The sequence below is a fragment of the Anabrus simplex genome, chromosome 14, assembly GCF_040414725.1.
Source record: "Anabrus simplex isolate iqAnaSimp1 chromosome 14, ASM4041472v1, whole genome shotgun sequence".
Lineage (NCBI taxonomy): Eukaryota > Metazoa > Arthropoda > Insecta > Orthoptera > Tettigoniidae > Anabrus > Anabrus simplex.
This window is the reverse complement of record NC_090278.1, coordinates 80,748,709-81,037,066: the sequence shown is the minus strand read 5'-3', so window position 1 is coordinate 81,037,066 and position 288,358 is coordinate 80,748,709. Positions and strand designations below refer to the sequence as shown.

The 288,358-nt window shown below is 41.0% G+C and overlaps 2 protein-coding genes and 1 long non-coding RNA gene across 3 annotated transcripts; 1 reads left to right on the top strand and 2 right to left on the bottom strand.

The window, feature by feature from the left end:
* The first annotated feature begins 90,919 nt into the window (after window positions 1-90,919).
* LOC136885484 (protein takeout) lies at window positions 90,920-146,201 on the top strand. Its single transcript, XM_067158064.2, has 6 exons — window positions 90,920-91,005; window positions 123,844-123,936; window positions 129,435-129,573; window positions 137,342-137,475; window positions 140,895-141,044; window positions 145,983-146,201. Exons 1-6 carry the CDS (start codon window positions 90,927-90,929, stop codon window positions 146,135-146,137), a joined length of 750 nt encoding a protein of 249 aa, XP_067014165.2. The 5' UTR covers window positions 90,920-90,926; the 3' UTR covers window positions 146,138-146,201.
* Window positions 123,796-206,489, bottom strand: LOC136885485 (uncharacterized). The gene is made up of 3 exons (XR_010861538.2): window positions 206,429-206,489; window positions 153,073-153,201; window positions 123,796-123,859 (listed from the first exon to the last, which is right to left on the bottom strand). It is a non-coding gene; the product is annotated as an uncharacterized lncRNA (long non-coding RNA).
* Window positions 206,490-211,842: 5,353 nt separating this feature from the next.
* Window positions 211,843-251,356, bottom strand: Jhbp3 (Juvenile hormone binding protein 3). The gene is made up of 7 exons (XM_067158426.2): window positions 251,228-251,356; window positions 233,499-233,583; window positions 225,193-225,285; window positions 223,333-223,477; window positions 219,911-220,044; window positions 217,596-217,745; window positions 211,843-213,909 (listed from the first exon to the last, which is right to left on the bottom strand). Exons 2-7 carry the CDS (start codon window positions 233,575-233,577, stop codon window positions 213,755-213,757), a joined length of 756 nt encoding a protein of 251 aa, XP_067014527.1. The 5' UTR covers window positions 233,578-233,583; window positions 251,228-251,356; the 3' UTR covers window positions 211,843-213,754.
* Window positions 251,357-288,358: the final 37,002 nt, after the last annotated feature.

The window sequence follows — 288,358 nt, the reverse complement described above, 5'->3', positions numbered from 1 at the left end:
GTCGGCGTTGTCTTCCGTCGTTGGTGTTTGTATTAGTGTTGATGACTTGAACCAGGGGCAGGAACGGGGAAATGTGGAGCTTCCACATTTGACGTCGTGGGGTATTGGTGTGACACTTCCCTATGGCGAAGCACGCCGAAATAGTTCCCACAGTAGCAAGGATAAAGTTAGAGTCACAGTTCGTATTTGGAATAATACGCAAATGAAACAATCTAGAACCTTCCGAGGTGCGGTGATCAAGCACTTCATAAAGAAAATTAAATTTATCGAGTACAGTCTCTGCACTGTACTCCACCAGCATAATACATTTGTTGAAATAAATGACAGTCCAAATTCCCGTACGTCGTGATTTTCAGATTAACACTGGCACTTAAGATCATAATGCAACACAGTTCAACGGATAGACATAGTCTTTAAAGGAAATTGAGGCTGGCTAGAAATACTACCGCTGCTTTCACACAGTCTTTGAACGAAATCAATGCTGGCACAGTTAATGCAAGAACACAGTCTTTAAATGAAATAAAGCTGACACAATTAATGCGAGAACACAGTTTTTAAACGAATTCAAAGCTGGCACCGTTTATGGGAGAACACAGTCTTTAAATGAATTCAAGCTGGCGAGAACACAGTCTTTAAACGAATTCAAAGCTGACACAATTAATGCAAGAACACAGTCTTTAAACGAATTCAAAGCTGACACAATTAATGCAAGAACACAGTCTTTAAACGAATTCAAAGCTGACACAATTAATGCAAGAACACAGTCTTTAAACGAATTCAAAGCTGGCACAGTTTATGTGAGAACACAGTCTTTAAATGAATTCAAGCTGGCGAGAACACAGTCTTTAAACGAATTCAAAGCTGACACAATTAATGCAAGAACACAGTCTTTAAACGAATTCAAAGCTGGCACAGTTTATGTGAGAACACAGTCTTTAAATGAATTCAAGCTGGCGAGAACACAGTCTTTAAACGAATTCAAAGCTGACACAATTAATGCAAGAACACAGTCTTTAAACGAATTCAAAGCTGGCACAGTTTATGTGAGAACATAGTCTTTAAATGAATTCAAGCTGGCGAGAACACAGTCTTTAAACGAATTCAAATATACAGCCGGACCGAGAGACGAATTATGTCGCGACGGCTTACTTGCACACACTCGCTGACTCACGGCTTACTGCCGACTCACTCCACTCTCTGCCTTCAGCACACTGCCGTCGCATACCGCGCACTCCCTCTGCTTTACTGCAGGCTTTCTGCTTACATTCTCCCTTACCCCAGGCTGGCGACTCGTTTATATTTCGTTCATGCAGCAATGGAACACGAAGGAACCTTCTGCGTGACGTCGCTTGTCCTTGGCCGGTGTTCTGGAACGTCGCGAACTTGCTCGCAGTTCCCATTATGCCTGTGCGCTCGGCGCAAGTTTTAAAGGCTTACGGCCGGGTGTTAGCGAGCTTCTCTTAATAAAAGAATGAAACGTGAATGCTCGTAGGGTGTTACCGTTTCATCTCCCCCCCTGCTCGGGAAAAAGAAAATTGCTGGGCGATTTTCTTTTCGCTCATCTCCTAGTAAAGTATTTCAAAAACTTGAACAGTCTTCTCACTATAGCCAGAGGATTAATGTAAGGTGTGACGCATTTTGATATGATTCCATCATTCTCCATCTGTTTAATGATGACCCGTGCTTCTTCCAAGTACTTCATGGGTATCGGATAAGGCCGTTTCTTATAAGGTGATGTGTCAGTAACATCTAAGTGGTGCTTGAAACCCTTAATGACTCCAGGTTTCTCAGAAAATACATCTGGAAACTTCTTAAAAAGCTCTTGGATTGCCTTTATTACTTTATCATCATCGTAATCTGGGCTTTCAGCTACATTGGCGAAAAGCGTGAAGTTGTAGTGGTCCTCGTTAAACTCATCATCGATAATGGACGCCATCTGGTCCTCTACGGGTCCCACTTCCTCGGGTCGCCCCTCTTCGTGGACGCTTTCTTCGACAGGCGGAGCCTCGCTCATCTTGCCTTCTACTATGCCCACCGGGGTCTCACATTCCGGATTCTTCACGTCATTATAAGTAACCAACTGTAGCCCTACAGATTCGACGTGGAAAAATTTAATCACATTAGCGGGATAATCAATGATTCCCCCATGTTGAATGAGAAAGTCATATCCAAGAATTAAGTCAAATTTCATTTGCGTCAAAATCAAAAATAGATGTTGGAACTTAACACCACCAATTTCTAACTCAAGAAACGCCTGGAATTTGCATTTAATAGCTTTGTCAGGAACTATGCCTTTAACCTTAACTTGAGCAACCGGCAAGATGGAGATGTAGGTCGTCTCCTGCGCCACATCTATTAATTTCTGCGAAATTAGTGAGGCTTGCGATCCCGAGTCTACTAGAGAGTGGACAATCATATTGCCTAACTTAATGATAATGATCGGTAAGCCGCGTTGTATCTGAGGCTGTCGTGGTGTTGAATCCTCATATAGTAAATCTGCATCCTCTAAATACCAATGGTTAATGAGTGCGCTACATACTACTTCTCCTCCCTCCGGGTTTTCAGGCAGTCTCTTTATTGCTTCGACAAAGTTTTTTTTTGTACCCGTAGCTCTTGGATCCATTTCCGTTCTCTCATTTCTTCTCTGTATCTCTGCCTGGTATTCCAAAAAAGCTGCTCCAGGTAAACCCTCTTCCCTGTTCTTATTCCTTACATACTCCGTAGTCTCTCTCCAACGTTTCTCTAATTCTTCCCGCTGGGAGTTCCTATTATCATTGGGTTGATTAGCTGCCTGCCTCCATGAAGGTCCAGGTTGAAACTCAGCCCTCCCTTCGTAGGGGCGATTCCTAGATCTTCTATACCGAAACGGAATATCTCGGCGAGTTTCTCTTTCTTCTCGCGGTTCTGGATTTACTTGAACCGGAGTTTTCATTTCCGTAAAGTTGGTTGTAGTTTCTTTGGTTCGACCTGCTTTTGCTGCGCTCTGAGTGTGCGCAGTATCGAGTTTCCTCAGGACATCATCGAGCTGCTCCAAGTCCTGGACATTTGCTGCCACCAATATTTCCTGAACATTTGGTGGAAATTGCAGCGTTATGACCTGAATAAGTTCTTGCTCCGGTAAAGGAGGGTCGAAAAACTGCATCTTTTTAAGCTGAGATATGAGATAATCTGAATATCGCGAGGAATTGACGGACGTGTTATACTTTCTAGAGTATAATTGAAGTTTTATCAGGTGCTGAGCCTCAGCACTCCAAAATCGTCTAAGTAAGGCTTCCTTAAATTCTTCGTAAGTGTTAATACTGAATTTAAAAGCGGTAAACCACATTAACGCCTTGCCTTCTAGCAATCGAGATGCTATTCGTAAACGACGGTCGGTCTTAACGTGATTTTCTTGAAAGAATTCTTCGAGGTTGAGGAGAAACTCCTTAGCAGTATACTCCTCTTTCCCCGAAAATTTGGCTGGTTTTTCCTCAGTTATTTTAAAAATTGTGGAAACACTCATGGATTCTCCACTAGTGTTGTGAAGGCTAGATGATGAAACATCCTGTTCGATTTGCGATACTTTGCTGTTGAGAGCTTCTATACCCCCTTGGAGTTCAAGTTTTAGGGTTTTAATTTTCCCCTGTACGGAATTCTCAATTTCCTTGACCTCCTTCTCTATGTCGGTCTTGACTTCTGCTACATCGCGACAGATACGAGTAATCTGCGTGTGAGCATTATCTAACTGAGTCTTGACACGTTTATCGGCCTCCTCTTGCTGACTTTTCAGAAGAGTAATTTCGTTTCCCAACTTCATGAAATTATTTTTAACAGATTCATGAAGTTTGTCTTGAATAGACGCGATTTTAGTTTGCGCAAGAGATAATTGAGCATGGGACTCTTGAAATTCTTCCTTTAAGCTTTCTACTTCTTTAAGGACCTCCTGAGAAGAAGAAGGGAAAGCAAGTTTTAAGTCCTCCGCCACTTGTGATTTTATATCTTGCTTAATGGTTTCTAAGTCACGTGTTAATCTTTCATTTATTTCCGTAAAATTAGAATCCATTCTTTTGTTAGATTCTTTAAATCTTTTTTCAATTTCGGCACCTGCACTATTGAGCCTACGTTCCAAATTATTATTAACTTCTGCAAATTTTTGATCAACAGATTCTGTCAATTTTACAATGTTGGCTTCATTAGCCTCCCTTAGTTGAGTGATACTACGATTAGTTGCTTCATTAGCCTCCTTAAGTTGACCTATACTAGCCTTAGTGGCTTCCAGGGTCGCGTTAGATTCTTTAAGTTGAGCTCCTAAAGTATTGTTAGATTCTTTAAGTTGAGCTCCTAAAGTGTTATTAGATTCAGCAATTCTACGCCCGAGATTAGTGTTACTTTCCGTAATCCTGTCATTTAGACTGAGTTTTAAAGCCTCGATGGCAGCTAGTATATTTTCCATATTAATGTCGTTATTTTCACAAAATGCAGAAAATACAATCATTCACCTCATACGTAAAATCACCATTATTGTCCAATGGTAAAGTTCAAAATTTCACCAACACAAAATATCAAACACTTGTGCATAAAATTAAATATCACCATTATTGTCCAATGGTAAAGTTCAAAATTTCACCAACACAAAATATCAAACACTTGTGCATAAAATTAAATATCACCATTATTGTCCAATGGTAAAGTTCAAAATTTCACCAACACAAAATATCAAAATTTATATAAGCCTGTGCATGAACATTATGCCTGAAATGTTTTACATAGCAAGAGAAAGAAAAAAAATAATCACTTGTGCCATAAACTTGATCAGAGTTCTGTGCCAAAAGTTTAAAATTTCGTCAAAGTCATTGAATTGAACTTCGTAAAATTTTAACACATTCACTGAACTGGAATTAACGTACGTACTATACACTTTTATTTGAATTGGTAAGTTAAGATATCACTGATTTCAAAGTTAATTTTTATCACTTTACTCTCTTTAATCTGGCCCCAACGTCACGGGTGCCACTATTCACTACCTTCTCTCTGTAACAGGAACGCCCGTACTTCAGTTTATCGGAGAGCATGATGAACGACAAGGCGTGTACGGCCCATGCTAAGAGAGTAAGAGAGAAGGGTAGTGAAAGAAAAATTCATGATTAAGTGGATCCTTCAGTTTATTCAATAAATAGGCAAATAATTATGTCACCTTTTATAGCTGAATTGTAGATTTGTCCCTGAGGGCGTGAAGAGGACGTTGTCCCGCGGCGGCTGCGTCGTCTTGCGGTCGGCGTCGGCGTAGTCTTCCGTCGTTGGTGTTTGTATTAGTGTTGATGACTTGAACCAGGGGCAGGAACGGGGAAATGTGGAGCTTCCACATTTGACGTCGTGGGGTATTGGTGTGACACTTCCCTATGGCGAAGCACGCCGAAATAGTTCCCACAGTAGCAAGGATAAAGTTAGAGTCACAGTTCGTATTTGGAATAATACGCAAATGAAACAATCTAGAACCTTCCGAGGTGCGGTGATCAAGCACTTCATAAAGAAAATTAAATTTATCGAGTACAGTCTCTGCACTGTACTCCACCAGCATAATACATTTGTTGAAATAAATGACAGTCCAAATTCCCGTACGTCGTGATTTTCAGATTAACACTGGCACTTAAGATCATAATGCAACACAGTTCAACGGATAGACATAGTCTTTAAAGGAAATTGAGGCTGGCTAGAAATACTACCGCTGCTTTCACACAGTCTTTGAACGAAATCAATGCTGGCACAGTTAATGCAAGAACACAGTCTTTAAATGAAATAAAGCTGACACAATTAATGCGAGAACACAGTTTTTAAACGAATTCAAAGCTGGCACCGTTTATGGGAGAACACAGTCTTTAAATGAATTCAAGCTGGCGAGAACACAGTCTTTAAACGAATTCAAAGCTGACACAATTAATGCAAGAACACAGTCTTTAAACGAATTCAAAGCTGACACAATTACTGCAAGAACACAGTCTTTAAACGAATTCAAAGCTGACACAATTAATGCAAGAACACAGTCTTTAAACGAATTCAAAGCTGGCACAGTTTATGTGAGAACACAGTCTTTAAATGAATTCAAGCTGGCGAGAACACAGTCTTTAAACGAATTCAAAGCTGACACAATTAATGCAAGAACACAGTCTTTAAACGAATTCAAAGCTGGCACAGTTTATGTGAGAACACAGTCTTTAAATGAATTCAAGCTGGCGAGAACACAGTCTTTAAACGAATTCAAAGCTGACACAATTAATGCAAGAACACAGTCTTTAAACGAATTCAAAGCTGGCACAGTTTATGTGAGAACATAGTCTTTAAATGAATTCAAGCTGGCGAGAACACAGTCTTTAAACGAATTCAAATATACAGCCGGACCGAGAGACGAATTATGTCGCGACGGCTTACTTGCACACACTCGCTGACTCACGGCTTACTGCCGACTCACTCCACTCTCTGCCTTCAGCACACTGCCGTCGCATACCGCGCACTCCCTCTGCTTTACTGCAGGCTTTCTGCTTACATTCTCCCTTACCCCAGGCTGGCGACTCGTTTATATTTCGTTCATGCAGCAATGGAACACGAAGGAACCTTCTGCGTGACGTCGCTTGTCCTTGGCCGGTGTTCTGGAACGTCGCGAACTTGCTCGCAGTTCCCATTATGCCTGTGCGCTCGGCGCAAGTTTTAAAGGCTTACGGCCGGGTGTTAGCGAGCTTCTCTTAATAAAAGAATGAAACGTGAATGCTCGTAGGGTGTTACCGTTTCACTATTCTTATCTAATTCCCTATTTAAATGTAATGTAGACTTCGAGCCAGTAAGACAGTGGAATCTGGTTGTATTTTACCTAATGTAAAATGCCTTTTAGAGGCTGGAATCGTATATATTTTGGAGCCCAGTCTCCTAACTTGTAAGTGGTTGAAGCAGTAGTGCCCTTAGTGTAATGTTGAGCTATCTAACACATTTCTTTAAAAATCATTCTGTTTATTGTACTCAGGTTTCAAGTAACTTTGTTAGAAGTGCTGAAGAGCTCCCTTTATGTCTATCCTATTGATATGTATTATTGTTTAAGAACGTTTAAAATCTGAAAAGAAAAAAAAAGAGGAAAGAAATAACATATTTAAATTTTAGAGTTTTAAAATAAAGGTTTTATCTTTTATGTATCCTCCCATTCACGCCCACACATTCTTACACCTCTGCGTTCCACAGAATTCCAGGAACAATAATAATAATAATAAACCCTAATGTTTACGCAAATCTCATAGTTATTATTATTATTACTATTATTATTATTATTATTATTATTATTATTATTATTATTATTATTATTATTATTATTATTATTATTATTATTAGAGGTCACGTGTTGCTCCTCGGCATTCGTTATAAATAAAGCCCGAATTTTTATGCAGTAACAGGTTAGATTAGGGGTAGCGTGCCTGCCTCTTACCTGGAGGCTCCGGGTTCGATTCCCGGCCAGGTCAGGGATTTTTACCTGGACCTGAGGGCTGGTTCCAGGTCCACTCAGCCTACGTGATTAGAATTGAGGATCTATCTGACGGTGAGATAGCGGCCCCGGTCTAGAAAGCCAAGAATAACGGCCGAGAGGATTCGTCGTGCTGACCACACGACACCTCGTAGTCTGCAGGCCTTCGGGCTGAGCAGCGGTCGTTTGGTAGGCCAAGGCCCTTCAAGGGCTGTAGTGCGATGGGGTTTGGTTTGGTAACAGGTTAGATTGCAAACTAATTTGGTTAGTGGGAAGTGTCGGCCACCCGCTCTTCCATAATGTAGCAAGAGTAACATAAATTTTAGGGGTTCTGATGGACTGTACCCCTAATGTTTATGCAAACCCCATAGCAAAGTCGTTGTGAATGTAGACTATACTTGCTACTCGCTTCAGCAAGTTTCCATTCTAACCTATTCATGCATAAAAATCCGGGCTCTAGTTATAAACAGGTCAGATAATTCGTCTTGATATGCCTGTCGCAGTCATGTTGTTGTTGCCTTCCCTTTCGAAGAGTTTTATGAACATGTAATAAGAAGCGCGTCGTGGTATACCGCAGCTCGTAGTCAGAATTCATCCATTCTGACGTCAACTTGACGTCTGTTTGGTAACAATCTATCAATATATTCGCTTTTTTATCCTGCAGTTCTTGATGTAAAGCTTGATATTATGTCGTAGCAGGCAATGGTATTTTTAATCTCAATTCTTCTATATAGAACGGTTGTCTTTGAGTTTATGGGTTAGACTAACCCGGATTTTTGTGCATTAATAGGTTAGAATGCAAACTTACTGAAGCGAGTAGCAAGTATAGTCTACCTTCACAACGATTATGCTATGGGGTTTGCATAAACATCAGGGGTAGGCTCATCAGAACCCCTATAGTTTATGTTACTCTTGCTACATTATGGAAGAGCGGGTGGCCGACACTTCCTACTAACCAAATTAGTTTGCAATCTAACCTGTTACTGAATAAAAATCCCGGCTTTATATTATTATTATTATTATTATTATTATTATTATTATTATTATTATTATTATTATTACTATTATTACTATTATTGAATAATGGCAGGCTCCTTGGTTAAATGCTTAACGTGTTAGCCTCCGATTCATAGGGTCTCGAGTTCGATTGATCTATATCGGAGAGTAAAAAAAATGAAATGAAATGGCGTATGGCTTTTAGTGCCGGGAGTGTCCGAGGACATGTTCGGCTCGCCAGGTTCAGGTCTTTCGATTTGACACCCGTAGGTAACCTGCGCGTCGTGATGAGGATGAAGTGATGATGAAGACGACACATACACCCAGCCCCAGTGCCAGTGAAATTAACCAATGATGGTTAAAATTCCCGACCCTGCCGGGAATCGAACCCGAGACCCCTGTGACCAAAGGCCAGCACGCTAACCGTTTAGCTATGGAGCCGGACATCGGAGAGTGATGATTTGTGTTTTTTACTACGCATCTTCATTAACATACAAAACACCACAAGAACACGTAATACTAAATACATCCCTCGACAAAGAATTGGTGTCTTAAAACTGGGTTTATTCCAAATTAGTGTCGACCGCATAAAATTAGGTAAAAGAAGGCCAGGAAAATTAATTATCATAATTTTACGTTAGGTGATGTGATAATGGTCTCACATTCCTCTTCTCGCCGCGGACCTAAAATGTATTGTACTGGCCCGTCACTGAAGTTCGGTAGAGTGCAAGATTGCCAGCGACATACAAGACGTGTCGGAGACAATGCAGCTCTGCGGTTTAGAAGTCTATGACTCCGCTGGCAGTTGGGCAATAATTAATATTCATCACGGTTAGTGCATCCTGTGGCCTTGGCAAAATAAAGTACCACATCACAAGTACAGACACGTCCTCCCATTTCATGAACCCAGTCTCCTTATGTGGGTACCCAAGGACTGTGTCCTTCTTACCCAGAAAGGGCCACTGCACCTCCACTCTTGGAAACTTAACGACTGTATCGCCAAAAAACTCCGTGCAGTCAACGTGAAATAAGGTATACCTTCTATTTACAGGATGTAACTGAAATAAAGTACAGAGGTGGGAAAATTATTAGATTCAACATTTTAAAAGGCGGACAAAAATTACGGGGAAGGGTGTCACACTAGGAAATGTGCCGTGTATGATCCCTGAGCGTTGCGGTTAGCTGCGACGTAGCTGAGCAGTCTGTCACAGACGCCAGTGTTGTCATGATAACAACACGTCGCGAATTAACAGACTTTGAACGTCGGATGATCAACGGCGCACGGCACATGGGCCATAGCATTGCGGAGATTGCACGCGAATTCAGATTTCCGAGGTCAATAGGGTCGACGACGGATCTTCAATATCGCAAAGAAAGCGCCGCACGGGAAGACCACAGGTGCTTAACGAACGAACATCATGTCCCCTCCGCAGAACCATAATGGGCGCTCGACGGGCTACAATGAGTCAGATCACCGCCCAGTTGAATGCTGGGAGTCAGGAACCCATTTTCTCCAGGACTGTAGGGAGGCAAGTGCACTGCGTAGGATTCATTAGCTGACGACCAACTCGTGTCCCTTTGCTCTCAACACAGAGCTCAACAACGTGCATGGGACCGCGAACATCGACAATGGACCATGGAACAGTGGTGATGTGTGGTATGGTTCGATGAATCCTGGTTCGAGTTCTATCGAGCTGATGGGCTGTGAGATTGTGGCTTATGTCCCATGAAACTATGGATCCTGCGCGTCAACAAGGTTGTGTCCAGAGGGGACATGGATCAATTCTGGTGTGGGCGGCGTTCTCACGGTCCCAATTAGGCGCCATTGTTCGGCTGTAGGGAGCGCTGACAGGTGCACGTTATGCGGACATTCTTTCAGACCATCTGCATCCCTTTCTGGCCCCAGAGTACCCTGATGGAGATACCATGTTTCAACACGATAATGCATCATGCCACCGCTCTGTGGTGGCACGCAAGTGGTTGGATGAGCACCACAGTGCAGTTACGACCGTTACGACCATGGATTGGCCCTCCAGATCCTCTGATCTTAATCCAATTGAGCTTTTATAGGATGCTATAAAACTACACAAGACGAATTGTGGGTAGCAGTGCAAGATGCGAGGGTCCAGATCCCTCCAGATCGATTCCAACACCTTGTAGAGTCGATGCTTCGCCGTATTGATGACATCTTCAGGGCTCGCGGAGAAACAACTCGTTATTAACATCGCATACAGTGTCCTTCCATGACTTTTGGCCACTTAGTTTATATAAAGAGTGTAAATGAAATAAAGTACAGAGGTGGGAACATTATTGGACTCAATGGCAATTTCGGTTATACTAAACTCTCGATTATCCGCGCGGATAATACGATCCTCTACGCTTTAATGCACAATGAAACTTTTAATAGTACAGAACATACAATACTGTTTGAAAATACAATAATGTCAGACAATTAACACATTTACTAACCACTTTTGTCAATAAAGGAGGCCAATATAAAAAATCCTACAACATATATTGTTGGTAAAACACTTATGGTACAGAGACGAATAGCATTGGCAAAACAGACATTTATGACTAGCACACATATAAATACAGATGTCAGAAAATCCTTTGCAAAATCATTTGTATTAAGTACACTTCAGTATGGAAGTGAGAGTTGGACTCTGAGTAAATTAGAATGGAATCGACTCGAAGCCCCTGAAATGTGAATATGGCGGAAAATGACCAGAACGAGCTGGACAGAAAGAAGAATCAACTTGGAAGTCGTAAGGGAAGTTAAAGAGGAGAGAAGATTATTAAAGGAAATGGAAATCAGGAAAATAGAATATACTAGAATCTTCAGACACAAAACTTTCATAACTAACATACTTGAAGGGAAAGTGCTGGGAAAGAAAGGAAGAGGAAGACCTAGGATGAAGTATTTGGACGACATCAAGAAGATGTTAGATTGTGACAATTACATGGAACTGAAACGAACAGGCAATGAAACAAGAGAGTGGTTGCATCGACAAGGCATTAGCCTTTAGAATATTGATTGATTGGTACAGAAAGTATACAAAACGTCAGAGATTTTTTTCGTTCTTTCGTATACAAGTACGAATGTTCCAAATTTTTAACAACATGACTAGAACCAGATATTTCGGCATTTATAGGTTAAAATGCAAACTTATTTTAGCTAATAGCAAGTATACACTAGCCCAGACAATATTACTGATATGAGACTCGCATAATAATTAGTGGGCCAGCCTATTACGGCCCCTATAGGTTATGTTATTCTCGCTACATTACGAAAGAACAGGCCATACGACATTTTCCTACTACCCAAATTAGTTTGTCCCCCTAAAACCCCGGATTATAATCATCACTATAATTAAAATCTCCCTGTTCACTTTCCAGTGCTGAAGCATGTCGCAAACATCTTCGTTCTGAGGGGGGGTCTGCTTCACTTGCTGCAATTTCTAGTGAGTTCTAAATGTTACCATTTACTATTTTTAATGTCTGTAACTGTATGAACTCCAATTTCATAATCATTCGCTAATTTCTTAAGTGATTATCCTTTCTGAAATTTTTCAAGTAATTCAAGCTTTTGCTAAGTTAAAATCGCTTTTTTTCACTTCAAAACACAACATAACCATCAATAATCTGCAGTTAGGGCGGTCGCCCAGGTGGCAGATTCCCTATCAATTGCTTACCTAGCCTGTTCTTAAACATTTTCAAAGAACTTGGAAATGTATCAAACACTTTGAACATTTTTCTTGATAATTTATTCCAACGACTTTCTGCTCATCCTATAAAATGAATATTTGCCATAATCTGTCCTTTTGAATTCCAGCTTTATCTTCTTATTATGATCGTTCCTACTTATAAAAAGCTCCACTCAAGCTTATTCATCTACTTTTGTCGTTCCACGCCAACTCTCCACTGACATTTCAGAACACACCACTTAGTCGAGCACCTCGTCTCCTTTCTCCCAAGTCTTCCCAGCCCAAAGTTTACAACATTTTTGTAACACTACTCCTTTGTCGGGAATCACCCGGAACATATCGTGCTGCTTTCCTTTGAATGTTTTCCAGTTCTAGTACCAAGTAATCCTGCTGAGGCTCCCATACTCTAACTGCGGTCTTACCAGAGACTTTACACACCCTATCCTTTACATCCTTAATAAGACTACTAAATACGCTCATAACCATGTGCATAGATCTGTACCCTTTATTAACAACCTCATTAATATCATTACCCCAATGAAGATCATTCCTACCGAGCTCGATAGCTGCAGTCGCTTAAGTGCGGCCAGTATCCAGTATTCGGGAGATAGTAGGTTCGAACCCCACTATCGGCAGCCTTGAAAATGGTTTTCAGTGGTTTCCCATTTTCACACCAGGAAAATGCTGGGGCTGTACCTTAAATAAGACCACGGCCGATTCCTTCCCATTCCCAGCCCTTCCCTGTCCCATCGTCGCCATAAGACCTGTCTGTGTCGGTGCCGCAGTGTTGTCCCACAAGAGTCCTTTTAAGTGCCAGTAAATTTACCTACGTGAGCACCTTCAAATACCATCGGACGGAGCCGAGATCGATACTGCCAAGGTGGGGTCAGAAGACCAGCGTTCTACCGTCCGAGCCACTCTATCCGATAAAAATGGCATTTTATCTAACTTCCGGACTAGTTATAATATTTCAACAATTATTAGAAGAATGTATAAAGGACTTAACATAATGGTTTACACTTCTTAATAATATTCTTCAAGACATAAATAATAATAATTGTTCCGGGGTTACCCGAGGAGCAGAAAGAGGTGAAAGAATGTGCAGATATCGAATAGGTCTAACTATGATATCAGAAATTGAATTAAAACTTTAAATAAAGGTTATATTTCTTTCAGAATTTCAAACTTAACAAATTTTTTTCAGTGAGTGAACATAACAAAGTCTCAGGTACAAAGCCAATTTTGCTACAAGGGTGGAACACCGCAGAATAGGGAATTTAACAGCTTTGAGCTTCAAGCCCCAGATTTACAAGTTCTGAGCTACAAGCTCAAGTTTACACAATTTACAATTTCAAAAGAGGAATTGTTTAGACAAAGATAGAAATCTACCAAAATTCAAGACCGCCTCCTCCAAAAGTTACAATCTCTAGCCTTCCAGAGGCACCCCTCACTATTACAGAAAACTTAGAAAAGAGCTTACATGCTCTCCAACATTAACACATTTCTAACAGCCTGCTTAAGGCAACATTACAAAAACTATTACAATCTCTGTCCTCTCTAGGCGCAATTAACAATTAACAAAGGTTAGTGCACAGAGGTATCTAGTACCCAACCTACTGGGCCTTCGTGGAAAGAGAATAACATGTTAAATTAATGGCCCGAACACAAAATGAATGGAGGTGTATATTTGCACTCCTAGATACTGAAGAATAAAATCGTAACGGGGCTCTAGGCCCAGTGATACAGGGGCTAATCCCAAGCTACTGAGGTGACTCGAATGGAGGTTAATTTGATATATTACAGGAAAGAAAAACAGTACTAAATCGTAGTCACCTCAAACCAAGTTGAGGGGGAACTCGAGAGGGTAAGGCACTCTCTATCCCCGATTTAGAGTTAAAGACTTTATGCAATTTTACATTAGCTGAACGAAAATTTACATTCTAGAAAAGGTTGGTTACATAGCTAGAAATTCTGACCTTCCCCTCGGATAAGTTTGCGGAGACAGCTAGAAAGATAGAATATAGGTGGCCATTGCCTGGCTGTTGTTCTGCCTGCCGAAGAATGAGGCACCCCGCCTCCTGTCTTAACACACACACACACACACACTCAGAAGGACGACGATCAATAGACCAGGAACCTTGAAAGGCCGCAACTTGATTCTGGACTAATCCGGACACACCCTCTCAATTTTTATTGGACAATTCAAAAAGCGACAAGAAGCCTGTGATAGGCTGAAAAATAATTACAGAAAATTCCTATTGGACAGATTCAAAACTGGCGGAATAAGAAAGAAGTGTTGCCAACCCACAAATAAATGAACATTGATACAGTTATGAAAACCTAGAAACACAAAACTTCTTTAAATTACAAGTTCTTCCACCTTGCACAAGACGGCATGACCACAATCGGCAAGATAATTTACAGATTTGACATGGCAATGAGACCACCTCTGTAGTGTAGTGGTTAGCGTAATTAGCTTGTCCCGCCCCGAGGCCCGGGTTCGATTCTCGACTCTTCCACGAAGTTTGAAAAGTGGTACGGGGGTTAGAAAGGGATCCACTGAGCCTCGGAAGGTCAACTTAGAAGAGGTGGGTTCGATTCCCACCTCAGCCAACCTCGAAGCGGATTTCCGTAGTTCCCCACTTCTTCTCCAGACAAATACCAGTATGGTACCTAACTTAGGACCACGACCGCAAACTTCCTTCTTCCTTGACTGTCCAGTACAATATTCCCATCCTTCACAAGGTCCCTGCTCAGCATAGCAGGCGAGACCGCCTGGGCGAGGTACTGGTCATCCTCCCTAGTTGTATCCCCGACCAAATGTCTCACGCACAAGGACACTGTTCATAAGGCGGTAGAGGTGGGATCTCTCGCTCATACCGAGGGACGAACCAACCCTGGACGTAAACAGACTAAATAAAATTTAATAATAATAATAATAATAATAATAATAATAATAATAATAATAATAATAATAATAATAATAATAATAATAATAATAGCAACATTATTTGAAGTTATACGGGTTCGGTCCGCTTGTACGGAAATCAGTTCCTTACACAACGATCTTGATTAGGTTGTGTGACATTTTACTTGGAATGGCCAAAGGCAAAAATGTTATATAAACAGCAATTACTAGTCCAAAGTTTCCAGTGGAACCGAAGGTCAGAAGAGATTTATTAATTTTGTTTCAAGAGAATCTTAGCCAACATTCCCTTGTTTTCAAGGGACACCACCTATAGCTATTCTCTGTTCGTTCCTTACATAATTTCAAACGAATTCAGAAACTAATGTTCTATAATTCTCAAGTTTTTAATTCGTTTATAATTTATTTTTCAGATTTTCTCTTTCTTCAGCACAATATGCCAATTCTTGTATACGTTCATTACAATTATAGATTTAGCAGAGATTGAGAGAAAAAAAGGAACTTTTTCCTTGGAGAAAAGCAAATAATCATGAATTTACTAAATGAAGCTCAAATATTGATAAAGAACGATTTATTTGCATCATCACAGAGCATCTTTGGCGACCAAGGCCTACGGTAACGACTAATGTGACGTTACTAACGGTACATTTTCTATTTCAACACACTCTATTTATATAAATCAACGACATGAAAGACATAGACTGCTAAACATACTCGTTACAGCGCCCCTGGTTGAAGCACAGCAAACTAACTTTTGCGTGTAACTGCCATGGTGGTTGCCACTTCGTGGTCTTGACAGTTAGCCCTTATCAGTTCAATGAATTGATGAGATTATATGTTATTGCAAATTAAAGATTTATCTAAAAATAAACACATGCTTAATGTTGCATTGATGTTATAATGAAATAAGCGCAGTGAATATGGTGAACATTTGCTTGGTTAAAACGAGAATTACGTATGTAGAAGAATGGATAATTCGGCGTCATGCACTAACAATAAAGTAATTCACTACAGAAAGACATGTTATACGTACGGCAGTTCATTGAGGAATTCACACGCGTAGAGGAAGATAACACTGCCTTTTCATGACATACCTTCAGTGTCATTCGGGTATAAGTTTTGAATTTTGCTCCTTTGTCTGGTTTGTTATGTTTTATGCTTTTTGCTACTTATGGCTACTTTCTAAGAACTGCTGTGCAACATGCAGCACATACGTCCGTTGGTTGCGGTGTAGAATATCTCTACGGCATCCTGTGCCTGTCGTAAGGGGCCACTAAATGGGGTAACCCCAGATTCTAAAGTTCTGAACACCTGACCCCTGGTTGAGTGTAGCATTCCTTCCACATACGGTACCCTACCAGCTTTACCACTTTAATATTTCTACCGGACCTCTCTTGGTTAAACCTCGCCTGACTTCATTCTACTGAATCCATAGCCTACATTTATTTATTTATTTATTTATTTATTTATTTATTTATTTATTTATTTATTTATTTATTTATTTATTTAGTTTAACGTTGCACACCTTCTTAAAGACCGTACTCCATCACACAATAACTTCTCCAGATCCTTTCTATGGCAGATTCAGAGGAAATAAGCATATGATTTGCCTTCAAGTGTCATGGCTGCCAGTGGTTCAAGTAGATTCAAAAATGGCCATCAGATTAGCAGTCGCCGCAGCATCTTTGGCGACCAAGGCCTACGGTAACGACTAATATGACGTCACTTTCGTTATACATTTTATTGCGTCACGTTACACAAATTTTCGGATGACTCCCAGCCATAAGACATATTCTTCTCAAACTGCAAAAAGGGTTACAGTGAAGCTACAGCCTCATAATTGGTATTTTTGTACACAATTTCAATAGCGAATACTTTGAATTAATATGTCTTATTATTTGTTAGTAGTTAGTAGTTATAATAAGAGAGAGCTGGCGCAGAAGCTAATGCGCAACATGGCCGCTATACAAGGGCTCTTATGGGACTAACTCCTGTGACCTAGGCCAGGGGCAAATGCGCAAGATAGCGGCTATATATAGGCTCTTATGGAGAAAGCTGACCTAGGGTAGCATAGGCGGTATGCATAGGACTTAAGGAGACGGCCTAGGGACTAATGCGCAAGATGGCGGCTGTATATAGGTTCCTATGGAGAAAGCTGGCCCAGGGTAGCATAGGCGGTATGCATAGGACTTATGGCCTAGGGACTAATGCGCAAGATGGCGGCTGTATATAGGTTCTTATGGAGAAAGCTGGCCCAGGGTAGCATAGGCGGTATGCATAGGACTTATGGCCTAGGGACTAATGCGCAAGATGGCGGATATATATAGGTTCTTATGGAGAAAGCTGGCCCAGGGTAGCATAGGCGGTATGCATAGGACTTAAGGAGACGGCCTAGGGACTAATGCGCAAGATGGCGGCTGTATATAGGTTCTTATGGAGAAAGCTGGCCCAGGGTAGCATAGGCGGTATGCATAAGACTTAAGGAGACGGCCTAGGGACTAATGCGCAAGATGGCGGCTGTATATAGGTTCCTATGGAGAAAGCTGGCCCAGGGTAGCATAGGCGGTATGCATAGGACTTAAGGAGACGGCCTAGGGACTAATGCGCAAGATGACGGCTGTATATAGGTTCTTATGGAGAAAGCTGGCCCAGGGTAGCATAGGCGGTATGCATAGGACTTATGGCCTAGGGACTAATGCGCAAGATGGCGGCTGTATATAGGTTCTTATGGAGAAAGCTGGCCCAGGATAGCATAGGCGGTATGCATAGGACTTAAGGAGACGGCCTAGGGACTAATGCGCAAGATGACGGCTGTATATAGGTTCTTATGGAGAAAGCTGGCCCAGGGTAGCATAGGCGGTATGCATAAGACTTAAGGAGACGGCCTAGGGACTAATGCGCAAGATGGCGGCTGTATATAGGTTCTTATGGAGAAAGCTGGCCCAGGGTAGCATAGGCGGTATGCATAGGACTTATGGCCTAGGGACTAATGCGCAAGATGGCGGCTGTATATAGGTTCCTATGGAGAAAGCTGGCCCAGGGTAGCATAGGCGGTATGCATAGGACTTAAGGAGACGGCCTAGGGACTAATGCGCAAGATGACGGCTGTATATAGGTTCTTATGGAGAAAGCTGGCCCAGGGTAGCATAGGCGGTATGCATAGGACTTATGGCCTAGGGACTAATGCGCAAGATGGCGGCTGTATATAGGTTCTTATGGAGAAAGCTGGCCCAGGATAGCATAGGCGGTATGCATAGGACTTAAGGAGACGGCCTAGGGACTAATGCGCAAGATGACGGCTGTATATAGGTTCTTATGGAGAAAGCTGGCCCAGGGTAGCATAGGCGGTATGCATAAGACTTAAGGAGACGGCCTAGGGACTAATGCGCAAGATGACGGCTGTATATAGGTTCTTATGGAGAAAGCTGGCCCAGGGTAGCATAGGCGGTATGCATAAGACTTAAGGAGACGGCCTAGGGACTAATGCGCAAGATGACGGCTGTATATAGGTTCTTATGGAGAAAGCTGGCCCAGGGTAGCATAGGCGGTATGCATAGGACTTATGGCCTAGGGACTAATGCGCAAGATGGCGGATATATATAGGTTCTTATGGAGAAAGCTGGCCCAGGGTAGTATAGGCGGTATGCATAGGACTTAAGGAGACGGCCTAGGGACTAATGCGCAAGATGGCGGCTGTATATAGGTTCTTATGGAGAAAGCTGGCCCAGGGTAGCATAGGCGGTATGCATAAGACTTAGGGAGACGGCCTAGGGACTAATGCGCAAGATGGCGGCTGTATATAGGTTCTTATGGAGAAAGCTGGCCCAGGGTAGCATAGGCGGTATGCATAGGACTTATGGCCTCGGGACTAATGCGCAAGATGGCGGCTATATATAGGTTCCTATGGAGAAAGCTGGCCCAGGGTAGCATAGGCGGTATGCATAAGACTTAAGGAGACGGCCTAGGGACTAATGCGCAAGATGGCGGCTGTATATAGGCTCTTATGGAGAAAGCTGGCCTAGGGTAGCATAGGCGGTATGCATAGGACTTCTGGCCTAGGGACTAATGCGCAAGATGGCGGCTATATATAGGTTCTTATGGAGAAAGCTGGCCTAGGGTAGCATAGGCGGTATGCATAGGACTTATGGCCTAGGGACTAATGCGCAAGATGGCGGCTATATATAGGTTCTTATGGAGAAAGCTGGCCTAGGGTAGCATAGGCGGTATGCATAGGACTTAATGAGACGGCCTCGGGACTAATGCGCAAGATGACGGCTGTATATAGGCTCTTATGGAGAAAGCTGGCCTAGGGTAGCATAGGCGGTATGCATAGGACTTCTGGCCTAGGGACTAATGCGCAAGATGGGGGCTATATATAGGTTCTTATGGAGAAAGCTGGCCTAGGGTAGCATAGGCGGTATGCATAGGACTTCTGGCCTAGGGACTAATGCGCAAGATGGCGGCTATATATAGGCTCTTATGGAGAAAGCTGGCCTAGGGTAGCATAGGCGGTATGCATAGGACTTATGGCCGAGGGACTAATGCGCAAGATGACGGCCGCGTGCAACTTCCCAGTGCTAGGGCCCCCGAGGCAGGATGGCCGCTATACATTGGTTTTATGAGACTAACTTTGAGGAGATGGACCAGGAGCTAATGGTGATGCACTGTTCTCTAGAGAGCTGCCGCAGGGGCTCACAACTTGTAACTTATGACCTATTAGTTTTATCATCCTGACATTCCAGAAATGAGCCAAAGGCTGCTATGCGAGATGGCTGATATACTCTATTCGTTTATACCTAACTACATAGCTGCCTAAGGGGCACTTACGAACTATTAGTTTTCCAGCCTAACTCTTGGGAACTGAAGCAAGGGCCACTATACAAGATGGCTGCTATATTGTATTCTCATGGACCGAACTCTAGAGAGCTACCTCAGGGGCTTACAACTTGTAACTTATGGCCCATTAGTTTTATCGCCTAACATTTGGGATCTGGGGCAGGGGCTACTACGCAAGATAGCCGCTGTACATTGCTTATATTAGACTACCTTTAAGGAGCTGGGCTATCACTCATCCTTCTAACCAGCTGCCCTTCAAAACTTTAGTCTAGCACAGAAGCTAGTGGTGATATATGGGCTTTTATGGCACTAGCTTGGGGAGAGCTGTGCTAGGGCTTTTCGCGTATTGGGCTAATGCGGGGGTTTCATCCTCCTAACCGGATGCCCTTCCTAATTTCACTCTAGCGCAGGGGCTCTTGCGTATACATGGGCTCTGATGGGACTAACGCGGGGAGAGCTGCACTGGGGCTCTCGAGGAAGAATAGCCGCTCGAAGCTAGGAGGTATGCAGGTGTTAGGGTTACAAGCCAACCGGGATGTTGGAAGGTAGAAACCGCCATTAACACCACAGTCATGGTTGTAATCTCGTTTTACCGAGGTCTAGCCAGTACTCTACTCGCTCTGTGAGGGCGCGACCGCATAAAGGACAAAAGAGCTAAATGGCGAAAGGGTAAAAGGGCAAATGGGTCAAATGGAAAAAGGGCTAAAGGGCAAAAGAGTTAAATGGCAAAAGAGAAAAAGGACTAAATGGCAAAAGGGCAAAGGGCAAAAACGTTTACATTTTTCTAGTATTTAGGATGTCTCTTCACTTATCCGGGCTTGAGAACGGCTCTACAACTAGAAGAGGAGTTAATACCCTAAGGAAGTGAGAATGTTGGAAAAGAGTCTGTATCAGTATAGCTACTCGATCCACTATATGCTACAGAAGGGTGACTTAGGTGAGGGTGAGGGCTGGGGATGTAAGAAGGTGTTTAGGCTGCTGTATGGTCGAGAGAGAGAGAGAGAGAGAGAGAGAGAGAGAGAGAGAGAGAGAGAGAGAGCTTACAGATAAAGTCTTCACTTTGAAGTGCTATTACTCAAATATTCTTGCTCTGTTTCAAAAATATCTGCTTTATGCTCTGTGTAACCAGCATCTTAATAGGCTCTTAGCAGATGCAAACGTTTTACGAGTAGGTTGGGTTCTTTACAGCATCCTACGTCTACATCGGGTAACAGAGGCTTGTTGTGTACTTTGAGCCTACTTGCAAACAGTTGATGTGTAGGGACTTGTTTTGATGTAATACGTGCTTCGACAGTAGCGTTGCCAGGTACAAACTTAACTTGTTTCGAAAGCAATGAAGCGTTTAAATCTTCTACTTCATCTTGCCTCCCTTCTTCTTGAGATGTCTGAATGGCAATAGAACGTGTAGCAGGCTTAGAAAATGAAGTAAAATCATAAAGATCTAATGGCAAAGAAGCATTGAGATCTTCTTTTTCTTCTTTGTCTCCTTCTTGTTCTTTATTATCACTGTTATCATCAGCATCCGCATCATCATCATCATCATCATTTTTCTTCTCTTTATCTCGAAATGTGTGCTTAGTGACAGAATTGGTAGCAGGCCTAGACAACAAAGGAGAATTAAAAAATCTCTGCATAGGTGTACGTTTTAGAAATAAATCAGTATTTGCTTGAATACCGTTGAGCGTTCTTGAACTCTCCTCTACAATGTTTGCATTGAAAAATTGTCCTACAAGATATCTCATGACGTCTCTTATGATAGCGGGGAAATGTTTTTACACACTCTTTGCAAATATAGCTAGAAATGGGTTGTTCCATGATGGACTTTATCTTCTGCTAACAGATTATTCTTTAAAAGAAATAAACTAAATCTACTAGACACCTGTTACTCTCTACTTATATAATGTAATACAAATCTGTGTAGATTAGAAAAGTAGCCTATAGTAGGTTTAGGACGAGAGGTTTTACCACGATGTGAACACCGTGACGGTTAATAGCAAACTAACTCAAAAGCGTATGACCTATCTTATATACCTTATACAGGGTGGGTGGAGAGATTAGATGGGATAGTCAAAGAAGAGGGAAGGAAGTGGCCGAGGCTTGATTCATATGAGCAATATGTTGATATATTTCTGATGAAATGGAGCCTCCTGCATCGACTGGCACCTCCAGCTCGTTACCGGCTTCCCTTCCTTGCGCCAGCCCGTAGTGGGGTGATCGAATCGCCATATCGTGTATTTTCTCTCTGTGCGAAGGGGGGAGGAGGTATGATGGAGTAATGTATGTTTTGGAGAAATTTTCGTAACTTAATCTGTTCTTGCAATGATATATGTCAAAAAGTGCTAGAAATAATTCGTCAAATATGAAGGCTTAAATGCCAAGGAGTCAAATATCTCGAAAACGGTGCGTCCTAGAGCAAACGGGACCATTTCCGTGGCAGACAAAATGACAAGTGTCTAACTAGCAACCGAAACGTTGGACCTATCAATTTATAACTTATTCCATAGTGTTCTAGATAGCGAGATCAGATGGGGGTGTTTCATGGTTTACTTTGCGTCTCACCGACACAGATAGGTTTTATGACGACGATGGGATAGGAAAGGCCTAGGAGTTGGTAGGAAGCGGCCGTGGCCTTAATTAAGGCACAGCCCTAGCATTTGCCTGGTGTGAAAATGGGAGACCACGGAAAAAATCTTCAGGGCTGACAATAGAATGCGACCCCACTATCTCCCGGATGCAAGCTCACTGCCGCGCTCCCTAACCGCACGGCCAACTCGCCCGGTAGAAAAAATAATTAAACATTAAATTTGAATAGAAGGTAGAAAAAATAATTAAACATTAAATTTGAATAGAAGGGAATGTACTTTTAAACCAAGGCTATCGACTGTATTATCCGCACACTTTATCTTGGTGCATTTGTGTACGGGGGCGAGGAGTAAGGAGGGAGCTGTCCCGGTATCGATAGTGCTGCCTGGTGCTGCCACCTGAATGAAAATGAAATCGGAATTGAATCGAGAATATGATCGATCGATATGAAATTTCTAAACCGTTATCATCTTAAGCCAACAACTATGTCACATACGCATTATATAACGTTATAAAACATTTCTCGATGCGAATCTTGTTCCTGGTATGAATTCTATAGTTTGGCTTTGCTGTGTAAACAACAACAGTACTAGTACGTAAAGTGTACGCCAGATGTCACACAACGATGCTTAAGCGATTCATAGTTTGTGTTTCAAAGGTTGCCAGTACGAATCTCGAAGATCGCCGAGGTCGACCGATTCAGCACTAGGGTGTAAATGCACCAAGATAAAGTGTGCGGATAATACATATTTTGGGGTAGGATTCAAAGCAGGGAGTCTGAAAGAGAGAGAATTTTAAAATAGTAGGGGACATAATGTTTCTAACTTAACTCGCATATTTTAAATAAAACTTGAAGCCACAACTCGTAACTTCACGCCACCGTCTTAACAGTACGCTAACTCGCTACTGCTTGAAACTGACGATTCTCTCGTTGGAGCGCTAGTAGCGATGATCCTCCCTCAATTCTCCGCTCTTTGTTTTGGCGTGGAACGGTACGAGTATCAACGGCGATGAAAAGGGAATATTTGATGTAGGCAAAATATAATCACTCGAAGACAACGAATTAAAATATAAAGTTCAGTTTTCGACAATTACTGCCTGAAACATAAATGGGTAATTTTCGGGTAATAAGATACTACTACTAGTGATTCCAGTATACCAACAAAGATAAGGGGTAATTAGACGTAAATAATATCTCGCACGGTCTGTTGAGGATCCAACCAGCCTTAGGGCTGAAGACTGAACATACATACATATATATACACCAAATAATCAGTTACGGTACAGAACATGACTGTTGCCAATGTTGGTCGTAACTTCTTTTTGACGAACTGTTTGGATTTCAGCATCTCCAAAAAGCAAATTTGGATGCAAAAATGATTATGTTTGTGCGCCTAGAAGTAAACTGGCAACCGTTGTTTTCTGTACTGCAACCAAAATGCAGGCAATTTATACTGTATATGAGACCTTAGATGGCTGATTTTCTTATAAATACACACAGAGAGAGATAGTCACAATAACAAGGCCCTCTCGTGATCACAAGTTACAAATTACAATCTCCACGGGCGGTCCAGTGATTGCAATCACGTCACGGTTAAAAATCACTGATATCAGAAAATCACGGTATCAAGTCACGCTGTGACTCACAAATCACGGTACCGCTCATCACTGCCACTTCGAACAAAAAATTGTCACACCAATCACGAGGTCTTAAGCGATCACAGAAAACAAAGGGAAGGTAGGCTATACAGGACTAGATATGAGCTTAAATGATATTTCAGAATATCTGTGACCAGCGAATCTGTGAAAAAACATATCTGTGATTTAGGCACGGTCACTCTTTGGTCGCGGGCGGCCAGCGTGGAAATACTTCTAGTTGATATGATAACAATGTCGGGTAGTACTTTTCGGAACATTCGGGACATTAGGAGTGGAAAAAATAACATTCACCTTTATCATTTTGAAGCATAAATAATTATTACCCGTCTCGTGTCTCCGGGATACCATTTAATGTGGATCAGTGGTAGAGTGCCGGCCACTGGATCCCAAGATAGCGGGTTCAAACCCCGCAGAGGTAGTCGGATTTTTGAGGGGCGGAAAAAAGTCCATTCGACACTCCATGTCGTACGATGTCGGCATGTTAAAGATCTCTGGTGACACATTTGGTGTTTACCCGACAAAATTCATTAAATCTCAGCCATAGACGCCCAAGAGAGTTTCGGTTTACTCTGTCTGCCATCTAGTGGGCCTAGAGTAAAACGGAACGTCGAAATTGACGAGCAGACAGCTAGATGGCGTCAAATTGAAATGTCTGCACACGGTAGCTGAGGCCATACGATTCTTCTTCTTATTATTATAATTATTACAATGTAGGTTTAAAAATAAAATGACTAACTTTTATCTAATATCACACAAGTACATCATACAACAAGAGCTGGTACTGAACCTCTTTCTTGTACCTCTTAATCAAGATTTTGCACCTAAAATTCCTAGCTCTAAATATAATGTATTTAAGGTTCATTTTCTTTTACACATTAGCATAGGAAAATGAACACAACGAAAATTATTCTGATGAACCATGGCCTCATTTTTGGTAAGTACTTAAAATGGACGGAGCACACGACGAAAATTTGCCAACGGGTATTCTTATTTTTGCACTCCCTTAAAGGTTTATGGGATCTCCTTCCACTAAATACGAGAAAGTTATTTGTTCAAAGCTTAATTCTACCCATCTTCTATTATGGTGACGTAATATACAACAACCTAAACACCACACTTAACGCTTCAGCGGGCTTACAATACATGCGTCCGTTTTGTATTAAATATACCCAGGTATTGTCATATATCACCCAGTCGTCGTGGTTATATTTGGCGGAGAGAAGAAACCTTCACTCTGTTTCGCTTGTCCACAACGTCCTCCGTACAGACACCAAGGACCAAGGGGGAAGTTTTCATTCCCCTTCCCGGAGGGAAGGGGCGGGCCACCTAGAAGGTTACGCCTTCTCTCTGGCCAGGAGATTTGGCGGGGTTTGGGGATTTGGAGTGGTTTGATGTTAAAAGAAAGGAGCTTTGGATTTGGTGAAGTGGGGGGGATTGGCCTCTTGGCTAAGGTGCAGTGTCTGCTCTTTTGCTTTTTATTGTTTTCTTTCTTGGTTACATACATTTCATGGCATTGTTTAAAGATTTACATATATTGGCTGGTTACATAGTGTGACTTATAATCTAATGAGGGTGCGATTATTTGGAAGGAATAGAGGGATGATTTGATGGTAGAAGGAGGTGATATTTGCTAGGGAGGTGAGAAGTAGTAGAAGGAGCTGGGAGTTGTTATATGAGTTGGGAGGGGGAGCGAGGCGGGTGTGGTTCTGTGAAGGGTTGCGATTGGGGTGGGTGGGTTTTTGCGGAGGGGAGCGTGATGCTTCCACCCGATGGTGCTTCCCGAAAAGCTGGATTCCATTTCCAATCAGGCGGTGAGTTTCTTCGGGGAGCTGGAGTTGTACTCTTACCATATAGGTAGGTCCTGTTGCGTTGTGGATTCTGCTTACTTTCTTCGGCTGTAGTCCTGATCGTTGAAGTTCCTGGTTTATTAGTTCTGGTGGGATGGCTGGATTCACTCCTCTAATGACACAGCTGGTGTGAAGTTCTGATGCTGGTGGATGCGGGGTTGTTCTATTGGGTTCGGACTCGGACTCGGGAGCTGGTGGCGGTGACGGTGGCCTTTCTGTGTCCATGGTGGTATTGTGGGCTGCTTCTTCTGTCGGTGGCCGGGTTGGGTTGGGTAGGGACACGGGGGACATCATAATAGGGGATGAGTGGGTCATGATGGTAGTGGTTGTAGGGGTGTAGGGAGAGCTGCGGGCAGGAGTAGTAGCCATGGTGGTGGTAATGGTAGTGACTAGGGTAGTGAGGGGATGGGTTGATGGCTGGGGTGGTGGGATGTATGGGGGTGTCCTTATTGGGGGTGGCTTGGTTCCCGGGTCCGGTCCGAACTCGTTTTCCAGTTGAGGTGGGCAGGGCTCAGCGAAGTGCGGCTTGGCGTTGATGTAAATTCCATATCGTATTGCTGTCTGGACAGCTCGTTCTGAAGAAAGTTGGAGGAGTACCCGGTCAGTAGGCATGTAGTTTTGATGTATTCTCCGGAGGTTTATAATCGGGATTCCTTCATTTTTCAGGTATCGGAGCAGAACATCGTCTGTGTAGGCTAGATCTACGCCAGGTAGGATACAGTTGGGCATGGTGGGAGGCCGACTTCCAGTTTGGTGTCTTGGCCTGATTATGCTTTGTTGTCACGGCTAGGGTACGAAGTGGAGACTGGAGTGTTCCCTAGCCGTAGTAAAAAGTGGCATAGATCGTATTCCGAGTTTGGAAGAGCACCAAAGTCTGAAAACGGATCTTAAATACTTGTCATCCCCAAACAGTATACCTACAAGGTCAGAAACCTCTTCCATGCTGAGCTTCCCAATGTAACGCACGACCGGTTACGGCAACTCATTCTTACCTGCAACCATACGCTTTTGGAATTCCCTTCCGACTGTAATTATTAGAGACATACACAGTAGAAATGTATTTTTTTAATGTTAAAAATGGTACATAGACTTAAGAAATTAGTATTATTAATGTTTGTATAGTAAATGTAATGTCTCTGGATAATAAAACCTTAGAATAAGTTTCCAGAACCCTTATAGTGCGTCTGTTTTAACTACTGCGTTATAATATCGTAATTTTTCCTTTTTTGGTACAGAGATCAATATCACTTTGAATCAGGAAATCATATATTCTACACGTATTATTATTATTATTATTATTATTATTATTATTATTATTATTATTTTACATCGTTATGCCCTACTCAGGAGCACGGTTGAAGTTGCTTAGCTGATGTGTTGGCCTTCTTTTCCTCCCAAAATCTCTTCATCCTCTCGCTGAGCTTCTTCCTTCGTTCTTCTGCTCAAGTTATAGTCGCTCTGATGTTGGGTTTGTCTTCAAAGTGGTGATTGTCGATTTTGGTTCTAAATGTACATCAACTGTCCTGTACAATGTCTTCTGAGATGTTGATTTCCTGGAGATCTGTTTCAGTTTCACGAAGCCAGCTGTTCTTGGCTTTTAATGAAAGGGCCAGGTTGAGAATTCTTTTAGTTAGCCTGTTAGTGTTCATTTTGATAATGTATCCATAAAATTTCAATCGTCTTTTCCGAAAAGTGTGAGAATTTTTTCAGAATGACAATATATTTCCTGGGATGATTTTTTTCTCCATATTCCATCTATACAAACTGGGCCAAAAATTTTTCGTGAAATTTTCCTTTCTTCTTTCTCAATGTCTTTGGTTAAAGGTCCGCCTTAAAGGTCCGCCACCAATGATTAAGGTTTCTGAGGCATATAACGCTTCAGGTTTGACCACTGTATTATAGTGTCTAAGTTTTGCATTCCAAGATATTGATCCTGTATGCTTTCTGTAATTTGGAAATTGTTCGCGGTTTAAACCAGAGGGCTGAATAATTTCTCCCAAATATTTAAATTGGTTCACTATTATTATTATTATTATTATTATTATTATTATTATTATTATTATTATTATTATTATTATTATTATTATTATTAAATGAATGTTTATTCTTAGGAAATATTTCTTCCATTCCTCTCCATGTTATCAAACTAGTGTAGTATCGGTGCCTGAATTTAGAGCTTCCTCATTTTAAGAGGGCCGCCTTCAGTGTATCGCCCCACTTACAGATTCTAATGCCATCTAGCGACTACTGCACTTGCTTAATTGAAGAGTAGTGTTATCTTGCGGCGGAATGTCGAACTTGATGACAATCTCTTTTACCGGCCTTCTAGCACGTTGCCACAGACAGTAAAAAGAATAGCAATAAGCAAAGGGTATTTTTCTTTCTACTATCTCCCGGATGCAAGCTCAGAGCTGCGCGGCCCTAACCGCACAGCCAACTCGCTCGCTCACACTAATTTATTTTCTTTTTTGCTATTTGTTTTACGTCGCACCGACACAGATGGGTCTTATGGCGACGATGGGATAGGAACAGTCTAGGAATGGGAAGGAAGCGACCGTGGCCTTAATTAAGGTGCAGCCCCAGCATCTGCCTGGTGTGAAAATGGGAAACAGTGGAAAATCATCTTCAGGGCTGCCGACAGTGGGGGTTCGAACCCACTATCTCCCGGATGCAAGCTCACAGCTGCGCGCTCCTAACCGCACGGCCAACTCGCCCGGTCACACTAAAATTCAATAGAATGCGTGCAATAATAACAAGTAGCAATAATATCAAGTAGGAATACTTAACTGAAACGTATTACTAGAAGTAAGAAAAGGCAACATACACTTTGCCCTTTCGTCACATGTTGGATCAGGATGCACCCACTTCGTATACTGTCTATACTCTCCCACAATTGGATGTGCTTATGTTTCCTTCTGGGTATTTTAACAGGAAGTTTCAATTTTGTGTGTGTCAAAGGACCTGCTTTAATTTTGGAATCTTTACTTATTTAACATTAAAAAATGCCAAAGAATATGATATATAGTTAATTAATACATAGTAAGCTAACCAACAAGAAACTGTAGCACTGAACTGGCATATAAATGATATGAGTAAAGGAGTGGAATCAGAGGTAAGGTATTTTGCGGATGACGTTATTCTGTATAGAGTAATAAATAAGTTACAAGATTGTGAGCAACTGCGAAATGACCTCGATAGTGTTGTGAGAAGGACAGTGGGCAATGGTATGATGATAAACGGGGTTAAAAGTCAGGTTGTGAAATTCAAAAATAGGAAAAGTCCCCTCAGTTTTAATTACTGCGTTGATGGGGTGAAAGTTCCCTTTGGAGATCATTGTAAGTATCTAGTTCTTAATATAAGGAAAGATCTTCATTGGGGTAATCACATAAATGGGATTGTAAATAAAGGGAACAGATCTCTGCATATGTTTATGAGTTTAGGGGTTGTAGTAAAGATGTAAAGGAGAGGGCATATAAGTCTCTAGTGAGACCCCAACTAGAGTATGGTTCCAGTGTATGGGACCCTCACCAGGATTACCTGATTCAAGAACTGGAAAAAATCCAAATAAACGCAGCTCGATTTGTTCTGGGTGATTTCAGAAAAAAGAGTAGCGTTACAAAAATGTTGTAAAGTTTGGGCTAGGAAGACTTGGGAGAAAGAAGACGAGCTGCTCGACTAAGTGGTATGTTCCGAGCTGTCAGCGGAGAGATGGCGTGGAATGACATTAGTAGACGAATAAGTTTGAGTGGCGTCTTTAAAAATAGGAAAGATCACAATATGAAGATAAAATTGAAATACAAAGAGGACAAATTGGGGCAAATATAAATTTATAGCAAGGGGAGTTAGGGAGATGTTCAATAAATTTCCAGTGTCATTGAAATCATTTAAGATAAGGCTAAGAAAACAACAGATAGGGAATCTGCCACCTAGACGACTGCCCTAAATGCAGATCATATTGATCGATTCATGCAAAAGAATTTGTAACTACATCAAGTTTGGCGACATCACGTTATCCATATTTAAAACTAGACGCTGCACTGGTTAAGAAACGAGTGACGGAGTTCGCTGTGGGCTGAACAAACATATGACTACGAGATCCATAGTTGATAAAGTTTGAAGTAGGGTAATCCCTGCCGCAGAGTGAGACAGAAAAACCCCACGTATCAGACTATTCAGGCGCTTCATTGGTTGATCTAAGCTTCGGAGTCCTGTTTACCACCGCTGTTTCTCCTCACGTTATAGCAGAGCCTCTCAAACGCCCAAAATCTAATACGTGCAAACAGCGGCACAGAGTTATTGTGCACAGTGCATCGGTCCCACTCGGCTCGGCTCGGACCAACGCTTCGTCTCTGGGCTCGTCGGCTAAGCTCGGCTCAACTTAACTTGGATTTGGGGAGCTACGGAGCAAGTGAGGAAGAGGGAGACAGTGGGGGGGGGGGGAGCAAGCGAGACAGGCGTGGGGGAAGGGAGAGACAGCGCTATTGGTCCAAATCGAGGAGTGGGGGGGGGGGGATCTGCAGTCTCGTCAACCTAGCGAAGTCGTCTTTTGCACCGTGCACTGTGCATGCACCTTGAGAGGCCCTGCATTATACCATCTTTGAAATACTGAAAGGATATTTTTCGATGGAATACATTTCTTTTATGTCTCTCAAACGATTGAGATAATCGTTAATGGAAACTTTTTTCACAATTTCTGGATGGGGAACTATAAGAGAATATGCATTCTAGTTGCATGGAGAGAAGCTGCATTTGGCAGCGATGTGATTAGACAGTCTAAATAAGGGATGAATATAGAGGTACAAAAAAAATCAGGGTTGCTCTTCGTGTTATGCTCAGAACGATGACGGTGCAATGCTATTGGCGGAAACAAGTTTTATTTACGAGAAAATCAGGTTACTCTCTTACTTCCGGATGAGCGGTTCAAACTGACGGACTGCCCGTATTTGCTTTGCCAGAGCACAAGCCACTGGCGTGCTTCAGAGAAGGGGAGGGAGGGGAAGTGGGGTGTATGGTGGAGACAGAGATAATGCTCCACACGTATGTACAACAATACTAATAATAACACCGGGCAAGTAGGTCTTACGGTAAGGGGCCCGGAGCTCTGACCTTGCATCCGGAAGATAGTTGGTTCGGACGCCACTGTCGGCAGGCCTGAATATGTTTTCCGTGGTTTCCCATTTTCACACCATGGTGGCGCTGTACCTTAATTAAGGCCACTTCCTTCCCACTCCTAGCCCTTTCCTAACCCATCGTCGCCATAAGACCTCTCTGTGTCGGTGCAACGTAAAGCTAATTTTAATTCTAATAATAATAATAATAATCCGATGGCACTGGCTGAATAGAAATCTGCCTGATCTACAACATTAATTAATTAATTAGACTACAGTCCGCCTCTGTGGTGTAGTGGTTAGCGTGATTAGCTGCCTCCCCCGGAGGTCCGGGTTCGATTCCCGGCTCTGCCACGAAAATTTGAAAAGTGGTACGAGGGCTGGAACGGGGTCCACTCAGCCTGAGGAGAGGTGGGTTCGATTCCCACCTCAGCCATCCTCGAAGTGGTTTTCCGTGGTTTCCCACTTCTCCTCCAGGCGAATGCCGGGATGGTACCTAACTTAAGGCCACGGCCGCTTCCTCCCTCTTCCTTGTCTATTCCTTCCAATCTTCCCATCCCTCCACAAGGCCCCTGTTCAGCATAGCAGGTGAGGCCGCCTGGGCGAGGTACTGGTCATTCTCCCCAGTTGTATCCCCCGACCAAGAGTCTGAAGCTCCAGGACACTGTCCTTGAGGCGGTAGAGGTGGGATCCTTCGCTGAGTCCGAGGGAAAAGCCGAACCTGGAGGGTAAACAGATGATGATGATGATGATGATGATGATGATGATAATTAGACTACTATGGCATTGCACTGTTTCACTGATCACAGTCACAACGACATTCATGAAACCAAAGAGTGCGGACCCGAATTTCTCTCTCCTTGCTCAAATTTCAAAGCATATAAACGTATTTAACAATCTGACAACCCTACACATAGCGCCGTCACGTTATAGAACTGCTTTGTTTAAATAGCTAGTCAATATAACGGAATTCACTGTTTTGTAAAATGTTAGACAATTAAACTCTAACAACAATTAATGGTAATACGTGGTAAGAAAAACCCTAGGCACATTCTAAAGTGGTTAGCAATATTGCTGAAAGCTCCGCCGTGCAGCGCTTACACCTGCCTGCGCTCTTCTTCCTTTCCCTGAAAAATCCATATTGTCGTTCCAGGCTCCTCCCGCACCCCGCACACTTGCTAACTCCAGGGAGCTACTGAGCGCCTCGTAACTAATTTTTTTTTTCCTATTGGCTTTACGTCGCACCGACACAGATAGGTCTTATGGCGACGATGGGACAGGAAGGGGCTAGGAGTGGGAAGGAAGCGGCCGTGGCCTTAATTAAAGTACAGACCCAGCATTTGCCTGGTGTGAAAATGGGAAACCACGGAAAACCATCTTCAGGGCTGCCGACAGTGGGGTTCAAACCTACTATCTCCCGAATACTGGATACTGGCCGCACTTAAGCGACTGCAGCTATCGAGCTCGGTCGTAATTAAACAGAAAACATCGCGCTTGCTGGACAGCAGCCACGGTCAAAAAGCTTTCGCCATTTCCTTGAAAATAGAAAAGCAAAATGCTTACAGCCAAAATAATAAACATAACATAGTATAACTGAATAGCACACTACATATGTTCGATTTCGCTACATCTGTCCGTCGCTTTATGTAATCAATTACAGAGTGAAATAACGTTAAATATTTTTCAAGAGATGATGGAGTGGCGCCCAAAAGACCTTCATGCACGAACTGCCACTGGTTATGATACAAAGGACACTAGGAAAGTTTTCCAATACGCAAAAATGGTTGGATGGACACCCCTGCTATGATGAGGGATGAAAAGAGGGGTGAAAACCGGTCTAGAAGACAGCAAGGCGCGACCTTCACACCAGTTGTTACCAAGCAGTGGGATTGAAAGCAAGTTAAGATGTCACTGTGGTCTAAAGGTGAATATCACGCAATTATCCGCTACAATTTTGGTCGTGGATTAACTATTGACCAGTGCCTGGAGGAAATGACTCCTGTGCTGGGGAAAGACTGTCCACATCGGACAACAATTTTCCGCTGGTACAAAGAGTTCCAGAGGGGAAATTTTGGGGTTGAAGACGATCCTCGTTCTGGGCGACCGTCTGAATCAGTGACTGAGGTAATGGAAAACATTGAAGCTGTGAGGAAAATGTTGCTGCAAGAGAGGCGGTTGACATATCGGCAGGTAGAAGAGACCCTCCACATCCCTACACCAGCTATTCATTCAATTCTACACGACCATATCCATGTTAGAAAGGTTTGTTCCCTTTGGGTGCCTCATTCACTTTCAGAGGAACAAAGGGCACATCCAGTGAAATGGTGCCGAAAAATGCTGAAACAGTCTGAAAATAGGACTTCGCGTAACGTCAATAGCATCGTTACAGGTGACAAAACTTGCCTTTATTATTACGATGTCCCAACAAATTCCCAGAGCAAGGTGTGGCTGTTGGAAGATGAGGATACTCCTGTGACTGTGCGCGAGTCAAGGTCAGTGAAGAAAAGGATGATTGCAGTATTCTTCACTAAACGGGGCATCCTGACTCGGGTTGTGCTAGAAACATAAATGACAGTTACTGCGAAGTTATACAGTGAGACTTTTCTGCCTCAGGTCATCCAGGCTCTCAAGCAGCTCCGTCCAAGGTCACGGCTCAACACTTGGCTCCAGCACATCGTGCAAATGTAACAATGGATTTTCTTGCCAGATCAGGGTTGACTGTGCTTGATCACCCTCTATGCAGTCCCGATCTTGCCCCATGTGACTTCGCACTCGTCCCAGAAATGAAGATGAAGCTGAAAGAGCGGTATTTTTTCATCCGACGAGGAGCTTCTGCCAGCATGGGATCAAGAGTGTAAAAATATAATCGAAGAAAAGTGGCAGAGTTAGTTCAGTGAGTGGTTTCGACGTATGGATAAGTGTATTGAGTGTGGTGCATATTATTTTGAAAAAGTCTAAAGCGTTCACTCACATTGCAAAAACTTTCCTAGTGCCCTTTGTACACCAAGTAGAGCATCAGAACTGATCCTCTAAATCTCCTAGATAATTAGATCGATGTACTTGTCTAGACACTTTTCGTCGAGCACTCGGTTCGATATTCAATTTACTCGAAATGTCTACAAGGTCTTTCATTAAAATGCCAAAGGTTTCAACCGCCCTTTTCCAGTGGCCTTCAAATAAGGTTATCAGCTTCACTACGTGTCCTTGCAACGAACTGCACCTTGAACTCCTTGAAGAATATTAGCCAACGGCTCCGATTGGGTAGAATATTTGACAATAATTTGTAGTGAGACAAGTAACGATGTTGAGGCTGAACAAAACAGCATATGTGCACGCTGGCGTGTTGCAATGTTGCCATCAACTGACACAGTCTGCAGAACTTCAATAGTGGAAACAAGGTACACAGAGAATAAGAGAATGGATTTGTATTTTGAAGTCCGCCTCCTATTGAAATAATTCCTTGTTTCAGTTAGGTTGTTTTTACTGTATATTTCACTGCCAGCGTACAAAAATGAAATATTCCTACGTTATTCTTTTTCTCTACCTGTTGTAAGGTACAATGATCACGATGATCAAGACTAAATTGATGTCAGTAGGTAAGAAATCCAAGAGAACCGAATATCAGATTGGGGATAAAAGGCTGGTACACGGAGATAATTTCCAGTATTTAGGATGTGTATTCTCTCAGGATGGTAATATAGTAAGTGAGATTGAATAAAAGTGCGGTAAAGCTATTGCAGTGAGCTGTCAGTTGTAATCAAGAATATTCTGTGTCCGACTCCATGGCTAAATGGCTAGCGTGCTGGACTTTGGTCATAGGGGCCCCGGGTTCGATTCCAGGCAGGGTCGGGAATTTTAACCATAATTGGTTAATTTCGCTGGCACGGGGGCTGGGTGTATGTGTCGTCCTCATCATCATTTCATCCTCATCACGACGCGCAGGTCGCCTATAGGAGTCAAATCAAAAGACCAGCACCTGGCGGGCTATAGATGTCATCTGACACTCCTGGCACTGAAAGTCATACGCCATTTCAACAGTATCCTGTACGAACGAAGTCAGCTCTCGGACGAAACTCTTTACAGACCAACTTTGCTATACGGGAGTGAGAGCTGGGTAGACTCAGGATATCTTATTCATAAGTTAGAAGTAACAGACGTGAAAGTAGCCAGAATGATCGCTGGTACAACGTGGTGGGAACAATGACAGGAGGGTTCTCGGGATGAAGAAATAATGGCTCAGTTAGGAATGAACTCGATGGATGAAGCTTTACGCATAAACCGGCTTCGGTGGTTGAGTCAAGTGAGGCGAACAGAGAAGGGTAAGTTACCTAGGAGAATAATGGACTCTGTTGTGGAGGGTAAGAGAAGTAGAGGGCTACCAAGGTGACGATGGTTAGACTCAGCTTCTAACGATTTAAAGATAAGGTAAGCTATGTGTGGTCTAACGATTTAAAGATAAGGTAAGGTAAGTGTGGTCCGCCTCTGTGGTGTAGTGGTTAGTGTTATTAGCTGCCACCCCCGGAGGCCCGGATTCGATTTCCGATTCTGCCACGAAATTTGAAAAGTGGTACGAGGGTTGGAATGGGGTCCACTCAGCCTCGGGAGGTCAGTTGAGTAGAGGTGGGTTCGATTCCCACCTCAGCCATCCTGGAAGTGGTTTTCCGTGGTTTCCCCCACTTCTCCTCCAGACAAATGCCGGGATGGTAGCTAAGGTAAGATTACGGCCGATTCCTCCCCTCTTCCTTGTCTATGCCTTCCAATCTTCCCATCCCTCCGCAAGGCCCCTGTTCAGCATAGCAGGTGAGGCCGCCTGGGCGAGGTACTGGTCATTCTCCCCTGTTGTATACCCCGACCAAGAGTCTGAAGCTCCAGGGCACTGGCCTTGAGGTGTAGAAGTGGGATCCCTCGCTGAGTCTTAAGGAAAAAACCGACCCTGGAGGGTAAACAGATAAAGAAGAAGTTAAGTGTGTATTCTGCCCGAAGGCAGGTCCGAACCTCCGCAGAGGGGTGCTTGAACCGGAATTTACGTGCCGTAGGGTGGCCAGTTCCTTTCCGCTCCTCCATTCCCTCTCTCCCCACACCAACAGCGCGTGGCAACCCATCCAGATCTTGACCACGCCCAATGTTGCTTAACTTCGGAGATCTCACGGGACCCGATGTTTCAACACGGCTACGATCATTGGCTAAAGATAGGAGGTATAGAAATAAACGAGGCCACAGAACTAGGGTCGTGGGTGCGAACTGTGCCGTACATATGGATTTCGCCCTGTTTTAATGCCAGATGCTCTTCCTGACGCCAATCCTATAGAGGGATATAATCACTATTGCGTGTTTTTGTGGTGGTTGGTAGTGTGGGTGTGTCTGAATATAAAGAGGAAATACCCAGTCCCCGAGCCGGAATAATTAATAAGACGCAGTTAAATTCCCCGACCTGACCGGGAATCGAACCCGTGACCCTATGACCCGAAAGTCTCAACGCTGGCCATTCAGCCAAGGGGTCGGATGTATGTATACAGGTTTGTCATACTGATAAATGATTATACATCCCGCGCCATTGTCGTTTTATTAGCTACTGATGTCAGCCAATCAGATCGTTTCGCGGGTGTCTTCACATGGGCTATGCGAGGCGATGTCGTTAAATCTGTACGTGGCTTATGAGCGGCTTGAGAACAACAATAGAATAAATAAACTTCTCCAGGGGACGGATCTCCTTGCTGATAGGCTCGCCTCACAGCAAGCACGCTACGGTGCCATTCGCTGAGCGTTTGATACTCATTTCTCGGCAATGGCTCTGAAGTCTGAACTAGCCACAAGTAGATTTAGCAACACCGCCTCGTAACGCCAATTTGAATTTGCCCGGGAAGCGATCTGATTGGCTAACTTCAGCAGCTGATAAGAAGACAATGGCGGGAGATATCCACGTAATTTTTTTTCCAATTACTTTTCAGTATGACCAACATTCGAACGCACATACTTGATTTACGTTGTTTCCAACAATCCCACTTAAAACTTTCACCGCAAATATATCTGGAACAGCAAGAGATATTGAAAAATAACTTCAACGGGTATGACGGCAGGGAAGGGGCTAATTGAACTAAATACTATGAGCCAGTCAAAAATATAAGAGAATATGATTTTCAACATAAGCTTATGTTTTGTCAAAGGACACCCGTTTGTTTCATCGCAATAGGTCAATTACATCCCGAGATTCAAGCGCGACTACTACCAAAATATTTTCATTCCTCTCCTGAAGGGGGAGGCGGGCCTCTTAGACGGTGGGTCCTTCTCTCAGACCGGGAGATTTGTTACGGTGAAGGAGATGCTCGTAGAAGGTGAGGAGGTTGGCGGGCATGGCCTATACTAGGAACTGTCCCGGCATTAGCCTTAGTGCAGGAGAATGGAAAACCACGGAAAACCATTCTCAGGACAGCCGTGAGGTCTAGCCCTGTCCCGTCTCCCAAATGCAGAGGCGTACAGCCACGGTATAGCTGTAGCCACCCCTCCTCTGCTCAGTTGGCCGGTCAGAGTACAGAGCTAGCGGACCACGGGCCAGTCGTGGCCATTTATGGGCAGAGACCCACTCTGCATCTACCGATCTCAAGCGCGAACCTCACGTTGCTCTTAATCGCAATGTGACTGACGTACTACGATGCGACGAGCGCAACGTCACGTTGCAATACCTCGGGATGTAATTGACCTGTTGTGTATGTTGGGTATTCAGCCCGAAGGCTTGTTTGATCCTCCACAGCTCCACCAAAGGCTATCATAGACAGCCTATGTGTCACTGAAGAGGCGTACTAGGGAAATGAGGAGTGAGGTAGTTTCCCGTTGCTTTCCTCACTGAGCCAGAAGTTGCTATTGCATATCAGTCTGCCAAGCCCACTGAAATACATGCACCAACCGACCCTATGGGCGATATTTTCACACCAGTCATAACAGGGACTGGCTGCATAAGGAATGGTGTTACTAGCATCGCTCATACCTCGGTCACTTTCATATTTTCAAAGCCAAGGATGAGACTGAGACAGGTCAATGAAAGTAACAAATTGCTCTAGCACATACCAGAAGACATAGTGCACTGTAAACACTACATCTTGCCAGCGAGGGCAATGGACCTATTGCGATGAAACGAACACCATTCCTTATGTGATTTGTGATGTTAACAATTGCGCAAGAAATAATACAGGTTGTCCATTAAAAAACGTAAGTTTACGTTGAAAACCAGATTAGTTTTTGATTGGCTCCTATCCTGTCTTCATATCCGTGAAAGTCATTTTTCAGTATCTCTTGCTGTTCCAGATATATTTGCGGTGAAATTTTTAAGTGGGCCACTCTGTGTATGTACGTTGTAAAGTTGGTCGAATCCAAAACCGAAATAAGGGTACGAAGCTCAAAAGCATCGTGCTGTCCAGAATTTGAAGACTTCGTCCTTTTCCATCATTATTGATTACTTTACGCATATCCCTGGTTGAGAAATAGAGCTTTTAAATTATTAGAGTTTAATAACTAGCCCTTGGGGATTGCCTTGCAGGAGAGCCCTTACAATGTAGTTACATTACTGACTGGATGACTGTCTTAGTTCCAAGAAGAGAACTGGTTTCAAGGTCAGGATGTTCTACTCCGGAAACTTAACTCTCCTCTTATATAAGGTTTAAGATGAGAAAGCGGAGGTAATAATAATGTATGAAAGTCAATGTCAGCACACACTCTTCATAGAGAAGTAGCAATCACTGCGTCGTAACGTTTACATATCCTCCACCTGCTGTAAAGTGTTTGATGAATTTTACAAGGCTAGGAGTACAATGCCATGTAGCCTCCGCGGAGGCCTGGTGCAGGTATTTTGATTTGACTCCCTTAAGCGACCTGCGCGTCGTGATAAAGATGAAATGATGACGAAGACGGCACATACAACCAGTCCCCCTGCCAGGGCAATGAACAATTATAGTTAAAATTCCTGACCCTGCCGGGAATCAAACCCGGTACTCCAGTGATCAAAGGCCAGCACACTAACTATGGAGCCGAACGAGAGTACAATAAAGCTTCGAGACTGCTACCATGGAAAAAAGTATAGACATACGAATTAATACGTGAATAAAAGTTTATCCTTTATTCCACACAGGAACAAGCCATACCAAAATTTAGCTTGTTTTATTGTAAGTTTAAGTATGTGGAGTAGAGATTTTTATCGTATCCAATTAACATTTTCACGCAGGTTGAACAAAAAAAAGTGCCGGCATTTTTTCCATTTTCAACGGAGCGCTCAGTTTAGAAAATTCATTACTTTAAAAATAGCAAACTTTATTATTGATCTGTATACGAAGTCTTAATTTTATTGTCATTATAATAAATAAATAATAATAATCGTATGGCCTCAGCTACCATGTGCAGACATTTCAATTTGACGCCATCTGGCTGTCTGCTTGTCAATTTCGACGTTCCGTTTTACTCTAGGCCCACTAGATGGCAGACAGAGTAAAGCGAAACTCTCTTGAGCGTCTATGGCTGATATTACACCAAATGTGTTACCAGATGGTCCGCCTTTGTGGTGTAGTGGTTAGCGTGATTAGCTGCCACCCCCCGGAGGTCCGGGTTCGATTCCCGGCTCTGCCGCGAAATTTGAAAAGTGGTACGAGGGCTGGAACGGGGTCCACTCAGCCTCGGGAGGTCAACTGAGTAGAGGTGGGTTCGATTCCCACCTCAGCCATCCTGGAAGTGGTTTTACGTGGTTTCCCACTTCTCCTCCAGACAAATGCCGGGATGGTATCTAACTTAAGGCCACGGCCACTTCCTTCCCTCTCTCTTGCCTGCCCCATCCAATCTTCCCATCCCTCCACAAGGCCCCTATTCAGCATAGCAGGTGAGGCCGCCTGGGCGAGGTACTGGTCATTCTCCCCAGTTGTATCCCCGACCAAGAGTCTGAAGCTCCAGGACACTGCCCTTGAGGCGGTAGAGGTGGGATGCCTCGCTGAGTCCGAAGGAAAAACCGACCCTGGAGGGTAAACAGATTAAGAAGAAGAAGAAGAAGAAGAAGAAGATGTGTTACCAGAGATCTCTTAAATGGCGACATCGCACGACATGGAGTGTCGAATGGACTTTTTTTCCGCCGTTCAAAAAATCCGACTGCCTCTGCCGGGTTTGAACCAGCTATCTTGGGATCCGGAGGCTGACACACTACCACTGATCCTCAGAGACATCTTATTGTTGTTATTATTATTGTTATTAACAAATGCATCATAATTGGGAAATACGCTGGTGGCAATGAATACTCACAGTAGTGTGATAACTAGAGCCCGGATTTTTAAGCATTAATAGGTTAGAATGCAAACTTACTGAAGCGAGTAGCGAGTATAGTCTACATTCACAATGACTATGCTATGGGGTTTGCATAAACATTAGGGGTACGGCCCATCAGAACCCCTATAATTTACGTTACTCTTGCTACATTACGGAAGAGCGGGTGGCCGACACTTCCTACTAACCAAATTGGTTTGCAATCTAACCTGTTACTGCATAAAAATCCGGACTTTAGTGATAATAAAGTGTAGTTAAAAAATATAATTACACAAGAACAACAAGAAAACAAAAGTAAAACAAGCAAATCCATGGAAAGAAATTGTTACAAGGAATATTACGAGTTAAATATTCTAAATCCAGCATCATCTTATACAAATTGACACACAACTAAGTGTTTCCAGTGTTTAACACTATGGCTAAGCTTACTATTAGTTTATCATTTCAACACTGTCATATACGAATTGTCCGCCTCCATAGCGTAACGGTTAGTGAAGCCTCGGGTTCGATTCCCGGTACTGCCAGAAATTTAAGGATGGCAGGTATTTGGTTGAAATGCTACTCGTACATGCAGCTCACCTCCGTTCGGGGTGTGCCTGAAAAGAGCTGAACCATCTCGGGATGAGGACACGAGTCTGACTCGTTGGCTGAATGGTCAGCGTACTGGCCTACGGTTCAGAAGTTCCAGGGTTCGATTCCCGGCAGGGTCGGGGAATTTAACCTTCATTGGTTAATTCAAATGGTTCGGGAGCTTGGTGTTTGTGCTGTCGCAAATATCCCTGCAGCTCACAAACCACGCATAACACTATCCTCGACCACAATAACACGCAGTTACCTACTCATGGCAGATGTCGCCCACCCTCATCAGAGGGTCTGCCTTACAAGGCTAGAGATAGCCGCACGAAATTGTTATTAATTATACAAATCCACACGTATCTTAAGTATTTCAAGATTTTACACTATGAGTTACAGCAGATTTCTAACTAATATCTTAGCACTGTATACGAAAATACAGCAAGTTCATGTACAAATGCACATATATCTTAAACAATTCAGATTTTTATCTGATATTTGTGAAAAAAGGTTCTTGTCTTATTCTTTCGTTTTGGCAGACTATGAACCACGTTAATTTGAATTCAGCTTCATCTGTTTCTGGGCTTTACTCCTCGTGCAGTTCTCCTTCATCCTTTCACGCTGCAGTCTCCTATTTTCTTCTGTCCACGGCGCTTGGGTACGGGATCTAACTTTTTCTTGAAGCCTCTTTTTTGGACTTGATCCTCGACATGTAAGCATCCGTGTTGCTGATTTCCATTCCTTGTATTCCCATTTCTTTCAGGCCCTTTTTTACCTCCTGATACCAGCACCCCGTAGTTTTCCTGAACTCAAAAATCTTATTATCTGATTGGTCAATCTTCCCGGGTTCATTCTGTAGATACGTCGGAAGAACATGGCTCTCCTCTTCCCAATAGTATCTGAGATCTTTTCCATCTTGAGATATAATTCTTGGTTTCCTTTCTCTCTGTGTGACCATCCTCTGTTCTTTGGGGACCCAGTATTTTCCTCAGAATCCTTCTCCCCACTAGTTCCAACTTCTTGACCAATCCTGGTTTTATCAAGTTCAAACATTTAGCTGCATATAAAGCCTCCGGGCGGATGACTGTCTGGTAGTGTCTGAGTTTTGCATTGATCGATATATTCTTCTTGTTGTAAGTGTTCATAGTTAGTTTATGTGCCAAGTTCATCTTGTTGATTCTCGATAATAGTGCCTCTCTTTCTAACAGATTATTGTCTATCCACTTCCCCACTCTTGCACATTTTGTGCAACAACTTTTCCTCATCACTAGGTGACCATAGCCTTACAAAACTGACTTGATGTAAAGCTCATGAGAATGTCAGGCTAAAATTAAAACCGCTTTGTGCCTGCATGCAACTGTTGATTTTATATTGATAATAGAGACGAGAAGTGGTGGAAGAAGTAGCCTACACGAAGAAAGGAATTGGGGGTCAATTACGGTTACCTTAGAAATAATTTAATCAATAACACATTACTTTTTTCAATCAGTAAAATAGTGGATTCGAATCCCACTGTCGTCAGTCCTGAAAATGGTTTTCCGTGGTTTCCCATTTTACACCAGGTAAATGCTAGGGCTGTACCTTACTTAAGGTCACGGCAACTTTATTCCCACTCATAGAACTAGACCCCCTAGAAATCTTTAAATCGTAATTGCTAGGGACCAGAAAATCTTTTCCATTTTAGGAGGTTTCCATATTATGCACACTTAACGATTATTAAGGGGGAGACGTGTACGAAATTCTCCAACAGTATTTTTTTGCTGATATTGTTAGCTTATTATATTGGAAATCTAGTCCCAAAAGAAATTGGTCAAATACAGCACCTAAACGCACTTAAAAATTTAAAGTTGTAACACATGAGCGTCAGGTAGGATGTCCCTTTTTGATGCATTGCTATTTTCCGTCTTCGCTAAACTCCTTATGTCTGTTTTGTCAGGCAGTTGACGTTATCACACTTGGGAGTATTGAAGAAGGCTGTGAAGTGACATTTATTGTTGGTCAAGGGTGGCGATTACCGTGGAAAGTTTGTTTTGATTTCAGAGATACAGTACGAGGTTACGTGTTGAGGAATTCAACTGCCATTTCCTCGACTTTCTTTTTCCATTACAAAGGTGCCTTTTTCTTTGGAACTACTAAGGATATCGATCTGAAACTTGATAGACAGGCAGGCAAAATACCGTCACACATTTTTCTGCAAGGGAATTACAAAATATGTAATTTTACTGAATTTATTTAAAAAAATAGGAATAGGCATGAAATTATAAACGCCTGCATGCATTAAATAATCAAGGTCTTAGAATTAACTAAAATAAATTGCATGGTCCAGGACCTCACCATAAATGAGGAAAAGGTACCGACATAAATATGACTAAATTCAAATTTGAAAAGATTTTCATCCAAATTAACTGATTAGTGTTTATAGCTAAGAACATTGTATATTAATTCAGTGTGAGAAGTGTCATGATTCTAACTCAAATAATGTCAGAGTTACAGAGAATTCAGTTAGTCAATGAATTTTCGTGAATGTCTCCCCTTAAAGCTTATTGTGTTCCGATTTCATTTAATGTAGCCAAAAATAGAATTTGGAGAATTTTCTTTGAAATGAACAATTGTTAAGTACTGTACTACTTCTTATTTCGTTTTGGTCTAGTATGGACCACGTTAATTCGAATTCAGCTTCGTCTGTTTCTGAGTTTTAATCCTCGTCCATTACTCCGTCATACTTTCACTCTGTAATCTCCTGCTTTCTTCTGGCCATGATGCTTGGGTACGAGATCTAACTTTTTCTTTAAAACACTTGGAGCCTTGATCCTCGACTTGTAAGCCCTGTTGCTGATTTTCGTTCCTTGTATTCTCATTTCTTGCAGGTCCTTCTTCAGTTCCTGATACTAGCGCAAAAATCTTATTATCTGATTGGTCAGTCTTTCCGGGTTCATTCTGTAGATATGTCCAAAGAACACATCTCTCCTCTTCCGGATGGCATCTGAGATCTTTTCCATCTTGAGATATAATCTTTGGATTCATTTTTTCTGTATGATCCATCCTCTATTCATTGGGGTTCCAATATCTTCCTCAAAATCTTTCTCTCCACTTCGTAACCAATCCTGTTGTCATCAGTTTCAAACATTCAGCTGCATATAAAGTCTCCGGGCGGATGACTGTCTGGTATTGTCTGAATTTTGCATTGATAGAGATCTTCTTCTTGTTGAAGTGTTCATGGTTAGTTTACGTGCCAAGTTAATCTTGTTGATTCTAAATAACAGTGCCTCTTTCTCTGACAGGTTATTGTCTATCCACTCTCCCAGATATTTGCATTTCTCCACTTTCTGAATACTTTCTGAATACTTTCTCTCTCAACTATCGTCCAACTGGATGCTGTTTCGATGTTGGTCACGTATTGTTTCTCCTCGAAGGAGATCCGTAAGCCTACCGACATCAGTATGACCAAAATTAAATTTGAAAATATATTTTTCAAAACTTTTTTCTAAATTAACTGATTAACATGTATAGGTAAGAACATTGTATTTTAAATCAGTGGGAAACGTTTCAGGAATTTAGCTCAAATAGAGTCCGAGTTGCAGAGAATTTTGAAAATCCCCAGTTGAACTCCCTGTGATTTGGGAGCAGTGGTAAGTGGACAGATACATAAAAAAATCTTATCCTGCTGAAGTAATCTCAAAAGCCTTTCTACCTCAAGTTAGCGTGCTATTTATAAATTCTTGCCTGACGCCATGGAATAGTTCTTTTCCCTCATTGAGAGCTAAATTTAGAAACTCTATTACACCCAGTGGAGATTATAACAACATTCCTGCCTTTGGGCTACATATAAAGAGAGATTTCTTAAAGCCTGAATTGCTACACGTCATTATCAGCTGTTGGAACTACGCAGTCAAATCTGTATTAGGAAAAGAAAATCCAAGTTGTTGCTAGGTCTCCTGGATTACCTTTGTGGACAAGTGGTCGAAAATTACAATCATATGCTACAGAATGTCTCTTTATATAATTGCAGTATTTACATAGAAGTTTTATTTACATTATTATCATATACAGAGTTGTAAAGCAACCGAAGTGTACTGCACAAAATCAAATTAAAGCATACACTACGGCATTGTTCGTAGTAGATTAGTAGAGTAAGATGCAACCTTTGATACCGGTGTGTTCAACTTATTGTCTGCGCATCAGGCGATCCCATCTTTTGACCGCCTTGTGGGCATTTATAACCGATTTGTGAAGGGATATTGCGAAGAAAAGAAGAACATTGTGGTAAATAAATTCAACCGTACTCCTTAGTTAGGCATAACGAATCGATAATAATAATAATAATAATAATAATAATAATAATAATAATAATAATAATAATAATAATAATAATATCGTGTGCGTGAGAGGGTTGAGATTTAAGGGGGAAGCGCGCTGATGGATGGTTTTGGGGGGTGGAAGGCTGCGGGAGAGGTTTTCACATGGGCAGAGTCCGTAGCAGTGTAGCAGTAAAGATGTCCTCACAAAACCCTATACGAGCATGCGCCAGCCAAATCTCCAAGGTCGCATACAATAAAATCGACGCAAGTGCGATAACAGGTATAACTTGAAAACAATGTTCTCTCACCCATGGGAAACTAATGCAAATATCGAGCTCGAATTATTATTATTTTACGATCTTGATTATTATCATTATTATTTTACGATTATTATTTTTACTATTATTAATTGTAATGTATAATTATGAAGTGTTTACATCCATTTAGTGTTAATATTATTATTGTTTACATTGTAGAATAATCGTATGGTGCGTGAGGTTATGTCATGAAACATGTGTTGTACGTAGACATTTATATCAGTTCCGTTAAATGTAAATATCTGTAAATTAATATTATAATTTATTCTTACCTGTATATAATTTATAATCCATAATTGTGAAACACACTGTAACTTTAAGAATGGTAATAGACGAGAATGATTGAGAATATTCTATATATTGTAATCTGTGTATTAGGCACTCTAGAATTTTCACGAAGATATTTTTTCTTGTAACGTATCTTTCTGGAAGCCTGGCCAGGATATATATATATAAGGAGACGATCTTGACGGTGAAGTTAGTTGTTGAACGAGTTATTGTTTGGATGTTATTGGAAGAGAGTGACTGGTTAGCGAATTATGGTTTAACAAGATTTTACTTGTGATCTCATGACATGCGGTAAACGCAGTCACCATATTGAAGAGATGGGCAGTTGTTTGTTTTAAATGGCGGTTTGTGATGTGAGAGTGTTTGGTCTGTGCCAACAGCGATTAAGGTTATGTGTGGGTGTTTAATTTGTAAATACGTGTTAATAAAATAATTGTACCAACTGACAGCATCTCGTGTGCGTCTTTGTGGATACGTTAAAATTAAATAATAATTGATGACCTTGTTTGCCCTATTATTTATATTTTAAGAGGAAAAATAATAAATAATTTTATTGAAATGTAACATTTGAAACCAGTAATTTTGATTCAAATTGGGCCTCTGGCTTGCATCCCACTAATTGGTCAGTAGCAAAGAAAGAGTTGTGGGAAAAAGTAATGTGGCCGTCCCGCTCTCCGGACCATAGAGTCTACCGTCCGCCACTGGGTCTCACACACTGGAACTGTATGTATGTTCAGTCTTCAGCCCTAAGGCTGGTTGGATCCTCAACAGCTCTGCCATCAGATGTCATAGATGGTCTAGGCATCACTGAAGAGGCGTACTAGGGAAATGAGGAGTGAGGTAGTTTCCCATTGCTTTCCTCACCGAGCCAGAGTTGCTATTGCATATCAGTCTGCCAAGCCCACTGAAATGCATACACCAACCGACCCTATGAGCAACATTTTCACATCATTCATAGCAGGGACTGGCTGCACAAGGAATGGCATTACTAGCATCGCTCATACCTCAGTCACTTTCATATTGTCAAAGCCAAGGATGAGACAGAGACAGATCTATGAAAGTAACAAAATTGCTCTAGCCTATACCAGAAGACATAGTGCACTGTAAACACTAGGTCCTGCCAGCAAAGGCTAACTGGAAGTATACTCTGATAAAATTGTGGTCTTATTAGAGACGTATACGCCCCTCTCCTTTACATGCATCCTACAACCCATAAATACCTTCCTAATCACATGAAGGGATCTATAAACTTAATATGTGATCTCCTTAATGTGCTTCCCGCAATAAAGATGTTTCTTTATATTAACAATTATAGTACTTGTCACGTATGACTATACATTAAAAGCCAAATATCGCCGCCCAATTTTCATTTTTTTAATTGCTCATCACTGTTGCCAACTTGACTAGTTACATATTGAAATCACGAGATATAACCATCAACAAACTAACCTCAGAGTAAGTAACAATAATGGAGTTTCCCTTATCTAAGTAAATGATCAATCAAGATATTCATAATTAAGTCGCTTTTCAAGCTTAATGAGGAATTAAAGAAATAAAAACTCTCTCTCAACCTTATTTAATGTTACATAATTCTGCCTTTATTATGATTTATTAATATACCCGTATTCGCCAGTGTTTGTCTAGTGTAATAATTCAGCTCCCTTCTTAAAATTTGCCCCTTCCCCTGTGGGTGAGGGTGGTAGAATAACACGCACGGTATCACACGTCTGTCGTAAGAGGCGACTAAAAGGGACGCAAGGGGCTCTGAACATTGGAGTGTCGGTTGGCGAACACGGAGCCCTTAGATGAGTCCTGGCAGTGCTTCCGTTTACTTATGCTAGGATCCTCACTTTCACTATCCTATCCCCTCTCTTGTTCATTTCCGACCCCCACGGTATTACAGCACTCGAGGCCTAGGGGGTTTTTCATTTTCACGCCCTTCGTGGCCCTTGTCTCCCATTGTCCGATAGCTACATTTGTCACAAAGTGTCGTATCCCTTCCGTTTTTTTGTCTCTTTGGTGTTATATAGAGGATGGTTGTTGTCTAGTTGTACTTCCTCTTAAAATAATAATCACCACCGCCACTTGAAATTTGCTATTACTTATCGGACTTACGTGAAACCAAAGCAAAGCAAAGCAAGGTCACCTCCGTACATGCCATGAAGGCCCTGGGGTAGAGTGGTTAGCTCTACGACCGGCCGCCCGGAATTTTATGCATTAATAGGTTTGAATGCAAACTTACTGAAGCGAGAAGCAAGTATAGTCTACCTTCACAACGACTGTGCTATGGGATTTGCATAAACATTAGGGGTACGGCCCATCAGAACCCCTATAATTTATGTTACTGTTTCTACATTATGGAAGAGCGGGTGGCCGACATTTCCTACTAACCTGTTGAAAATTGGTTATCAATCTAATAACCTTGTCTTGTCACGACTCTGGTACGGTTTGCAACTTTAGACTTTGTGTGTTCTTACTGACTTACATCGCATGTACATGTAATATATTTGAGTGTGTGTATTATTACAGCCTGGTTTAACGTAAAGGGGCTGCCTGGCCGAGGTGGTTGAGGCGTTTTCGGTTCGCCCGGAAGGACGTGGTTTCGAATCCCCGCCAGGAAGTCGTACAATTTAAGAAACGAGATTTCCACTTCCGGAGGTGCATATGGCCCTGAGGTTCACTCAGCCTACACCAAAAATGAGTACCAGGTTAATTCCTGGGGGCAAAGGGGGTAACGTTCCTTCCGGGCGAACCGAAAACGCCTTAACCACCTCGGCCAGGCAGCCCCTTTCCTTTTCGGAGGAGTTTGCTTCTTAAGACATCCTAATAGAATTTTAAACCTAAGTATTGTTTGAAATAAGACCATAATTCAAGGTCCCGCAAATCCAACACTAGTGATTTTGACAACACAGCAGTGGCAATACGTAATTGTTGCGAGTGACGAAATAAACCATGACTGTATAGTGCCAACGTGCCAGATTAACTGTAACTGTAAGACGTCGTGTCGGCAAGTAGGATCCCTAAAGTGTATGGTTGGCGACACTGAATCGAACGTAACAGTTAGAAAATAACTATCAATCACTACCTTCAGTGTTAACAGGGGAAAAAGAGTAAGGTTCTATAGGTACTTCCCGACCACTCCATTAACAGAGTAACTAAAAGTAACAGGACTTTCCCTTTTAGTGAAATCTCATCTCTAGAGCCCGGAATTGTATGCATTAATAGGTCAGAATGCAAACTTACTGAAGAGAGAAGCAAGTATAGTCTACCTTCACAACGACTGTGCTATGGGGTTTGCATAAACATTAGGGGTACGGCCCATCAGAACCCCTATAATTTATGTTACTCTTTCTACATTATGGAAGAACGGGTGGCTGACATTTCCTACTAACCAAATTAGTTTGCAAACTAGCCTATTAGCGCATGAAAATCCGGGCTTTACTCATCTCCTTACACCTTGTCTGCTGTCCACCTCACAACACTGTCTAGGTCTTCTTGACGCCACTCAGTATGCCGTTACTTATTTATTACTGTATACAGTAGAAGATAATCCGCAGTAAGTGATTCCAGTTCTTTATTCAAATCAATTTTATATAAGAATACACAAATAAATATCACACACAACATAGACGATATTTTGTTAGAAAAAGCATTCCTTATCTATTAGGGTGTATTAGCTCCTCAACCTGCTTGTTGGATCATAAAATAGATAAACCAAAGATAATAATAAATATTACGTGTGGCTATTTTATAGCCGGGTGCCGCCCTCGTAAGGCAGACCGTCCAATGAGGGGGGGCGGCATCTGCCATGTGCAGGTAACTGCGTGTTGTTGTTGTGGAGGATAGTGTTATGTGTGGTGTGTGAGTTGCAGGGATGTTGGGAACAGCACAAATACTCAGCCCCCGAGCCACTAGAATTAACCAATGAAGGTTAAATTCCCCGACCCGCCCGGGAATCGAACCCGCGACCCCCCGAAACCTAAGGCCAGTACGCTGACCATTCAGCCAACGAGTCGGACAAACCAAAGATTACACTGGTCAAGGTTTTCATCCGCCTCTATAGTGTAGTGGTTGGTGTGATTAACTGCCACCCCCGGAAGCCCGGGTTGGATTCCCGGTTCTGCCACGAAATTTGAAAAGTGGTACGAGGACTGGAACGGGGTCCACTCAGCCTAGAGAGGTCAACTGAGTAGAGGCGGGTTCGATTCCCACCTCAGCCATCCTGGAAGTGGTTTTCCGTGGTTTACCACTTCTCCTCCAGGCAAATGCCGGGATGGTACCTAACTTAAGGCCACGGCCGCTTCCTTCTCTCTTCCTTGTCTATTCCTCCCAATCTTCCCATCCCCCTGCAAGGCTCCTGTTCAGCATAGCAGGTGAGGCCGCCTGGGCGAGGTACTGGTCATCCTCTCCAGTTGTATTCCCCGACCCAGAGTCTGAAGCTCCAGGACACTCCCCTTGAGGCGGTAGAGGTAGTATCCCTCGCTGAGTCCGAGGGAAAAACCGACCCTGGAGGTTAAACAGATAAATAAGAAGAAGACAAGGTATTCTTCACAAGAAATCTGATTAGCGAATCTAGTACATTTTTTCATACTGAATTCAGATATGTTGTCAGAATTTTTTCATCAGGCGCAGGTTTTTTAAAATTCGATTTTAGCATTCTTTTCTTACCTGTCATAGGAAACTTTATCTCATATGTATCGATTTCACTCAAGCTGTATTTAAGGAATTGGTACGTAATATCATGCTGAACCACCAAAAGACAATACTGGGCAGGTTCATTCCTGTTTTGACACGGGCAGACCTGTTAACCTGGCATTATGATGTGTCAGTACTGAGCAGGCTGTGAGCGTGTTAGCACGAATATCACCAGTGAAATATTTCCTTCCTTTCTTTTTACAGTGTATTGTGTATGTTGTGTTTTAGGCTTTGTTTCTCCAACATGCCAAGAAAGTGTGTAAGTCATGCTGAGCTTCAAGCTTCAAAGACGACATTTCAAGCGACTTCTGAAAGAGTGTTATGAACTTTACTTTGACTGTCAGGTGGGTGATTTTGATAAGAGCTGGGCCGCAAATATATGCTGTGTTGACTGGGTGGAAAAATGTTAACACATCATATGCCATTTGCAGTTTCTATGATTTGAAGGCAACTGAAGGATCATCGAGCACCGGGCTGAGTGGCTCAGACGGTTGAGGCTCTGGCCTTCTGACTCCAACTTGGCAGGTTCGATCCTGGCTTAGTCCGGTGGTATTTGAAGGTGCTCAAATACGTCAGCTTCGTGTCAGTAGATTTACTGGCACGAAAAACAACTCTTGCGGGACAAAATTCCTGCATCTCGGCGTCCCCAAAAACCGTAAAAGTAGTTAGTGGGACGGAAAGCAAATAACATTATTATTATTACCATCGAAGCTATTGTTATTTTTGTTTAACAAATATTAAAACAATCACATCTAAATCAAAATTTACAATTGTGACATCTGCAATGAAGCTAGTCTTACACAATGAAGAGTTCCCTGTACAAATTATGAAAAATTCAAGTGAATATGACACAAAATTCCGGCCTGATGCGGAACAACTGCCATGATATTCGAATTCAGCATGAAAACTTCTAGTCTCTTATTGTTATTCTAATGAAAGAAATAAAGGTTCATTTTTGTAGAACAGTGTTATCAGTTATAGGAAACAGCAAAATCCGATTACGGTGCAAAATCAGATTACGGTGCAAAATCCGATTCTGGTGCAAATCAGATTACGGTGCAAAATCCTATTCTGGTGAAAAATCCGATAACTCTGCAAAATCCGATTACGGTGCTAAATCATATTACAGTGCAAAATCCGATTACGGTGCAAATCAGATTACGGTGCAAAATCCGATTCTGGTGCAAAATCCGATAACTCTGCAAAATCCGATTACGTTGCAAAAATTAAGTTTTCCTCACATTAAATCGAAATTGCTAGACCGAGCGAGCGGCTGCGCGGTATGGATCACGGTAGATAGTCGGTTCGAACCCTACTGTCAGCAGCCCTCAAGAAGAATTTCCGTGGTATCCCATTTTCACACCAGAAAAATGCTGGGGGATACACCTTAATTAAGGCCATGGACGCTTCCTTCCCACTCCTAGCACTTTCCAGTCCCATCGCCGCCATAAAACCTATTTGTGTCGGTGCGACGTAAAGCAAATTGTAAAAAAAAAAAAGTTCCAGTCATTCAATCAGATCAGGAATAGAATGAATGAAGCCCTATCTAGCGGTGAGGACAGGAACAGTGCCGGCTGCCGAAGCCTGTCGCACTCCTCTGGGGCAATGATTAATGACTGACAGATGAAATTAAATAATATTGGTGAGTGTTGCTTGAATGAAATATGACAAGGAAAACCAAGGAAAGGGCATAAAAGTATCTGGTAAGACCCCAACTAGAGTGTATGGGACCCTCAACAGGATTATTTTATTCGAGAACTGGAAAACATCCAAAGAGAAGCAGCTCAATTTGTTCTGGGTGATCTCCGACAAAAGAATAGAGTTACAAAATCGTTGCAAAAATTGGGCTGGAAAGACTTGGGAGAAAGGAGACGAGCTGTTCGACTAAGTGGTATGTTCCGAGCTGTCAGTGGAGAGATGGCGTGGAATGAAATTAGCAGACGAATAAGTTTGATTGGTGTTTCTTTTTAAAGTAAGCAAGAACACAATATGAAGATAAAGCCGGAATTCAAGAGGACGAATTTGGGCAAATATTCTTTTATAGCACGAGGAGTAGGGATTGGAATAACTTACCAAGGGGGATATTCAATAAAATTCCAAATTCTTTCCAATCATTTAAGAAAAGGCTAGGAAAACAAGAGATAAGGAATCTACCACCCGTACGACTGCCCTAAATGCAGATCATAAGTGACTGACTGAACCGGAGTACCCGGAGAAAAACCTGTCCCGCCTCCGCTTTGTCCAGTATAAATCGCACATGAAGTGACCGGGAATTGAACCACGGAACCCAGCGGTGAGAAGCAGGTGCGCTGATGCCTGAGCCACGGATGCTGCTCTGCTAGAAAGTATAAAGAAAAATAACAAATCATTTTAAAAAAAATTCGTTCCTATCTAATATTTGTTGTATTCTTCCTTAGGTTTTTTCCTACCTTTGACGTAACACAGTTGATTAGGGAATATTGTAAGAATTGCATAAGATGTTTGTCAATTAGTGAGTCGTCTGGGGACCACGAATGGTTCAGTACGTTTAGTTGGAAGGTCTTCCTTAAGCACACATTGCGGCTCACAATGCTCATTACACAGAGAGGTTTCTGTAATGATTAAGAGGGGGTTCCGCAAGGGACTGTTGTTGGACCTCTGTGTTTATATATATATATGAGCACGGACGTAGATCCTGCGTAATGACATTTGACCTAAAATTTTCTCATTGTATGTTCCTTATCCATCTCTGACATAAATCTTTAACGTTAAAGAACGTAAATGATGAAGTGTATGAATGTGAATATTTCTAAAATCCAGCACTCGGCACTAACGTCTTAAATGTGAGAGCATGCCAGCATAGACACCATTACAAGCTAGTATTATATACACTGCCAACACTACACTGTACTAAAATTATCAGTAAAATTTCACGTTGGGACATTTTTCTCCGTCACATGGTAAAGCATAATACCTTGGATACCTGTTTGGGTTTAGAAGACAAGAGGACGAGTACAGATTCTTTCGTCGTTCCCCTCTTACAAGGAGAGGCCGGACCCTGCTTCCAACCGATTACAACGAGCTTCAATGTACCCGTTCGGGGACACTCAACAGTATTTCGTGTATAAATTATCAGTACGCTTTCGTTTTCGAAAAAAATGAGTTCAAATGTCATTACGCAGGGTCTGCGTCCGTGCTCATATATATATATATATATATATATATAAACACAGAGGTCCAACAACAGTCCCTTGCGGAACCCGCTCTTAATCATTACAGGATCCTTGTTGTTTGTATTTCTACGTCTTTTACTCTTACAAGGAGAGTCCAGACCATGCGTCCAAACGATTACATTGACCTTCAATGTACCTCGTGGGATACACTCAACTGTAACTCGTGTATAAGGGTCCGCTTCGGACCAAGTGAGGGTGATAGAACACTTAAACATGTCAAGTCCGCAAGCTAATAATTTCCGAAAAAGTTATGAATTGATGAAAGTGCAATGCAATTTGCAAAATATTTTGGTTCGAATTTTTATCTTCACGTTCCTTCAATTAATAATTTATTTTGTACAAGAAATATAGGTGCGACGAGACTAAAATTTACGTCTTCAAGTTTCGCAGACAAGTACGGTGACCACTCGTCCACCACTCCGCTTGAATGTGTTGTAACTCTCCAAGTATATAACTTATGCGTTGCATTGGAATCGGCCTCCTCCTAACCAAGAGACGGCCATCACTGGCACCAAGGCAGAACCAGCTTTCATCGGAAAACATAACGAACCAACACTTCATCATTCAAGGAGCTCTTGCTGACACGACTGAAGTCGCATACGGTGGTGGTTTGGGGTAAGTGGTATACACGCCGCTAGGTGTCTGGCTCGGAGCTGTCCTTCAAGTAACCGATTTCGAACGGTTCGTTGCGCCACTGTGGTGCCGATTGTCGCTCGAATTGCTGACGCAGTCCGCTACGCCACAGCCATACGCCGAATACGGTCGTGACCACCGATAGACGATTAGACTGGTCCAGGGAATGTGAAAATGAATTGTGTTTTCTTTCAAATGCGTTATATCCTTCAAAATATTTAAAGTATGTAATATTTATCAAAATACTTATTATGCCTCGAAATATGTAACTCTGGAATAATGGTCCTTTTAGAGTGGTTCGCCGATATTTTCGCTTTTCTTGTAGCTACATATATGGGAACAGAATATGTAATTACATATAATCCGGGCTGTACTTATGACTAGCAACTAGCTCACATTGCTCCCCAGGCGGCCGTGGTGCCGAACAATATGGCTGCCGCATTGAAGGTGTGGTCCCGTTTGACCTGAGTAAGGGCCACTCCATTTCTCTTCCTACCTCCCTGGTCGGCATGCAGACCACCGAGCAGCATGGTCACTTATGGAGCGAAGCCTACTCTTCATCCGCTGATAAATCAGCTGTACTACTACTAACAATGCTTTCATTCCCCACCCTGAAGGGGTGGGGCGGGCCACCTAAAGGGTAACGAGGTAAGGAGATCGAGGGTAGATGTCATATGATTGAGGGAAGCGATGAGAAGACGAAGGAGTTCAAACGTTGGGAGGGATGAACCAGTTGGTGGAAGGGGTGGACACACTGGTGGAGATGAGTAAACAGGAGGAGGGGCTGGCCGGGGGCGACGAGACGTATGATCGTAGGGTTGCCGACCGGGTGAGGGTGGGAATGAGAGGGTTCCACTCGATAATGTTGGCCGTGGACATTGGCACCGGTGGTGATGAGCTGGAGGACGGCCTCAGATGTAGGCAGTTGGAGCCGCACCTTCTGCTGTACACATTCTCGCCTTGTTAGCAAATAAGGACTGCTAACCTACCAGAGTAGAAATTATTCTCTATTATAAAGGAATTCCTCCAAATGCCAGTTAAGTTGTGAGGCAGTGAAGGACTTTGTTATCATAAATAACACTCGTTAACCTCGAAACACAAGGAAGAACATAGCCATGAACCAACCACATGTCCCGTTCGATCGCGTAATTTTATTCTCAATCCGTCTCAGATACTGCAGTTGTTCTTGCGCAAATTTTCGACCATTTTGACGCGAAAATTCAATCACTAGAGCCTGAAATTTTAAGCAGGTTAGGTTGCAAACTGAAGAGTGAAAATTGAAAAGTGTGAAAGTGCCACAATGGTGAATTGTCCTCCTTCCTTTTTTGCTCGGAATTGGCTGGAAGAACCGTACGGCGTACTATGGTGTTGGCTGGAAGTCTGGAGATGCACAATATGAACTTCCAGCCTTCACCATAGTACGCCGTATGGTCCTTTCAGCCAATTCCGAGGGAAAAAAGACAATTCACTGCTTTGAAGGCAAAAGCGTGAACCAATTTAAGCTAAACATCCTTTCGACATACAGAGAAAACTCTTGATTTCATTTAATTCCTGTCACTCTTGGGTCGAACATAGGGCACATACAAGAGCTGCTCATCTGACTCGATTCGATGCATATTTGAAATATGCGGGTAGGTACAGTTTAAAATACGACTTCACTTTTCAAGAGATAATATGAGGGACTTGTTTCTTGAGTTTAACACAAGAGACAGTCCGGTAACTGTCAACCTGCCTATAATTCTTGGCAACTGATATATTTTATTTTTCTTGGAATAACTTCCCTGGAATAATCGATCACTTCGACTACATCCATATCAGAATAACTTGTTCACCCTTCTCCAGTTTCACTCTTCAATTTATTTAAACAAGAGTCGAGTTTCCTTCAGCCCGTACGACGGTTCTGCTATGAGGTTTGCGTAAATATTAGGGATATAGCACAGTAAACCCCTAACATTTATGCAACACCCCCATTACATACCTGTAAGGCGGGATGATGCCACTTGCTATTCGCTGAATGATTTTGCAGTCTAATTTATTAGTACTTAAAAATTCGAGCTCTCTCAATCACATACGAGTTCGGGGTCTCCAGCGAAAAATCAATGAAACATTGTGGATGTAAAGAAAAAAAAAGGGAATTAATAATTTTAATACGAGGGTCCTATTTCATTATAAGCAAGATGCATATGACGGTTTTCGTTCGACAATAATTAAGACCGAGCTCGATAGCTGCAGTCGCTTAAGTGCGGCCAGTATCCAGTATTCGGGAGATAGTAGGTTCGAACCCCACTGTCGGCAGCCCTGAAAATGGTTTTCCGTGGTTTCCCATTTTCACACCAGGCAAATGCTGGCTGGGGCTGTACCTTAATTAAGGCCACGGCCGCTTCCTTCCCACTCCTAGCCCTTTCCTGTCCCATCGTCGCCATAAGACCTATCTGTGTCGGTGCGACGTAAAGCAACTAGCAAAAAAAAAAAAAAAAAAACACGCAATAATTATGCGCTGATTGCGGAACCGGTATTTAGACGATGTTTACGGGTGAACAATGTCTAAATATAGATGCCGCATTACAAAGACGTTATTTATCACTTCCACGCTGTATAAAGCCATTGCTCAACCGGCCATGTTTAAGAACGGCCGAAAACACCCTAACACCAATTTTTAGGAGTGAATCACAATAAGAGGCTATGTGCCATGAAAGGAATTATTTGTATTATCATGTTGAGACGATTCTGGGAGAAAGGTTAGTCCGAAGGCCTCCTGTAGGTCGTCTACTACTAAATCATAGCAATTCTGTTGAAATATGTGGGAGTTTAAAATACGATTTCGATTTTTGAAGATATAATATAAGAGACTTGTTTCTTGAGGTTGATACAAGGGACAGCCTGCTAACTGTCAACTTGATTACAGTTCTTGGCAACCGATACAATTTATTTTTCTTGGAATGATTTCCCTGGAAAACTAGATCACATCGATTACATTCATATCAGAATAACTTGATAATATCATCAGAGGGCTGTCATATACATCAACCGGGAGGGATTCTATTATATAGCCTACTATATTTACTGCCAAGTACGCACACATAATGGTGACACTGCGAAGTAGGTTGTCTGTGTGAGGGTTTTATTTTTTCGGGCACTCGTCGCGTTAATTCAGAAAAATATGTCTGCAACTATGAGATTGGAAAAGGTAAAGATTGGGAAGAAAGAGCCATTGCCATAATAACTGCCTTAGTATTTACTTGGTGTAAAAATAGGGGAACTACGGAAAAAATCTTCAGCACTGCCGATGGTGTGTCTCGAAGCTACGATCCCCATAATGCAAGCCCGTACAGCTCATTCGGTTACACAGTACTATAGTTTAATCCTCCCTTTGCCGATGCTATTTAGATAACACTCAGCGTAACATCACTATAATCAAAGCTCAACTTCCTCGTAAGGTGGCGTGTCACTTTAGTGTCGATAATATTATGATATTTAGTTTTCACCGAAAGCGATATTCTTATCTGTGGGAAACTCCTACACATGTTTACCCATATTTGTGTAATGTGCAGGAAGACGACAGCTGACTAACGTTCGGCGCGCCCAGCGACTGATTTCACTGGTTCAGACAAGCGAAGGTTTGCATTCTCCAACCAATATTGCAACTTAAACGATGTCTAGCTAAACATCGGCTGTACGTTGTTTTCGCAATGTTGTTTAAGGCTTAAAACTGGTCATCGTTCCTGGAATCGGCCCTAAATATCTTAAGTTTTGAGATTGTACAATATACTTTATCATGTTAATTCATTGAATTCTATCTGTATGACTACTGTGACAGATATCCCGCATTATATAACTTATATATTGACCATAGGTGTCCCCGACAACTTCAACAGATGGCCTGCACGGATTTTAACATCAAACTAAGACACATTAAAACACAGGGAACGAAGTCAATTTGTTTCTAGTCCATGAACTGTGCATGTAGTTTTTTTATTGAACTTCCTTGACCTTTCCGGCAATACATTGTTAGTAACATTCAACAGTTCTGCTGCAATTTCCAGTTTTTTTTATTGCTTTACGTCGCACCCACACGGATAGGACTTACGGCGACGATGGGACAGGAAAGGGCTATGAGTGGGAAGGAAGCGGCCGTGGCCTTAATTAAGGTACAGCCCCAGCATTTGCCTGGTGTGAAAATGGGAAACCACGGAAAACCATCTTCAGGGCTACGGACAGTGGGGTTCGAACCCACGATCTCCCGAATACTGGATACTGGCAGCACTTAAGCGACTGCAGCTATCGAGCTCGGTCAATTCCCCGTTAATGACATCATCGTCATTTTCAAAACTCGTACTTGCCATTTTGGATTCCTGTTTTCAAGGCTTGATATTTGTTTCGGGTACGATATTAATCGACATCGGTTTATCTAAGGAAAGATCTTCATTGGGGTAATCACATACACGGGATTGTAAATAAAGGTTACACATTTCTGCACATGATTACGGGGGTATTTAGGAGTTGTAATAAGGGCGTAAAGGAGGGAGCATATAAGTCTCTGGCAAGACCCTCAACTGGAGAATGGTTCCAGTGCATGGGACCCTCATCAGCATTGCTCGTTTCGAGAACTGCTAAAGTATCCAAAGAAAAACAGCTCGATTTGTTATGGATGATATCCAACAAAAGAGTAGCGTTACGAAAATGTGCAAAGTTTGGGCTTGGAAGACTTGGGAGAAAGGAGACGAGTTGCTCGACTAAGTGGTATGTTCCGAGCTGTCAGTGAAGAGATGGCGTGGAATAACATTAGTAGACCAATATGTTTGAGTGGTATTTTTAAAAGTAGGAAAGGTCACAATATGAAGATGAAGTTGGAATTCAAGAGGACTAATTGGGGCAAATATTCGTTTATAGTAAGAGGAGTTAGGATGTTTTGAACATTGAATAGCTTGCCTGAAGGGCTAGAACTCTGGATTCTTTTTTTTAGTGCGGTCGCCTTTACTAATAATCTTGCAGGCTGTGATGTGAAGTATTGATGGATGGCCATGAAGTCATGTTCGTCATTTCTGTGAAGTCGTTGTTCGTTTGTTACAAGGCCAGCTGAAGAATGAGCGCAGCGTTCTGCGGAAAGTTTTTAGAGGCTACAGTTTAATTGTTGGGAGTTCTAAGCGTCTTCAGCCATATTTGAGAACTGCTGTGGTTTATTTATTCAGCCAATTTCATTATCATTGTCATCGTATTATATGTATATTCCGTGTTTCTATCTTTAGAATTTTGAAATTCTGAATTATTATTATTATTTTTGGAAACGGAAATTTAACAAAATTACATCGCTAAGTAGGTTGGAGAGAGTTTATAAAAGTCATTCCTCGCACTGACAAACAATTCTGTAATCCTTAGTAGTATAATATTTTGAGAAATACTTTCATTGGAAACAATCAGACAATATTAAATTACATGTGTTACGTTTATTCCCTTCAATTGTGACATAAACATGTCTTATGGCTACGAATCGTCTGAAAATTTTCATCACGAAATTTGCGATACCGAATTTGTGACGCGATGTTACCTGGCAACCGTGCGGGCTGTGATGTGAAGTATTGATGGATGACCATGAGAGACATATTATCAAAGAAGGACGTTAGAGTACAGCTGGTCGATGTGATCTTGCAGGCTGTGATGTGAAGTATTGATGGATGGCCATGACTGAGAGACATATTATCAAAGAGGGGCGTTAGGTACAGATAATCGATGTAATCTTGCAGGTTGTGATGTGAAGTATTGATGGATGGCCATGACTGAGAGACATTATCAAAGAGGGTCGTTAGGTACAGATGATCCATGTTATCTTGCGGGCTGTGATGTGATGTATTGATGGATGGCCATGAGAGACATATTATCAAAGAGAGGCGTTAGAGTACAGATTGTCTGTGTCATCTTGCAGGCTCTGATGTGAAGTATTGATGGATGGCCATGAGAGACATATTATCAAAGAGGGGCGTTAGGTACAGATGGTCGATGTAATCTTGCAGGCTGTGATGTGAAGTATTGATGGATGGCCATGACTGAGAGACATTATCAAAGAGGGTCGTTAGGTACAGATGATCCATGTTATCTTGCGGGCTGTGATGTGAAGTATTGATGATGGCCATGAGTGAGAGACATTATCAAAGAGGGGCGTTAGGTACAGATGATCCATGTTATCTTGCGGGCTGTGATGTGAAGTATTGATGATGGCCATGACTGAGACACATAATTATAGAAGGCTCTTTTATGAAGGAGCCCTCGTCTCATCGTACTCTAGAGAACTTGGTGGTAGTTTCATAGGCCGTGAGCCAGTTTTTCCCTTTCGTTGCACTGAATCCGACACTTGTCGATTCCAAATTACATGTATATATCTCTTGAAAATGAATCGTTAGATGCAAATATATTAATCGATATCTATTTTAGTTTCATTTATAGTAAATTATACGTATGATCTTTTGAATTTCTCAAAGGGAATTCGACACCGTGTTTTATCTTCAAATAAACTTAATAGCTAGCGTTAACGAACACAGCATGTTGCACTGTTGTTTCCCCGAGGCGAAAAGAGAGAAAGAGTATTATGAAAGACGTGTACTAATGAGCGAGAAGGTTTAAATTCATAAAAATGCCACATGGCGAGATCAATCGAAGCAGTAAATTTCTTATTACTTTGACCCGTTACCTTTATCTGCAATTGTTGTGGCTATGATCTGCTTGAGGGGACTGAATTTTATGATTAAGTATTACTTATAACTTGATTGAATTGCAGTTCCTGTCGGTATAGAAGAGAGGCTTCGAAGGCCGTTGTGACTAGAAATGTTAACTGTATGAGTGATAGCTCTGTGTTATCCTCGCGGCCGGCTTCTGAAAGAATACACCATACCCACCATCAAGTGGATCCCTTTAAAAGAGGGGGAATCATGACTGAGATTTTCATCGTCTACAATTTTCAGCGATAACCACAAATTTTAACCACTAAAATATATGAGAAATAGTCGCACAAAATTGAGAATATTGGTAAATCATTTTTTGACATATAGTCATTAGATTTCACCATGGAACATGCAAAATATTCCTTGCATCACTTTTTGTTTTACATTTTTAAGTTGAAATTTGAACAGTTAGTCGCTAACAGTTTCATAATTAATAGTTAATCTATATTTTGTTGTCAGGAGAGAATTGCTATAGAAGGTAAACATGTTCATTTTCGTCATACATTACATACATACATTATCATTATGGACTGTTATGCCTTTCAGCGTTCAGTCTGCAAGCCTCTGTGAATTTACTAAACGTCGCCACAATCCTCGATTTGCAACTAGTGTTGTGGCCTCATTTAGTTCTATACCTCTTATCTTTAAATCGTTAGAAACCGAGTCTAACCATCGTCGTCTTGGTCTACCTCTACTTCTCTTACCCTCCATAGCAGAGTCGATTATTCTCCTAGGTAACCTATCCCCCTCCATTCGCCTCACATGACCCGACCACCGAAGCCGGTTTATGCGTACAGCTTCATCCATCAAGTTCATTCCTAAATTAGCCTTTATCTCCTCATTCCGAGTACCCTCCTGCCATTGTTCCCACCTGTTGGTACCAGCAATCATTCTTGCTACTTTCATGTCTGTTACTTCTAACTTATGAATAAGATATCCTGAGTCCACCCAGCTTTCGCTCCCGTAAAGCGCAGTTGGTCTGAAAACAGACCGATGTAAAGATAGTTTCGTCTGGGAGCTGACTTCCTTCTTACAGAATACTGCTGATCGCAACTGCGAGCTCACTGCATTAGCTTTACTGCACCGTGATTCAATCTCACGTACTATATTACCATCCTGGGAAAACACACAACATAAATACTTGAAATTATCGACCTGTTCTAGCTTTGTATCACCAATCTGACATTGAATTCTGTTGAATTTCTTACCTACTGACATCAATTTAGTCTTCGAGAGGCTAATTTTTATACCATACTCATTGAACCTATTTTCAAGTTCCAAGATATTAGACTTCCTTAAAGAAATTCAGTGCTATTTTAGGAGGCAGAAAATGTATTAATACAGAGTGACGCGCAAGTCCCTTAACATTTGACGAGGCAATACTGAAGCTAGAGAGGTAAGAATTGAAACACATAATTAGCATGACATGGCTCTCTGTCTAATGCCTACACATTTGGAAACCTTTAATATCTCCAAAAAATACGCACGGCCGCCCTGCTTTAAGTGTGTATACAATCTGATATGAAATCATACCTTATAAAAGATGCTACAAGTGTCATCCGTCCTGGGTTATACAGGCATTGTGTCTGGTTAACCAGATTCCGGCTGGTGCGAGTGAGTTCTGCCACTGTAATGTTTCTGATTTCGTTCCAAACGTTTAAAATGACACACTGTTAGATCTGGAGAACGAGGGGGAAATAGACCAGCATTGATCATTCTATCTGCAAACACTTCCAAGATTATAAGAGCAGGGGGCAAATCTTGTTGAAATCACGCACGCGATTTTTCTTCTTCTGTTAACTGATGGAAGAACCGCGCCAAATGTCATCTTGGTACCTCTCTGTATTTACTGTCTTCTCAAAAGAAAAAATAGGCCCAAACACCAATGTTCCTATCATAATGAGGGACTTCATAAATACCATAAGAATTATCTGCACACCAATAGCGAGTGTTATGACAGTTCACATGACCATTAAGATGAAACCAGAACTTTTATATACGAAAATACAGTGTTGCAATGGTAACTGCCTCACCATGTTAACAGCTAAGATTCAGACTGGCAACTAATGCTTGCCAGGTCGAAGACGTGTAGGCTGCTTGTAAGGTCGAGAACTATGCGCGCGCCTCCAATACTACAGCTTACATTCGATGACGATTTATGTGAGGGATCCTGTACATGCTTACATTTAAAATGATTTAAAAATTATTCAAAATGCTATATATTGGCCTAAAACCCTCCTTAAAGATGAAATAATGAGTGATCATCCCAAATCAGCAAATATTGCGGAATTAAAACGAGTTATTATCCTCCGTTATACCGTAGAATGAATTTCTATGCTACTGAGCAACATTCTAAGCTAAAGGAAATAAAAGATGATATTTCAACAACATGACCCCTTAGTCATAACAATCTATAATTAACATACGGTAAGGTAAGGGTGCATTCTGCCCGAAGGCAGGTCCGAACCTCCGCAGAGGTGTTCCTGAGCCGGAGTTTACGTGCGGCAGGGTGGCCAGTTCCTTTCCGCTTCTCCATTCCTCCACCAACAGCGCGTGGCAACCCATCCAACTCCTGACCGCGCCCAATGTTGCATTAACTTCGGAGATCTCACGGGATCCGGTGTTTCAACACGGCTACGGCCGTTGTCTATAATTAATATGTATGATATTTAATTATGTATATTTATGTTTATTGGTTTATGAGTTTTTAATTCAACATCGACACCTCTCAGTCATTAAGTTGTCATTAAATAGTCTTTAAGTAATAAATGCTGTATGTGGTTTTTTTCCACGCAACGACTGCACGTTTCCCTGATTTTATGTTTACTCTGGGATTTATTACTGTTTGGGCTTGTCAAACTTCACGTGTCCTTGGGTCTCTTCCGGACGGTGAAATTTTAAATCTCTACAGTGTGTTCCAAGGAAATCAAACACCTTCTACCAGTCTCAGTCTACTAAAAATAAGGGTGATAATAGGGGGTCAGAAGTTGAAGGAATTTTTTTTTTTTTTTCTCGAGTGTCCGAAGAGCAACATAATACAGTATATCTTCATTCTGGGTCAGAAAATGGTGGGTTTTATTTGTCCTTTTTCCTATTTTAGGTGGTTTTCTGACCTACAGGTCCTCTTTTAGCCCTCTTTTCGGTCTCAACGGACTTTTTATGCAACTTAACCTTCACTCGACTACATTTTTACTGCCCATTCTCAATTCGAATCAGCATTGGTTCTTCCATCACCTCTTAAACATCTTTTCTCTGGTAACTACGTCCATTTTAACCGTATCTTAAAAGGAGGAAAATGAAATGAAATAAAAAAATGAAACTATTCCTTGAAAATAAAAATAGGGTTATCAAATTATGAGCAAGATAAGTGAAATATTGAAAGGACAAAATCTTGGTGTGAGTGTTTTTGAACACCAAGATCTCACTTGCTTCAAGTAAGGAAATTATGGCTGTTTTATTCCGATATTTTGTGATTAAGGAGTGGAATAGTGTTAACTCCCCTAATTATAATATTTTTCTTACGCGTCCCTCGAAGATAGAGAGCTGCAATTTGGCACATAGACCTATGTTTCTCATAAGCTAGTTATAAAAGGTGAAGACGTTAATTTACAATGTTTCGTGATTAAAGGGGTGAAATTGATGTAGGCCTAGCTACCCTAGTTGAAAATACAATAAAAATGTGTTATGAAGATACTAGGGTGCGCCTCTGTGGTGTAGTGGTTAGTGTGATTAGCTGCCACCCCCGGAGGCCCGAGTTCGATTCCCGGCTCTGCCACGAAATTTGAAAAGTGGTACGAGGACTGGAACGGGGTCCACTCAGCCTCTGGAGGTCAACTGAGTAGAGGGGGGTTCGATTCCCTCCTCAGCCATCCTCGAAGTGATTTTCCGTGGTTTCCCACTTCTCCTCCAGGCAAATGCCGGGATGGTCCCCAACTTAAGACCACGGCCGCTTCGTTCCCTCTGCCTTATCTATTCCTTCTAATCTTCCCATCCCCCTATAAGGCCCCTGTTCAGCATAACAGGTGTGGCCGACTGGACGAGGCACTGGTCCTCCTCCCCAGCTGTATCCCCCGGCCGAAAGTCTCACGCTCCAGGACACTGGCCTTGAGACGGTAGAGGTGGGATCCCTCACAGAGTCCGAGGGAAAAAAGACCGACCCTGGAGGTTGAACGGATTAAGAAAGAAAGGAGTGTTGGGGACAGAAAAAGACATCCTATGCCTCCGAGCTATCGGAATTAACCACTAGGAGTTGAAACCCCCGACCCGCTCGGGAATGGAACTCGGGACCAGGACATTAAAACCTCAATAAAGAATCCTCTAAGAATACGCCTATGTTAAAAATTTCAGATCTCTGCGTGCCGTAGATCTGGCTGGGCATCGCACACATTCACATAGACAAACACTTCCGGAATGAATATGGCTCCTCGTGTCGAGGAACGAAAATGGCTTCCTACGCCATAGAGTAAAAATAGCTACTTGACTTGTATTATCTGCGCACTTTTTAGCAATAAATTTACACCCTAGTGCTGAATCGGTCGACTTCGGTTATCTTCGAGATTCGTATTGGCAACCTTTGAAACACAAACTTAGAATCGCTTATGATCGCTGTGCGACATCTGGCGTGCACTTTAAGTACTTGCACTGTTGTTGTTTACACAGCAAAGCCAAACTATAGAATTCATGCTAGGAACAAGTTTTGCATCGAGAAATGTTATATAGGCCTAGTATTATATATTGTGTGTGTGACACAGGTGTTGGCGTAAGATAATAAAGGTTTAGAAATTTCATATCGATCGATCATATTATCGATTCAATTCAGATTTCATTTGCATTCAGTTGGCAGTATTACCGAAACCGCCAGTGCTCCCTCCTTACACCTCAACCTAGTACAAAAATCGATCACTAAAAAGTGCATGTACAATATATGAGTATGTTGCCTAGCGACAGTGAATCTTTGCATTGTTATAATGGGGTGGTGATTACTGTACAACTAGGTAACCATCCTCCACAACACTAATGACATAAATGAAATGGCGTATGGCTTTTAGTGCCGGGAGTGTCCGAGGACATGTTCGGCTCGCCAGGTGCAGGTCTTTCGATTTGACTCCCGTGGGCGACCTACGCGTCGTGATGAGGATGAAATGATGATGAAGACGACACACACACCCAGCCCCCGTGGCAGCGGAATTAACCGATAATGGTTAAAATTCCCGACCCGGTCGGGAATCAGACCCGGCCAGCACGCTAACCATTAGCCATGGAGCTGGACACTAATCAGTGAGAAAAAAGGAAGGGATCCGACACTTCGAAAAATTCAGATATCGGCCAAAGAAAGACAAGGGCTAAGAAGGGCGTGCAAATGAAAGACTCCCAAGCCTGCGAATGCTCTAATATTGTCGGGGTCGGAAAAGAACAAGAGTTAACAAAAGGATGGCTGAGGAGGGAATCGAACCTCTGTTGACCTCCCGAGGCTGAGTGGACCCCGTTCCAGCCCTCCTACCACTTTTCAAATTTCGTGGCAGAGCCGGAAATTGAACCCGGGCCTCTGGGGGTGGCAGCTAAACACACTAACCACTACACCACAGAGGCGGACTTGAAGATTAGTTCTGAACTATATTTTTGCTCAGTGACTTCGAACCTTGATCCAAACCGATTATTATTCGTATAAAAGCTTTAAGATACACTGACATCACAGCAGTTCCTTGATGAATCAACTTCCTCATTATAAAGACTGTGCTTGTCAGTTCCCCGGGACAATGCGACAGCCACAATAACATAAATAATCCACTCATGATCATGAAGAAGACACAAAAGGTTCCTAATAAGCGCCATGGGCAAGGAAAGTACAGGTCGGTACAAGGTCAACACCAGGAAATACTCAGAGGAAAAATATTGACATTTGAGAGTGTGTCAATGATATGTGAGAATCGTCTGCTGCTTAGGTGAAAATAATGAATATTCTACAGAGATCATTTTCTCGTCCGCCTCTGTGGTGTAGTGGTTAGCGTGATTAAGGCCGCTTCCTTCCCTCTTCCTTGCCTATCCCTTCCAATCTTCCCATCCCTCCACAAGGCCCCTGTTCAGCATAGCAGGTGAAGCCGGTACTGGTCATACTCCCCAGTTGTATCCCCCGACCAAGGATCTGAAGCTCCAGGACACTGCCCTTGAGGCGGTAGAGATGGGATCCCTCGCTAAGTCCGAGGGAAAAACCGAACCTGGAGGGTAAACAGATGATGATGATGATGATGATGATGATAATCATTTTCTCGGGAACCTCCTTTACATTAAAACTCACTCACGAGCTGCGTGTCAGTATTCACTTCAGCTTCGTTTATGGAGTGGTGTGGAAAAATTTCGCCGATACTGAAGAAAGCGCGAATTTCAATTTCCTCAGCGCAGTGTGAAATTTTATGTGGACCAAGCGGATTTTATTTTAAACAATTGCTTTACGTCGTACCGATACAGATAGGTCTTATGGCGACGATAGGATAGGAAAGGGTTAGAGTGAGAAGGAAGTGTCCGTAGCATTGATTAAGGTACAGATCCAGTATTTGCCTGGTGTGAAAATTCGACAGCCGACAGCCCCGCGGTGTAGGGGGCAACGCATCCACCTGTCACCCGGCGGCCCGGGGTTCGATTCCCGGCCGGGCCAGAGGTTTTTAATTGTACTTGATTAATATCTCTGGCCTGGGGACTGGGTGTTTGTGACGTCCTTAATGTTCCTTTCCTCACATTCAACACTTTACACTCCTGTCATTTCCAAATACACGCAGGTTCATAACATGTTGGGGCAAAAGATCTTCTTAGGTCGACGTTCCGAGTAAATAGCATATTTTCAAGAAACAGAAAAGGCTGACAGCTGGTGGACCAAAGCAGTACATTCCGAATTGTCTGTGGAGAGATGGCGCGTATTCAAGAGGACAAATTGGGGCAAACACTCGTTTATAGGAAGAGGAGTTAGCGATTGGAATGATTTAAGTAAATGCCAGGCTGAATGTCTCAGACGGTTGAGGCGCTGGCCTTCTGACCCCAAGTTAGTAGGTTCAATCCTGGCTCAGTCAGTAGATTTACCGACACGAAAAGGAACTCCTGTGGGACTGAATTCCGACACCTCGATGTCTGTGAAAACCGTGAAAGTAGCTAGTGGGAAATAAAGCTCCTTCTTCTGCTTTTTCAACCGTTTTTCCCACACCTGTGAGGTCGAGGGTGTGAACGGTGTCGTACATGTGGATTTGGCCTTGTTTTACGGCCGGATGCACTTCCTAACGCCAATCGTATATGGAGGGATGTAATCATTATTGCGTGTTCCTGTGCTGGTTGGTAGTGTGATGTGTTGTTTGAATATGAAGCGGAGAGTGTCTGGATAGACACAAACACCCAGTCCCCGGGCCAGAAGAATCAATCACACGCGATTAAAATCCCCGACCCGACCGGAAATCGAACCCGGGACCCGATAACATTATTATTTCAAAAATGATCTGCGGTCCGCCTCTGTGGTGTAGTGGTTAGCGTGATTAGCTGCCACCCCAGGAGACCCGGGTTCGATTCCCGGCTCTGCCACGAAATTTGAAAAGTGGTATGAGGGCTGGAACGGGGTCCACTCAGCCTCGGGAGGTCAACTGAGTAGAGGTGGGTTCGATTCCCACCTCAGCCATCCTGGAAGTGGTTTTCCGTGGTTTCCCACTTCTCCTCCAGGCGAATGCCGGGATGGTACCTAACATAAGGCCACGGCCGCTTCCTTCCCTCTTCCTTGTCTATCCCTTCCAATCTTCCCATCCCTCCACCAGGCCCCTGTTGAGCATAGCAGGTGAGGCCGCCTGGGCGAGGTACTGGTCATTCTCCCCAGTTGTATCCCCCGACCAAGAGTCTGAAGCTCCAGGACACTGCCCTTGAGGCGGTAGAGGTGGGATCCCTCGCTGTGTCCGAGGGAAAAGCCGACCCTGGAGGGTAAACAGATGATGATGATGATGAAATGATCTGCGGCCGCAAAAGCGTATTGCCATGGGGAGAACATATTTTTGAGAACGGAGAAATCACTTCTTTAGCAGGTTAGCAATCCCTATTTGCCAACACGGCGGGATCACCCGGTTGGTCTGCCACTGCGAAGCCAATCCAACTGATGAGCCCAAATGGCACGTCTGGGTGAAACTCTGCAAACGCACGCGGCCTAACCACACAAAAGCCAACATCATCATTATTATTATTATTATTATTATTATTATTATTATTATGGCCAGAATGACATATGCTAGTAAAGCCATTTTTAAAACCACTAATACAGCTGGAACAGACAAAATACTTAAGACAGAAAGAAGAAGAATTAGAACTTGAATAAATAAACAGTATAAGTTAATGTGAGGAAAGCAACGGGAAACTGCATCACTCCTCATTTCCCTAGTACGCCTCTTCAGTGATGCCTAGGCCATCTATGACAGCTGATGGCAGAGCTGTTGAGGATCTCACCAACGGCATCGCTGACGGACTGAACATACATACATCAAGTTAATGGATAATGGAGAACAGCACGAAATAAAATATTTTATAAGGAAATTGAACCAATATTGAGCAGGGTTAGGAATAAAACGTATATCATCCTTTGGACATCTTATCAGAACACCTGACATCAGAAATCGCAGAAAAATAATTGAAAAATTTTGGAATAGCAAGACCAAGATTAAATAGGTCGCGGAAATTAAGGAGGAGTTTAAAGAACTACCAATAACAATAGACGATCTCAAAAAAATTAGAAAAATTAAGATACTCACACCAAGATCATTAAAAGGCCTAATGACAGGGTATTTTCAACAGGACAAAGGAAGGCAGCATATCTTAGAATGAAAAATATTGGGCTGATGGGAAATCAAGAAATCCTTTGTATAATCGAACCGAGTGGTCCAATGTAGGCCATAAAATGTATAATAAATAAATCAAATTATTATTATTATTATTATTATTAGTAGTAGTAGTAGTAGTAGTAGTAGTAGTAGTAGTAGTAGTAACGAGGGAAACGTTCGATAAATTTCCAACTGTCCGCCTCTGTGGTGTAGTAATTAGTGTGATTAGCTGCCATGCCCGGACACCCGGGTTCGATTCCCGGCTCTGCCATGAAATTTGAAAAGTGGTTCGAGGGCTGGAACGGGGTCCACTCAGCCTCGGTAGGTCAACTGAGTAAGAGATGGGTTCGATTCCCACCTCAGCCATCCTGGAAGTGGTTTTCCGTGGTTTCCCACTTCTCCTCCAGGTAAGTGACGGGATGGTACCTAACTTAAGGCCACGGCCACTTCCTTCCCTCTTCCTTGTCTATCCCTTCCAATCTTCCCATCCCCCACCTGTTCAGCATAGCAGGTGAGGCCGCCTGGGAGAGGTACAGGTCATTCTCCCCAGTTGTATCCCCCGACCCAATGTCTCACGCTCCAGGACACTGCCCTTGAGGCGGTAGAGATGGGACCCCCCTGAGTCCGAGGGAAAAACCAACCATGGAGGGTAAACAGATTAAGAAAGAACGAAATTTCCAACTTCTTTGAAAACATTAATAGAGAATATACCACCTGGGTGACACCATTACAGGCAGATGATTGATTGATTGATTGATTGATTGATTGATTGATTGATTGATTGATTGATTGATTGATTGATTGATTGATTGATTGAAGAGTTCATCGAGGGAGGTCAGATAGGAAAGATGTAAGTGAAGAGACAGACATAAGTGTACCAATGCCAGACTCAGCTCGGGGAAATGTGGTCACCAGGCAAGGCCTGTCTCCTCACCCTCATCTTTCCTATCTGACCTCTCTTGGTCAACTCTAATTCTCGACCAGCCCCAACGGAATTATGCTTGCGAGGTCTAGTTACTCCTTCATCTTCATGGCCTTCGTGGCCCCCTTCTCTACTTTCGCGTTTGATCTCAGAGCTGCCCCTCTTAATCACCTGTTGCGATAGGGAGGGGTTATCGTGGATGTATTCTACCTGCTTCGCCCACATAGTGAGCACTCTCTTCTGAGTTCTCTCACAAGATACACGTCTATCTGCAAGTTTCGTTCCGACTTACAGATAATCTGGGTTGTTGCACCTTACTTCGTTCCTTTTCCTTTCGTTATTCCACTTTCATTCGTTAGATAACACATCCTGCTCCAGATCACTTTCTTTACGTAATCTCATAGGTTGCTCAACCACTGGCAACATTTCTCCCAAGATAATGAACTCGCCACATTAAAGATGTACCCACTCTAGGTCAAGGTCACGGTACACTTCATTGACGACAGTGGCCGGTAGACTGACCTGGACTGTGTTTGAGCTTCTCGGAATTCAGATTTTCTTCTTCTTATCCTTATGGCAACATCAGTGTAATCAGTAGATCCTGGATTATATGTAATTACATATTCTGTTCCCATACATGTAGCTACAAGAAATTTAAAGATATGAACTTCATTAATGTTTGCGTATTGAGCTGAGATCAACGATAAGATATCTATTAGGTTCAGCCTTTTCAATACGTGTTTATGTTACAAATACCTTTTATTCAACTTGGGGATCGGGTTCGACATATATAATGTCATCATCAGCCATAAAATGAATCACAAATATAAGCAAAGACATAATCTGTAACTGACTATTCACACCATGTGTCATAACAGAAGAGTAACTGCTTAATAATTAAATCTGGCGCAGTGACACATTGAAGTAAACATAAAGTCTCTCATTATTCAAAGAATAAAAGAAGGTTCTTCAATATGTAGTCTTTGTGCATCCGTTCAATAGAAGGCTCTGATAGGCTTCCAAAGTAAAGTGTTATTTAAAACACCCACACGTGATATGCGTCAACCAGAGCGTAGAGAACTTATTTGAGTCACTTTTAATTTATACCTGATAAAATTTTAATACTGATGAATATGAAATCAGTCAGTAGTAAAAGACGTTAGTCTTGTGACAAGGGGAGATAAAATGTGGTAAGTCTGGAGGGGAGGAGGATGGGGGGAAAGAAAAAGATCTTGTTAGGGGATTAGTAGTTTTAAGGTTGGTCTTGTGAACAATGAGGTTGGGTTTTGTAACGTGATAGGGTACTGTGTATCGCGGTAAATATTGACCTCCTACTCGAAAGATTAAAATACTTAAATACTTTAATTAAAAAATCAAATAGAATGTTAGTTTTGTCTGAGATTTCGTTCAGATTCGAATTGGAGTTGAAGAACTGGTCTGAGTGAATGAAGCCATTTTCTGCGACGTCAAGAATAGGGCCTTTGTCCATATTCATGAGCACCTCTATATCTTGTTGTATGTTACTGAAGCTATGCTTTGAATTTTGAATGTGCTGGCCAACTGCTGAGTATCTATTATATTTTGTAGCATTAACATGTTCCATGTATCTGATTTTGAAGTTCCTCCCTGTTTGACCAATGTATGAGGATTGACAGTTTTGACATTGGAATCCGTAGACACCTGATTTTTGATAAATGGTTGTCTTGTTAATTGAGCTGGTATTATATAATATATCCACATTTTTATTGTTAGTTCGATATGCGATTTTGATGTTGTGTTTCTTCAGAATATTTGTAACTAAAACTGTTGGCGAATCCCGCTAAAAGGACCACTATTCCAGGAGTTTACATATTTTTACATATTTCGATGCGTAATAAATATTTTATAAGTATTACATACTAGCTGATGTACCCGTGCTTCGCTACGGAATTCTACATTATATACAGAATTTTAGGTTAGGTAGTGTACACCTTGTGAGCAAGATTGTATTATATTGCATAGCTCTTAACGTTACCCTAGAAACGCGATGGGGAAGTCACCAAACGACTTTTCTCATGACTGGGTTAGGGAATGTTCATTGTAATGGTAGGCCCGCTTGCCTACCATCAGTCACAATCAGATTGGGAGTTTTCATTATAATGGCAGACTCTCACTCTCCACCTGCTTTCTTTACATCCTCAGAAGGACTGTCTTGGTGGTTTTCCGAAGTGAAATGAACATAGGTCATTACAATGACGTCAGTACGAATGGCGCGATTAAAAGTAATATGAAATACTCGATCAAATGAAAAACCACGCATTTTCTCACTTTTAATAATCAGTACTACGCTGCCGATCAAACAGTCCAAATTTCCAGAGCGTGAATGACCAAGCCGCAGACAGCCGAGATCGGTGAACATTCTTTGTCCTTTTTCGGCAGGACGGGGGGGGGGGGCGGGGAGGGGGCGAATAGTGGAGAGTTCCAGGGAAAATCCACGCCCTTTTACTAATCTGTCTCCTAGGAGTACCCGATGAGTCGGAAAATCTCATTTCACTACACTGGCGGTGGAAAAATCTATCTGACTTGGAGGCAAATTTTTCCTCCAAGCCAGAGGAGAAACCCCCTCTTCACTGCCAATTTGGAATAAAATGAATGTAGAATTTTATGAAAGTGAAGAAGAAGCTTTTCTTAAGAAACAGCTCTTTTCAGGGTTGAATTTTGAATTATTTAGTGAATTGTGGTGCTATAATTTGGAATAGGCATAAATTGTAATTCTAGACCAGGTCATACTACTCCTATTACTAAGTGAGTCTCTGCCAAATGTGTACACTGCTCATTCAAAACACCGCGTCAGAGTAAGGATCGAATAGCTGGAATACTATGATGAACCAGTGTGTTACGTACCAGCAGTACGGTATCAGAAAATATATGAACCAGAAGAATGGCATGCTAAAAGAAAAAAAATTTCTAACTCCCCAGCTATTTCTCGCCAATATTCAGTCAGGCTGTTATACTCGGTACGCAGCAGTAACCCCATCTAACGGATTTGAATGGCACCATAAGAGGCAAAGAACATCACAACAAACAATGGTCAATGTAATGATATTGTTGATCAATGTTATGCGCTTTCGATATTGTAGGCCTTCACATTTAGTTTTCTTCCGACTCTGAAACACCACTCTTATCATAGTCGGTACGGTAAAACTGAATAAAATATAAATTAACGGAAATTGTATTCTCTATAACTTTTGTTATCTAGTACTTTTCTATAGGACCCAATAACATAGATATTTAAAAATTAAATTTTAGGCGCCTACTCCTAAACTACCATTTCATCCAGGGTCAATAAAATTGTTTATAGCTTAGACTATAGTTCCTTCTTCCCCGACTCTATATACAGATTTTCATTAAATTCTGCTCACCTATTTTCTCGTGGGACTTAGCAACAAAAATCGAAATACATGAATATCTGTGTTATCTTAGCCGGTACTGTAAAAATGTATAAGACATAAATGGTCGGAAATTGAATACTATATAACTTAAACTACCATTTCACTCAGCGTGAATAACATGATTTATAGCCTAGATTGTAGTGGCTCATCCCCCGACTTTACACACCGATTTTCATGAAATTATCTTAAGCCGTTTTCTCATGATGCGTGTACAGACAGACAGAAATTACGGAAAAGTAAGAAAGTGCATTTCCTTGTTACTGTGGACATGACCGATACAGAAATACCATTCTTCTCAAATTCTGAGGAATGTACAGACAGTACTCTTATTTTATATAGTACATAGATTTTAAATATTTTGAAGGATATTGCGCATGTGAAAGAAAAGACAGTTCTTTTTTCACTAATTTTACATGGATTTCAGTTTTTTTATTAAACACTTGAAAAAAGCCTGTACGTCTCAAACATCTAGAAATAATTTAAAGTGAAGTATTCTGTCAAGGAATCGCATCCCTTAGCTATGTTGATGGTTTGTACATCCCTTAAGAAGTGACGGTACACTCAATGATATGTCGCTCCTACTATGGAGAATGTTTTTTTCTTTTACAAGTCGCTTTACGTCGCACCGACACAGATGTCTTATGGCGACGATGGGACGGGAAACGGATAGGAGTGGGAAGGAAGTGGCCGTGGCCTTAATTAAGGTACAGCGCCAGCATTTTCCTGGTGTGAAAATGGGAAACCACTGAAAACCATCTTCAGGGCTGCCGACAGTGGGGTTCGAACCCACTATCTCCCCAATGCAAGCTCGCAGATGAGCGACCCTAATCGCACGGCCAACTCGCCCGGTAAAAAATTAATAGAGGGATATTTAACTATGCCTCCTCATTACTCGAAATTGAAAAACACCTTCAAGAAATCCAACATAACAAGTGAAGTTATATGCGACAGCTCTAGCTTTAGAGCGTTGGTGAAGCAACATCATTTTGCTGAAAACCCAAGATGAGGACCACCACTGCATGGACGAAAGAATGGAAGAAAAAGCAGCGGTAGAGGGAAAAACCCTGGAGGGTAAACAGATAAAGAAGAAGAAGAACGGATAGGTGGTGCAGTTAATTGCATTTAATAAATTTGTCCAGGCAACGCTGGGTACTAATCTGCCTTCTTATCGCCCCACGAAAAGAATGGTAACAATTAAATGCTCTGCCGCCAATGATGCGTATAATGCTTCAGGTTTTATTACTGTCTTATAATGTCTTAGTTTTGCTTTCCGAGATAATGATCTTTTGTTATATGGGTTCCAAATGATTCGATATGCTTTCTGTAACTCTGTCCTTATTTGCTTCACGATTTAATCCAGAAGGTTGAATGATTTCTGCAAGGTACTTGAATTTATTTAGTTGGGAAATTAGTCCAAATTTAGTCACCATAGCTAGCCCATCTAGAAACCGAGAGGCTTCCATTATTATTATTATTATTATTATTATTATTATTATTATTATTATTATTATTATTATTATTATTCATTCATTCAACTTCGCTAATCGGCCAACTAGGGACCACGATAAGCCTCACTTTACATTCTGGCATTTGTTCATCTTTCGCTTGATCCACATCGTCTTCATTAGCTCATTGTGTTTAGCACGACGTTCTTCTGTCCATTTAGCACCAATTGCCCGTTTTTCGTCCCGGAAAGTCCCAAAAGTCTTGATGGCTGCTCTGAAAAGATTTCGGTCTTGTGCATCTTCTGCTTGTAGGCCCAGTTCTTTAAGATCTTTCTTGACATTAACGTACCATGGCATTGCCGTTTTTGGTTTTGCGTCAAATATACTGAAGATACGTTTCGTCCATCGAGAGTCGATCATCCGTCGTATATGACCGTAGAAGCGAACTCTGCCTTTACGCATTGTGTCCGTGATCTTCTCTATCTTAGAGTATATTTCTTGCCTGGATTTTCTAATGTAGATGCCATTTTTGTAGTTTGGACCAAGTATGGTGTGTAAGATCTTCCTTTCTTTCCTCTCTAAATCCGCAAACAAACATTTCTCGGACAGGATAAGGCATTCAGATGCATACAGTGATACTGGTTTAATGACAGTGTTGTAGTGACGAATTTTTGTGTTCAGGGAAAAGCACTTTTTGTTGTAAATGTTGCGGCTGGTTTGGAAAGTGACTTCCATTTTCTTGATTCTTGCTGCTATGGCCTCTTTGTCAAGTCCATTTTGCTGAACCAATTCCCCAACGTATTTAAATTTACTAACACGGTTTATCATTCCATATTTGGTGTTTAGTTGTGCCGTATCATCTTTGATATTTGACATTACTTCTGTCTTTTGAAAGGAAATTTGTAAACCTGTTTGTTCTGCTACTTCCTTCAACACATTGATCTGTTCTGTTGCACTTTCGAAATTTTCTGCCATAAGGGCTATATCATCAGCGAACGCTAAGCAATCTATTTCCACTCCATTTTTCTTTGTCCCAATCCTTACGGGTTTGTAAAGGTTTCTTTCTTTTAACGTCTTTCGCCACTCCTGTATTATTATTATTATTATTATTATTATTATTATTATTATTATTATTATTATTATTATTATTATTATAGCAAGATCGTACCGTACTGTATCTCATGAGCCACTGCGCATCATCACAGGAATTACTCCAATAGATATCAAGGCTAGAGAGGTTGTTACTCTATACAATATCAAATCAGGCAAAACAACTATGAATTATGTCATTGATCACCCAGAAAAACCTATGAGATGGCTCCACCCAGCCAAGTTTCCTGGTACCGAAGATCCAAGAATAGCATTAAATCAATATATTCCATGGAAAATTTACACAGATGGAAGCAAAAGTGAAGAAGGAATTGGAGCTGGCATAGCTATATACAGATCTCATGAATTAATAGATCAATTGAAATTTAAATTGCAAGACAACTGTTCGAATAATCAGGCGGTGCAATTAGCCATATTAAAATCTCTGGAATTCTTAGTAACTACTAGGACAGAGGATGATGAAGATAAGAAAGCAATTATTTACACAGATAGTAAGATAGCAATTGACTCCATTGCGGACTTCAGAAATCATAACCAACTGATTGAGAATATACGAAAGACTACAGCTATTCTAAAAAGAAATAATTGGAGAATAAAATTTGAATGGGTTAAGGCACATATAGGAGTTGAAGGCAATGAACTGGCTGATAAAATTGCAAAGGAGGCTGCAAAATTAAGTGAAATCTGTTTCGATAGAATACCCATCTCTACATTAAAGCAAAATCTCAGAGAAGAATCAATTCATGAATGGCAACAAAAATGGGAACAAACTTCAAAAGGCACACTTACAAAGGAATTCTTTCCAACAGTTGCAGGCAGATTAAAATCCAAAATCAACTTAACACCAAATATGACTACAATACTGACTGGACATGGAAATATTGCTTCGTACTTATGCAGACTTAAAATTATACGTAACTCCGAGTGTTCCTGTAACAGCAGCCCTCAGACAATAGATCATATAATTTTTGAGTGCAGTGAAGTGAAAAATATTAGGCAATTCTTGATAAATAGTGTTAATAGAGGTGATAATTGGCCAGTGCAGAAATCTGTGCTATTAAAAAAGTATTTCAAGGAATTTTCCAAATTTGTTAATGCTCTGGACTTTCAAGCTCTCAGGAAAAAGGAAGACTGATATTGATTGATATTGGTAAGATTAACAGTCATCTAGAAATTTAATTATTCAAATGCAATTTATGTTTGTGCATTTGTAAGGAAATGTATTGTAAGTGCATGTAGTACTACTCATGTAGTGGAGCATGCAGAGAGTATGAACAATAAATGAAAATGAAATATTATTATTATTATTATTATTATTATTATTATTATTATTATTATTATTATTATTCTTTCTTCTTTCTTAATCTGCTTACCCTCCAGGGTTGGTTTTTCCCTCGGAATCAGCGAGGGATCCCACCTCTACCGCCTCAAGGGCAGTGTCCTGGAGCTTCAGACTCTGGGTCGGGGGATACAACTGGGGAGGATGACCAGTATCTCGCCCAGAAAGCCTCACCTGCTATGCTGAACAGGGACCTTGTTGAAGGATGGGAAGAGTGGAAGGGATAGGCAAGGCAGAGGAAAGGAAGCGGCCGTGGCCTTAAGTTAGGTACCATCCTGGCATTTGCCTGGAGGAGAAGTGGGAAACCACGGAAAACCACTTCAAGTATGGCTGAGGTGGGAATCGAACCCACCTCTACTCAGTTGACCTCCCGAGGCTGAGTGGACCCCGTTCCAGCCCTCGTACCACTTTTCAAATTTTCGCGGCAGAGCCGGGAATCGAACCCGAATCACGCTAACCACTACACCACAGAGGCGGTCATTATTATTATTATTATTATTATTATTATTATTATTATTATTATTATTATTATGTTTAAAAGTAGGGCCTATGGACATCCTTCTTCGTGGTGTTCAATCAGTTCAATTCAGTTTCCTCTTTACTTTATGCACGCGTTGGTTTGTGAATTCCATTAGGCCTATGTGCGATTCCAAATTGTATTTCAACTCTGACATTCATTAGGGCGGATTAACATGTAACTTAAGTACAGCCAAAAGAAGAATCAAAATACCTTGACCAAGAACGATCCTCTGAAAAATACGATTGGTTGATAAGATACCTTGTTGTTGTTGTTGTTTGGATCGTCACTCCATATACTGGTTTGATGTAGCTCTCCATGCCATCCGATCCTCTGTGTTAATCGTTCCATGTCTACGTAACTCCTACAACCTACAACTATTCTAATCTGTTTGTCATATTGACACCTTGATATACACAGACCGTTCTCATTACCTGAACCTCCCTTAAAAATTAAGATGTGTCCTACCATTCTATCTCTTCTTCTGATCAAATTTCACCAGTTCGATTCACTATCTCACCTTGAGCGTTCTTCTGTAACACCACACCTCAAAAGCTTCTACTCTGTTTCTGAGCTAGTTATCGTGCATGATTCACTTGCATACCATGCAAAGTCTTTCTAATTTCTATATCAATGTTCAAAAACAGTCAATTTCTCTTTTTTAAGAAAGGTCTTCCTTGCTTGTGCTAGTCTGCTTTTTATGTCCTCCTTACTTCTACCATCATTAGTTATTTTGATACCGAAGTAACAATAGTCACTACTTCCTTTTAGACTTCATTCCCTAATCTAATATTTCCTGCACTACCCGTCTTTGTTCGACTGCACTCCATTACTTTTGTTTTTGGCCTCATTTATTTCCCAAGAATCTGTCCATACTATTCAGCAATTTCTCGAGATCTTCTGCAGTCTCAGAAAAAATAACAATATCATCGGCAAATCTCAGGGTTATGTTTTCCTCTCCTTGGACTGAGACTCCCTTTCCAAACTCCTCTTTTACTTCCTTTACCGCCCGTCCTATACAAGCATTGAAAAAGACAGGGGCCAACCCACAGCCTTGCCTCATCGTACTGGTCTTCTCTTCAGAAGGCGCTGGGATTGACTCTCGGTCGGGCTGAATCTTAACTATACACATATATGGTTAATTCCCCTTGTACCGGACGAGTTGGCCATGCGGTTAGGAGCGCGCAGCTGTGAGCTTGCATCCGGGAGACAGTGAGTTCGAACCCCACTGTCGGTAGGCCTGACGATGATTTTCCGTTATTTCCCATTTTCACACCAGGCAAATGCTGCGGCTGTACCTTAATTAAGGCCCCGGCCGCTTTCTCCCCACTCCTAGGCCTTTCCTATCCCATCATGGCCATAAGACCTATCTGTGTCGGTGCGACGTAAAGCAACTAGATTTTTAGAAAAGTCCCCTTGCTCGGGGATTAGGTCCTCTGAATAGTCTACGCATATCTTCATACGCATACAAGACACTATTAAAACACAGAAGCACGCAATAGTCAGAACATACCTCCACCCAGAGTTGACGTCGGGAAGGGCATCTGGCCGTGAAACCGGTACACGTTCACATGCATTGCCGGCTTCAAGTAATTAGAAGGTGGCGGTCGTCAAACATTCTCTAATATATTATTATTATTATTATGTTACTGTGCTTTAAATCCCGCTAACTACTTTTAAGGTTTTCGGAAAGGCCAAGTTGTCGAAATTTTGTCCAGCACGAGTTCGCTTACGTGCTAGTAAATCTACCGACACGAGGCTGTCATTTTTGAGCACTTTTAAATACCACCGGACCTAGCCAGGATCGAACCTACGAAGTTGCGTTCAGAAGCCAGCGCCTCAACCGCCTGAGCCACTGAGCCCGGCTCTCTATTGATATTAATGAGAGAGAAAAAACTGAAGTAATCCGACACTTCGAAAAATGAAGGTATCGGCCAAAGAAAGGCAAGGGGCACGAAAGGCATGAAAATAAAAGACTCCCTAGGCCTCGCAACCTAATACCGTCGGGGACCGAGAAGAACAAGAGTTTAACAAGCGAGGTCTGATAGAATAGCTGTGAGTAAGGAGCCTGACACAAGTAAGTGGAAGCATTGCCAGGACTCAGCTAAGGGCCCCGTGGTCACCAACCTGCGCTCCATGGTCCCTTTAATTCCTATTTTTTTGCTAGGAGCTTTACGTCGCACCGACACAGATAGGTCTTATGGCGACGATGGGAGAGGAAAGGCCTAGGAGTTGGAAGGAAGCGGCCGTGGCCTTAATTAAGGTACAGCCCCAGCATTTGCCTGGTGTGAAAATGGGAAACTACGGAAAACCATTTTCAGGGCTGCCGATAGTGGGATTCGAACCTACTATCTCCCGGATGCAAGCTCACAGCCGCGCGCCTCTACACGCACGGCCAACTCGCCCGGTCCTTTAATTCCTATAACAGGCAGGGGATACCGTTGATGTTATTCTACGACCCCCATCGAGGGGTCAAGTAGTTCGAGAAAGGTCTGAAAAAATATGAAGATTATCACTATCCCATAAACTTCGCGTTCGATTAACATATTCACTGCTGATGATGGTTAAAATCGTTCTTGTATTTCGAGCCATCAGGTGTTAAGATAGGGGCTGTCTGGCTGAGAGAGTAAAGGCGTGCTCTGTTCAGCCGGAAGGAAACAAGTTCGATTCCCCGTCAGAAAGGTAGAAAAATTCATTTCTACAACCCCTAAATACCCTCATAACCATGTGCAGAGATCAGTACCCTTTATTTACATCCCATTTAGTGATTACCCCAATGAAGATATTTCTTTATATTAACACCTATATACTTACAATGTTGGCACAGGCCAGAGTAAAGTGTAGCTTCCACCGAAGTCCCAGTCAACATCCATGGCTGTGACAATATGGAAGTTGCTGGGGTATGGGTTGTGCTGAGTAATGACATTCAGAGCATGACTAGTGCATCTAAGTGTTATGAAAGATGCTGCTCATAGGGTCAGTCGTGCTGCAATAGTACTTTCTGACCCAGAGAGGAAAGCAATGGCAAACTACCTCACTCCTCATCTTGCCTAGTACGCCTCATTTTGGTGCTGCCATTGGTTTTTGGGGTTTCCTTATAACCGCATAACCTTTGGTGGTGCTATTTGAGGATCCAACCAGCCTCTGGGCTGATGACCTAACAGACAGACAGACAGACAGACAGACAGACAGACAGACAGACAGACAGACAGACAGACAGACAGACAGACTTACAATGATCCCCAAAAGGAACTTTCACCCCATCAACGCAGTAATAAAAACTGAGAGGACTTTTCCTATTTGTGTAACTCGCAACCTGACTTTTAACCCCGTTTATCATCATACCATTGCCTACCTGTCTATCTCACAACATTATCGAGGTCATTTTGCAGTTGCTCACAATCTTCTAACTTATTTGTTACTCTGTACAGAATAACATCATCTGCAAAAAGCCTTATCTCTGATTCCACTTCTTTACTCATATCATTTACATTTGTAAGAAAAAATAAAGGTAGAATAATACTGCCTTGAGGAATTCCCCTTTTCATTATTACAGGGACAGATAAAGCTTCGCCTACTCTAATTTTCTAAGTTTTATTTTCTAGAAATATAGCCACCCATTCATTCACTCTTTTGTCTAATCCAATTGCACACATTTTTGCCAGTAGTCTCCCATGATCCACCCTGCCTTAGATATGTCAATCGCGATACAGTCCATTTGACCTCCTGAATCCAAGATATCTGCTATATCTTGCTGGAATCGTACAAGTTGACTTTCAGTGGAATAACGTGTCCTAAACCCGAACTGCCTTCTCTCGAACTAGTTATTAATTTCGCAAACATGTCTAACATAATCAGAAAGAATGTTCTCCCAAAGCTTACATGCAATGCATGTCAAACTGACTGGCCTGTAATTTTCAGCTTTATGTCTATCACCCTTTCCTTTATACACAGAGGCTACTATAGCAACTCCCCATTCATTTGGTATAGCTCCGTCATGCAACAATAATCAAATACTTACTTCAGAAATGGTGCTATAACCCAACCGATTGTTTTTTTAGGATATCCCGCGAAATCTTATCAATTCCAGCTGCTTTTCTAGTTTTCAACTTTTGTATCTTACTGTAAATGTCGTTGTTATCATAGGTAAATATTAATACTGCTTTAGTATTAGTCACCTCCTCTATCTGGACATTATGCTTGTAACCAACAATTTTTACATACTGCTGACTGAATACTTCTGCCTTTTGAAGATCCTCGCATACACACTCCCCGGATTCATTCATCCTACACCAAAAAATGAGTAACAGGTTAATTCCTGGGGGAAAAGGATTCCAGGCGTAGAGCTAACCACTCTACCCCACTAAGTGCCGTGGTTATGGATAGTGGAAGCCTTTTACCTTCCACCATTCCAGGGGTGTTAATGGCCTGAACGGAAATGACTTTGCTTTTTAGCTGTTAAGGAATCATTCTGGAAGTCAATATTTAGTAACTACAGAACTCCTAGAGCCTCCGTGGCTCAAGAGGCAGCGCGCCGGCCTCTCACCGCTGGGTTCCGTGGTTCAAATCCCGGTCACTCCATGTAATATTTGTGCTGGATAAAGTGGAGGCGGTACAGGTTTTCCTCCGGGTACTCCGGTTTTCCCTGTCATCTTTCATTCCAGCAACACTCTCCAATATAATTTCATCTGTCAGTTATTAATCATTGCCCCGGAGGAGTGCGACAGGCTTCGGCAGGCGGCACAATTCGTATCCTCGCCGCTAGATGGGAGCTTCATTCATTCCATTCCTGACCCGATCGAATGACTGGAAACAGGTTGTGGATTTTCATTTTTTGAACTCCAAGATTTTACATTAATATGATATCAGTTCATTGGTGACGGAAGTGCCTAAAGCAGTGTACCCCTTTTAAACCGATTTATATAAATTATTCCCCCTTGGTGTTCAAAACGTAGCTGATTCATATTAATATTGATACTTCTGTTCAGTGCCTTAATAATGAAATAGTAGAAATGAGGAAATTATTACAGAAAGCAAAATTATAGCGATAAAACTATATAACCTGTATTTAATTTTACAATATTCGTAAAGCAAAAATAAATGTTACTTAAATATTGACGAGAAAGTATTTGAAATTTAATTTAATAATAGGAAAAACCTAACGAGTTGGACATGCGGCTGTAATTAAAATGATAAGAAAGGACACAATACCTAACCAACATCAAAACAGCGCCCAGATGGATGACAGCTGAGAATGAAAAGATTCAGAAAGTAGACAAATTCAAATATCTGGCAGAATGGATAGACAATAAGCTGTCAGAAAGAGAGGCACTGTTATCGAGGGTCAACAAGATGAACTTGGCATATAAAATAACTATGAACACTTACAACAGGAAGAATATGTCGATCAATACAAAACTCAGTCATCCGCCCGGAGGCTTTATATGCAGCTGAAAGTGTGAACCTAATAAAAACAGGATTGGTCAAGAAGTTGGAACGAGTGGAGAGAAAAATTCTGTTCTTCGGACATGTCTACAGAATGAAGCCGGGAAGATTGACCAATGAGATAATAAGATTCTTTAAGTTCAGGAAAACTACGGTGCGCTGGTATCAGGAGGTGAAGAAGGGCCTTGAAGAAATGGGAATACAAGGAACGGAAATCAGCAACAGAATCAAAGCCACGAGGAGGTTTCAAGAAAAAGTTAGATCCGTACCCAAGCGCTGTGGACAGAAGAAAGGAGATTGCAAACGGAAAGGATGAAGGAGAACTGGACGAGGATTCAAGCCCAGAAACAGATTAAGCTGGAATCGAGTTAGCATGCTCCATAGTCGGCTAAAGGTCTCGAAAACCCAGAATAACGGCCGAGAGGATGCGTCGTGCTGACCACATGGCTCCTCGTAATCTGCAGGCGTCCGGGCTGAGCAGCGGTCGCTGGGCAGACCACAGCCCTTTCAAGGGCTTTAAGTGCCGTAGTTTTTTTTTGTATAGTCGGCTAAAATGAAAGAGGAAGAAGAATAAAATTTGAATCACTAATCACTGTTGCTGAGTTCAGATTCAAGAGACATTCAGCAGGATTGTGAAGGAAAAGGATCCCACAGCAGATCTCACGACTACTACTACTAAATGTTTTTTTTTTTTTGCTAGCGGTTTTACGTCGCACCGACACAGATAGGTCTTATGGCGACGACTACTAAATGTTTCCATTCCTGCCCTGAAGGGGGGAGGCGGGCTCACTGGACGGTGACGCCGTCTCTGAGGCCAGGAGATTTGTACCGGAGAAGTAGGCCGCTTCCTTCGCACTCCTAGCCCTTTTCTCTTCCATCTTCACCGTGGCCCTAATTAATGTACAGTTCCAAGATGTGCCTGGTGTGAAAATGGGAAACCACGGAAAACTTTTATGGCTGCCGACAGTGGAAAAAGAACAGACTATCTTCCGAATGCAAGCTCATACTGACCCAAACCTCGCAGGTACTTGCTCGAGTTCAGTTATTTGGCAATAATGAAATTACTATTCAGATCGCCAGCCAGTAGAAGATTCTTAATGAGATCGTTGGCCATGCTTTGATTTCCTTGAAATCAGGCATTTACTCTAGTGAATAATAATAATGATAAAACAAGGGCAATTAATACACAAACACTAACGGAAACTATCTCCAAAGTAAAATTTCATGAGGATATCTCAGATCCCTTTGAGATTAAGACAGGAATGACGCAAGGTGACGGATTATCACCGATTTTGTTCAACGTAATAAGAACTTGGAGGAAGACCATAAAAGAAGAAGGGGTAGAAGGAATCTATTTAGGTACAACGAAGCAGAATATGAAGGTGGATTGCACAGTATATGCTGGTGACATGGCATTATTAGCAGTAGATCAAGAAGAAGCCCAAATTATGTTTGAAAATTACATAAAATCGCATAGAAAGTAGGACTCAGGATCTCCTATGAAAAGACAGAGTACATAGAATACAAACACAATAGTAATATCGTGTGGCTATTTCAAGCCGGGTGCAGCCCTTGTAAGGCAGAACCCCCGATGACGGTAGGCGGCATCTGCCATGTTGTAGGTAACTGCGTGTTATTGTGGTGGAGAATAGTGTTATGTGTGGTGTGTGAGTTGAAGGGATGTTGTGGACAGCACAAACTCCCAGTCCCCGAGCCAAGGGAATTAACCATTTAAGGTTAAAATCTCAGACGCGGAAGGCAATCGAACCCGGGACCCCTGTGACCGAAGGCCAGCACGCTAACCATTTAGCCATGGAGCCGGATACAAACACAATAAAGAAAACAAAGCATGGGGAAGTCAAGAGGTCAGATAAATTTAAATATACCGAGCTCGATAGCTGCAGTCGCTTAAGTGCGGCCAGTATCCAGTATTCGGGAGATAGTAGGTTCGAACCCCACTGTCGGCAACCCTGAAAATGGTTTTCCGTGGTTTCCCATTTTCACACCAGGCAAATGCTGGGGCTGTACCTTAATTAAGGCCACGGCCGCTTCCTTCCCACTCCTAGCCCTTCCCTGTCCCATCGTCGCCATAAGACCTATCTGTGTCGGTGCGACGTAAAGCAACTAGCAAAAAAAAAAATAATTAAATATATTGGTGAATGGATTCAGCCGAATGGGCTTGATAAAGAAGCAGCTACGGGAAAGGCGAGAAAGATGGAGTTTGCCTATACATGAGTACAGAATAGGTACAACAAAAGAACGATATCTTCCAGACACTGTACCGCGGTTGTCAAGCTGGAGGGACTTCACAGTTCAGAATGTCTGATACTGAATAAAAGAAGGGGAAATGGATGAAATAGAGAAGAAAGAAAAATATCTTGAGGATGATCTTTGGAGCCGAAAAGACAAAGGATGATACATGAAGGAATAGGAGAAATGTTCTATACAGAGAGAAAAGATTATAGACACCATACGTAAGAGGAGAGTGAAGTTTTAAGGGCACTTCACTAGAATGAACGAAAATCGACTAACAAAGAAAGTCTTTAACTATATCATTAATTTAAAAACAACCACTAAATGGGTAGAAGAAACAAGAAAGGACATGGAGGAAGTTGGCGTCAAACCAAGAGAAATCTTTAATGGAGATATGCTTCGATAAATTCAAGGAGTTCCAGGAAAGCAAAATGAAAAGTGGAAGAACATGTGGTCAGAGGAGAGGAAAGATCACAGCGAAATGATGAAGTTCTGGGAGAAGAAGAAAGGACTAACCAGCAAGTCAATTGTTTGCCGTGGTCCAAAGTAGGCCAACACCGAAGACGGGATAATAATAATAATAATAATAATAATAATAATAATAATAATAATAGTACGACTCCTTGGCTGAATGGTCAGTGTTGAGGCCTTCGGTTCAGAAAATCGCGGGTTCGATTCCCGGCCGCGTCGGCGATTTTAATCGCGTCGGATTAATTTTTCTGGTTCGGGGACTGGGTGCTTGTCCCAACACCCTCCTCCTTTTTATATTAAGACAACACACGCCACAACCAAAAATTACAGAAGTACGCAACAGTGATTACATCCCTCTGCATAGGGTTGGCGTAATGAAGGGCATCCGGCCGTAAAACAGGGCCAAACCCACATGTACTACAGAGTTCCACCCTTGACCCCGCAAGTGTGAGAGAAGCGGCAGAAGATGATGATAATAATGATAATGTCCGCCTCTGTGGTGTAGTGGTTAGCTGCCATCCCCGGAGGCCCGGGTTCGATTCCCGGATCTGCCACGAAATTTGAAATGTGGTAGGAGGCCTGGAACGGGGTCCACTTAGCCTCGGGAGGTCAACTGAGTAGAGGTGGGTTCGATTCCCACCTCAGCCATCCTGGAAGTGGTTTCCCGTGGTTTCCCACTTCTCCTCCAGGCAAATGCCGGGATGGTACCTAACTTAAGGCCACGGCTGCTTCCTTCCCTCTTCCTTGTCTATCCCTTCCAATCTTCCCATCCCTCCACAAGGCCCCTGTTCAGCATAGCAGGTGAGGCCGCCTGGGCGAGGTACTGGCCATCTTCCCCAGTTGTATCCCCCGACCCAGAGTCTGAAGCTCCAGGACACTGCCCTTGAGGTGATGGAGGTGGGATCCCTCGCTGAGTCCGAGGGAAAAACCAACCCTGGAGGGTAAACAGATTAAGAAGAATAAGAATAAGAAGAAATATTTGATAATTTTTCCAAGTCATTTGAAATCTTCTAAGAAAAGACTGGGTGAAAGATCGATAGGGAATCTACCAGCTGGAAGAGAGCTGTAAATGCAAATCAATGATCGATTTGTCCGGCTCTATGGCTAAATGGTTAGCGTGCTGGCTTTTGGCCAGAGGGGGTCTCGGGTTCGACTCCCGGCAGAGTCGGGAATTTTAACCATAATTGATTAATTTTTGCTGGCACGGGGGCTGGCTGTATGTGTCGTCTTCATCATCATTTCGTGCTCATCACGAAGCGCAGGTCGCCTGCGGGAGTCAAATCAAAAGACCTGCATCTGGCGAGCCGAACTTGTCCTCGGACACTCCCGCCAATAAAAGCCATACACTATTTCATTTCACTGATTGATTGATTGATTGATTGATGGATTGATTGATTGATTGATTGATTGATTGATTGATTGATTGATTGATTGATTGATTGATTGATTGATTGATTGATTGATTGATTGATTGATTGATTGATTGATTGATTGATTGATTGATTGATTGATTGATTTCGCGGATTTGATTCACACACTTCATCGTTTCCGCCAACACTGATTGTTTGTCACTAGGGACAGAATGTTTATGACCTAAAAAGTATTGAAATATGACAATAAATGTATGTATGTTCAGTCTTCAGCCCTAAGGCTGGTTGGATCCTCAACAGCTCTGCCATCAGCTGTCATAGATGGCCTAGGCATCACTGAAGAGGCGTACTAGGGAAATGAGGAGGGAGGTAGTTTCCCCGTTGCTTTCCTCACCGAGCCAGAGTTGCTATTACATATCAGTCTGCCAAGCCCAGGAAATGCATACACCACCCGACCCTATGAGCAACATTTTCACACCATTCATAGCAGGGACTGGCTGCACAAGGAATGTCATTACCAGCATCGCTCATACCTCAGTCACTTTCATATTGTCAAAGCCAAGGATGAGACAGAGACAGATCTATGAAAGTAACAAAATTGCTCTAGCCTATACCAGAAGACATAGTGCACTGTAAACACTAGATCCTGCCAGCAAAGGCATAATAATGAATAAGTAATAAAATAAATTTTTATTATATTTTGAATTTATTTAATTACTTAGTCCAGAGGTAACTCTCGACTCTGCACAGAATGAAATATATGTCACATTTTGATGGGCTAGTTCGCAGAGAATTGACATCATAGCCTTTAAAGATAACAGTTCTCAAGGATTCATCTTAGATCTAACTGCCAGTTTCGAGCACCATAGCGGTCAGCCAGAGGAGGTCAATCTAGAAAAGATTAAAAAAAATACAAACCCACTATCCCTTGCTACAAATGTAAATGCCAACTTCAGGAAATTGAAATAATGGTCAAAGCTCGTGGTACCGTAGCTTGTCACTTTGTCGCCACGTGGAAGCGCTTCAAACTTCCAATGACTCTCGTCGTCCGAGTCTCAATCAAAATCCTGAGACACCACCTATACATCTCTAAAATGCCGCACTAATTATACTGTTTATTTATACTTTAGAGTTTTCTTCAATTAATAGAACTATACACAAAAATTGTGTATGTTTTACCTTGTTCTTAGTGGCAGTCTGTAAATACAGGAGGTTGTTCCTAAATTAATGGACATGTATATTACAATAGGAAATTACATACATTTTAAAGTTTCCACATAGGAACAATCTTCTATTTTCATGCAATATTGACTTGTAACGGGAAAAAGACCGCTAAACGTAGCAGGATGTTATTGGGGCATATTTGAAGTAAGTCAAATCATTACAGTTCAATTGATGGAGCTCGATAGCTGCAGTTGCTTACGTGCGGCCAGTATCCAGTATTCGGGAGATAGTAGGTTCGAACCCCACTGTTGGCAGCCCTGAAAATGGTTTTCCGTGGTTTCCCATTTTCACACCAGGCAAATGCTGGGGCTGTACCTTAATCAAGGCCACGGCCGCTTCCTTCCCACTCCTAGCCCTTTCTTGTCCCATCGTCGCCATAAGACCTATCTGTGTCGGTGCGACGTAAAGCAACTAGTACAGTTCAATTGAGGCTCACCCTCCTGCCGCCTTCTACGCAACTGTCTCTTTCTGTACATCTCATCCTCCTAATTCACATAAATATATATTTCTAAGAGAGTTATTTGTAAGAAATTACAGAAAACAATTAGGAGATGTGAAAAAATCCGTCTTTGAGACGACTGCAAGAAGGAACAGAATATGACAAAAATACTAAAATTCCCGAGGAAATATGACCACAATATCAAAAATTACCCGAAAATGACAAAAAAAAAACCGTTCAAAAGCCAAAATGTGACTTTATACAAAACCAAACCCAGTGGCCTGCCAAGCGACCGCTACTCAGCCCGAAGGCCTGCAGATTACGAGATATCGTGTGGTCAGCACGACGGATCCTCTCGGCCGTTATTCTTGACTTTCAAGACCGCCATATGACTTTATATGACCCGTGAAAATTGGATAATTTTAGTCACCGTAGATAAAATCATGCTTAACTTGTATTTTCCATGGAAAGAATATAAAGAAAAAATATGCCATGTCTTAAACATCCGGGCCGTATTTATCACGTACCCCTGAACGTCCGAGCATATACCCCTATGGGTATACGTACCACTTGTTGAGAAACGTTGGTCTAAAAAACCAACCGCGAAAATGCTTACTAATTCACTCTTAGTAAAACCAATATTTCGACGCTCTCTTAGCTCGAGATAGGTTTTGATCCCGCGTACCAGAAGTTGCGCGTCCTTCCCGATAAATGCAATCTCCTCGCATGTTGATAGCCAAGGTCGCTAAACATTAAAGCTAGTACAGGAAAGGAAGCAATTAGCCGAATCATGAATACACTGATCTGAAGACAATGGGGGAGTAATATTTTTAACAACCTTGTAAAATACTGTAGCAGTCCCATCCTCGACGCTGAAGGTGTTGGGCAAGATCATTGCTGCCTGTTCTTATATAAAGCCTGCGCGCCCGCTTACCAGTTTACCAGTTTCTCGTTTGAAGTTGTCATGGCCTCTTATGCCTTTCTCGTTGCCGTGGGCTTTGGATTGCTCTTGACCGTCGCAGAGGCCAAAAAGAATAAGATACGTAAGTACTGAAGAAACACAATACTCTCACTTAGTTGTTCATTCATGAATCTATAAAGACACATTAAACTAATTTTTGGTCCAGAAGATTCGAATACTCCAAGTTGAAGTGACTAGATCTCAGTGGTTATATATAACGTAAACAAAAGATGTCTTTCAGAAAATGACATTTTGATTTCGTACGTTTGATTTGTAAAAATTTGTGTATATGATAAGTGAGTCTGGTGTTATTAATTCTTTCCAAATGGCTTAAAAAATGAATTCGTCGCATTCTCACTGTATCAGTAAGTTTAGAAATTTTGAAATTTATTTCCGAGTTGAGTTTGGGGTAATGTATTCCATTTTTAATTCTTCGCCCCAAAAGTTTTCTCATTTTTCTTCCTTTATTTAATTTGTAATTATTTGATCACTGTTAAGTGATTACGAACTTTACTGTTCCAAGATAAACACTTTTGTTACAAACATTCCTTGTGTCTTGAAAAGCAATTTTCATTTTCTGAATTCTTGAAGCTACTGATTTATTTTCATTGCCATTTTCAATGATCCTTTCATCTAGATGCTTAAATTTCTTTAATTTTGCCATTTTATTTTTGTTTTTTGTTTATTTATTTATTTATTTATTTATTTATTTATTTATTTATTTTCTGGGTCTATTGAGGAGCACGTTAAGTCTTGTTACATTTGGCAGTGAACTTTGCTTTCTTTTGAGCCCAGAATTCCCTCATTATTTCTGAATGGGCCTGCTTGCGTTCCTCTGTCCAAGGGACACTGTGTCTTCTTTTTTTGGTTGCTCGGCGCGGTTTAGCCCGTACGTCACTATGATTTTTTTTTTTTGGAAAAGACGTCTGTCAAAGGCATTCTCCGGTTTAATCTGTAGCACCTGAAGATGTTATTTAATGTTTCTAAACCAATGCATCGTGATTTTAGATTTTGAATCAAACAAGTGAAAGATCTGTTTGGTCAGCCTGTTTCCGTCCATTCGTTTGAGGTGACCATAAAGTTGTGCCCGTCTTTTTCGGATCGTGTCCATAACTTTCTCTATTTAACTATAGACTTCCTTGGTGGATTTTTTTTGTACATGTCATTATTGTAGTCGGATCCCATGATTCCCCTAATGATTACCCGCTCCTTTTCCTCCAATTCTTCTAGGAATACTTTATTGGCATTTAGGGATAGGGTTTCGGCTGCATACATAACTACAGGCTTCAGAACCGTTTCATAGTAATGTATCTTAAGTGTTTCTGGAAAGGATTTTTTGTTGTAGATCGTGTGTGAGGTTTGCTAGTTTACATATTCGTTCCCTAAGTGTTTCCTTTTCATTTTTCATGATGATCTCACCAAGGTACTTACATTTTTCTACTCTCCTGATGTCCCCGAATTTCGTTCGGAATTTTGGTGGTACATCTTTGATGTTAGTCATTACCTCTGTTTTATTCAAATGATATCTGCAGACCAGTTTGTTCGGCGATTTCCTGTAACAGTTCAATTTGAATCCTAGCGTTTTCTTCATCGTTTGACGGAATGGCAATGTCGCCGGCAAAAGCCAGTCAGTCTGCCATGATTCACTTGGATTGGGTCCCATTCTCAATGGGCTATAGTCGGTTTTTATTTATTTTCTTTTTTGCTGGTCTGAGTGGGTCAGACAGTTGAGGAGCTGGCCTTCTGACCCCAACTTGACAGGTTCCATCTTGGCTCAGTCCGGAGGTATTCGAAAGTATTGAAATACGTCAGCATGGTGTCGGTAGATTTACTGGCATGTACAAGCTCCTGCGGGACAAAATTATGGCATCCCAGCGTCTCCCAAAACCTTACAAAGTAGTTAGTGGGATGTAATAACAATAACATTATTATTTATTTATTTATTTATTTATTTATTTATTTATTTATTTATTTATTTATTTATTTATTTATTTATTTATTTATTTTCACACTACAACATTGTATACCGCAATTAAATTGGCGTCAAATGCACATGTAATAATATTTATACAGAGTGAAGCCGAACTCCACCGACAAATTTTGGAGGTTGTTCAGGGATACCTTCTGAGTATATTGGTATAAGGGACTCATGGTCTTCGGTGGATCGTTACAGAGTAATAGCATTTTGTTTGGCTTGTTGTCTCAGTTAACTTTGTACTTGTATTGCACTGAAAATAATAAATGCTAGTTCTTGACAAACGCCGGGGTGCCGGAATTTTGCCCCGTAGGAGAAGCCAACGATACCATGATTATGGTGGTCGACACTTTGAACAATATCTGTAAGGGAACAGTTCTGCATTTGTTACAGAACACTGTCAGAACAGATTGAACACACTGACACAAGCGCATGTGTCTCGTCTGAGGGTTGTTGCATTACTCTGTGTTTCGTGTTGAACGTCTTGGTTATCGCATATTACAGGTTTTGCATTACTCTGTGTTCCGTGTTGTATGTTTTGATTATCGCATATTGCAGGCTTTGCATTACTCTGTGTTCCGTGTTGTATGTTTTGATTATCGCATATAACAGGCTTTGCATTACTCTGTGTTCCGTGTTGTATGTTTTGATTATCGCATATTGCAGGCTTTGCATTACTCTGTGTTCCGTGTTGTATGTTTTGATTATCGCATATTGCAGGCTTTGCATTACTCTGTGTTCCGTGTTGTATGTTTTGATTATCGCATATAACAGGCTTTGCATTACTCTGTGTTCCGTGTTGTATGTTTTGATTATCGCATATTGCAGGTTTTGCATTACTCTGTGTTCCGTGTTGTATGTTTTGATTATCGCATATAACAGGCTTTTTCACTGATGTTAAAGCATTTCAACAGAAACAAGGGTGATTGGGGAAACACACCGAATAAAGCGTAATTACATTATTACTTTGTAACGGCCCCTTATACCAATATACTCGGAAGTTTGTCGGTGGAGCTCGGCTCCACCCTGTATAATTAATAATTAATTAATTTCTATATAACGATGACATTTTAAAAAATGAAGATGAATATTAAGACTACAATGTGAAAATAAAAGTATTATAATTCTATTAAAAGCTAAGCTATGCAAATTGAAGTAATGGCAAAAAATCTGTAAAGTTTTTTAAATAATTTTACAAAATTCAAACCGATTGTCTCTGGAAGTTGTTAAGATTATTCCAGTAAAAATGTATCTAAAAGAGCACTGAGACCAAGGGTACTATTTCTACGAACAGCAGTGAGGAAAATATTACATAGTGAGTACAGCAGTGAATTAATGTGGGCCGATTTCAGTTTATATTATTATTTCCAGCAGCGGGTAAGTCCATTTAGAACTTTGCAAAGTACTTAGAGATGTTTGTTTGCCTTCCTTTGTGTTCAAATTTCTGCCGCCGACTTATGTTCTCTTCTTGGTGCAAGCCATTCTGGTTCTTTTCCTCGATTTATTGTCTTGGCCAACTTGTCATTTTTAAATTTTGGATGCAAAGATCTCTCTGTTTGTTTTTCCTGTCAATTTAAAGACTTGTTTACTTCAACGATCCATTTCATAGTATTTACCTTGACTTCACTCCTGTTTTCATATAATTCGACTATTTGGTTTGCGAGTCTATCATAATTTGTTATCTTGATTTGTCCGATATTTTTTTCTGAGTTTGCTAATGCCGTTCAAAGCCTGTGTATTGTATAGTTTCCTGTTTCTTCGTGGGTCTATATTGTACCCCTAGGACCTAAACTTTTCTTTAGATTTTGAATTAAATCCCCCCCACCCCCCACAATGTTTTCTATGTCCCTGCTTTTCTATTCATAATTATTATTATTATTCGCTAATTTGCCAACTAGGGACCACGGTAAGTTTCATTATACGTTATGGCGTTTATTCAATTCTCGTTTGATCCAGGGAGGTTTTCATTACATCGCAGTGTCATCCGACCACTTTTTACCAGATGTCCATATTTTTTTTTTTTTTACAATTGGCTTTACGTCGCACCGATACAGATAGGTCTAGGTCTTATGGTGACGATGGGACAAGAAAGGGCTAGTAGGAGGAAGGAAACGGCCGTGGCCTTAATTAAGGTACAGCCTCAGCATTTGCCCGATGTGTAAATGTGAAACCACGGAAAACCATCTTCAGGGCTGCCGACAGTGGGGTTCGAACCTACTTTCTCCCGGATGCAAGCTCACAGCTGCGGGACCCTAACCGCACAGCCAACTCGCCCGGTATACATTGATTATTATTATTATTATTATTATTATTATTATTATTATTATTATTATTATTATTATTATTATTATTATTATTATTATTATTATTATTTATTTTATATTTTACGGCCTTCATTGGACAACTCTAATCAATTGTACAAAGGATTTCTTGATTTCCTATCAGCCCAATATTTTTTTTTCATTCTGAGATATGCTGCCTTCCTTTGTCCTGTTGAAAATACCCTCCCATTAGACCTTTTATTGATCTTGGTGTGCAGCCTGGTGTGTGTGTGTGTGTCTTGAAGTATCTTAATTTTTCTGTTTTGTTTTTGAGATCCTCTATTGTTATTTGTAGTTCTTTAGTATCCTCCTTAATTTCCGTGATCCATTTAATGTTGGCCTTGCTATTCCATAATTTTTCAATTATAATTCTGCTAATTCTGGTGTCAGGGGTTCTGATAAGATGTCCAAAGAATGCTATACGTTTTTTTCCTAATCGTACTCAATACTGGTTTAATGTCCTCATAAACTGTTTTATTTGATGCTATTCTCCATTGTCCGACTCGTTGGATGAACGGTCAGCGTACTGGCCTTCGGTTCAGAGGGTCCCGGGTTCGATTCCCGGCCGGGTCGTGGATTTTAACCATAATTGGTTAATTCCAATGGCACGGGGGCTGGGTGTATGTGTTGTCTTCATCATCATTTCATCCTCATCGCGACGCGCAGGTCGCTTACTACGGGAGTCAAATAGAAATACCTACACCTGGCGAGCCGAACCCGTCTTGGGATATCCTGACACTAAAAGGCATACGACATTTCATTTCCATTGCCCATTAACTTGATACAGTTTATGTATGCATGTTCTAATTATTCCTCTTTCTGTCAAGTATTTTGGCTGTTTCAGCTGTATTAGTAGTTTTAAAAAATAGTTTCACTAACATAAGTTATTGCTGGCTGCGTGATTGTTTTATAATGTCTTAATTTTGCTGCCATCGATATGATTTTTTCATTGTATGTAGTCTTGGTAATATAATTTGCTTTGTTTATTCTTTCTGTTGTGCCAAATTATTATTATTATTATTATTGTTATTATTATTATTATAGGTATGACCGACTAAGGAGTGCGATGGTTACCTTTTCTCTTCTCCCAATTTCTCTTCATCATCTCGCTATGGCTTTCCTTGTGATCTTCTGACTAGGTTTTGCTGGTCGTAGTGCTTGGATGGTGTGTGAAGCTGTTATTGTCGACTGATTTTCTGAACTTAGATCTGTCTAATGCAATGTCAACTGTGTTGCCTATTTTCTGAAGAGCTTTTCCAACTTGAACTAGGGAATTGATTTTTTTAAAAATTTTTTAACTTTCAGTGATAGGGCAAGGTTCAGAATTATTTTGGTCAATCTCTGATTACTCATTCTGAGAATATATTCGTAAATATGCCTGAGATTTTCTCTGATTGTTGGTATAAGTTATGAGATTTCCTTGTCGTGCAGATTCCCCTTGTACAGACTTGTACAAAAAATTTCCTTAAGATTGTTATTTCTTGGTTTCCCACCGCTTTAATCAATGATCTATACCAATGATCAGTGTTTAAGACGCATATAGTGCTTTAGGCTTGATTACAGTGTTGTAATGCCTTAATTTTGCATTTCGGGATATGGATTGCTTATTATAACTGTTCCAAGTGAGTCTGTATGCTCTTTTAAGTTTAAAGACCCTTTCTTTATTTTCTTCACGATTCAGTCCTGAAGGTTGGATAACTTCTCCCATTTGAATTTACAGTACATACATACATACATCACCATTATAAACCGTTATACCTTTCAGCGTTCAGTCTGCAAGCCTCTGTGAATTTACTAAATGTCGCCACAATCCTCTATTTGTAACAAGTGCTGTGGCCTCATTTAGTCCTATACCTCTTATCTTTAAATCGTTAGAAACTGAGTCTAACCATCGTCGTCTTAGTCTCCCTCTACTTCTCTTACCCACCATAATAGAGTACATTATTCTGCTACGTAACCTATCCTCCTCCATTCGCAGCACATGACCCCACCACCGAAGCCGGTCTTTGCGTACAGCATCATTCATCGAGTTCATTCCTAACTTAGCCTTTATCTCCTCTTTTCGAGCACCCTCCTGCCATTGTTCCCATCTGTTTGTACCTGCAATCATTCTCGCTACTTTCATGTCTGTTACTTCTAACTTATGAATACGATATCCTAAGTCCACCGAACTTTCGCTCCCGTAAAGCAAAGTTGGTCTGAAAACAGACCTATGTAAAGATAATTTGGTTCGGGAGCTGACTTCCTTCTTACAGAATACTGTTGGTCGCAACTGCAAGCTCACTGCATTACCTTTATTGCACCTTGATTCAATCTGACTATACTACTATCCTGGGAATTTATACACTTGCGATATTTTGACAAATTGAGTTTCAATTTGTTGTCAATCTAGGTACCGAAGATATTTCTCCACGTAGTGAGTTTTCTGGTATGAGATCTGAATTGCTATTCTGGATGCAATCACTTCCTGTCTGTTATTGGACAAGAATGCTAAGTCATTATTATTATTATTATTATTATTATTATTATTATTATTATTATTATTATTATTATTATTATTATTATTATTATTATTATATATTATTATATATTGTTATATATTATATATTATTATTATTATTATTATTTCGGTGTGCAGTGAGAATTCATGGTAGAATGAGCTGTATTTAGCTGTTCAAGTAGTTGCAGAAGTTAAACTAGGCCTTAATCTTCCATCTTCGTTGTTCATAGCAAACATTTTAAAAAATGGCACTACAGCCCTTGAAAGGCCTTGGCCTACCAAGCGACCGCTGCTCAGCACGAAGGCCTGCTGATTACGAGGTGGCGTATGGTCTGCACGACGAATCATCTCGGCCGTTATTCTTTGCTTTCTAGAATGGGGCCGCTATCTTACCGTTACATAGCTCCTCAACTGTAACATGTAGGCTGAGTGGACATCGTACCTGCCCTCAGATCCAGGTAAAAATCCCTGACCTGGCCGGGAATAGAACACGGGGCCTCCGGGTAAGAGGTAGGGACGCTACCCCTACACCTCGACGCCGGCTTCATAGCATACACTGAATAATATACAGGCCGGACCTGTATAAAAAGGCACGGAGGATTCAGCTGGGTGAAAGAGTAACAAGCAGTTCGGACTGTGGTGAAAAATTGCAATATAGTATCATAGACATGAAAAAGAGCTTCAGCGAGAATGGCACGATTTTTTTAAAATTTTGAAGATAAAGGGAATGTCAATTGGGAAAATATCCACAGTTCTAGCGATGTGATCTACGAATTTTAGGTAAATATAATATAATATAATAAAGTATGAGAATATATCCTTTATTTATTCCTAAAAATGACAATCCTTTTTTTTAATCACCATTGTCCAGTCAATTAGAGTAGCAGTTTGCCTTTTTCTACCACTACGAGCGCTAATGTGAGTCAATGCATTGTTTCACTTAAGCACCACTACGAGCACTAATGTGAGTCAAAGCATTTTTTCACTAAAGCACCACTACGAGCGCTAATGTGAGTCAGTGCAGAGTTTCACTTAAGCACCACTACAAGCGCTAATATGAGTCAATGCACGGTTTCACTTAAGCACCACTACGAGCACTAATGTGAGTCATTGCATTGTCTCACTTAGGCACCACTACGAGCGCTAATGTGAGTCAATGCACGGTTTCACTTAAACACCACTACGAGCACTAATGTGAGTCATTGCATTGTCTCACTTAGGCACCACTACGAGCGCTAATGTGAGTCAATGCATTGTTTCGCTTAAGCACCACTACGAGCACTAATGTGAGTCAATGCACGGTTTCACTTAAGCACCACTACGAGCGCTAATGTGAGTCAATGCACTGTTTCACTTAAGCACCACTACGAGCGCTAATGTGAGTTAATGCACTGTTTCACTTAAGCACCACTACGAGCACTAATGTGAGTCAACGCATTGTTTCACTTAAGCACCACTACGAGCACTAATGTGAGTCAACGCATTGTTTCACTTAAGCACCACTACGAGCACTAATGTGAGTCAACGCATTGTTTCACTTAAGCACCACTACGAGTGCTAATGTGAGTCAACGCATTGTTTCACTTAAGCACCACTACGAGCACTAATGTGAGTCAACGCATTGTTTCACTTAAGCACCACTACGAGCGCTAATGTGAGTCAATGCATTGTTTCACTTACGCACCACTACGAGCGCTAATGTGAGTCAACGCATTGTTTCACTTAAGCACCACTACGAGTGCTAATGTGAGTCAACGCATTGTTTCACTTAAGCACCACTACGAGCACTAATGTGAGTCAACGCATTGTTTCACTTAAGCACCACTACGAGCGCTAATGTCAGTCAGTGCAGAGTTTCACTTAAGCCCCACTACGAGCGCTAATGTGAGTCAATGCAGAGTTTCACTTAAGCACCACTACGAGTGCTAATATGAGTCAATGCATTGTCTCACTTAAGCACCACTACGAGCGCGAATGTGAGTCAATGCATTGTTTCACTTAAGCACCACTACGAGCACTAATGTGAGTCAATGCATTGTTTCACTTAAGCACCACTACGAGCACTAATGTGAGTCAATGCAGAGTTTCACTTAAGCACCACTACGAGCGCGAATGTGAGTCAATGCAGAGTTTCACTTAAGCACCACTACGAGCGCGAATGTGAGTCAATGCAGAGTTTCACTTAAGCACCACTACGAGCGCGAATGTGAGTCAATGCATTGTTTCACTTAAGCACCACTACGAGCGCTAATGTGAGTCAATGCATTGTTTCACTTAAGCACCACTACGAGCGCTAATGTGAGTCAATGCACTGTTTCACTTAAGCCCTTATAATTACATTCGTTGTGGATATTTTTCAAAAATCAAAATACGCCTGAGGGTATTCAACCAAGGAACACATTACAGAAATAATTATTTAAATAAGTTGATTTGGCTAGGATTTAAATAAAAAGAAAACGTTATAAGAAACAAGCGATTTTAGGCTGTTTTTTCCGGAACTGCATTTAAACTGGAAGTGAATTTTTAAATTTGTATTTTTACTTTGGTAGAGCTCTCCAAGATTCAAAATTTGAAACCTTTCCTGGCCTTTTGGCCCTTCAATTTTCGGCACTATTGAGGACATTGCTTAATTTTACGTTTTCTGTAGTATAGCGACCCCTACTTTGTCTGCCAAGAATTTTTTTAAACATTAAAATCAGGGAGGACCGAATGTCAGGTATGGAATACAAAACTGTAACAGGTAGATCATTTCAAGCACTTGAGACGTGCATTCCCCTAGGATAGAAGTATGGTGAGAGAAATCCTATCAAGGTGTGACAAAGTTAATGCAGCAACGGCATTCTATAGGAAGGAAGCGAGTTCTCGGACGAAATTATCCTTACATTGGTGATTATTAGAATGGAATTTAAAATAATATTCAGTATAAATAGCGCATGCGTACACCCGGATTTTTTTAGCCAGTAACATGTCAGAATGCAAACTAATTTGGAAGTGTCGCCGAACCCGTTCTTGCACGATGTACCGAGAGTAACATAAATTCAAGGGGTTCTGGTGGAGCATACCCCTAATGTTTATGCAAAACTTGTAGCACAACCGTTGTGCAGGATTGTATACTTGTTACTCACCTCAGTAAGTTTGCATTGTATCTTATTGAAAATGACAATCCACAGTCTGTTTCCAGTCATTCTACTGGGTCTGGAGTGGAATGAATGAAGCCGTCCTCTAGCGGCGAAGATAGGAACCATGCCGGCTGCTGAAGCCTGTCGCACTCCTCTGGGGCAATGATTAATGACTGACAGTTGAAATGAAATGATATTGGAGAGTGTTTTTTTGATTATTATTTTTTTGCTAGTTATTTTACATCGCACCGACACAGATAGGTCTTACGGCGACGATGGGAGAGGAAAGACCATGGAGTGGGAAGGAAGCGGCCGTGGCTTTAATTAAGGTACAACCCCAGCATTTGCCTGATGTGAAAATGGGAAACTACGGAAAACCATTTTCAGGGCTGCCGACAGTGGGATTCGAACCTACTATCTCCCGAATACTGGATACTGGCCGCACTTAAGCGACTGCAGCTATCGAGCTCGGTGTTTTTGGAATTAAAGATGACAAGGAAAACAGGAGTACCCAGAGAAAAACTTGTCCCGTTTTCGCTTTGTCCACCACAAATCTCATATGGCCTGACCAGGATTTAAACCATGGAACCAAGCGGTGAGACGCCGGCGCGCTGCCGCCTGAGCCACGGAGGCTCTGTTCTATTCCTCCCTAAAAGTCCGAAGTTTACACACGAGCACATTATCCGTCTGTAATGTGTAGCTATGTTAAAAGGATACAGATATCTGTAAAAGTTTTTGGAAGTGTATACTGTGAACCTTAGACAAACGAGGAAGTATTAAATTCTTCAAGATAGTGACCTTAGTCAAGACTTGATGTCCTTGTAAGTCTGTGAACAGTAAATAAGCATTATCCGTAATTTACATCTTGAGCGCCATTTAATTTGAAGTCATAACAGATGAACGAATGAAATTAATGATTTTCGTAATTATACATGACACGGTCTAATTTCTCATTTACTACTAAGAGATCTCCTTGGGAATATAAGAGGTGGAACATCATCGAAGGTCAATTCTGTGGAAGTAGGGCAAAGATTTGTAGGTCTCAACACATCACTATTCAAGAAAGAGCGTTAAACATTCGAATGCTTCCAGTAAATCAGGATTATGTGAAGTGAAGATACCTGAATACGTGAATACAAATGGATAGATGTTTTCTTACAGTTTGCCTTACGTCGCACGGACATAGACAGGTTTTATGGCGACGATGGGACGGGTGTGGAAATGGAAAAACCTTACAAAACCATCTTCAGGGTTTCTGACAGTGATCTTCCAACCCACGTGACTCAAACCGCGCAACCACTCGTTCGGGCTGATAAGTCGGGGAATTAGTGTACAGAAAATTCTTCTTCACTTCTTTTCCTCCCTCTTCTTATTCTTCTCCTCCCTCCTTCTACTTCATCTTCATCTCCTCCCTCTTCTTCATCTTCTTCTCCCTATTCTTCTCCTCCCTCTTCTTCTTCATCTTCTTCTCCTCCCTCTTCTTCATCTTCTTCTCCTCCCTCTTCTTCTTCATCTTCTTCTCCTCCCTCTTCTTCATCTTCTTCTCCCTATTCTTCTCCTCCCTCTTCTTCTTCATCTTCTTCTCCTCCCTCTTCTTCTTCATCTTCTTATCCTCCCTCTTCTTCATCTTCTTCTCCTCCCTCTTCTTCTTCATCTTCTTCTCCTCCCTCTTCTTCATCTTCTTCTCCCTATTCTTCTCCTCCCTCTCCTTCTTCTTCATCTTCTTCTCCTCCCTCTTCTTCATCTTCTTCTCCCTATTCTTCTCCTCCCTCTTCTTCTTCTTCATCTTCTTCTCCTCCCTCTTCTTCTTCATCTCCTTCTCCTCCCTCTTCTTCATCATCTTCTTCTCCTCCCTCTTCTTCATCTTCTTCTCCTCCCTCTTCTTCTTCATCTTCTCCTCCCTCTTCTACTTCATCTTCTTCTCCTCCCTCTTCTTCTCTTATTCTCCCTATTCTTCTTATTCTTCTCCTCCTTCTTCTTCTCCCTCTTCTTCTTCATCTTCTTCTCCTCCCTCTTCTTCATCTTCTTCTCCCTATTCTTCTCCTCCCTCTTCTTCTTCATCTTCTTCTCCTCCCTCTTCTTCTTCTTCATCTTCTTCTCCTCCCTCTTCTTCTTCATCTCCTTCTCCTCCCTCTTCTTCATCTTCTTCTCCCTATTCTTCTCCTCCCTATTCTTCTCCTCCCTCTTCTTCTTCATCTTCTTCTCCTCCCTCTTCTTCTTCATCTTCTTCTCCTCCCTCTTCTTCATCTTCTTCTCCCTATTCTTCTCCTCCCTCTTCTTCTTCTTCTTCATCTTCTTCTCCTCCCTCTTCTTCTTCATCTCCTTCTCCTCCCTCTTCTTCATCTTCTTCTCCCTATTCTTCTCCTCCCTCTTCTTCTTCATCTTCTTCTCCTCCCTCTTCTTCATCTTCTTCTCCCTATTCTTCTCCTCCCTCTTCTTCTTCATCTTCTCCTCCCTCTTCTTCTTCATCTTCTTCTCCTCCCTCTTCTTCTTCATCTTCTTCTCCTCCCTCTTCTTCTTCTTATTCTCCCTATTCTTCTTATTCTTCTCCTCCTTCTTCTTCTCCCTCTTCTTCTTCATCTTCTTCTCCTCCCTCTTCTTCATCTTCTTCTCCCTATTCTTCTCCTCCCTCTTCTTCTTCATCTTCTTCTCCTCCCTCTTCTTCTTCATCTTCTTCTCCTCCCTCTTCTTCTTCATCTCCTTCTCCTCCCTCTTCTTCATCTTCTTCTCCCTATTCTTCTCCTCCCTCTTCTTCTTCATCTTCTTCTCCTCCCTCTTCTTCATCTTCTTCTCCCTATTCTTCTCCTCCCTCTTCTTCTTCATCTTCTTCTCCTCCCTCTTCTTCTTCATCTCCTTCTCCTCCCTCTTCTTCATCTTCTTCTCCCTATTCTTCTCCTCCCTCTTCTTCTTCATCTTCTTCTCCTCCCTCTTCTTCATCTTCTTCTCCCTATTCTTCTCCTCCCTCTTCTTCTTCTTCTTCATCTTCTTCTCCTCCCTCTTCTTCTTCATCTTCTTCTCCTCCCTCTTCTTCTTCATCTCCTTCTCCTCCCTCTTCTTCATCTTCTTCTCCCTATTCTTCTCCTCCCTCTTCTTCTTCATCTTCTTCTCCTCCCTCTTCTTCATCTTCTTCTCCCTATTCTTCTCCTCCCTCTTCTTCTTCATCTTCTTCTCCTCCCTCTTCTTCTTCATCTTCTTCTCCTCCCTCTTCTTCATCTTCTTCTCCCTATTCTTCTCCTCCCTCTTCTTCTTCTTCATCTTCTTCTCCTCCCTCTTCTACTTCATCTTCTTCTCCTCCCTCTTCTTCATCTTCTTCTCCCTATTCTTCTCCTCCCTCTTCTTCTTCATCTTCTTCTCCTCCCTCTTCTTCATCTTCTTCTCCTCCCTCTTCTTCTTCATCTTCTTCTCCTCCCTCTTCTTCATCTTCTTCTCCCTATTCTCCTCCCTCTTCTTCTTCATCTTCTTCTCCTCCCTCTTCTTCTTCATCTTCTTCTCCTCCCTCTTCTTCATCTTCTTCTCCCTATTCTTCTCCTCCCTCTTCTTCTTCATCTTCTTCTCCTCCCTCTTCTTCATCTTCTTCTCCTCCCTCTTCTTCTTCATCTTCTTCTCCTCCCTCTTCTTCATCTTCTTCTCCCTATTCTTCTCCTCCCTCTTCTTCTTCTTCATCTTCTTCTCCTCCCTCTTCTTCTTCATCTTCTTCTCCTCCCTCTTCTTCATCTTCTTCTCCCTATTCTCCTCCCTCTTCTTCTTCATCTTCTTCTCCTCCCTCTTCTTCATCTTCTTCTCCTCCCTCTTCTTCTTCATCTTCTTCTCCCTATTCTTCTCCTCCCTCTTCTTCTTCATCTCCTTCTGCTCCCTCTTCTTCTTCATCTTCTTCTCCTCCCTCTTCTTCATCTTCTTCTCCTCCCTCTTCTTCTTCATCTTCTTCTCCCTATTCTTCTCCTCCCTCTTCTTCTTCATCTCCTTCTCCTCCCTCTTCTTCTTCATCTTCTTCTCCTCCCTCTTCTTCATCTTCTTCTCCTCCCTCTTCTTCTTCATCTTCTTCTCCTCCCTCTTCTTCTTCATCTTCTTCTCCCTATTCTTCTCCTCCCTCTTCTTCTTCATCTCCTTCTGCTCCCTCTTCTTCTTCTTCTCGTGCCTTATCCGGTAGATACGACGTTAAAACTATTAACCCAACCCAGTGATGCTACTATTGTGAGATATTTTAAACCTGCCTAAAGTGAAAAAGGTTGTTCCAGAGTATTTGAAATCATCTTACAGCCAAATATCAGACCATGTGGTTGTTTACGATCTCAGCCCATTTCTTCATGGGACGTCCAGGCCCAATACATATTATCCACCGGGCTGAATGGCTCAGGCGGTTGAGGCGCTGGCCTTCTGACCCCAATTTGGCAGGTTCGATCCCGGCTCGCTCCACTGGCATTAGAAAGTGTTCAAATACGTCCGTCTCGTGTCGGTAGGTTTATTGGCATGTAAAAGATCTTCCGCGGGACTAAATTCCGGCATCTTGGCGTCACCGAAAACCGTAAAAGTAGTTGGTGGGACGTAAAGGAAATATTATTATTATTATTATTATTATTATTATTATTATTATTATTATTATTATTATTATTATTTCCGATGAGGCCTGCTAAGGACCACGTGCCAATTTCAATTCAGTTCTTCATACTTTGTTGTTTTCTCTTCCACTCCTTCCAATATTCTTTCATCCTTTCACTGTGCTGTTTCCTCCTGTCCTCGGGCTACTTCGCACCAGGCTTCTTGTTCAGTCTTCCTTGGAATCCTTCCATACTTACTACCCTCTTTCTAAAAATCTCCCTGTCCATAGTTTCTTCTTCTCTTATATTATTTCTTTCTAAATCTTTCTTTATTTCTTTTTTTTTGCTAGTTGTTTTACGTCGCACCGACACAGATAGGTCTTACGGCGACGATGGGACAGGAAAGGGCTAGGAGTGGGAAGGAAGCGGCCGTGGCCTCAATTAAGGTACAGCACCAGCATTTGCCTGGTGTGAAAATGGGAAACCACGGAAAACCATTTTCAGGGCTACCGACAGTGGGGTTCGAACCTACTATCTCCCGAATACTGGATACTGGCCGCGCTTAAGCACCTGCAGCTATCGAGCTCGGTTGCTTTACTTCTTGAATCCAGCTAGTTGTTGCCTTTTTTGTCCCAAAGGTACTTGAAAATCCTTTTTGTTAATCTGGAATCATCCATTCTGTAAATATGTCCAAAAAATTGCAATCTCCTTTTTCTTATGGTTTCTGTTATGTTTTCTATGTTCCCGTATATTTTATCATTAGATGTTAATTTCCGTACTTCTGTTGTTTTCACAGGACCTAAGATTTTTCTCATGTTTCTCCTTTCTAGTACCTCAAGTTTATCTCATCTATAGTTTAGTACCTGGCATTCACTTGCATATAAGCATTCCGGTTTCACCACTGTAGTGTAGTGCCTTATTTTAAGATTTTTATTTCATTATTATTATTATTATTATTATTATTATTATTATTATTATTATTATTATTATTATTATAGATATTTTCCCAGAGAACTCTTATTTTAGTTTGTTTCGGCCTATCCACCCCCTACCCCAACCACAACATGTATCTTCCAGTTTTGTTTGCGAGTGTTTATGTACAAAAGAACAGATTCAACTCTTAAATTAAAATTGTTTTAATTTTTTAGGTAAATTATATTTATTTAGTCCGCCTCTGTGGTGTAGTGGTTAGCGTGATTAGCTGCCACCCCCGGAGGCCCGGGTTCGATTCCCGGCTCTGCCACGAAATTTGAAAAGTCGTACGAGGGCTGGAACGGGGTCCACTCAGCCTCGGGAGGTCAACTGAGTAGAGGTGGGTTCGATTCCCACCTCAGCCATCCTGGAAGTGGTTTTCCGTGGTTTCCCACTTCTCCTCCAGGCGAATGCCGGGATGGTAGCTAACTTAAGGCCACGGCCGCTTCCTTCCCTCTTCCTTGCCTATCCCTTCCAATCTTCCCATCCCTCCACAAGGCCCCTGTTCAGCATAGCAGGTGAGGCCGCCTGGTCGAGGTACTGGTCATACTCCCCAGTTGTATCCCCCGACCAAGAGTCTGAAGCTCCAGGACACTGCCCTTGAGGCGGTAGAGGTGGGATCCCTCGCTAAGTCCGAGGGAAAAACCGAACCTGGAGGGTAAACAGATGATGATGATGATGATGATGATGATATTTATTTAACGTGTGGTTTTTAGTGCCAGGAGTGTCCAAGGACATATTCGGCTTGCCTGGTGCAGGTCTTTTTATTTGACACCCATAGACAACCTGCGAGTCTGGATGTGATATGTTGATAATGAGGTAGGGAGAGGATGAAACCTGGTGCCGGCAGTTAGCCTACTCCTCTCGAATAACACCAAGAGGTCTGCCCAAGGCTTAACGTCTCTATCCTACGATCGAATCACCATCGACAGTGTTTTATGCCCTGAAACTATATGAATACTGCGGAGAGCTTTGGAAGTGAATCGAGGCTTTTGGCACGCCATCTAATGATTAGAAATTGCATATCACCACCTCTCCTACCGTAGCCGTGTTGAAACACCGGATCCCGTGAGATCTCCGAAGTTAAGCAACACTGGGCGCGGTCAAGATTTGGATGGGTTGCCACGCGCTGTTGCTGGGGGATAAGGGAATGGAGGAGCGGAAAGGAACTGGCACCGCACATAAACTCCGGCTAAGGCACACCTCTGTGGAGGTTCGGACCTTCCTTTCTTACCTTTCCTACCCTGCCGGCTAACATTCTGACTGTGAAATATATCCTAAGAATGGGAGTCGAACCGGATAACCATTGTGTCAGACCATTAATAACTTGACATATAAACATTACGCGCATTTACCTTTATGTTTATTTAAACTCATCTTGAGTTTTGACGCACACTTTCTTCAGTTTTTTCCACACATTCCTGGTGTCTGCGGAGTCACCCTGGAGGAGCCCATAAGGTACCAAGTTTCCGCGACCGAGTCCTTTTCGAAGCGGTGTTTTCGATATCGTCCCACCTGATGTTAAATGTTCATTGTACGTTCGGCGCCGTATTTCGACTCTCTGCTCGGCTTCTACCTGCCTCCAGGTTGCTCACATGGCATAGCATAGCTTTCCAACCCAGAATCGACCGAGATTCGAGGCACGGTCCTCCGGATTGAAAGCCAGCAGCGAAGCAACTACGCTAGTTACAAACCCCCTTGTTTAAAGTATGTTTAATTATTTTTATATATCTCAATAAATATTCTTCTTTCAGCCACACATCCTAGCTTTTGTTAAAATTAGTTACTGCAGTGTTACCAATTTTGGAATCCTCTCATTTTTTGTATTCTATTTTCAAATACATATATTTCTGAGAAGCAATATTTCCAATTCCGGTATAAGGAATATGGGATTTGTAGATCTGGGAAATTTTGGAACCACTGCTCTAAGGCGTGTAAATACCACTACATTTTTTGTCTTCACGCCTCAAATTTTTGCTTCATACTTCTTTTCCGCATAAATATGTCTTATGGCTGGTGATCATGTGAAAATTTTCATCACGAAATTAGGGATACAAAATGTGTGACGCGATGTTACCTAGAAACCGAGCAGGCTGTGATGTGAAGTATTGATGGATGACCATGACTGAGAGGCCTATTATCAAAGAGGGACGTTAGAGTGCAGATGGTCGATGTAATATTGCAGGCTGTGATGTGAAGTAGTGATGGATGGCCATGACTGAGAGACATAGTATCAAAGAGGGGCGTTAGAGTGCAAATGGTCATGTGATGATGCAGGCTGTGGTGTGAAGTACTGATGGATGGCCATGACTGAGAGAGATATTATCAAAGAGGAGCGTTAGAGTGCAGATGATCGACGTGATCTTGCAGGGTGCGATGTGAAGTATTGATGGATGGTTATGACAGAGACATAATTATAAACCCCAGTCCTTTCAGAGATTTAGAAATAATATTGGTCCTAAAACCTATACAAGGGCAGGGGGATTCTATTATGAAGTTTCGTATAAATATATTCAGTAGTTCGCCAGTTATAAGAATTAGACAGACAAACAGACAAACCGACAGGCACCAAAGCTAAAAATATACAGATGGTCATTACTTCACCTGAAACGGATAACTGTACAAAAGTGTCGTTAAAATATTCAGTGTACAGACACACGGTCTTTACGATTGTATTTATATAGATATAGATAAATACTGTAGATATTGATAAAATTACATGTTTTGTCTCTTCTGATACCATTCGTCTCCATTAGATGGCATTAGTATTGCAACTTTAAAATCAAATCCGTTCATGGAGATTAAACAACACTAGACATTCAATGAATTGAACTATTCTGAAGGCTGCATCTTGTCTTCCTAATTTCTGTTGCTCTGAGTATGTATTTACTCTGCTTCACTCAGCTGCCTTTGCTTGTAAATTAGGAAGAAATTCGGTTCGCGTATCCAAGGCCTCCTGGTTTCTCAACGGCAAACTGGAGGTGTAACTTTGTTTAGTACGTCTGAGTCTGTAATTTACTCGTTACGTTATGTAACTTTCGAAAAGAGTCGTCAAGAGATGAAGGTTTGGAGGCAATGACCTTCAAATACCATGCGATGAGACTGTTGATAGGCCTACTTGATTACTGATTATGGAGTAATAGTTGAAAATAAATGTTACTGAATTTCTGTGAAGAGCAATCGAGCTTAAACCATTTAACTATCAAATGGACGTCTGAAGGATTCGAAACAAAGTTATGTTTTACAAAATATTTCTCAATTCCCTTCCTAATTGACACCGAGGTTAGCCGGTCCTAGTTCCGTGACCATCAGAATGTTTTATTTTTTTATCTTCCTTTACTGATCTTTTCCACATTATTATTTGCTCACCACAGACATGAATATAAAATAATATAAACAGAGCAATCCAGGAAACTTTACAGCACATGTTTCCATAGAAACAAGGTTTTGCGTGCATTTTACTCCAACTTTAAATAGTTCGTCCCCATAATAAGTTCAATTAGTACATATAATAATTACAGATTTATACACTAATACGACATGATTTTTTTAAACGAACATTACCAGAACTTCTAAGTGTTTTACAACCAGAAGCAGGGAAAAATGACGTTGAAAAGGGAACTCCCACACGATGGCGATCACTTTAAGGGGAGGTAATACCCCCCTCTGGTTCAAAATTCATTAATTTTTTTGTGGATTTTTGAATATTGAAGTGTATTTGATTACGTATGAGTAATAGGATTAGCCACAATCATTCCTAACACCCTCAAATACAATTTAAATGACAAGCTGACACTTGAGGTTACGCCCCCTTTTCAGTTGGAGTTAAAATGCTTAAATATACTCGGATATTCTACTTCCTGTGGTGAAAGTAATGTTGTTGATCACCAAAGGGAATGTTTTTGTTGTGTTCATTTGTGTTGTGGCTAGCCTGTGTCACATATTCCCTCTCTTCTGTTCATTGTTTGTTTCCCTCGTATGAAAACGTGTTATAAACAAGTCTTTAAAATGCTTAGACGGAAATCAGTTTTTAAAAATCAAAAAGTTCGAAAAGGAAGTCCTGGTAGAGGTAAAGTCACATCTATAAATACAGGTACCGGTATGGATATAAATGATAATGTTAGTGAAAATAATGCAAATACACGTGTTAGTGAAGGAAGTGTGAGGAGTGAACATGCTCGGTACATTTCAATATGAGGAGGAAAATGTCTGACCTGGATGCTTCTGTTATCTCCAAAGCATTAAGAACTGTGCAGAGAAGCCAGAAAAGGTCTAGGGAAGATGCTGATGACCCCGATGATCCAGAATATGATGCTGGTATGCATTAAAAAGGTAATATTAACTTGTTCCTTTGTTTTCTCCATTTGAGTTCTGTTTTAGGAAAAGGTACCAATATTTCAGGTAGTACTAGGCATATGAGCATACAATTTTAATCGCTTATACTCTTGGGTGTTTTACACATTTCTGTGTTTTCATAACATCATTACTTAAAAACTGCATGGATTTTATTTGGCTACAATGTGTTAAAAATCAAGAAAAATAGGTGTCCGTTAAAAAAAAGTTATATAAATTCTGTCGGGTTATTATTCAAAGTCTGAAAACAGTGCTGTCTCAAAAGCCCTTAAGCTTTATGCATACCGAATTTCAAAGTGATATTATTGATAGTCATCACAAAATGCGTACCTGAAGTAGATAAAATTAGCATTGCAAAGATAGTGGGTACCACCTCCCCATAAGTACCTAGATGTTAATATAAGGAATGATCTTATTGGGGTAATCGTATTAAGGAGATTGTTTATTAACTTTGCCTATAGGTCAGTTTAAAACTCTGTGACTTATGGGATTTTAACTCCAAGTGAAAAACACTGTATTACGGACTCAAAGAAAAACCAAAATTCATACACATACGATTTACTGATGTGTATATCTGCTTTATTCATGCATAAAAGCTATAAATATTTACAATACCAATAAATTCCGCCCAAATTGTACAAGAAAATATATAACATCATAAATATTTTAATACATAATGATTCATGGAACATGCTTCTTAAATGAAAATTTCCCATTCACTCCTTGTAAGTGGTGCTCCAGATATGTACAGTATTCCATAAGACAAATTAGAACGCTTAGAGAAGTTGTTTTCAATTAAATTATGCATAATTAGTAAGCAAATATTAGGTTAAATATCAAACTACCTGCAAGGTGCATTAGTAGCCTATTTCGTGGATACACTTCTTTGTCATTGTAGCCTACATATTATGAAGTTTGTTTCACTCTTGCTGTTTGTAATTGTTACACTTATATAAATGTGTATTTATAATTTTTTTTTTCGTTTTGACACTAACATCATTGTCGTCTGAAAAACACATGCGTCCACAACAATCGGTAACGCTTCTGTAACAAACGCAAAACAATGTGCTTCCCGCGATTAGTGAAATTCGTGTTACCAACAGATCATGTTGACAACAGTAAAACACTGTTACCTTGACAAACGCCGCAAGTCAGTGACTTACGGAGTTTTAAAACCAAGTATTGACGACCCCTTCACGCCCGGCCATTATATAGAACAGACTTACGGGGGTTCTACACGAAATGATGTATCAACCATTCAACACTCATTTTGTCACATAAAACGAAATTGTAAAAAAAAAAAAAAAAAAAAAAACTTACGGGGTTTTAAAACTAGCCGATTCAATTATGGCCACGCCCACATCATTCCCATTCCATTTCTTTCCTAACCCATCGTCGCGAAAAGACATATCTCTGTCGGTGCGACGTAAAGCAAGCTATAAAAAATAAATGAAAAGTATACTCCACCCTGCACAACGGTTATGTATAAACAATGCCCTATCAAAGCCCTTAGAATTTGTTACTCTCTCTGCATTATGAAAAAGCTGGCTGGACGACACTTCCTACTAACCAAATTAGTTTGCATTCTAACCTACTACCGCCTAAATATCCGAGCTCTAGCAATAATATGTTTTTTTCCACTTTTCGATGTTCAATACATTTTTAGCAGTCTAATTAGGGGTCCCCATTAAGAAATTTCCTCAACTGCGCCGAAAGTTGAAGGGTTAAAGGGCCCAGAAACATTTCAAATTGTGAGTCTTGGACAGATCTATCGAACTTAAATTTTTTAAAATCGAAAATCACTTCCGGCCTAAATGCAGTTCCGGAAAAGCAGCCTAAAATCGCTTGTTTCTTTACTCGTTTTCCTTTTTATTCAAATCCTAGCCAAATTAACTTACTTACCAATTGTCTGCCAAATTATTACACTCACAAGGAGAACAAGATATTTTCTGATTTTTTGTTTTTGGAACATATAGTATATACGGACTGGTGTAAAATTATGCTGCCTGCATTTTATGAACTTATTACTTGGTTTAAAATGCATTTCCCAGACAAAAAAGAACCAATTTGATAATCACCGTTTTTTTTTTCACTTTACTATAATGCTATGGTATTACTTGTTCGCTTTTTGTTTTGCGCCAACCTGCTTAATTATGGCCGAGAAGGTTGTCTGCTTAATAATGCAATCACTTGAAATGGATTTTATTGTTGGTTCCTTGGCTTTTCCAAGCCTTATTTACTCTTTCTATGGGCATAATCTAGTTGTAATTACTCCTTCTGGCTTAATGTCTTTCTTCTGTCTCATCCAATTATTTTCTATTGGATTCAAGTCAAGAGAATTTGCTGGGCAGTCTTAGATATTAATTTCCTGATTCTATCCGACAGCTGTATCAGATTTCACCTCGCCATGGTGCAGCATCAAGTATAATAGTATAATCTTTGTTTTAGATAGAAATTAGTTACTTTAACTCGTGTTGCTTCTCTCCATTGACCCTTAAACAACAGACGTCCAGAGAGTATAATAATTTGTCAGACCACTGTGCATAATTCTTTGTGCAATGTGTTCCTTGGTTCAATACCCTCAGGTGTTTTTCTGATTTTTTTGTAAAATGTCCACACCGAAGGACTTAAGTGAAACTATGCATTGACTCACATTAGCGCTCGTAGTGGCAGAAAAAGGCAAACTGCTAATCTAATTTACCGGATAAACATGATTAAGAAAAGGATTGCAATTTTTAGGAATGCATAAAGAATATATTCTCATACTTTATTATATTTTATTTACCTAAAATTCGTAGGTCACATCTCGAGGATGTTTTCAACATTGAGTTGCTTGCATGAAGAGCTACAACTGTGGATTATTTTTAATCTGCAACTGCGGTTAACACGTCTTTAAAATTTCCACGCATAATAGATTTACGTTCATCGTGACGTACTCTTCCACACACACACACACACACACACACACACACACACACACACACACACACACACACACACACACATCAGTGTGTTAAATACCCCTCAGGTTATACGGTATCTTCCTTGCCTTGCAGTAAAATATCCCAACGCAACGTTATGAAACCACTGGCCGTGTCACAAAATGTAAACAGGCTTGGAACAAACTAGGCGATAGCTATTATTACTTCATCTGACACACATACAGAGCACAGTGCAAGCTTTATAATTACTATAATGCTATGGTATTACTTGTTCGCTTTTTGTTTTGCGCCAACCTGCTTAATTATGGCCGAGAAGGTTGTCTGCTTAATAATGGCCGAGAAGATTGTCCCATGAATGGAGCTGGAGAACAGGGCTATTAATGGGTCCCTCGACAGTCAGGCGGTGAAAAACAAAATGTCGTCCAATAATAAGAAACTCACTCCCCGGGAACTACAGCCCAAAAGGACCCTGGACTCTCCAATAGTTCTCGTCCACAAAGGACACAAGGTGTGGGTCGAATAAACGATCATTCAATGATGCAAGATACCACTCACAATATCTCCTCTTGTGGGTGGATCAGCAGGTTTTAAACAATGGGCCCGTGTAAACCTGTACGGTTTGATGTGTAACAGGGGTGATTTGGTTTAGGGTAGACTGTTTAGACTCAGCGGGCGGTGCACCTCTACCGCCTCAAGGGCAGTGTCCTGGAGCGTGAGACTTTTGTTTCGGGGAGAATACAAATGGGAAGAAGGAACAGTATCTCGCCCAGCCGGCCTCAGCTGCTATGCTTAACAGGTGCCTTACTGGGAGGGGGGGGGGGGTCGGAATATTGGAAGGGATAGACAAGGAAGAGGAAAGAAAGAGGCCGTGGGCTGACCAGTACCTCTCCCAGGGGGCCGCAACTGCTATGCCGAACAGGGGTCTTGTGTTGGGCATGGGAAGATTGGAAGGGATAGACAAGGAAGAGGGAAGGAAACGGCCGTGGCCTTAAGTTAGGCACCATCCCCGCATTTGCCTGGAGAAGAAGTGGGAAACTATGGAAAACTACTTTGAGGACGGCTGAGGTGGGAATCGATCCCCCACCTCTACTCAGTTGACCTCCTAAGGTTGAGTGAATCCCGTTCCAGCCCTCGTACCACATTTGAAATTTCGTGGCAGGGCCAGGAATCGAACCCGGGCCTCCGGGGGTGGCAGCTAATCACGCTAATCGGGTATGTTTTAGCCCTAAATTTTCTTTCATTGACCAATCCTTTAAGCGGAGTCGTATTTGCCATATGCCAGCAACACAACACATTTTTATCCAAGATAATCTGAACTTCAACATTGAAACACTGGCAAGTAAGGACCATTACTGTTATGACGGTAAAGCCAACATATGGAGTGTTGTTACCTGAGCAATGAACAGTTTACAAAGTATTTACTCAAAATACTTTTCTCTCACTGATTTTTTTATTTAAAATTCTTCTTCTTATACTTGCTATTTGTTTTACGTCGCACCGACACAGATAGGTCTTATGGAGACGGTGGGTTAGGAAAGGGCTAGGAGTGGGAAGGAATCGGCCGTGTCCTTAATTAAGGTAAGCCTGATGTGAAAATGGGAAACCACGGAAAACCATCTTCAGGGCTGCCGACAATGGGGTTCGAACCCACTATCTCCCGGATGCAAGCTTATACTTATGTAATACTTAAGTTATCCATACCACGGATACAGAAAAAGGGAGGATTTTTGTATTTTGTCCAGCCCTTTTCCTGAGAGCACCACTCGAAGAATTTTAAAACTCTAATTGAACAATGACTCTTAATCTCAAGGTTAACATCAGAAGACAAAAGTATTGTGGTAAGTCCTGCTATGTATTTAAATGTCATTATATTAAAAGCGATTACTATTATTCCTAAGTGTAACAGCCTGCGTGAATATTGTCGGGAAGTAGTTGGGGAGTTAGATAACTTTCTTCTTTAGCATGCCATTCCTCTGGTTCATCATAGCATTCCAGCTATTCAATCCCTACTCTGAGACATTGATTGGAATGTGCAGTGTGCATATTTAACGGAATAATGTGAGATGAGTGTTCACGGCTGTCTGCGGCCCGGTCATTCCAGCACTAGCTCTGGAACTTTGGACTGTTAGATCGGCACCGTAGTACTGTTCGTTAAAAGTAAGAAAATGTGCTATTTTTCATTTGATCGAGTATTTTATATGATAACATTGGTTTTAATCGCTACATTCCTACTGGAGTTTTTGTAATGACCTATGTTGACTTCAGTTAGGAATATCACAAAGTTAGTCTTTCCGGGACTCCCGCAGCGAAGCACGGATACATCAGCTAGTAACTAAATATTTATATAACTAAAATGAGGCCTCCGTGACTCAGGCGGCAGCGCGCCGGCCTCTCCCAGTGGAGTTCCGTGGTTCAAATTCCGGTCATTCCATGTGAAATTTGTGCTGGACAAAGCGGAGGCGGGACATGTTTTATTGCACTCCGGTTTTCCCCTGTCATCTTTCATTCCAGGAAAACTCTCCAATAACATTTCATCTGTTGGTCATTAATCATTGCCCCGAGAAGTGCGACAGGCTTCAGCAGCCGGCACAATTCTTATCCCCGCCGCTAGATGGGGACTTCATTCATTACATTCCTAACCGGTCAAATGACAGGAAATAGGCTGAGGATTTTTTAATCATTGAAATGAGCAAAGGAATAAAAATTCTTGAAATACGCGACATAAAATTGTTTTAAACGTCCGACTCCTTGGATGAATGGTGAACGTTGAGGCCTTCGGTTCAGAGGGTCTCGTGTTCGATTTCCGGCCGGGTCGGGGATTTTAATCGCGTGCGATAATTCTTCTGGCTCGGGGTCTGGCTGTTTGTGTTTGTCCCAACACTCTCATCTTCATATTCAGACAACACACCACAGTATCGACCACTTCAGAAAAAAGCAATAATGATTACATCCCTCCACATAGGGTTGGCGTCATAAAGGGCATCCGGCCGTAAAACAGGGCCACGTCCCCATGTGCGCCATAGTTCACACCCGCGACCCCACAGCGTGGGAAAAGCGGTAATAATAATAATTAATAATTTCGTGTGGCTATTTCTAGCCGGGTGCAGCCCTTGCAAGGCAGACCCTGCGATGAGGGTGGGCGGCATCTGCCATGTGTAGGTAACTGCGTGTTATGTGTGGTGTGTGAGTTGCAGGGATGTTGGAGACAGCACAAACACCCAGCCCCCGGGCCATTGGAATTAACCAATGAAGGTTAAAATCCCCGACCCGGCCTGGAATCGAACCCGGGACCCTCTGAACCGAAGGCCAGTACGCTGACCATTCAGCCAACGAGTCGGACGGGAAAAGCGGTAACAGCAGAGGATAAAATTGCTTTCAATAGCGACAGGGACCCATGATTCACAATTATTTTTCAGATTTAAGATGAAATGACCTCAGAAATGAAATATGGCTTTTCCTTACCATCCCACACTTATTGGTAAGTACAGTCACTATCCGGTCTGGTAGCGAGCGAGTGATTCGGGCGAAACTGTGGATAGAAACGTGTCCAAACATCTCCGCCAAGTAAGTAACCCTATCACCTGCTCCATCACCACGGCACTTCACTCGGTCTGTGTGATAAGTAGGGTATTTATTTATAGGCTCTAAAAACAGTTAAAATAGGCACCATTGTGTAAAATCTTTCTTTCTTAATCTTTCTACCCACCAGGGTTGGGATTTCCCTCGGACTCAGCCAGGGTTCCCACCTGTACCGCCTCAAAAGCAGTGTCCTGGGGCGTAGAACTTTGGGTCGAGGGATACAACTGGGGAGGAAGACCACTTTCTCGTTCAGTTGGCCTCACTTGCTATGCTGAACAGGAGCCTTGTGTGCGGATGGCAAGATTGGAACGGATAGACAAGAAAGAGGAAGAAAGAGGCTGTGGCCTTAACTTAGGTACCATCCCGGCATTTGCCTGGAATAGAAGTGGGAAATGATGGGAAACCACTTCGAGGATGACTGAGGTGCGAATCGAACCCCATTTTTACTCAGTTGACCTCCCGAGGCTAAGTGGACCCCGTTCTAGCCCTCATACCACTTTTCAAATGCCGTGGCAGAGCCGAGAATCGAACCCGGGCCTCCGGCGGTGGCAGCTAATCATTGTGTAAAAAATAGGCAACGAAATGGGTATGAAAAAATTACGTATAATTTTACACTCAGTGACTATGTGAGCAATTTTGAACTAAAAAGTTTTCAATATTTTCAGGTAACAATCGTGTTCCATTGTCATGAAGAATGTTTCTGTATTGTGGGAAGAATCTCTCAACATCACACCACATGAAGTGGTAATTTTACTATCTCTTTCCACCCTAGATTTCGTAGCAGGGCCCTATCAAACTTTTTTTCCTGATAGCGGCTACCTTCTCAGATGTTTTCTCAAGACTTCCCCTCAACTTCTTTTAACAATCCTAATGGACTCCATAAGGGGTATGCTACTTCTCTCCAGTTCTGTGATGGATTCTGGCAGCTTGCTGAAGTTGCCTTCAGGAATGCCAAATCTGATCGAACCGGTGGGCAGGACATGATTTTCTTGGCTTCTCTTATACAGACAGCATCCTACCTTATAAAAGATACTGAAAATGTCGTCCTTCCTGGGTTATACAGGCATTGTATCTGGTAACCATATTCTGGCTGACGCGAGGGAGTTCTGCCACTGTAATGTTTCTGATTTCATTCGTAAAATGATATGAGTAAAGGAGTGGAATCGGAGGTAAGGCTTTTTGCGGATGATGTTATTCTCTATAGAGTGATAAATAAGTTACAAGATTGTGAGCAACTGCAACGTGACCTCGAAAATGTTGTGAGATGGACAGCAGGAAATGGTATGTTGATAAACGGGGTTAAAAGTCAGGTTGTGAGTTTTACAAGTAGGAAAAGTCCTCTCAGTTTTAATTACTGCGTTGATGGGGTGAAAGTTCCTTTTGGGGATCATTGTAAGTATCTAGGTGTTAATATAAGGAAAGATCTTCACTGGGGTAATCACATAAATGGAATTGTAAATAAAGGGTACAGATCTCTGCACATGGTTATGAGGGTGTTTAGGGGTTGTAGTAAGGATGTAAAGGAGAGGGCATATAAGTCTCTGGTAAGACCCCAACTAGAGTATGGTTCCAGTGTATGGGACCCTCACCAGGATTACCTGATTCAAGAACTGGAAAAAATCCAAAGAAAAGCAGCTCGATTTGTTCTGGGCGATTTCCGACAAAAGAGTAGCGTTACAAAAATGTTGCAATGTTTGGGTTGGGAAGAATTGAGAGAAAGAAGAAGAGCTGCTCGACTAAGTGGTATGTTCCGGGCTGTCAGCGGAGAGATGGCGTGGAATGACATTAGTAGACGAATAAGTTTGAATGGCGTTTATAAAAGTAGGAAAGATCACAATATGAAGATAAAGTTGGAATTCAAGAGGACAAACTGGGACAAATATTCATTTATAGGAAGGGGAGTTAGGGATTGGAATAACTTACCAAGAGAGATGTTCAATAAATTTCCAATTTCTTTGAAATCATTTAGGAAAAGGCTAGGAAAACAACAAATAGGGAATCTGCCACCTGGGCGAGTGCCCTAAATGCAGATCAGTATTGATTGATTGATTGATACCCCACAAATAAAAAAATCACACACTGTATTTACTGTCATCTCAAAACAAAACAAAAGTAGGCCTAATTATTCATCTTGCACTAACACCATCATAATGAGGGACTTCATAAACACCAATAGCGAGGGTTATGATTGTTCACACGACCATTAAGATGAAACTAGGCCTCATGTGAAAAGAACACAAGTTGTGGGTCGAATAAACGATCATTCAATGATGCAAGATACCACTCACAATATCTCCTCTTGTGGGTGGATCAGCAGGTTTTAAACCAAGTTACAACTATTCGTATCCGCGCATGTTACTTTTATTGAGCACTGAGCCAGTAGTTTCAAATTTATTTAGAATTACGTAGATCTGTGATCGTGAAGGTGGCACTTCACCGGAAATTGGTGAACAAATGCATCGCGTACCCGTCGAAATAACTATCACATACGAAAATGATTCCTTGCAAGGTCAAGAATTATTCGCGCGCCTCCCGTACTGCTGCTTAAGTCTCGAAGAGTAAAAACGCCGCTGGCCGGTCTGGGTTTATATGAGACAATCTATATACACTGACTGACAGAGGAAATGCAACACCAAGAAGGAGTGGTCAGAACTTTATGCCAATTGCAGGGTAGACTGACGTCACTGAGGTATGCTCATGATGTGAAATGCGCCGCTGTGCTGCGCACGTAGCGAACGATAAATGGGACACGGCGTTGGCGAATGGCCCACTTCGTACCGTGATTTCTCAGCCGACAGTCATTGTAGAACGTGTTGTCGTGTGCCACAGGACACGTGTATAGCTAAGAATGCCAGGCCGCCGTCAACGGAGGCATTTCCAGCAGACAGACGACTTTACGAGGGGTATGGTGATCGGGCTGAGAAGGGCAGGTTGGTCGCTTCGTCAAATCGCAGCCGATACCCATAGGGATGTGTCCACGGTGCAGCGCCTGTGGCGAAGATGGTTGGCGCAGGGACATGTGGCACGTGCGAGGGGTCCAGGCGCAGCCCGAGTAACGTCAGCACGCGAGGATCGGCGCATCCGCCGCCAAGCGGTGGCAGCCCCGCACGCCACGTCAACCGCCATTCTTCAGCATGTGCAAGACACCCTGGCTGTTCGAATATCGACCAGAACAATTTCCCGTCGATTGGTTGAAGGAGGCCTGCACTCCCGGTGTCCGCTCAGAAGACTACCATTGACTCCACAGCATAGACGTGCACGCCTGGCATGGTGCCGGGCTAGAGCGACTTGGATGAGGGAATGGCGGAACGTCGTGTTCTCCGATGAGTCACGCTTCTGTTCTGTCAGTGACAGTCACCGCAGACGAGTGTGGCGTCGGCGTGGAGAAAGGTCAAATCCGGCAGTAACTGTGGAGCGCCCTACCGCTAGACAACGCCGCATCATGGTTTGGGGCGCTATTGCGTATGATTCCACGTCACCTCTAGTGCGTATTCAAGGCACGTTAAATGCTCACCGCTACGTGCAGCATGTGCTGCGGCCGGTGGCACTCCCGTACCTTCAGGGGCTGCCCAATGCTCTGTTTCAGCAGGATAATGCCCGCCCACACACTGCTCGCATCTCCCAACAGGCTCTACGAGGTGTACAGATGCTTCCGTGGCCAGCGTACTCTCCGGATCTCTCACCAATCGAACACGTGTGGGATCTCATTGGACGCCGTTTGCAAACTCTGCCCTAGCCTCGTACGGACGACCAACTGTGGCAAATGGTTGACGGAGAATGGAGAACCATCCCTCAGGACACCATCTGCACTCTTATTGACTCTGTACCTCGACGTGTTTCTGCGTGCATCGTCGCTCGCGGTGGTCCTACATCCTACTGAGTCGATGCCGTGCGCATTGTGTAACCTGCATATCGGTTTGAAATAAACATCAATTATTCTTCCGTGCCGACTCTGTTTTTTCCCCAACTTTCATCCCTTTCGAACCACTCCTCCTTGGTGTTGCATTTGCTCTGTCAGTCAGTGTATAAGCCTACCTTTCCATATACAGGAATAAAATAGGCAAATAGGCAAAATCTCATTCCTAGTTATAAGTGAAGTGAAGCCAAGTAAGTGTAGAACTGTTCTTATGTTGTGTGCCGCTCTTTGATTCGATTTCTTCAACAAAAATGGTTACAGTGAAACAACGTTAAATCCCCTCACGCTCTATAATCTCTTATCAACAGTCACGGATTTTTCCGACTACTTGGCTGAATGGTCAGCTTAGTGCCCTTCGCTTCAGAGGGTCCCGGGTTCGATTCCCGGCCAGGTCGGGAACTTTAATAGCTCCTGATTAATTCATCTGGTTTGGAGACTGGCATCGTCTTAGGAAACTCTGATTCACACACATAAGTCCATCTTCCCTAACTGAGGCTATTTTAACATTTTAACATTTTCATAGTGCACCATACTGAGCTCTTCAAAACTCCGACTTCTTGCCCAAGTCGTCTTAGGGATTTTGTAGGCATATGTTCTAATCTTTCTGCGATTTCATTTACTTTTCCCCGTTAAGTACACGTATCTTAATACTTCTATTCTTATCGAGTAAAGAACCAGTTCCTCTAATTTGTTTTCGAGTTTCTGCACGGTCTTTCCATGTGCAGGGCATACACCTGGAAATTGTGTTACAAATCGCCTAACAACTTCCCTGCAAGACTCTGTGTTCACATAATTATCGTACATAAATACCTCTTCCTACCGTATATACCCAACACTCTCATTTTCATATTCAGACAACACACTACACCACCAACCACCATAGAAACATACAATAATGATTACATCCCTCCATATAGGGTTGGCGTAAGAAAGGGCATCAGACTGTAAAACTTTTCAAAAATTGATGTTTGCTAGGCCACCATATGTTACACAGATCAATTCAGAGACAAAGTCTCTCACTGTGTACTGGCACTGCCGGTGGCTCTAAGTAGTCTACGCAGTAGCATCTGCAGTATGGACTAGCCATGCGTCTTGGTGATGTGCTAGTTACCAACTGATGACCCCAAACTGACACTCTGGCAACAGGGATGAGTTAGCCGGAAAATTTATAATATCCAATAATGGAACAATTATATTGGTATTATAAATTTACTCATTTGGTACAAATATTACAGGTTCCCTATGGTAACAACAGATAATGATTGTGAAGACTTGTTCAACATCATCCTACCCAGCATGCTGGAGTGGTTCCATGATGATGATGATGATGATGATGATGATGATAATGACTGCAGATGATAGTTAGGGCTACTATTTGGTGTTGGAAGGAGACCTCTGCAGTCCACACCAAGACTGTGCCGTGCTTGTGAAATCTCTGTGCAATTTTTAATGGAGACATCTGCTGTAGATGTGACCACTGTAAAATAATTATTATTGCAGTAACTGTATTGTCTAGTTTGGGTAGTTCATTGTATTCTTTGTATTGTCTTGTTTTATTTTCAGTTACTGTTTATTAGTGTAATTATTAATTGTACTGTACTGTATATGTGAACATTGTAACTGGGCAAAAGCCTGTTATGTTCATCATTAAACAAACAAACAAACAAACAAACAAACATATAAATAAATACAGTAATATGAGTAAGTTAATGTTTTGGCAATATTTTATTACACTGAACTGCTGTTATTGGAATTGCTTTCTGTATTTCAATGTTTCTTGCACTGATATAGTACTACATTTTCATATTACTATTAAGTTCAACATTATTGCTTCAATGTTGATACTGAAAATTAGATTTTTACCTTTCAAAAGCAATAACAATACGGCTTGTAATTATTTGTGGCTTTCATGTGGAAGATGGTTTTGGAAGTTCCAAAGTTCACTCCATTTGATGTATCAAGGGGACTTCTGCACTAATAACAAAAGTAATTTTTTTCATAATTCATGAATTGCATTTTGTATGTTTGTACACTGCATTAGTACAGGCATCATGCACCGGCAGAAGTGTAAAGCACAAATAGACATTTTCCATCACCGCGACAGGTTTTTCCTTCATATATCAGATGTAAGGCTTTTCAGGCGTTTGCTCTATTAACCAGCGTTTCGTCTTAGGTCTGACACTAGACTCGTCAGAGTGGGATGTGTCAGACCCTACCCACTGACGCTGGGTGTATGCAGGTGAGCTTATCAGAAGCCTTATATGAGGCACAGTCTGATAACTGCATATGGGAGATAAATCTCCACAATGGAATTATTGCCCGCCTAGCGATTCCGAATGGAAAATTCTAAATTAGATATTTTTCACCAATAGAGCATGTCAAAAACATATCAAATGTAAGGCTTTTCAGGCGTTTGCTCTATTAACCAGCGTTTTGGCTTAGGTCTGACACTAGACACATCCCACACATTTTCCAGGTTTTTCCTTCTGTAAAATTTAGAAATTCCCATAAGTCCCCTTTTAACATCAATTGACTAACATATTTTTCCACTAATATAGAAGGGATTGACAAAAGAAAGATAGATCACACCAAAAAACAATTTAGCTATGTCTGTTATGATGTCATTCATTTCCTCTATCAGGACTTTAAAAGGGAATACCTACCATATGAGGTAATTTACTCATCTTCTGATTTCTCTCTCTTTTCAGCCAACTACATCCAGATCTGTAAGAAAAATGACGTACATTTAGAAGACTGTATTCTTAACTCCATAGAGAGAATTAGGCCAAATCTAAAAGCTGGTGAGTAACAATGAACTTCAATTAATATTGGAAACAAATTTTACAAAAAATGAAAAATTATTTTGTAAATTTGTTGAAGCTTTGTAAAAAAAAATGTATAAATCATGAAGAGTGTGTGAATTAGAAAATACATTTTGTATATTAGTAGTTTAACTTGTAATGGTATGCTGTGTTAGTGTCGTCGTTTTGGCTGCAACTTGTATCCGAGTAAAGGTATTCTTCAGCAGTTTACATTTTCACACTCACAAAGCTTTGTGAATATGTTTCAAATGACTTAGTAGCCCAATTTTGGCATGAAACATACGTCCACACAGATCATGTGAAATGATTGGGGGAGGGCAGGACTGAGCTTGACGGAGCTTCCGTGCTTGTTGCTTATCCTCTTCACGTCGCCATCGTTCCTCTTCAAACACCGAAACTGATGTAGAAACAGGGTGGCACTGAAGTGTACGATTCTCAACAAGCTGTTAGTGTAAAATATTTCTCATATAAGTATGTTGTACACTCTACATGATTCTAGCAAGATACCTAGGCTTTGCTATGATTTTAACCCTGGAGTGGTCGCATGGGTTTGTCAATATTAATGGTCGCATCGGGTCTCTCAGACCCATTTTTTCTCAGTGTTTTACTATTAGATTTTTATACTTTATTTCCAATTACAGTATTATAGGACATTATTTCATTTATTTTAATGCAGTCTACATGACTAAAATATTTAACTATTCCGTTTCTTAACCAAAAAATGTATTTTAATAATTACACTGAAAACCTGATTGTTTTCTGTTAACTTGTGAAAGGTAAAACATGGTAACAGCAAAATGTATTTCTCATCTTTTTTTTCACTTTTTCCTGCATCTACATGCACAAAGCAACACTTTCATCTATTTTCTACACAGCGTCAAAACAACAAATTTTTGAGAATTTCACACTTGAACTATTGGTACAAAAACATGGATTTTTTTTAGGTATGTGTGAATTATGTATCATAATTCATAAAATAAAAATCAAATTAGTTTTAGAAACACATCCAAGTACAGGGAAACATCACTTTAATCAATTTATATGCACATTCTGTAGACAAGTTGTCCATGTTCTCCGCAAATGAAATTTTGGCCCTTGCGGCAGATGAAGGATGTCTTCCTCTTTGTTTGTCGGGCAGAAATGACCAAGATCTTCTTCATCTTCAGATTCCTCCAATATGGAACGTATCCAGACAGAGTTAGCTTCACCCATTGTTACACAGAAGAAAAAGTGTACTAAACTAACAATGCGAAGTTTGACAAAAAAGACCAACGTTAACAGTCGCACCGGGTCTGCGAGACCCTGAACAGCCGGTACGCACAAAGTTTCCAAGGCAACTGAGAGCGGGCTACTGTGTTCGGTTGAAGATCGGGAGCCAAGAAGCTACCAGGGATGGGGAAGCGCTCGTTGCATTCCAACAACAGGAACACCAATAAGTATGTCCGCCCGGGTCTCGTAGACCCATCGCGACCACTCTAGGCTTAAACTGAAAGTTATCTTTCAATGTTTTAAAGTTTGGAGAGTCCACTGTTGGTGAGACTCCAAAATACACCCTGGGTTTGTATGTCAAACGGCTTTAAAGGAATGATTATTTATTTTTTGGATCAAACACTCATTTGAACTCCACAGAATTGGAACAGTTTAAAAATGTTATTTAAAATCTAGGGATGTAGCATAGGAGCGACAGCCCTTGACATTTCGATTTTCTACGTCGAAGAGTTATGGAGGAATGAATGTTTTGTTTTAGGGGTAGAATGGGTTGCTATATTCCTAGAAAATGGATCTCAGGGAATTAGAGTAGGCAAAGCTTTTTCTGACCTTGTAATATTTAAGAGGGGAATTCCTCAAGACAGTATTGAAAATGAAAACCTACAACCTGTTTTCCAGTCTTTTACCAGGTCAGGGATGTAATGAATGATTACATGTTATAAACCTCATTTTAGGTCCGTATTGAAAATTTTTACAGTTCAACAATAATAAAGGTGTTTTAATTTGTTCCACCTATTCAATACTTATATTTTCACTTATAGTGGTTACATAAATAGATTCTTAGTTACATGGGACATGTTTCGCCCTCAATTAAGGGCATCTTCAGCCTAAACAAATCATCAAAAATACAACTAAATTAAAAGTGGAAGTTAAAAGTTTAGTCAGTTATTAAAATTCGGAACATAAAAATGTGAAAAGTGATACAATATATAAAGATGCTAATGGAAAACTGTCTTATGATTAAACTATAATCTTGTCGGAGACTAAAACTTCTTCTATTAAAATTCTAATTAAAAACAGTTCATAAAAAATATTAGTGGAAAACCAAAGTGGTAATAATATAAAGCCAACGACATGAGGGTGTGAACACAAGCATAAACTTGATTGTCATGAATACAATCTTTCCAAGGCCGCTGATGAAATTCGTCAGCAAGTGAGACAGAAGCATCTGTTGAAAAATTGTAAGTGGCCCTTAGCACCGGTAGGTAAGAAAAATGGCTGAAACCTTGCCGGAAAATGTCAGTAGATGAAGAAATAATGTTTTACGTAAGTGGAAATTGTTATTTGTTATCTACGGTTGTGTTTATACACTGACTGACAGAGCAAATGCAACACCAAGAAGGAGTGGTTCGAAAGGGATGAAAGTTGGGGAAAAAACAGAGACGGCACGGACGAATAATTGATGTTTATTTCAAACCGATATGCAGGTTACACAATGCGCACGGCATCGACTCAGTAGGATGTAGGACCACCGCGAGCGGCGATGCACGCAGAAACACGTCGAGGTACAGAGTCAATAAGAGTGCGGATGGTGTCCTGAGGGATGGTTCTCCATTCTCTGTCAACCATTTGCCACAGTTGGTCGTCCGTACGAGGCTGGGGCAGAGTTTGCAAACGGCGTCCAATGAGATCCCACACGTGTTCGATTGGTGAGAGATCCAGAGAGTACGCTGGCCACGGAAGCATCTGTACACCTCGTAGAGCCTGTTGGGAGATGCGAGCAGTGTGTGGGCGGGCATTATCCTGCTGAAAAAGAGCATTGGGCAGCCCCTGAAGGTATGGGAGTGCCACCGGCCGCAGCACATGCTGCACGTAGCGGTGGGCATTTAACGTGCCTTGAATACGCACTAGAGGTGACGTGGAATCATACGCAATAGCGCCCCAAACCATGATGCCGCGTTGTCTAGTGGTAGGGCGCTCCACAGTTACTGCCGGATTTGACCTTTCTCCACGCCGACGCCACACTCGTGTGCGGTGACTATCACTGACAGAACAGAAGCGTGACTCATCGGAGAACACGACGTTCCGCCATTCCCTCATCCAAGTCGCTCTAGCCCAGCACCATGCCAGGCGTGCACGTCTATGCTGTGGAGTCAATGGTAGTCTTCTGAGCGGACGCCGGGAGTGCAGGCCTCCTTCAACCAATCGACGGGAAATTGTTCTGGTCGATATTCGAACAGCCAGGGTGTCTTGCACATGCTGAAGAATGGCGGTTGACGTGGCGTGCGAGGCTGCCACCGCTTGGCGGCGGATGCGCCGATCCTCGCGTGCTGACGTCACTCGGGCTGTGCCTGGACCCCTCGCACGTGCCACACGTCCCTGCGCCAACCATCTTCGCCACAGGCGCTGCACCGTGGACACATCCCTATGGGTATCGGCTGCGATTTGACGAAGCGACCAACCTGCCCTTCTCAGCCCGATCACCATACCCCTCGTAAAGTCGTCTGTCTGCTGGAAATGCCTCCGTTGATGGCGGCCTGGCATTCTTAGCTATACACGTGTCCTGTGGCACACGACAACACGTTCTACAATGACTGTCGGCTGAGAAATCACAGTACGAAGTGGGCCATTCGCCAACACCGTGTCCCATTTATCGTTCGCTACGTGCGCAGCACAGTGGCGCATTTCACATCATGAGCATACCTCAGTGACGTCAGTCTACCCTGCAATTGGCATAAAGTTCTGACCACTCCTTTTGGGTGTTGCATTTGCTCTGTCAGTCAGTGTATATTGTATCACTTTTCACATTTTTATGTTCCGAATTTTAATAACTGACTAAACTTTTAACTTCCACTTTTAATTTAGTTGTATTTTTGATGATTGTGTTTAGGCTGAAGATGCCCTTAATTGAGCGCAAAACATGTCCCATGTAACTAAGAATCTATTTATGTAACCACTATAAGTGAAAATATAAGTATTGAATAGGTGGAACAAATTAAAACACCTTTATTATTGTTGAACTGTAATGAATGAACCATACAATGGGGTCACCACTCCCAAAATTGATTTTATGAATGACTGATAAATGCTATGAAATGATAATGGAGAATGTTGCTGGAATGAAAGATGACAGGGAAAACTGGACTACCCAGAAAAAAATCCTGTCCCACCTTCGCTTTGCAAGGCAGTATTATTGGACCTTTATGTTTTCTTATATATATAAATGATATGAGTAAAGAACTGGAATCAGAGATAAGGTTTTTTGTGGATAATGTTATACTTTATACGTCGAGTAATGAATAAATTACAAGACTGCGAGCAACTTCAAAATGACCTTGATAATGTTGTGAGATGGACAGCAGGCAATGGTATGATGGTAAACGGGGTTAAAAGTCAGGTCGTGAGTTTCACAAATAGGAAATTTTAAGTAGAATAGTGTAGTTTTAGTATTCATATATGGTATTTAAGATATGTTTTAGTTTCATTGTGACACATATTAGATTTCTATTAAGAGATGTTTAGAACTTTGGTCTTTGATGTGTAATATTAGGTTGGGAGGTCCAAGAGATAATTCGTAGTGAGAGGAAAAATCAGTGAGGAAGAGGACAGTAGGTCCTCGAGACATGTACAGAGTATGAGGTGATAGCAAATAATTAATTACATAACTCAGGTAATTCTTCTTCCACCCCATTCATGGAGCACGCTAGGCAGTCTTTATCTTTTGCTATCTCTGCCTTCACTTTTGACATAAATATCCCTTATGGCTGTCGATCATCCAAAATATGTGTAATGTCATTTAAAATTTTCCCCACTGTCCAGCTCGTGCCAGTTCGGTGTGTTGGTGACACTTGTCCACCATTGCCTCTTCTTTCACCGAAGACTGATTTTAAATATCAAATGTGTATTTAATGGACTACAGACAGTAGTCAATATGGACTACTATCAAATCAAACCACAATGGTTAAGTAAATAAACTCAAAATTATATGCCATTCAACACTTAACTCAAAATCTATGAAACACACTGAGCTGATCCATTACTTATCACAGACTAGCTACAACCCACTGAATGAGTGGGTCAGGTGGCTATTGTCTCATCCATTCTCCTTGACATTCTACAGGTCATAACCGGCATCTCGACTATGGCTCGTGCTGTAGCACTAAATCAAATAATGTTCTATGCCGAATACTGCACATACGAGGGACACTATGTTACTACCGATGTCTATGGGGATAAATATTTATTTTGGTGTATTTTTTGGTTTGCAGGTATTCCAGAACTGAATGTACCTTCAATAGAACCTCTGATAATCCCCGAACTAGTCGTATCTCCTGGGGGAAGATTCAGAGCCATTGGACATAATGTGACAATCTTCGGCGCCGGAGACTTCAAGGTCACCAAACTCAGGTAATTCTTCTTCCACCCCATCTATGGACCACGCTAGGCAGTCTTTATGTTTCACCATCCCTGCCTTCACTTTTGACATAAATATGCCTTATGGCTATCAGTCATCCAAAATATGTGTACAATAATTTTTAAAAAATTACCAGCTCGTGCCAGTTCAGGGTGGTGGTGACACTTCTCCACCATTGCCTCTTCTTCCATCAAACCTCTTAAATAATTTTATTCCAGCCCAGCCTTCTTTTTCTTATGCTGTCCTTGACAGAGTCTATCCATCTTGCTCTGGGCCTCCCTCCTACCTCTTTCCCTCTATCTTAACCTTGATACCCTTCCTTCCTCCATCCTCATAACATATCCAAACCATCTCAATCACTCAGTTTTTCTACCCTTATCTTTTTTCTGACCTCAAGATTTCTTACTCTGTCTGCCCTGCCATACTCCTCAGGAACTTCATCTCACTGGCCTGAATTTTATTCTCATTTCTTGTTGTCAAAGCTTAAGTCTCTGATGCATACATTAATATGGAGGTAAAGTCCATCTTGTACATTATCTCTTTACATTTCAAAGCAACTTCTCTGTTCCATACCAGGTTCCTTACATTCTGGTAGAACATATTTCCTGCTTGTACCCTTCTGCTGATCACCTTACCTAACCTTGCATCTTGCATTATATCACTTCCCAAATATTTGAAGCATTCAACAATCTCAATATTTTTCCCCAGATACTAATGATTCCTTTACCTTCTCTTGTCATCACCATTGTTTTGCTCTTGTAACATCATCATCATCATCATCATCATCATCATCATCATCATCATCTTCATTTCCCGTTTCCAGCTTCCTGAGTCGGGTTGTGAATCAAGAACCTCCATCGCTGCCTGTCTCTCCACCATTCTTCTCCTTTTTTAAGTACAACTTCTGGTTTTCCTCCTCTCTTCACTATGCACTCCCACACTGAATCGGTCCACCTCTTTCGGGGTCTTCCCCGTAGTCTCTTCCCTGTTAACTTCTCTGAAAAAGCTTTCCTTGACACTCTCTCTTCTCCCATTCTCATCATATGCCCAGACCACTTTAGCTTTGTTGTTTCTATCCTGTCTTGAAATTTCAAGATTCCTGTCCTTTTCCTTATCTCTTCATTTCTAATTCTATTCTTTCTGGTCTTGCCCTCGATACCTCTTACGAATTTCATCTCCGCTACCTGTATTCTACTCTCCTGTCGTTTTGTTGTAGTCCACGATCCAGCTGCATGGGATCATATTAGGTTGAATATAATACTTTCTTACATTTCTTTGGGACATCTTGGTTCCACAAAATACCCCTTACACTCTGGCAGAAGCTGTTTGCTTGTTGTATTTTTTTTCCGATTTCCTCGGTAATCTTCCCATCTTCTGCGATCACACTTCCCAAGTACTTGAAACTTTTGACCACTTCCAGAATTTTACCATTCAGTTTTATCTTTCCTCTGCCTTCCTTCCTTCCTTCCTTCCTTCCTTCCTTCCCCTTGTCATCACTATTGTTTTACTTTTCTATGTGCTTACTTTCATCCCAAATTTTTCTATCTCTTGATTCCATACATCTACTTGTTTTTGCACTTCCGTTTCATCCTCACCCCCATATCACTGTATCATCTGCAAACAAGATGGCTTTTGTTGCCTGTCTTCCCAGTCTCTGTTTAATGTTCTTATGAATTGCTCTTGTAACATGTATGTTTAGTCCTCAGCCCGAAGGCTGGTTGGATCCTCAACAGCTCCGCCATCAGCTGACATAGATGGCCTAGGCATCACTGAAGAGGCGTACTAGGGAAATGAGGAGTGAGGTAGTTTCCTGTTGCTTTCCTCCTTGTAACATAACACAACTAAATGTGTGACAAAAGTGTAACCATAAAAAACATGCAGGCTATGTCTTATGGCTGGTTGCCATCTAAAATTAGCAGCCGTTGATGGATGCCCATGACAGGGAGGTGTATTTATGATCATTTGATTTTTGTCAAAGGGAAAAGTGGTTGATTTTTACCATTCTTCTTCTTAGTTCTTTCTTCTGTTCTTCTGGGTAGAACTTCTTTTTTCTTTACTGGCTCCTCCTCCATCAACTGGAAATCACTGAGCACCTTGACATATTATCTAAATCTATCTCTGTCTGATATTTTCCTCTTCTTTTGCTCTAATCTTGGCCAAGTCATTCCTCGCTTCCTAAAATCATTTGACTCTATTTTTCCATTGTCTGAAGAGCTCAAAAGATTTGTTTTGTCAGCTGTTTCCTGTCTATGCTCATTAAATATCCATAGAACAGTACCCCTCTACATCACTTCAACCACTCCTTCTATCTTCAGTTACATTTTTCTATTACTTCTGAGGATCCTCCCCTCATTTTTCATTTTGTGCCCAGAGTTATTATTATTGTTACCGTGAAAAACGGTGTGGGCTTAAATGGGTCTAACTACGATATCAAAATTGAATTACTTTAAATAAATGAAGGTTATATTTCTTAAAGCAAATCAAACTCAACAATCTTTCACTTAGTGAAATAACAATAACAAATTTGGGGATTAAAACTGAGCACCTCAGAATAGGGAATTTAACAATTTTGGGCTTCAAGCCCCAGAGTTGCAAGTTTTGAGCTACAAGATCCAGTTTACACAATTTACAAAATCTCAGTGTTTAGACAAGGACAGGAATATCCCAATATAAAAGCACTTGCTCTAAGGATTACAAAACCGACCTTCCAACTTAGAAAAGAGCTTACACGCTCTCCAACTTTAACAAATTTCTTCCAGCCCATTTAAGGCAACATTACAAAAACCTTACAATCTCTGGTCCCTCTAGCCACAATTTACCCTTAACCAAGTTAGTACACAGGGGTATGTAGTACCCAACCTACCGGGCCTTTGTAGGAAAAGAACAGGTTAAATTAATGGCCCGAAACACAAAATGAATGGAGGCATACACTTGCGCTCCCTGAAATTTTAATATAAAACCCTAATTGGGCTTTCGGCCCGATGATACAGAGGCTAATCCCTACCTACTGAGGTGACTAGAGTGAAGGTTAAATTTTAACACTTTACCAAAAGAGAAAAGTTACAAAATCATAGTCACCTTGAATTAAATTGAAGGGGAGCTTGAGAGGGTAATGCACTCTCTATTCCCAATTTACAGTGAAAGACTTTATGAAATATTACATTAGCCAAACGAAAGTTTACATTTTAGAAAAGGTTGGTTACATAGTTAGAAATTCAAACCTTCCCCTCGGATAAATTAGCGGAGACAGCTAGAAAGATATTATATTGGTGGCCATTACCTGGCTGAGGTTCTGCCTGCTGAAGAACGAGGCTCCCCGCCTCCTGTCTTAACACGCACACTCAGAAAGACAACGATCAATTGGACAAGGTAGCCAGCAAAGCCTCCGCTTATATACCCGCGGGGACGGTTCTAGAGGGTTCTGGACTAATCCAGACACACTCTCTCAATTTTATTGGCAAATTCAAATGTTACAAACAAGAAGCCTGTGATAGGCTGAAAAATAATTGCAGAAAATTCTTATTGGCCAGATTCAAAACTGTCGGAATGAGAAAGCAGTGTTGCAAACTTTGAAATATATACAAAACAAATGAAAGTTAATTTACTTGAGATAACTCATAAAAACAAAATTTCTTTCAATAACAACTTCTGTTCCCTTGCACCAGAGTGCATGACCACAGTTTTTGGTAGTGACATCTATGGAGAAATGTCCAAACTTCCTGTAGTACAGCAAAAACAGACCAAATAAATCCAATCAGTTTAGGAAACTTAGAACTGACAGACTTCTCAATTATGCAGTAGTGACATCTTCTGATTAATGTCCCAACTTCATGTAGTAGCAGTTTCACATTTGTTCGATTGAGGAGTTTATTAAGGCGCTTCTTTTAAATGTGCGTAGTTAGGGTGTACCTCCTGGTACAATTATTATTATTATTATTATTATTATTATTATTATTATTATTATTATTATTATTATTATTATTATTATTATTATTATTATTATTATTATTATTACTTTGCCTGACGCTTTAGAAAACGTTCCACTTGGTGTTCGGCGACAGCTATGGTTTCAGCATGATGGTGCACCACCACACTTTGGAATGACTGTGCGTAATTGGTTGAATAAAACATTTCCAGGGAAATGGATTGGTTGTGGAGGTCCAATGTTCTGGTCTCCACGTTCCCCGGACCTTAATCCACTAGATTTTTATTTGTGGGGACACTTAAAGGAACATGTTTATAATACACCACCCATGGATGTACAAGACCTAACAGCTCACTTGCTTGCTGCATCGGCAATGGTGGAAAAAAATCAAATAGCGTATGGCTTTTAGTGCCGGGAGTGTCTGAGGACAAGTTCGGCTCACCAGATACAGATCTTTTCATTTGACGTATGTAGGCAACCTGCGCGTCGTGATGAGGATGAAATGCTGATGAAGACGACACATACACCCAGCCCCTGTGCCAGCAAAATTAACCAATTAAGGTTAAAATTCCCGACCCTGCCAGGAATCAAACCCGGGACCCCTGTGACCAAAGGCCAGCACACTAACCATTTAGCCATGGAGCCGGACGGCAATGGTGGATGCAGGTGTGTTGCATAGTGTCCGGCAAAGTATGCTGCAGCAAGTGACGAGGTGTTTGCAAATGCAAGGTGGTCGCTTTAAACATCTGCTGTGAAGTGAATGTCGTCACACGTACACTATGGAATTAATGTGCGTAGCATAATGGGCCATCCAGTGCAGCCAACCTAGTGTACTGTATTGTGTTGGATAGAGACGGCGTTACTGTATCCACTATTATGTTCTACATATTAGCTTTATTTGTGCCATGAACAAAACAAAGTGGTCGTTTACGTCTGTAAGAAGTTCATGTTATGTTTGAATGTTTAAATAAAGGTAACTGTAACGGTGAGACAGAACATAGTGTATTGCATAGTGGGGGTGTACAGTGGATACAATTTGACACATTAACTGAAAAATAAAATTGGCGCGAGCATGACTCGAACATCGGCGCGTCTGCACAACGGGCATTTATGACATTACCTCATCTCACTGAGCTAATGTGACAGCTCTGGCAGAGCGCCGAGTCCATATGACCTGTGCTTGGCCACACTGCACGCCGTTACAGCGTTGCCAGAGCCTCGTTTCTTAATTCGCATTTCTATTAAACCTATTGGTGGGACTAGGTTTTGCAAGATAAAGTTTTGTCGTGAATTTCGATGAGGAACTGCATGCCGACCTCCACGTGCAGCATTTTTTTGTTCACCCTATATATTGAAAAATGCAATGTAAATTTCAATCTTATAGTAGTTGTATAGTATTATTTGAAGTAATTCCACATTCTGTATATGAGAGAAGATATTATAAGTAGAATTTTGTAAACAATATTTGAAATTGTGTTTAATAGAAAAATTGTTAGTATACATTGTATAATACTGTATTATATAAAATGTCTTCTTCTCTTGTTAATTCAAAATTTAGTGCTTGATAATAATGTATTTTAGTGTTCCATTTGCCACCGAGGTAGACATCTCATTTGCAAATAAAGTGATTTTGATTTGATTTGAATTAGTGCACAAGCTGAAAGAGTAAGAAGGTCAAAGAGGAGGAGACTATAGGGGTTGCGAACATCAAATTACTGAGAAATAAAACTTCACTGGAGCTCATGGCTGTAACAAATGTGATACAGACCCACCTGCCGAAATAAAATTCAGGCCCCTTCAAATAAAAAGTAAAACATATGAGTAACTATTATAAATTTAATTACAGCAAGTAGTTTTTAATAGTCATGACAAATTATACAAACAAAGGGGCCGGGCGGAGTGGCTCAGATGGTTGAGGCGCTGGCCTTCTGACCCCAGCTTGGCAGAAATAAAACTACCGTTATGTATTGAACAGGTGGAAAACTCTTATGTTTATAATTTATATGTAATCTCAGTTCAGTACGAACCAAAAACATTGAAATTCATAACCCTTGGCAGGTTTGATCCTGGCTCAGTAAGGTAGTATTTGAAGGTGCTCAAGTATGTCAGCCTTGTGTTGGTAGATTTATTGGCACGTAAAAGAACTCCTGCGGGACTAAAATCTGGCACTTCAGTGTCTCTGAAAACAGTAAAAGTAGCTAGTGGGACGTAAAGCAAAAGAACATTGTTATTTATTATTATAAACAAAGGGATTATTCATTATTGTAAGCTTATTAAAAATAATGTTTAATAGGTTTTATTTGACTGCCTCCATGGTTTAATAGGTAAGCTGCTGAATTGCAAACTATTTGTTCTGGGTGATATCTGACAAAAGAGTAGCATTACAAAAATGTTGCTATGTTTGGGTTGGGAAGAATTGAGAGAAAGAAGAAGAGCTGCTCGACTAAGTGGTATGTTCCGAGCTGTCAGCGGAGAGTTGGCGTGGAATGACATTAGTAGACGAATAAGTTTGAATGGCGTTTATAAAAGTAGGAAAGATCACAATATGAAGATAAAGTTGGAATTCAAGAGGACAAACTGGGGCAAATATTCATTTATAGGAAGGGGAGTTAGGGATTGGATTAACTTACCAAGGGAGATGTTCAATAAATTTCCAATTTCTTTGAAATCATTTAGGAAAAGGCTAGGAAAGCAACAGATAGGGAATCTGCCACCTGGGCGACTGCCCTAAATGCAGATCAGTATTGATTGATATACACCACTTAGTTGTTTGTACTTAAAACTGGTTTCACTTTCCAGTAACTACAGAACTATACTCTGTAAGAGATACCGAATTATCAGATAAAATAATTTATTCGATTATAACACAGAAAAACATACAAACAAAATTTAATCAAAAACTGTTCAAATAAAGCTTGAAAAACATAAAACCACACAACTATAGTGGACACGGCTCTACCGTGGCTCTACGCTTCTGCATTTGGGAGATGGGACAGGGCTGGCCCCAACCGTTGGCTGTCCTGAGAATGGTTTTCCGTCATTTTCCATTCTCCTGCACTAAGGCGAATGCTGGGACAGTTCCTAGTATAGGGACAGCCACCAACTCCCTCACCTTCTCCATGCATCTACTTCACCGCAACAAATCTCCTGGCCTGAGGTATGGCATCACCGTCTAAGAGGGCCGCCTCTCCCTTCAGGGGAAGAACGAAAACATTTTCATAGTATTTGTCGAATAATGTGAAATAAAAGTTAAATGTTCAGTCAAATTTCTGCATAATACAATCTCAGATGCACTACACATCAAATAAGTATCATTTTCTAACTAATATATAATATTTTGGTATTGATTTTTTTTTTGCTGTGATTATTTTTAAATAATTTGGTGCAGGCCTTTTATGAGGAGACTGTTGAGGTGTTATGAGACATGGCAAAAGCAAATATTGTTTACAGCTGTACCTACACAATTTATTATAATAACTGCTGCCAGATACAGCCAAGTGGCAATTATTCCTCTACGTACGAACAGTAACACAAACTATTTCAACTGTCTCTACTTTTTGTTATGTTGGCGAGGAATCTGTGGGGTCCGCTAAAGGCCCAGGCCCTAAAGTTATGCCCCTGCTGGGGCACCCAATGACCCCGTGTATGGTTCCAGTGTTAATCTAGATAACAAAAGGCAAGAAATATGTTTACAAGAATGTTTATGCTAATTGATAAACTAATGCATGTAGGAACCTCTTTTCAATTTCCCTGAAGTAGCTGTTTATTCTGTAAGTCTATGTTTATTTGGACACCTCTTCTATTGCAAGTGATGCTATTTCTGTTGTGTGTTTAAGGGTGAACTTGGACAAGCACGAGTTCCACGTTGGAATCACAATCCCAGAGATGTACTTCGTCGCCGATTACGATGTAGATGCTCAGATTCTACTGCTGACTCTTAAAGGAAGAGGACCGCTAACCGCCAATGCAAGTGAGTTTGTGAACCTCCCTCACAGTGTTCTCTACCAGTGAACAAACGTATAGACAAGCGTCTGTAACCAGAGTTGGAAAGGTCATTTCACTGTTACGTTCTTTAAGTATGGTGATCACTAGACTCTGGATTTTTGGGCAATAACAGGTTGGAATACAAAATAATTTGGTTATTAGGAAGTGTCTTCCAGGCCATTCTTACATTATGTAGCAACAGTAACTTCTAGGGGCAGTAGAGGCGATTGGGAATTAAAAGTGCGGGGGCAAAAAAGAAAAAAAGGCTACAAAATGGTAAGCTTTTTGATGCTCTCTGAGCGAATTTCAACAGGGAGGTAAAGGCTGACAGTTTACCAACTTAAGTGCAGTAGTAATAGTTTTGTGAGATTTACATTCAACACTATACAATAAAACTTTCACCAAACGAACAAACAATATTAGACATTTATTACAATTAAATAAAAGTACAGCATGATTATACAATTAAAATAATTTAGTATTTGACTACACACTAACAAACCAACAGACACTAAAGAGACATGCAGACTGACAAATGCGCTCAGCAAGCGGGTGAATCATCATGACCTTGCCAAAAAAATATACCTCTGAACGATATTTTTTGTGTATTTCCACTAATAATTTTGTTAATAATTAAAGAAAGTAAAGGAAAGAATTAGCGGATAAAATAACAGGGCTTGCACAAATTGCTTTGTGTAATAATTCATAGTTTCAGCTAAAATGGAATTAAAATGTAATATTTTCTCCACAAAGTGCGGCGGCGGGGGGCAACTGCCCCCCTTAATTGCCGCTACTGTCTAGGGGTTCTTATGGCCTGTAGCCCTAAAGTTTATGCAAGACAAATAACTGTTGTGTAGGGTAGACTATAGCCTACTTGTTTGCATTCTAATCTATTACTGCCTAAAAATCCGGACTCTGGAATACAGGTCTCCATGTATTTGATAACTTGAAGCCGTCTTCCCTGTTGATGTTATTTGGATGCAGCTCTATCTCTATGGTTTCCCTTACAAGTCAACCATAGAAGTCTTTTACAGGTGCAATGACCATTTCTACAGTCGTCGGTTGTAACTCGATCCGAGTATATATAACTTCTTCCTGCATACATTGACGAGTTCAATTCAGTTTATGGATTTGTTTACGATGACTAAACAGACCAATCCTGGCATTAAACATACGCTCACACAAATCACAGTGAATGGATGGAGGAGAGTGGGGTTGTAATTGATGGGGTTTTCTTGCTTGTCACTTGGTCTTTTGATGTCTGCGGCATTCTCTTTCAAACAAATTGACAGCGGTGGATGTAGTGTTCCACCACAGTGAGCGGTCCACAGCACATTCTTCCCATGTCTGTATATCTGTACCAGTTGTCTTCATGATGTGTTTCAGCTGGTCCTTAAAACACTTAAGAGGGGCTCCATGAGGTCTACTGCCGGATAAAGTTCACCATAACGAATTTGGCGGAGAAGCCTGGTATCACCCATGCGGTGAACATGGTCTGACCATCTCGGTTGATTCCTCAATGCTATTTAGCTGCGCTTTGTCGAGAACTGCCGTGTTCGTCACTGTAATCCACCCCCCACTTAATATTCAAGGCAAATCTCATTTTCTGTTGGTGGAAGCGCTCAAGTTTCTTGATATCACGGCGATAGAGTGTCCAAGTTTCACAGCCGTACAGCAGCGTGGAAATAACAACAGCTTTGTACACCATGAGATTGGTATGAAGTTTTAGGTCGTTATTCATGAAGACTCTGTGCATTAACCTTCCAAATGCTGCATGAGCAGCCCCAATTCTTTTATCAACGTCTTGTTCGCAGGTACACAGTTTAGACAAGATGCTTCCAAGATATGAAAAGTGATCAACTTGTTCCAATATTGTGTCTAAAATGGAGATACTGAACTCAGGAAGAGTTAATCCTGGGGCAGATTGTGCAAGTACCATAGTTTGTTTTTTTTTGCATTAATGGCAAGACCATGCAGCTTTAAAGCAGTTGACTGACTGTTGTAGTTCTGCAGGTGTTAGAGCAGGAGATGCAGTGTCATCGGCATACTGCAGTTCTGTCACCCGGGTAACCAGAGTACGTCTTTGTGAGCGAAGTCTTGCCAGATTGAAAAGGCTTCCATCAAAACGAAATTTAATCTCTGTGCCTAAGTTGTTTGCAGATGATTCATGCAGCATGACAGCCATATACAGTGCAAAGAGTGTAGGAGCTAACACCCAGCCTTGTTTAATCCATTTATGATTGGGAACGAATCCGATACTGACTTACCATGAAGAACCTGTCCAGACATGCCATCATGAAGAGCTTGAATCAATTCCACATAACGTTCAGGACATCCAAAATGTCTCAATACTTTCCACATAGCAGATCTTGGTACTGGATCAAAGGCTTTTCCCAGATCACAGAAAACTAAATACAGAGGTTGCTGTTGTTCTCTGCATTTTTCCTGGAGTTGTCCGGCACAGAAGATCATCATATCTGTTGTGCCTCTGGAGGTTCATAAAGCACATTGAGACTCAGGCAAAATCCTCTCTGAGAAACTCTGAGCCAGTTTAATAGAATTCTTGCGAGAATTTTACCTGCAATTGACAAAAGCAATATACCACGGTAGTTGCCACATACACTATGATCGCCTTGAAGATAGTAATGATTGTAGCATTCTTCAAGTCGCCAGGTACTTCTCGAGTTTCCCAAATCAAGAGGATGAGTGTGATAAATCTAGTTTCAAGGGTATACCTCCATTTTGTATACATCGCACCTGCAAAAGACTTCTATGCTTGACTTGTAAGGGAAGCCATAGAGACAGAGCTGTGCCCAAATAACATCAACAAGGAAGACAGCTTCAAATGATCAAATACATGGAGACCTGTACTCCAGAAATACATGCATAACACCACCATGGCACAGTGCGACGCACTAAAGAAACTGTCGACGGAGGGCGGTGAATCAGTAAATCCCCTCCCAACCACTGCAGCACAGAGTGATGATCCCTGAGTCCAGTTAGTCAGGGACCGTGGATGGAATGATCATGACTTCCACGTTCCTTCGAAGAATTTCTGTGCTCACTGTCCGAGGGAAACATTCACATGCCCTGATTAAGGCCAATGCAATTTGGCAGAAAGGTTGGCTTTGCTAAATATATATAAGTGGCTTTAATCCAGATCACATATTTATTTATTTAAAAAAAATTTTTTTAAATTTATTTATTTATTTTAAACAGTAAACTTTGCCCTGTTTGCAATCCAAACTGTATGGGAAGTTTTTGGTTTCTTTAGCTAGGTAGGACAAAATTGATCTGGCTATGGGACAGCAAGCGACCAAAGTATTCTTATGGTCTTCTTTGACTTGTCTCCTTCCTGTCACAAATAATTGGCCAGCTCTCTGAAAGTCTGACTTTATGTTCCAGCTCAATGCTCCGGTGACGTACTGCTAAAGGCCCAGCTTGTGAAGAAGAAGGGCGAGACCTACCTTCACTTCTACAACATAGAGATTGGTCTTACCTTGGGGAAGACTAGGATACATCTGGACAACCTCTTCAATGGGGACAAGACTCTCAGTAAGTTGTCTTTAACAAAGAATAGTGTGTATTTGATTACAGGTAAGTGTAGAGCGTTGACCTTCGGATCCGAAGATAACGGGTTCAAACACGGCAAAGGTAGTCCATTACAAGTCATTAACCTCATTTTTGGTCTGTATTGATGACAGTGATTACAGTGATTACATACAATTTACAAAATATCCGTTTAATGTTAACCTAGTCAATACTTACAATACCACATTTTGTGGTTAAACAATTATAAAAAATAGAAACATCGTGAACATGTTTTGCCCTTTTTAATGGGCATCATCAGCACAATGGATAACCTTAAACAGTCTTAATTGTAATTATTAACCTTAACAGTCTTAATTGTAATTATTTGTTTTAAGGTTATCCATTGTGCTGATGATGCCCATTAAGAAGGGCGAAACAAGTTCACGATCTTTCTATTTTTTATAATTATTTAACCACAAAATGTGGTATTGTAAGTATTGACTAGGTTAACATTAAACGAATATTTTGTAAATTGTATGTAAAGGTAGTCCATTCGACACTCCATGTCATATGACTCTCATCATCCTCCTTTCCCCTTACCCAGGTTCCGCCAGGTCAGGGCATTTATGGCACTTCTCCACCCTCCTCTCTCCTTCCACCATTCCTCTTCCATCATTTTGAACCAGTCCAGTCTTCTTCTTCTTCTTGTTCTCCTCTTGTTCTTAGTTTAGTGCTATCAGTTGTCTCATTTAGGTTCTCCATTCTGACCTCATTTCTCACATATTCATTTCTCATTCTGTCTTTCCTGTCATACTTCTTAGGTATTTCAATTTTCTGCCTTGAATTCTACTCTCCTCCCTACTTGTTAATGTCCAGTTCTCAGCCACATAAGTCAATAAGGGTGCATCAAACATTTTGTACATTTTCTCTTTACACTTCCTTAGTATTTCCTTATTCCAGACAAGGTTTCTTACACACTGTTGGAAGGTATTGCCCTGTTTGCACCCTCTTGTTAGAGAAATGGGACAAGGGTTGGGCAAACATTGTGCATGTAAGACCCTGCACGACAATTTGTCTTAACTCTCTGTTAGTGACGCACGGTGACACAGATCGATGTCATAAATGATTGCGCCTCCTTCTTTGCCCGTCGGAGTGAGCTAGCTGCGCATCAGGTTACCTTCATCAATTTCATTCTTGAGAATACTCACCACTGCACAAGTTCGAACGATAACCGTACAGGTCAGTGGAAGTCTTTTCTGTCTCACACACCGGGGTCACTAGGAGTGTTCACACCGAGCTCGATAGCTGCAGTCGCTTAAGTGCGGTCAGTATCCAGTAATCGGGAGATAGTGGGTTCGAACCCCACTGTCGGCAGCCCTGAAGATGGTTTTCCGTGGTTTCCCATTTTCACACCAGGCAAATGCTGGGGCTGTACCTTAATTAAGGCCATGGCCGGTTCCTTCCCATCCCTAGGTCTTTCCTATTCCATCGTCGCCATAAGACCTTTCTGTGTTGGTGCGACGTAAAACAAATAGAAAAAAAAAAAAAAAAAAAAAAAGAGTGTACACGGTCCAATAGACCGAAGCCATCAATCTCATTTTATGGTTGCATGCAAATGAAGGGTATGATCTAGATTTTTGTGGATTTATGTGTACTCATTAGCTCATTATATTCTGGAGCCGGATATTTAGTCGTATCTGCCCATCTGCCAAAATTGTCTGGTTTAGCTATTGACCTAATGAAGAACCATGCCATCCGAAGAGATTCTTTTTCCAATATTCCCAGAATAACCACAGAGAGGCTAAAGGAAATTTACATCATCTAGATTAGAACCATTAAAGGAAGTGAGAAAGTGCAGGGTCTGCACGTCTAAGCAGAACCAGAAGACAAAGTATTTCTGTAAGAAGTGTCTTAAGTATTTGTGCCTTGAACACGCAAATGTTGTATGCCATGACTGTCTTGAAGGTTAATTGTGTACTGATGCAAATTTACAAACTTTACATGTCAATCATGATTGTTTCTTTTCTTTTCAGCAGAGTTTATCATTGGATATATTGCTAATTTCAGTTTACATAACTCAGCTATAATTTCTCCTTATTATTGCTTATAGATTACTTAAGTGTATTTTAAATAAATGTTAAGATAATAAAATATGTATGTATTATACCCTTCCTTAAAAATATACTTTAAAATAATGAAAAGTATGAAATTCTTTAAGCCTGATCTACTGGACCAAAGTTGCTGAAGTTGAGAGTAAAGTTCACGTCACTAATGGAGGGTTAAAATAATTTAAAAGAGTGGGATCCTATGAGGAAATAAATACAACATGCTTCATCAGAGATAAATGTTAAATGAGCTGATCAACTGCAAGTTAAGGACGGAAAACTTTCTCAAAGTTAGTATACCCGTAATATTAAAAGAAGCATTTTGACAGACAGGGCTGGAGGGAGGAGGATTGCACGGTGTTGCCACATTCCTTTCTCCTCCCATTCGCTTCCGGCTCACTTGTTCGTTCATTCAAATCACTGTGTTCTGTTGTATGTAACTCTGGAGTGAGAAGTTTGGTAACTAAGCAACACAAGCTGGCCAGCAGACTTATCTCTATAGCAACCATAGGCCCTACTCCCTTCTCCCCACTCAGGTAGGCAGTACCTCCCTGCAAGAACTGTCAGAACGTACCTTTCAACATTCCGACTATAAGGCGACTTCTGCATTCATAATTTGTCCCACTTATTCATAATATCACCAATTCACCATCATTGACAAGTTTATGCAATGAAAACAATATTGTCAGGGAGAGAGAAGGGTGGGGGAAAAAAAAGAAAGGAACATACGTAATAGAACAGACACAATGGCAGGTCAGTGTGTGAAGAGGAAGCAACAGAAATAGGAGACAAGGATAAACATGGAAACACAAAAGCACAAGGACAATCTCTTAATCAATCCCAGTTCTTGTACATCCATCTCTTCTCAGTGCCAATGAGCTTGTTTCTGTTTCCTCGCTTCATCAGGAGGTTCAGCACGCACTGAAGCAGCCACAGAAAGATTCAAATTTGATCACTGTTAAGTAATGACCAATTTTACTGTTCCAGAACAAGCAATTTTTGTGTGTTGAAAAGCAATTTCCATTTTCTGAATTCTTGAAGGTACTGATTTATTTTCATTGCCATTTTCAGTGATCTATTCACCTAAGTTCAGGTGGAGTACTTTTGATATTTGCCATAAATTTAGTTTTAATGTTGAAAACAAACTATGAAAAACATAAAATTAAGCAATTTCCTCCATTGTACCAAAAGTTGCAGGGCTAAAGGGCCCACAAAGGTTTCAAATTGTGAGACTTGGATAACTCTATCAAACTAAAAAAGCAAAAATCACTTCCACCCTCATTGCAGTTCCGGTAAAACAACCTAAAATTGCTTGTTTCTTTACTTGTTTTTGTTTGATTCAGATCCTAGCCAAATTAACTTATTTACATAATTCTTTCTGTAATGTGTTCCTCGGTTCAATAACCTCAGGCATTTTTTAAAAATATCTACACTAAATGTAGTTATAAGAGCTTAAGTTAAACTCTGCATTGACTCACATTAGCGGTCATAGTGGTAGAAAAGGCCAAACTGCTAATCTAATTGACCAAATAATGATTAAGAAAACTATTGTAATTTCTAAGAATAAATAAAGAATATATACTCATACTTTATTATACAGGGTCTTTCATAAAGAATGAACTGATTTTGAAGGCTTATTGCGCCGTACACAAGCCACGCAGCGGAATGAGTTGCATATTGTTACAAAGGGCGTGGCCTCGCATTTCTATTAGTAGTCAGTAGAGTGCTCCGTGCCTTCCTCCCCTCCCCCCCTCCCCTGACTCCATTCAACCTGCACTGCAGTGAGCTCACTCAATTGCTGCATGAGTCTAACAATGGCAACACTTCAGCACAAAGTGTTCTGTGTTGTTGCGTTCGAACAGACCGGGTCTGTGGTCACGGTGCCACACGAGTTCCGTAGGAGATTTAATGACGTCACGTACAGGCCCTCTCCCAAGAACATCCAATGGTGGTTCCAACAGTTCCAGGAAATAGGGTGTTTGTGTAAAGGGAAAAGCTATCTCGCAATGTTACAGACCTGGCTCTTCCCTTTGCTGCAAACACACTCATGCGACTTCATTTTCCAACAAGATGGAGCCTCGCACCATTGGAGCTTACCAGTGCGAGCATTTCTAAATGAAACAGTGCCTCAATGGTGGATTAATCGACACAGTGCTACGGATCGTGCTCTACTGGCATGGCCTCCCAGATCCCCAGACCTCACTCCTTGCAACTTCTTCCTGTGGGGATGTATCAAGAACAAAGTTTATGTTCTGCCACTACCCACTACACTGGATGACCTTCAAGAGTGGATAACATGTGTGATCAACTCAGTGGATGGTGATATACTGCAACGTGTTTGGGAGGAATTGTCCTATCGCCTTGTTGTGGTCTGTACCGCAGGTGGTGGTCATATTGAACACTTGTAGGACTAAACTTGAACATTAGTCAAACACATGTGTCTTAGGTTTAATCTTGTACTACTGACGGTTGGGAAAATATAGCTTGATGAAATCAGTTCATTCTTTATGAAAGACCCTATATTTTATTTACCTAAAATTTGTAGCTCATGTCCCTAGGATGATTTCAACATTGAGGTGCTTGCCTGGAGAGCATGGGTATTTTCATATGAGATTTTATGTCCTTTGCTGCTTGCTCTTCCAGTATAACAATCTGTTTCTGTACATCAGTGATCTCCTTAACAATTAGTGCCATATCATCAGCAAATGCTAGACGTTCTATGTTTATACCCTTAATTTTTGTTCCTAGTCAGTGACATGGTGCACCTGCTGACAAACATTATTGATAAAACCAAATATTCAGTACTGACTTTCTTTAATGGTTCTTGCTATTTATTGATTCTTTCTTTTTTCTCTAGGTGATGCCACGAACACTGCTCTCAACGAGAATTCTGAAGAGTTTATTGCTGCCGTGAAGCCAATCGCTGAAGGAGTTATAGCGAAGTTCTTACTCGAAACATCCAACAAGATTACTGAACAATTTACTTACGATGAACTCTTCCCTGCGGAATAAATATGTACTTAGTAATTAGATTTCATTTCAAATAATAAAAAATTATAATTATTGTTGTAAACACGTCTTTTCTTGTATTATACCATCAGAATACAACCTGTCAATGTCCAGTTTCCACCATCTGAGCACATTATTTTGAAACAGTAAAAATTTAGTCCAGTGTGCAATTTGTTTATTGAACCCTTAGATCATGAGTAGAGTCTGGAAGTTCAGGCATTTATTTTTTCTAGGTCTTGTTATTGCTATGTTTCTATAGTTGTGAGACATTCTTATGGCAATGATGGGATTGAACTGGAAAGAAAGATTCCATAGCCTTAAGGAACAGTCCCAGCAGTTGCCTTGTATTGAAGAGGGAAACCATCGAATCTACGATCTCCCAAATGTGCAAGCTCACAGCTACGAGACTCACTCTGTAAACTAGACATTGTGCACCCATTATTAATTGGCGAGTTTTTATAACAGAAGCAATAATGTCACGTAGTGAAGAAGAATAGCAGCGAAAAGGATCCAGCACATCAAAACAAACAACAGTCAATATAAGGTTACTGCTGTTAAGTTTTACGGTTTACGAGATTGCAAGCCATTGTATTTTATTTCCTTTCAGGGCATTCGAGTCCTTTCAAACTCCAACATTTTTTATGGTTCCTTATCCCCCTCCTTCTTAGAGTTTCTCTGCTCATTTCGATGGCTATCTTCCTTGTCTTTCTGACTGATATGGAGTCAGAATCTTCGTGGTCTTGGAGGTTACAAAAAAATCACAAGAAACACCAACACTGTCACTTCATCCCATGACGACTGAATGATATTGCTACGACAGTGATATTAATAACTAGAGTCCGGAAGTTCAGGCATTTATTTTTGTTAAAATAGGTAGGCAAATAAGCACTTAACATTTAGGAAAAAGGCAGCAAAGGAATTAAAATAGGCATTTATGACAAAAATGGCTACTAAAATAATGAAGATGTTCTAATGTAAGCTATGTAACACACATCTGCATCTCCACGACAGAAATGCATGCCAATGCCATGCAGAGCTGCGGGAAGCATTAGGTGTGCATGCCATGCCCTATAGAACAGTGGCAAGGTAGGTGAAGACGTTCAAACAGGGTATCCATGGACAAAGATGTACGGAGTAGATTATTTCGAAGGTCTGTAGAGGCATGATTTTTTCGCATTAACGATAAACGCGACAAAAAATATTTTGAAGCGATTTTGTGATATCTTTACGAATCATATGTTTCTGGTTAAGAAAATATGGATATTATGTTCGCGAATTAAAGCGACAAGGCCATTTTAAAGCAAAATTCAATTATTTCGCGCGATATTACAGCGAACTCTGTAGTGAATAACGAAACTGACATTTTGTTCCAAGATTATGTATGAAAAGAAAAGGAAGAGATTCATCAACAGGAAAGAAATATGTTATCATTAATGTTCTGGAAAATCTCTTTAAGACATGGCATCAAAGAAATGGATTGGCTCCAGGCTTCTTGCCAAACGAAATGTTTGGAATGTTGTTCTTGTGGTGGCTGGTAATCCCAACCCGGCCTGTCTCCTCACGGCATTGTGCAATCCTGGAAACCCTAATGACGTCTACAAGCATCACAATTGACTGGTGTATTTCGGTTTCGTGGTCAGGTAAAATTAAGAAAGTGATCACAGACAATAGCGAAGATGGGTCACTCGACAAGTGTTATGGTGCACTGCAGAGCTGAACAGTTTGCGAGTGAAGGTTTATACATTTCGGAAAGCAATATTTTAATGTGTAAATTTTGTAATGTTCGTATCAAGCAGGAGAAAAAAGATGCTGTCTCAAAACATTGTTTTAAAAATAAGGAACATTCAGGACGTAAATTTAGCATTCCAACAGTGAAACGGCAGGCAACAATAGAACTCTCATTAGATATGCAAAATAAAGCTAAGAATGAAAAAATAGAATTTATTCACGAAATAATCACAAAATAACAGTGATGCTACTCAAAGCCAACATCCCGCTGGGGAAGGTAGACGACCTTGCACTCCGGAAAGGGCTTCAAAAGTATGTACCAGGTATGTACAGTCTATCAATTGAACCTCCACAATCAACGATTAGTGATTGTAATGAAACCTTTAATGAATAATTTTAGAATTTCATTAAAGCGAAATTAAAGCGATACGCCAATATCTATTTTGCGAAATAACATGAAAATTAGTATCCTCCTCGCGAAATCGTTCAAAAATTAATGAGAAAAAATCATGCCTCTAAAGGTCTGTAAGCAGTGGAGACCTGTCCTTTGTACGTAGTCTTGTGTATTTGCTGTCTATATCATAATAAAACAATTTTTACCAATGGCCTGTGTTCTGTCACTTTCCTACGAGAATACCTAAAGTCAGAATTTGTCTTCAGGCACTATGCATAAGTACATGCCCTATATTTCCAAATGCATATCTTAGATTTTCCGTGCTGTCTCCTGTTCATGAGAAAAAAAGGAGTTGCCATTAGTTACGACCCGACTCTTGTCTCTAAACTATATTCTTCAATTTTATCTAATCTCATATAATATTGATATAAAATATCAAAGTATTTTTCTCAAAACTAAAGAACCTTATATTTATATGGTCGAACAACACACGACAAAGTAAAATGACAAATAAATGAAGCAATACACGTACAAGCATAATATTTTAGAACTTCACCTTACAATTTCCCTATTTTTAGGACTTCATACAATTGCGCGATGAAGTTCAGTTACAAACTCGTACAATGGCAGACTGAAGTCAAGGCCATTATTATTATTTCTAAATTTTATTTTCCTAAATTTGTAGCTCACATCCCTAGGATGTTTTCAACATTGAGCTGCTTGCCTGAAGGGATAGAACTGTGGATGTTTTTTACATCAAATACTAACATTCAAAGAAATCCTAACTTTGTGATGCAGATCAGAATAATCTTTAATAAGTAAGAGTAAGCTATAAAACTAATGAAAATCCACAGCCTGTTTCCAGACATTCGACAGTCTTTGGAATGGAATGAATGAAACACCCGTCTAGTTGCGTTGATGAGAATTGTGCCGGCTGCCGAAGCATTGATTAATGACTGACAGATGAAACAAAATGATATTGGAGAGTGTTCCTGGATTGAAAAACGACAGGGAAAACCGGAGTACCCGGAAGAAGAAACTGTCCGGCCTCCGCTTTGTCCAGCATAAATCTCACATTACACGGAATATGAACCACAGAACCCAGTGGTGAGAGGCCAGTGTGCTGCCACCTGAGCCATGGAGGTTCAAGCTATAAGAGTAATGATTTAATTTTTTTTTCTTAGGGAGAAAATCTTTACAGCTAAAAGTCAGTACTTCAACCTATACATATCTCTACGCAAAACCCTGAACATGTTCTCTTAGAAAGCTGTGAGAAGATTAGCACACAATAGTCCGAAGTGAATTTAAATTCAGTAAGGAACACTTCATAGCACCCAAAATCACTTTACAAATGAGATGTTGTGCATTAGTTCCAGTAATTTTCCCTTCAACCGAGACATTTCTCATTGATATAATTAGCCTTTGTAGGGCCAAGATCTATTATAGAAAGTAAATGATGACATGCAAAGTAAAGTTTAAACACCTGCAAGTGAATTCCTTTTTTTTTTGAAGAACGTCTTACACAGCTTTGCTTGGCTTGCAAGGGGAAATTTATGTCTTTGAGATATGAGTGAAGTCTGCCAAAATGAATTTAAAAGAAAGGGATTACACAACTTCTGCACCTTTCTTACACCACAAGTGCTCTCTTGAATTGTTTCACTCAGATGTATAAGTTCCATAGTTAAGCAAGATTCCACAAGAAGTTTAACTGGAAGTCCCTCACTGTGAAGTATTAATGTTCTCTTTCCATCCCCTTATCCTGGAAACAGATGATTATTAGACCATGGATTCTTAGGTGTTAAGAAATTGATTTAAGGTGTCCAAAATAGTCTCTCAAATGTGAAAAAAATAGGTTCTAAAAACATAATTTAGGGAGCTTCAATTTTATGTATTTTAATAGATGTTCTTTTTTCAATTAAAATACCATTTTTATTTTGCAAAATTGATAATACATTTTTTGGGGTAAATGTAAAACAAATTTCACTCATCTGTTTGCTATAAACATCACAATATAGTTTAACCTTTTGATGTGAGGTGGGGAAACTCTTGCAACAATTTAATTAATTAAAGACGACTTGGAAGCTGATGCTTTCTTGTTTTCAGCAGGCCAATGAACACTCGTAACACAAACTATGGGCATTTTCTGTGAGAGGTCCTGAAGTTTATAGCCTCCCGCTTTTAAGGTTTTGCTTGAAAAGTACTTCAAGAATATACCCACTGTTCAAGACGCTTAAAATGAATCGGCAAATATTTTTAGTTTCTCAGAATAAATTAAAAGCATTTTTAATCAGTTTAGGAATTAAAAAATAGGAATTATAGGCAAAGTTAGGTTCTAACATCAACTTAGGCATGTTTAAGCACTATAGGACCACTGGTTTTAACCTTATAATACACAAAACATGTAAATACAATTTTCTCTTAAGGACCAAAATACAGTAGGTTCTTGTCTAAAATTTGAGGTCTGATGATGATGATGATAATGATGAGAACCAGCTCCCTGTTTAAAACTCTAAGCTCGAGTTACCATAGCCGAACACAAACTCAATGTTTGTGTGAGAGGATGGTCAGTTTATAGTACCTACTCGGAGCAAGGCGGAAATGAGGGGAATACAAAATATGAACATTCTAGAATCTTGTAGTGTTGTACTTGATAAAGTCAGAGGAGCCAAGGTTAGTAGGCTGTGAGTTCAGTTGGAAGTTCATAGCGTGAGAGTGTGGAGTGATGCAGGTCGTGGCGCAAAGCGGCGATTTACAAGAGATCGATGTGGTGAAAGGCAGCGACAGGCAAGTAAAGTCATCACACAACATACTGAGAACTGTGCACTTATGAAACATGAGTACGACAGCCAGGGACGAAGTTGAAGAACTCTTTGAACAGAGGCTTGTATCCCTTTTACATTTCAAAACTAAGGAGAAATATGATCCAACAGCCTTAATGGGCCTAAGCCTGCCAAGCGGCCGCTGCTCAGTCAAAAGGCCTGCAGAATATGAAGAGTCGTGTGGTCAACACGACAAATCCGCTCTGCTGTTTTTTTTGGCGTTCTAGACTGAGGCCACCCTCAGATAGATCCTCAATTGTAATCATGTAGGCTGAGTGGACCATGAACCAGCCCTCAGATCCAGGTAAAAATCCTTGACCTGGCTGGGAATCAAACCAAGGGTCTGCAGGTGAGAGGCACACATGCCACATGCTACCCTTACTCCATGAGGCCTGCTGAAAGAATATGATATCTATGTGAATATAGGATATAACCATGGGAACCAGATATGTGGACAAAAGAATATATCATTTAGGTCAAGAGAAAGTGCCCAGACATGCATATGAGTATGCATGAGCGCACTTAAACATAGATCAGGGATATTTACCTGGGTCTAAGAACTAGTTCGAGGTCCACTCAGCCTGCTTGATGTACAAAAATAAACACAACAAAGCTACTAATGATGACACAAACTCCCTTCCTATACATTTCCCCTACCACAGCATAGCCCCTCCCACTCTTACCATGCCACCTCCTGAACAGCTCCCCAACACACTAAGTTAGTTACTGTCAATGTGAGGTAACAGTAAGAACAAATGTTTGGATGCATGTCTTTTAGCTTATAAGTGAATGATTATTCTTAACATTAATTATTTGTCAGCTGCTGATGGCTTGAAACAACCCAAAACATGTACTGACCAACTGTAACTCATCACGAATAATACAAGTATTAATTAGTTTGACCTTATACATCAAAGTTTTCTGAAACTGTCAATATGGATCTCAATAAAATTTGTAATGATTTAGAATATAATAGAGGAAGCAGTTAGGCAACATCTGCCATTAAAGTATATCTTTGAACTGAAATGACAAAACTTTGGACCTTCAGCTTATTTTAGAAAAAAATCTAGAAAAATCAATCTAACTCTAATAAGAATGGACATTACATCTTTTAAAGAGTTAACAAAAGACAGAATACATTGATAGAGGAATAGCAAAACTAGAATAAATAATTATGGAGGTGACAGCACCTACCTATGCATCAACACAGAAAGCAAAAGCATGATTTTAAAAAAAGTGCTTGAAAGTCAGCACTAGACACTCTACATTTTGTTCGAGATGGAATCATTCTGTGGCCAACTTACAGAACTATAAAAGAAAGAGGAGGCAATACAAGGATATCACAAAAGAACCAAAGAAATCTTTCAAAGAAGATGAGGAGAAGAGGTTAATAGAAGAGGCAAAATGGAATCAGTACAAGGTACTGAACCCCAGACAGCCCAGGTTTACACATAATACAAATGGAGACATGGACAGATGATGATGATGATGATGATGCTTGTTGTTTAAAGGGGCTTAACATCTGAGGTCATTGGCCCCTGCTCAACAAGATAGGGTCTCTAGAAATGTTCATGGGAAAGAAAGTGGTGATTGCAATAAAATCAACAGAGATCTAGTATACAACGAGCATCTAAAGGCAGTCCCCCACCAACCTGAAACCTGGCATAGTAAATCTCTTCAATTAATGTTTGCATCAAGGGGCAATCCCTGAAACCTTGGGGAGATCAATGGTGAAAATGTGTTATATCCCTTTAAAAAAAAATCAAGTACCTACTTGAAATAACTACAGAATATGGTATATGATAAAATAATATTGCCAAGTGAGTTGGCTGTGTGGTTAGGGCTGCGTAGCTGTGAGCTTGCTTTCAGGAGATGGTGGGTTTGAATACCACTGTTGGCAACCCTTCAGATGGATTTTCATGGTTTCCCATTTTAACACCAAATATTATACATCAGCAGATTAATCAGAACCAGATAACTCTTAAAAAAGAACTCACCAGTTATACAGGTTTTCATCTCACTTTGATGGTAGTAAACTTGTCTATCGAACATCTGCAGTTCAAACAGCCATCACTCATTAAGTCACAAGGTTGACTTCGATGTGAAGAATGATGATACTGACCCACCTGCAATACATAAAATTGGGCTTCACTCAATGAAATTGTAAAAAAGCTTATCAGTAACACACTTAAACTTAACTACAGCAGATACAAGCACAATTTATAACCATCTATATCCATTTAACATATCCACACCTGGCCATTTCCTAGCAACTTTCATGTTTTCTGGTGTGGTATGCCCTCTGTCAAGGTACACACAGTAAAACACACATACTGCTGATGCGTTGGGTTTTCTTTGACATAACAGACAGCAAAACAGCCCTACAACCAAAGGTACTCCTTCCAATCTGTCAACATCCATGCGTACCAACCACCATTCATTTTCCATGGGCCTTCCCGCCTGCAGTTATCACAGGCTTCAGGAGCATGTCTGGTTCGACCTCAAGGACATTAATGACCTACAGTCGTGCAAGCATCATCATTAGTTGGTTTACTCATCGCTGAGTGTCGTGATCTCATAACTCTATCATTTCTGTCTTGCAGTCATCACGAAGTGCCTCCATTCAGAGCGGTTTTCAGCTTTCCTTAACTTGATCTGAAGAGGTAGGCCAGTGATTTTCTTTGCCTGATCTAACCACCTACTTGCTGTTCTTCCTCATGGTCTACTGCCTTCAAATTTGCCTTGCAAAATGGTCTTTTCCAAGTTCTCCCCTTCTCTTCCATATGTGGCTAAGGAAGTATAGGTAACACTCACCATGCAGCATTCTCCACCGACACCACATCTTAAAGGTATCAATTTGATTTTTGTCTCTAGCATTCATGGTCCAGGTCTCACAGCCATACAAAAAGGCTGAGAACAATAGTGATTCCACCAAGTGCATCTTCATATCTTTTGATATTGCCCAGTTCTGCCAGATCTTAGTGAGTTTAACCATTGCAGCATTACCTAGGACATGTGTGTGGACATGTGTGGACAGGTGTGGACATGTTAAATGGATATAGATGGTTATAAATTGTGCTTGTATCTGATGTAGTTAAGTTTATGTGTGTTACTGATAAGCTTTCTTACAATTTCATAGAGTGGAATCGGAGGTAAGGCTTTTTTGCGGATGATGTTATTCTGTATAGAGTAATAAATAATTTACAGATTCTGAGCAACTGCAACGTGACCTCGATAATGTTGTGAGATGGACAGCAGGCAATGGTATGTTGATAAACGGGGTTAAAAGTCAGGTTGTGAGTTTCACAAATAGAAAAAGTCCTCTCAGTTTTAATTACTGCGTTGATGGGGCGAAAGTTCCTGTTGGGGATCATTGTAAGTATCTAGGTGTTAATATAAGGAAAGACCTTTGTTGGGGTAATCACATAAATGGGATTGTAAATAAAGGGTACAGATCTCTGCACATGGTTATGAGGGTGTTTAGGGGTTGTAGTAAGGATGTAAAGGAGAGGGCATATAAGTCTCTGTAAGACCCCAACTAGAGTATGGTTCCAGTGTATGGGACCCTCACCAGGATTACCTGATTCAAGAATTGGAAAAAATCCAAAGAAAAGCAGCTCGATTTGTTCTGGGTGATTTCTGACAAAAGAGTAGCGTTACAAAAATGTTGCAATGTTTGGGTTGGGAAGAATTGAGAGAAAGAAGAAGAGCTGCTCGACTAAGTGGTATGTTCCAAGCTGTCAGCGGAGAGATGGCATGGAATGACATTAGTAGATGAATAAGTTTGAGTGGCGTTTATAAAAGTAGGAAAGATCACAATATGAAGATAAAGTTGGAATTCAAGAGGACAAACTGGGGCAAATATTCATTTATAGGAAGGGGAGTTAGGGATTGGAATAACTTACCAAGAGGGATGTTCAATAAATTTCCAATTTCTTTGAAATCATTTAGGAAAAGGCTAGGAAAACAACAGATAGGCAATCTGCCACCTGGGTGACTGCCCTAAATGCAGATCAGTATTGATTGATTGATTGATTGATTGATTGATTGATTGACTGATTGATTGATTGATTGATTGATTGATTGATTGATTGATTGATTGATTGATTGATTGATTGATTGATTGATTGATTGATTGATTGATTGACTGATTGATTGATTGATCTTTTGATCTTGTACTTTGTATACATGTATTTGATTTGACGGAAGTATAAATATACCGTTGTACTCTACTAAAGTGATAAACATGTCAAGTCCTGCCTTCGTTCATGCTTAATCAACTGCAAGCCAGGGGCGGTGCATGGTACTGTTGCACAACTCCCAATAATTTTGCACTTCATTTGTAGTCTTTTCTTTTAATGTTTTAGTTTACTAAACCTAACATGTATTTGAAAACATGTTAAAATCAACCATCTTCGGTTGTTCGCTGTACTAATGCTTCGTAACGGACAAACAATTGCTGCTGGCTTTGAATCAAACACAGGGGGTTGGCTTTCCTACGGCAACTCCCTAGCCAACAGCGTGGTGCAATGTACCTCAGCAGGGACGAGCCTAAGTCTGCATAGCATCAGGTAGGACGTTCGTCAGTATCGCTCTCAGTCAGGGAGTTGCACGAGACTAGCAAGTCCCCTACCGAGAAACAGTTCCAAATGTCCCCATTAGATTGCTCCACTCTACAGAGATTACTTCATTCCTACTTTCCTCTCACAAAGGTTATTCATTTCCATTTTTTAAATTTACAAATTTAATTTACGTTGCACCCTCGCAGATAGGTCTTACGGCAACGATGGCATAAGAGAGGGCTAGCAGTTGGAAGGAAGCGACCGTGGCCTTAATTAAGGTACAGCCCCAGCATTTGCCTGGTGTGAAAATGGGAAACCACGGAAAACCATCTTCAGGGCTTCCGACAGTGGTGTTCGAACCCACTATACCCCGAATTCAAGCTCAGAGCTATGCGACCCTAATTGCACGGCCAACTTGATGAGTAATTTCTTTTCCACTCCATACCAGACCACCCACCATATTACCAACATCTTGCTTCAATGAAAAACAGAATGGTAAATTTTCAATTCAAGTGAGGCAAAAGTAACTGCACCAGGCTGAGTGGCTCAGATGGTTGAGGTGCTGGCCTTCTGACCCCAATGTGGCAGGTTCGATCCTGGCTCAGTCCGGTGGTATTTGAAGGTGCTCAAATACATCAGCCTCGTGTCAGCAGATTTACTGGCATGTAAAAGAACGATGATGTAGATGTTGATTCCCATAGGGAATCAGAAATAATTGTTCAGAATGTTCCGGCACCTCGGCATCTACGAACACCGTAAAAAGTAGTTAGTGGGACGTAAAGCCAATAACACTAAAGAGTAACTGTAGTTACAGTGTATAATTAGCCTCTTATTTCCTGGGTAGTAATAGCCAGATATATTTCAGTTTTAGTAGGAATGTAGTTCTTTTCTATGTTGCACCGACACAGATAGGTCATATGCCGATGATGGGATAGGAAAGGCCTAGGAATGGGAAGGAAGCGGCCATGGCCTTAATTAAGGTACAGCCCCATCATTTTCCTGGTGTGAAAATGGGAAACCACGGAAAACCATCTTCAGGACTGCTAACAGTGGGGTTCAAACCCACTATCTCCCGGATGCGAGCTCACAGCTGCATGTTCCTAACAGCATGGCCAACTCACCTGGTGGAATGTAGTTCATTAATTAACGATAATAGTTTCTTGTTATTTCTGTAAGCTATAAAAATCTGACACTGAAAATTTTAGTGCAACACCCAGTTTCAGATACTACCAGCCGCCACTGCTGCAAGCTACCTTTCTCTCAACTCCAAATAAGAATTATTGGTAAACCTAAGACGCTAAACAAAAATGGAATTTTGGAGCTTGAAATTTTTCTCGGAAAATGGCTTTAGGCAGTGGTGAAATGTTATCTGCCTTAAGCTAGATATGGGAGTAAACGTATCAACATCCACAAAAAAAATTCGCTGGTGCAAAACTAAATAATTTATTGATAGATTGTATTTTAAAAATTTGACAACACATCCCCGATATTCCCTGCCTATCAAAGGAGGCGACTGAAACAGGGATCAGGGGCTCTCAATTTTAGAGTGTGGGTTGGCGACCAAGGTTCCTCTAGCTTTCCACTTGTGTCAGGCTCCTCACTTTCATCTATCCTATTCGAACTCCCTAGCTCAACTGTTGTTCTTTGCAGATCCCAACGGTATTAGGTTTGCATGGTCAAGCAAATCTTTCTTTTTCATGCCCTCTGTGGCCCTTGCCTTTCCTTTACCAGTAATAATAATAATAATTTATTTATTTTACATTTTATGGCCTACATTGGACCACTCTAGTCAATTATACGAAGGATTTCTTGATTTTCTATCAGCCCAATAATTTTTTATTCTGAGAGATGCTGCCTTCCTTTGTTCTGTTGAAAATACCCTCCCATTAGACCTTTTAAGGATCTTAGTCTATAGCCTTGTGTGAGTGTGTGTGTGTCTTGAAGTATCTTATTTTTTTCTGTTTTGTTTTTGAGATCGTCTATTGTTATTTCTTCTTCTTTAATATCCTCCTTAATTTCCATGATCCAGTTAATCTAGGTCTTGATAGTCCATAATTATTCAATTCTTCTTCTTCTAATTTTGGTGTCAGGTGTTCTGATAAGATGTCCACAGAATGATATACGTTTTTTTCTACTATACGAGCACTTTATCTTGAGCCCGGATCTCCATAGTAAAGAATGGGAACTAGGGCTCAAGAAAAAGTGTGCGTACTATAATCGTGTTCAATAGGCCTATTGGAATAATCAATCATTATCAATCAATACTGATCTGCATTTAGGGCAGTCGCCCAGGTAGCAGATTCCCTATCTGTTGTTTTCCTAGCCTTTTCTTAAGTGATTTCAAAGAAATTGGAAATTTGGTGAACATCTCCCTTGGTAAGTTATTCCAATCCCTAACTCCCCTTCTTATAAATGAATATTTGCCCCAGTTTGTCCTCGAGAATTCCAACTTTATCTTCATATTGTGATCTTTCCTACTTTTATAAACACCACTCATACTTATCCGTCTACTAATGTCATTCCACGCCATCTCTCCGCTGACAGCACTGAACATACCGCTTAGTCGAGCAGCTCATCTTCTTTCTCCCAGTCCTTCCCAGCCCAAACTTTGCAATATTTTTGTAACGCTACTCGTTTGTCGGAAATCACCCAGAACAAATAGAGCTGCTTTTCTTTGGATTGTGTCCAGTTCTTCAATCAGGTAATCCTGGTGAGGGTCCCATACACTGGAACCATACTCTAGTTGGGGTCTTACCACAGATTTATATGCTCTCTCCTTTACATCCTTACTTGTCCTTACTTCCTTGTCTTTATTATCTTCAGCATTATTATTGTGTATTTATCTTTACTTACATGTATGCATTATAAGTACTGTTGACTGTTGTGTTAAGAAGGTACTGTATTGGGCTTACTGCCTGTGTACTTTCAAAAAAGTCAAATAAATAAATAAAACAACCCCTAAACACCCTCATAACCATGTGCAGAGATCTGTACCCTTTATATACAATCCCATTTATGTGATTACCCCAATGAAGATCTTTCCTTATATCAACACCTAGATACTTATAATGATCCCCAAAAGGAACTTTCACCCCCATCAATGCAGTAATTAAAACTGAGAGGACTTTTCCTATTTGTGAAACTCACAACCTGACTTTTAACCCCATTTATCAACATATCATTGCCTGCTGTCCATCTCACAACATTATCGAGGTCACATTGCAGTTGCTCACAATCTTGTAACTTATTTATTACTCTATACAGAATAACATCATCTGCAAAATGCCTTAACTCTGATTCCACTTGTTTACTCATATCATTTACATATATAAGAAAACATAAAGGTCAAATAATATTGCCTTGAGGAATTCCCCTCTTAATTATTACAGGGTCAGATAAAACTTCACCTACTCTAATAATAATACATACATACATACATACATACATACATACATACATACATACATACATACATACATACATACATACATACATACATACATACATACATTATCATTATAGACTGTTATGCCTTTCAGCGTTCAGTCTGCAAGCCTGTGAGAATTTACTAAATGTCGCCACAATCCTCGATTTGCAACTAGTGTTATGGCCTCATTTAGTTCTATACCTCTTATCTTTAAATCATTAGAAACCGAGTCTAACCATCGTCATCTTGGTCTCCCTCTACTTCTCTTACCCTCCATAGCAGAGTCTATTATTCTCCTAGGTAACCTATCCTCCTCCATTTGCCTCACATGACCCACCACCAAAGCCGGTTTATGCGTACAGCTTCATCCATCGAGTTCATTCCTAAATTAGCCTTTATCTCCTCATTCCGAGTACCCTCCTGACATTGTTCCCACCTGTTTGTACCAGCAATCATTCTTGCTACTTTCATGTCTGTTACTTCTAACTTAAGACTAAGATATTCTGAGTCCACCCCGGTTTCGCTCCCGTAAAGCAAAGTTGGTCTGAAAACAGACCGATGTAAACATAGTTTCGTCTGGGAGCTGACTTCCTTCTTACAGAATACTACTGATCGCAACTGCGAGCTCACTGCATTAGCTTTACGACACCTTGATTCAATCTCACTTACTATATTACCATCCTGGGAGAACACACAACCTAAATACTTGAAATTATCGACCGGTTCTAGCTTCGTATCACCAATCTGACATTCAATTCTGTTGAATTTCTTACCTACTGACATCAATTTAGTCTTCAAGAGGCTAATTTTCATACCATACTCATTGCACCTATTTTCAAATTCCAAGATATTAGACTGCAGGCTTTCGGCACAGTCTGCCATTAAGATCAAGTCGTCAGCATAGGCCAAACTGCTTACTACATTTCCACCTAACTGAATCCCTCCCTGCCATTTTATACCTTTCAGCAGATGATCCATGTAAACTACGAACAGCAAAGGTGAAAGATTACAGCCTTGTCTAACCCCTGTAAGTACCCTGAACCAAGAACTCATTCTACCATCAATTCTCACTGAAGCCCAATTGTCAACATAAATGCCTTTGATTGATTTTAATAATCTACCTTTAATTCCATAGTCCCCCAGTATGGCGAACATCTTTTCCCTCGGTACCCTGTCATATGCTTTCTCTAGATCTACGAAACATAAACACAACTGCCTATTCCTCTCGTAGCATTTTTCAATTACCTGGCGCATACTGAAAATCTGATCCTGACAGCCTCTCTGCGGTCTGAAACCACACTGGTTTCCATCCAACTTCCTCTCAACAACTGATCGCACCCTCCCTTCCAGGATGCCAGTGAATACTTTGCCTGGTATACTAATCAATGAGATACCTCGATAGTTGTTGCAATCCTTCCTGTTCCCTTGCTTATAGATAGGTGCAATTACTGCTTTTGTCCAATCTGAAGGTACCTTACCAACACTCCACGCTAATTTTACTACTCTATGAAGCCTTTTCATCCCTGCCTTCCCGCTATATTTCACCATTTCAGGTCTAATTTCATCTATTCCTGCTGCCTTATGACAATGGAGTTTATTTAGCATCCTTTCCACTTCCTCAAGCATAATTTCACCAACATCATTTTCCTCCTCCTCATGAGCTTGGCTGTTTGCAACACCACCAGGATGATTTCCTTTTACATTGAGAAGATGTTCAAAATATTCCCTCCACCTCTCCAGTGATTCCCTGGGATCTATTATGAGTTCACCTGAATTACTCTGTTCATTTCCCTTTTCCCTCCCTTCCTAAGATTCTTTATTACTGTTAAGAAAGGTTTCCCTGCTACTTGACCTAGCCTTTCCAGGTTAATACCAAAATCTTCCCATGACTTCTTTTTGGATTCAACAACTATTTGTTTCGCTCTGTTTCTTTCATCTACATACAAATCCCTGTCTGCCTCGGCCCTTGTTTGGAGCCACTTCTGATAAGCCTTCCTTTTACATTTACAATCTGCTCTCATCATTCCACCATGATGTTCGCCTTTTCCCATCTTTATACACAGTTGTTCCTAGGCATTCCCTTGCTGTTTCTACTACGGCATCCCTGTATGCCACCCATTCACTTTCTATATCCTGAACCTGCTTACTGTCTACTTCTCACTAATCATATCCATCATATCCATGTACTTCTGTCTAATTTCCTCGTCCTGGAGATTTTCTACCCTTATTCGTTTGCAGACAGATTTCACTTTCTCTACCCTAGGCCTAGAGATACTTAGTTCACTTCAGATCAGATAGTTGTCTGTATCATCGAAAAATCTGCGAAAAACTTGTACATTCCTAACAGACTTCCTGAATTCAAAGTCTGTTAGGATATAGTCTATTATGGATCTGGTACCCCTAGCCTCCCATGTGTAGCGGTGAATAGCCTTATGTATTCGTAACAGCTAAACCCATACTAGCACAGGAGTCCAGCAAATGCTTCCCATTCCCATTAGCTTCCATATCTTCCCCACATTTACCAATCAACCTTTCGTATCCTTCAGTTCTATTCCCAACTCTCGCATTGAAATTGCGCATCTATCCTTGCTGTTGACCCTGACCACGATGTCACTCAATGCTTCATAAAACTTGTCAACTTCATCCTCATCTGCACCCTCACATGGTGAATAGACGGACATAATTCTTGTCCTAATTCCTCCAACTGACAAATCAACCCACATCATTCACTTATTTACGTGCCTAACGGAAACTATGTTGCGTGCAATGGTATTCCTGATAAACAGCCCTACCCCAGACTCTGCCCTTCCCTTTCTAACACCCGTCAGGTACACTTTATAATCTCCTATCTCTTCCTCATTATCTCCCCTTACCCGAATATCACTTACTCCTAGCACATCCAGATGCATCCTCTTTACTGACTCAGCCAGTTCTACCTTCTTTCTTCCGTAAGCCCCATTAATATTGATAGCTCTCCATTGAATTCCATTTCGTTCGCCAAGTTGTTTCCAAGGAGTCCCTCGCCTGTCAAATGGTAGTGGGACTCCATTACTCCCATAGGTCCGAGGCTTGCTTAAAATGTTCTGAGCTCGGTAAATTCATGAAGCAGGATGCTACCCTACTTGCACATAGTCCAAGTGAGGATCTCTCCTCTAACGGGTTATGCACCACCGGTGAATTGTATACTCCTAGCCGCCTGAGCACAAGGAGGACCAGGACTCAGAATATGTCCGAGATGCCCACTCCCATTCCATAGCAACTGGTATCCTGACTCTCAGGACCACTTACTAGGCCACTCAGCCATTGCCCATGGTTCACGAACTAGGATGTGACTACAGTAACCCACAAACATGAACCACCACAAATATGAACCATAATAATAATAATAATAATAATAATAATAATAATAATAATAATAATAATAATAATAATAATAATAATAATAATAATAATAATAATAATAATAATAATAATAATAATAATAATAATAATATATGCCTACACCTTAGTCCCGTTTCTTTATGTTGAGTTAGGAATCAAGTGAGATGAAATGATATGGCGTGTTTTTACGGCCAGATGCCCTTCCTGACGGCAACCTCATTTGAGAATCTAATGAAGATGAATGATGGTGAATGAAACTGGGTAAGGAGGTAGAAGAAATCAGCTGTGGTCTATGAACAGGAACTATCCTAGCACTTGCCTGGAAGTGAAAATGGGTAACCAGAGGAAACCATTCTGAGGACAGCCGACGGTGGGATTCGAACCCACGCATCTGCCGAATGCAGAACCTTGGTTCCTTATAGCTGTAGCATGTTAATACTAATACTAATAATAATAATAATAATAATAATAATAATAACAAGTGGCCTCCGGAGAAGGCTGGTGCAGATCTTTCGATTTGACGCCTTATAGGCGACCTGCGCGTCTGTAAGTACCGGGTCCTACCCAAGATAAATTCTAATGCTGAAGACGGCAGCAAGTCCCAGCTCCCGAGTCATAGGAATTAACTAATGAAAGTAAAATCCCCGACCCGGTCGGGAATCGAACCCCGGACCCTTTGGACCAAAGGCCAACACGCTAACCATTTAGGCATGAATCCACTTTTGCCGATATCTTCAATTTTCCCCTAAGATAAGATTTCAGGAAGGATTGAAAGGATCGGTTGTATTGTTCGAAGAATATTTTTTATTTATTTTTGTGTATTTAATCCGTTAGTACAGAGTTCTTTTCCCCCGGACTCAGCGAGGGACCCCATCTCTACCGCCTCAAGGGTAGTGTCCCTGAACGTGAGATAGTTAATCGGGGATACAACTGAGAAGGAGGACCAGTACCTCGCCCAGGCGGCCTCACCTGCTATGCTGAAAAAGGGCATTGTGGGGGGGGGGGGGGAGGAGATTGCAAGAAATTGGCAAGGAAAAGGGAAGGAATCGGTCGTGGCCTTACGTTAGGTACCATCCCAGCATTTGCCTGGAGGAGAAGTAGGGAAACCACGGAAAACCATTATGAGGATGGCTGAGATGGAAATCGAGCCCCCCTCTACTGACTTCACCTCCCGAGGCTGAGTGGACCCCGTTCCATGGCAGAGCCGAGAATTGAGCCCGGGCCTCCGGTGGTGGCAGCTGATCACGCTAACCAATACATCACAGAGGCAGACTTTTAATTTCTTACACAAGAATATACCCACTTTAAAAGAGATATCGTTGAATTATCTTTTATTTCTAGTACCACTCATTTTAATGTAAAATTATTATTTCCAATGTTATTCTTTATTAAACATATTTAGTGTAACGAGACCGCCACTTTGGCTTTGTCAAATACGGCAGACCTTTAAGCCTGTCACAGAACGTCAGTTCAGAACTCTCTCAATTTCAGAATTTTTAATTAGCGACTATATTCATCCGCCTCTGTGGTGTAGTGTGATTAGCTGCCACCCTCGGAGATCCGGGTTCGATTCTCGGCTCTGCCATGGTACGAGGGCTGGAACGGGGCCCACTCAGCCTCGGGAGGTCAACTGAGTAGAGGTGGTATTCGATTCCCACCTCAGCCATCCTGGAAGTGGTTTCCCGTGGTTTCCTACTTCTCCTCCAGGCAAATGCCGGGATGGTACCTAACTTCAGGCTAACGGCTGCTTCTCTCCCTCTTCCTTGCCTATCCTTTCCAATCTTCCCATCCCCCACCAAGGCCTCTGTTCAGCATAGCAGGTGAGGCCATCTGGGTGAGGTACTGGTCATTCTCCCCAGTTGTATCCCCGACCCCATGTCTCACGCTCCAGGACACTGCCCTTGAGGCGGTAGAGGTGGGATCCCTCGCTGGGTCCGAGGGAAAAAACATCCCTGGAGTGTAAGCAGATTAAGAAAGAAAGAAAGACTATATTGATAATTATTTCACTCGAAGTGCTGCAATATTTTCTAAAAATGTACTATATTTTTTGAGGTTGACTGTGAAGTGATTCTCAGCGCTACGAGACTGCAAAGTATTATTAGGACAAAATTATACTGTAGATGCTGAAAATGTGCATTTCATCGTTTCAACGCTTGTGTATATATTTTTAAAATCTTCAGCATTCAATGTTCGTTTCTCAGGTCTCCTTTCTTTAAGAATCCTTTGAACTGTACGGTACTGTCATTTCTACAACCATGAAAGTATTGAGGTGATTGGATTGATAATGGGTGCTCGTGGAACGATTCCGAACCTTTTTGTAAAAACCTGCGAAATGCTAGGCATCCCTAACAATACCATAAAAGATACTGCAATCTCCTGATTTTACGAAATCACTTACATGCCACGTAATGTGTTATTATCCTTAATCTCTTGTACCATTTTCCTATCTTTTATCAGCAGATGTATAAGGATACTTTGTGTCTTTGTTAGGCTTTTCCCCCATGGCAGCATTGATAATTTTCGGGAGGCTTTCATTAAAAAAAAAAAAAAAAAAAAGTGATTTGATTTAGTACAAGGCCTATCAGAGCTTTAGCACCATGTGGTTTAAGAATTACGCCATTTATCCAAGCAGTGCTTTTATGACGGGCTGAGATCGCGTTACTTTTTAAGACAGTGAAATGTAACTTGATTCAACAGTTCTATATTAGAATACACACTGCATGCCATTAAATTTACTAGGTATTACTTATATCAATGTGTGTTCAGTACTAAGAATTCACTAATTATTGTAAATATTCAAGTTGTTACACGAAACCCACCACTCACACTTTGTAAATAGCGGGGCAACTGAAGCGCTTTCACAGAGTAGCCTACGGACCTACTCCAGGTTCGGATCAGACAGCGTGTATTTTAGCAATGCTTCTAATGACTCCTCTTTTAGGTATGCAAATTTAAAATATATTCCAATTATTAATCATAAGCGATTATAATAATGATGTTTATTGACTGTGCAATGCATTAGAGAATGCATTGTGACTTTCACTTCTGCCTACTGCGAAGCCTCAGGACAAAGTGATTAGGCTATTCTGGCAGCTACACTATGACTCCTGTGGGTAATTTCCAACCGTTGTTCGTTCTGAAACATAACGCTTGAATACAGCCCTATACATTTTTCGTTCAAAAAATATTTACATTAAGTTGCTCATTTGTATTTTGTAGAATGCATACCTTTATGTAATTTCTTGAAATTTTGCAACGCTGGAACCCAATATTCTCTTCTCATTTAACACCTAAAATCAATCTACGCAACGAAAAATTGTGCCGCAAAACATTTTTAGCGAAATTTCCTATTTTACTTACGGTACGTACCTTTGTTTCTTTTGACTGTGTTATTTACGCGTTAACTTGGAAATAACAGATTCGCTGTCGTAAAGAGAAAGACATTCCATTCGCTACAAAGCTTCTTTGAGCTACACTTCTCAAACTTCTGTCACATCAAATACAATAGATCACAGCTGTCTCAGCTGTATCTGGTCGTTGGTAGGCAACGATCTGGTCAAATCAAATGCAGCAGAGGCTGCATTTGGTCAAATCAATCACCGCTATCGACTCCAGTAGTAGGTTGTAAGACTGAAGCAAAGAGAAGAGGATGTTGAGGACTTGGCAACGTTGTTGGTATCGTTTGCCACTGTGCAGGCGGGAACACAAAGTGAGTTTCCAGTCTATCCAAGTGTTCTCCTTCAATTCACAACACTATTCACCTTACATTGTGCTTTATTGTGCTTGGCACGTTTAAACAAAGTTTATAGTACCTGATATATTAACCTTACAGGTGAGTTTACATTGTAAGTGTTATAAAATAGAAACGCTTTCCACATCACAGATATAATGTAAATGTTGGCTAAATATGAATTTTTACTTGAAATCGTCGCTAAGATTGAAATCTGTGAGGCATAAAATCTGTCGGAACTTTTTAAAAATACTTTCAAGTGATTCATCGTGCATTTTGTATGTATCAGATTGTTCACTTTGTGTTTACGGTTTAATGGGTAAAGAAGCGTCTACTAACGACACCAGCTTTGTTTTAGGAGGTGGTCTCACTGTTCTATCGGCCCTAGTGTACTTGATTGCTGGCACAGCTAAGTGTGTCCTAAGTGCATTGATTTCCAGTACAGTAATATTAATCAAGACCGAAACAGGGTATTAGCTGTTGTCTTTTAAATAGTGTTGCTTGATAATACAGGTTTCTCAAATGATGCCTGGTCGTGTGGAGTGGAAATTAGTATATTACGTGAAATATTCTTTTCAGTTATTGCCAATATTTTGCTAAATAATTATTCAAAGGAATGATCTCAGCAAACTTATGTAGTCCTGTGGGAAGAGACACTTAGCAAGGCTTACACAGTAGCCTGACGGTGTTACGGAGCTATAGCCTACTTACCTACACTTCCGCATCACATAACCCTGGACCTACTCTCATTATATTGCCGGGCTGAGTGGCTCAGACGGTTAAGGCGCTGGCCTTCTAACCTCAACTTGGCAGGTTCGATCCTGGCTCAGTCCGGTGGTATTTGAAGGTGTTCAAATACGACAGCCTCGTGTCAGTAGATTTACTGGCACGTAAAAGAACTCCTGCGGGACTAAATTCCGGCACCTCGGCGTCTCCGAAGACCGTAAAAGTAGTTAGTGGGACGTAAAGCAAATAACATTGTTATTATTACTCTTATTATATTTTAACACTCTACACGTAACAGAAATTAAACATGTATGTGCAAAATGTTTAATTTCGTAATATCACCGTTCACTTCATGATCGAGTGTTATGCGTATGTACTGTATGTCCAACCCTTGATCCGATTCTCTACGGTGTATAAAGTGAGATGAATCTTCGTAGCGAGCATTTACGGCCGGATGCCCTTCCTGACGTCAACCTCATCAGAGCAGTTAATGAGATGAAATGGATGACGTGTTGTATGATAATACAGAGAGGGTGGAACACGGTGCCGGCACATAGCCTATTCCCGTCGAATTACACCAATAACGTCTCCATCCGACAAAGCACTGCACAGAAGTTTGGAATGTAGTCCTGGTTTTTGGCACGCAATCTATTGATTACAGATTGTATACCACCACCTTCCCTACCCCGCTGGCCAACATTCCGACGGTGACATTTTTTTCGACTGACGGGACTCGAACTTGGTAACGACGGAGACGGACCATACAAACTTCACGCCTTAACGATAATGGCTTACAAGGTATATGATGATGTGTACCAATATATTATTTATTTATCCTCTATTTTTATTACTTGAGAGCACCGGGCGAGTTGGCCGTGCGGTTAGGGGCGCGCGGCTGTGAGCTTGCATCCGGGAGATAATGGGTTCGAATCCCACTGTCGGCAGCTCTGAAGATGGTTTTCCGTGGTTTCCCATTTTCACACTAGGAAAATTCTGGGGGTGTAGCCTACCTTAATTAAGGCCATGACCACTTCCTTCCAACTCCTAGACCTTTCCTATCCCATCGTCGCCGTAAGACCTATCTGTGTTGGTGCGACATAAAGCTACTAGCAAAAAAAACTTGAGAGTAGTACAGCATGAAAATAAACCTACGATCTTTTCTTTATTTGGCTAAGCATGTTTATGTTGATCAAATATTTTTTCCGTGTTCCTCCTACCACAGCACTTAACACATACATTTTCTCACGATCTTATGTGCGTATTTCACAGATTGCCGATTGTAACAACTTGACATAATGTACAAAGTGAAATGGAAACTCTTTATTTTTTATTTTTCTAGACATGTGTATTGTTACTTTGACCGCCACCATGCTGTAGTGGTTAGTGTCATAAGCTGCCATTCCTGGAGGCCGGGTTTGATTCTCTGCTCTGCCAAGAAACAGCCTCAGGAGGTGAACTGAGTAGACGTGGTTCGATTCCCACCTCAGTCATTCTCAAAGTGGTTTTCCGCGTTTCCCACTTTTCCTCCAGACAAATGCCAGGATGGTACCTAACTTAAGGCCACGGCCCCTTCTTTACCTCTTCCCTGCCTTTCCCTTTCAATCTTCGCATCCGCCTTCTCGCCCACAAAGCCCCTGTTCAGCATAGCAGGTGAGACTGCATGGGCGAGGTAGTGGTCCTCATCCCAAGTGTATCCCCGAACCAAAGCCTCAAGCTCCAGTACACTACCCTTCAGGCGGTAGAGGTGGCATCCCTCGCTGAGTCCGAGGGAAAAACCCATCCTCCAGGGTAAACGGATAAAGAAAGAAAGAAAAAATAATTTACCAAGTGTGATATTTGAAAAAAAGCACCTGTAGCCATGTGTCTAGTATGTAAAATCATTGAAGGTTTTCTAATGTTTAAATTTCTCTTTTCAGCTTGTGTGTAACTGAGAAGAACACACGAAGAACCCGCATCAAGCCTTCGCTGTCCTCCCCTAGATGTTAGGAACAGTTTAGAATTTGTCCACTTCAAGATGTATGCCCTCACTTAATTTATAGGAAATAGTAATTAAGGAAGAATAGATGGGATTGTGAGATGTAGTCAGATACCTGCATAAAGACCACACCTCCTTCGTACATAGACAGTAATATTTAGTGCTAGGTGTAACGTTAGGACATTTACACACACACAAAGCACACATGGTAAACACTGTAGTCCTGACAACCGAGTGGATCCTAACGGTGCCAACGAAGCGAGGCTGTCTATAGAACTACTTTGTTTACAGACCTACACAAACATCAAGAGAGAAGATTCTCCGCATCGCTTCACTTCGTGGGACCTCAATTAGTGAGTGAATATCATGATATAGCACTTGTCCTCCAGATTAGTTCCCTTCAAGAACTCTCTGATAAGCCATAAAGAGTTCTCTTCAAGAAGTGTCTGTTAAATGGTAAACAGTTCCCTTCAGGAATTGTTAGCTAGATTGCAGGAGGACTTGTGCTACTCGACATAGTTTGTGGACGCTGGTGAAGGACTTACCGTCAGTCTCCACAGACTCTGTTGAGAGTCTTGTAGTGGGATTTGTTGAGTGTTATTTGAAAGCACAGCACATACTTCACTAATACCGACATGATTTCAAAATATCCTGCTCTCTGCCAGGTTTGTGCTGTGCTCTGTTTTTCATTGCAGCAGTGCAGATGAAGACAGTGTCACTGGTGGTGGAGGGGTAGCAGTAGCAGTGATGCTGTTTGAGTCTGTCCAACGAGGGACGAGCGGGTAGCAGTCCTGGATGAATGTGAGTCATAGTTGTAAGTCTAGAGAAACCCACATTAGAGACCGCGTACCTTTAGATCCGCGCATGTGTCCACTCCGTTAAGTGGCACCCATCGTTGTGGGGGGAGGGGGGTCGATCATTCCGCTTTGTTTCTTGTTGGACTGGTAGCTTGATTGTTAGGGCGATCAAAGCTGCGTAAATCAGTCCGGGGTCCATCCAGCCCCAAAGAAATGGATACAACTACACGGCTTTTTTGTGTGCCGTTTGTCACTGTGGGATGTGCCCTTACACATCTCTTTAACTAATATAATTCTTTCTTTTTCCACAGGACTGTTTATATTCTGGATCCAAGGTTGGTTTATTGTTGTTGGTACTGTGCTGAATTCCAGTGAACGGGGAGTGATTTAGTCTGTTCATGCTCAAGTTAGGTTAAGTTAGGTCGTTAGGGCATGGGTTATGTTCAGACTGTTTCTCTGCCCGTCTTGGAGTGACTGCTCAGTTATGTTAACTCAATGAACCTTCCTTTGATCCCTGTCATCTTCAAAGGCTAATAGTGTTTTCTTTTGCAGGAAGACTTCAACTCTTCATTAGTCTAAACCTTGTACCTTTATTTTCATGAGCAGCAAGCAACTGAGAATTTAAGTATTCTAAAAGAATTGGTGAGCCTCCAAAGTATCAGTACCTACTGTGATAAGAAAGGATCTACCAGGTGGTAAACGATTCTAGTATTATTTTAATATTACGAGTTGATGTTATCAAAGTACTTCTCTTATATGTATTGATACATTAATTATTTATTTCTGAATTCACTGTTTCATGGTCTATAAACTACTGGTGAGGGAGGCTTCTCTGACATGTTCTTCAAGTATCCAATGCTCATTAGAAAAGCAGCTGAGTTTTCAGTACCTTATCTGGTAAGTGTGTTGTCAATTTCTACCTGTGGGCTTCAGTAATCCTGTATTTTTTCTCATTAGAATAGTTTTTCCTTAATTGTTTATTATTAATATAAACTTACTACATAATATAATTACAAATATTTCAATTTTTTTTTATTTTTTTAAATTTAACATTTTAAGAAGTGTGTGTGCTTGTCTGTTTCATGTCTCAACAGATGGCTGAGCTCTGGAGTTGTGTTGAAACATCCCTTTCCTTGCTGCTCAGCTCTCACAGTTCCAATGTTTGTTTCAGGTGAGGCTAATGCCTAGTTCTTTACAGTTAATACTTAGTCTATCAATCACACTGTTTTACATGTAAAACTGTCACCCAGTTTACAGATTCCCTCTCAGGTATTCATCTAGACATTTTAAAAATGAATTGAAAGTACTTGGAAATGTTATCAAATATCACACATGGTATATTATTCATTCCAAAATTCCTCTTCAGAAGATATGTTTGCCCTAATTCATCCCTCTGAATTCCAGATTTTCTTCTTATTATAATCTTTCCTATTTTTGAAAATTCGAATCAAGCATATTGACTCCAAGCTGCCATGAAATCCATTATTGTTAAGGAAAGGCATTGACTTCAAGGTTAGGTGGTTCGAGTCCAGTTAGTGGCAAGAAATAATTATCAGAATATTGGCCAGCTCAGTGGAGAGGTGGTCGTATGTATTTTGTATTAAATAGATTGTGTGCCAGAAGTCTGAGTTCAATTCCATATCTCTCCGCAGTTCTCATATAAAGTGAGGTCATATGACTCTTAATGGTGTTTCATACTTCAGGTGGAGATGACCGTTTGGTGTTTAATTAACTCGCTGGATGTCATATGTCACAGCACGTTGTAATGAAGTGACCTCTCCCATGTAACCTAAACGTCATTCCATGCCATCTCTCAACCGACAGCTGGGAACATGTAGGATGCTAATTAGTTTATAATGTCACCTATTCAATACATTAAAAGTTTTAAGCAATTAGAAATTTATCTTTCTTTCCATATGAGACGTGTTTTGCGTTTCATTGAAGGCATCATCAGTCACAGTACTACGTCAAGGCAAAAATCAGGTAGCTGATTTGTATTTAAATTATAATTACTAAGAAATAATATTGACATATTACAGTAGGGATAGTCAATGAGAAAAACAATGTTCAGTGATAATATGGATACCAACATATCAGCTGTTGGCAGTAAATTATCAGTTGTGAAGGATAACAGCATCAAAATTTTAGGGCATGTCTTACAATGGTTATATTAACATATTTACATGGGGGAAGTCTAAGGAAAAGATACAAGTGACTGGCACCAATATGTAAGAGCACAGGGTATTTAACAGTGTCCAGCAGCAGTGGTCCGACATGAAATATTGACGTTACACTGTCAGAAATGTTAGGAAATTAATAAATTTCAATGAGTAAAACATTGGTCATGGAGTTAAACGGGATTATATTAACATATTTACATGGGGTCAGTCTGAGGTAAAAGATACAAGTAGTCTGCACCAATGTGTAAAATCACAGGGCGTTTTAACAGTGTCCAGCAGTGGTGGTCTGACAAGGAACATTGACGCTACTCTATTAGAAAAGTTAGGAAATTACGAAGCTTATATTAACATATTTACATGGGAGCAGTTTGGGGAGAATGGATACAAAATGTCTGGCACCAATGTGGATAACTATAATTTCTGCCATTGGTTGATGATCACAGGATTATGCAGCAGTGGTTTGACCTCAGTTCATGTTATTTGGTGTGCTAGGAAAAATATCCCAGTGCTTTTTGAGATTGCCAAGTGTGGCTCCATTAGGAGAGTAGTCATTACTGAAAGCTGTCTGGTTGAAGTCCCGCAAAAAGTCTAGCAAAAAAGACTTGAGAGTAGTACAGCATGAAAATAAACCTACGATCTTTTCTTTATTTGGCTAAGCATGTTTATGTTGATCAAATATTTTTTCTGTGTTCCTCCTACCACAGCACTTAACACATACATTTTCTCACGATCTTATGTGCGTATTTCACAGATTGCCGATTGTAACAACTTGACATAATGTACAAAGTGAAATGGAAACTCTTTATTTTTTATTTTTCTAGACATGTGTATTGTTACCTTGACCACCACCATGCTGTAGTGGTTATTGTCATAAGCTGCCATTCCTGGAGGCCGGGTTAATTCTCTGCTCTGCCAAGAAACAGCCTCGGGAGGTCAACTGAGTAGACGTGGTTCGATTCCCACCTCAGTCATTCTCAAAGTGGTTTTCCGCGTTTCCCACTTTTCCTCCAGACAAATGCCAGGATGGTATCTAACTTAAGGCCACGGCCGCTTCTTTACCTCTTCCCTGCCTTTCCCTTTCAATCTTCGCATCCGCCTTCTCGCCCACAAAGCCCCTGTTCAGCATAGCAGGTGAGACTGCATGGGCGAGGTAGTGGTCCTCATCCCAAGTGTATCCCCGAACCAAAGCCTCACGCTCCAGTACACTACCCTTCAGGCGGTAGAGGTGGCATCCCTCGCTGAGTCCGAGGGAAAAACCCATCCTCCAGGGTAAACGGATAAAGAAAGAAAGAAAAAATAATTTACCAAGTGTGATATTTGAAAAAAAGCACCTGTAGCCATGTGTCTAGTATGTAAAATCATTGAAGGTTTTCTAATGTTTAAATTTCTCTTTTCAGCTTGTGTGTAACTGAGAAGAACACACGAAGAACCCGCATCAAGCCTTCGCTGTCCTCCCCTAGATGTTAGGAACAGTTTAGAATTTGTCCACTTCAAGATGTATGCCCTCACTTAATTTATAGGAAATAGTAATTAAGGAAGAATAGTTGGGATTGTGAGATGTAGTCAGATACCTGCATAAAGACCACACCTCCTTCGTACATAGACAGTAATATTTAGTGCTAGGTGTAACGTTAGGACATTTACACACACACAAAGCACACATGCTAAACACTGTAGTTCTGACAACCGAGTGGATCCTAACGGTGCCAACGAAGCGAGGCTGTCTATAGAACTACTTTGTTTACAGACCTACACAAACATCAAGAGAGAAGATTCTCCGCATCGCTTCGCTTCGTGGGACCTCAATTAGTGAGTGAATATCATGATATAGCACTTGTCCTCCAGATTAGTTCCCTTCAAGAACTATCTGATAAGCCATAAAGAGTTATCTTCAAGAAGTGTCTGTTAAATGGTAAACAGTTCCCTTCAGGAATTGTTAGCTAGATTGCAGGAGGACTTGTGCTACTCGACATAGTTTGTGGACGCTGGTGAAGGACTTTCCGTCAGTCTCCACAGACTCTGTTGAGAGTCTTGTAGTGGGATTTGTTGAGTGTTATTTGAAAGCACAGCACATACTTCACTAAATACCAACATGATTTCAAAATATCCTGCTCTCTGCCAGGTTTGTGCTGTGCTCTGTTTTTCATTGCAGCAGTGCAGATGAAGACAGTGTCACTGGTGGTGGAGGGGTAGCAGTAGCAGTGATGCTGTTTGAGTCTGTCCAACGAGGGACGAGCGGGTAGCAGTCCTGGATGAATGTGAGTCATAGTTGTAAGTCTAGAGAAACCCACATTAGAGACCGCGTACCTTTAGATCCGCGCATGTGTCCACTCCGTTAAGTGGCACCCATCGTTGTGGGGGGGGAGGGGGGTCGATCATTCCGCTTTGTTTCTTGTTGGACTGGTAGCTTGATTGTTAGGGCGATCAAAGCTGCGTAAATCAGTCCGGGGTCCATCCAGCCCCAAAGAAATGGATACAACTACACAGCTTTTTTGTGTGCCATTTGTCACTGTGGGATGTGCCCTTACACATCTCTTTAACTAATATAATTCTTTCTTTTTCTACAGGACTGTTTATATTCTGGATCCAAGGTTGGTTTATTGTTGTTGGTACTGTGCTGAATTCCAGTGAACGGGCAGTGATTTAGTCTGTTCATGCTCAAGTTAGGTTGTTAGGTCGTTAGGGCATGGGTTATGTTCAGACTGTTTTTCTGCCCGTCTTGGAGTGACTGCTCAGTTATGTTAACTCAATGAACCTTCCTTTGATCCCTGTCATCTTCAAAGGCTAATAGTGTTTTCTTTTGCAGGAAGACTTCAGCTCTTCATTAGTCTAAACCTTGTACCTTTATTTTCATGGGCAGTAAGCAACTGAGAATTTAAGTATTCTAAAAGAATTGGTGAGACTCCAATGTATCAGTACCTACTGTGATAAGGAAGGATCTGCCAGGTGGTAAATTATTCTAGTATTATTTTAATGTTATGAGTTGATGTTATCAAAGTACTTCTCTTATATGGATTGATATTTTAATTATTGTTTCTGAATTCTCTGTTTCATGGTCTATAAACTACTGGCAAGAGAGGCTTCTCTGACATGTTCTTCAAGTATCCAAGTATCCAAGTATCCAAGCTCATTAGAAAAGCAGCTGAGTTGTCAGGACTTAATATGGTAAGTGTGTTGTCAATTTCTACCTGTGGGCTTCAGTAATCCTGTATTTTTTCTCATTATAATACTTTTTCCTTAATTGTTTATTATTAATATAAACTTAGTACATAATACAAATACAAATATTCAACAAAAATTTAAGAAAATTAAAATCTAACATATTTAGGAAGTGTGTGTGCTTGTCTATTTCATGTCTCAACAGATGGCTGAGCTCTGGAGTTGTGTTGAAACATCCCTTTCCTTGCTGCTCAGCTCTCACAGTTCCAATGTTTGTTTCAGGTGAGGCTAATGCCTAGTTCTTTACAGTTAATACTTAGTCTATCAATCACACTGTTTTACATGTAAAACTGTCACCCAGTTTACAGATTCCCTCTCAGGTATTCATCTAGACATTTTTAAAATGAATTGAAAGTACTTGGAAATGTTATCAAATATCACACATGGTATATTATTCATTCCAAAATTCCTCTTCAAAAGATATGTTTGCCCAAATTCATCCCTCTGAATTCCAGATTTTCTTCTTATTATAATTTTTTCCTAATTTTGAAAACTGAAATCAAGCATATTGATTCCAAGCTGCCATGAAATCCATTATTGTTAAGGAAAGGCATTGACTTCAAGGTTAGGTGGTTCGAGTCCAGTTAGTGGCAAAAAATAATTATCAGAATGTTGGCCAGCTCAGTGGAGAGGTGGTCGTATGTATTTTCTATTAAATAGATTGTGTGCCAGAAGTCTGAGTTCAATTCCATATCTCTCCGCAGTTCTCATATGAAGTGAGGTCATATGACTCTTAATGGTGTTTCATACATCAGGTGGAGATGACTGTTGGGTGTTTAATTAACTCGCTGGATGTCATATGTCATAGCACGTTGTAATGAAGTGACCTCTCCTATGTAACCTAAACGTCATTCCATGCCATCTCTCAACCGACAGCTGGGAACATGTAGGATGCTAATTAGTTTATAATGTCACCTATTCAATACATTAAAAGTTTTAAGCAATTAGGACGTGTTTTGCCTTTCATTGAAGGCATCATCAGTCACAGTACTACCTCAAGGCATAAATCAGGTAGCTGATTTGTATTTAAATTATAATTACTAAGAAATAATATTGACATGTTATAGTAGGGAGTGTTAATGAGAAAACAATGTTCAGTGATAATATAGATACCAACATAACAGTCATTGGCTGTAAATTATCAGCATCAAAATTGTAGGGTATGTCTTACAAAGGTTATATTAACATATTTACATGAGGGAAGTCTAAGAAAAAGATACAAGATACAAGTGACCAATATGTAAGAGCACAGGGTATTTAACAGTGTCCAGCAGCAGTGGTGCGACATGAAATATTGACGTTACACTATCAGAAATGTTAGGAAATTAATAAATAAATTTCAATGAGAAAAACATTGTTCATTAATAATATGGAGTTAAAAGGGATTATATTAACATGTTTACAATGGGGCAGTCTGAGGTAAAGGGTACAAGTAGTCTGCACCAATGTGTAAAATCACAGGGTGTTTTAACAGTGTCCAGCAGTGGTGGTCTGACAAGGAACATTGACACTTCTCCATTAGAAAAGTTAGGAAATTACAAAGCTTACATTAACATATTTATAAGGGGGCAGTTTGGGGGAGAAAGGATACAAAATGTCTGGCACCAATGTGGATAACGATAATTTCTGCCGTTGGTTGATGATCACAGGATTATGCAGCAGTGGTTTGTGTGGATTACGCCAAATATAAACTCCATTCTATTTCACTAGGCCAGAGCATCACAAACCAAAACTTTGTCCCGATGTTCTTCATGTTTTCAATTCTGACAATACCTCCGTAAAGTCTCATCAACCATTCTCACGCTGGTATATTTTACATACCATTCAAAAAGTTATTAAGAAGTTAACAAAACTCAATTTAAGCAAGCGATTCTAACTCCTCAACATGTTCCCTGAAACGAATATACCAGCAAATAACGGCCGTCATTGTTGCCATTCACAACGCACCCTGTACTTAACGACCTTTCTTTTCAACTACACCAAAATTAAGCCCAAACAATACGACACCCAATCAAATTTCCTTCCACGCCAGCCAAATTCACCATTGCTTATTGGAGCCATATTCACGAACCCGGAACTTCAACCAGACAGCTTTCAGTAATGACTACTCTCCTAATGGAGCCTCATTTGGCAATCTCAAAAAGCGCTGGAATATTTTTCCTAGCACTCCAAATAATATGAACTGAGGTTAAACCACTGCTGCATATTGCCTTGTCAAAACTCTGATCATCAACCAACGGCAGAAATTAGAGTTATCCACATTGGTGCCAGACATTTTGTATCCTTTCTCCCCAAACTGCGCCCTTATCAATACGTTAAAATAAGTTTTGTAATTTCCTAACTTTTCTAAAGGAGTAGCGTCAAAGTTCCTTGTCAGACCACCACTGCTGGATACTGTTAAAATGCCCTATGGTTTTGTGCATTGGTGCAGACTACTTGTAACTTTTACCTTAGACTGCCCCCATGTAAATATGTTAATATAACCTTTGTAAGACATACCGTAATATTTTGATGCTGTTATCCTTCACAACTGATAATCTGCAGCCAACGGCTGATATGTTGGTATCCATATTATCACTGAACATTGTTTTCCTCATTGACTATCCCTACTGTAATATGTCAATATTATTTCTTAGTAATTATAATTTAAATACAAATCAGGTACCTGATTTATGCCTCTGAGTGATGAAACTTCAATGAAAGGCGAAACATGTCTCATATGGAAATAAAGATAAATTCGTAATTGTTTAAACACTGTAATATATTGAATAGGTGATATTATAAACTAATTAGCATCCTACGTACAGTATCTTCAATACAGATCCATAATGATATTTATCACTTGCAAAGCTGGGAACACACCGCTCAGTTGAGCAGCTCGTGTTGTCACTTCCTAGCATTCCCAAATCAAAGTTTGCAAATTTTAGTAGCACTAGTCTGTCTGTAGTTCCCAAGAACAAATCGTGCTGCTATACTTTGGATCTCTTACAGTTATGAAATCATGTAATCCTGGGGAATGTCTCTTACACTGGAATCATACTCAAATTGGGGTCTTACCGGTGACTTGTATGTCCCCTCTTTTACATCCTTTCTACAATTCCTAAATAATCTTTTAACCATAAGAAGAGATCTGTAAGCCTTATATACAACCTTGTTAATGTCATTCTGTGATTCCAATTTTTCACTTGTTATGTATAAAAGAAGATATAAGGATCCCATAATATTGCCCTGCAGAACCTTCCTCTTAATAGTTTCAGAACCTGATTATGCTTCACCTACTCTAATTATCAGTTCTATGTTCTAGGAATTTAGTTGCCCATTCTGTCACTGCTTTGTGTATCCGGTCTTCCTCACTTGTCTCCCATGAAGGATCCTATGGAACACCTTTGATAGGTCAGTAGTGATGTTGTCCCTTTGACCTAAACCTACACGTGGAAAATTCTGCAGTTTGCACATAATTCCTCTTAATTGTCCATGTATAGTTTTAAGATAACTAACAAGATTAGCAACAGTGATAATATGGATTCCAACATATCAGCGGTTGGCTGTAAATTATCAGTTGTGAAGGATAACAGCATCAAAATGTTAGGGTATGTCTTACAAAGGTTATATTAACATATTTGCATGAACTCCAGAAAGCTCAGCAGGTACTTCTTGCAAGTGTGCCACAAACTTCACATATGTGCTTGACACAGCTGACTGGTAGTATCGGGCTGACACACTGGGATTATTTCTCAAATTATTACGCAGCAAGGTGAGCATTCATCCTTGCCTTAATTCATGCTCTGAGCTATATTCCACAAAGGAACTGTATAAGAGAAACTGTACACAACCGTATCCTCAGTACTATCCCAATTAATCCCTGTAGCTCTTGGAATTTGGTAATTTGTTGCTTTCAGGGATGGTAAAAGGACATTTTGTAAGACTAGACTGTATATAGGAATCTCTTCCAGGGCATAAACTCTTAGCAGCATTATGCACGGCACAATGTTTGTAGTGAGAAGGTCTGAGTTCATCAGAAAAGTCTCCCCTGTATTTTCTCTGGATCTGTTGCAGTTCTGAAATCAATTAATCCTGGGGAATGTCCCTTACACATCAGTTACACTCCAATGGTGTCTTACCAGAGACCTGCATGCCCTCTCTCCAACAATCCTTCCCAAGACCACTAAAAACTCTTATAAACTATAGAAGAGGTCTGTCACGTTTATTTACAACTTTATTAATGTCATTACCACAGCTAAGAACTTTTCCTTTTAGCAACTGAATGCTTACACTGGTTTTGTTGAGCTCCTTTCACTCAATCAACACATTAATATAGCTTAGGATTAATAATTAGGAATTATTTTTATTCAGTTCTTTGTCTGCCCCTAACACCTGATCAGAGTCCGGCTCAATGGCTAAATGGTTAGCGTGCTGGCTTTTGGTCACAGGGGTCCCGGGTTCGATTCCCGGCAGGGTCGGGAATTTTAACCATCATTGGTTAATTTCCCTAGCACGCGGGCTGGGTGTATGTGTTGCCTTCATCATAATTTCATCCTCATCATGATGTGCAGGACGCCTACGGGCGTCAAATCAAACGACCTGCACCTGGCGAGCCGAGCCCATCCTGGGATATCCTGACACTAAAAGCCATACGCCATTCCATACATGATCAGAGAGGTTTATATTGTTCAGTTTTGAATGTTTACTTACCTCTACTTTCCTGCTAATTGCAAGGTTTTCTTGATTACTCTATAATAGAAAAATATGAGGTGTGACTTTTAAGTAAGGGCCGCTTGAGAATAACTACACAACGAAAGAGGATTTTCAAACACCACATTTATTTGCAGAATCTACATATTTTAGTCTATTTTTAAACATAGCCGCCAAGTTTGTATAAACACGTATCATACCTTACAACTAAGTTTGGAATAACCTGTTCATAGAAACTTGCCGCCTGCTCCGATAACCAAGAGTTCTTGATCTTAATCTTGTGCTGGGACAGAGTCTGTGTCTCCATTCCATGCTCTGTTGATTTGTTTGCTTTTTCATTGATGTTTCTACTCATTATGCCAAAGAAGCTGACGGCATGTTTAGTCAGATCCTAACATGTGACGAAACATGGGTTTCGCATATCATGCCCAAATCCAAAGAACACACAAACATTCGACTGCAAAAGTGAAGGCCAAACAGACTCTGTCCCAGCAGAAGATCAAGAACTCTTGGTTATTGGAGCAGGCAGCAAGTTTCTATGAAGAGGGTATTCAAAACTTATTTGTAAGGTATGATAAGTGTTTAAGCAAACTGGGAGGCAGTGTTGAAGAATTGTGTAAAGTATGTAGAATCTGCAAATAAATGTGGTCTTTGAAAATCGCCTTTCATAGTGTAGTTATTTTCAAATGGCCCTTCGTAAAAAACACTCCTCATACTTCAAATAATAGCTGAAATATGTGTGTACTGGTGTGTCCAATGTCAATGCAGGAATCATCAGTGCCTTGTGATAAGTTAGCATATCGGTGTTCTTTCAAAAGGATTTTGAGAGATACGTTACTTTATGGGAACACACATTTTATACATCTATTTTCATGTAATGGAGTGCCCTACTTTTTGATAATGAGTAACTTTTAGAAATTTATATCCCACCTGTTAAAAACTTGTACCTCTCTGTTGGAGATTAAGTACAAGTGTAGCACTGCTAAATTTGATTCCTACCGGGTGGGTGGGCCATGCGGTTTGGGGCGCACATCTGTGAGCTCGCATCCTGGAGATAGTGGGTTCGAATCCCACTGTCAGCAGCCTTGAAGATTGTTTTCCATGGTTTTCCATTTTCACACCAGGCAAATGCTGGGGCCGTACTTTAATTAAGGCTATGGCCGCTTCCTTCCTATTCCAAGGCCTTTCCCGTCCCATATTCGCCATAAACCCTATTTGTGACGGTGCGACGTAAAGCAGGGGCACAAAAAAAGAAAATCATTCGTGATACTCAGGCTTCAGACTGAGTGGCCAAACCAGTAGAGTTCTATTCTCTGACCCACGTTGGTAGTTCTCATTCTCGCTCATTCTGGTGGTATTCAAATGTGCTTGAGTACGTCAACCTTGCCCTGGTACAACAATACAGCAACATGGCACACCTGAACTCTGAAAGATGTTAGTGGGACAAGAAACCAATGTCACTATGTAGTAGCTGTTGTCTGTTTAATTCATTTGAATTAATTTAGTCTGTTTCACTACCTGGGTGACTGATTATATACAAATGGAATTTAAAGTCACTGAGAAAAGAATGTGTATGTGGCACTGTAAAAGTTTTTGTAGGGACACTTGTCTCAGAAATTACTGATCCTCCCAATATAATGCTTCTTATTGGTGTATACAAGCCTTGTATCTATATGACAGGTGGAATTATACTATGATAATTAAATTTAGCTCTGATGAAACGTTAAATATGGGCAGCATACAAAATCATGCACTCATCCTTATTAATGTTTTTATTTTTATCTACACCTGTGTACTGTATCTTGTTTGTACTATGATTGATGGTTATCTAATGTTTAAATCTCTCTTTTCAGCTTGTGTGTAACTGAGAAGAACACACGAAGAACCCGCATCAAGCCTTCACTGTCCTCCCCTAGATGTTAGGAACAGTTTAGAATTTGTCCACTTCAAGATGTATGCCCTCACTTAATTTATAGGAAATAGTAATTAAGGAAGAATAGTTGGGATTGTGAGATGTAGTCAGATACCTGCATAAAGACCACACCTCCTTCGTACATAGACAGTAATATTTAGTGCTTGGTGTAACGTTAGGACATTTACACACACACAAAGCACACATGGTAAACACTGTAGTTCTGACAACCGAGTGGATCCTAACGGTGCCAACGAAGCAAGGCTGTCTATAGAACTACTTTGTTTACAGACCTACACAAGCATCAAGAGAGAAGATTCTCTGCATTGCTTCGCTTCGTGGGACCTCAATTAGTGAGTGAATATCATGATATAGCACTTGTCCTCCAGATTAGTTCTCTTCAAGAACTATCTGATAAGCCATAAAAAGTTATCTTCAAGAATTGTCTGTTAAACGGTAAACAGTTCCCTTCAGAAATTGTTAGCTAGATTGCAGGAGGACTTGTGCTACTCGACATAGTTTGTGGACGCTGATGAAGGACTTACCGTCAGTCTCCACAGACTCTGTTGAGAGTCTTGTAGTGGGATTTGTTGAGTGTTATTTGAAAGCACAGCACATACTTCACTAAATACCAACATGTTTTCAAAATATCTTGCTTTCTGCCAGGTTTGTGCTGTGCTCTGTTTTTCATTGCAGCAGTGCAGACAAAGACAGTGTCACTGGTGGTGGAGGGGTAGCAGTAGCAGTGATGCTGTTTGAGTCTGTCCAACGAGGGACGAGCGGGTAGCAGTCCTGGATGAATGTGAGTCATAGTTGTAAGTCTAGAGAAACCCACATTAGAGACCGCGTACCTTTAGATCCGCGCATGTGTCCACTCCGTTAAGTGGCACCCATCGTTGTGGGGGGGAGGGGGGTCGATCATTCCGCTTTGTTTCTTGTTGGACTGGTAGCTTGATTGTTAGGGCGATCAAAGCTGCGTAAATCGGTCCGGGGTCCATCCAGCCCCAAAGAAATGGATACAACTACACGGCTTTTTTGTGTGCCGTTTGTCACTGTGGGGTGTGCCCTTACACATCTCTTTAACTAATATAATTCTTTCTTTTTCCACAGGACTGTTTATATTCTGGATCCAAGGTTGGTTTATTGTTGTTGGCACTGTGGTGAATTCCTGTGAACGGGCAGTGATTTAGTCTGTTCATGCTCAAGTTAGGTTAAGTTAGGTCGTTAGGGCATGGGTTATGTTCAGTCTGTTTCTCTGCCCGTCTTGGAGTGACTGCTCAGTTATGTTAACTCAATGAACCTTCCTTTGATCCCTGTCATCTTCAAAGGCTAATAGTGTTCTCTTTTGCAGGAAGACTTCAGCTCTTCATTAGTCTAAACCTTGTACCTTTATTTTCATGGGCAGCAAGCAACTGAGAATTTAAGTATTCTAAAAGAATTGGTGAGCCTCCAATGTTCCATTACCTGTTGTTTTAAGGATGGATCTGTCAGGTGGTATAAGATTCTAGTGTTATTTTAATATTATGAGTTGATGTGATCAAAGTACTTCTCTTATATGGTTTCACAAATTATTATATCTTCCTGAATTCACTGTTTCATGGTCTATAAACTACTGGTGAGGGAGGCTTCTCTGATGTGCACTTCAAGTATCCAACAGTCATTGGACAATCAGCTGTGTTTCCAGTGCATAATCTGCTAATGGAGTTTTCATTTTCTGCTGGTGGGCTTCAGTAAGGTTGTGTTATATTCTTGTTATAATCTTTTTTCCTAATTGTTAATTAATATTACATATATTCATACACAATATGAATACAGATATTTAAAAAAAATTAAAAATAATTCAAATATTTTTAACAACTGTGTTTATGTTTTCTTGTTTCATTTCTCTGAGATGGCAGAGTCATGGGGTTGTCTTCAAACATGTGTTACCTCCTTGGAGTTTCGATGAGTGCTGCTTCTCTGTCTTTTTACACATAAATATTATTTTCTATTTTATTGCAGTTATTGTACTGTCTGTCTGTTACCATTAGTTTGTCTTAATTTATTTCTTTTCAGTTGGGCAGACCTCTCTTCTTAGCCCTGACTTGCTCTTTTTAAACAGCGCTCGTATGTCCACCCCTTTGTAGTCGCAAATGGTTTCATTTTCTGAGATTCTTCTGTAACCTTTATTTCCTACACCATACTAATGTTTTTCAGTTCTAGTAATAGGTTAAATATCCTTAGCAATACCGGTAAGATTTTCTTTTGACCTGATTTGTCTTCATCCCTGTAATAAGAACGCATATTGAATTTTTGTAAACTGTATTCCTTAAGGTTTTTCCAGCCCTCTTCTGTCTTTCCTTTCAGCTGTTCTGATTATTCAGTTCCTGTAGCAATTGCAGTCTGGAGGGGTTTGCTTTAATCCATTGATGAATTATGTTTTCCAGCTGTTAAAAGCTCTCATTCCTTAATAATCTCAAAATGATGTGTTACATAGTAGTTTATATAATAATTCTGCTTTACAAAAAAATATCAATTTATCACTCCTGGTCTGCATTTACAGCAGTTGCCCAGGTGGCAGATTCCTTATCTGTTTTTTCTTAACCTTTTCTTAAATGATTTCAAAGAAATTTGAAATTTATTGAACCCCTCCCTTCATAAGTTATTCCAGTCCCTAATTCCCTTCCTATAAAAGGAATATTTGCCCCAATTTGTCCTCTTGAATTCCAAATTTATCTTCATATTGTTATCTTTCCTACTTTTAAAGACACCACCATCCTCAGTGCTTCTGTCTGGGGTAGTTAATTTTGATTTGTCTACTAATTTCATTCCACGCTATCTCTCCACTGACAGCTCGAAACATAACACTTAGTCTGGTTGATAGAGCAAAACACCTGAAAAAAGCCTTACATCTGACGCTACTCTTTTGTCGGAAATCACCCAGAACAAATCGAGCTGCTTTTCTTTGGATTCTTTCGAGTTCTTGAATCAAGTAATCCTGGTGAGGGTCCCATACACTGAAACCATACTCTAGTTGGGATCTTACTAGAGACTTGTATGCCCTCTCTTTTACATCCTTGCTACAAGCCTTAAATACCCTCATAACCATGTGCAGAGATCTGTACCCTTTAATTTACAATCCCATTTATGTGATAACCCCATCTATGATATCTGTATTCATTGTGCTTAACAGCTGTTCCAGAATTTCCTAACACATCTCAATTCTTGTTTTATTGAGCTTTACAGATGTTCCAGAATATTCTTCTCCTCGATGCTTCAATCTGGTGTAATTAATTTTGATTCTTATTTTAACTATGTTTTTTTAGATTCCAGAATATTCTTATTTTCAATATCTGTGTTCTAATTGTACATTTTTATCAGTACAGAATTTCCTTATTCCAAATGCTTCCAATATGTTTAGTACAAATACTCCCTGGAACTGTTTATCTTTAGCTGTATGAGGGTAGTATATTCTCTTAATGGTTTCTATGTAATGTGGTTAATATTGCTTGATATTCTAATTTTGCTTCTCAGCATTTCCTGTTAATTTGGTTTGTATCAATTTCAGGACATCTTAGTTCAATGTACCTACTAAAAATGCTTTTCAGCTATTCTGGTATGTCATAATGTTTGCTTTGATGCTATATTTTGCCTGCTTTTTTGTAGCTTTCAGTTATGGTGATGCTGATTGGAAAGAGTCCTTCATTACTTGTTTAGATTAGTTATTTGGAATCTTGCATAAACTTTAATATTTCATTCTGTTCCTGAACGTGAGCGTGAGGATTGTTATGTTAATTTGCCTGACCATTATATTAATTTTTTTTTCAGTTGTAACAATGTTATTCATTCTTCATCCTAATAGGAATTTTCTACTGTACTTTATACTACTCCATGTATGATTTGTGCCTCTCTTTTGTCCCAGATATCCTAATTTTAATAACCTTTTATTCTAATTTATAGTTTATATCTTCCTGTATGACCACCAAATTTATTTAAGATTTGTCTTAATATTTATACTAATTGTGTTAATTATTTCCTTGCTGATGTTCTGAATTTTTTTGGGTTTAATTTTAAACCATCTTCTCCATTCCACTAATTACATTTTTCAGTTTTGTTTGTGGATACTGTCTGTTGTTTTGCACTTCACAGTTCAGTTGCTTTCCAAAAATGATGAAACTGTGTGTTTATCAGCTGTTCCAGTGTGATCTTTATCCTGCTTCCTGAATATTACAGTCGGTTGATCTAAATTTTCTTTCCAGCCAGTCAAAGATCCATCACATGAATTGTACTGTTTTAGCTACCGTATTTCCTAAGGGCATCTTGTTTTTTCAGATATGCTGGTGGTGACTGGAAAGATTTCCGTCATTCATTTTTGTCTTTCAGTTTTCTGGTGTGTTAATTACCTATTTATTTGTTTCATAATGCCCAATTGTTCTTATGCTTACTTGCTTTGTTTCCAGCTTATCTGTCAGATCCACTGGTCTGGTTTACAGGAGATCCAGTATTTCCTAATCACTTTACTAATTTTAATTTCCAGCCATTCCAGAACATTAAGCTTTTAGATGAGCTTATTGGCTGCTGCAGTGCTGTACTTATTTTTGCTCTTCTGTATGATATTGTGGAATTTAGTACTAATTGTACTAATTGTACTAATTTTGTATTTTGCAATCAATATGAGCGTACCATCTAATCACTAAATGTACATTGTTTTCAGCTGTTCCATTATGCCTTTTAGACGAAATGACTTACGTTTTCAGTTGTTCTGATTAGCATGATTGTGCTGTTCTGTCTGATACATTAGAATGCCCATTATATTATTTTACAGGTGTTTCACCAGTATGTGCTGTTTTTCATTTTTATTTTTCAGCTTTCGTGCCACATCCTTTCCCTTACTTGAATTGTATTTGGAAAGTATCCTCATAATTTTTATTTCCAACCAATTTTTTCTCATTAGCGATTTGTACATTCAATATTTGGTATATTAATGATTTTTCAGATTTCCCAGTGTGGTATATTGTACTGCTGATATGTATTATAAGCTATTTTGGTATGCACTATCACTTGCAGCAATTGTATTCTTTACAGTATATACATACTAATTCTCATTATGATTGTGGTTTATGGATTTTTCAGTTTGTACTGCATTTATCAGGTACATGAATTTTTATTTTCAGGTAGGGTAGTTAATTTCAGACAGATTTTAAATCTTATATTGGTTTTCTTCCTACTGTGTCAGTCTGACTTTCCTAATTTGTATTTCTCCCATAATGGAATGTTGTCATTGTTGTACAAAATTTTCTTTCCTGTTAGTTTTAAACAATTATTTCTCCAAGTAATTATTGTATATTCTGTATATCACGCTTTTCAGCTATACCGGTGTGTCATATTGTCTATAACTTATGATTTCAGATGTTTCAGTGTACTCTTTCCTTATATTCCTAATTAATTACTTACTTTTAAAAGGTCTAGATTATGTTGACCAATCGAAAAGGTGAAGTAATTCTGTTATCCCTTTATAAGTTTTTTGTGTTAATCTCTTGAGCTCATGGTTTTCTCTTTCCTCTTCGTGTAACATTTCTTGATTGTTGTGTTAATTCCCTAAGTACCGTATTTTATATTCCAGCCTTGCATTTAAGGTACTGGTATTTGCACTTCCCTAAACCAATATTCTTTTGTTGTATAAGTATTGGTATGTCTGTTCTTGTATTAATTCCCTGCAATAATTATATATTTCATCTCTTCATGTGTACAGTATTATGTTCTAGCTAAAAATGTACCTAAAACAGTAGGCCTAATGATGCATTTCAGATCTTCTTGTATATTTTACATTAACTCTATAAGTTAATATTCTAGCTTGTAATGCAGTACTATATTAATTCCCCAAAATAATCTATTTCAGCTCTTGGAGTATATTTTACAATAACTCTAGCCTAATAAGCTTCCTTTCTAGCTCATAATGTACTGTACCTCTTGTGTTATTCTCTAGAATAAGGATCCATTTCAGGTCTTTATGTGTACCGGTATTTTAAGATAACTCCCTAGGCTAATAAGGTTCCTTTCTAGCTTATAATGTACCTCTTGTGTTAATTCTCTGGAATAATGATTCCTTTCAGGGCTGTATGTGTATTATTATGATAACTCCCTAGGCTAATAAGGTTCCTTTCTAGCTTATAATGTACGGTACCTCTTGTGTTAATTCTCTGGAATAATGATCCATTTCAGCTCTTTATATATATTTTGTGATAATTCCCTAGTCTAATAAGGTTCCTTTCCAGCTTATAATGTACCTCTTGTGTTAATTCTCTAGAATAATGATCCATTTCAGCTCTTTATATATATTTTGTGATAATTCCCTATGCTAATAAGGTTCCTTTCCAGCTTATAATGTACCTCTTGTGTTAATTCTCTAGAATAATGATCCATGTCAGGGCTGTATGTGTATTATTATGATAACTCACTAGGCTAATAAGGTTCATTTCTAGCTTATAATGTACCATACCTATACTTGTTACCCTAATTCTTTAGAATAATGATCCATTTCAGAGCTTTATATGTATTTTACGATAACATGCAAGGATAATAAGGTTCCTTTCTAGCTTATAATGTATGTATTCTTGTTAATCCTCTAGAATAATGATCCATTTCTGCTCTTAAAGTATATTTTACAATAACTCTAGGCTAATATGTTTCTTTTCTAGCTCATAATGTACCTCTTGTGTTAATTCTTTAGAATAATGATCCATTTCAGGTCTTCATGTGTATTTTGTGATAACTCTCTAGGCTAATAAGGTTCCTTTCTAGCTTATAATGTATGTATTCTTGTTAATTCTCTAGAATAATAATCCATTTCTGCTTGTAAAATGTATTTTAAGTTAACTCTAGGATTATAAGTTTCCTTTCTAGCTCATAATGTACCTCTTGTGTTATTCTCTAGAATCATGATCCATTTCAGCTCTTCATGTATATTTTACGATAACTCCCTAGGCTAATAAGGTTCCTTTCCTGCTTGTACTGTACCTATTTTTGTGCTTTTCCCTAGAATAATGATCTATTTCAGGTCTTTATGTATATTTTATGCAAATCCCTGGACTAAGGTACTCTTCTAGCTCATGTGATGTTGGGACAGTGATTAGTTCTTCCTGCGACTACTACGATGTTAGAGAAATGTTTCCTGATGATGGAACTTCACTCGAATGACTATGCCCTGGGTATGCCTTGCCAACCTATCAGAATGTTCAACTGAGAAGAAGAAAAGCTGTTGTATGTGTGAACCAGATGCAGTCATTGATGAACTCGCCTCATAGAGAAAGCATGAATGAAGTGAGCAATAAATGTATTTCATAATTATTTTATAATTACAAGATAATCATAATTTTTATATTTTCTAAAAATTGGGCAGTGCATTGTTTGGAAACAGTCTGTTAAATATTCAAATAATGTTATGCATTAATCACATTATGAACATTTTGCCGCTATTGAATTTGTACGAAAATGAGCATAAAAGTAACTTTAGGTTTGGGCCTCATTCAAAATATTTATTTTTGAACTGCACTGCATACAGTAAGTTGTGGTATATCAAATTAAAGTGTTTTACGAATCTTATACCATTTTGCACCCTAAACTTAAAATTTCAATTTTGTGTGTCTATCTCTGGTCAGACTCATGAATACCTGTAGACTGCCATGTAGTTAGATTGGTTTTCACAAATTTGACAAAATGCAATCTCTGTTTCAGAAAAGAGTGTGTGCTGTCAGTCTCCAACACAGTCCGCTTCTTCAGAGAAAACTACCCTACCAGCCCTGACATCTACATCGTGTCTTGAAACGATCTGGTGCAATAACACTGTCTATAATATGTAAATGTGCACCCATATAATACACCGCCCCGCAAAAGGGGTGTAACACTTGGTATTTTTAAAGTAAACTCTGTTTAAGGTTACAAGATGTATTTTTATTTTCAAAGGATTACAGTATAAAACAAAGAATCTTTACATACCTCTTCCAAAACAACAATGCTCAAAACATTTTGATTTAAGATGACATGGTTTTAAAAATGGAATTTGACAGAATTTCTGATTACCAAAATTGTTGATTTAAGTGACATATTTTTGAGGAAATGCATTGGAGACTTGTTGCATTTTTATTTTGTGATTGAAAGGAGGTATTGGCACTCCTGGCTACAATGAGCACCATGAGTTTTCTGGGCATCCTTCTGATCAAGCCCCAAATGTCCTCTTGTGGTATGTTCTTCCATTCTCTTTACACTGCCACCTTTAGTTCAGACAGATTGTTTAAAATCTCTGCACCAAATGAGATGACCAATTATATCCACACATAGTCAATAGGGTTGTCATCTTTACTCCAGGTTGGCCAGTCCTCTGTGGGAATGTTGACCTCCCGAAGAAACTCCATGACATACAATATAGGGGTCTTGCATTATCGTGCATAAGCAGAAAATTTTCATTGAAACAAATGCAAATTGCTTTACGTGATTGAGAACCTCCTCGGCGTACCTGTGTGCCGTGAGGATCTGTTCTAAATGAGTACAAGATTGTTACAGTCATATGCAGTTAGGGCACCCCACACCATCACGGAACCTCCTTGAGATGGTGCAACCTTGGTGAAGGAGCAGGGGCAAAACTTTCTCCTGCTCTTCTCCACATCCTGTATCTCCTGTCAGGTGACCTCAGGCTGAATCTGGACTAGGCACTGAAGGGTACATATCCCCACTGGTCCTCACTCCAATGTTCATGGACCTGCACGAAATGAAGACGGTCTCTCTGGTGTTCTGGCAGAAGTGCTGATCCTATGACTGGTTTTCAAGAGGCTAAATTTGCCTCACAGAACCTCCTCCTGACTGTTCTCTATCAAATACGTTGTGGACCTGCATCAGACTAATACAAGGCTCAACTGCTGTAAGATGTCAGTTTCTCAACATTTGCAGTCTTATAAAGTGATCTTGCAAGGTAGAAGAACACCTGGGATGGCCTGAAGCAGGTTTTCTGTGATAGGTATGATGATTCTGAAACCTGCTACATAGTGGTAGGTACGACTATCATTCACCAATGCTACTGATTTTGTAGAGTCCATGGGAGTTACAGGTATTTTGGTGAGTTATTTATGGCTCAGTTACTGGTCAATCAGTGTCAAAGGTAAAAGAGTGACTATAATGCTCAAATAATGGTTTTCATAATCGGCACAAAATGAGTAAGAAATGTGTGGGGGAACACTCACCATTCTTGAATGGGTTCATGGGCGCCCGCAAGGGGGAGGCAAGGGGGGGCATTTGCCCCCCCCCTGGAATTCTAAAAAGTTGATGTTCAATTGTTTAATATCATACCAGATTATTTCATAAACTGAACTTACTGACAGTCATCTAGCATCTGTTATATTCGCAAATTTCTGTAAACAATTTAATGTTGCTGACGTTATCTATTGGTATTTATATTCAAGAAAATTGTTAATGTGCCCCCCCTTGGAAAAGATCCTGCGGGCGCCCATGAATGGGTTGCAATATTGCATTAAAAAAACTGTTACTCACTGTTGCTTCTCCTTCACTAATGTTCACAGAACACTAGCTGATCAATAAATATTGGAAAAAGTATGGTAATTTTATTCAATGTAGAATTTAACTGAGATTCGTACAAAAATATAAGTGTTACCCCTGTTTTTGGAGGGAAGTGTAAATTAAAATTTATCCCACAGATACTTTGGCAGGTTGTCCACCATATTTGTGGGACATATTGACAGTACCAGTATATTTATTATTATTATTATTATTATTATTATTATTATTATTATTATTATTATTTCGAATGGGCCACCAGAGGACCACGTGCCAATTTCAATTCCTTCTTCTTTGTTCTTTCCTTTTCTTCCAGTACGCTTTCATCTGTTCAGTATGTTTCTTCTTTCTGTCTTCAGACCACTTTGAACCAGTCTTTTTTTACTTTCCTACCTTGGAATCCTTCTATTTTCAATACTTTTTCCCAAAAGCCTTCTCAATTATTTATTTCTTCTGTTGTTATATTGTTTTTTTCTAAATCCTTTCTTACTTCATTGACCCAGCTTGTCGTTGATTTCTTACCCCACAAATATCTGAAAATCTTGCTGGTTAATCTACTATCTTGCATTCGATATAAATGTCCAAAAAACATAAGTCTCCTTTTCCTCATTACATCTGATATATTTTCTATTTTTTGATATATTTCAGCATTACTTCGTAATTTCCAACCTTCTGCTGTGTTTTGTGGACCTATTATTATTATTATTATTATTATTATTATTATTATTATTATTATTATTATTATTATTATTATTATTATTATTATTATTATTATTATTATTATTATTATTATTATTATTATTATTATTATTATTATTATTATTATTATTATTATTATTATTATTATTATTATTATTATTATTATTATTATTATTATTATTATTATTATTATTATTATTATTATTATTATTATTATTATTATTATTATTATTATTATTATTATTATTATTATTATTATTATTATTATTATTATTATTATTATTATTATTATTATTATTATTATTATTATTATTATTATTATTATTATTATTATTATTATTATTATTATTATTATTATTATTATTATTATTATTATCTTGTAATGTATATCTGTATTATAAATTGTGTACAGTATATTAAAAGAAAATTGACATGTACAAATTTTTACCTTTTTTGTCCATTGTACTAGTCTGCCTCAACTATGTTAGAAACTGCATTCATTACATTAAATTGTAATTGGCACTCTGTGTTATATATACTTACATACAATTAACATCAAATTTTATTATTGTTATTGTTATTTGTAATATTAATTTTGTAAACTGATATCCTTATCTTATTTGTAATGTAACTTTTATGTTTTTAAGTCTGTTTAAACACTAATATTATAACCCCTATAGCACTAGAACATACCTGTAATAAAATAAATAAATAAATAAATAAATAAATAAATCAATAAATCAATCAATAAATCAATCAATCAATCAATCAATCCATCAATCTAACAAAGAATGACATGGTGCATTCTTGGAAGATCATCAGATTCTAGCAAATTGCACTTTTTAAGAACAAAAATTGATCTGATTGTTTAGGAATGTAGAAATACTTATGTTTAAATTCTGTTGATACCCTTTAATCCTTGAAAGTTATAACTTATCTTAATGGAATGCTTCAGTAGTACATCCTCTCTCCTTGCTAATCCAACAAAGAGTGCGAAATGGTGTAATACTCTGTTGTTGGCATGAGTCGACCTGGGTAGATTGTCGGTAACTTCGATACGTCATGTTTCCCTAATGTCACTAGCTACTTTAAATTGTACTTTTAGCTTTCTTATTAATGTTGTTCTTCTTTGTTTCCTGTTTCCAGTCTTCTATGTCGGGTTGGGAATCAAGGACCTCCACAGTTTTCAATCCCTCCACCAGTCCCTTTCCTTCTTTCTTTCTTTCCTTCTTTCTTTCTTTCTTTCTTTCTTTCTTTCTTTCTTTCTTTCTTCTCTCTCCCTCCCTCCTGCCCTCCAATATGTCTTCTACTTTTACTCCTCTCTTTCCTATACCTTCCCTCACCATATTCATCCACCTCTTTCTGGGCCTTTCCTGTTGTTTTCCAATTCTTTTCTTGCTTAAAATTCTATCTTCTTCCATTCTCATCATGATTGTGTCCATACCATTCCAGCTTATTGGTCTATCTTGTCTTGTAATTTAGGGAATCCAATTCTCTCTCTGATTTGTATGTTTCCGATTTTATCCCTTCATGACTTCCCAATTATTCCTCTAAGGAATTTCATCTCAGCTGCTTGGATTCTGCTTCCATCATTTTTCGTTGTTGATCATGTGTCTGTTGCACATGTCAAAATTAGTGTGCAATACATTGAGCAAAGAATTTTTCTTGCATTTCTCTGGAACATCCTGGTTCCACACTATACTTCTCACACATTGGTAAAATCGATTGGCTTGTTGGAACTCTTTCCAATTTCTTTGTTTATTTTCCCATCTTCTGTAAGTATAATCCCCACCTTTTTGAAGCTTTTCACAACTTGTAATTAATGTTATTAGCATATTTTAATTGTTTTGGAAATTTAGGGGTTGTTTAATGAGGTTGATGTGGTGGCTAATTTATCATTAATTTCCTGTTATTTGTTTTTCCAGAACAATTAAAATATGATAATAACAATAAATGTAGAAGTGCACATAATTCAAAGTAGCTGGTGACATCACCAGAATGTGACGTTAACGAAAGGTTACCGTCAAACTAGCCAGCTGCATTCTCCCCAATGACAGAGGATTGAACCACCTCGCACTCTCTAGGATTAGCAAGGAGATAAGACGTTCTACTGGAGAACTTCACAAGTTCAAACTTTCAAGTAGTAATGGTATAAATAAAATTTACATATATATATATATATATTTGTACATTTCTAAAGAGTTTACATAAATTACAAAAAAAGTGTGATTTGACAATCTGATGATGTTCTTTCAAGTTATGTCATTCTTTGATTAATAGTGTGTGCTTTTTACAGGTATGTTATAATGTTATAGGTGTTATAATTAGTGTCCAACAGGCTGAAAAACTTTAAAGTTACATTAATCCAGTCAACACTGAAAAATATTGCTTCCTTCTTAACAAATTATTTGTAATACTCAGATCTGTATTATTTTACATAAAATATCATTCCTTAAACTGATGCATTGGGTTTATATTGTATTTGGAAGTCATGAATATTGTGCATAATTATGTAAACGTGTGTTATTCACATAGTATAAAGTCTGTTTAAGAGATTTTAGACATATTTATAATTCATAAATTGTATGTAATAAAAGTATGAACATATCATCTGTAATACTTTTAATTTTATTTTAAATATAACTTGAGCTTCCTTAACTACAGTACTTTGGATATAGTATTCATAAAATGATGTTGGGTTTAGTAATTTGTTTCGAAGTGCAGGAGTGTGATCTCAATGTGCATTTCTACAGTGCGTTAGAAGGAGGTCTACGCAGTAAACAGTGCAGCAGCACCCTGCACAGTTCTGGTGGCAGCAATGTCTGCTCAGAGTTAGAAGTGAGCGGACAGCTGCAAAAATGTATTACACAAAGATGACTGTTAACAAAGCCAATAACAAAGCAACTTGAAAAGGAGTGAACTGTAAGTCTAGTGTTTGTTGTACACTTGCCAGGTTCAGAGCAGATTTATATAAGTAAAGATTTAGCATCTTTCTTGCTGCTCTATGCGTTGTGTAGACAGATATGCAAGTCTGCCGAGTCAATTTCCGCATGGATTTAGACGGACTATTCAGGAGCCTGGTGGAAATGTACAAAAGGTATTCTGTTAAAATGGGTGGTTTACCGCTCTTCGGAGCATCGGATATGGCACAGCAACTACAAAATTCACTTACGGTGCTAACTCTCTCACAGCATCAGACTGCGGTAGAATTGAGTTGGAAAACTGTTCACAAAATCTTCTTTTCACTGTGTCCATGTATTTATCACCTTCCTGGAAAACCCACTCCACTAAAATATTCACTAAGCATCAGCGTCCTCCTCCAAACTTCACTTTAAACAGCATTGCATCCAGGTTGGTTGAAGTGTTAGCAACATACGCAATATCACGACAGCGAAGGTCACTGCAAGACCTGTTTCTAATGGATTTTAACATGTAATACCTACTGTGAGATTAACTACTGGATCGAGCAAATTGGATGCATGACTTCTTGTCACTATGAGCTTGCATTTAGGACAAGGTGGCTTCAAACTTCACTGTCGGCAGCCCTGACGATGGTTTGCCATGGTTTCCTATTTTCACTGCTTAATGCTCGGTTGCTTCCTTCTTCTTCCTAGCCCTATCCTACATCCTATCATTGCCATAAGACCTATCTGAGTCAATATGGCATAAAGCCAATAGAAAAAATGCTGAAATGTTTGATCAGATTTATATTTACCACATATGCATTGTATTCAATCAAACTAAATAATCTTCATTCTTTTATCCTTGTTTTCTTATTTATGCTACTACATTCCTGAAAAGTGTTATTCAAAACTGTTGTAGTTCAACATTCACTAGATAATTTATTTTGAAATCAAAATCGTCAGCCTATTTCCAGCCATTCGACTGGGTCAGTAAAGGAATGAATGAAGTCCCATCTAGGCGGCAAAGATAGGAACTGGACTGGCTGCCGTAGCTTGTTGCACTCCACCAGCACAATGATTAATGACTGACAGATTAAAAGAAATGATATTGAAGTTTTGCTGGAATGAATGATGACATGAAAAACTGGAGTACCCAGAGAAAAACCTGTCCTGCCTCCACTTTGTCTAGCATAAATCTCACATGGAGTGACTGTATTTGAACCATGGATCATGGCAGTGAGCGGTCTGCATGCTTCCACTGAGCCACAGAGATTCTAGGTAATCTGTTTATGAAAAACTCTAATAGTGAATATCATCTTCATCCATTTCCCTTGTCCCACTCGTGCCAGGTTGAGAAGTCTTTGATAACTTTCAATCTTCCTCTATACGACCACAAGCATTCCTCCTGAACTGTGTTCCAATCCTGATTTCTTCTAATTATACTATTCTTGATGGTTTTCAACCATGTTAGTCCAGGTCTCTCTCACTGGGTGAGTTGGCCGTGCAGTTAGGGGCACGCAGCTGTGAGTTTGCATCCAGGAGATAGTGGGTTTGAGCCCCACTGTCAGCAGCCCTGAAGATGGTTTTCCATGGTTTCCCATTTTCACACCAGGGAAATGCTGGGGCTGTATCTTAATTAAGGCCACGGCCACTTCCTTTTCTCTGTTTATGCGACGTAAACCATATTGTAAAAAAAACCTAAAACATGTCTGGGTCTCCCTCCTACCTGGGTGTCCATTATCTGCTTCAGCATTCTTCCCTCTTCCATCCTCTTAACACGTCTAAACCATCTAATTTTATCCCTCTCCAATCTGTCAAAGCTTTTCCACTTCAGTTTCCTTTCTGACGTCCTTATTTCTTACTCTGTCCTTTCTTGTCTTTCCTATTATTGTCTTCCTTCCCCTTTATCCAGCTAATGTCAATTGGGGCATTTATGGCACTTCTCCACCTTCCTCTCTCCTTCCACCATTCCTCTTCATTTCTCCTAGTGCAGGTTTCTTAATCTTGCACTCCTCTTTGTTCAACATCTCTCTTTCCCTTGAACTTCATCTCCATCTTCTGTTTTGGTATTCTTTCCTTCTCCATCCTCTTTACATGTCCAAACCATCTCATTTTAGAAGATCAAATGGCAAGGCAAATTAAGGAATATAGTAGTGTTGGAAAAAGTTGATGAAGAAAGGACGACAATATTGGAAACCATTCAAAAGAGAAAGAGGAATTGGTTAGGTCACTATTTACAAAAGGAAATATTTATTAACACAGGCATTGGAAAGAAAAGTTGCAGGGAGAAGTCTGAGAGAAAGAAAGAGGTATCAGACGATGGATAGTGTGAAAATTAATGGAAGATACTGGGAGACTAAGAGTGACAGAAGAGAGATCGGCTTGGGAAACGCATGCGAAAACCTGCTGATAGGCAGAGAACTGATGATGATGAATTCTCTCACTTAAACTTTCCATTTCAACCTCCTTTCTCATATCTTCTTTTCTTAACTCTACAGAACAAACGTTTGTCAATTTTACGACTGCCAATTCTTCATTGTTGTACGGGAAGAACAAACCCCATCGTGAGGAAAATGCTGGAACATTATCTTCCCCCTGGAGAACTATCTGCCAAATATGTTCATCAAAAAGACTGAGATTCACAACCTTTTGTACTGTTTGTTGTAAGGCATTTTGCAAAGGGCACCAAGTGCAAGTACGCACTGAGTGCTTGAAATAAATGTCTCATTGTTGACAAAAGTATTGTTTATGTGCATGTATACAGTGCTCTGCATTGTTTCTTAGTGATAATTAATATATAATAGCCTCTGTGGCTCAGGCGGCAGCACGTCAGCCTCTCACCGCTGGTTCTGTGGTTCAATTCCCGGTCGCTCCATGTGAGATTTGTGCTGGAAAAAGTGGGGACAGGACAGGCTTTTCTCCATGTACTCTGGTTTTCCCTCTCATTGTTCATTCCAATAACACTCTCCACTATCATTTCATCTGTCAGTCATTAATCATTGCCCCAGAGGAGTGCAACAGGCTTCGGCAGCCGGCACAATTCCTATCCTCGCTGCAAGATGGGGGCTTCATTCATTCCATCCCTGATCCGGTCATTGACTGGAAAACAGGTTGTAGGTTTTCATTTTCATTTCATTCAATTAATATATAATCAGAAATTGTTGTCAAAATTTTCGTTACTCTTGTCATGTCGTAAAAGTAACGAACATTTGTGAAATAAGGTAATTGAAGAAGGTTTGTGCTCCAGGGTTAATCTGCTTTTCCTTGTCCTTCCTATCATACTTCTTAGGTATTTCATTTTGCTGGCTTGAATTCTACTCCCCTCCCTTCTTGTCATTGTCCAAGTTTCATCTGCATAAGTCGATATGAGTGCATAATACATTTAGTACGTTATCTCTTTACACTTCCTTATTCCAGACAAGGTTTCTTACAGCACCCTCTTGCTAATCTCCATGTCCAGCCTTGTATTCTGCATTAATTCACTCCATAGGCATTTGAAACTGTCAACAATTTCAGTGGCCCAAAAGCTCATTAGTTCCTATTATTCTACACTTCTAAAACAAATTTAATTTTATGGTTTGGATGTTATTCTCCTGTCTTGTTGTCAGTGTGTCGGTCTCCGCTTCATACATCAGTATTGGTCAGGAGTACTTACACCTTATACATCACCTCTTTACACATCATTGGTACTTCCTTCCTTCACATCAGGTTTCTCACATTCTGATAGAATGTATTTCCCTGTTGAATCATTTTACTGATCTGCAAGTCCAGCTCTGCATCTTGCATCAGTTCGCTTTCCAAGTTTTTGAAGCTCTCAACAATTTCAAGTTTTCATCCCCTTGTTTTTAAAATTCCTTTATCTTCCATTTCTCCTGTAGTAAACACCATTGTCTTACTCTTTTTCATGCTCATTTCGAGTCCATACATTTCAATAATCCCACACAATATGTCAAGTTGCCCATGTACTTCCTCTCTGTTTGCTCCTCACACCACAATATCATCTGCAAACTGCATTCATTACCTGCAGTTCTCTGTCCCCATATTTTATCTTTGTCTCTTTCACAATTTCGCCCATAAACATTATGGATAAATGTGATGACAGCACACTTCCTTGTGATAGTCCAGTTTCATTCCCCATGTGTCTGGACACTGCTGCAACATTTGTACATTGCTTGAACATATTCTATCATTTTTTTTCCATATCTGTTCTATTGCATTACTTTCCATAGCTTTGCTGTGGATGCACTATCCCTTCTATATACCCAATGTTTTTACATTAATTGCCTCACAATGAAGATGAGGTTTAGTGTTGATCTTCCATTCTAAGAGCCATATTGCTCTTCTTGTAATTGTCCTTCCACCTTTATTCTCATCCTCTTTTCTAGTAACCTTTCAAATATTTTACTACCTGAGATACAGTAATTATAGCATTATATATTTTCTTGTCCCTCTTCTTAAATGTAGGTTTTATTACTAGTTTACTCCAGTCAGAATAGAATAGAATTTATTGCATGTACTGTTACACATACTTTAATGGAATCGTACAAATACAACATACATTTGAATGAATTGGATCAATGAATGCCACCATGAATTTGTGTAGACATGATTTCATAATTGTGTTCGTGCATGAATGAATGAATAAATGCTCTTCTCACCCAGTCGTGGATAGCTATCAACTGGTGAGAGAGTATTCATTAATGAACGATTGATTGGATGAATAAGTGAATGAAATGAATTGAATGCATGCTCTCAGCCTAACACTGCAGAACTCAGCCATTAGGAAGAGAACATTGCAATTGACTGAATGAATTAATGAATGAATGGATTGAATTAAAAAAGAAAAGTAATCTCCCAGTCTCCAGATAACCACTAACTTGGGAGAGAGTTTCATGAATGAATGTTTTCAATCAACTCACATCCAATTAATATACGGTATACAGTATATTGACAATTAGGTATATACCTCTTTCAGTGAAAACAAACAAACAAACAAACAAACAAACAAACAAACAAGGAATACAATGTGGAGTTTACACCAGTCATATGGTACTGCCTTTCTTTCCAAATACTGTACATCTAAATAGCCTATACAGCCAGTATAGACCAACAGGTTCTGCTGCTTTTATAACTTCCACATACTATTCATTCAATTCTGCTGTTTTTTCCACTTTCATTAGTTTGACAGCAATTTCCACCTCTTCGCTTGTGATTTAATTCCAATTCTGTCTCCTTACACTGTACCTCTATCATCTTCTCTACACTGCTTCCCATATTCAAGAGTTGATCAAAGTAATCCTTTCATTTTCTCCTTATTGCCTCTGGTTGTATTATTATCTCTCTTCTTTTCTCTTTCACCTGCTTTGTGTAGACTCCTCCTTTTCTCTTCCAAGTCCATATAAATGAAAATCCATAGCCTGTTTCCAATTATTCGACCAGGTCAGGAGTGGAATGAATCTTGCAGGTTGTTTTGTCAACTATTGATGGATGGCCGTGACGTTCAGATCCATGGCCAGTGCAGCTCTCAAGGTACTGTTGCTAGGTAACATCGTGTCACATCAGGACACTATTTTAGGATAACTCCCAGATCTATCTACATATTTAAGATATATGAAATACATTTTATGTCAAAAGGGGAATACTGAGATGGAAAGTGTGAGGTTTACCCTTGTTTCTTGTGCCTTACTCATACCATGTCTCGTGACATTCATTAGACCAAAAGAAATTGCCATGTTTTGCAACAGGATGATAACAGCTACAACCTTTAGATTCGTAATATAAGGAGGTAAACCATTGAAATTTAGGCTGTCTGAAAATTCGACAGGGTACCTCACCTAATATATCCCCATCCACAACACGGAATCTTTCACAAAGGATAGCAAAGTCAGACGGATCTTGCTCATTGGCACATGCAGGGTGGGTCTCGGCCCACAAGTGGTTACGGCTGGTCCGTGGTCCGACAGCTCTGCACTCCGAACAGGCCAAGAGAGTTTAGGTGGGGTGGGCATGGTTCCACCACGGCTCTACACCTCTATATTCGGGAGATAGTGGGTTCAAATCCCACTGTTGGCAGCCCTGAAAATGTTTTTCCGTTGTTTCCCATTTTCACACCAGGCAAACGCTGGGGCTGTACCTTAATTAAGGCCATGGCCACTTCCTTCCAACTCCTAGGTCTTTCCTATCCTATCATCGCCATAAGACCTATCTGTGTTGGTGTGACGTAAAGCAATTTGTAAAAGAAATGTATAGGCCATGGCTGTCAACTCTCCCACCTTCTCCGTACATCTCCTTCTCCGATACAAATCTCCTGGCCTGTGAGATGGCTTCACTGACCAGGAGACCTGCCTCCTCCTTCAGGGGAGGAATGAAAACATTTAGTAGTAGTAGTAGTAGTAGTAGTAGTAGTAGTAGTAGTAGTAGTAGTAGTGGTAGTAGTGGTAATTAGTGGGGGAATTATAAAAAAAGATGTACAAACCATGTTGTCTTTTCAGTTAATTCTTTTAGTTTTCTTCAATATTATTAAGTAAAATACTTAATGGAAATACGCACAAAATGTCGTTCGTCGCAGCTAACCAAATTGTACAGCGCAAGTAGTGGAGACCCGCAGCTATGTGTAGCATGTTCTGTATCGAAGAGCAGTAGCGGTAATTAGGGAGGGAGTCGCTCCCCCCACTTTGTGGAGAAAAAAATAATTTTTTTTTTCCATTTTAGCCACCTGGCTTTTTTCAATCTCGCACTCTCACTCAATAAATGTGTCTGTGTAGTTCTATAGAGTGTCTGTTACTTTCTTAGTTTGTAGTCAACTAGTACAGCTGAGCATGCTGGGTTATTTACCTCGTCTTCCAATTTCTTATGTGATTGCTCATGCTGTTTGAGACTAAATCTACGAAAATTGTGAACTTATCAAAGCTTATCGAAGACAAAAGTCTCAAGACGTCCGATGCATTAGACTGTATGTGCTGTTAAAAGAGTAGAAGTCAGTTTCCTTTACGAATTTCAATAATTATCTTATTGTGTTAATGAAACTAATTATAATGTAATTGAAATTGGTACCTAACATTTGATTTTCTAGTATTTATGAACTGTCCCTTATTTTTGTGAAAAATCCCGTTTTTTTACGGAATGTCCCTTATTTCTTGTATCAAAAAGTGGCAACCCTAATCATCATCCATCATCATCATCATCACAAATTGATTTATCATTTCTGAGTGTCATGACCCCACTGGCTTTACTGTAGCTTTACCATCTTAGATGATCTTCAGTTCATCTCAGGGCACATTCCAAATATAAACCGGTAATAGTCTTCACTTGTCCTATCCATCTGGTTGCAGTCCTTTCCCATGGTCTACTGCCCTCAGCCTTCCCTTCCATGATCAATTTCTCTAGATATTCTCCAGGTCGTCTTGCATCTGTCCAAAGAAGTGTAGTATTCTTTCTTCTTGCTGTTTCGTTGAAGCCCGTTGGACCACATGGTTCCTAATTTTTGTGAGCTTTTTTCTTAGCCAAATATTCATCTTTGCTCTGAGGGCTGCTTTCCTTTCCTGAGTCAACCTCACTCCCACTACAGCTGTCATTGAGTGGAGTGTGTCAGATGTTCTCATCAGCATTCTACATTTATCCCTGTTAAATATATCCTTGAGATCAATTTTTGAAAATTCTACATCTTTTCGAACCAGCTTCGTTCCTTTAGTGTTTGTCCCCTTCCCTCTAGAAAGGGTGTTGAAGATTCTTGTTGTCCATTCTGACTCATGGCTGATGTTATGCTCTCTAAATGTTGGTGAAGCTCATTGTTATGCCTGATTCTGTATTCACCTACCTCTTTATTGAGGCCCATGATTTTTCTCAGGATCTCTCGTTCTTTCAGTTCCACATTCCTGAGTTGTCCCATTTTGACCATGTTCAAGCATTCTGAGGCATACAGTATGGTTTCATAGTGCCAAAGTTTGAGGCAAAGCCAAAGAATTTTGGACTTGTAAACGTTCTTTCATGGTTTTCATGGCTAGATCCTCAACAACGTTCGAAGATATCCTTTCTCCCAGGTATTTGTAGAAATTAGTTGTCTTTATTACTGTATCGCCATGCATTATTTCAAATCTTCAGCTCCTGAAGAATGGACGCACTAATTCTTCTTGCGGTCTAAGACATGTATGTATGGTTTTCTGTGGTACATTCCTGCTCCAGATGAGGCTTTTAACACTTTGAGGAACCGGCCTGAGTGAATCAAACGGTTAAGGTGCTGGTTTTCCGACTCCAACTTGGCAGGTTTGATACTGGCTCAGTCCAGTGATCAGATATGCCAGCCTCATGTCGGTAGATTTACTGGCATGTAAAGGAAATCCTGTGTGACAAAATTCCAGAAACTGAGCGACAACGAAAATCTTCAAAGGAGTTGCTGGAACGTAAAACCAATTACAAATTCGTACCTTTCATTACTAGATGGTTCACTCTAAGCTATGTGCCATGCTGAGTGTCTACAATTATTATTAAACTGATGGTTTTCAATGCTGTAATGATCGTACGAATCTGAAATTTTGTAGATATATTAACTAAGCAATTCGCTCACTAGTTATGGCAAAAAATTATTAGTTCCATGTGTTGCCACCAGGCGAAAATATGGCGCTGTATAAGTCAAAACGTGCAATATTCCATAACCCTGACATCAGGTAGTGAGAAGGAATATGACAGGATACCACAGCAATTGGTCTGGGATGAACTGATGGAAAAGAAGGTACGCAGAGCAGAAGTATAAATGATAAAAGCCATGTATGAAAAGTGTGTAAGCAGTGTGAAGACTAAGATAAGACAAACAAACTGGTTCAATGTAGAAACACGACTTTGACAGGGAAATGTATTATCCCCTCCGCACTTCATCATAGTCACGTATGAAATCCACAAGGGCGTACAAGAAAAAAATGCGAAGCAAAGAGACAAAGGCTAGCACTACCATGCGACGTAGGTGGCTGAACTTCTACGGGCACCTTCTGAGAATGGACAACGGCAGGCTTAAGAAGAAGATCTTCTCCCTCATCAAAAGCTACAAGACTGGGATACTGATATCTCAGACCGCTCTCAATTTTCTGAATTACTAAATTCGTGGTCTCCTCTACCAAAAGTTGTTAAATCTCGCAAACCTCTTTCACAGGAAAGAAAGCTTCAGCGCTGACCATTCACCCAAGGAATTGGACCAAGACTTCACTAATAATGAAGTTCTAAATTTAAGAATGCCTTAACCTTAGTCCAGGGCCTCTCAAACGCCCAAAATCTCACGCGTGCAAAATGAGGCGCAGAGGTTCTATGCACCGTGCATCGATCCGATTCGGCTCTGTTCGGACCAGCGTTTTCTCTCAGGGTGACTCGGCTAAGCTCAGCTCAATTTGGCTCGGATGGTGGAGCGCTGCAGAGCGAGTGAGGAAGAAGAGTCAGGCAGAGCAAGCGAGAGGAACAGCGCTATTGGAGTGGACGATCTGCACTCTAGTTCACCTAGCGAAGTCGTCTTATGCACCTTGCACCACGCAATGCACCGGTACATGCACCCTGGGAGGCCCAGCCTTAGTCTATAGTAAGTGGTTCTCTCATTCGTCACTAGATGGCTCATTGTGTGCTAGACTTCCGAGTTCCAATTAAGATGTTTCTTGTTCCATCATATGTGTGTGCAAAGTAAACAGCAAGGTAATCAGACAAAACAGGGAAGAATGTGGTAGAAGAAATAGAAAATTACAAACTTCAACGAAAGACTGACAGAATGGGAGAATAGAACAGAAATATGGAGATAAAGATCTAATGATGAAATATGCAGGAACATAGAAAACATAACAGAAACCATAAGAAAAAGGAGATTGCAATTTTTGGACATATTTACAGAATGGATGATTCCAGATTAACAGAAAGGATTTTCAAGTAGGAGCCTTCGTGGCTCAGGCGACAGGGCACTAGCCTCTCACCGCTGGGCTCCGTGGTTCAAATCCCGGTCACTCCATGTGAGATTTGACCTGGATAAAGTGGAGGTGGACCAGCTTTTCTCCGAGTACTCCAGTTTTCCCTGTCATCATTCATTTCAGCTAAACTCTCCAATATCATTTCATTTGTTATTCATTGCCCCAGAGGAGAGCGACAGGCTTCGGCAGCCGGCACAATGCCTAACCTCGCCGCTAGATGGGTGCTTCATTCATTTCATTCCTGACCCGGTCGAATGACTGAAAACAGGCTGTGGATTTTCATTTTGATTTTCAAGTACCTTTGGGATGAAAAGGCAACAACTAGCTAGATTCAAGAAGTAAAGAAAGATTTAAAAAGAAATTATATAAGAAGAAACTATGGACAGAGAGATTTTTAGAAAGAGGGTGGTAAGTATGGAAGGATTCCAAGAAAGATTGAACAAGAAAGCTGGTGCGCAGTGGTCCGAGGACAGCAAGAAACAGCATGGTGAAAGGATTAAAGAATATTGGAAGGAACGGAAGAGAAAACAACAAAGTATGAAGAATTGAATTGAAATTGGCACGTGGTCCTTAGCAGGCTTCATCGAAAAGAAGAAAAAGAAGGAGAAGAAGAAGGAACCTTAAGTTGGAAAGAAAAGTGTGTAGCAGAAAAGCGAGAAAAAGGGTGTGTCAGGCAGCGGGGGAGGGGGGACGTACTACAACGAGGTTCAAGACAGGGGAATGAAAGTAAGATTAATACCGTAACAGGTGTATAGAGATTATGGAAGTACCGGGCGTCCAGCGCGGTACAGCACGGGCTGTAATCATCGCAGTAGTCTGAAATTTCGCAGGTATGCTAACTAAGCAATGCTCTCGCGAATTATGCCACAAAAAATTATTAGTTCCATGTCTTGCCACCAGGCGAAAATATGGCTCTGTATAAGTCAAAACGTGCAATATTCCGTTACCCTGACGTCAGTTCCCTGGTGACGCATATTGATTCATTTTTGCTGCGAGAAACCTTTAGCAACAACCGCATCATCTCCAGTCATTTTCCAAATGCGTGGCTTTCAAGATTCCCAACCTAAATCCATGTGGCTTCTGGTTGTGCGAATACTCAGGGACATATCTGGTTTCTGCCTGATGTAAACGCTGGCATACAACGACATGTCGCTCTGATTTCACCCGATACTGTATGTTGTAGCCAACTGTCGACCATTTCGTGTTAAGGATGCAGCATATCGCTGAGTTGGGAGGCCATATTGAACATTTTTTGTAACCATAAATGCTAATCATTGTGCTAGAAGCACCGTCATCATTTGTTCACTTTTCTTGCCTTTATTCTGCGACCCTACACTTGGATCAAAAATAATCCATATGGTTCTTCCTCCATTTCCTTTTCCACTTTCATCCTCAATCTTCTCTCTAATTAAAGCATTCTGTTCGCCGGCTTCTGTCCATGAATCAAGAAAGTTCAGCCGATAATTGATAATGTTAGGAGCAGATGCTTGAAAATTGAAAGGAAAGATGGATCTTACAGTATCGACGAACAGATTATACCCTGTTCCTATATGATGTTAGATATGGTTGCTTCTGAGTGAAACATCAAATGGCTGCAACTTAAAGGACAGTGCATACCTTTTATGTTTTTGTTATTTCCTCGATAATCTCTTTCACATAAGACAAGACTTACTTGCAATAGTGATCGAACTCCCTCGTCAGCACCCTTGTTTGTAGTTCATGGTATCTTTCCCCCACTATCCCTGCAGTCTTCAGTCTCAATAATTTTGCAATTCAGTTAGGTTTTACTTTGCAGAACGTCAACTGTGTCGTCGGAAGTTTGAGTCCAAGGTTGCGCGTGTGCCATTTTCCAACACTGCAATGAGTGAGGCCTCGTGCTGATGTAACGCTAAACGTTTAATTGGCATTCATTGACGTCGTCGACGGATTCGTGAAGGGAATTTCAAATGCATAATTACAACTGACTAGCCTTTCTGATCGAAGTATGTCATTGATCAGCAGTGATGGGAAAAGTAGAAAATAGAAGTAATCAGGCTCATTTGCAGTCAACTGAGAAAAAATACTCAATCATTATTACGAAATATTCGCTATTACGAATTAATCAGTAAAATTACAATTATTTCACAGAATGCGAGTCTTCAGGGAATCAAGAATATTTTTTTCATATGGGTATGGAATGATATAAAGTTTACAAGGAATAATACGGCAGGCAGGTGATACCGTGGATTTTATTCCACCAACACCTACCCACAGCGGTTACGTGAACTGAACTGCTTCATTTTTGTTTTATTCAATCAATCAATCAATCAATCAATCAATCAATCAATCAATCAATCAATCAATCAATCAATCAATCAATCAATCAATCAATCAATCAATCAATCAATCAATCAATCAATCAATCACGTGTACACGTTCTGAGTAAGATGTTATTAAATTCAATCAGTCACTACTAATCTGCATTTAGGGCAGTCGCCCAGGTGGCAGATTCCCTATCTGTTGTTCTTCTAGACTTTTCTTAAATTATTGCAAAGAAATTGGAAATTTATTCAACATCTCCCTTGGTAAGTTATTCCAATCCCTAACTCCCCTTCCTATAAATGAATATTTTCCCCAATTTGTCCTCTTGAATTCCAGCTTTATCTTCATATTGGGATCTTTCCTACGTTTAAAAACACTACTCAAACTTATTCGTAAACGAATGTTATTCCACACCATCTCTCACCTGTTAACTCGGAACATACCACTTAGTCGAGCAGCTCGTCTCCTTTCTCCCAAGTCCTCCCAGCCCAAACTTTGCAACATTTTCGTAACGCTACTCTTTTGTCGGAAATCACCCAGAACAAATGGAACTGCTTTTCTTTGGATTTTTTTTTCCAGTTCTTGAATAAAGTAATCCTGGTGAGGGTCCCATACACTGGAACCATACTCTAGTTGGGGTGTTACCAGAGACTTATATGCCCTCTCCTTTACATCCTTACTACACCCCCTAAATATCCTCATAACCATGTGCAGAGATCTGTACCATTTATTTACAATGATATTTATGTGATTTCCCCAATGAAGATCCTTCCGTATATTAACACCTAGATACTTACAATGATCCCCAAAAGGAGCTTTCACTCCATCAACGCAGTAATTAAAACTGAGAGGACTTTTCCTATTTGTGAAACTCACAACCTGTAGTCGAGAATATAGCCGGAATAAACACACGACGGTGAAGAGGTTAAGGCGTTCCCATATTTGAATAAATATTTTGAATTCGTTACCCTGGAAATAATGAAAACTCGTAAGTGGCATTTAAATTTTACTTGTGAGCAATAATTTGGAAAGTCTGACTAGTCTTGCCTAGTGACTTAATGTCTCTGTGCTAAAGAACACAAAATGAAGTAATGTATTTTCATTTCACGGCCGACTGGATCCCTCGCTGCACTAGCTACCTAGCTAGAGCGACGAATCAAGTCGGCCGTGTATCTTATGTCGGAAAGGTTTCGGCTGCCTGCACAATTCCTACCCTCGCCGCTAGATGGGGGTCTTCATTTATTCCATTCCAGATCCTGTCGAATGACTGAAAACATGCCGTGGGTTTTCATTTCCATATTGAAATAAACCTATTCATTTCAAATCTTCTACAATTAATAGTGTCTCTGTTTTCAAAACTGCAAGCTTATGTCCTTAAATGCACCTGCTTTTGACTTACAACTCTTACTCCCTGGCATCAAAGATTTGATAGGATCTTGCTCTTAGGGCTGTATTAATGTATGGACAGTTGTCTGTGGGCCTTGAGAACATGGAGGTCCCATAATAATCTAACCACAAACCAGATTTTAACATTAATTTTCCGATCACCCACCTGAACATTCAAATTTTTCCTTTTAATTTTGCTTGCAATACAATGGAAGCGGAATATTGTAATGTACCGGTAATTAATGTCTGGTGACAAAAATGCGGTCCGTGCATTTCCATTGTTAGAAGCAGAACCTCAGCTGTTCGTGTTGCAGTCAGTGGCGTCGATAAGGACCCCGCGGGGTGGGGCAGGGCTTGTGAGGGGCCTATGACTGTTTGTTACTGCAGTAACTGAAGAGTGATTTTTACATATTGATAAAGCTACAGCACACAACACAGTATTATTTGTATTACAGAGGATTATTCCAAACTTAGGCCGCCGTAGTGCAGAGCTTCTTTCGTCTATAGGAGTTCGGTAGTTATTTCTGAAGGAATGTGGTTTTCCCAACCTGTTCAAATAATAACCATCCCTGGCTGCCACTGTTAACAATCAACACGGCTTTTGAAGTAATTATTAGCCAGTACTGAGAACCGAGTGGTCAGCGAATAATCGATAACAAGGACAGCAAGCTTATGTAAACTCTAAATAGGTACTGAAGTTTCGAGCCTGTTTATAACTCTCGGCAGACAGTGTGGCTAAGTAGGTCTGCGATGGACGGTTGACTTGTAAATTATTTGGTCCTCGGAACGATATTATTTCTTAATATTGTGACGGTCAGCGTGTTTTGGTTACTGTAATTGGAATATGAATTTGTTGTGTGTGTTCGTACCATATAAGTCTATTATTTTAACTCCTTTGAATTTGAAAACTAAAGTGTGTAACTTATTATTGCTGTTAATTGTAATAATATACAACCTTGTACTACGAGTTAAACTTGAGACCTTCTTTATCAGAAAACCAGAGGCCCATCTTCAATTATTGCGGGGGTTCCACTAGATTCTTAGCGCCGCTACTGGTTCCAGTAATTATAAATGTATGTGGTGAAGGCTTAAAAGAAGCGAGGAAAATGAATTGTGATTTATTACGTGTAGTGATATTTTGTTCCTCTTAGTAGTTGTAGAGACAGAGCCCGATGCACCGCCTTACCTGGGGACCTTAAATGATATGCGAGGTTTTCTAAACCTGAAAGATTCTACAAGTTATTCCTCCCATGAACTTTCGGTCGTAAGAGGCAACTAAAAGGGAAACCAAGGCTTCTCAACTTGGGAGTGTGGGTTGGCGATCACGGTTCCGTTAGGTGAGTGTGCAATTGGTTCCACTTGTGTCAGTGTCCTCGATGAAATCTTTGCTGTCTGACCTCTTTTGGTCAACTATTGTTCTTTCCCGTTCCCCGTGGATTACGTTTGCGAGTTCTAGGGAATGTTTTATTTTCACGCCCTTCGTCGCCCTTATTTTCTTTTGCCGATACCTTCAATTTTCGAAGTATCCGATCTCCTCCATTCTCCTTGTGAGTAGTGTTAATAGAGGATGGTTGCCCAGTTGTACCTACTTCCTCTTAAAACAATACTCACCACGCCGCCTAGACACAATTATATAAATGTCAACTAGTAAGGACGATAACCTGCCAGTAAATGAACGAGTGCGGGTCGTATTCGGGAATATACCCATGGTGTGACGCCTTACGAGTGCTCTGGTTGAAAGGTTGCAAAGCTCTCGATGCGATGAATATACCGATTACAATATTATTTTCAGGAGTAAATTACGAGTGCAAATTTAATTACTTTTACTCAGTTAATTCCCAGCTCCGTCGATCAGTATACCAGGAAAGGTGTTCAAAGTCGTTTTAGAAAGGAGGGTACAAACCCGACGGTGGAGAGTAAATAGGATCAGACTGTGGACATTTTTCAGCACACTACAAGCTGCCTCTGTGGTTTTCCGGGGTGGTACGTAAATTAAAGTCACGACTACTTCCTTCCTCTTTCTTGTCCATCCCTTCCGATCTTCCCATTCCCCTCCTACAAGGTCGCTGTTCAGCATAGCAGGGAGATACTGGTCCTCTTCCCCCGTTGCACCACCGACCCAAAGTCTGACGCTCCAGGACACTGCCCTTGAGGCGTTTCAGGCAGGATCCCTCGCTGAGTCCAAAGGAAAATCAATCCTGGAGGGTAAACGGATTAAGAAGAAGAAGAAGAAATATGTGGAAAAGATCTTTTAATTATTCAGATTTCGTCTGAGCTCTCGAGCGAGTCTATCTTCACCTCGACCTGTTTTCTGACCAACTTTTATGTACATAAGTGAAAGCTGGGTCGACTCAAGATAAGTTCGAATTAATATATATGAAGGTAGCGAGAATGATTTATGATATAAATGCACGGGAACAATGGCTGAAGGGTATTGGAAATGAGAATATAAAAGTCTAATTTAGGAATGAATTCGGTAGATGTAGTGGTATGAATAAACTGACCTGAGTGGTGGTGACATTTTAGATGAAATGAATGGAGGAGGATCGGTTACGTAGGAGACTAATGAAGTCAGCTATGGAAGGTAAGAGAAGTATAGGGAGACCAAGGTAACGGTGATTAGCTTTTGATGATAAGAGGTGTGGAGACGATTGTGGAGAAGCTTAGTTAATTCACAGAGACTTGCATCTGCACACTCAATGGCGTAACATTCTATAATGAAACTGTATGCATGTGTGTGTATTTAAATATCAATCATTAATAGAGCCCGGATTTCTTGCCAGTAATAGGTTAGAATGCCAACTTACTGAAGCGAGTAACAAGTATAGTCTATCCTGCACAATGGTTATGATATTAGATTTGCAAAAAAATTAGGGGTACGGCCTATCTGAAGCACCTAGAATGTATGTTACTCTTGGTACATAACAGAAGAACGGGTTAGTCAACAGTTGCTAAAAACAATTTTTTTTTTTTTTTTTTTTTTTTGCTAGGGGCTTTACGTCGCACCGACACAGATAGGTCTTATGGCGACGATGGGATAGGAAAGGCTTAGGAGTTGGAAGGAAGCGGCCGTGGCCTTAATTAAGGTATAGCCCCAGCATTTGCCTGGTGTGAAAATGGAAAAACCACAGAAAACCATTTTCAGGGCTGCCGATAGTGGGATTCGAACCTACTATGTCCCGGATGCAAGCTCACAGCCGCGCGCCTCTACGCGCACGGCCAACTCGCCCGGTAATAACAAAATTAGTTTGCATTCTAACCTATTATTGCCTAAAATTCTGAAGTCTACTCATTAAATACATCCTAATCACCAGCCTTCACCTCCAACTTGTTGACTCTTGGGAAAGAACAAAGAATGAAACGATACAGGAATGCGGAAAGGTTTAATAAAACACATGATTTGATTTGTATTTTTTGTTTGTTTATTTATTTCAGACATAATGGATTAGAACTGAGAGGAGAAAATCCACAAGTCTGAGATAGATTTAAAAAGTTAAGAAAGCTTCTCCTATAATGCATTGTACATCAAAATTGCAAATTAAAGCAAGGTGTTTATGTGCTGTTGACTTATTTGAATATATATATTTGGTTTATATTTGTCACATTAACCTAGTACCCAGGGATTACTTCGTAGTTAAACAAATCGTATCCAATTTGTATATATCACCGACAGTTTATCACAGTTACTTTGATAATTTAGGATCTATGCATCTCCAGATTAGTTATAGGGTGAGAATATATTCAGAGAGATGAATTGGGTAGCGTTTTGTATCAATGGATCACAGTGTGATTTTGAATGAATTGTTAGCATCTATACAGTTTAGATTATCTAAAAAAAATTATTATGTTTGTTATAGTAATATTACTAATTTACGTTGAGTGGAGCAGTTAGCGGAATCTGTAAAGCGACAGTGGACAAAATGCTATTGCTTGAAATAAAAACAATAAATCAAATTAACATTCGAAACTGTACTAAGGTACATCCTAAGGTTGAAATGAAACTAGTCATTGCTAACAAATTCAGAATTAATAAATTTACGCTTTGATAAATCTTAAAATTAAGTTTTGCCGGTTGTTCAATTGATTCATAACATCCTCCGATATCTCCATTTATGAGAAGATCTTTGTTCTTTCTTTACGGCGAACAGTCTGTCAAGACATCAAATTCTATTTTTTGCATCAACCTTCTTTCGATGTTTGGGAGTACAACACAGAAATCCGTTTCTCACTCATTGACGATCTCAAGTAAGTCTTTACACGCTTCAAAGTGTAGGAAAAGCGTTCTCCTGGGCATTTCTTGGCTGATTTAGTTAATCTCATCCAAAGTTATCTATACTTGGATATACTCACATAAGATCTACCTTCCGAAGAAGCAGGCTTAGATATAACAAATTAGCAGTCTTCTTGTCAACACCCATTAGAAGTTGCAGATAAGATTTCAGTTGCAAACACTCATCCAGCTAGACAATCTTAATGTTTAATTCTCCTCAACATCAGTAATTGGTAGATAGCACTTTTAGGCACTAGTAGGTTAGACTGCAAAAATATTTAACCAAGGCGCAAGCGTTTTCTACCCGCAGAACAGTTCTGCAATGAGATTTGCATAACTAGTAGTGATCTGCACTATCAGAACCCCTAAAATTTATGCAACTCACCTGCATAACTGTAGAGTGGTTAGATGATACTTGCGCCTTGTTCGAATACGTTTGCATTCTAACCATTTATAGTGTGAAAATCCTTCGCCTAGTAATTAGGCTACTGCAATTATTATTACATTTTTGTTATTCCAAGCACTACAAGTCTATCTCCTAAAATTCTTCTTCTTGATGCTTTCTGAATGCTGCAAGAAGTCATCTGTGTGTTGGAATCCAGAGTATTCAGAAAATAAAATATTTTTAAATGGAGAAAACTACCGTCCCTACCAAAGTGCCTCCCGGGCCTATGACACCTATTTAGAAATCCGTGATTGGGTTTAATCAGTCTCATCCATTATCCACTTCATACTTCCAACAGACGGAGCCATAGCAGATTTTATGAAGGAATTTAATAAATTATTAACAATTTTAATTTCCTTATGACCTTGGCTAGTAAACAGAAATTCATTGAATAACCTCTACATTTAATCAATATCAAATTTCTAGCTCACTGTGTTTTCTTCGTCGCCAAATTACAAAGTTTTGAGATCTGATATCCTTTATACCGCTCATGATACTCAAATACGTCCCTGCACTACGCTAATGTTTAAGTCTTTATGTTCTGTTATATAAGGTGGGTTGCTTCGTTACGATTACGTTTTTTGTGATTAATACTTCTAGTCTACAAGGAAAAGCTGATTTAGTGTGAAATCTTTAACTACATTATTAGCTACTTCTAACATAGTTGAAGATAGTTCCCGTTCTATCGAAGGCTTCAGTTCTGTCAGGAACCCTCCGAAGTTGGCGTTGATAGCTGCGTTGATAGCTTCTCCTGCAAACATGATAAACGTAAGACATTAGGACATTACAGATATTGTTATCACTAGAGCCCGAAATTTTATGCATTAATAGGTTAGAATGCAAACTTACTGGAGCGAGAAGCAAGTATAGTCTACCTCCACAATGATTATGCTATGGGGTTTGCATAAACATTAGGGGTACGGTCCATTAGAACCCCTAAAATTATGTTACTCTTTCCACATTATGGAAGAGCGGGTGGCGGACATTTCCTACTAACCAAATTAGTTTGCAATCTAACCTATTACCGCATGAAAATCCGGGCTTTAGTTATCACAATTATTATTAGTGATGGTAGAAGTAAGGAAGACATGAAATGCTGACTAGCACAAGTAGGGAAGGTCTTTCTTAAGAAAAGAAATTTGCTCACCTCAAACATTGGTATACTCCTAGGCATTGTATGGAAGTGAAACATGGACGATAACTAGCTCAGAAAGAAAGAGAATAGAAACTTTTGAAATGTGGTGTTACACAATAATGTTGAAGGTGAGATGGGTAGATACAATCACGAATGAAGGGATACTGAATCGAATTGGTGAGAGGAGATCGATTTGGCTAAATTTGACGAGGAGAAGAGATACAATGATAGGACTCATCTTAGACACCCAGGACTTGTTCATTTAGTTTTTGAAGGAAGTGTAGGTGGTAAGAACGGTAGGCGTAGACCAAGTTACGAATATGACAAGCAGATTAGAGCAGATGTAGGATGTAGTAGTCATGTAAAAATAGAAAGGTTAGCACAGGATAGGGTGGCATGGAGCGCTGCATCAAACCAGTCCATGGACTGATGACTCAAACAACAACACGTTATTATTACTCACGAATGAGTCCATTTCGGACTCCTCAAAGTATTTTGGAGATGTTTGGTTGGCTTTCTTTGTAGCCATGTTGCCTTAATTTATTTATTACGGAGCACGTTGGCCATGCGGTTAGGGGCCCGCAGCTCTGAGCTTGCATTCGGGAAATAGGAGTTCCAACCCCACTGGCGACAGGCCTGAAGGTAGTTTTCTGTTGTTTCTCATTTTCACACCAGGCAAATGCTGGGGTGGTATCTTCAATACGGCTATGGCCGCATCCTTCCCATTGCTAACCCTTTCCTATCCCATTGTCGCCATAAGACCTGTCTCTGTCGGCGCGACGTAAAGCAAGTTGTAAAAACATGTTGCTGTGGGCTTCTTTTCTCTCTTCGGACCAAGTTTTTTGTTGTTTATCTTCGTAGTCAATATGACATGTGTGAATTTTTGAATCTTCTCCCTGTTTTGGATGTTTCGTTGTGTGATTCCTGACAATTTAAGATGTTGTGGTCATGACAGTTATGTCTCCCTTTTATCGCGTGAGTCACAGGGGCTGATGGGCAAGATGGCTGCTATACATTGGATTTATGGGACTAATCCCTCGCATCTCGCACAGGAGCTGATGGTCAAAATGCGGACCACCCGTAGTCGCTACGTGTGTCCTGTTTTTCACTCTATCGGAAGAAAATTGGAACAAAAAACGTTTCTAAATAATATTGTAAAACAACTAGGTCATGAGAAATGTTCCTTTAAAACCAACCCCAAATGTGACACATCGAGTTTTATGTTTTAGGCCCCTTCTGAAACTCCTCCTTATTTTGAATTTTTTGAACAATTATAGCTACGATACCAATAGCAGTTATAAGTTACTGGTTTAAATACCAATTTCCATTAAAATTCCCCACACCAGTTTCCCTGTCATGTTGTGAGGGACGGACAAACAAATATTAATTTAACCGGAGTACAAAAATGAGGTTGATATTCATAAAGTACGGACAGAAATATAATTTTATGTATGTATGTTCCTACATAGCTGTGGAACGCATGGACCAATTCCACCTAAACTTGGTAAACATATGACTTACTGTCCTAAAAAAAATACTGTGGTGGTAAGACACTCCTAGGGGTAGAGTTGGGAAGGGTGTGACCTGCAAAACAGTAATAGAAGACCGATATTAGTGTTGAATCCACAGATTTCGGGGTCGTTAGGCTAATTGGGTACATTCCCAATGGCAGCTGGAATTGTGAACGTCATATCTACGTGTCAATGCATTAATTAATTAATTAATTAATTTATTTATTTATTTATTTATTTATTTATTTATTTATTTATTTATTTATTTATTTATTTATTTATTTATTTATTTATTTATTTATTTATTTATTTATTTGTTTGTTTGTTTGTTTGTTTGTTTGTTTGTTTGTTTGTTTTTTTGTTTGTTTGTTTGTTTGTTTGTTTGTTTGTTTGTTTGTTTGTTTGTTTGTTTGTTTGTTTGTTTGTTTGTTTGAAAGGATCGCCTACTTTGCAGACAATCTGGGCTGCCACAAGGGCGAAGTTTAACGCAAACATCCGAGAACAGACAGGGAGCAATCCAGTCTGTAGAAAAAAATTCCATGAAATAGTATCCAACACAGGACTCCACACTTTTTATGACAAGACGAAGTATATGAAAGGGACTAGATCAGGTTTCAACAGTCAACCGTTAATCACCAAATATGAAATTATCACTCAAGTAGACCAATTTAATTTTTTTAATTTTTAGAATTTGCTTTACGTCGCACCGACACAGAGAGGTCTGATGGCGACGATGGGATAGGAAAGGGCTAGGAGTAGGAACGAATCAGCCGTGGGCTTAATTAAGGGACAGCTACAGCATTTGCCTGATGTGAAAATGGGAAACCACGGAAATCCATCTTCAGGGCTGCCGACAGTGGTGTTTGAACCTACTATCTCCTGGATGCAAACTCACAGCAGCGCGCCCCTAACCGCACGACCAACTTGCCCGGTAATTTAAGTGTCTAGGTGAAATTATTGACCCAGCAGTGTTAGATCAGCAAGCTTACAAAGAAAGAACTGCAAAACTTCATAGAACATACAAAATTACTTGGAAAGGATACAATTAAAATTATATGAAAAATGGCAACATTATAATACTGTAGTTAAGTCGGTGGAAAATCTTGAGTAAAGATGATCGGAAAAGAAGAAAGTAAAATCTTCAGATAAATCTTGGAACTAAACAGGAAAATGAAATTTGGATGAAAGAATAATCGCGTGAAATATATCAAGTTACCGAAAAAAATCACAGATACTATCAGGAAACGGCCATTAAAGTCTTACTTATATAGAGTAGATAATAAGAGGCTGACAAAGAACATTTTAAACTTAGCTTTATCAATTAAAAAACACTATAATTGGCTACAAGAAATCAGCGAAGACCTAAATGAAATTGGCATTAATGAAGAAGCCATGCGAGATAGAACGAAATTCAGAACCTTAATTCGCAAACACAAATTTTCTGTAAAGCCCACCTGACTAAATACAGGATGGACTGACAACGTAAAAAAGGAACACAGCGAGAGGATGAAGAGATATTGGAAAAATAAGAAAAAAACCTCGCTCGAAAGGAAAAACACATGTCAGTAATTTTAAAACCACAACATAGTTCATAAAATATCAGTCAACGCCACAATAAATAAATCTATACAAAATTCACTTCACACATATTAACAGGGAATACAAATCCTGCAAGTAAAAATTCAAAAAGGTACCGGACAGTGCCGGCTACTGCAGCTAGAAAAATATGAAGATGGCTGACTGCTTACAAGTGAAGCACTTTCCATGCCCATCAGATGACAATGTACTCACCCAAGGTTTTCTCCCCACCGAACAGGTTCTCCAACTTCACGCTTCCCTTTCCAATGTCGAATTTAATATTCATGTCGGGAAACCTGATGTAATCGTCTCCATCCTTCTGGTACACTTCTCCGTTCAGCAGAACGTCGGCCTTGGTGTTAGCTGAAAGAATGTATCGCCACAGATTAGAATTCAATTATACAGGCATTCTCCAGTATTAGTCAGCTTGAAGCTGATCATGACATCACTAGACTTCGGAATTTTATTCAGTAATGGATTAGAATGCAAACTAATTTGGTTAGTAGGGAGTGTAGACCTGCCCGCTTTTCAGCAACGTAGCGAGAGTAACATAAATTCTAGGGGTTTTGATGGAACCCACTTTTCAGTAACGTATCGAGAGTAACATAAATTCTAGGGGTTTTGATAAGAGCCTACTTTTCAGTGAAGTAGCGAGAGTAACATAAATTCTAGGGTTTTTGATAAGAGCCTACTTTTCAGTAAAGTAGCGAGAGTAACATAAATTCTAGGGGTTTTGATAAGAGCCCACTTTTTAGTGAAGTAGCGAGAGTAACATAAATTCTAGGGGTTTTGATAGGAGCCTACTTTTCAGGAAAGTAGCGAGAGTAACATAAGTTCTAGGGGTTTTGATAAGAGCCCACTTTTTAGTGAAGTAGCGAGGGTAACATAAATTCTAGGGGTTTTGATAGGAGCCTACTTTTCAGGAAAGTAGCGAGAGTAACATAAATTCTAGGGGTTTTGATAAGAGCCTACTTTTCAGTAAAGTAGCGAGAGTAACATAAATTCTAGGGGTTTTGATAAGAGCCCACTTTTTAGTGAAGTAGCGAGAGTAACATAAATTCTAGGGGTTTTGATAGGAGCCTACTTTTCAGGAAAGTAGCGAGAGTAACATAAATTCTAGGGGTTTTCATAAGAGCCTACTTTTCAGTAAAGTAGCGAGAGTAACGTAAATTCTAGGGGTTTTGATCAGAGCCCACTTTTTCGTGAAGTAGCGAGAGTAACATAAATTCTAGGGGTTTTGATAGGAGCCTACTTTTCATGAAAGTAGCGAGAGTAACATAAATTCTAGGGGTTTTGATAAGAGCCTACTTTTCAGTAAAGTAGCGAGAGTAACATAAATGGGGTTTTGATCAGAGCCCAATTTTCAGTCATGTATCGAGAGTAACGTACATTCTAGGGGTTTTGATAAGAGCCCACTTTTCAGTAACGTAGCGAAAGTAACATAAATTCTAGGGGTTTTGATCAGAGCCCACTTTTCAGTCATGTATCGAGAGTAACATAAATTCTAGGGGTTTTGATCAGAGCCCACTTTCCAGTGATGTAGCGAGAGTAACATAAATTCTAGGGGTTTTGATAGGGCGTACTCCTAATGTACAGGGTCTCTCTCTTATAAACCCAGACCGAGCGCACGGTGTTTGTTCTCTGTGCTACAGCAGCTGCCTCAGCCCAACTTACCTCCCGTGTACACTTGTACGGTTTGATATGTAGCTCTGTGCGCAGAAGAAACTGAAACCTCTGAGTGATTTCTTCGGTGACCGTTGAAGATTTGCACCAATGTCATGTAGCTTTTCCTTTGTTCAAACTGTTCATGTGCGCGCATGTTTTTTTATTGAGTACTGAGTCAGTAGTTTCAAATTTATTTACAATTACATGAATCTGTGCTCGTGAAGGTGGCACTTCACCAGGAAATTGCTGAATAAATGCAACGCGTACCTGTCGAGCTGACTCGTACTTAAAATAACTTTTACATACGAGAATACAGTGTTGCAATGATAACTTTCTCACCATGTTAGCAGCTGAGATTCAGACTGGCGACTGATGCTTGAGAGGTCGAACACGTACACGCGCCTTACAAGATCAAGAACTATGCGCGCCTCCAGTACAGAATAAGAACGCTGTTGGACGGTCTGGGTTTATAAGGAAGAACCTGTATATGCTTATTTCATAGCGTTCGGTCTTGCCTGATACTGTGTGAGGTCTAGAGCTCGCCTTTTTAGGCGGTAATAGGTCAAAAATTAGAACTTACTGAAGCTAGTAGTAGGTGAGCTTATTCCTGCACAACGGTCATGCGATGAGATTTGCATAAACATTAGGGGCACGGCCCATCAGAACTCGTAGGATTGATGTTGAGCGAGCGGGTCGACACTTCCTAAAAACAATAATTTGCATTCTAATATTGTCTAAAAATACAAGGTCTAGTTATAACAGTAAAGCTTCTCCTTAATTTCGGGAGGGTGCTGAGTTCGGCCCACCCCATCCCGCACTACGAAATACACCATTGGTTCTTGTTGGAATACAAAGTTACTTACTAATGTTAAGTTTCATTGGTCCATTTCCTTTGATAGGGATGAGTAGAATTCTTCCGTCCACGTCATATCGGGCATCAATGTTCAGGAGTGGAAGATCCAGTTGGAAAGAAAATATGTATTTCTCCATGTCGGCTCTGGAAACAAAAGAAGTGTATAGTATACAGAGTGAGCCCGAACTTCACTGAAAAACTTTCGGAGGGTGTTCAGGGATACCTTCTTGAGTATATTGGTATAAGGGAACCCCAGGTTTCCGATGGCTCGTTGTGGAATAACTATGTAATTATGATGTATTGTTATCCCAATCAACCTTGTTTCTGTGAAAATACCTTCATGTGAAACCAAAACGAGCAACACAAAACCCTCGGATGAAAAGCGTACATTGTGTTCAATAGATTCTGTCAGTATACCAGGTGTTTTGCTAGATTTTGTGGTAAAGTAAACACGTAATTTTCAAGGCCATCGGCTTCTACACACTTCGCCCATCTTTCAGGTAAGTTATGAATACCATGCCAGAAAAAACTGCTTGTTTTTGCAGCAAACCATTCGTCAAGTCATTTTCTAACTTCCTCGAAATTCCTAAAGTGCTGCTCTGCGAGCTCGTGCCCCATTGATGCGAAGAGGTGATAGGTGGTGCCAAGTCGGGAGAATATGGCGGGTGCGAAAAGATGTCCCATCCAAGTGATTTCAAGGTGTCTTTCACTGGTTTTGCTGTGTGACACGGTGCATTGTGGCGTAAAATATCACTTTGTCATGTCTTCTGGCCCATTCCTGTCGTCTGTCGATCAATGCGTGATTTAAATTCATCATTTGTTGGCGACAGCGTTGTGCATTATCGGTTTCGCCGGGCTTCAAGAGTTCATAATGCACAATACCGCTCTGGTCCCACGTGACACAAAGTACCACGTTTAAATTATCGAAAGCATGTCTCACATGTTCTAATCGATGGAGCGTATTCACCATATGTTTCTATCAGCAAACGATAACTTTCCACAGCCATTTTATTTAGATTAAAGAAGAAAAGCAATGCGTGTTGCAAATGTTCTCTTTCAGGCACAAATGTTGACATGATCACTGAAGGCTACAACACATACGCTAGTATTTGGCGGACTCAACTTGTGTGTGTTGGTAGGTTAATGTCAGACGAACAAACTGACGTATCTGTCAAATTCATACGCTGCGTACTGTTCACGGGCACCATCTCTTAGTGCAACCAGAAAAGACTTATGCATACACCTGGTAGTAAAGTATAAAGTCAGTATAGTAAACCAAACCAAACCAAACCAAACCCCATGGCACTACAGCCCTTGAAGGGCCTTGGCCTACCAAAGCGACCGCTGCTCAGCCCGAAGGCCTGCAGATTACGAGGTGTCGCGTGGTCAGCACGACGAATCCTCTCGGCCGTTATTCTTGGCTTTCTAGACCGGGTCCGCTATCTCACCGTCAGATAGCTCCTCAATTCTAATCACGTAGGCTGAGTGGACCTCGAACCAGCCCTCAGGTCCAGGTAAAAATCCCTGACCTGGCCGGGAATCGAACCTAGGGCCTCCGAGTAAGAGACAGGCACGCTACCCCTACATCACGGGGCCGGCTAGTATCGTAAAGGGCGTTCTAAAGGTAACAACTCCGGGTCGTTTGCTTCCGGCACATTAAAGAACTCCTGCGGGACAACATTTCGACACCGTCAAGACGTTAGGACGGATGTAAAGCAAAAAATTATTGTTATTATTTTCGGTTCAATACAGATGAAAAGCTAATTGCGGTAGCAAATCAAATGAAATTCAATTGCCCTGTAACAACCTACTTCATTTCTATGACATAAACCTTGCGATCGTCCATCCGTTGTGTTTGTACCTTCTTTTAGAAAGTGTATTGGCACCTGACTGTTGCATATAACTTATTGTTGTTCTAATATATAGCCTTACGATATAAATAAATACAACTCTTTATATAAAAATCCCCATTCTGTCTGTCATTCAAAGCGATTATGAAAAAAAGCCCGAGATGGTTTCATGAGCTGAAATTCACACCAGATATATGCTATTGCTTTTCTTTTACAAGAAAAGAACAACGAAGCTGTCACAACCAGGAATTTGGTACTTCTTAAAGAAAAGAAAATTACGTGTCTGAAGCTTCGTTGGAGGTGATTGCTAATGAGAATAGAATAACATAGAGATGGCGACTCGAACCGCGATGCATTCGCTCGCTCTAGCCAGGATATGTGCCCGTCGCCATGTTGCTTGGGCCGGTTGCTGTCTGTTATTGATCAAGTTACTGCATTTAAAGTAAATATACAAGGATTTAGTGTTATTATTTGAGTTTATTGAACTGTTGAAAGGAGTTGGAACAAAAATGAAGGTACAGACTTACGGAAGAAATGAGAAATCTACATATAAATGGCAGACGAGTTTGACTGTGGCGAAGCTAATTATATGCTATAAATTTCATTTTTGTTCCGTATTGAAGTGTAATTATAAGAAATAAATTGACAAGAGGGTCCACCTTTTCAATACAATATATCAAGTGAATAACTGAAATCAGGCGACGTATATTATATTAGATGCAATAGCTGAGCAAAACATTCGGAGGTCTAGTAGGACAATTTTAGGTTCTAGATGAAACTTCATGTACATTGATGTTTCTTTTACGAAACCAACAATTCAGTTTATCTCTGTGGTAAAGCTAGACAAATATATTGTTCATGCAGAAATTCTGATGGGCTCAGCTTCAGGAAGAACGTGTTTTATGCGAAGAATTTATCTGGAAATTTTGATAGACCATTGATTCTTAACCGGAGGCAATTTCAACTAAATTTAGCCTTCTCTGTCACAGGCAACATGGCACAGGGACAAACTTTAAAAAACTTTAAAAAAGATTTGGGACGAACTCACCAGTACAGTGGTTACCTATGGATAACTATACAGTAGGCCTATGGAGTAAGTCAAGAGTTTCGCACCGGGCGAGTTGGCCTTGCAGTTAGAGGCGCACGGCAATGAGCTTGCATCCGGAAGATGGTGGGTTCGAATCCCACTGTCGGCAGCCCTGAAGATGGTTTTCCGTGGTTTCCCATTTTCACACCAGGCAAATACCTTAATTAAGGCCACGGCCGCTTCCTTCCAACTCCTAGGCCTTTCCTATCCCGTTGTCGCCATAAGACCTATCTGTGTCGGTGCGACGTAAAGCCCCTAGCAAGAAAAAAAAGTGTTTCGCAGATCCATAAACGTCGAAGTACAACTTCCCTCTACAGCTGCACTCAATATGGTTCATGAGGAAATTTCATAACTCTTGTTACGATTCTATACAATTGACATGGACGTAACATGGGAAGAGTAACTTTTGTTTCTAAGATATATGAATATAATCACTAAAAATTTCCAATTAATTTTTACTGTTCAAGACAGTAAATAAATATATTAAGTACGTACTGCATTCCGGTGATTTTAAAGTTGCTGCACCCATAAGCGTTCACATTCGTGGCTGATACTTTGAAAAGGCTGTTGGTAGCTCCGGCGACGATTATTTCCTTAATAAGCAGAGGTTCAATGGATGGCACGTTCAGATCTGGAATTCCTGAAAGTAATGAGAAATCAGATTACCTGTAGGCAATCTCACTCGCAGCTACGCGAAATTATCTGTAAAAGATGGAGCTCCAGTTATGTTTCCTATGATAAAAAGACTAAGAATGCAACAAACATAATATACTGTATATCCCATAAATACTTCTTGGACTCTGAAGCGTTGGAGATGTGGGTCTGGAGACGAATGAAACTAATTATATGATTTGAAAATAGAACAAACAAAAACGTTCTGCAAGAAATCAAAGGGAAGAGAGAGAACTGATGCTAACGATACAGGGAAGTGGAGCTAAGTTCACTGGCCACACCTGCCTACGATAAGGTTTGAAGACTCTCTTTCTCAGCCAAATGACGTAGAAAAAATTAAAACGGGATATATACGCATCAGCAATACCGCACTTCCAGAGAGACTACAGTGTCAGGAATATATGATTAAGAGGACTGTTTCTAGGTGCTAGGGGGACCATCCCCGGAAAATTTGTCGAATGGCGGTAATGGTACAGACTGGGCATAAATATTCGAGAAAAAATTGTTTCCACGATTACAAAATTCTCATTGGCAATACTGCGGAGCCATTTGCATGGAAAACGTGCAACATGCACCCTGGGAGTTCTGATAGGCTGTACTCCTAATGTTTATGTGAACCTCATAGCATAACCCTTGTGCAGGCTACAATACTCTTCAGTAAGTTTATATCCTAATTTCCTCCTGACAGCATAAAAAATAGTTCATACTTCTGAGTATTGATGCAAAGGGTATTCCTTTTACGAAACCAACAACTCAATTACATTTTCAAAGGACTTGTGAGCTATTCTGTGTCCTTTGGCAAACACGTATTGATGTCAGAATGAATAAATAAAATAATATAGCCATCTGCTGCAAGGGAAAATCTCGGGAAAGATAGGTCGAGGACGACCGAGGAAACAATTCCTTCAAGACTTGGCATAGAGTCTTCATTATTGTTATTACTATCAAACTAAAGGAGGAGCTGAGGACGGAGAAGAATGGTTGCATAGACAAGGCATTGCTTTTAGACACGGAAGATTAATGATGAGGTATTTCCTAGACTTCACAATGTAGGACACCATCTCATGCCTATTCTTACAACTAGATACATGCATTTTCTATGTTTTTTGGATTTATTTTCCCCGTATTCCTCTGACTATTTACCTCATCCGCCACACACTGAATGCTGACCAATGCAATTCACAGTTCATGTCAATTTCAACCAATCACGGTCGACTGTCACATGGATATTATCGAAATGAGATTATCGCACCTGCTAGAAAATTCTTTGAAAATTATTTAGGTGCATAGGTAATTCTCACAAGCTTACCGACAAAACTCAGAAAGGCACAACAGTCTGTGATGAATAGATGTGGGGTTTTTATGCAGAATGCAAACTAATTTGGTTATTAGGAAGTGTCGGCCAGCCCGCTCTTCAATAATGTAGCGGGAGTAACATACACCCTAGGGGTTCTGATAGGCCGTACTCCTAATGTTTATGCAAACCTCATAGCATAATACTTGTGCAGGCTAGCGTACACTTGTTACTCTCTTTAGTAAGTTGGCATTGTAACCTATCCTATTACTGCCTAAAAATTGGGGCTCTAAATTGATGAAGATGCACGAAAGCATTTGTTTTTGGCACCTTGAATATACATCAGAGAAACAGTGAGTACTCACTTGCAGATACAGCAGATGACTTACCGTCTGCTAGGCGTGGCCGAATTTCTTCTACGGTGTTCATGATGCACTGGGCAAGTTCTGGATCTGCTCGCCTACAGACGTTGATGTAATCAGCTGAGAAGCAAAAGCATACAGCCACATTAATATAAAACATGTTGAGGGAAAATGCTCTACTTAAATTATTTTTAGTTCAAAAAGTATTGCAAGAAAATGAACGGGTTTATGTTGAGTACATTGTCATGACGTGAAACACATAACGGGCGATAGTTAATGTCGAAATAAGTATCTAGTCAGTCTGGGTTCGAAATTTTATGTTTGACACTTTATTTCTTACGTCCACGTGTTCCAAATAATTTTCTACCACTGAGGCAGGAGATATGTTAAGTTGGGTGCTCCGGTAGCCTAGAAATAGCTTAACAACGCTCGGCCACCTTGACTTTTAGATAAGTCTTTTGATGCTCAACATGTTAGGACTTTTCGAATTCGAACAAGTCGCTCTATCATCTCAACTGAGTTTTCGATAATTTTGAAACAATATATTACCCATATGTCGTAGCATTGAAGCCCCCGTGGCTCAGGTGGCAGCGTGCCGGCCTCTCACCGCTGGGTTCCGTGGTTCAAATCCCCGTCACTCCATGTGAGATTTGTGCTGGGCAAGGCGGAGCCGGGACAGATTTTTCTCCGGGCACTCCGGTTTTTCCTCTCATCTTTCATTCCAGCAACACTCTCCAGTATCATTTCATTTCATATGTCAGTCATTAATCATTGCCCCAGATAAGTGCGACAGGCCTCGGCAGTCGGCACAATTCCTATCCTCGCCGCTAGATTGGAGGCTTCATTCATTCCATTTCTGACCCGGTATAATGACTGGAAACAGGCTGTGGATTTTCATTCATGTCGTGACGTTATATGGAAGAACGAAATTGAGTCGTCTATTTGCAAAACCGACCATCTCCAAATGGTTACATATTTTAGGAGACCGAAATAACGTATACAATCTAAAGAACGAGATTTAAAATTATTTTGATTTGCTTAATCGCTTATAAATGGCACTGTAATGAATGTTACAGAATACCAATGTTTTATATGTATAATTATTTGGAATATTTAAATTTCAAATTTTGGAGATGGCCGGGTTTGCACCAAACGAAAGAATGAAAATACACAAAAAATGCTATGTTTTTGAAAGTTAACAAAAAAGAACACAAGGCCCCTGTTCAGCATAGCAGGTGAGGCCGCCTGGGCGAGGTACTGGTCATACTCCCCAGTTGTATCCCCTGACCAAGAGTCTGAAGCTCCAGGACACTGCCCATGAGGCGGTAGAGGTGGGATCCCTCGCTGAGTCCGAGGGAAAAGCCGAACCTGGAGGGTAAACAGATGATGATGATGATGATGAACAAAAAAGAAATCAATATAGTGAATAGCCAATGTATTTACACAAAACGAACTAGAATTAAACATTAATTGTCTACACTGTGCTCACATCTTCTGGATTGTTTTGGGGAAGGTTGTTGTCATCAGTGAGTTATTTATAAAACTTCATCAGTTCTACAGTTCACCACTGAATCCCAAAACATTTAGTCAATAGAGATTCAACAACTTTCAACAATTTTCGATGAAGAAAATACGCTGCTAAGAGGCCGAGTTTGCAGCTAATGGTTTGCCGTCTTGTCTAAAAGTAAATTAGTGTAATTTAGTAAAAGAAAACTGTAGTCATGCACTGTGGAAAAGAGAAAAAGAGAACCCAAGTGAACATAGACGGAGAACGGTTAGAGAATGTAGAACATTTTACATATCTGGGTAGCATTATTAATGGGAGTAATGAAATCAACCCTGAAATTAATAACAGTAAAGGTACAACATTGTATAGGGGCTGCCTGGCCGAGGTGGCAAAGGCGTGTTCGGTTCGCCCGGAAGGACGTGGGTTCGAATCCACGTCAGGAAGTCGTAAAATTTAAGAACCGAGATATCCACTTCTGGAGGTGCACATGGCCCTGAGGTTCACTCAGCCTACACCGAAAATGAGTACCAGGTTAATTCCTGGGGGAAAAGGCGGCCGGGCGTAGAGCTAACCACTCTACCCCATCACGTGTCGAGGTTACGGATAGAGGAAGCCTTTAGCTTGCACTCCTCCAAGAGCCTTCATGGCCTGCACGGAGATGAATGTTTTTTTTACAACATTGTATCATCAAGTTAGACAGCTTTTATGGGATGACAAAGTACCGAAGAGAACGAAATTAACACTATATAAACAGTATTTATTACCAGTTGTAACTAATAAGAATAAGTAATAAGAGACAAGGCAGTGAGGTCCAAGCAGTAGAAATGAATTTTTTAAGAACATTGGTTAAAAAGACAAGAGAGAGAATTCAAAATATTAAAATCAGAGAAGAGCTAAATATAGAACCGTTAGTATAGGAAATACAGAAAGCAAGACTGAGATGGTTCGGACATGTACAAAGAGTGGGAAAGGAACGGGTAGCAAGAAGGAAATTGGAAAGAGAAGTTAAGGAAAAGAGACCAGTTGGAAGACGGAGAAGAAGGTGGATGGATCAGATATGGAAGGACATTAGAGAAGCTGGATTGGATGTAGCGAAAGTAATGGAGCAGGAAAAGTGGAAGGAGAGAAAGGAGTGGAGGAGGGTTGTTAACCACACCTGGGCGACTGGAGTGGGACATTGATGATGATGATGATGATGATGATGTAAAAGTGGACAGAGAATACATTCAGCACATAAAGTGGATTTTTTTTTGGAGATGGCTGCTTTTGCAAATAGATGACTCAAATGTCTTCTTCCCACAATCAAAATAGTATGAAAAATGACTCTTTACCGAACTGTTTTTTTTAGAAATCAGCTCTGATTGGTTGAACTTGTTTCTCAGTAATGTGAGCACGGATAATCAGAGTGATTACGAATCAGCGAACAACAAACTTTGAGTAATTCGAGTTATTGTATGTAATAGTTTGACATATTTTATTATTATAAGAAATAGGCATTAACGAGCAGGGAGTTTCTGCTGTTAACCTTGGTGTTTTGAGCCTCTGCACGTGCGGGCAGTAGAATAATACCCACAGCATCCACTGACTGTCGTAAGAGGTGTCTAAAAGGGACCACAGGGGATTTTAACTTGGGAGTATCCTTGGCTGAGTTCTGGTATTTTTTCCTCTTACTTGTGACTAGCTCCTTGCTTCCATCATTCTTATCCGACCTACCTTGGTCAACTCTTGTTATTTTCCTATCCGGACGGCATTAGGTCCTGCCTTTCGAAGTCCTTCCGTATCTTTCTCCGATAACCATAATTTTTCCAAGTATCGGGCATGTTCCAACTTTCTTCTTATTACTGTCAATAGAGGATTGTTACCTACTTTTACTACCTCTTAAAATATTACCACCACCACTTTGCACTTTCCGTTATTTACCCCATTTCCGTGTAAAAATAATCTCGGTATAGATCAAAACCACCATGCTTAATTAATTAACGGCTTGTGGCATCTGGTGAAGCCTGGAAATCTTTCGAGCTGCGCCTATGGACGATCTGCTCATCTGTGAAAATAGGGCTGTATCTGAGATGAATTCTCATGAAGACAGCACAAACATCCTGCCTCCGAGCCATAGAAATTTTCGAATGAAATCTAAAATTCTCGTCTAGATTCTACCGGGAATCGAACTCGAAAACCCTTGGAGCTAAGGCCACCATGCTAATGGAACCGAACATAGGCTATACACATTCTTCTTCTTTCTTTCTAAATCTGTTTATCCTCCAGGGTTGGCTTTTCGCTCGGACTCAGCGAGGAATCCCACCTCTACTGCCTCAAGGGCAGTGTCCTGGAACGTGAGACTTTGGGTCGTGGGATACAACTAGGGTTGAGAACCAGCCACCAGTACCTCGCTCAGGTGGCCTTACCTACTACGTTGAGCAGGGGCCTTGTGGGGGATGGACAAGGAAGAGGAAAAAAGCGGCCGTGGCTAGTACATAACAATAATGTAAAAATCTCAAACCGAGCCAGTTGGTACCTCTGAAAATAGTTTTCTGTGGTTTCCCTTTTACACCTTTAATGTGTTAGAGCGAAGTTAAACAAGTAGTAAACGAAAGGACAACAGAAGGCGTAGACCTCTAACACCGCCACTTTATAGACCTAAATAAATAAATAAATATCACATACAAGGTCTCCAAAACACGGGAATACGTTAATAAAGAAGACTAACTGGTAAAAATAGCTCGGAGAGTGGATAACCTCGAACATTAATGAGGATCTAGCCATGAAAGCCAGGTGTACAAAATTGGAGAGAGCTTTCCATCTCTGCAAGAACCTTTACAAGTCCAAATCTCTTCCCCTTCACCTGAAACTTCACCACTATGAAACCGTAGTTAGACCTTCGATACTGTATGCCACAGAATGCTTGAACATGGTCAAAAAGGGACAAAACACGAATTTGGAACTGAAAGAACGAAAGATCCTGACAAAAATCATGGAATCCATTAAAAAGGGAGTTGAATACATAATTAGGCATAACAACGGGCTTTACTAACATTCAGAGAGCATAACATCAGCCATGAAGAAGGGGAGACTTATCTTCTACGGTCACTGACCTCTAGAATCTTCAACACCATTTCTAGAGGGAAGAGGACAAATGTAAAATGGACGAAACTGGTTCGAAAAGACCTAGAATTCTAAAATTTTGATCGCAAGGATACATTCAACAGGGATAAATTTAGAATGCTGATCAGAACATCCGACACTCTCCAATCACTGACAGCTGTAGTGGGAGTGAGGTTGACTCAGAAAAACAAAGCAACCCGCAGTGCAAAGCTGAAGGAATAGTGGACTAAGAGTTAGGAACCACGTGTCCAGGGGATCTAAACGAAACAACAATAAATAGCTGAATACCAAGGTGGGTTCAGAAAAGGCAGGTCGTGCACGGGGCAGATATTTAATCTGATGTGGTGTACGTTGCTACAACATAGAAAGGTATCATGGCGACGATGGGGCAGGAAAGGGCTAACTGGGAAGGAAGCGGCCCTGGCCTTAATTAGGTACAGCCCCAGCATTTGCCTGGTTTGGAAATTGGAAAGTACGGAAACCCATCTTCAGGGCTGCCGATATTGTGGTTCGAACCCACTATCTCCTGAATACTGGATACTGGGCGAATTTAAGTGACTCCAGCTATCGAGCTCGGTCGCGTCATAATCTTAGTGAACTTAAGGACAGCTTATGATTCGATAGATAGACTTCCTTATTTCACTTTCTGAAGGAATGTGGGGTGGATTCAATGTCAATCAGTATAATCAGAGATACACTCACGGACACAAAGTCTAAAGTGCAATTATTGGGAGAGTTCACAGAATAAATTTAATCCAAATCCAATTAATACTGGTATGAGACAGGGGCATGGATCGTCCTCGATTATTTTTTACCGTGTCTTGGAAAAGGCAATGAGAGTATGGGAAGAAATGCTGAAAGAAAGACGAATGGTGGGCTGGCCTTCTAATCCCAGCTTCGCAGGTTCGATCCTGGCTCAGTCCGCTGGTATTTCACTGTGCTCAGATACGTCTGCCTCACGTCGGTAGATTTACTGGTACGTAAAAGAACTCCTGCGGGGCTAAATTCAGGCACCTCAGCGTCTCCGTAAACCATAAAAGTAGTCAGTGGGACGTAAAGCCAATAACATTAACAGAAAGAGGAATTCACCATGAGATAAGGCTAGGGTCGAAATTTAAAAGGGGTAGGCATAAATTGTTCCACTTTCGCTGACGATATTGCAAACCTTTCCGAGAAATACAAGCATCACTTATCCGCGTAAACTTTTTGAAGGAAATTACAGAGAAAGTTGGACTTCAGATATATTTTGAGAAGACCAAATGCATGACTAACATTGGAAATTCACCTAGAGTGTTTATAACGGAATATGGAAAAGCCGACTGGGTAGAAGTGTTTAGATGGCCAAAATAAATAAATAAATAAATAAATAAATAAATAAATAAATAAATAAATAAATAAATAAATAAATAAATAAATAAATAAATACCATAACTTAACTTAATCGGGAAACTGATAGCAAATTGATTCAAGGAATCTGGTTTGTTAGTACATGAGGAAGTTGACTGCTTCACTGTGCAAGGTTGTTAATGTCGACTGGACAGTTTTACTGTTGACAGGAGGAAGAATGTGCTGTTGTAATTGATCCCACAGCTAGGTTTGAGGACAAAGCTGAGCAGCCACATAGTTATTGAAAATCCACAGCCTGTTTCTAGTCATTCGACCGGGTCAGGAATGGAATGAATGAAGGTCCCATCTAGTGGCGAGGATAGGAGTTGTGCCGGCTGCCGAAGTCTGTCGCACTCCTCTGGGCAGTGATTAATGAATGAAAGATGAAATGAAATGATATTGGTGAGTGTTGCTGGAGTGAATGATGACAGGGAAAACTGGAGTAACCGGAAAAAGAGAATCCTTTCCCGCCTTCGCTTTGTCCAGCAGAAATCTCACAGGGAGAGACCGCGATTTCAACCACGGAACCCAGCGGTGAGAGGCCGCCCGAGCCTCGGAAGCTCTACATAGAGTTAATCTAGAGAAAAAAACAAGTTTGTACGAGCGTACAGTTTCGTACCTGAAGGAAAAATAGGATTACCTCCCTAGGGAATTGAGTTTATTTTAATGTCATAGTTATTGTTGGTGTTTAGACCAAAGATAAATACTGTAGTGGGAAGATCGAAGTTGTAGGATTAATGGTAGGGACCAGAGGAACTTTTTCGAATTTTTTAGCGGATAATTTTTAACTACTATGGTATTTATTTTACAAGATGCTTTACGAATGCAGTAAACAGTCTGGCCTATGCTGACGACTTGGTCTTAATGGCAGATTGTGCCGAAAGCCTGCAGTCTAATATCTTGAAACTTGAAAATAGGTGCAATGAGTATGATATGAAAATTAGCCTTTCTGAGACTGAATTGGTGTCGGTAGGTAAGAAATCCAAGAGAATTGAATGCCAGATTGGAGATACAGGTGGAACAGGTAGATAATTTCAAGTATTTAAGATGTGTATTTTCCTAGGATGGTAGTACAGTAAGTGAGATTGAATCAAGGTGCAGTAAAGCTAATGCAGTGACTCGCAGTTGCGATCAACAGTATTTTGTAAGAAGGAAGTCAGTTCCAGGACGAAACTATCTTTACACCGATCTGTTTTCAGACCAACTTTGCTTTACGGGAGTGAAAGCTGGGCAGACTCAGAATGTCTTGTTCGCAAGTTACAAGTAACAGACATGAAAGTAGCGAGAATGATTGCTGTTACAAACAGGTGGGAACAATGACAGGAGGGTATTCGGAATGAGGAGATAAAGGCTAAGTTAGGAATGAATTCAGTGGATGAAACTGTACGCATAAATCAGCTTCGGTAGCGGTGTCATGTGAGGTGAATGGAGGAAGATAGGTCACCTAGGAGAATAATGTACTCAATCTTGGCGGGTAAGAGAAGTAGAGGGGGACCAAGACGACGATGGTTAGATTCAGTTTACAACAAATTAAAGACAGGAGGTATAGAACTAAACGAGGCTAGAGGCCACAGCCGGTAATCGAACCTGGGATTTCGGGAGTGGCAGCTAATCTAGTCTTTTCTTAAATGATTTCAAAGAACTCTGTAGTGTAGTGCTACGAAATTTGAAAAGTGTTACGAGGGCTGGAACGGGTACATTCAGCCTCGGGAGGTCAACCGAGTAGAGGGACGGGGGTTCGATTCCCACCTCAGCCATCCTCGAAGTAGTTTTGCGTGGTTTCCCATTTCTCCTCCAGAAAAATGCCGGTATGGTACTTAACTTAAGGCCACCGATGCTTCTTTTCCTCTATTTTGCTTATCCCTTCCAATCTTCCCATCTCCCCCACAAAACCCCTGTTCAGCATAGCATGCGAGGCCGTCTGGGCGAGGTACTTCTCCTTCTGCTCAGTTTTATCCCCGACCCAAAGTCTCACGCTCCAGAATACTACCCTTGAGGTCGTAGAGGTGAGATCCATCACTGAATCTGAGGGAAAAACAAACCCTGGAGGTTAAACGGATTAAGAAAGAAAGAAAGAAATTATTCCAATCACTAACTCCTCTTCTTTTAAATTAATATTAACCCCAATTTCTCCCCTTGAATTCCAACTTCATATCAATACAATTGAAAACTCTACTTAATGTTATTCATATCGCAGACTATATAAAACAGGGCTGGCGTACGTTCAGTATATGTAACTTATTTTTCATGCTTTGTCAGTTCAGAACTTCTGGTGAGAGGAAGTAGAATAAAATTCCGTAACTCAATTAATACTAAATAAAATACCTTGTTTACTTACGTATTTCTCTTCCCTGGGCCAGCGTCAGTGCGAGGACTAGCAGCGCCACGAGCGAAGATTCAAATCTTACGGTTGCCATGGTTTCCTGTGAAAGAAGAACAAGTCGGTCACACACACTGATACAATACGTACACGCCGCCGTGGTGACCAATTCAAACTGACGGTGAGAGAATGGGTGAACTTTACACTCATAATGTCTGAGTCATAGCGTGAAGTTAGCAAGACGTAACCTTCCGGTTGTTTCTGTTTTGTTTTTTTTAAACTCACAATGCTTCTCATTTCTGCTTCGTATTTCAGTCTCAAGGTAGTGTACTTCACAAAATTTTGTGCAACCAGTACAACCAAGTCCGTCTCTGTGGTGTAGTGGTTCGTCTGATCACCTGCTACCCCCGGACGCCCAGGTTCGATTCCTAGGACTACCACTAAACTTGAAAACTGATACGAGGACTGGAACCTACTCTACTCAGCCTGGGGAGGTCAACTGAGTAGACGAGGGTTCGATTCCCACCTGAGCCATCCTCGGAGTGGTTTTCCGTGGTTTCCCCACTTCCTCTCCAGGCAAATTCCGGAATGGTACCTAAATTAAGGCCACGGCTGCTTGCTTCTCTCTTCCTTGTCTATCCCTTCCAATCTTCCCATCCCTCCACAATTGCCCCTGTTCTGCAAAACAGGTGAGGCTGCCTGGGCGAGGTACTGATTCTCCTTCCCAGTCGTATTCCCGACCTAAAGTCTCACGCTGCAGGACACTGTCCTTGTGGCGGTAGAGTTTGTATCCTTCGCCGAGTCCGAGGAAAAAACCAACCCTGGAGGGTAAGCTGATTAGAAGAAACGAAAAAATTTAGAACGCTGGTATAGTGAGCACAACTTGATTAAAAATAGAAGAGTGTCCAGGCAAAACAAAACATGTCCGTCAGCTTCAGACTCTAATGAGAGAAGAAAAACGTAAATTGTCAACTGGATAGCAGCTTTGGGATGTACAAATTTAAAAGCAAAGTTCTTGTCTCAGAATAAGTCTCTATATAACTGGCATGGATTAACAAAAACATATGTCACATTCAAATTATGACTGTCAGTCCGGCTTTGTTATCGGTAACAAACATGGCACAGTTGGCCAGAAATTGTGGACCGGGGAGTGATGACTGAAATATTGGGATTTTTTTAAACAAAAAAACTCCATTTTGTCCGCCTCTGTGGTGTAGTGGTTAGCGTGATTAGCTGCCACCCCCGGAAGCCCGGGTTCAATTCCCGGCTCTGCCACGAAATTTGAAAAGTGGTACGAGGGCTGGAACGGGGTCCACTCAGCCTCGGGAGGTCAACTGAGTAGAGGTGGGTTCGATTCCCACCTCAGCCATCCTGGAAGTGGTTTTCCGTGGTTTCCCCCTTCTTCTCCAGGCGAATGCCGGGATGGTACCTAACTTGAGGCCACGGCCGCTTCCTTCCCTCTTCCTTACCTATCCCTTCCAATCTTCCCATCCCTCCACAAGGCCCCTGTTCAGCATAGCAGGTGAGGCCGCCTGGGCGAGGTACTGGTCATACTCCCCAGTTGTATCCCCGACCAAGAGTCTGAAGCTCCAGGACACTGCTCGTGAGGCGGTAGAGGTGGGATCCCTCGCTAGTCCGAGGGAAAAACCGAACCTGGAGGGTAAACGGATGATGATGATGATGATGATGATGATGATGATGATGAAATTCCATTTTTAATTTTAACCGCAAAACACTCCCCAATTCTCCCTCTTTCTAATCCCATGATCAGTTTTTCCTTAACACAGTTTTAAGTCTCTAAATGCTATTTAAACGGTAGCCGCGTGGAGAATATAGAGCAAGTCCTTTCTCTCACGTTGTCTGACAAAAATAGATTCAAAGTTCTTCCGAACTACCATTCCAGTAACCCCGCTGCAATATACGAGATTAGTAGATCTACGCTGTGAGTAGGAGGAGAAAGACATCTCGGGGAGTAGTAACTTACAGTCCAGGGCGGTTTTAAGGCAAGAATGTTGCTTAAAACTTTCAATTGCTTTTTTCCTGGCGTAACAATATTTCAGCTCTTTCCAATGCATAAAATACCCCTTGCGACAAAGTTCCTATCAGATTCACCTGAAATTTTCAGGGAATGTTTCAGTATGTATAAGAATTAAAATTAGTTCGGTTTTTTATCAATTGAATATGCATTAACTTCATATTTGTACTTCTAAAACCGGGCGAGTTGGCCGTGCGCGTAGAGGCGCGCGGCTGTGAGCTTGCATCCGGGAGATAGTAGGTTCGAATCCCACTATCGGCAGCCCTGAAGATGATTTTCCGTGGTTTCCCATTTTCACACCAGGCAAATGCTGGGGCTGTACCTTAATTAAGGCAACGGCCGCTTCCTTCCAACTCCTAGGCCTTTCCTATCCCATCGTCGCCATAAGACCTATCTGCGTCGGTGCGACGTAAAGCCCCTAGCAAAGAAAAATAAATAAAAAAATGTACTTCTAAAGTCGCATGAGACTAAACTTTTGCATATTGAATGAATAATGACAAATTGAGAAAATAACTCCAATAGTTTACACTTGACTGAAAAACCCGGAGTTTTTATTCAATATATTTGACAAATAAGCCAAATTATAGCCCATGAAAATGAAATCTGTGGTGTACGTACCATTCTCAATTAAAAAAAAAGCAAAGTCACCTCCGTACAGGCCATGAAGGTAAAGGCTTCCACCATTGTTAACCTCGGCACGTGATGGGGTAGAGTGGTTAGCTTTACGCCCGGCCGCCTTTGTCCCCAGGAATTAACCTGGTACTCATTTTTGGTGTAGGATGAGTGAACCTCAGGGCCATATGCACCTCCGGAAGTGGAAATCTCGTTTCTTGAATTTTACGACTTTTTAACGGGGATTCGAACCCACGTCCTTCCGGGCGAGCCGAGCACGCCTTTACCGCCTCGGCCAGGTAGTCTTTCTTCTCAGTTCAACATATAAAAATATTTGTTAATAACTTCGCAACCAGTTAATTAATTAACTCCAAATTTTGTGTGGGGCTGTATCGCACTAGTGTGGGCATATGTTTTACAGTTTGTTGTGTTAAGTAGCAAATTGTAGATGTTTAAAATTTCAGTCTTCTTCTTCTTCTTCATAATCTGTTTATCCTCCAGGGTTGGTTTTTCCCTCGGACTTAGCGAGGGATCCCACCTCTACCGCCTCAAGGGCAGTGTCCTGAAGCTTCAGACTTTGGGTCGGGGATACAACTGGGGAGGATGACCAGTACCTCGCCCAGGCGTCCTCACCTGCTATGCTGAACAGGGGCCTTGTGGAGGGATGGGACGATTGGATGGGACAGGCAAGGAAGAGGGAAGGAAGCGGCCGTGGCCTTAAGTTAGGTACCATCCCGGCATTTGCCTGGAGGAGAAGTGGGAAACCACGGAAAACCACTTCCAGGATGGCTGAGGTGGGAGTCGAACCCACCTCTACTCAGTTGACCTCCCGAGGCTGAGTGGACCCCGTTCCAGCCCTCGTACCACTTTTCAAATTTCGTAGCAGAGCCGGGAATCGAACCCGGACATCCGGGGGTGGCAGCTAATCACGCTAACCACTACACCACAGATGCGGACCCTTTAAAAGGAAACTGTTCACGAATGTAGGTAAACCCAAGCAGAGCTGCAATCTGGGAACTGGTTTTATACTTTAAAATATTATTGACCCCATTGTTTACATTTTTTTACAGTATCTTGTTTTTTTTTTTAAATATCTTTGAGACTGATTCAGAGGTATTTGTGCAGCCTGTGGTACCTAATGGTTGTCTAAAAAAAACAACAAATAAGGCATCTCTAATACATGTGTTAGATTGACTGTGAAGTTGAATAGGTGATAGGGAAAATGTTATCAAATAATAAATGAAAATCCACAGCCTGTTTCCAGTCATTCGACGGGTCCCATCTAGCGGCAGGATAGGAATTGTGCCGGCTGCTGAAGTCTGTCGCTCTCCTCTGGGGCAATGTTTAATGACTGACAGATGAAATGTTAATGGGGAGTGTTGCTGGAATGAAAGATGACTGGGGAAAACCGGAGTACCCGGAGAAAAAAACTGTCCGGCCTCCGCTTTGTCCAGCACAAATCTCACATGGAGTGAACCACGGTATCCAGCGGTAAGAGGCCGGTACGCTGCCGCCTGAGGTACTGGGGGCCTCGTTATCAAATAATAAATAATGCATCAATGCTGTATCTGCAGAAATATAGATTCATCCTGGATGGTAAGGCCGCTTCCTCCCCTCTTCCCTGCCTATCCTTGCCGATCTTCCCATCCCGCACCAAGGCCCCTGTTTAGCATAGCAGGTGAGGCCGCCTGGGCGAGTTACTGGTCATTCTCCCCAGTTGTATCCCCCGGCCCAAAAGTTTGAATCTCCAGAACACTGCCCTTGAGGTGGTAGAGGTGGGATCCCTCGCCGATTCCGAGGGAAAAACCAACCGTGGAAGGTAAACAGATCAAGAAAGTCAGAAAGAAAGAAGGAAAGAATTTAATTTGGCGAGGATTTGAATAAAAAAGAAAAGGAGTGTAGAAACAAGCTGTTTTTCGGGAACTGCATTTAGCCCGGAAGTGATTTTCGAAATTTGATTTTTATTTTGATAAAGCTATCCAAGAATCACAATTTGAAAACTTTCCGGGCCTTTCATCCCTTCAACTTTCGGTAGAACTGAGGAAATTTCTTAATTTTACGTTTTTCTTTGTATGTGTACCCCTACTTTATCTGCTAAGAAATGTTTCCAGCATTACAAAATTTCTCCATTTATACTCCTTCTTCTATGTGAGCCATCAATTGCAGCTACAACAGAATTCTCAAGTTCTTTATCGAATGAACTAGGGTTTGTATAAATAGAAACAGACTTTCCACTTAGTAATCCTACTGTAGCTGACCATTATTTTACACAGAGCTGTACCCAGATCCAATGTCAGCGCGATAGATTTAACCTTTTATTTTTCCATTCGTTTCATTTTCTAGTTGTCAATTACTATACAAATTAAATTGCTGGGAAGTACGCGTTACGCAACTGGAGAGCTACTGTGATCCTTTTTCCACTGAATTTATTGGTTGCGATTTTCCTGATTTACTTCCCAGTAGTGAAGAATTATTGAGTTTAGCATAACCAATGAGCTTTGAAGTCAAATGATATTTTTCTCTAGAAATTACTTCACTTTGAAGACAGGTTTTGCGAGTTTGGTCAATAGAGCAGTAATTACTAATCTTATTTGGTCGTACTGACGTCGTATCAATGTTCCTCTGTGGGTGGGAGCGGTGGAATAATACCCACGGTATCCCTGGCTGTACTAAGAGGTGACTGAAAGGGGCCGCAGCGAGTTTTAACTTGGAGAGAGTGGATTGGCGACCACGGGACTCTGGCGTTCCCTCAACTTACTTGTGCCAAGCTGCTTACTTTCATCTATCCTATTCGACCTCCCTTGGACAACTCTTATTCTTTTCTGATCCCATCGGTATTAGATTGCGAGGCCTAGGGAGTCTTTCATTTTCACGCCCTTTTTGACCCGTGCCTTTCTTGTCCGATGAATGAATGAATGTCGTATGGCTTTTAGTGCCGGGATATCCCAAGACGGGTTTGGCTCGCCAAGTGCAGGTCTTTCTATTTGACTCCCGTAGGCGACCTGCGCGTCTTGATGAGGATGAGATGATGATGATGAAGACGACACATAGACCCAGCCCCCATGCCGTACGAATTAACCATTTAAGGTTAAAATCCCCGACCCGGCCGGGAATCGAACCCGGAACTCTCTGAACCGAAGGCCAGTACGCTGACCGTTCAGCCAACGAGTCGGACTTTTGTCCGATATATTTAATTTTCGAAGTTCCAGTTTTTCCTAGTTGTACTTCCTTTTTGAAACAATGATCACCACCATCACCACCGGGACGGAGAGATTTGACCATACGGTTAGGGGCGCGCAGCTGGGAGCTTGCGTTCGGGAGAAGGTGGGTTCGAACCGCACTGACGGCAGCCCTCAAGATGGTTTTCCGTGGTTCCCCATTTCCACACCAGGCTAATGTTGCGGCTGTATCTTAATAATACCTATCTGTGTCGGTGCAACGTAAAGCCAATTGTAAAAGAAAACAATCAATCATCAATGATCTGCAATCGGGGCAGTCGCCCAGGTGACAGATTACCTATTAGTTGTTTACCTTGCAACTTCTGAAATGTTTTAAAAGAACTTGGACAATTTTTGAACATTCCTTCGATAAATTATTCCAATCCCTAACTCCTCTTCCTATAAATGATATTTGCCGCAGTTTAACTTATTTTCTACTTTTAAAAGCACCACTGACAGCTTGGAACATACCGCGTAGTCAAACAGCTCGTCTCCTTACTCCCAAGTCTTCCCACCCCAAATTTTGCAGCATTTACGTAACACTACTCTTTTGTCGGAAATCATCAATAACAAATCGTGCTGCATTCCTTTGGATCGCCGAGCGAGTTGGCTGCGCGGTTTGAGTTAGCATTCGGGAAATGGTGGGTTTCAATCAAACTGTCGTCAGCCCTGAAGATGGTTTTCTGCGGTTTCTCATTTTTACACCAGGTAAATACCGGAACACTTCCTATTCATAGGCCGCAGGGGATTCCTTTGACCCCCCTACGCAATTTAATTCGCCCTCATTAATAATTTCATCTCGATTAGCTCCTCAACTGAAATTGGCATCACGAAGGGCATCCGGCCATACAATCAGGCGATATAATTTCATCCCAGACGTTGTGTTAGGAAACAGGACAGCACTAGCTAATATCCTTGTATCCTATCGAAATCTCAGCTGCTGCGGCAGTCACAGCGTTGGAGAACGAAGCGACTCTAGCCGTGATGTGGTAAATGAGAGGTCCAATCCATTGACCTTTCGGTCCATCACATGTGAACGGGCGGTTGGGTGGATCGTGTGGAATGTAGGAGTTCAAAGATGTGTGTCGTCACAGAATGTACAGGATGTTCAAGAACTTGATTCAAGGTCAAGAATTTTAAGGTCCAATTGAGTAGTAGCTCAGACAACCAAAGTACTGGTTTTCTGAACAAAGGTTTGCGGGTTCGATCCCGTCTAACTCAGTTAGCATATGAAGGTGCTCAGATATGTCAGCCTCGTGTCAGTAGATTTACTGGCACGTATAAAGGAACTCGTGCCGGCCCCGTGGTGTAGGGGTAGCGTTTCTGTCACTTACCCAGAGGCTCCGGGTTCGATTCCCGGCCAGGTCAGGGATTTTTACCTGGATCTGAGGGCTGGTTCGAGGTCCACTCAGCCTACGTGATTAGAATTGAGGAGCTAACTGACGGTGAGATAGCGGCCCCGGTCTAGAAAGCCAAGAATAACGGCCGAGAGGATTCGTCGTGCTTAGCACACGACCCCTCGCAATCTGCAGGTCTTCGGGCTGAGCAGCGGTTGCTTGGTAGGCCAAGGCCCTTCAAAGGTTGTAGTGCTGTGCGGTTTGGTTTGGTATAAAGGAACTCGTATAGGAAAAAATTTCAGCACTTTGGCATCTCTGTAAACCGTAGAATAAGTTATTGGGAACATAAATCAACATTCTTCTTCTGTTTGGCCTTTCATTAGTTATGTGGGAGCGGCACGTTTTTAAAAAGAAATGCATTCAGCATAGTTCTACGGCTGGATGCCCTTTCTGATGCAAACACAATGCGTGATTCTGTGGTGGTTGGCAGTTTGATATGTTGTGTGTAAATGAGGATGTGTGCTCAGACAAACGCAAACACGCACGCCCCAATCCGCGGGTGTTAATTGTTTTTTTGCTAGGGGCTTTACGTCGCGCCGACACAGATAGGTCTTATGGCGACGATGGGATAGGAAAGGCCTGGGTGTTGGAAGGAAGCGGCCGTGGCCTTTATTAAGGTACAGCCCCAGCATTTGCCTGGTGTGAAAATGGGGAACCATGGAAAACCATTTTCAGGGCTGCCGATAGTGGGATTCGAACCTACTATCTCCCGGATGCAAGCTCACAGCCGCGCGCCTCTACGCGCACGGCCAACTCTCCCGGTGGTGTTAATTGTTCGCAAATAAAATTCCCCCCGCCGGGAACTGAACAGAGGACCTTCTGAACCGACTGCCAGCACTCTGACCATTCAGAAAAAGAGTTGAACGGAAAAAATACTATTATTCTTTACGATCAGGCCTGCTGGGCACTACATGACAATTTCAATTCCCCTTTCCTTGCTGTTTCCTCTTCATCATTGCACTATGCTTTATTCTTCTCTTCTTAGACCATTTTCGACCAGGTTTCCTTTTCCTTTTCCCTTTGGAATCCTTCCATCTTCTTATATTTTTTTACAAGTTGCCTTACGTCGCACCGACACAGATAGGTTTTATGGCGACGATGGGACAGGGAAGGGCTATGAGTGGAAAGGAAGCGGCCGTGTCCTTAATTAAGGTACAGCCCAACCATTTACCTGGTGTGAAAATGGAAAACCACGAAAAACCATTTTCAGGACTTTCAACAGCGGGGTTTGAACCCACTATCACAGGACTACTGGATACTAGACGCACTTAAGTTACTGTAACCTTCCATTCCTAGAACTTTCTTTACTCAACGAGTTACCGTTGCGGTTATGGACGCGCAGATCTGAGCTTGCATTCGGGAGATAGTGGGTTCGAGCGAGTCCCACTGTCGGCAGCCCTGAAGATGGTTTTCCATTTTCATATCAGACAAATGTTGGCACTGTACCTTAATTAAGGCTACGGCCGTTTCCTTCCCATTCCTAGTCCTTTCCTATCCCATCGTCGCCATAAGACCTATCTGTGTCGGTGAGACGTAAAGCGGATTCTAAAAATAAATAAATAAATAAATAAATAAATAAATAAATAAATAAATAAATACATAAATAAATAAAATAAATAAATGAGTTTAACATTTTGATTGGCTCAGCCTGTATACGTTTCATCACCTCCATAACATTTGATGTAGAGTAAGGTTTGTTCAAGATCTAGATGGTATAAACTGTTTAGACACCTTGTTACTGTGCATGCCATTTATAGTCGAGTAAGACAAGAGTGAAGTGGCATTAGAAGCGCTGAGTGTAATAAAATGTGAGAAATGCTGTTCAGCGGTATGAAGGTGAAACACAGGACATTGACTCGAAAGTATAACGTGTTGGTGTCGTAGAGATTACTTTCGTATACAAATGTGCTTGGTGGGGAGAGATAGAGTGCAAAATATATTCCATTATTGGTAGCAATTTGCATAAAAGAAAATAAATCAAAATAATCTTCTTGGGACTAAGTGATACAAATGGACAGCTGGCTTCCTCGGACAGTGCTGTCTATGACAGCTTCAATAAGTCCATCGACAGTAACTGAGTTCTATGGTTGATCCATCTCTTCAGTCTATCTTGTCAACCTCTTCATAGCCACCAAGCAGAGTTAAATCAGAATACCTGCACATAGTAGCAGAGGTCGTATGATTACGCGTGTTACCACATTTCAAAAGCTTCTGTTATCTTTATTTCTGCACCATTTTCACTTTCATTAAATGCTTCTCTCCACAGCAACATCTCCTGTACAAACATCCAGGTAATGCTGGGCTGAGTGGCTCAGACGGTTGAGGCGCTGGCCTTCTGACCCCAACCTGGCAGTTTTCATCCTGGCTCAGTCCGGTGGTATTTGAAGGTGCTCAAATATGTCAGCCTCGTGTCTGTAGGCTTACTGGCACGTGAAATAAATCCTGTGGGACAAAATTTCGGCACCTTGGCGTCTCCGAAATTAGTAAGACGTAAAGCCAATAACATTGTTATTTTTACATCCTTCCAATGCACGAGACAAGTCATTTTCTTTATTTAGAAAGGCGTTCCTTGCTTAAGTGTGTCTACATTTTCACGTCCATCTTACTCCTGCTATGAGGGGTTGCCTCGCCGAGGCAGTAAGGGTGCACTCTGTTCACTCAGAAGGATGTGTGTTCGATTTTCCGTCAGATAGTGTATGGGACTTCCCACCAAGATTACTTGTTTGGAGAACTGGAGAAAATCCAAAGAAAAGCAGCGACTTCCAACAAAAGAGTAACGAGTAAGGAAACGAGCTGTTCGACTAAGTGGTATGTTCCGAGCTATCAGTGGAGAAACGACGTGGAATGACGTTTGTAGACGAATAAGCTATAGTGGTGTTTTAAAAAGTAGGAAATATCACAAAATGAAGATAAAGTTAGAATTCTGATAGGGAATATGCCAACTGGACGACTGCCCTAAATGCAGATCTGTCAAGTCGATTGATCAAAGTCGATAAATTTAGAATAAATTTATAATTATGGAGAGGCCTTCAGATTTACTCAGCGTACCTCAGAAGTGAGACCAGATGAAGGTGGGTGGAAGGCGACCAGCCACGGAAATCCCACATGCAAGGAAACTCCACCAATTTGCAGGCTCTAATTTTTAAAACTTAGTATCCATCAAGTAGATTGTTTCGGAACTTTTTCTATCTCGAGTTATCGAAAGGAGAATTTTGAACTCCTTCTAGTTGTTAGGCAGTCTGAATGCTGCTCTTGGTAAAAATGTAGGACAGAAATCACTAGAACCCGGACGTTTGGGCAGTAATAGGGTAGAACGCAAACTAATTTGGCCAATAGGAAGTGTTGGTTAGCCTGCTCTTCTGTAAAGTAGCGAGAGTAATATAACTTCCAGGGGTTCAAATAGGAGGCGGCTCCTAATGTTATGCAAACCTCAGAGCAGAACTATGCCCTAAAAGTTTGCGTTCTAACCTGTAAATTTGCTCACTTCCTATCGGAACATACATGTTATTTGAAAAAAAATAATTAGTATAAATTACGGTTCTAGAATGGTAGAATCGTGGAGAAAATATTCACTTTTCATTCAGTCCATTGGGAATTAGGTGTTAGTTCACGTATGTTCATTATAATTATATCCACTACCAAAATGTCAGCTTGACACGATATCCAAATCTGTATATGCAATTTAATTTTAATTGAGTTTATTAATTGCTGTAAGTAACAGTTGGTATTTTTAAATCTTATAAAATTGTTTTCTTTAAACTTGAGACAAGATGAGAGTATTAGACTCTCACTAATCCGACCATTCCTTGCACAGAGTGGTGCCGAAATAAATAAATAAATAAATAAATAAATAAATAAATAAATAAATAAATAAATAAATAAATATAGAGAGAGGAGGGGGGGGGGGGGGATTATTGAGAATGTCTGGGAGATTAGTTTGAATACCTTCTTTATCAAATCCAATATAGGCCTACGTGGTGACAAAACCTGACGACCTCGCCTCACACTATTACTGTCCAGCGGCAGCCGAGTGTCTCTTAGCCGCGTATGATTAAACTACGTCTTCTGAAGGCGGAGTTGCCAAATCGTCTACCTCATTAGCTCCAAAAGAGCCAGAGCAAAAATATTATTTTTATGGACTTTATTCTTGTCATTTCGATGTAAACTGAGTTATTTATTATTATGGTAATATTATTATTCTTTTCTTCTTTTTCTACCGCGTTTCCTACACTTGTGGGGTCGCAGGTGCGAACAGTGTCGCACATGTGGCTTTGGCCCTGTTTTACGGCCGGATGCCCTTTCTGACGCCTACCCTATATGGAGGGATATAATCACTATTGCGTGTTTCTCTTATGGCTGGTAGTGTAGTCCATTGTATGAATATGAAGAGGAAAGTGTTGGGAAAACATAAACACCCAGTCCCCAAGCCAGAAGAATTAATTGACGCGAAGAAAGTGTAAAGAATGAAGAGAATATGAACTTCACTACACCAAGCAGGGATCGCTCAGAACTCAGCAGGGTGCAGGGTGTGATTGACAACTGAATTCCAGCTCGTTTCCTGGAACTAAGGCCGTCATATTTTGTCCCCAAGTATAGTAGAATGTAGTGTTTATACATCTAAGGAAAAATCAACAGAAAAATTTAGCCCTCGGCTCTTCTATACGAAATATCACTCGCTATGAAACTTCTAGTCCGTGCAATTTATACTCTTGCCGGCTTTGTCATGCAACCGCTGCAGCTTCGACAGTAGCAATGCTTTCTAGTATGTCCTCTTCTTCGTCACTTTCAATTTTACTGCACACTTTTTGATTTTTTTCATGTTCATTTTGTGATCCTCACCGAGTGAGTTGGTCCTGCGGTTAGGGTCGCGCAGCTGTGAGCTTGCATTTGGGTTCGAACCTGACTGTCTCCAGCGCTGAAGATGGTTTTGCGTTGTTTCCCATTATTATACCAGCCATCAGCTTCAAGGTCCACATCGATATCTCGGCGTACCACAACCGTCTGATAAAATGTACCTGCGGCTCTTGTTATCGCTATAATCCGTAAGTAATGGATCAGTGTGACTTGAGCAGACGTGCAGGATGCCTCGCAGACGTATGCGAGAACCGTACCGTCAAATGAGTGAGTTTGAAAGAGGTCGCGTTATTGACATGAGGGAAAGTGATGAATCCACCCGGGAAATTGCTGCTCGTGTGGGACGAAGTGTGTCGGCAGTGCAACGGGCGTGTACAGAATGGTTCACAGAAGACCACAGAACACGATGAGATGGGTATGGTCGTACCACCCAGACCACCTCATGAGAAGATCGACACCTCATCCGAATGGCATTGCAGGACAGATCTGCGTCTTCCTCGGCTCTGGCGTAACAGTGGAACAGTGTAACACATCGTACACTATCAGGAGTGACAGTCCGTCCCCGTTTATTACAGTCTGGGTTACCGGCACGTTGTCCACTTTTCCGCCTACCTTTGACTAAAGTGCATAAACATGCTAGAGTGCAATGGTGTATGGAACGACGTCACTGGGGACAGGAATGGCAGCAGATAGTGTTAACGGACAAATCTAGGTTCTGTTTGAAAATGATGGCCGCATATTGGTTCGCCGCGGACAGCGGGAGAGGCATCACATTGACTGCATTCGCAGAAGACATACAGCGCCAACTCCAGGCCTTATGGTGTGGGGTGCTATTGAGTACAACCACAAATCACAGTTGGTTCGTGTCCAGGGCACTGTGACCAGTCTGACCTACGTGAATGACATCCTGTGACCCGTAGCCATACCCTTTCTGCACGGCATCCCAGTCGCCATATTTCAGGAGGACAATGCGTGACCACATGTTGCTGCACGAACACGTACCTTCTTGTTATCACAGGATGCCAGACTGTTGCCCTGGCCCACCCGATCACCGGACTTGTCGCCAATCGAAAATGTGTGGGATATGGTGAAATGGCCGGTGCGGCGCTGTGACCCACTGCCAGCCACCAAAGATGAACTGTGGAACCAAGTGAATGCAGCACGGATGGCTATACCCCAGGACGCCATTCGCGCTTTCTACGCGTCGATGACATCACGCATGGAGCAAATTATCAGTGCCCACGGGGGACCCAGTGCCTAGTAGGCAACAGGACACATGCTGAATCTTGGTGCCTGAAATGCTAATCGTTTCTGCAGAGCATACTAATGATCATGTCCTGTGAATATGAACTTCTTATCCCTAGTATTTCAAGGTGTTCTGGTTTTTATGAACATGAGCGTAGGGTCCTGCACATATCATTGGATCGAGCTCGACGCAGAATTATTAAGGAAATACACACACAAACTCTCCCATCCTCACACAATTTAATATTATATATTTCTGCCTTTATCTTGATATAAGCATTACAGTAGCTGTATTATTCGGTGTTTGCCTGGTGTAAATAATTCAGTTCCCTTCTTGCTATTACTTGTCGGACTGAAGTGAAACCGCGCTGTAATAATGTACATAATATTACATGTACATATGCCGTAAGTCAGTAAGAATACACAAAGGCTGTCTGCAAACCATACCGAAGACGTCGTAACAATATAAGACAAAGTTAGCTTGATAACAAAATTTCCGACCATTTCAAGTGAAGTGATCTTTATACTGTAGAAGAGGTAACGTTCCTTTCCTTTTCGCGGGAGTTCTTGCGGATTTTCTTGCTTCTTATACAGCCTAATTGCATTCTATATGTACGAATTGGATGAAATAAGACTGGATTAATACAATGTTCCGTTCGTCATTTAACACCAACTAAAGTAAAACAAAACCCCAATGCACAACAACCCCGATGGTCCATGGCCTAATAAGCGAACGCTGCTCAACCCGAAGTCCTGCAGATTACGAGGTGTCGTATGGTCAAACCGACGAATGCTCTCGGCCGTTATTCTTGGCTTTCTAGACCGGGGCCGCTATCTCACCGTCAGATAGCTTCTCAATTGTAATCAACTAGGCTGAGTGGACTTTGAACCAGCCCTCAACTCCAGGTAAAAATCCCTGACCTGACCGGGAATCGAACCCGGGGCCTCCGGGTAAGAGACAGGCATTATTCGAACTTGCCACAATTCTACTTACATGGTACTACTCAAACAGATTTACAATCCTACAGAAAAATAAACTGTGCTTTTCTTAAACCCGCAAATGTAACACTAGTGATTTTCACAATACGGCAGTGTTAGTACCGTATAATCATGCAAGTCACGAAAAAAATCATGACTACATAGTGTCAACATGCAAGATTAACAATAACTGTGAGGCCTCGTATCGGCAAGTAGGGTCCCTAAACTGTATGGTTAGCGACACTGAATCGAACACAACAGTTAAAAAATAACTATAGTACACTACCTTCAGTATTAACAGGGGAGAAATAGTTACGTTGTAGCCTTAGTGTATGCGCGTACATTGCAGGTGCTATAATCACTGTGGTGGCTTTTAGATAGAGATGTGTATTGAGACGAACTTGAATACCCAGTCCCTGAGACGTAAGATTTAGTGATACACAGTTAAAATACCTGAGCCGGTCGGGAATCGAACCATACACTCTCTGAACCGAAGTCGAGGACGCTAACCTTTCAGCGAAAGAACCGGACGTAGAGCATATTTTTTGCACCGATATAGTTTATGGGCTGACTCTACCGTAATATGGAGTCACTCTTCTCATATTTTAGTGTGTTGGCCTGTGGTTAAGGGAATCCCGAGTTCGACTCCCAGCCGAGTCAGGGATTTTACCTTGATTGGTTGATTCCGGTGGATCGGCGGCTCGGAGGGTGTGTGCCGTCTTCATAATTAGAATTCATATTAGGTAGGGTCCCATCCTCATTGATGCGCAGATCGCCTATACCGCGCCAACACGACAGACCTATACACTACACGTCATCAACATCATTATTATTATTATTATTATTATTATTATTATTATTATTATTATTAGGTGTCCGAATGCTTTATCCTCTCGGAGAATTGTGCGCTCGCTAAGTTAGAGCAAAAGGAGAGAATGATTCTCAACAACATTCTTGACCAAAACTACAAAAACGGTATGTACATAAGAAAATCCAGACAAGAAATCTACTCTAAGACAGAAAAGATCACGGACACAATGCGCAAACGCAGGGCTCGCTTCTGTGGTCACCTACGACGGATGGACGACTCTCGATTTTTAACAATTTTGACTCAAAACCTAAAACAACAATTCCCGGTACGTTAGCGTCAAGAAAGACCTCGAAGAAATGGGCCCACGACCAGATGTAGCGCACAAACGACACCTTTTGCAAAAAAAAGGATTTTGATTTTTCGGACTTTCCGGGATGTGAAGTGGACCGTTGGTGCAAAGTGGTCGGATGACACAGCGAGCTAATGAAAACCTCTTGGATCAATCGAAAACTGAGTAAACGCCAGAATGTATAATAAAACTTATCGTGGTCCCTAGCTTGCCGATTAAAGAATAAATAAATAAATAAATAAATAAATAAATAAATAAATAAATAAATAAATAAATAAATAAATAAATAAATAAATAAATAAATAAATAAATAAATAAAATAAATTGCTATTATTCCTGTGCAATAATTTCCCGATATTGGCCTATACATTCATTTCCGGTATACGTATACACACTTTCGTAAGGGCACTGATTTTTATACTATTTTCCTTCGCTTATCACTGGGTCCTCATGCTGAGAACATATTTTATGAACAGGAGGACTCTTACCTAATAACTTCCTGCCATTGTGGCAGGTGATAAGAACATCCATTAGAAGTGGACTAGTGTATTTTGAGTGTGGCTAATGACCTGTGGCGTATCTTGGGAAAGAGACCCCTACACGATAAAACTATTGGAATGTCGGTTTCGAAGTGAAGTCTCAGCTAACTTTGTACTTCTATTGCCAGTTTCGGGCACTTTGAAACTTTTTATTTCGGTTTGCAAGTGTCTTATGAGATATGCACTCTTCCGAGCCGAATCAGCAAAGTTTATATCTGGTCTGTTATTGTTGACAGTGACATCCGTTATAACACCGAAGTGCCATAGAATTAAAAACAAACCACTTTTCCCTTAGCGAAAATCAATTGATCATAACTATGTATCCCGATCAACGGCTGCTAATAACCAGCCATAAGATATAGCACGTACGGTTGCTAGGTAACCATACCTTACATCACTGCCTGCGCGGTTGCTATGGTTACACTTCTGTCACACGTTTTGTCGCCTTACGTTACATAAATTTTTGGATGTTCACACCCCCCCACCCCCACCCCCGCCGGGCATAAGACATATTTATGTCTACTTCAAGCTTGAGTTTTCAAGCACTGCTTCTGGCATTTATTTCCAATATCAGGAGGATGATAGAAGTAGCTTAAATTTGAGGGTAAGTTTGTGACGGATGAATTTTGTTACGTGATAGTGTCGGCGCTTTTAATCTGAAGTCTGATATAATGGCCGAATCCTTCACTATTCATTTCTAGTTTCTAGTTCTTACAACGTGCCGGACTGAGTGGCTCAGATGGTTGGGGGCGCTGGCCTTCTCACCCCAACTTGGTGGGTTCAGTCATGGTATTTGAAGGTGCTCAAAAGCGTCAGGCCCATGTCGGTGGATTTACTGGCACGTAAACGAACTCCTGCGGGACAAAATTCCGGCAAACCGGCGTCTCCGAAAACCGAAAAAGTAGTTCGTGGGACTTCAAGAAAATAGCATTATATAGTTACAACCTGATCTTGTATGACCCAAAATGACCTTCACGTTCTGGGAAAAAGATTATTATTGTCTCTCCTATGATTATTGCAACCAGGGTTACATAATACCATTGTTCTGCCTCTCAAAATCAATCAATCAATCAATCAATCAATCAATCAATGGATATAGAGCTATCGCCAAAGTGGCAGATTCCTTATCAATTGTTTGCCTAGCGTAATCTGGATATAGTGGGTTCGAACCCCACTGTCGGCATCCCTGAAGATGGTTTTCCGTGGTTTCCTATTTTCACACGAGGCAAATGCTGGGGCTGTACCTTAATTAAGGCCACGGCCGCTTCCTCCCCATTCCTAAGCCTTTCCTATCCCATCGTCACCATAAGACATATCTGTGTTGGTGCGTCGTAAAAGCAAATAGCAACAAAAAATGTTTGTCTAGCCCTAAACGTTTTCACTTATTCGGCTACTAATGTCATTCCACGCCATCGCTCCACTGACAGCTCGGAACATACCACTTATTCGAGCAGCTCATCTCCTTTCTCCCAAGTCTTCCCAGCACAAACTTTGCAACATTTTTGTAACGCCCTGAACTAATCGAGCTGCTTTTCTTCACTTCAAATTGGTAGCAAATTATGGTGCAAGTAGATGGAAGTAGTCAATGCAGTTAATATATTCAAGAATTCCAGTACAAACACGTGAAATATACGACTACGTTTGTTAGGTAAGAAATCAATCGAAAACAAACCACCTTAAGCTGCTTAAATTTGCTTTATGTAACTCACCGAACGATGATATCCCACAGTAGCGCTGTTGGTTGGGTGTGTGCCGTGCCGTCCCGTCTTACGTCAAAGAGAATGTGTGCCCAGCATGAAGACAGACCCGTCCCTTTATATAGCCTTGCTACGTAATACGCTGAGAACAAGATTTGGAAGGTAATTGATAACTCAAGGAAGATACTGACTATTATTCCGTCATTTCCTCTGAAGGAAACAAAAGATGATCTATCCGTCTCTCTCTCTTCCCCTGCCTGCTCAATAGTTACGGACTGATGATTCATACACCGGCGAAATAAAGAAATTGCCATTCACTTTTTTTACAGCTTGTAGCCTGTAACCCTGAATGACCTTGTCATGATTTAGCAAGCCTGGTGAACTACCGGGAAGACGAAGTTTCATATACACAAGGTCAAGGTCTACATCCGTGGAAATCAGCTGATAGGTTTATTCTAAGGCCAAGATCAAACTGGAAGTTCCATTTTCTTTTATTCACCAGATTATACGGCGGCCATTTCATAAGTCAGGGCAATTTTATATCAGGCGTAACAATACTGAGAACGAAGAATTATCTAAAATGTGTATAAAAATCAGTCTGCAAGGATAAGAATCGAGGATTTTGAAAAAGAAGCTGCAATCAAGGAAGGAGTGAGGCAAGGATGCAGTTTGTTACATCCCCCCTTTTCAATGTTTATATAGAAGACTGTAAAGGATATCAAAGAGGAATTTGAAAATGGAATCACAATCCAAGGGGAGAAAGGGGAGATTTTGAATCTCTAAAAGATCTGGAAACATTGCTGAATGGTATGAACAGTCTTATCTTGATTTATGAGTTTCATTTCCGTATTGACAGATTACATATGTACAGATAAGAAAGGATTTCCACCTTATCAATACTGTTTATTGTATGAATTAGCTTATAGTACCGGTTTCGACCCTAATTGGTCATCATGAGCTGAACATAAATACCTTTACATATGTATCAAACATTGACATTAGACACGCACTATCAAGTCCATGAAATGTTTTATACTCATTATTTTAATGTAGTTTAATATGTTCTGTGTATTTTAACCCCTTAAACTGGGTACTGAATTCTCCACATGCGTAACCTGCCGTGGGTACCTTTTCCCACTTTGTGATATTTAAATGTTTCCTTCATAAATGTGTACACAATTAGTTTAATCTAATACGCTAGTAATTATTATTCTTCAATAATGTGATACTAACATTATGTACATTATTTACATTGTTATGAATCCAAATGTGTTACTAACATTATTTACATTGTTCTGAATCAGGATGATTATAGGTTTTGTAGATTGTTATCTGTGTGATATAGGCGGAAACAAGGTGTTACACACAAAGCCTTTTCACAGTCAGGACAGCAGTATGATGTGCTTCTCCGCTTCTAAAACTGTCGAAATACCCGCACAATCAAGCCGATCTACTTTACGTTTGGAAGCCATGCTTCGCGACATAAATGGCTGCGCGGGAACTTCGTGCAAGGCGCCAAAACAAATGCATTTCACGAAGCTTTGACAGCTCTAAAAAACAATACACAGCGTGATCTCGTGGAAAACATATCAACTAATGCGATAGATTCCATGGACACGCCGTATGCCTTCACCGTCAAGATATATACGCGATAAATTTTACGATCGACTAATGCCGTCATACCCATATAAAGGGTAAATGTGTTTATTGTATTTGTGTATAGAACTTAGATTTAAGCTTAGGGTTGACTTTACAGTCAAATTTCTTGTCCTGAAGAAGATGCGTAGCTTTGTACCCATGTACCTGAAAGTCAATTCATAACACATAACTAACACTCAACATGCCCAATCAGATACGGTGTTTCCTTACGGCATGACGTGTACAGTATGTAGTTGCTGTATCATAGCGTTGTCACTAGCCTGACCTAATTACCTGAGTTGGCAACCTTGTAAGCCGCGCCATGTTGAATTCTTAACCCCTCTTTTGCGAAAAACTTAGTGAATTTTTACCGGAAAACACCAGGAAGAAGAATATTATATGGATACTATTATTTTTCTTGTAGTGCATTCTCCATTACTGAAGGTTGGCTACAATCAAAGCGAAGTCTGTCCTCATCAGTCTACTAGATTCAATCCCGTAGGTTCCTCACCAAGAGGGTTTCCTTCGATCGCAGCCTCTACGTTCCCTCCTCATACGTTTGAGTATGGCAAAATTGGAGAGGTAGTCAGTCCACGGAACACCACATCTCAAAGGCATTTATTCTCTTAATTGTGTTAATTTTCAGAATCCATGTTGCAGCGCCGCCGTACGGAAGCACTGAACATACATAGCATCTGATGAAGTTTTGACGTGTCTTCAAGCTGAAGCTTCTGTCACGCAGTAGATTCCTCATTTTCAGAAAGTTAGTACGATCTATTTAAATTCGTACACGGATCTCTAAATCCGCGTGTAAGTACTCAGTGATCTAGCTGCCAAGGTACTTAAACTTCCGCACTTGTTCCCCATAAGGAATGTGTGTGTTGTGGTAATGGCCAACACCTTGGTCTTGTCGGTGTTAATTTTAAATGTAACAAAGGTTTTTCAGTGTGTCAAACACACAGCAAATATAATGTAAATTAAAACACTATAAACATACCTGTAAAAAAACACACTAACATACAAAGAATGACATGTTTCGTTCTACAAGAACATCTTCAGATTCTATCAAATCACTTTTAAAAACAATCTTATATATGCACAGTATTGTTTACGTGGCGTAAACTTGTCAATGATAGAGAGATTAGTGATAACATGAAACAGTAATGACAAAAATATATACAAGTATAATATATTGAAAACTTACGTACTTATCTAGACTGCCGATGTCAAGTCCGTCGTCACCAAATAATATTTCAAGACTGTGGTCATGGAAGTTTTCATTATATTATATTATATTATATTATATTATATTATACTTGTATATATTTTTGTCATTACTGTTTCATGTTATCACTAAACTCTCTATCGTTGACAATTTTACGCCACGTAAACAATACTGTGCATATATAAGATTGTTTTTAAAAGTGATTTGATAGAATCTGAAGATGTTCTTGTAGAACGAAACATGTCATTCTTTGAATGTTAGTGTGTTTTTTACAGGTATGTTTATAGTGTTTTAATTTACATTATATTTGCTGTGTGTTTGACAGACTGAAAAACCTTTGTTACATTTAACTAAGTCAACACTGAAAAACATGGCTTCATTCTTAACAAAAAGAAAGTGTTAATTTTGACACCAAGTTTATCCCCTTCTGCTACGATTCTGTTTATCAGACGCTGAACATCTTCAGTACTGTCAGCCAAGATTCGAAGTCCACTTTCGGCAGCCCTGAAGATGGTTTTCCGTGATTCCCCATTTTCACACCAGGCAAATGCTGGGGCTGTACCTTAATTAAGGCCACGTCCCCTTCCTTGCCGCTCCTAGCACTCTTGTATCCCATCGTCGCCATAAGACTTATCTGTGTTGGTGCGACGTACTGCAAATTGTAAGAGAAATGGATAAAAATGTTGACTTCCTTAAAATGTAGACTCTGTATCCAAAGCTCGTTGATTCAAACAAGGCTCAAGTAGGCTGGTATCAAACTCGGTATTTCATGGTGTACGATATAGGCAAGTGAGATATCTCTAAAGACACATTTAACCCTCCCCCTCGGATCTTTGAGGCTACTTAAATTCAACTTTCCAGACATCTTTTTTTTTTTTACAACTCCAGATGTGTAGAGGCAACGTTTGAACAGTAGTAATATAAGATTACTACTCCTATATAGCTGTAATTTTTATGAGGAATTGCATGTAACTTTGTGGCAAAGGAAAATTTAAACTTCACGAACCAAAATTGGGCAGGTTAATTTTGACAGGTTAAAATCATCATCATCATCTGTTTACCCTCCAGGTTCGGTTTTTCCCTCGGACTTAGCGAGGGATCCCACCTCTACCGCCTCAAGGGCAGTGTCCTGGAGCTTCAGACTCTTGGTCGGGGGATACAACTGGGGAGTATGACCAGTACGTCGCCCAGGCGACCTCACCTGCTATGCTGAACAGGGGCCTTGTGGAGGGATGGGAAGATTGGAAGGGATAGGCAAGGAAGAGGGAAGGAAGCGGCCGTGGCCTTAAGTTAGGTACCATGCCGGCATTCGCCTGGAGGAGAAGTGGGAAACCACGGAAAACCACTTCCAGGATGGCTGAGGTGGGAATCGAACCCACCTCTACTCAGTTGACCTCCCGAGGCTGAGTGGACCCCGTTCCAGCCCTCGTACCACTTTTCAAATTTCGTGGCAGAGCCGGCAATCGAACCCGGGCCTCCGGGGGTGGCAGCTAATCACGCTAACCACTACACCACAGAGGCGGACACAGGTTAAAATTATTAGGAAAATTTATAGCGGGCGATTTGAACAACCGGTAGGACACCACTCATAGTTCAAATACAACAGTTTTGTTTTTATTCAGAAGGGCATATTTACTTTACAAATGTTTATTTTCAATATAATACAAATTATGTACATGCAGCTTCTCATTTTTGATCCTCTTTAGTCTGTTACTTCATTTCGTGCACTGGTTTGTATTGTGTGCCGAAAGTTTAAAACGTCCTCTCCAAAATACAATGAAAACTAGTCGAACAAACTTGATCCTACCAGTGAGTTATTGAAAACACCTTGATATTCACTGAAAGGATCGAGTGCGATATAATCCAAATTATTAGACCATTGTACAAGGGTAGGCCTAATTCGTTGAGAAATATCTTCGCCGGCGGAGGTCCATCATCTTCCTACATTGAACACTCCTCAGCTTAAAATACTTCGATTTATATTTCGAAATCACTACCACCACTGCTGTAGCTCCTAACCTCCTAAATCAACACATACGTTCTTCAAGTACGGTATTTACTCACCAGTATCGTAATCCACCGCTGAGCGTGCCGCCATTTCTGTTTACATCGAGTGCGTCCTTGCCGCAATACGTGCGTCACGTATTTCCAAAGGCATTTAAACCACTAACCAAAGATCATTAAACATTATGATACATTGCAACTTTTCTAAATACTCCGGGCTAAGAGTGCCAGTAGTTAACTCTAAAATTCACCAAGAGATGGCAGAGGTATACGCTCCTAAAATACAGGTACGATCTATGACGGAATGCGATTTTTTTTCGCTACGACTTAGGGAGGGGATTAAACTTAGCCATAGGTCTGAAATCCGGCCTAAGAATGAACAGGTGGGATTTTTGCGTCTCATAATTAGACCTCATATTTTTGGGTATTAATGGGTTAAAATGCAAACTGACTTGATTTGTAGGAAGCGTCGTCTATAAAGTAACGAGAACAACATACATTGCAGGGGTTTTGATAGGCCGTCCCCCTGATGTTTACGCAAATCTCATAGCATAACCGTTGTGCAGGCTGTTAGTCGTTTCAGAAAATTTGCATTCTAACCAGCTACTGCTTTCTGACTCATTATGTGCCCTTCAAAGGCTACGCAATTCTCGTTGGGACCTGTCTACACATCCGTATATATTAAACAATTTGAATTTAATCTATACCGCCCAGAAAGCAGCTCAGGAAGTACATCATCTATGGATTAAAGGCCACGCTGGTATAACGATGAGCGAGATAGTAGACCAGCTAGCGAAGGAAGCCAACACTTGTGAACCCCGCCTTTACAAACGGTCACCATACTCTGATTTCCTGCCTACACTCAAACAACAGTTCTACAGGGAATGGTCTGAGTACTGGAAAATGTCACAGCTTACAAGAAGAAAGCACCATGCTAAAATTCAGCCCACCATACCAACGCAAATATGGTTGAAGAAATTGAAACTAACTCTCAGATACAGGATCAAGGTCTTAGACAACCCTCACTGCCCAGAAGACGCTGGTGATATAGCCGACTTGAGCCACATCATACTGTCATGTAAGAAGTACTCCCAACAACAGAACCATCAGTACTCTTCTTTGGTGAAGTTAAATATCCCACTGCCAACTTCATTTGCCACCCTGTTATCAAACCTAACTCCAAAATTATGCGCTGTAATTTGCCAATATTTATCAGATTGTAGTATTAATTTATAAGATATGACTTTTTCTTTTCAACCACGAAATGTAGGTACCATAAATATATGCACTCTGGTAAATGCTGACCACGTGGTCTTCCGAGGTGTAAAGCCATTAGTAGTAATTAAATAAAAACAGTTACTGCCTACAATTTCGGTGTTTTTCGGTACGACTAAAATTCGGTACATCACTGTTATTTCATGTCCGAAACTCGAAACCGGTCTTGTTTGCAGAAAATGATGCTTCTGTTGCTACCTTGTACGCCTACGCTGAGGGTAGATGGTTATTAAAACGCAACAATCTAAATTCCTCAAACTAGAGTAAAACACTCGCGAGCGTACAAACATTTGGTCGCTAGCTAAAATTGGCCGGGCTGAGTGGCTCAGACGGTTAAGGCGCTGGCCTTCTAACCCCAACTTGGCAGGTTCGATCCTGGCTCAGTCCGGTGGTATTTGAAGGTGCTCAAATACGACAGCCCCGTGTCGGTAGATTTACTCGCACGTTAAAGAACTCCTGCGGGACTAAATTCCGGCACCTCGGCGTCTCCGAAGACCTTAAAAAGTAGTTAGTGGGACGTAAAGCAAATAACATTATTATTATTAGCTAAAATTGACCGGGCGAATTGGCCGTGTGGTTAGGGGCGCGTGGCTGTGATCTTGCATCCGGGAGATAGTGGGTTCGAATCCCACTGTCGGCAGCCCTGAAGATGGTTTTCCGCGGTTTCCCATTTTCACACTAGGCAAATGCTGGGGCTGTACCTTAATTAAGACCATGGCCGCTTCCTTCCACTTCGTAAGCCTTTCCTATCCCATCGTCGCCATAAGACCTATCTGTGTCGGTGTGACGTAAAGCCACTAGCAAAAAAAAAGTCTGAAATTGAAGAATCCGCCATATTGCAGGCCCAAAAATAAGGGTGAACCTATACAGTGCTGGGCATGAACGGAAGCACGAGGATCTGTCACAAAATGTTCAGCTAATTTCTTCTTGTTTCGTTTTAAAAAGATAATTGTTTAGATGGTTTTCGTAATTCTTTTTCAATGGTAAATCGGGACTCTCTTATTGACGAGGTTTTGTCCTTTACTTCCTAGAAACAATATCCAGAGCTATTTGTTGATTATGTCTTATGCGTCGATCTAGAGATGTTTTGGAAAAACCTCCAGCAAAGTCTTCAATGCAAAACTTAATGGCGTGAAAGGGGCTCTGTAGCGAATAAAAACCGTAACTATCCGAAAAGAGGCCGAACACCAGAAGACATTGCTCGAGTGAAGGAAAGCCAGGAACGAAATCCGACGAAATCTCAACGCCGTTTATCTATGTAAGTGGGAATTAAGAATCTGCACCTGTCTGGCCAGGTTGTCCTGCTACGGTATGGAGTAGACCGTACAGCCAGCGACTCAACGCCGAGTGTTGGGCGGCGGAAAATAACCTGACACCCTAAAGGAGCCAACGGCTTATGGCGGAGGAGCTCCCTTAAGAGGATGATGGTTCCTTAGTGGAGGAAATGCCACTAGAATCCATCAGGTAGCGTCTGTTCTCGATGTTAGGGGCGGCTGAGTCTACACGAGTGAAGGCAAGGGGAAACCACACTGGTATAAATTCCCAGGAAATCACTATGGCGAGGGACTAAAAGTAAATGTAAATAAGACCAAGTTCATGATCTTCAGCAGACGTGCCAATGCTGAGGCAATTTTACAACTAAACAACCGACAGATTGAGAGAGTGTATGTATGTATGTTTGTTTAGTCGTCAGCCCGAAGGCTGGTTGGATCCTCAACAGTTCCGCCATGAGCTGTCACAGATGGCCTAGGCATCACCGAAGAGGCGTACTAGGGAAATGAGGAGTGGGGTAGTTTCCCGTTGCTTTCCTCACCGAGCCCACTGAAAGGCATGCACCAACCGACCCTATGATCAATATTTTCACACCATTCATAGCAGGGACTGGCTGCCTAAGGAATGGCATTACTAGCATCGCTCATACCTCAGTCACTCTCATTTTGTCAAAGCCAAGGATAATACAGAGACAGATCAATGAAAGTAACAAAATTGCTCTACCCCATACCAGAAGACTTAGTGCCAGCAAAGGGATATTCAGAGAGTAACCAATTTTAAATATCTGGGTGCCATTGTCTCTGAACAACTTGATCCTGAGAAAGAAGTGAAACAGAGGATAGCAATAGCACGAAGAATATTTACAAAAATGAAACCTTCCTTTTGCAATGACTACTTAAATTTAAAACTTAGACAGAGGATGGTCAAGTGCTATATGTGGTCAGCCTTGCTATGTGATATGGAAACATGGACTCTAAAGAACATATCTGTGAAACGCTTGGAAGTCTTTAAAATGTGGATCCACCGTAGGATGCTCAGGATTTCGTGGGTTTCACGGCTAACGAACCAAGAAGTACTCAGAAGGGAAAGAGCAAGTCGGGAACTCGTTTAAACAATAAAACATCGGAAGATCTCTTACGTTGGCCACATCCTTAGAGATGACCGTTACCTCATCTTACAGCGGATTGTACAAAGCAAAGTACAGGGTCGAAGAGGTGTCGGGATAAGGCAAACATCATGGCTTGGAAACATCAAAGAATGGATTGGAATTCACAGTGTTGAAAGACTTTTCCACCTAGCAAGAGATCGTACTGCATTCGCCACAGTGATCGCCAACGTCAGGGGGACCTGATATGGTACTCTGAAGAAGAAGAAAAAAAAAGAAAAAGAAGAAGAAGAAGGCACACGTTAAAGCGTCCAGAGGGACCTTCGCGTGTTGAGTTATACCGCTCGTTTCTGAGTGAATTAGAGTCAGGACTTTCGAATTTTCAGTTTTAATTTCTTCAGATGAGGCTTTTTTCCATCATTAATAAGGGTCAATTCTGCACCAGTCCCATTCTAAATATTTTCTGGGCAAGTTTTAATTTGCCTACTCTATATAATTTAATTTATTAACTACTTGAAATATGTGAGGGGCTGTCTGGCCGAGGCGGTAAAGGCGTGCTCGGTTCACCCGGAAGGACGTGGTTTCGAATCCCCGTCAGGAAGTCGTAAAATTTAAGAAACGAGATCTCCACTTCCGGAGGTGGATATGGCCCTGAGGTTCACTCAGCCTTCACCAAAAATGAGTATCAGGTTAATTCTTGGGGGCAAAGGCGGCCGGGCGTAAAGCTAACCACTCTACCCCATCACGTGCCGAGGTTAACAATGGTGGAAGCTTTTACCTTCCACTCCTCCAAGGGCCTTCATGGCTGTACGGAGGTGACTTTGCTTTGCTTCACTCTATATAATTTAATTTTTTAACTACTTGAAATATGCTCCGCCTCTGTGGTGTAGTGGTTAGTGTGATTAGCTGCCACCCCCGGAGGCCCGGGTTCGATTCCCGGCTCTGCCACGAAATGTGAAAAGTGGTACGAGGGCTGGAACGGGGTCCACTCAGCCTCGGGAGGTCAACTGAGTAGAGGTGGGTTCGATTCCCACCTCAGCCATCCTGGAAGTGGTTTTCCGTGGTTTCCCACTTCTCCTCCAGGCGAATGCCGGGATGGTACCTAACTTAAGGCCACGGCCGCTTCCTTCCCTCTTCCTTGTCTATCCCTTCCAATCTTCCCATCCCTCCACAAGGCCCCTATTCAGCATAGCAGGTGAGGCCGCCTGGGCGTGGTACTGGTCATCCTCTCCAGTTGTATCCCCCGACCAAGAGTGTGAAGCTCCAGGACACTGCCCTTGAGGCGGTGGAGGTGGGATCCCTCGCTGAGTCCGAGGGAAAAGCCGAACCTGGAGGGTAAACAGATTACGAACGAACGAACTACTTGAAATATGTAGTTTCCAGGAAAGCACAGACAATTAGCCAAACCTCTGGCGTGGATATTTCATACATCACTGGGTGAATTAGCTATTGCTTCCGGCATGTGCAAACGTGACTTCATAGTCACAGGCTCTCTTCTTTTTTCTAGGAGACAAGAGTAATTCATATCCTGCGGTGAAGTCGCGTGTTTGAGGTGTAAACAGCGATGTATTACATCCTGCGTTGAACAATAGTTAAGTCGTATCATTAGTTTCACTTCTTGTTATTGTCTCATCGCTTCACAAGGTAACAAAATAATAAAGAAGGTTATGAACTACCCAGAGATATGTCTGTTATTTTTCTCAGACCGATGTTAACAGCAAGGACTTCACGATTGAACATTTCCGCAGTTCTTTTCCTTAACCTTTGGCCTTCAAAAGTTGTTTCATCTTCTTGGTCAGTTAAAACACATGTGATTTCAATGTAACACAATGTGTATTTTAATAATTGTTAAGCCCCAGTACGTCTGCTTGGTAACCTGTTCTAGTGTAGTGTCTGATAATGAACACGTGAAATATAGTGGAAGCCTTTACCTTCCACCACTCCAAGGGCGTTCATGGCCTGTACGGAGATGACTTTGCTTTTAAATAACTTTTTGGAGGAACAAGTACTGTCCTATCATTATAGTTCAAGTGCGTGAATAACGTTTAAATATTGTATCCATTTTCCGTGTAGACTAGCACTCGGATCGGCTCCTGTGTCATGTTTGTTTTTTATTTATTTATTTTCACTAGGTTGTACCTTACCAAGCAGTGGGATCGAACATTATTTTTAATGTCGGAAACATTTCTTTTCTGAAAAAGTAGGGGTTCCCACAATACGAAAAACGTGAAATTAAGTAATTTCATGAATTTTGCCGAAAGTTAAAGGGATAAAGGGCCAAAAAGGTTTAAAAATTAGACTCTTGGGTATATCTATCAAACTAAAAAGACAAATTTTGAAAATCACCTGCAGCCTCGGAAAAATATCCTAAAAACGATTGTTTCTTTACTCGTTTAAAAAAATTCAAATCCTTGCCAAATTATCTTATTTGCATAATTATTTCTGTAATGTGTTACTTGGTTCAATACTCTAGGGCATTTTAGATTTTTGAAAAATGTAGTTATAAGGGCTTAAGTGATATTCTGTATTGTCTCACATTAGTGCTCGTAGTGGAAGAAAAACGCAAACTGCTTATCTAATCGACCGTATGACGATGATTAAGAACAGGATTGTAATTTTTAGAAATAAATAGTATATTCTCATGCAAAGCAAAGTCACCTCCGTACAGGACATGAAGGTAAAGGCTTCCACCATTGTTAACCTCGGCCCGTGATGGGGTAGAGTGGTTAGCTCTACGCCCGGCCGCCTTTGACCCTAGGAATTAACCTGGTACTCATTTTTGGTGTAGCCTGAGTGAACCTCAGTGCCATATGCACCTCCGGAAGTGGAAATCTCGTTTCTTAAATTTTACAACTTCCTGGCGGGGATTCGAACCCACGTCCTTCCGGGCGAGCCGAGCACGCCTTTACCGTCTCGGCCAGGCAGCCCCTAATATATTCGCATACTTTTACTATATTTTATTTACCTAAAATTCATAGGTCATAATCCCAGGATGTTTTCAATATTCAGTTGCTTGCCTGAAGGGCTAGAACTGTGAATTTTTCCTTCCGATCTTCCCTCCATGCAGTGTTGATTCTCATCTCTGGTTTTTCAGCAACCAACGTTCTGTCCCTATTATTTCACCTGTTATGATGATTTCTTGAAGGTCTTCTTCAATTCCTATTATCCATACTACTACGTGACTTTTAGTGAGGAGGCATAACTAAATATATTTTTATCTATTTAGTAATTCTTTCATTGTCCATTCTTTGAATTTGGCCACATAATTTCACTCGTCTTTTTCTAACAGTTTCTCAGAATGCTGGCGTAATTCAGGAGATCTCTTTTTCATCCACACTACTCCAGTGCGTACTGGGCCAACTATTTTCCCAACGATATTCCTTTCCTGTTTTTCTAAATTTTTAGTTAGTGCACTGACTCCATTGACCAACGTTTATGATGCGTATAAAGCTTCAAACGTAATTACAGTGTTACAGTGACTTTTTTTTAGCGTTCAGAGATATTGGACTTTTTTGTACTTGTCCCATACCATTCGGTAGGCTTTTTATCAATTAATTAATCCGTCTTCTGTTGTTTGGCACAGTTAAGGCTATAAAGCAGTTTTTTTTACATTAAATCAAAATAAACTACTTCATGAAACTGATACTGTTAAAGTAACTAAGAAATAATTTTAAGAAATAACCCGTAATATAAAGGTGAAACACTCCCCTTATTTGCTGAAGCTGTCGGGTTCGAATGTTGACACATTTGGTTAGCATTTAAGAGGGCTTGAATTAATTTAAAGATCCCCTTCTGCCGGTCTATCGGTACATGTCCATGCACTGAATCGCCTCATCGTTGAGACCAGCACTTCGGAAATAGCTTCTAAAGCGAGGCCTTTGTCCTCGATATCCTCGAGCTTGTTCGTTTGTACGGAGATGACATTGATCTAATTTAGGGGATATTATTTTGCTTTTAGTATTATTAGATTATTAGTAATGTAAACACCGCCTTTCCTCTTCATTGTTCTGTGAGTTTGTTAGCTTCCTTGTGGCAATCGAATTACCCCAAGGATCAGCATTATGCCCACTTCTTTTCATATTTTACCATTCTAATTATGTAATATGTTTTCGGCTTTCTTCCATTTTCCTACTTTATGCATAGGTCTCAAATTTGATAGAGACTCGGCGGCGAATCCTTTCTTGTCATCATATTCAAAGACAATCATATTGACTATTGTCGATTAGCAGACACTTATGTACCGCATACCAATTTTCTCGCAGTGTGTCGTGAAAGACAGAGTGCTGTGTTGTCTCGAGTTCATTACACATTCGCTATAACGACAGCATCCATAGGCTTTTGGAGGAGTGGGGGGGGGGGGAGATAAAGGATTTCACTATCCGTAACTTCACCATTTGTTGGCCGCCTAAACCTACGGGAATTAACCTGGTACTAATTTTTGCTGTAGGCTGTGTGAAATGCACCTCCAGAAGTGGAAATGTCGTTTATTGATTTTTGAACTTCCTGACTGGGATTCGGACCCACGTTTTTCCGGGTGAACCGAGAACGTCTGTACTGCCTCGGCCAGGCAGTCCCTACAGCGTCCTAAGAGGTGAACCAAGTTTCGATCTTACTGCATTACAGGAGATATGTCAATACAACAACGCCATAACGAACTAATTTGACTGCCTAGTCAGTTAAGGTAGATTACCCTTTATAAGTATTGTATAATTTTGCAGAAGGTCTACTTCTTAACTCCAGAGTCGTTTTTCGTCATCTGCGTAACTGTCGTAGTTTACGGTTGGCCAGGTTCCGTGAGGCTGGTGGAAGGCAGGCAGTTTCCTTGTGATGCTGGGCAGACTCCTGCAAATGAGGGGCAGTTGTCTTGCCAAGTTTGCTTCTAGGTATTGAGGACATTGAAGTCTGTCACAATGAACTTCCTAGTGGTCATCAATGGTGGATGCAGACGTAGTTTTATTTGAAGTATACAGTCTACTTTGTATACGACTGTAACTTGAACGGATCCAGCACTTTGTTTTCTGTATATCTAGATGAAGTCCACATTGATAAGGTCGATTAGTCACGCTCAAACCTGATGCCCCCTGTGATGGTAACTATTATAATGTGAGCACAGAACAGATCTGGGGAAATACCCTTGTGTACCGAGCTAGTTGGATGGGTGGTATGGACTATGTAGATGTAACCTTGCATTCGGGAGATGGTGGGTTGAAACCCTTCATCGGTAGCCTTGATTATGATATTCCATGGTCTCCATATTCACACCGTACCAATGCTGGAGGTGTAACTTAATAAAATCCACGGTCATTTCTTTTCCATTCCTAGACATTCCCTGTCCCATCGTTGCCGAAGTTAAACCACTCCAGAACAAATCTTACATGGAACAACCGGATTATGAACCACGGAACCCGGCGGTGAGAGGCCGGCGCACTGCCTCCTGAGCCACGGAGATTATAGTACTTACATTAATTCATGCCTGTACGATGTAATAATTCACGCTACTTCTTACGTAACATTAAAACCAATGAGGCATACTGTGTTACAACTTACATGTTAAAATTTAAATTCTTGTTGGAAATATCAATATTACCAAGAGGCATCTCGTTACAAACATAATTTAGACAATCTTAGCCCCTTTTTTAATGTTGAAAACATTTCTTAGCAGAAAACTAAGGGCGCGTACTGTGAAAAACGTAAAAGTAAGTTGAAGGGATAATGGACCCGAAAAGGTTTCCGATTGTGTGTCTTGGATAACTGTATCAAGCAAAATAAATATCGAAAATCATTTCCGACCTAAATGCAGTTCCAGAAAACAGCCTAAAATCACCTGTTTCTTTACTCCTTTTTTTAATTCAAATCCTAGCCAAATTAACTTCTTTACACAGTTCTTTCTGAAATGTGTTCCCTGGTTCAATACCCTCAGTGTTTTTTTGAAAAATATCCATACCGAATATAGTTACAAGGGCTTAAGTGAAACTCTGCATTGACTCACATTAGCGATCGTAGTGGTAGAAAAAGGAAAACTGCTAATCTAATCTAATCGATCGGATAACGATGATTGTGGAAAGCATTGTGATTTCTTGGAATACATAAATAATATATTCTCATACTTTATTATATTTTATTTACGTAAAATTCGTAGCTCAAATCCCTAGGATGTTTTCAGTATTGAATCGTTTGCCTGAAGGGCTAAAACTGTGGATTTTACACTGCAGATTGCATGTTAAAAGCCCCTTTTTACCCTTCACCATCTTTGTCATATCTTGACCTCGGCATTTCTGGGCAGTTATACGTTAGATTGCAAAACTAATTTGGTGACCAGGAAGTGTCGTCCAGCCTTATTTTCGATAATTTAGCGAGAGTGACATGAATTCTAGGAGTTATGCTAGGCACTACCCCTAAGGGTAAGCAAATGTCATAACATAACCGTTGTGCAGGCTAGGGTATACTTGTTACTCGCTTCAGTAAGTTTACATTGTCAAAATACGCGCGTTCCACTTCTAAATTTCTATTAGTTTATTGCACTTATTTTTAAATAAGCTTTCAAATGTATTAAAATCTACGATTTTTTATCCCTTTACCGAATTTAAGAATTGCATTTTTAAGTTACCTCCTGATATTTGGTTGGGGGACGAAATCTATGCATTCCCCTGACTGTTATAAGAGGCGACTAAAAGGGGCCTCAGCAGCTGTCAACTTGGGAGCGTGCGTTGGCCACCACGGGGCCCTTAGCTGAGCCCTGGCATTTCTTCCTCTTACTTGCGCCAGGCTCCCAAATTTCATCTATCCTGTCCGACCTTCCTTGGTCAACTCTTGTTCTTTTCCGAAGGTATTAGAGCATTCCAAGCCAAAGGAGTCTTTCATTTTCACTCCCTTCATGGCTATTGTCCTTTATGTCAGGTATTTCATTTTTCTAAGTGCCTGATCCTTTTTTTGTTAACCCGCGCCCTGTGGATGGGGAACGCAGATAAAGAATAGACCTACGGCACCCCCTGCCTCTAGTAAGAGGCGAATAAGAGGGGCGAGCAAAGGATGATACTTTTTTAGCCACGAGGCAATCTGTGATTAGCACCATTACGCAATGAACACTATGGGTTGACTTCACTTATGAGTAGTACCTTAATTTGAGGAACCTCATGCGTCTGCGTTGCTTGTGAGTTGTACTTTTATGCTAAAAACACGATGATTCTTCGTTACCTGTGATTAGTGCTACTATAGCACCGGATCCCGTGAGATCTCCGCAGTTAAGCAACATTGGGCGTGGTCAAGATTTGGATGGGTTGCCACGCGCTATTGGTGGGAGTTAAGGGAATGGAGGAGCGCGAAGGAACTGACCACCCCACCGTACGTAAACTCCGGCTCAGGCACACCTCTGCGGAGGTTCAGACCTGCTTTCGCACAGAATACACCCTTACCTTACCTTTAGTACTACTATAGAAGGAACACCATGGTTCTGCTTTACCGCTGATTACTAATATTATGAGGGTCGGTGACTTCGATTTTGGACCCCTTTGTACGACAGGAATCGTCTCAGAAAATAAGGCATTGTGAATCTGATTCACTCATTGCTTTGAATTCATGGTGATTTTTCCGTAACCATCCATTCGTTTTAGATTCTAGTCAGTGAAAACGTTTTGAAACTTTAAATAGAGCTTCATTTCTTTGCATCTCGTATCATTAGGGGTCAATGACCTAGCTGTGAAGCCCCTTTAAACAAGAATCATCATCACCTAATATTTGGAGGAAAGGAGCAGCTTGTCATGGACAAAATTCTACTTAGTTACGCCGGTGTTCCGCATAAACCAAGCACGCCTTAGGTAGTCTGTAATAATACCGTCTAGACCTCTGTCAAGAGGACGTCTAAACTCAATGTACTTTTACAAATATTATAATTACCAACGTGCACGCATGTCTGTTTGTTTTCCAGCAGAATGCACAACGCCTGTGCGTTAATGAGAACTTAGGGAAGAAAACCATGCAGTTGATCTTTTTAATTATTACCGTTCTCAAGGTTCTGTGCACTGACATAACAATAAAGTTCAACAGTTGTTTTGTTCCCGCCTAGTACGTCCAGTGGAAACGTCCTTGACACGTGTAGCAAGTGGAATATTACAGCAGTGCGCTTCTCTGCAGAAGTCTTCTTCGTTACGAATCTGGTCCACTGGAAGGGGATGAAGTGAGGTCTGTTATCTTTCAGGAATTCGATGTTACTAGACCACCTCTTACTGATACGTAAAGTGACAAATTGCAAGCCGGATTGAAATCAAACCTGAATGAGTGTTTGTTAATTTGTAGTCTGCCGGTTGGCATATTAACAACTGCAACGGATCCCATGGCACCAAAACAGTCACGTAATGAAATTTTCGTCATCACTCGTGTAAACTCGTGCTTGCTCGTTAGCGATCAAACGATGTAGGAACCCGCCATCCTTAGGACTGTGCTCTAGAAAACAGAACGGCAAATGTTTATCACGAGGTTCATCAATACTCTAAATTTTTAATCATTTAACTTGATTTGACGAATAATACAGTTAGAATGATGTTATGTTGCATGATTGCGAGCGACTTCGACAATGTTGTCAGACGGGTGATCGTAAATGGGATGAAAAGTTTCACCAAGAGGGAAAGTTCTCTCAGTTTTAATAATAATAATGCTATTAGCTTTACGTCCCACTAACTACTTTTGCGGTTTTCGGAGCCGCCGAGGTGCCAGAATTTAGTCCCGCAGGAGTTCTTTTACGTGCCATTAAATCTGCCGACACGAGGCTGACGTAGTTGAGCGCCTACAAATACCACCGAACTGAGACAGTTGGGGCCAGAAGGCCTCTCAGTTTTAATTACTGTGTTTATAGGGTCATAGTACCTCATGGGGTACACTGTAAGAACCTACGTGTTAATATAAGGAATAATCTTAATTGGGGAAATCATATTAAGGAGGTAGTTAAGAAAAGTTACAGACATCTTCACATGGTTATGAGTCTATTAGTATAGGGGTTGTAGTAAGGATGTAAAAGAGAGGGTGTTAAGTCTCTGATAAGACCCCCAACTAGAGTATGGTTCAAGTGCAAGGGACTTACACCAGGACTATTTGACACAATAACTTGAAAAGATCGAAAGGAAAGCAGCAGGATTTGTTCTGGGTGATTTCCGATAAAGGAGTAATATAACAAACACGTTATTCTCGGCTATGTGGTATGTTTATAGCTATCACTGGATATGGGGCCGATGACCTCGATGTTAGGCCCTTTAAACAACAAGCATCATCATCATCATCATCACTGGATAGATGGCGTAGGATGACATTAGTAAACAAACAAAAAAAGCTTGAGCGGAGAATTAAAAGTAGGAAAGTTCACGGTATGAAAGTAAAGATGGAATTGGAAGAGGAAAAATTGAGCCAAATATTCCTTTATAGCTAGAGGAGTAAGGGATTGGATTTTTTTCCAAGTTTTTTTGAAAACATTTAAAAATAGCCTAGATAAACAAATGATAAGGAATCTGCTACCTGAGGGACAGCTATAAGTACACATCATTTATTGATTGGTTGAATGGTGGGAATTGAATCTGACGCAAGGTCTTCTGTAAACAAAGTTTACATTAACCGACTATAGTCGTAATGAAACATGTTTATGACTCCGTTAATTGTATCCATAGAATGTAAAGTTCTCTCCCCTCTTCGTTTTGCCTTTATAAGCCAAGAATCCTATTTAGTCTCCTTGTGAAACAGAACCTAATACGATCTCCAAACATAATATATACATTCTCCTTAGCGTTTTTTTTTCCCCGCTGGTATGGTTTTAATCTTGGCGCACCATGCGTGTCATCTCTGGTACTCTGAAGCCTGCTGCAACGCACTGGCTGCCAGTCCTGTCCCACATTGCTCCACCAACGTTCAAGAGCCCTTGTTCAAGAATATAATAAGATCATGTCCAATCCAACTCTACCTATCCATAGAGATGTTGCAGATCTCTGGAGACAAAGGCTGAAATCCCGTAAGCCACCGATGAAAAGAGCTAAGAATCTAATGGATGCTGGTTTCAATTTAAAAGAGGAATGGAAAGAGCAATGGATTCGTACAGCTCCGGAGTGGCCAATCCTCTTTAATCCAAACCACGCCCCAGCTGGTTTCAGCTTGCCAAGAAGAACGCGGGCATCACTAAACAGGTTCCGCACAAATTGTGGAAGATCTGCATTCTCCCTTCACCAGTGGGGCTTCAGGGACTCTCCAGCGTGTGATTGTGGTGCTTTAGTCCAGACCATGCATCATATAATGGACGAATGCCCTCTGCGTGCTTATGGTGGAGACCGAAAAGACTTTGCTGATGTCTCAGTATCCCTAGTGCAGTGGATAAACAATTTAGATATTCATGTGTAATTGTTCCCTACTTACCTTGTATTCTTTGCAGGTTTTTCTTTTGTATATTATTGTATATACTTGTCCATTCTGTAAATTCCATACGCTTAATAATAATCTTGGCGCGCCATTTTTCACGGTTTTGGGCGTCATATGATCTTATGTCCAGAATCTTCATATCAGCATTGTCTGGCTCCATGTATAAATGGTTAGCCTGCTGGCCTTTTCTCACAGGGGTCCCCGGTTCGATTCTCGGCAGGGTAGGGGATTTTAACCATCATTGGTTAACTTCGCTGGCTGGGTGTATGTGTTGTCATCAACATTATTTCATCCTCATCACGACGTACAGGTCGCCTACGGGAGTCAGATCGAAAGACTTGCACCTGGCGAGTCGAACATGTCCTCGGACACTCCCGGCACTAAAAGCCATCCTCCATTTCATTTCATTATATCAGCATTTACTGTGTCATGCCAGCGTTGCTTTGGACATCCACGCGAGCGTTTCCCATTAGTTACAAAGGAGTGAGTGAAATTGGCAACTGTGCCCGAGTGATTGTATCCACGGCGAGGGCAAAGAATAATGGAGACTGTAGTAGTACAGTCATCACATTCGTGAAGTGGCCACTATGGTGCACTGCAGCGGATTGGTTGATTGTAAGCGGAAGTGTGGTCTCCGTTACGAAGGGTAGTTCGGTGTCAGCGATGGAACTTGAGAATGTCCTACAGTAGTTCCAACAATGGTCGAATTTTAAGTTCTGCCAAAAATCCGCTTGCGAAAAGTTAGAGCTGATAACGACGAAATTGCTCGTATCACCACGACGGGAAAGAGTCGCGACAAAAGACCAGGTGGTGCTTGAGCTGTAGACGCTCCCTCACCCCTGAGTAACTGCGGAGTGAGCGCCCTCTCTGTGAGCCAGAGGTCAGTCGGTTTTTGTCCGCGCATCAAAGGGTTTCGCTCATCGAATTTCTCTCAGTGTAAACGTGGTCCCCGTAGTTGCGCGAGGGATGACTCACGAACAGCGCTTGCAGCTCATCGAACTCTAAAAAAGTAGAGATTTAATGTGGAATCCGAAAAACAAAAACTATTTCAATCGCAATAAAAGAGAAGATGCGTGGAAGGAAATTAGTTCTCAACTAAACTTTCCTATCTCTACAGTGAAAGCGAAGATGAAAGCGCTACTGGGATCATATCGAAGTGAAAAATCGAAAGAAAATAAGAGCAGAGTCACGGGATCAGGTAAGCTATTACTGTTGGTTTATAATGCAAAATGATGTCATTTCATTACTTTTTTTAAACCTACCGGTACCTATTTTGAAGCATTCTTGGGTCATTGTAAAGAACTTACACTGATCGGCACGAAAAACGCAGTGTGACAGCCAACCTTTCTCTCTGAATGTTGTGTCTTGTTTTTCAACTTTTTGACTGATCAGTGAAATGAGTACTCATGCGGACGAAGTTCTTAATTGTATCATCAGTGGGTTCCTGTACCTTTTCTCTCATACGGCTGTTTCCATATTGGCTTCTTCCAAGGAATAATTGTTTGCTCCAACATCGTCGAGGGTGCCGATTTTTCTTCTTCCCCTTCTTGATCAAAAATGGCATTAATATGATGGAGAACGCGGCTGCAGCGGCTGGAGGGACAAAAAAGTTTCCATGTCGGCTGCAAAACAAGAACTGAAGTGTTCAGGCTTGTCGAAGGCGGCTCGCCCCACTCGCGCTACTTTTCGCTCTGTTTTGGGTAGTGCGAAATTTCACTCGAAGCGAGTAAGTTTCACCCGAGGGAGTTTCGCTAGTGTAAACGCAGCTTAAGAACTGATCGATAGTAGTACGTAATTGCGCGCTGAGGGCGCTAGTGCACGAACTTAATGACCGCTGTACGTATGTCTACACTGTTTTTTCTACATCGCAGGTGCCAGTCTACGAATTTATTCTCTGTAGAAGTACATAGATTTACTGACCACATTCTCACCCTTAAGAAAGGTATTTGCAGATAAATACATAAATGAATATCAAATACCTCCCTGTTTAGCCTTTGTTCATTTGGAAAGAGCACTTGATTCTGACAGTCATGTAGCCGAGAAGAGCATTATTTTTTTATTTATTTATTTGATTGATAAATAGGGTTCCAGAGAGCAAGAGCTCTGTCAAGAGGAACAATACATAGATAATCACAACAATGGCGGATTAACGCATAAGGTCTAAAAGTGAAAGAGTAATAATAGTGGTTTTGCATATACTTTAAGTATCGCAATTTACCTAATGGATAGGATTATATTAATTGGATTATTATCAGAGTAACAATACAGCAGGAACAACATTTTGACTTTTAAGATTTGGAAATGAAAATATCAGAGAAATAACTGTTACACATTTTTTAACTGAGCATTGCGTAGAAACAGGCTTCATAAAAGTTCTCCGTCCCAGACATGAACCCTCTTCGGCCCTTGTGTATGTCTACAGTCCAGCAAAGGAGTTTTCCAATTAAAGGACGTGTGAAGCAAGGTGATTCTATACCATCCAAGTTATTCGTAGCCATGTTAGAAATGGCTGTGTCAAAAGTGAATTGGCACAGTAGGCGAGTTCGAATCAATGGAAAAAGTGTTGAAGATTGTGAGATTTGCGGATGACATCGTGCTGCTGGCTAATGGCACTGAGAAACTCCACTTCTTAGTCATCGACCTCGCATCGATATGCTGACACGACCATACACATTTCAAAATCGGAAGTTATGGGTAATAAATAGGTCCCTGAAGCAGCTGTACATATCGAAAACATCCCACTAGAACATGTCAACAAATACATCTATGTTGGTCAACTTGCCACCATGAAGGGTGATGTAAGACCAGAAATATATCAGAGCATCTGTCTGGGCTTAAAGCGTACGTTGAAAAGATGCCCCGTTGTTTAACTTACGGATGTGAGACCTGGACATGAATTAATTTATCAAACAAAACCTGAGAATAGTAAAAAGAGGCATTGAACGATCAATGCTACATTCTCGTGAAGGGATAAAAAGGGAGCGGACCGAGCTCGATAGCTGCAGTAGCTTAAGTGCGGCCAGTATCCAATATTCAGGAGACAGTAGATTCGAACCCACTGTCGGCAGCCCTGAAAATGGTTTTCCGTGGTTTCCCATTTTCACGCCAGGCAAATGCTGGGGCTCTACCTTAATTAAGGCCACGGCCGCTTCCTTCCCACTCCTAGCCCTTCCCTGTCCCATCGTCGCCACAAGACCTATCTGTGTCGGTGCGACGTAAAGCAAAAAAAAAAAAAAAAGAAAAAAAAAAAGGAGCGGATGCCATGCTCTCAGTTACACTAGTTATTGACATCATTCAAAGGGCGGCAGCACTGAAATAACAGTGGGATGGACATGTGCCTGGTAGAAAGGACTATTGATGGACAAAACAAAACTAATTTTTGAGTGGAGAGCTGGAGAATATTAAAGGTCAGGTGGAAGACCACCGGACTAATGGAACAAGGGCGTACAGAGAATTGTGCAAGCCTGTAACTGCCTGGAAAAACTATCACATAATTGTCTTGCTCACAGACTTTAGAAGGCCACATCGTAGAATTATTGATTTGCTGATGTATACTGCACATCCTGTTTTAGTGCAGAAACAAAAAGAATATGCAGTCAGTTATTCAAAAGAAACACAAACCCAATAAGAGCACATAATTCCTTTTCTCTTTAACCCCTGTGGGTGGGGGCGGTAGAATAACACCCAAGGTATCCCCTGCCTGTCGTAAGAGGCGACTAAAAGGGGCCTCAGGGGCTGTCAGTTTGGTAGCGTGGGTTGGTGACCACGGGGTCTTTAACTGAGTCCTGGCATTGCTTCCATTTACTTGTGCCAGGCTCCTCGCTTTCATGTATCCTATCTGACTTCCCTTGGTCAACTCATGTTCTTTTCCGACCCCGACGGTATTAGAGCATTCGAGGCCTGGGGAGTTTTCTATTTTCTCGCCGTTCGTGGCCCTGGTCTTTCTTTGGACGACACCTTCATTTTTCGATTGCAGCGGGTCCTCTAGAAACCATTTGCACTTACATACTACGATCCTAGAAATGGACGAACAATCGTTTTCATTGGTCAGCTGGCCGGCTCTATGGCTAAACGGTTAGCGTGCTGGCCTTTGGTCACAGGGGTCCCGGGTTCGATTCCCGGCAGGTTCGGGAATTTTAATCTTAATTGGTTAATTTCGCTGGCGCGGAGGCTGGGTGTATATGTCGTCTTCATCATCATTTCATCCTCATCACAACGCGCAGGTCGCCTACGGGAGTCAAATCAAAAGACCTGCATCTCGCGAGCCTAACTTGTCTTCAGACACTCCCGGCACTAAAAGCCATACGCCTTTTCATTTCATTGGTCAGCTTTGAAGGACGCCCTTTCCACGTCGTGGGCGTGATTTTATTCGCTGTTGACGATTAAGATGCCAGACAACATACCACCTGGACTACATTTACGGAATATGAAACATACGCCTCAACCCAGGATCGACCCCTCGACCTCCCGCATGCTAACCCAAAACTTTATCCACTGCACCAACTATACAGCACGACTAATATGTGCTGACAAAGGTAGTTACCCTACATGTGATTACAGTGTTGCCAGATTGACACTCTTCAACGTCCTTTTTCTGCCGGATATACTTTTGTGAGATACTTTTTTTTTATTGCTGGCATGTGAGGAGTCGCGCTGCGACGCCCGAGTGCGCGAATTTCGGTTCATCCTGTATATATATTTACAACTGGTAGTCTCCTCTTTAGCCACCTCTGTGGTGTAGTGGTTAGTGTGATTACCTGCCACCCCCAGAGGCCCGGGTTCGATTCCCGGCTTTGCCACGAAATTTGAAAAGTGGTACGAGGGCTGGAACGGGGTCCACTCAGCCTTGGGAGGTCAACTAAGTAGAGGTGGGTTCGATTCCCACCTCAGCCATCCTGGAAGTGGTTTTCTGTGGTTTCCCACTTCTCCTCCAGGCAAATGCCGGGATGGTACCTAACTTAAGGCCACGGCCGATTCCTCCCCTCTTCCTTGTCTATCCCTTCCAAACTTCCCATCCCCCCACCAAGGCCCCTGTTCAGCATAGCAGGTGAGGCCGCCTGGGCGAGGTACTGGTCATCCTCCCCAGTTGTATTCCCCGACCCACAGTCTGAAGCTCCAGGACACTGCCCTTGAGGCGGTAGAGGTGGGATCCCTCGCTGAGTCCGAGGGAAAAACCAACCCTGGAGGGTAAACAGACTAAGAAAGAAAGAAAGCCTCCTAATTATCTGTCAATTGAGACATTCAACATAATAACATATTCGTAAGTTAAGTACTGTCGGTGATATACGCGTTCTACATAAAAAGTAATAAATTAGTTCAGCTTTTCACCACTAGCGCACATAGAATGCGCTGCTAGCCCACGGGAAGAAAAAGGGTAATTTATCAGTTCTCCAGGCCAATGTCTGTAATGTGAATAGTGGTCCAGGAACACACCAGCTGGCAAAAAATAAATTGCACTTCATCTTGGTTCCTTTTTTTTTGCTAGTGGCTTTACGTCGCACCGACACAGATAGGTCTTATGGCGACGATAGGATAGGAAAGGGCTAGGAGTTGGAAGGGAGCGGCCGTGGTCTTAATTAAGGTACATCCACAGCATTTGCCTGATGTGAAAATGGGAAACCACTGAAAACCGTCTTCAGGGCTGCCGACAGTGGGATTCGAACCCACTCTCTCCCAAATGCGAGCTCACAGCTAACCGCACGGCCATCTTGTCCGGTCTTAGTTCCTAAGGAGACAGGTTGGCAGCCTTGTGTACCGCGCGATCACGTCGTCCGCAAGAAATAAACATACTTCAGTCAAATCGTGCGTAGATACTGGCGATACTAGTGGTGACCGATTATACTAATGCTGGGTGAACGGGACTGGACAAATGACAAAACTTTAACAATATGTGTGATATACCAGCTGGCCCTGAATCCCCGTCCTTTCTACTCATAAATGTCTCGCATGCACTAATGATGAATGAAATGCCTAATCACTGATTTACAAAGGAGCGCTACATTAGTGCATGCGGGTCACTTACAAGGAGAAAGTAAGGCGTTGGAGGTTCATCTGGTATACATTTATTAAGAAACTGTACGACCTTCCAGACATTCTGGATTGACACAAGGACAAGGTTTATCTTCATCAAAACAAAGGTAATAAATAAAGCCCGGATTTTCATGCAGTAATAGGTTAGATTGCAAACTAATTTGGTTAGTAGGAAATGTCGGCCACCCGCTCTTCCATAATGTAGAAAGAGTGACATAAATTGTAGGGGTTCTGATGGGCCGTATCCCTAATGTTTAATCAAACCCCATAGCATAATCGTTGTGAAGGTTGATTATACTTGCTTCCCACTTCAGTAAGTTTGCATTCTAACCTATTAATGCATACAATTCTGGTCTCTAGTGATAAAATTAAATTTGAACATACAATATTAAACATCATCTGATGAATAAGTACGGTCGTGCAAGTATACTTGCGCCTTGCATTATGTTCTCATGGTGAGTAAGCAGTAGTGATCGATTTTACAATGTCAACACATTGAACAGCGCACCGGCCTCTCACCGCTGGGTTCCGTGGTTCAAATCCCGGTCACAGTATGTGAGACTTGTGCTGGACAAAGCGGTGGCGGCACAATATATTTTTCCGGGTACTCCCGTTACTCCGGTATTCCCTGTCATTCTGCAACACTCTCCACTATCATTTCATCTGTCAGCGAATTAATTCTTGCCCCAGAGGAGTGCGGCAGGCTCCGGCAGCCGGCACAAATCCCATCCTCACCGCTAGATGGGGTTTCCATTCCTGACCCGGTCGAATGACTGGAAACAGTCTGTATACTTTTCATTTTCAACACATTGAAGATGGGTGCCGAACGGAGACTGCTATCCCGTGTAGACCGGACAGTTCAAGCCTCCAAGAAAGAAATTACACTGATTCACTGAAACTGCTGTAACTCGAAAAGTATTTAAGGTATCAACCTCAAACTTGGAACATGTACTCACTAGGTTGCTTATTAGTCTGTAAGGTGTTATACCTTTCAAAGTAGTACCGTTCATGGCTCCATTAAACAGCTTATCTACGTACAGTGTAGTAGGAATACCCTGTTTGGGCCCTTCATGTACTTATTGTGTTCATGTATTCAGGGATTTCTCTAACAGGTGTATGCATAAGTTTTACCAGTTATTGTGGTAAAGAAATCACGTATTTTTAAAGGGAAATTCATTGTTTACTCAAAATATTGGCCATCGGCTTCTACACTCCATCTTTCAGGTAAGTTAAGAATACCATGCCAGAAAAACTGCTTGTCTTTTGCGAGAATCCATTCGTCGAGCAATTTTTCAACTTCCTCGAAATTGCTGAAGTGCTGCTCTGCGAGAGTGTGTCCCATTGATGCGAAGAGGTGGTAGTCAGACGGCGCCAGGTTGGGGCAGTACAGCGGGTGTGGAAGGGTGTCACATCCAAACGATTTCAAGGTGTCTTTCACCGGTATTGCTGTGTGAGACGGCGCATTGTCGTGTAACAATATCACTTTGCCATGTATTCCGGTCATCTTTAGATCAATGCGTCATTTAAATTAATAATTTTTGGCGATAGCGTTGTGCATTAACGGTTTGGCCGAGCTTCAAGAGTTCATATTACACAAAGCCGCTCTGGTCTTCTTGTCCAAGCGATTTGGCCTTGGTGTTGAAGGACCGCGTTCGCCAAGGGACAGCCACGATTTTCCCCGCTTCGGGTTTTCAACATAAATCCATTTTTCGTCCCCGTCACAATTCGGCACAGAAATGATTTTCTTTCGTAGCGTTGAAGCAGCATTTCACAAGTGACTTTGCTATTTTCCATTTTCCGTTCATTCAAATCGAGTGGGACCCATTTACTGACTTCACTGGTCTTCCCCATTGCTCGTAAGCGTCTGCTGATTGTTTATTTTGACACATTTAATGCTTGTGCCAATTGCTGTTGAGTTTGAGTTGGGTCTTCATCCAGTAACACAGTGAAATCACCACTTTAAATTGTCAAAACCATGTCTCACATGTTCTAATCCATGGAGCGTGTTTACCATATATTTCTACCAGCAAACGATGACTTTACACAGCCTTTTTTCTTTTGATTAAATAACAAAAGCTATGCGCGCCGCAAATGTTCTTTTTCAGCCACAAACTTCGACTTGATCATTGAACGATACAATACAGACTCTAGTGTTTGGCGGACTCAACTTAAGTGTTTTGGTAGGTTAATGTCAGACGAACAAAGCGATGTATGTGTCAAATTAGTACGCTGCGTACGTTTTTCGCTGGCGCCATTTTTTGTGAACCCGGAAAAAACTTATGCATACACCTGGTATACTGTTACTACCCTTTTAGTGTTAGCTGTTAATCATTAGAAATATCCAATTCAGTGTCAGTACATACCTACCGGGCGAGTTGGCCGTGCGCGTAGAGGCGCGCGGCTGTGAGCTTGCATCCGGGAGATAGTAGGTTTGAATCCCACTATCGGCAGCCCTGAAGATGGTTTTCCGTGGTTTCCCATTTTCACACCAGGCAAATGCTGGGGCTGTACCTTAATTAAGGCCACAGCCGCTTCCTTCCAACTCCTAGGCCTTTCCTATCCCATCGTCGCCATAAGACCTATCTGTGTCGGTGCGACGTAAAGCCCCTAGCAAAAAAAAAAAAAAAGTAGATACCTATGATAACCGGTCTGTGTTGTATACAAGGCACAACATAAAAGTTTATTGCTTCAACACATTCATACAATATGTACATAAAATAGAAGGAAACTTTTCTTGAAGCTTGTTGAGTTGCACACGTTTAATGTTAGTATAAGGTAGTAGGCTGAGGGCCTGAGTATTATTTACATAGGTACACATGGAGATTCCTATATACATTCAATTTTGTCTTGATGAGACAGTCTGTTCAAATGAGAGAATGTTCTTGATAGTCGAAAACTATCGATCATGTATAATAACAAGTGGAACTTGTAGAGAAAGTTCGTATTAGCAGAATGCTAACAGGAGGAGTATAACTTGCAAGGAACTTGCGTCTAATGTCCATATATAGCAGAATGCTATGATTGGAGTCGGAGCACTGTAGGGGACTTGAGTGAGTAGCAGAATGCTTGGATGGGTGCTCGACGTGGCTACGGGATGCAGGATGAGTGAGGCAATGTCCAGAGGTGAAACCTCACGGCCAGGAATCAGTCCACCTGTTCAGAACACATTTTTAAGAGGGCACCTCCGTGTCTGACTTGCGGTGTAGTCTGGTCGTTGGACACTTTAGGAGTCCTGGAGAGGCGAGAAATGTTGCTCCTTTTATAGCGCTGGCTGACGTCACCGACGATCACGTCAGCGCACTGCAGCCTGCCTCGTGGTCTCTGGAAACGTCCGTATGTCAGGCGGGCTGCGGAGATTGTAGGCGCGGGGGACACACACACAAGTCTGCATATCATTAATTGAGAATATCGGTCTCCGTCAAGAGCTGAATGCGCCGGGCCATGATGACATTTCCACTGGAATTACAGGGAATAGCTCTACATATATGATATTCTTTTTCTTTCTTTCTTAATCCGTTTACCCTCCAGCGTTGGATTTGACTCGATGAGAGATCCCACCTCTACCGCCCGAGACGCAATGTCCTAGAGCGTGAGACTTTGGGTCTGGAGATACAATTGGAGAGGAGGACCAATACCTCTCCCAGATGGTCTGACCTGCTATGCTGAACAGGAGCCTTGTGGGGGTTGTAAATATGGGAAAAGGTAGACAGGGAAGAGGGAAGGAAGCAGCCGCGGCATTTGCCTGCAGGAGAAGTGGAAAACCACTTCGAGAAAGGCTGAGTTGGGAATCGAACCCCCATCTACTCAGTTGAACTCCCGAGGCTGAGTGGAGCCCGTTGCAGCGCTATGATTACTTTCCAAATTTCGTAAAATACCAATCAACTTCATAATAAAAAAGTAATTTTTTTTGACACATAATTAACAGGAAATATGTCTGACTCGTTGGCTGAATGGTCAGCGTATTGACCCTCGGCTCAGAGGGTCCCGGGTTCGATTCCCGGCCGGATCGGGGATTTTAACTTTAATTGGTTAATTCCAATGGCTCGGGGGCTGGGTGTGTGTGTGTGTGTGTGTGTGTGTGTGTGTGTGTGTGTGTGTGTGTGTGGCGTATTCAACATTAGAAATCATCCTAGGTAGGGTCCTAATAGGCCGTCTCCTAGGAAAAGACCTGCACCAGGCCTCTCCGGAGGTCATACGCCATTATTTATTTATAACAGGAAATATAAATTCTAAAAAGTAAACAATTATTCAATAAGTAATTTGACCTATTTATAACGAATGCTGTGGGGCAGTACATATCCCCTAATATATTTAAAAAGATAAATACTTCAAAGTTATTTCCACAGAGTTTCGAGAGAAACTGAGACATAAACTTGACACTTTTATCACTGATAAGTAGGACATCCAGTGAGAACTGTCGGGCTAGTACATCTCAGCCAAACGCGACGTTCTAACCCGGTACTTGATTTGACATGAGAATGGTAGCAGTCAATTAGACTGAGAATATAAGTAGCATTTATGTAACGTGCAGTGTATAAGAGGAAGCCGGCAGTCATTTCAATAGCAAGGAAACCTTGAGGATCTGTTCTGGTCTATGATTTACATAAATGCACATACCGCGAAAATGCATGGGAGTACGATATGGTATTCTGTTTCCTTCGCTTCAGGAATCACAATGATACGTTCTCAACATGATGATTAGTCTTAATAATATGCGCTCTATAGATGCGTGGAATTTCCACGGCTGCTTTGAAGTCAGACCCGTATATAGCCTGTCTCTCTGTATATATAAAATGCCAAATAAAGTGGTCTACATCTTCGGGTTGTCGCGCGCTACAGACAATATACCTGGTCTTTAGGAGAACCATGGCACGCACAAGGAGTCAGTAATTTGTTGTTACAATTTACTTTATGTCGTACGGACACAGACAGGTGTTATGGCGATGATAGGAAAGGGCTCGGAGTAGGCCTTATTTAGGCATTGCCCCACACGGCCACTTGCTTGGAGTCTGTCATTTTTAGAGCCACATGAGTCCACAAACTACACTAAACTAGGGTTGGTTTTCTCCCCGGACTCAGCGAAGGATCCCACCTCTACCGCTTCAAGGGCAGTGTCCTGGATCGTGAGACTTTGGGTCGGTGGGACCGGTACCTCACCCAGGCGGTCTCACCTGCTATGCTGAACAGGAGCTTTTTGGTGGTTTAGTGGGGGATAGGGCGAGATTGGAAGGAACAGACAAGTAAGAGGGAAGGAAGCCCTCAGGTACCATCCTGACATTTGCCTCGAAAAGTGGGAAACAACGGAAAACCACTTCGATGGTGGCTGAGTTGGGAATCGAACCCCCATCTACTCAGTTGACCTCCCAAGGCTGAGTGGGCCAAGTTCCAGCCCTCGTACCTATTTCAAATTTCGTGGCAGAGCCGGGAATCGACCCCATGCCTCCGGGCGGTGGCAGCTGATCTCACTAACCACTACACCACAAAGGTGGGCTACTCCACTGCACTACGGTCCAAAATTGCATGGCTTCTACATAAAAGACAGCATTAAAACATCATCATCAGCCAATTCTATCATTACATGGTGTGGCCTCTTTAAGTCGTGAACTCAGGTAAGTCTTTAGCAAAACTCTCCAGGTGGAACGGTCCTGAGCAGATCTCTGCCAGGTAGCACCAGCTATTCTCTTGATGTCTTTGTTCCATCTGCCTGGCGGTCTTCCTCTAGGCCTCTGATGATCTGATAAAAACTGATAAAATTTAAACTGAAAATATATAGGGTTCGAATTTCGAATTTCCTGATTTCTTTTTACCAACTTAAACATACTTCTTATCTTTCGAACACAATAGCATGACTTTTATCGGTCATATATAGGGTAAATGCATTTCTTACTAAATTTTATCATTGACTATTGTCTAGTCGCGCGAGAGTAATTACTTTACTGGACGAAATCTCTGAAGTTTAAAATGCGCGTCGTTTTTAATCATTCGATACATTTTTTATGCCCAATTATTTTCAGTGCTGTGGTGGTTAGTGTGTTTAGCTGCCACTCCCGGAGGTCCGGGTTCAATTACTGGCTGTGACATGAATTTTCAGAACTTGTACGAGGGATGGAATGGGGTCTACTCAGTCTAGGGAGGTCAACTGAGAAGAGCAGGTTCAATTCCCTCTTCAGCCATCCTCGAAGTGGTTTTCGTGGTTTCCCACTTCTCCAGGCAAATGCCGGGATGGTACCTAACTTAAGGCCACGACCACTTCCTTGTCCGTCCCTTCCAATCTTCGCATCCAACCCCTCCACAAGGCTCCTGTTCAGCATAGCAGGTGAGGCCGAAAGGGCGAGATACTGATCCTCCACCCTAGTTCTATCCCCGACCAAATGTCTCACTGTCGTTGAAGCGATAGAAGTGCGATCCTTCTCTGAGTCCGAGGGAGAAACCAAACCTGGAGGGTTAGCGGATTAAATAACAAACTGTAAAAATGATTTGCAGTGTCCTTCAATGTCATTAAAATGTTTTATCTTTTACATAATTTTTCAAACCGAGAAGCAGTGTATTAGGCTCCTTTACAATATCGAATGACATCATGACCATCAGCAGAAAGGACACTAAAGCAATCCCACCAGCTCTGAAAGAGACTCGAATCAGACTCAGGTTGTGGAAATAGAAAAACAAGCTACAGTATTTATATACCATACTTGTCAGCAAAGTACAGAATACCTCTTGATCGTTGGATTTTCAGAGGCCTACTATTCGGAGCAATAGGCACTCTCTCTGGCTAGACATCGACCATACAAATAAATTTAAAAGTCCCATTCTGTGAAATAGAAAAACATTGTAATACTGAATCTGATGGACTCTCTACAAATCACTCATTTCTATCTATGCCTGAGAACATGATTAAGATTCCTCCCCGACTCCCCATTGGAAAAAGAAGACAATAGCAGCATTAACAATACATTTCCACGTTTTGATGTTTTTGAATTCTACTGAAATTTTATTCCAGATCAGGATGGTCATCCTCATTGGAGAACAAACGATTTATTATTTCTTCAAGAAATCTCTCTCTTAGTTTCATTTTCCCTATGCTACTCTTTACAAAGACCTGAAAAGCGTCAATCTTCACCCTGAGTTAGTCCAGGAGAGAACTAATTGGAGACAACGAATCCATGTATTGAACCCTACAACCAGGAGGGACAAATACTGAAGAAAAGGAAAAAGAAGAATTTCGTTATTCCGCTCACGAACCAATTTTTACAAAATTAGATTGAACAGTAGTGGAGATAATCCATCTTCTTTCTTTTTGCTATTGGCTTTACGTCGCACCGACACGGATAGGTCTTATGGTGACGATGGGACAGGAAAGGGCTGGGAGTGGGAAGGAAGCGGCCATGCCCTTAATTAAGGTACAGCCCCAACATTTGCCTGGTGTGAAAATGGGAAACCACGGAAAACCATCTTCAGGGCTGCCGACAGTGGGGTTTGAACCAACTATCTCCCGAATACTGTATACTGGCCGCACAAATCCATCTCCTTGTGGGTCACCTGTTCTGATTTCGAACAGATAAGTCATTTGACCCAGAAAAGTAACGTTTTATATTATTTAGACTAGAGTTTGATTGATCAATTGCCTTGTTTTTCTGTCGACTTAGAATTCCTCTAGTGTGTATTATTATTATTATTATTATTATTATTATTATTATTATTATTATTATTATTATTATTATTATTTCAATTGGCATGATGACGTCCGTTCGATGTGATCACTTAGAAAGGAACTTCGTCATGAATGAATGCCTGCAGTAATATGATGACGAACTTGACATGGAGACACGGAAGAGTGAACAGATTGAGACGGGAAGAAACGTCAGAGAGAATAGAATACTGGAAACGTGCGAGAAAAGCACGTGGTACAACGGGTGAGATCTCTGGGATATTTCCATCACATTGTCTGACTGAGAGTGCGCAAAACATAACCTTCAAAGTTTGGCTTTTGCATTTCTTTTCCAAACTTTATTATAGTCATTTAATTCTTGAATTTATAAATGCTGTGTGTAATCGCACGAAAATTAGCGCATTGTCTTGTTTGTTCCTCTCATTTAATATTTTGTCAGAATTATTTTCAAAATACTTTCAAGATCGAAATGGCACTGAGTAAAATCCGGAGAATACGGAGGGCGTGGCAAGACCGCCCATCCTCAACGTTGTAAAGAACGTCGAACTGTACCTGTTGTATGAGGTATAGCGTTATCCAACAGATAAGGACGTTTTCCTGGTGTTCCACGACGGTGGTACCGTAGAAATGAGAGGCAGTACTGTGCATTTACTGCGCTTCCCTCGCGATCTGTATGACTGGTTATAATCCAAACTAGTTTAGCTAGTAGGGAAGTGACGTCTAGCCTGCTCTTTCGTAATGCAGCGAGAATAACAGAACTTCAGGGGTTCTGGTAGACCGAGCGCCTGATGTTCATGCAAATCTCATAGCAAAACAGTTGTCCGGGGTAGTCTGTACTTGTTAGTCGCTTCAGTAACTTTGCATTCTAACCTATAAGTGTCTAAACATTTGAGCTCAATCTTAGACGCACTAAAACACCTTGACTCTCATATGCTGAAATTATAATCAGCTTTGTGAGTGAATAATTTTGTTGTACATTGTGTCTTTATGGTGACCCAGGGTGACGCGATTCCCTGGACTATAGTTTCAATTCTGGTTCGTATGCTCGTTCCCATGTCTAATCAATTCCAATGATGCGGCTCAGCATGTCGTTTCGTTCACGGCGAAATCGTTCATGAGTGATACATGTCTGATATCGGGCCCACGTCTCTATCTCAGTTAAGTGATGGGTAGACCTCGGACTCTCAGGTTAGAATGCAAACTAATTTGGTTAGTAGGTAGTTCGCCCAGCCCGCTGTTGCGTAATGTAGGGAGAGTAACATACATTGTAGGGGTTCCGATAGGGCGTGCGCCTAATTGTTATGCAAATCTCACAGCATAACGATCGTGCAGGCTGGACTATACTTGTTAATTGCTTCAGTAGGTTTAATTCTAACCTATTATTCAATCTGTCGTATTATACCTCTCCACTTGTTCAGAAATGGACGAGTCTAGACATATTCGAACTAGACTCTGTGGTTCTCAGTCAAAGTGGGGGCTATTCGAACAATGAGCTGTGTGAGGAGTCAACTTAAACTCGATAACAAGCTCCGTATACCTGTCCACACAGTTTTCAGTCTGTCAGTAGATGATTAGACAGCGAGTTGTTGCGTTGTTTCTGCTCTATGTGTGCGCCTTACGAGTGTTACAATATGCGGTGATGGCACAAGTTATGTGCCAAGGAGCGATGCATGTGCCAGCAGTTTACTAGTGATTAAGGCACTTGAACTTTCGAACTGCTTGCTTTCTGTCTAGACCGATTGTGATCGTCAAAAAGAATGGACAGTTCGGTAGGCTCATTTGTTCGGTGAAAATGAGCGTCTTTTCGAGCTTGGTTCTTCCTGACAATCATTGATCAGCGTGTTCGAGTAATCCAATCTCTTTCAAATAAGTTTGAACGATTCTGCACATCGTTTTGCACACCTCTAATATGCAGTAAACAAAGTTAAAACGACGAACCTAGAAACTTCAATAGTCTGAAAGTAGCCGCGCGGTTAGGATCACGTAGCTATCAGCTTGTTTTTGGCAGCCCTGAAGGTACTTTTCCGTGGTTTCCCATTTTCACAGCAGACAAATGCTGGAGCTGTACCTTAATTAAGGCCACGGCCACTTCATTCCCACTCCTTGCCCCTTTCCTGTCAAATCGTCACCACAAGACCTGTCTGTGTCCTTGTGAAATCAATCAATCAATCAATCAATCAATCAATCAATCAATCAATCAATCAATCAATCAATCAATCAATCAATCAATCAATCAATCAATCAATCAATCAATCAATCTGCATTTAGGCTAGTCGCCGAGATGGCAGATTCTCTATCTGCTGTTTATCTGGTATTTTATTATATAATTAGAGGACCCGCACTGCTCCACATCATTCGTTATAAATAGGCTGGGCTGAGTGGCTCAGACGGTTAAGGCGCTGGCCTTCTGACCCTAACTTGGCAGGTTCGATCCTGGCTCAGTCCGGTGGTATTTGAAGGTGCTCAAATACGACAGCCTCGTGTCGGTAGATTTACTGGCACGTAAAGGAACTCCTGCGGGACTAAATTCCGGCAACTCGGCGTCTCTGAAGACCGCAAAAGTAGTTAGTGGGACGTAAAGCAAATAACATTATTATTATTATTATTATTATTATTATTATTATTATTATTATTATTATTATTATTATTATTATTATTATTATTATTATTATTCGTTATAAATAGATCAGATAACTCGTCTTGATAGGCCTGTCGTAGTCACATTGTTCTGCCTGCCAGTTTCAATAATTTTTTATGAACATTTAATGAGAAGCGCGTTGTGGTATGCCACAGTTCGTAGTCTGAATTCATCCATCATGCCGTCTGTTTGGTAAAAATCTATCCATATATCCGCTTTTTATCCTGCAGTTCTTGATGTAAAGCTTGGTATTGTGTCGTAGAAGGCAATAGTATTTTTAATCGCAGTTCAACTATACAGAACGGTTGTTTTGTGAGCTCATAGGTTAATCTCAAAGGAGCGTTTTTTACCAGGCAGAGAACTTTTATAAGATACATTGCCTTCACTCCTTATAGAGCAGCTAGGTTATCCTTCGATAGGTGTTCCCAGATAATGTCTGAGGCGTATGTCATGATGGAGTCCGTTGGTACGTAGACTTTTTTCTCTCAGCAGCACGTAAGTTATTAGGAACGCTCTGCCATCTGTCGAATATATTTGAAAGCTGGGGAAGGTCAGAGAATAAAAAGAGTATCTAGCAGGGAATAATATTCTTCCGTGATCAGAGGAAGTGTATACTCTCTGGCTTGACAGGTAGTAATCAAACATGGCTGCATACAATGACGTTACTAAGGGTGAAAATCACATATATCAGAAGATTAATGAAAGTGTTAGTCGCTTAGCAACCTGCTGTCTTCGGAAGGCTAATTTTCATACCATACTCATTACACCTATTTTCAAGTTCAAAGATATTAGACTGCAGGCTGTCGGCACAACCTGCCGTTAAGACCTAGCCGTCAGCATATGCCAGACTGCTTACTACATCTTCACCTAACTGAGTCCCTCCCTGCCACTTAATACCTTTCAGCAGGTGATCCATGTAAACTACTCCCCCTGTGGGTGGGGGCGGTAGAATAACACACACGGTATCCCCTGTCGGTCGTAAGAGGCGACTAAAAGGGGCCCCAGGGGCTCCGAACTTTGTAGCGTGGGTTGGCGACCACTGGCTCCTTAGCTGAGTCCGGACATTGCTTCCACTTACTTGTGCCAGGCTTCTCACTTTCATCTATCCTACCCGACCTCTCTTGGTCAACTCTTGTTCTTTTCCGACCCCGACGCTATTAGCTTTGCGAGGGCTAGGGAGTCTTTCATTTTCACGCCCTTCGTGGCCATTGTCTTACTTTGGTCGATATCTTCATTTTTCGAAGTGTCGGATCCCTTCCATTTTTTCCCCCTCTGATTAGTGTTATCTAGAGGATGGTTGCCTAGTTGTACTTCCACTTAAAACAATAGTCACCACCACCACCACCATCACCACCATGTAAACTACGAACAGCAAAGGTGAAAGATTACAGTCTTGTCTAACCCCTGTAAGTACCCTGAATCCAGAGCTCATTCTACTATCAATTCCCACTGAAGCCCAGCTGTCAACATAAATGCCTTTGATTGATTTTAATAATCTCCAGTTAATTCCATAGTCCCCCAGGATGGCGAACATCGTTTCCCTCGATATCCTGTCATATGCTTTCACTAGGTCTACGAAACATAAACACCACTGTCTATTCCTCTCGTAGCATTTTTCAATTACCTGGCGCATACTGAAAATCTGATCCTGGCAGCCCCTCTATGGTCTGAAACCACTGATGCCACCCTCGCTTCCAAGATGACAGTGACTACTTTGCCTGGTATACTAATCAATGCGATACGTCGATAGTTGTTGCAATCTTTCCTGTGCCCGTTTTTATAGATAGGTACAATTAGTGCTTTTGTCCTATCTGAAGGTATCTTACCAACACTCTACGCTAATCTTACTGCTTTATGAAGCCATTTCATCCCTGCCTTCTCACTATACTTCACCATTTCAG

Bases quoted from the DNA above. Each gene is read 5' to 3' on its own strand.
- Jhbp3 (XM_067158426.2), bottom strand. From the start codon at position 233,577: ATGGCAACCGTAAGATTTGAATCTTCGCTCGTGGCGCTGCTAGTCCTC. The intron at 225,286-233,498 runs GTAAGTAAACAA...TTTGCTTCTCAG, and splicing joins GGCCCAGGGAAGAGAAATAC to CTGATTACATCAACGTCTGT. The intron at 213,910-217,595 runs GTGAGTACATTG...TCATGTTTGCAG, and splicing joins CGGTGGGGAGAAAACCTTGG to GAGAAGCTATCAACGCAGCT.
- LOC136885484 (XM_067158064.2), top strand. From the start codon at position 90,927: ATGGCCTCTTATGCCTTTCTCGTTGCCGTGGGCTTTGGATTGCTCTTG. The intron at 129,574-137,341 runs GTAATTCTTCTT...TGTGTGTTTAAG, and splicing joins TTCAAGGTCACCAAACTCAG to GGTGAACTTGGACAAGCACG. The intron at 141,045-145,982 runs GTAAGTTGTCTT...TTTTTTCTCTAG, and splicing joins CAATGGGGACAAGACTCTCA to GTGATGCCACGAACACTGCT.